The sequence below is a fragment of the Pinus tabuliformis genome, chromosome 5_1 (genome assembly GCF_031772625.1).
Source record: "Pinus tabuliformis cultivar Carrire ecotype Pingquan chromosome 5_1, CPIR1, whole genome shotgun sequence".
Lineage (NCBI taxonomy): Eukaryota > Viridiplantae > Streptophyta > Pinopsida > Pinales > Pinaceae > Pinus > Pinus tabuliformis.
The window spans coordinates 426,135,935-426,424,292 of NC_142305.1; the positions used below are offsets into that span (position 1 = coordinate 426,135,935).

Consider the following 288,358-nt stretch of genomic DNA (forward strand, 5'->3'; position numbering starts at 1 on the left):
TATCAAGCTTCTAGTAGAAGATGCCCTCCATACCTACACTATCCCTCTCTCCTGGGAGATTTTCTGCAATATGTCCAAGGATGATGATATCCGAATTCTGGCCGAGGAACTCACTTCATCCAGCAGTGAGGAAAGGGAGCACATTGAGGCAGAAGAGAAAGCCAAGGGTAAGGAAACCCAAGACAGACCACCACAGAAAGAACAAGAAGAGAAACAAGAGAAAGGCCAAGCTGTTGAGGCCAAGACTGTGGGTGGAAGAAAGGCACAAACACCAAGGGAGAAACGATTGCAAATCAGGGCAGAGAGGACTGAAAAAGTCCAAGCAAGTGAGGGCACACCCAAGGCAACCACAACAAAATTAAAAGGGAAGGCACCCCCAGCCAAGCAGGCCAAAATAGTGAAAACTGTTTCTACAGGAAGCCAGAAGACCGTTTCTACAGGAAGCCAGAAAACCGTTTCTACAGGAAGCCAGAAAACAGTCAGCACAGGACTTTCTACAGGAAGTCTGGAAAAAGGGCAACAGAAGGAAAAATCACCTGAGATTTTAGCCAGGGAGGTAGCAGCTATGCTGGCCACCCTAAGCACATCTCCAAAGCAGAAAGGGAAGCGGAAGAGGGAGCCTTCCATGTATTTTAAGGCAAGAAGGAGCATGAGGATAAAGACTGGCAGACCCCAGCCACTGTCAAAAGAACCAATCACGATTGTGGACACCCCAGCTACACAAAAGGAGAGGTCTCCCTCCAAGGCATCCATCACTTATGAATGGGGAAGCCCGAAGACATCCACCTGGAGAGAAAGAATGAAAATGTTGGACACAAAGGCCTCTCTACAGGATGCTGAGACTATTCTACAGGAAACACTGGCTAGGCTAAAGGAGACCGAAGAAATGGAAGGTGAGGCAGCTAAATCACCACAGGAGGAAGAAAAGGTGGAGAACATTGTGGAACCTAGCCCCCAGCCCAGCTTGGGCTCCTACTATAACTTCTTAGAGGCCGGAAAGATCATTCCCCAAAAATTCACAGTGCCACTTTTCCTTGCACTAGAAGAAGAGAGAGTGAGGACCCACACTTGGATGAAGATCGCTAAGTCCAAGGGTGTGGCAGATATAGGTCCTCTGGAGGAACAACTCAAAGAGGCAAGAAGGGAATTGGCTATGGTACGACATGTGGAGAGCAGCCAACAGGTCAAGCTACAGGAAGAAAATGAGCTACTTAGACAGCAGCTACAGTTACAAGGACAGAAGAAGGAAGACAGGCCTCACATCTTGGGAGAACAACAGCAACAGGAGGAGCCCACAACAACCAAAGATACCCCTGATGAACAACAGAGAAGGGAAGGGATGCAGGCTGAAATTGAGACACTGAATCGACAGCTACAGGAAAAAGAATTGCAAGCAGGCCTGGAGATACAGTCTCTGAAACAGCAGGTACAAGAAAAGGAGGCCCAACTAGCCTGCATGGCCAGCTGGGCAATGGAAGCTTTGCAGTGTAGGCAGCCTACCAAATCCTATGCCCTATACCTCAAGGATCAGTGGTTATAGTTTCATATCAACACCTTGGCCCAAAGGGGCATCACCCCATTCCAAAATTATCATCAGTTTGCAGCTCTATGTGGCAGTAGTTCATCAGAGGATAGGGCCAAATTATCAGATTTCTACTTGCACAACTTCGCCCTTCTAAACATGAATGCATGGAATCCCAACACTGTGATAGGAGATGTCCAACTTATGGCCATGGCCTCTTGGATGAATCATGAGGAGAAGAGAGCAGCAGAGGTCTGCAGCATCATAGGCAGAGAACTCAGTGAGCCACTAATGATCAGAGCAGAGTCGGATGACCCCTCAGCAGTGATAAGCGCCCACCAGCACTTGGCCAACAGCCCTCAAGATCTACCGGAATACATTGAGCAATAGGCTCAAGCTATTGCCCACTTTGAGGACATGGAGAGACTGTTGGGAGAAAATTGCCTGCATGCCTGCACAAGGCGGTGGAACACACTGCCTCACAGCTTGAAGATAAAGGAATACCACTCTCCCACCAGGATGAGGGAAGCCTTGGCAAGGGTACCTCTCTACAAATAGTTGATGCAGAATCTGCAGGCCAATTGGATTGGCCTGAAATTCAGTCCTCCTTTGCTTTTGGGATTGCTAGAAGGAGTTAAGGAAGAGGAGGAAGGTAGACAATGGGAGGAAGTGGAAAGGAAAGCAGGATTCCATGACTGGGAAGAGGATATCACCGCGGAGGCCTGGGACGTGAGGGAAGCAGTCAAAGCCATAAAGGATGATGAGCTGGACTAGTTGCTCAGAGGATGAGCAACCCATTTAGCAGGGGGGTGATGATGAGCCCCGAATTGGGTAACTTATTGGGCTCATTTTGCCTAATTTTCCTTGTTCAATCCTCCATTTTCCATAGATTATGCATGTTTTTTTAGTATGTTTATGTTATTTGAATGAATAAGGGTGGTCACTCTACCAAGGAGGCTAATACGTGGTTATTTCAGGTTTTTTGGGCAAATTTTGGAGCAAAACCAAGCAATTATGGGCCAGGTGACAGCCAAGCTTGAGGTGAGGATTCATAGGGAGGTTGTCTCTGACATTAAATGGCCCTTCCTCAAAATCTCCACCCTTAACTCTGAGCTCAACAGGCCACCAAAACGAATCCTAAAGGCAGCCGTGCGGCTTTGGAAAGAGTGACTGTTTACTAGCAGTTGGAACAGTCGAGTCCCTTGAATTTAGGAGGGCTGCTAGGCCCCTCGTAGTGTATAAATAGGAAGGCCTTAGCCTTCGTAGTTTACTTTTGGAACTGTTGGTTTTTGCACTATAGTGCTGTCATTTTCTCAGCTCGTTTTCTTGTAGCTACTGCTGTATAACTTTCTTGTGATGATTATTTTTGAGTAATGAGAAGCAGCTTTACTTGGCATCAGATCTGAGTCCTTTATAGGAGCCTGCAACTCTTGGGGTTGGGCCCAACCCAAGTGCCAAGGCCTCCTTTATGTATTGTTATTTGTTCTTTATGTCTTTGCAAAATCATTTATGTTAAGTAGATTAAATCTTGTTGATTAACTAGGTCATTGTTGATGATTAGAAAGACTTTTGATGTTCAGATTGAGTTGATAGGTTATTGACAGGGAAAAGCTCCAGAAAAAGGCCATCAAGCACCTCTGATTTCACCTCTCCCTCAGTGGGATCAGGAGCTGGGATCAAGGTGACCTTGCTGCCAACAAAAACACTGACTTTGCTTTGCCATGCAGTCATTAGTGTTCGATTTTCATTTGCAAAAGTTGGTTACATGTTCAGATTCTTGAATGCTTCGTTGCATAGTTGGTATACATGGTTTCATTGCAATTAAAATTGTTGTTCATTCTCTTTACTGTTAGCTAGATCAGATTAGGTCAACGTAACTAGGTCTCTGATTTTACAAGTCTTCATTGGTTCAGTTGGAAAAACAACTTGCAGAGCACCTGTACCACTTCTCTATCTGCCCATACTCCATCAAACCCATCTGCTCCATCCCCTAACTCAGATTCTTGCCTCACGTTTGCCATTTTCTCACATAACCCTAATTTTTGTGCAACATTGCTTCAGTCCTCCTTGAACAAATCCAGCCATCTACATCTTTCCTCAACTCTATCCACCAAGTCCTGGACCACCTCAAACCTTTATCCTACCTCCATACTCACTCCTTCACCTTTCTCTCTCCATCCATCCTCCAAAATCCCATCTCTGAACAACCTGTAGAAAATTATAGACATATTGTAGAAAATTACAGACATCATGTAGAACCCCTGCAGACTTCTTGTAGAGGCTCACGAATGAGGTTTCTTGATATCCAAACTCTGTGAAACTCTTTGGAAGGGTGTTAGGGACCCCTTAGGCCCTCTCTAAACCTTCCCGACCTCCTCCAAGCATTTCCTCTCGCCAATCCACCTCTGCACAGTAAAAAACTGTTAAATCGCATGCATGATAATTCTGGAAACTTATTCAAAAATACAAAATTTTATTTTATTTTTTATTTTTATTATTTTATTTTATTTTTATTTATTTAATTATTATTATTATATATATATATATATATATATATATATTTTCAGGTGTTACTGTAGAAGTAGCTTAAATACATGTATTTTACCTTCCTAGAAGTCAATGGCATCTCTTTCAATATCTTGCATCCTCTTTCTTGCATCAGTAGGCCTAGCTGGTAAAATTAGGGTTTGCTAGGGTTTACGTTTCCTTTCAGCTTTCCAGTTTCTTTCTGCAAGTAGATCAACCTTCTTTGAGTTAGCTCTCATCCATTAATTAAAAAGCTTCTTCTCATAGCTCATAGAAGTTGGCTTAAGCTCCTAGCGGACTTGTGCCAGCTGACCAAGTGACAGTTGCGACAAGAGCTAGTACTTGTGCATACAGCACCGACGCTTCCAAGTTTGTTACGAACTACCGGGTTGATAAAAGTAAAGAAGGTGTTAGCGCTTGGAATTCACCTAGGCTGAGATAGACAAACTCTCAAGGCTACATCAAACCATTTCACCTCGTAGCTAGCCCTACGAGGTATGAGAAGGCTCTCTCGGGTCAGATTTGATAGATCTTTCAATATGATTAGGCTGACCAATTAAGAATAAAGATTTTAGGCTAGTAAATTGATAGGGGGGTTGGATTTAATGATTTTTGGGGTTTTTGGTGGCAATTGGAGGGAGTGCAATTCAGGGTGCGGGGATTGGGCTCAGTTTTTTGCAGGGGGTTCTTTGGGGCAAGGTAGGAACTTGTGCTGATGCCTTTGGCTTGGATGAGTGATCAGGGAAGAAAGAGAGGAGGTTAAAGAGGGCAAACAAGGACTTTGAATCCTCTTTAAACAGTGGAAAACATAGATATTGAACAGAATTAAAAGCTGAGCATGGCATGCATGAATTCAAACTTTATCACTTCATCTTGTTCAAATAGCAGCAAAGAAAGAGATATGTAACACATAAACAAACTTACAGTAACAATTAGAAGACACACCATCAACACAATGATCCACAAGAATCCACAATGAAATCTGCAAAACCCTGGCTTTCCTTTCCTTAAATTTGCAGAAATAGATGTACAATACACAATAATGTTTCTCCCACAAGAGTCCAACCATGAAAATGAGAAGGAGAGAGCATAATATAGACCATCTAGACCATCTAACTCCTTTCCCCACCTCTAGGGGTCGAGCTCAGCTTCCTAGGGGCAGTTTGAACTAATTCTAAATTAAGCACTAGATAATAGGCAGTCCAACAACTTGCCTCTATTACTTAGCTAACTGATTCATGCATTAATTATTCACTTTTTACATCAAGGAAGCTTCTAGAAGGGTAAAGAGAGATAAAATCTATCAAAGTGCCATGAAAATATTACATTTATCCATCATCTACAAGTAAAAATGGTCAACCATAGTCAAAACAGTGTTTTTTGACAAAAAAGGTCAATTCTGGTAAAGCTGGCTCGAATGGTCGCGCCCCCTGTTCAAATGGTCGCACCCCTTTGCAGCTACTTTTGAGTGGGTTCAACTGATCCAAATCAGGTGCAAGATGGCTCATTGGAAAGCTTGGTCTGTCTACTTTCCATCCCAAGTGGAATTTCTGAATTTGGAGTTGTTTTGCCCCCTCAAAAACCATTTCTCCCAAGGTCACTTTCTGCAACTCAAAAAGTGGGCAGAAAGTCATTTTTTTGATGTATTTCGAGCTTTTGGAGGCTCAAATCTCAAAATCAGGCTTCTCCCAAGTATTGGTAATTTTTCTCTTTGCATGCCCTTTCCAAAAATGCCAAGTTTTCAAAATTCCGAGCAGTCCTCCAAAATGGTCTCACCCGGGGTGAGACCATTCCACGGGAAAAACCTGTAAATTGCACAAAAAATTCACAAATGACAAAATTTTCTCCAAATTTCCTGAAATTTGGGCTGGGAGTCCCCAATCAAGTACCATGCTCAGTCAAAGAGGCTTTGGCCAAAGTTTGGAGTGGATCGGGCGTTTTCCTTCGTTTTTGTGCTTTGGCCAACCGTCCTTGGAGCACCTTCGTTCTCGCCGGTACTTTTGACATTTCTCTCAAACCATGACACCTGTGTAAAAAGTGAAAGAGGTTTTTCTTCCTTGGCATGTTGTGGACAAAAACCTCTCTCAGTTTTGCAAAATTCATCTTTGATTGCTCAGAAACAGCTTTTGAGTGAAACTTGTCCCGATGTGTGAAACAAGGGATTTTGTCGAAATGGAGCGAAATGAAGGGGATAGAGGGCTTCTAAATTCTTGGGGAAATTTTTGGGAGTGGGGAGGGATGTTAGGAAGCAGGGGAAAGTGGAATCTCAAAGATTGAGTGAGGGGAAGGGGTCGAAAAGGACGAAACACAGGCCCAACCTAGAAAATTGCCAGGTTGTAGCTAGAAACTAGGGTTTGTGCAAAAATGAGGAATTTGGGGGATCTGAGTGTTGGGAAGTGTTTGATAAGGTAGGTGAAGGGTAGGGGAAGGTGTATGAACATCAGGAAACAAGTTTTGCCGATGATTTGTCCGCCCAAGAGAAACTGCCTTCAAAACCCTAAGAGAGGGAAATGACCTTGCCTGGGCGCAACTGAAGCATGAACAAGGTATCAAATGACTCATTAGACACTGAGATGATAATGACAACCCTATGAATGATAATACACTCAGCTGAATGATGACATAGACTGACATTTGGGCAACTTTGAACAAAGTGAAAGCAAACCCTAGACCTAATGCTTAGTGACCAAATTTTGCTTGAAAACTCTTTGAAATGACAAAATTTGACCTTGACACTTCAAAATCACTTTGTAAGAGCACATTTGATCACTGGAGGAAGGCTGGAAAGACTGACACTAACATTGGCTCCAATGGGGATGGTAGCTCCTTGGAGGTGCCAAGAACCTTAGACATCTGGGAGAGCAGACCAGTGCTTTCAACCATTGGGCGATGGAGTCATTATGTACACCTTTGACACAAAACTTTTGACACATTTATTGAATGAAAACTTGACTGAAACTTAACTGAAGCTTGACTCAAACCAACTCGATGACAAACTGAAATAACTTGAAAAAACTCACTCAATAGACCAAACACAAATGACTCATGACTGACTTAACTAAAACAATAACTTACAAAGCTTATGGAAGGGCAGCAGTCCATTCAAGATTTGAAATCATGATGACAACCACCTGTGTTTCTTACAAGACAAAATACCATCAAACTATATCAAAATGCCAATGCAACCAATCAAGCAGATGCCTTCTTGATTGATTCTTCTTATCAGATCTTCTGGTCAACATTACAAACCTATCCCTGGGCATCCAAAAACATAGCTGACCGTGATCTCCTTCATCACTGAACACTGCAATAAACACTATCACTGCTGGCTGCAACAAACTTGCTAGAGGATCGTGAAAAACATGAAGATTTGCCACTGCCACCTCCTGCTGAAAGATCAAGGTGTCCTTTGCTTCAAACTCTGATCTTCCTTCATCATGTGCTTCAGTAAAAGTATGCTCATGGGCTTCAAAAAATTCTGAACAAGTAGGTGAGCAAATCTCCTCTTGAAATAACATTTCAAAACATGAAACATATGAAGAGGAATCTGAAAGGTAATCCTGTATGCTCTGACAACATGGTAGGTCATCTTCAAATGATATGACAGCCGGAGTATCATCTTTGTGAAGGAAAACATTATCTATTTGCTGATCTACAAGACAGTCATCTTTTTCAACAGAAGAAGAAGCTTCCCCAACACTTTCCTGACTATGTATGCTTTGCAAATCTGTTGTAGCTTGGGATGTAACAGGACATTTCAAAAGCTGATCTATCTCCTCTTCAGACAAAGGAGACAATGCCTTTTGTTTTCTTTTGCTTAAACAATAATTATCTTCATATGACAAGGCATTCAAACTATCCAAATTATGATTGAAAGAAGAGTTTTCACTTACTTGAACAAAGATCTCATCTTGCTGTTCATGAGCTGAATGAATGACCTCCTCATGAAGATCTAGTTCTGGTGGCATAAGGACATTTGGATCAAGAACTTTGTCCATGATCTCAACAACAAAACTCTCCTTTTCAGGATTCGGCACAAGGTATGCTTGGTCACCATGATCTGAATTTTGATCTGAAATAGCTGAGTTGACTGCATTACATTCTAGAATTGAATCTTGGCTATCTTGCACGTTGTCTTCTTCTGTAGGCAGATCTAAAACAAGCTCTTCTCTTTCATCAATTACAGCCATATGGCCATCTTCAACCTGCTGATCTTGACAAATATCTTCTAAGATTTCTATGTGTTGCTGAAATGGATTCTCAGACAGGGCTTCCATGATCTCTTCATCCATGAAATTATCATCTTCATAAAACTTCTCAAGGCTTTCAATAAAACTATAGGCATTCTTGCAACAGTCTTGAACTAAATTCAATGATGGATAAGATGCTTGATATCTTTTAATGAACATAGCATGAAAATCCTTTAAACAGTAAATACAAGCAGGGGGCAAACTTTCATACCATGATTGAGCTGTACCTTCCAGAGTGGCCAAGAATATCTTCATCAAGCAATCTTCAGGAAAATCCACCTTCAACTTGCGAATATGCATATGAAATCTAACCAAATGTAAGGCAGCATCTTTCTTACCATCATCATTAAATGTAGGCAAATTCCTTGACCAATCTACCTTTGGAATTTTATTCGGAAAACCTGGAATGTGATCTCGGCTCAAGGGAGCATATCTTCTTGCGATTAGGTCCATCATGAAAATCTCACAGCTACTGATCTTCCTGCAGTGAAGTCACCATGAAGCATAGGTTGCTGGATTCTTCAGTGAAAGGAGTCGCCAAGTGAATGATTCAGCCTTTCAAGTGTCTGATCGTTGTCCACTATCAACAATCAGATCTGAACTTGATATATGTACTGGGGTAAAATGCAAATGAAGTGGTCGTATTCACAAGCTCACGGAGATTGACTGAAGCAGCGTTTATCTACTAACGCTGATGTAAAACAAGAGCGTTTTCGAAGGCTTCTGGCGTAACTTCAGGCTCCGTCTAAGACTTATGAAACAAACACATCAACCCACAAACAAGTTTGTTCTCCCCAGTATGGTCGCCAATATGTTAGCGCTTGGAATTCACCTAGGCTGAGATAGACAAACTCTCAAGGCTACATCAAACCATTTCACCTCGTAGCTAGCCCTACGAGGTATGAGAAGGCTCTCTCGGGTCAGATTTGATAGATCTTTCAATATGATTAGGCTGACCAATTAAGAATAAAGATTTTAGGCTAGTAAATTGATAGGGGGGTTGGATTTAATGATTTTTGGGGTTTTTGGTGGCAATTGGAGGGAGTGCAATTCAGGGTGCGGGGATTGGGCTCAGTTTTTTGCAGGGGGTTCTTTGGGGCAAGGTAGGAACTTGTGCTGATGCCTTTGGCTTGGATGAGTGATCAGGGAAGAAAGAGAGGAGGTTAAAGAGGGCAAACAAGGACTTTGAGTCCTCTTTAAACAGTGGAAAACATAGATATTGAACAAAATTAAAAGCTGAGCATGGCATGCATGAATTCAAACTTTATCACTTCATCTTGTTCAAATAGCAGCAAAGAAAGAGATATGTAACACATAAACAAACTTACAGTAACAATTAGAAGACACACCATCAACACAATGATCCACAAGAATCCACAATGAAATCTGCAAAACCCTGGCTTTCCTTTCCTTAAATTTGCAGAAATAGATGTACAATACACAATAATGTTTCTCCCACAAGAGTCCAACAGGTTCCTACCTTGCCCCAAAGAACCCCCTGCAAAAAACTGAGCCCAATCCCCGCACCCTGAATTGCACTCCCTCCAATTGCCACCAAAAACCCCAAAAATCATTAAATCCAACCCCCCTATCAATTTACTAGCCTAAAATCTTTATTCTTAATTGGTCAGCCTAATCATATTGAAAGATCTATCAAATCTGACCCGAGAGAGCCTTCTCATACCTCGTAGGGCTAGCTACGAGGTGAAATGGTTTGATGTAGCCTTGAGAGTTTGTCTATCTCAGCCTAGGTGAATTCCAAGCGCTAACAGAAGGGAGTCCCAGGAGTTGCAGCAGTATTGCTGCAATACTGGAACCCACCAATAAGCACAGTACCACACGTGCAAAACACAATGTGTACGACGTGTACACAATACCACATGTACACAGTGCCACCTGCACAACGTGTACGCAACACCGCATGTACACAACACAACATGTACACGACACAACATGTACACAACACAACATGTACACAACACTACATGCACAACGTGTACACAACACCACTTGTACACAACATCACATACAATATGTGTACACAACACAACATGTACACAACACCACATGCATGACATGTACACAACACCACATGTACAACATGTACACAACACTGCATGTACAATCAATCACACAACACCACATGTACATAGCACCATATGTACAACATGCACACCATGCCATATGTACATAGCACCACATATGCAACATGCACAAAGAACCATATGTACACAGCACCGCATATCCAACATGCACACAACACCATCTGTACACAGCACTGCATATCCAACATGCACGTAGCACCACACATACAACATGTACACAACATCATATGTATATAACATCTAATATACAACACATACACAACATAATATGTACATAGCACCATTATACAACGTGCACACCGTACCACATGTACGCAACACCATAGGTACAACATGTACAACATATACACCACAATAGTACTGCACATCTAGAGACCACACACTGACTCTACCAATCAACCTTGCTTCTAGTGTCTTTCAATTGTCCATGCTTGTTCCAACATGTTGTAGATCACACTGCTTTTATTCCGTTGATGTACCCCTCAGCATTACCTGTCCATTACATAAACATATACATAGTATAATAACGTAATATCAACTCATATCCATATTATACTAACCTCATCGATCTATCAGGGCTACTCTTCCCACTTGATTCCTCACAAACTAGGAACCTCTTCATGCCATTCACTTGCATAAGCAATCACTCCACCCCAAGAATGATTCCTGATGACCCTATCAAACAAAAACATACATACATACATATATACATATGAACATCAACATAGAACATTCATGATCACTGACACCCTGTCAGGCAATGACATACATACATACATGGATACATATATAGACATCAGCATAATCATAATCACAACACAAATCACAAGATATCATAAGGTCAAGGTTAATATAACTCCCTTTATTTGTGCACGACATGCGCAACATTGTGAACAACAGTTCCCAACATGGACAAGAAATTTGATGTCTCAAATCCATTCACCTTACCTTTCCTGGTTACCTTTCTCATAATTGTCATGCCACTGTCCATGTGTCTGAATGGACCTAACCAATCCAACTGGTTATCATATTCTTACCTTCAGCTACCCTTTACTCATGCATTGAGCTTCATTTGTGTCTTACATTACCTGTTGGGTTTCAGTCATCTCTCCTCGAGATCCATTAACTTTCCTCTTTCCCCAAGACCCTCAAAACATAAAAGGAAAGAAAAAGAAGAAACAAGAAGAAAACCATGAAAAACTAATAACAATATGACACCACGATCAAAGTGGCATGATCATGCACCAAACATAAAACAAACTACAAATCAAGCGCAATTAAATCACAAAAGACCGAACGCATAAAACTCCCAACAAACACCATGACTCAATCCCCATGGGTTCCCAATGCCTCCAAGGGAAATATCAACCTCACCCTTCTCCAAGATTCCATGGCCATCTTTTTTTCTATGCAATCCCCTTCATCATACTGCCATATACACACAATTATAAGTGCCTAAATAAACATATAACAATATATCGATTACCTTACCTTGTTGTGGCAAGCACGTTGCCTTGTAATTGAACACTTACACATATCATCTCTCAAGGAACTCCAGTTCCTAGATTATTCCAACCATAACTGGAAATTAGTTCTTATACCTGTCAAATACATGTTCATGAATATAGCACATATCCACATAATGTTAGACAAAATCAAGGTTGAGAAGACTTCATGTATTCTTCTGAAGCACTCATTCATTTGGAATCGCGGTTTCCAAACATAGCCAAAGGAATTCTCACCCATTTCCTTTCTTTTACCATTTTACCTTACTGCAATTGAGTCTTATTAGGTACTATCACATCACCCAATTGTTAGTTATATAAACAATTCAATTGTTACCTTGTCATGCTAATACCAACCATGTTTCCCTCAATGTATCTCTGGGGAGGCTGTCACATTTGCACAGTTAGTCCAGATTAGTATGACACAATATCACAAGTATATCGACTTATACCTAAATACCATAACCATAACAATTTGCATAGGATAATCCATATTAGCACGATACATATAACATCAATATCCTAGATGCAAAGACCATACTCATGATGCATATGACTGCAATGCATATAATAACAAGTTAACTGCCATACATGACTATCTAACACAAGTGCATGTGACCACACTAAACAACTAACATTTATCAGGCATGTAACCACAACAATAATAGAATGACATACATGCATATAACAACCATTAATCATCATACATGCATGCCAAACATACAATACCTATATGACGGCCTGCTCTTATCCCAAATTCTAGTGTTGCAACCTCGCTCTCATAGTCTACATATCCTACTCTATCTTAGCCAACAGATCAACATCATATCTTATCAACAACATCATTATGACATAACTACATACAATGACCTCTAGATGCATATCTAACCTACTATGCATCCACAACCATAACCATAACCATAACAATGCATGGACAACAACCTATAGATAATGACATGCATAACAAATGCATATACAACTGACATGTATTCATGACAAGCACATCCTAACAACAACATCAACAATTTCTACATGTCAACACAAATATAACAATGACCACCACCATGCATACATAACAAGCACATATACAACCTACATGCATGCATGACAACCACATTCCACCCATCCAGTCCAAGGGTTGAACCATGCTCTGATACCACTTTGTAACACCCTCCTCCCACATTTACCCAAGTTAACTGGCCTACCAAGGTAAACATGTGACGAAGAGTTACTATGATAGGATTCAACCTCCTAGATCACCTTAAGTAAGTGGGATCGACAAACCAAAACCTTACTAAGTTCCCTCAGGTGCTATAGGACCCCCAAGGGCCAAACCACCCTTCCAAGTGTCCAAAACTTGATCTAACTTGCTTTTCACTGACTTAAAATCCTAGTCGCATGCACAAGCTTGCATTCATGGGACTAAGAGCCTCCAGTCACATGCACAATCCTGCAAGGGAGAGACTGCGGTATTTTTCAGCCAGTTTTGTACCTAAGACTGCGGAATTTGTGCCACCATTTCAGGGCTAGACTCTAAGTCACTACCCATAACTTGATGAAACTTTCCAAAACAATAAATGACACAAAGACAAAGATTCTAACATAAAACTTAATCAAGGACTTGACCAAACCAAGCCTAGCCATGATAGATATTTCGTCGAACACATTTTGAACATGTAATCTATAGACTATAAATGCATATCTAAACATAAGGGTCTTATTCTTACCTAAAAATCACCAAGAAGGTTTAATTCCTTCTCACAATAGTTGAAATAGCATCTATTAGGTCACGCATTCAATAGCCATTTATTTACTAATCAAAACATGTTAAGATCCATAACTAGAATCTATCATGAAACCATGCTAATAACTAGCATATAACCATAACATTAACAATGATAGATCATCCATTAAAGCCACATAATAACAAGTACATTTACTCATAAAATACAAGAGGAAAAAATTCTTACTAACAGATGCAAAAAACAACCAAGTCATGGACTTTCACGTACCACCTAACAATAGATTGGGTTGAACCAAATCTTTCTTTCAACCAATCACCCTTGTGTCATATTCCAAGCATGAATGTGAGACTCACAACAAAACCGACCATGCTTCTCAGGCTTTAGCGCATATCCCACTAGAACTGGTCAAGGATTTCTAGGCCCGAAGTAAGAACCTATATAACAAGTCTTTACCATATATCCCGCTAAGGGATTCCTAGGCCCAAACAAGAAACATACACTACCAGGATTTACTGCAATCCCACCACATACCGGTCCAGGGATCACTAGGCATATACAAGCATGGATGCCTTCATATCTCTCCACCTAAACCATGAGGAATTTCTCAATCTCCACCCTCTAGGCTTTACAATATATCTCACCATTTACCATACAATAATTCCTATGCCCAACAAGGGTATACACAACTAGGATTTACCGCAATTCCACTTTTTTCGGTCCAGGGGTTCCTAGGCCTTGTGATTTTTCTGAGAACCACCTCACTCAGTTTCGAAACCATCTAGAAATCCAGCTCAACCAAATGAAAGAACCCCATCACACCATGGTTATCCAAAAATGGAAAGGAAGGATGAAAACCACTATCACACCTGGCAAGACCCATGCCAATGAGAAAAAGAGAACCAAATATACACATGCATATACCATGCATGCAAAAAATATCAAGGAAATCATACATGTAACTCGATACCTATAAGTAATCCCATTGTAGTCGCTTAATCCAACTCTTCTTTGCTTGATCTTTGCTTTCCTTTGCCTTCCTTATCCTTCCTCTGCTTTCCTTTCTCCAATGCTAGAGTGCTCCAAGAAATGCTCAAAGTGTGCAAGAGTATGAGAGAATAGAGATAGCTCCAAGCTAAAACTGACAAAAGGTCATGAATTGATCCGTAGTTACCTTTTTATTATTGAGGCCTCTAATTTCTTTATTTTCCTTCAATTTCCTTCTCATGCAAATGTTTGACCTTTCACCTTCCTTTTCTTCTATTTTCCTCTATTTTCACAATAAAATGCCAATTAATGCCTCTTTTCCTTTTCAATGCCTTTGCCAATTTCCCCTTAGCCATAATAAACCAAATGAAAACCCGCTAAGATGTATTGCCCAAAATTTATCTTGGAGTACATGTCCCATGACCTTGGTCTTATTTTTCCTTTATTAACTTTATTACATGGAATTGTAACCTAAGGTTGTTACAAACCCCTCCCCCTTAGGGGAACACCATCCTTAGTGCTATATGACACCTATGACTAGTGAGATTGTTGAAGACCAAAACATATTGCCCATGGAGCTTTATAACATAGCTCGTTGGAGTATTTACAATAACCATTACTAAAACCATGACTAATCATGACAAACATACCGCTTACTGGAGCTTTATAACATAGCTCATTATAATATTTACAATAAAAACTACATATACGCTCATGTATATTTGCTTCAACCAACAAAAAAACATAATATCTATGGAGCTTTATAAACACAACTCGATACAGTATTTACAATAATATACACATATGCACATTATCTCAGCCAGCAAGTAAAGGATACAATGACTACATCTGAAACAAGGGAATCTAGAGGCTCACACCTCCACCCTCAAAAGTAGTACCAGGACTCACCTCCTTCCTAAGAAATCCAAAATCCATTGTCAAAACTAAAGTTTGCATCCAATGTTCAATGCTAAAATCCTGTGCGACTTTTCCTCTCAGTGAATAGTTAACAGCTCATTGTTCCAGAGTACACTCCCAATGTGCTTCTGATTCCATCTGGAAATTCTAATGACCAAAACAAATCCATCCCCTGACCTTCCCTTCACTACTATATAGTCCCTTTGGAAATCCATTCACCCCCTTTCGTGCAGTCACTCACCTTCCAAGTTTCCTGACGTCCCCTTTCCGGGGCAATCCCTCCCTTGGCAAGGTTTCCTTGCATCAAAAGTTATGAAAATGAAGGCATATCCCTGCCTCAAAACCATCATACCAGTGATAGCATGCTCATGGAAATAAATGGAAATTATTGGGTACCAGTTTCCCACAATGGCCCTGCTCTTGAAGTGCTTTACCAACATACTATTGTTTGTTCCAATTCCTTTTGATGTTGCTGCTAATTCTTGCAGTTAGTTTCAACCACCCCAAACTGGGATTTCCATGCTTTCCTATACCAAGCACATAATTTTCATTAGATTAAAAATAAATTGAAATAAATTCACATCATACCTCATCGATGGCCAGTCAATTAGGTACACCTTCCTGTTACAAGAAATCAAACTAGTTGTTTGATCCAAAAATTATCATGTATAAGCATATCACATCTGGTTAGCTCAGAACACAACCATCATAAGTCTAAATCATAAATCACATGTAACCATCATAAATTAGAGTCATAGATCACATGCATAATAAAAGTGAAATGAAATATTGATACTTATCCTTTAATTGGTCCTTTCATTCTACCTTTGTTCTTTCTGTACACACACTAAATCAGTTTCCACACCCGGCAAGCACCCAGTGCCTTTACTTCTCTTCAATCACACACACATACACAATGTACATCACAACACATATATCCACACATGGCATACAACACCGCATATTACATACACCTACACTCGATGTACAACACAACACATACACATACACCTGGTGTACAACCGAACACATACACCTACACCCAGTGTACAACATAATACATATACGTACACAGAGTACAACACAACGAATAAACATGTCGCAACACAATGACTACACAATACACATAATCATAGTACCACATGTGTACAACACAATGTGTACGACATGTACAGAATAACTCATGTACACAGTGCCACTTGCACAACATGTACACATCACCACCTGAACAACATGTACACAACACCACATGCACGACATGTACACAACACCACATGAACGACATGTATACAACACCACCTGCACATAGCACCCCATGTATAACATGTACACAACACCACATGGACAATCATGCACACATCACCACATGTACATAGCATCATATGTACAACATGCACAACATGCCATATGTACGCAAAATTTTATATGAAACATCACAAAGAAACATATGTAGAAAACACCAGATATCCAATATGCGGGTAGCACCATCTGTACACAGCATTGCATAAACAACATGTACACAACAACGCATATACAACATGTACACAACACCATATGTACATAGCACCACATACACAACACCATGTGTAAATAGCACTGTTATACAACATGCACACTGTACCACATGTACACAACACCATAGGTACAACATGTACAACATATACACCACATAGTACTGCACATCCAGAGACCACACACTAACTCTACAAAGCAACCTTGCTTCTAGTGTTTTTCCACTGTCCATGTTTTTCCAACATGTCACAGATCACACTACTTTGATTCCACTGATGTACCCCTCAGCATTACTTGTCCATAACATAAACATATACATGGTATAATCACATAATAACAATCCATATCCACATGATACTAACCTCATAGATCTGCCAGGACTACTTTTCCCACTTGATTCCTCATAAACCAAGAACCTCTTCATGTCATTCACCTGCATAAAAAATCACTCCTCCACAAGAATGATTCCTGAAGGCCCTGCCAGACAATGACATGCATACATACATATATAGATATGAAAACCAACATAAAACAATCATGATCCCTAACACCTTGTGAGACAATGACATACATACATACATGTACACATATATATGCATCAACATAATCATAATCACAACACAAATCACTAGATATCATAAGGTCAAGATTAAGAGAACTCCCTTTATCCATGCAGAACGTGCGCAACATTGAGAACAACAATTCCCAACATGGCCAAGGCATCTGATCCATTCACTTCACCTTTCTTGGTTACCTTTCTTATAGTTGTCATGCCACCGTCCATTTGTCCCAATGGACCCAACCAATCTAACTATTTATCATATTCCTACCTTTAGCTACCCTTTACTCATGCACTAAGCTTCGTCCAGGTCTTACATTACATTTTGGGTTTCATTCATCTCTCCCCAAGCTCCATTAACTTTCCTCTTTCCCCAACCCTTCCCCAAGACCCTCAAAACATAAAAGGCAAGAACAAGAAGGAAAACAAGAAGAAAACCATGAAAAACCAATATTAATACGACACCACAAACAAAGTGGTGTGATCATGCACTATACATAAAAGAAAACTACCAATCAAGCACAAACAAATCACAAAAGACCGAAAGCACAAAACTCCCCACAAACACCATGAATCAACCCCCCTGGGTTCCCAATGCTTCCAAGGGAAATCTCAACCCGTGCCTTCTCCGAGATTCCATGGCAATCTCTTTTGCCATGCAGCCCCCTGCATCACACTGCAATAAACGCACAAATGTCAATGGCTAAATAAACATATAACAGTATATTGATTACCTTACCCTATTGTGCCAAGCATGTTGCCTTGTAACTGAACACATACACATATCATCTCTCAAGGAACTCCAATTCCTAAACGATTCCAACCATAACTGGAAATTAGTTTTCGAGAAGATTTTTCGGCGAAAATCACATTATAATACTTTTGTTGACGCATTTCGAACCAACGAGTGTGGTTCATCGTCAGGACAAGTTAAAGAATCAGATCATGGCTGCATGTTAAATAGGGAGAGAAGATCTTCCAACAACTATATTTGACTAGGAAACAACTATATTGGACTAGGCAATTTGACTGAGAAACGACTAAATTTGACTGGCCAACCTGACTGGACCAAGGGAAAGGAAAAGTTATTTTTGTTATAATTATTACCAACATTCGAATAAAGGTAAATTTTGTATTTAAAAATTAAGAGAATGAATAAATTAGTTATTACAAGGCCTTTTTCTCCAATTATAATCATATAAAAAATGGTAAGTTAATAATTATGAAATTTATTTTTTTTTGTTATATTTATTACCTAAAAATTTACTAAAATGGAATACTAATTAAATATATATGTATATTATGAAATAGCTATATATCAAAAACCTTAAATCATTAATAATATGGAATAATATGTAAATATATACTTTCCAGATTGAATATAAATATATAAATAATTAGTTACTATGCAAGTTAGTTTCTTGTAATATTATTATCATAAACAAAAAATGCAAGACCCTAACCTGTTAATCAGCTTATCCGAAACAAAAATCAATTATATATATATATATATATATATATATATATATATATATATATATATATTATATAATGAAATAGCTATATATCAAAAAACCTTAAATCATTAATATAATATGGAATAATATGTGAATATATATTTTCCGAATTAAATATAAATATATAAATAAATAGTTAACTAGTTATTATGCAAGTTAGTTTCTTGCAATATTATCATAAATAGAAATTGTAAGAATTAACTCATAAGATCCTAACCTATTAATAGACCTATCTAAAAAAACAAAAATTAATGATATAATATGGATATATATAAATATATCTTAGAGGCTTATTAAACCTAATAATTTAAATAAAGGACCAAAAATTAAGATTAAGGAATCTAAAAGAATTGAGAAGAGGCAAAATCCTTAAAATCCTAAAATAAAATAAAAAATAGGGTTGGTTAATTCCTAAAAAGGGGGACGTAGGGGGTAATTTACCGGGTAAAATGAATGACTAGGAATAGAAGGAATGTTCATAATTAATAGGGCTAATGAAAAGGACTAATCATTTGGAGGGAGTGAAAGAAACTAAAATAGAGAGACGAGAAGGGAAAAAAGGAAAATGATCAATCAAGAAGAGGAGGGGGAAACAAGGAAGACCCAGTCCGTGGATGGGGGAAAGGCGGGGAAGCGGCTAGGAAGAGAGGGCAGGGATCCAACAACTACTAATTTTCTAGTCGTCATCTCTATTGAGGTTGCTCGGCTTTCTTTCGATTTCTATGGCTTCCCTAAATTTCGAGTGATGGAAATGCACCACCTTGGTAATAACACGGGCCTCCTCAATGCATACATGGTGCTTAGTCTTCTCTGCATGTTCAGCCAGGGCAAAAGACCGGGTCCTTCTATGTTTTATGTCAGATGAGTGCTCATTAATCCTTTGATTAATATAGTGACCAATCTCACCAACATATGGGGTCCCACATGAACATGGAATAACATAGACACCTTTCATGTCCTTGGGGTCAACCGAGTCTTTTACAAATCTAAGGGAGCTATGGATGGTGTTAAGGGGTCTAAAGGTAGAAGGTACATTATGCTTCCTAAGAATTCTAGCAATATTATCAGTAGTCCCCTGAGACTCGCTCTTTAGGGTCTTTGTTGACCAAGGAATTCTTGCGAGCTTTGAGGAAAGCTTTTTGACCGAGGTGTATATTATAACCATTATTAGCAAAAACATTAAGGAGATGAGCCTTCTCTTTATCGAGGTTCTTTTCATCAGAGATTCTTAGCGCTCGAGTAGCTAGCGTGTTGAGAACACCCAACTTTTGAATGGGGAAATGATGGGAACTGGCATGAAGATACTACTTAGTATGAGTTTTTTCCGGAACACTTGGTGGGATACCAAACCGTCATCATTCCTCGAGATGAGAACATTCGAGGAAGGGCAGGTTCCCATCAACTTCCTGCTCCATAGTGAACTTTATGGAGGAGGATTGATTGTTGATATGATTGAAGAAATGATCCAAATCTTCTTGGCCATGGGACCAGATGACACCCGTGTCATCCACAAATCTCTTCCAAAGCTTGGGAAGGAGACAGGTTGAGGCCAAAGCCTTGGATTAAAAATATTCCATAAAAAGATTAGCAACAACCGGGGACAGGGGGTAGCCCATGGCAACACCACAAGTTTGCTCAAAGAACTCACCCTCAAAGTTGAAAAAAGTGGAAGTGAGACAGATCTCAACTAAACGAGCGGTATCAGGGTCCGTGAGGCAGTTGATGACATCGATGGCCTCTTTTATAGGAATGCAAGTGTAAAGGGAGACCACATCAAAACTCACAAGAATGTCCCTAGGGTCAAGCTTTATGTCCTTAAGCTCTTCGACAAATGACGAAGAGTCTTTGATGAAAGACTCTGTGAGGCCAACCAGGGGCCTAAGCTTTAAGGCAAGGAATTTTGCCAAAAGGTATGCAGGACCACCAATGGTATTGACAATGGGCCTTAGGGGGACCCCCTCCTTGTGAATCTTTGGAAGTCCATAGATCCTTGGAGTAATGGGGCTACTCTCAATAAGCTTATGGCTAAGGGAAGCCACAAAGTTACTAGACTTGATGGCAAGATCCACTGCCCTTGAGATCTTTTTTAGGGGATTTTTGGAAAGCTTCTTGTAGCTTCCACTATTACAAAGATCATCCAACATCTTACGACGATAATCCTCTTTTTCAAGGATGACGCCAGCCCCTCCTTTACTGTCTTTCATAACCATGATATCTTTATTGTGGTTTAAGGATTTGAGGGCCTCAAATTCATCCCTGTTGTACCTGTCAAATACATGTTCATGAATATAGCACATATCCACATAATGTTAGACAAAATCAAGGTTAAGAAGACTTCAAGTATTCATGCAAAGCACTCATTCATTTGGAATCATGGTTTCCAAACATAGCCAAAGGAATTTTCACCCAATTCCTTTCTTTTACCTTTTTACCTTACTGCAATTGAGTCTTGTTAGGTATTATCAAATCACCCAGCTGTTATATATATAAACAATTCAAATGTTACCTTTTCATGATAATACCAAGCATGTTTCCCTCAATGTATCTCAAGGAAGACTATCACATATCTATAGTCAGTCCAGATTAGTATGACACAATGTCACAAGTATATCGACTCATACCAGAATACCATAACCACAATCATCTGCACAAGCCAAACCATATTTAGCATGATACATATAACATCAATATCCTAGCTGCAATGACCATACTCATAATGCATATGATCAAAATGCATATAACAAGAAGTTAAATCCATACATGGCTATCTAATGCATGTGCATATGACCGCACCAAACAACTAAAATTTATCAAACATGTAACCAAAACAACAATAGAATGACAGACATGCATATAACAACCATTAATAATCATACATGCATGCCAAACATATAATACATGTATGACGATCTTCTCCTACCCCAAAGTCTAGTGCTACAACCTCGCTCTAATAGTCTACATCTCCTCCTCTATCTTAGCCAACATATCATCATCATATCTTATCAACAACATCATGATGACATAACTACATACAATGACCTCATGATGCATATCTAACCTACTATGCATGCATAACCATAACCATAACAATGCATGCACAACAACCTATAGACACTGACAAGCATAACAAATGCATATACAACCGACATGCATTCATGACAAGCACATCCCAACAACAACATCAACAACTTCTACATGTCAACACAACTATAACAATGACCACCACCATGCATACATAACAAGCACATATACAACACACATGCATGCATGACAACCACATTTTACACATCCAGTCCAAGGGTTGACCCATGCTCTAATACCACTCTATAACACCCCCCTCCCACATTTACCCAAGGTAACCAACTGATTGGGGTAAACATGTGACAAAGAGTTACTATGACATGATTCAACCTCCTATATCACCTTAAGAAAGTGGAATTGACAAACCAAAACCTTATGGACTTCCCTAAGGTGCTACAGGACCCCAAGGGCCAAACCACCCTTCCAGGTGTCCAAACCTGTGTTAACCTACTTTTCACTAACTTAAACTCCCAGTCGCATGCACAAGCCTACAAGGAGAGACTGTAGTCTTTTTCAACCAGTTTTGTGCATAAGACCACAAAATTTATGCCACCTTTTCAAGGCTAGACTCAAGGTCACTACCCAATACTCCATGAAACTTTCCAAAATAATAAATGACACAAAGAAAAATCTTCTAACCCAAAACTTGATCAAGGACTTGGCCTAACCAAACCTAGCCATGACAGACATTTCATCGAACACATTGTGAACATGTAATCTATAGGCTATAAATGCATATTTGAGCATAAGGGTTTAATTATTCCCTGAAAATCACTAAGAATGTCTAATGCCTTCTCATAATAGTTGCAATAACATCCATTAGGTCATGCATTTAATAGCCATTCCTTTACCAATCAAAACATATTAAGATCCATAACTACAATTTGTCATGAAACCATGCTTATAACCATCATATAACCAAAATATTAACAATGATAGATCATCCATAAAAGCCACATAATAACAAGTACATTTACTCATAAAATACAAGAGGAAAAGAGCTCTTATTAACATATGCAAAATCCAACCAAGTTAGGGACTTCCATGTACCACCCAATTATAGATTGGGCTTAACCAAATCTTTCTTTCAGCCAATCACCCCTGTGCCATATTCCAAGCATAAATGTGGGACTCACAACAAAACCAACCATGCTTCTCAGGCTTTACCACATATCCCACCAGAACCGGTCAAGGATTTCTAGGCCTGAATCAAGCACCTATACAATCAGGCTTTACCATATGTCCCGCCAAGGGATTCCTAGGCCCAAACAAGAAACATACACTATCAGGATTTACTGCAATCCCACCAAATACTGGTATAGGGATCACTAGGCCAATATAAGAATGGATGCCTGCAGATCTCTCCACCTAAACCTCCAGGAATTTCTCTGTCTCCACCCTCTAATCTTTACTGTATATCCCACCATTTACTGGTCAAGGATTCCTAGGCCCAACGAGGGTATACACTACCAGTGTTTACTGCAATCCCGCCTTTTCTAGTCCACAGATTCCTAGGGCTTGTGATTTTCCTGAGACCACCTCACTCTTTTTCTAAATTAGAACAACTAAGGGGACGTCATGCTCAAGGTTAAAGTTTGGGGTCTAATGATCTATGCACATTCCTTTGGTGCCGAAGAAGTATGAGATGTTTTCTAAGATGAGATCCCTCTGTTCTTTGGCTTCAAACAAAAAGGCTTAAAAACCCCTACTATAGAAGTAAATGGTGAGCTTACCTTTGATCAAAACTTGCTACTTTCTTTGAACCCGATTGGCCATAGATATGGAGGGCAACCACATATGCATGACTTGACCAATCAAGACATGTTATGCCAACGGCAATTCTATATGTCATGAGGTAGAGGCTAAAAGAGGGGACTTAAGGGATATTGTCAAGCTTCTTTATAAATCACGAAGGGTATGGTTTTGGAGATTTCCACAAAGTTGAAATGCATGCTTAAGATGTAAGAACTTCAAGATTTGGATGACCCCTCTAGCTCAAGATCTATGAAGGAGCCACATCTCTATTACAATAGGGATACCCAAGTAAAAAAGGTTCACACAATGCTTATATATATATTTTAATGATATATACATGCAACTACATCTCAAAATATAATATGATATTTGAATTTATTCAACTTAAAGGACATTAAAGTATTTAGTTAACCTTCCAAATATATCAATAATTTTGGCATTCCTAACCTAAAATTAATACCGTGAATGTGTGTGAACCCCACATCCCAAAATTTGGTGTGATCAACTTGGGAAAACCTAGCTTTAGATATACACGGAACCATTCCGCGAGTTTGAGAGTGGTCTTTTCGTGATGAGAGGAGTCCACGAGCAAATTGGGAAGGAAGAGGCTGCCATAGAATAGTTTGAAGTCCAGCATATTTAAAGAGTCCCTCATTTCCCGACTTTTAAGAGTCGAGTTTTTGTGATGAGAGTCGGAGCCGAGGTGGAAATGGAAAGGAAGAGCAGGCCATAAAGGAAGACTAAAAATTTCTAGAGCGCGCTCATTGTGGCCGATTATATATATATCACATAACATTAAACGCCACTGAAAACATATGGTCTCTGCCATCTGAAATTATATATACAACATATGAAACGAGTAATTTCTGGAAAATCTTTTGAGCATCATCAAATTGGGCTTCAGCTTTACGTCCATTAGACTGTTACAAGGTACATAGCTTCTTTGCTGTTTTTTCGGATTAAACCTTAGCTTTAAATTTGCAATATGTTGTAAATTTTAATTAATTGTTTGTTTTAAATTTCATTTTCATTGCAATACATTGTCAATCTTAAATTAATTCGGATAGATAAATTTTATTTTCGCTGCAATATGTCGTGAATAACGGCGTTCTACATCAGTCCGTTGGGCTAGGTTAACAGCAAGTTCGAAACGCATATTCAGGGTTCAATTCCTGGCAAGTAGGTCATGGTAAAAACCCTATTTGAAACCAGTTGAAAGTCCCAGCGATTCGGCCCATGGGTGCGGAGAAAACTTAAGTAAGCGGCTCTGTTTGCTGGATAGTCCAAATGCCCCCGTCGAAATGGTGTTTAACTGTAAATAACCCTAAGTTGTTGGTAACCAGCACTGTATTTTTCGAATTTGTTTTGTTAAATATTTTAATCCAGAAACCATGGTTATCGGAGGTATACTTGTGTTTTAAACCCCGATTATTTGCATAATTCGATAGCCAGCCTGCAATATGGCATTGGTGGCGTAAACTTTTTTGACTTATCTGGCTTTGAAGTTGTAACCTCCGGTTTGTGAAGTGCGATAACAAACACTTAGTCTTCAATACCTCATTTCGAAAATACGAAGCGCAGTATGTTGGAAACTATCTGTACCCACCTTATTGCTTTAATTGTGGCGGGGAATGGCTCCAGAGAGTTTGACTTCTCACCAAAACTGGATTCTGAAATCAAGAAAAATTTTCAACCGAGTCTCGGCCAGTTGCCTATGTGTCCACCTTGTATAGAGACTAATTAGCAAAGGCGATATTAAAAGTCATCGTGTATGTTTCAACTTTTGATATTGTCAGGGTACTGGGGTACTCCTGCAATGTTGCTGCATGTACTGTAGGCTTGTGACATGTCGACGTTACACATGCACGAGTAAATGTAAAAAAGGTTGATGCAATATGTACTTGAGGAAATAATCTTACCCCATTACCACACATTTAAGCAAAGAAAGGAGTGCTGGTATTATGCCAGCTTTCGTTGAGTTCTCCCCATTCTTCCCAGGAATTTCTGGATGGAAGCAGATCGACTACCAACCTCATAGGTGTCTCTCTCTTTCTCTCTCACTCTCTATGCATATATATAGACACACACACACTACATACACAACTCCTCAACATGTCCATTCATTGATCATAATTACGGAATTGTTGATACATATAACAGTTTGTAGTTCAATGGCCACTAAAATTTTGTTCTATGCTTTTTGTTTTGTTTTTGTTCTTAAATTTAAAATCATTAAACCCTTCTTTCTATAAGGGCTATGCAACTCCTTAGAAGATCAGCTTTACAACCATAAGACCTCTAGCTATAAAATTGCGACTGAGGAGTATCTATTCCATGAAATTCATCCTGGATTTGCACCTGGTCTCAACTGCGGAGAAGACCAACATCTCGATTAAACTTGGTCAACTGTATTATCAAGGGGAACATGCCCACCATAATCATCATCATTACAAGCCCACCAACTTGCCACTAGCCCAGGGTTTGGTTCTTTACTTTCTCAGTGAAATCTTGATACTGTTCTGCCAGAACTATTTTTGTTTGGTCAATATCCCTTTTAGTCTTATCACAGGTATTAGTACGGCGTTTGACTTGTCAGTGGTCACTATCTGATGTAGAACTTCACCTTAGTGTAAAGTTCTGTGGCAACTTATGCAGTTTTTTTGGGCATTCCTTTCGTGATACTAAACTTGATATTTTGGGACAAAGTGTTTACAAAGTTGTCTAGTGTTTCATTTTGGATCAGAAAACAAACAGACTTGATTATTGTTTACTTTGGATGTTAAAATATTCTTTCCTGTTTTTGGACACAGAATTTCAACCATTGGTTGTTTTTGCAAACCTATGTTTCTTTAATTTTGTAGCATGAGTAGCTGCAGAAGGCCTTTACATGTGATTTTTTTCTTCTTTCAAAGATAAGAAAAGCAATTGATATTGGAATTTGTTTTTTATTTTTAAGGCCCTGTAATTAACATTTGTATGGCTTGTCTAATGTGTAACATCCGATGATAAGATGAATTCATTTTCAGTTGTTCGCAAGAAGACTCCTTTTCAAAAACACAGAGAAGAGGAAGAGGCTAAGAAGAAGGTATTCCCATAAAGTTGAAGCTTTCATTGTTTTCAAAACCAAAAATTAACTAATAGTATTCTATTTTACTATCATTTAATATCTATAACCCCCCTTTTTCTTGTGATTTTAGAGAGCGGATGATGAGGCTGCTCGTTTATATGAAGAGTTTGTGAAATCCTTCAAGACCGAAGATGTGCCTGGTGGAAAAGCATTTGTTAGAGGGGAAACCATTGACCCCAATGAACAGTTGAAAACTGGAAATGAAGGTTTGTGTCAAAGAGATTGATATACATATTTATTCACTTTGCCTCTTGATGCTTTGAATATTAAAGTGGTTTTCTAATTAGTTCTGTAGTGACAGGTGGATCATCCAAGGATGGGGCATCTGTTTCAAAAAAAGGAAGCAGGTGATTATACAACCCTCATATATTTAGGCCATTTTATTGATGTGCTCATTCCTATTATTTGCCTGTGTTATATATTGCAATAAAGTGTGGATTGTGATGAAGTGCCGGTCTTGGTATCAGGTAGAAGTATTTCTTAGGCTTTAAGGAAAGGTTTATTTTTACAGTGATAACTGTCTTATTGAAAATATTTCCATAAGAGAAATTGCTGTGGTGTGTTATAAGACTTTAGTGCTTAGGCAGCAAGTGCTACAAAAAGTATATGGGATTCTCAAATCTGCTTGGCATAGTTGAAACTTGAGATTGATGGGTAACTTGAATAATGAAAATCTTCATGCAGTCCTCAATTGAATTATTATACATCAATCAGTGGTATTTTGCATTTTTTATTTTACTACCATCTTAACCACAAATTTATTAATACTGCCGATGTCCTTCTCTCTTGTTATTGGGTTTTTGTTCCTTAACTATTTGGCATTTAGATATGGGGTACATTGCCTTTAATTCTTCTTGAATATCATCAAACTGTGTGCTTCCTTCATGTCTTTCTATAAGGAAAATAACACATGATACATCTCCTGCTGAATGATTTCTTGTATTATAGCTGATGTGCACAAGACTTTCACTCTCCTTCCCCATGGTCCTCTTTGTATTTTTATAGTTCATATACATATTCTTTACAAGTTTTCAAATATCCTCTTTTAGAGGTTAAGGATGTACTTACTCACAATCATATTGTAAGTCTACATTCTTCTGAATTCAAAGTTAGAATAATGGAAGAAACCCTTGCATTCAACTTCTGCTTTCATTTTATGGAAACTCGTGGAGCTCCTATCTGAGAGAGAGAGAGAGAGAGGAGCTCCATATTTACAAGGTGCAAGGGTTTCTTCCATTAAATGTTGACTTACAATATGATTGTGAGTAAGTAAGTACATCCTCATCTTCTCTCTCTCTCTACAACTTGTGAATATGGAGCTCCTATCAGAGAGAGAGAGAGAGAGAGAGAGAGGGAAAGAGAGTTCCTTGTTTAATTTTTGTAGCAACCTTGAATGAAGCTCCTTGTTTTATTTTTGTCTAAGGGGCATTTTGATTCCTATGTGTACTCCTTCTCACCAACCGTCTTTGGGGTCTATATAGATGAACTAGACTCTTCCTCTCAGAAAGCTTCACACAACTTTGATTATCACAATATACAATGGTCGATTCCAACACATGTCCAAACAAACCAGCAACCAACTTTCGTGGCCACCATGATATCATAGTAGAGCCCAAGCCAAAAACAGATACTAGAGGTGCTCATTGGTGCATCCAACCCAAACAACATCAACAAGACCATACAATTGCTATTCCCCATTAGAAACACATCTCAAACCATAATTAATGGTGCCATGGAGATAACCTAATGCACATGTTGGGGGTTAATCAAGAATTGGCTCAATGAGTTTACAACATAATAGACATCATGTCGAGCCAATCAATTAGAGTCACAATTTTGTAGCTTCTTCAAATCATGGAAGTGTTAATGAACTTCACAATCCATCATGCTTTCAATCTTTTAAGATTCTTCAATCAACTCCCTCTTACACTAGTCTAGAGATAGCAACAAAATCAAGGGCTCACCTTCAACAACTTTGAAGTACAAATCAACATTGCTCTTAGTAAAACCAAGACTCAACATATGGTCATCATTACGAGAGTACCATGCACGAGGAGCCAAGTTAAGCCCATACAAGGCTTTCTTCAATTTACAAACATGAATCACTCTATCATGGACCTCAAAGCCTTGAGGTTAGAAACATGAGCAAATGTATCTTCATAATCTTCTCCTTCATACTGAGGTAATATTTTGTTTGGTACTTCTAGCCATCTTCATCATCATGGATCAAAACATGTTTCGATTAGGATGAACTTATCTGCTCCCTCTGAGTCTAGAGCTCATACAATCACGAGTCTTGTTGTCATTTTGTTCTATCATCAATTTCCACATCCTTGGTAGTCTTCACTTCATAATGTACTTGCAATCCTCACTAGGGGGCCATGGAAGAACAAATACAACTAAACAAGATACACACGGACAAGAAGAATAATAACAACATTATTGATCTAAAGAGATGCAAGGTACTTATCTTTTGAGAACATGTCTGCGCCCTCTTGATCTTTAGCCTTCTTGCAAATTAACCTCGTCCGCATCATTATCATGATGCCATTCCTTCTTGGAGCTAGGGCTTCTTCTTTCAAGAAAAAACAATCAATCCATAAGCCCTATGTTTTCTTTTTCCAACTCTCATTGTTTAGATGGGGTTAACAATTGATTAGCTAGGGTTTTGAATCCAAACCCTAATAATTCTTCAAGATTAATCTAGGGTTTCACTCATCCTTGAATTCTTTCCCAGCTTCAGTAATATAAATGATCAGTCCTAGGGATTTGTTATCTAGCAGCTTGCTAGGGTGTACAAATCTAGAAATTCAAATGTCTTAAGACTGCACAGTCAAGACTCATTGCACAGTCAAGACTCATAGTCTTCCCAGATTCTCAATGATCTTGATGATGATTCTTAATCATTCTAAATTTGGTTTCCCAAAATTATTGTAGTAGCGGCTTATCTAGGTCTGAGCATAACATTCGTTGACCAATTATATTGATCAATTTTATTCTTTCAACCCTCGCACATCAAGTTCATCATCAAGAAGATTTCAAATTTGAAGATGGGTTCGACCTTTCTTTTTCATTGTAAACTTTCCTCAAATTCAAAGGAAACATCATCCTTCAGACCTATAACATGATGGATTTTTCCACAAAAGTACATATGACATTGGTTCTCTAAGAATTTGGTAATAATAGGCTCAACCAATATTGAAGAGGGACTCAACCTCTTTTCCATTGTAATCATGATTAGTGGTAGAGATACCTTTCTTCCTTCTTTTGGAAGCAAGCATCCATAGTTTATAGATACAGATCTTCCAACAATGCAAAGATATACCATACTTTAACATCATAACACTTCAATATGGGAAAAACTAATATCATTTCTCTTGTCATACATTTTCATGATACCCACAAGTAAATGTTTCCTTTTAGATCAATGAAGAAACTTCATCAAGTTCAGCATTTCAAACTTCAATGACAATAAGTGATTGTCATCTTTGAACTTTCAACTTCAGACTTGGTAACTTCAATGCTTTCTATACTGGCTTATTAATCAAAATATCCCAGACAAGGGTTACACGGCCCATCAAGAATTTACGTTAGTTCTTAGATCATTATCATCAGACAATATACTTCAATGTTAATCCTAAGATGTTCAGTGCGTTTCTGCTTATGTACAAAACTTTCAATAAAATCCTGATTTTGAGCAAAAGAAATTTGTTAGTAGATACCTTCCAAGGGAAGATTTCAAACTTCCTTTTGACTGCGCCTTTCGAAATAGACCAATAGTACAAGCTTGGCATGTTAATGAAGGTGTTGATTGAGACTTAGACTTAAGACACCCTTCCACAGTTTTCTAGGTCAATCCTTCAAGATGCCAAGACATACTTGCCCAAATCTGTCAAAGTCAACCTTGGAAATTTTGGATTACAAAATCGTAACTTCTCCACAGATCTTTGTATGATGATGAGCTACAAAACCACAAGTCTTAGCATGATTAGCCACAAACTTTGCTTAAGTATGGAGCCACAAAATTTTGTTTGAGAGCTTTAGATTTCGTATAGGAGACAAAGATCATGGGACAGATTTAAGTGACTTTTGGTGGAGGAGAGTTCTCATGGTTTCCCTTGATATTCTTTCAACCTTCTTCAAATATTTTGCAATAAGTCTTTATTGATTCGTTCTTCTATTATTGTTCTTGGGACCTTCAACCACTCCTTGAGTACTTAGGCTCATTGATATATAACCTTGGTTTGAACCAATGTTGCAAGAATCGTCCTCCCCCCAAGGATTAGGAGGCGGAACTGCGTCTCATACGGAATTGCATTTCGCCATTTTTTTGCGATTCTTGGAAAATCGGATTCACGGGGGCCCGATCCGCTGTTCTGACTGCCCAACCCGCGGATTTGGAAAGGATTGGTTGTGGATCTGTGGAGGTTCGGGCTTGTATTCGTCGTGCATTGTGAGCGATCCAAGAGAAGGTGGACGGTTCACACGGTTCTGTGGGGCTTTTTTGTTTTGTTTGGAAATTTCACACTGTTATGTGAGGAACTATGCTTTCCAAATTGTCCCAAGGTGCCCCTTGATGTTCCCTAGACACTTTCTAGGTGCTCCCTAATGTTAATATTAAATTCTTAAAATAAAAGTGACATTCTCCTTTATCTTTCATTTTCATTCTTTTACTTAAATTTCTAACATTACCATGAAATGACTCGGGATGTTTGAGATTGGTTCCATCCTCATCAGACTTCATATGGAGAAAATAGAATTTCATATCCCATTCAAAATTCAGCAGACTTAACAGTTTTCAGGATCAACGGGATTGTGGCGTTTCATTGGATTATATCATGTATGAGGGCATGTGGTTGGCATTTAATCAAGAGCACCGAGCTCTATATGTAACCCAGTGTTGGTGTTGTTGGTTGTTGAACTCCTTTATCATGGCCTTAGCAAAAATGTACCCTTCACTCAAGTCAAAATCATTGATCAGGCATTCTAAGCTTTCTCTACCATATTATGAGGCTTGGATTAGGCCGTTTTGATCAAAATTGGGCAATGTTGACTAATATCCCTAGAGAATCGAAGTAGAGGCAAAGGCTAGACAAGAGAAGAGGAATCTAGATTCTAGATGGTTGATGCTGGAATAATCAATCATTGATGTACAATGGATGACATATCTATCTTGATTTATGTAAAAATATGCATGTTTTCATGTATTCTACAACTAATTTGGTATTTTTGATGTTTTTTAATATAAATGCAATATATATATATATATATATATATATAGTAGACGCTTCGATTCCTAGATTTTTGGGAAATGACTCTTCCGCGGATCCACTTCCAAAAAACGTCCCTGCTTCATGCAGCATTGGTCTGAACATAGAATTGGATTTCTAGTGCTATCTTCATTGACTTGAAACCAGAGAATTTATTAGGACAGATTTTTCAAGCTTGATGAGAGAATTTTGGTCCTTCTCTTGTAATGAAAACAAACTTTAGAATCTAGATATACCAGTTCTTTAAACTAATCTTTTTCATTGTATGAATAGATCCTTTTTTTTGTTCATGATGAGGGAGCCTCGACCTTCTTCTTAGAGACCTTTTGATCTCCAATCTTGCAACCAACTCCTTTCATAGCAGAAATTTGATCAATTTTCTGAGACATTCGGTCGGATAGCTTAGCCTCTCAAACAAGGGCATAGTTCATTAGGGCTTCTAGGGAAAACAAAATCCACTCCATCTTCAGGGCTGCCATAGGTGTAGATGATCAATCTCCTTCAAATGTAGAATTAGGATCTCTTTAAGAGTGATATCATGCTATTTTCTTTACCGTAGCTCTGATAATGTTGATTTTCTAGTGCAATCAAGACTAGAGCACTTTTTCAAATCGATAATTACTTCCAATGATACAACATCACTTCTTTAGACCATGCCATTCAGCATGCAGTTATACATGAAAAATTTCAGCCAATCACTTCTGCAATAGAGCCCTAGAGATAATAATGAAAAATAAGACAAGAGATGAGACACAAGAAATTAGGCTAGCAGCCAGGGCAAAACCCACAAGGGGAAAACCCAATAATCTTTCCTTATGAGAGGGAGTTCAATTCATCAATTTTTCATCAGTCAAAATCATCTCTTCGATAAGGTCATATGAACGGAACTTCGTCCTTCAGTTCAAAATTATTTCAAAATTAAAGCTTCTGAACATGCCTCTAAAGAGGATAATATTCAGCCCTCGGGTTGGACTTGGGGGTTGAACTTGAATTTTTTGGTTGGAAGCCATTGCTGCAAAAAAAATTAAAAAAAACAAATCAGTAAAGCAAAAACGTTTTTCACATTTTTGGAAGCATAAACCCTTGAAAAATAGAAGAAATAGTGGGAAAAAACTAAGAAAATGAATGCTTCTTACCCAAATTATTTTTTTTTAGCTGGAGCTACTCCAAAGTGCCACAAAAAACGAGAAATATGGCTGTAGCTGAGCCAAAAACCAAGAATGCCGTAGCCGGAAACTCCCCACTCCAAATTTGCTTGTGAAATCTCTTTCCTTTGCTGCTGAAATCTCCTTTGCTCACTGTTCAAAACGCCCTAGCTAAAACCATTGCTCTCTTCCTCTTTTCTCCTTGCTAAAATAGTCCGTCTCCAAGTGAAATGACTTGCTCAATTCGTGTGATGAGGGAATGAGGAGAGAGTCTTTTTATAACTTGCGAGAGCCATCTAGACGTATCCAAAAAATAATTTATTCGCAAAATAAAATAATAAAAACGAATAAGCAAAAAAAAGACTAAAAAAACTACTTAAACGCTGAAACATGGCCGTATGACCTGGAAACATGTTTCAGGCCGTACTGGGGCGTGTTTCACCCATGTGAAACGTGGCAGTACGGCCTGAAACATGTTTCCAGGCCATACCAAACGCATTTCAGTGTTTCCGTACCATTTTTGCCCAGAAACGGGCTCTGGCCCAGCATTTCCTGCAACATAGCCCTTGGGGTAGAGCAATAGAGAAGGAAGAGGTGATGTTCGTGATGGTTTACTAATGTGAAGGTCCATGGATGGATTGGGGCACGTGTGTAAAAACCTTCCTTATGAAAAGAGCTAGGGATTCTTCGGTTGGGATGACTAAAGAATGTGGAGGGGATCCTAGTACTGGTAGTAAAACCTCCCTCTAATCTAATACGAAATATGGGAAAATGAGGTGCTAACTTGTCTCAGTTACCTACAAGGAACATAACTGGCAAGTCCTATCAGGGCGTGGGATATGGTGATACATCTCAGCCAAGAGCTAATTTGAGCCAATCCTCAATTGATGAAGGGGAATCCTGAGGCTGTGCATATAGTCTCAGCTCATGTACATAGGTCTGACAGGGAAGTCATAAACTGCTGAAAATAAAAGGCCATCTTGGTGTACGACCAAACCCTGTTAGCCCCCCATGAGAGAAGTTGATAGTAACTTGACTTGTCTCTATTGAAAAAGAATTGGAGGATAGTACATGTCAAATAGGGTAAACAAGTTGTTGAGGGGGGTGTAATGAGGATTTAGAAAATTATTTTTGATGTATGTTTCTTCCATTTCTAGTAGCGAGGATAGAAATGGGGCCTCTTTGGAGTTTATTTTGTTGTACCATGTTTATGGCTTTCAGGACAATGTCGTATGTTTGGTTCAAATTTTTTTCAGGAATTCATTTATGTACTTTAAATTACTGATGTTAATCTTTGAAATTATGTATTTTTACCATACTTCTGTGTTAATGTATGCATATTTAAACCACAAGTTGTGAGTATGGTTTCTTCTGCTGGGAGTCATCTTTGTGTGGCAATGTCTAAGTTGAGTTAACAGTTCCATACCTGAAATATTTCTGTTCTTCAGTTCTGTTTGACTATATTGTCGCTGGGGATTTCAGTGCTCTTAAGTTGGTTTTTACTGTTGAATCAATTTTCTTTGAATTTTATCAAGTATGGATATTTTATGCTGTACAATTTTTAAGAGGTTTTATTTTAAATATAGTGCTTTTGATAAATATGAATATGCGGGGCTATTGATAATCTTTTGTAGTTTGCGATTTTCCAGACACATACCATTTTTACTGTCTGGAATTAGTTTTGTCTAATATTGAGTATGAATATGTTATGCTTTACATTTCTAAAGAATTTTTATTTTGATTATAGTGTTTTTAATAAATTTATGCAGGGCTATTTATAATCTTTTGTAATTTGTGCTTTTTCAGATACATACCATCATTCATACCTCCTGGGTTGGCAGCTACAATTAATAAAGAAAAAGATGATGCGAAAAAGGTTAAATCTCCCATCTATTATCATTTATGCTATATAGGGTTACAAAATTAGTTGCATCCACTTAATACTTGGAACATATTTTAAAAAATGTGTTTTCCTGTGAAATATTTATTCTGAGAAAGTTTATAACCTATGAAAATTAGCTTTTTTGAGTGAACCACCTCAGGATAGGTAGAAGTTTACAATTGGAGATGCTTCATGTGAATGTGGATAAAATATCGGAATATTTTAAAACATATGACATGAAAAAATATGAAAAATTAAAACAAAATCCTTGCTAGCCTGAACAGTTATGCACCATACTCATTTGAATAAAATTTTTAGCAATCTATTCCTCTTGTCCTACAATCAATCTTTTATGGCTTACATATTATCCTCCAGCCCCCACTCCCTGCTTCCCAATAAGAAAAAAATTAATTTGACCTTGTATAATTTTGCAATGGAAATGCGAGGGTTGATTATAACTAGCTAAATGTCTGGTAAAATGTTTCCTTTGATTCAGTGTGCAAAGTCTTCTAATTTTTCAGCAGACTTTTCGTTTTGCTTTTGAGAAGGTAACTAATTTTGCACGATATGATTGTAATTTTAATTGTGTGATAATAGAAAGAGGAGGAGAAACCAAAGGAGCGAGAAAAGCAGAAAACCCGTAATATAGATCATTTCATGGAAGAATTAAAGCTAGAGCAAGAGATGAGGGAAAAACGAAATCAAGAGCGTGAAAATCGGCGAGATGGAAGGCAAAGTGAAAGCTTGATGGTATATGTTGTTTTTCAGTTAGTTTAAGCTCTATTCTTATTTGTGTTATTTTTTCATATTTTGAGATATTTGAGCCTCTGAATTTAAGTTTTATGAGATGAATTGTTTAGGTCTAAGAAAATTGGGTGCAGAAATGATTGCTTTGAGGTTAACTACACTTATGCCATCTGTTAAAAAAACTATCTCAGACCATCAGCTTTCAAACTAAATTGTTAGTATTATGGTTGAAAATTACAAGGCTTCACTGTTTTATGTCGAATTAAGGGAAAATTTCTGAATAATACAAGGGAAATCAAGTGTTGTTTGTAAGTTGTAATTGCACTGAGCATTGGTCTGATATTATGAGTCTGTTTTTATTAATAAAGAGTTCACAGTGTTATTATCAAATTGTACAAATTTGTAACTGTTGCTATGCAGCCGATAAGTCGGTTTGATGAGCTGCCAGATGAGTTTGATCCAAGTGGAAGGCTGATTGGATCATTTGATGATGGAGATCCTCAGACAACTAATCTTTATGTAGGAAATCTGTCACCTCAGGTAGGCATCTTTTCTGGTGGTAAGTCTATATTTCTGTGTTTGGAGTAGTTAGATGTAAACCATTGCATTTAAGACATCACTAGATTTATTTTAGTTGTTTGTGGATAATGTTTAGGTGGATGAGAATTTTCTCCTGCGGACATTTGGTCGGTTTGGCCCTATTGCCAGTGTTAAAATAATGTGGCCAAGAACAGAAGAAGAGCGAAGGAGGCAACGGAACTGTGGTTTTGTTGCTTTTATGAATAGAGCAGATGGTGAAGCAGCGAAAGATGAAATGCAAGGTTTGTTGCTGTGCCTCAAATCCAGCTTTTGTCCCTTAAACCCTTTTTACTAAAAACATTGCTATTTGAGCTTTGAAGTTTGGGACTGTTCTTAGGGAGTTCTTAGCAATTTACATATGCTAGTCAAATTTATGGGTATTTTCTGCAAATTACAATTTTTTTAACTCAAGGAAGACCTCGTGGGGAACCCAAGGGATTCTTCCCATGTGTGTGGATGGCATCCCTAGTAATCCTGTCGTTGTAGACTAATGTGCCTCAATCATGGGGATTCGAACTGGGCACCTGCTGGCAAGGAACTGGCCAAATGTGCAGCAATGTTGGTCATGACAAGTTCAGCGAATCCCTTTGGCTTGTTTTTGCACATTACGAACTCAAGGGTTGCAATTAAAAAGTAGCTTGTGTCATCTATAAAATATTTGTGTACATGGTTCTCTGTGCTTGGATTATGCTAAAATAGGTTGAAAATGGAAATAACATTTTGTCCCATTCAGAAAAGAGTTCTAGATTATTTTCTTTTCTTTTTCATTCTTGTCACGATTTAAGGACTATAATATTGGAATTTCCGATAGTTATCACTTAGAATGAATATGTCGATTCATTTGGCATTAATGGTTTGTGGATACATTTAATGAATTTCTCAAAAAGCTAATCTTTGTTGGTTCTACATCAGTGGTTTGTGGATTTGTTAGCGGATGAATCACCATCAATGGTTTGTGGATTTATTAGCATGGATAATTCAACATCAACAGGTCTTGAGTGTGTTACCACTCAATTTGTCATTGCTAGGATAGGCAAGGTAAACACACAGGACAAATTGAGGGGGGTCTTGGGAATGGAACCTGTCACCTAGGCTCCCCCTTCCCTGCTCTTCACAGGTAACCAGGAGTCACCTAAAGGGGTGCTTCCCTACACAAGGTTGCTGCACAATATCTATAGATACCCAAAACTGAATTTGGAATGCCATTTTTTTGTTTTCATTGACTTACATAAAAAATGCAATCTGTTTAGTTACACTGGAAAAAGTTTATGAGGAGTTCAAATGGTATGCTTATTGTTAGACACATTATATCGAAGACAGGTTTTAGATAGGTGTGAGATATGTTATTCATTCATATGATACACATAAATGCAATTTCATATGACTCTTGGTTTCATCTTCCAAGAGGTCTCTTGGACTCCTGATGGCTGTTCAAGTTCACTTATGGCTTCGTGCCTTATTTTCAAGTGAATAATCCAATTTTACATAATCCTTAAGAATTGCATTTTCAACATTCCCCCCTTAATTTGAGGGATATGTGATCCAAGAAGCAAGCTAAGATATGGAGGTGGATAACATCCAATGGCTGGATGTGCTCTTTGAATATGGTGGTTTAAGGAAGACCACCAACTCTGGAACTTTGCTTGAAGCAGTTCTTGGAACAATTCCAAATCTGTCTAGAAGTTGATGTCTTATGCAAAATGGAAGTGCTCTTTGATGGTGGTTTGAAGTTGACCACAAATTGATGAGATGGTGGTTTGAAGATGACCGCAAGCTGTTGTCTAGCAGAAGCAATAAGTCTTCTACTAAGCGGTGGTTTAAGGAGGACCACAAACCAAATGGTGGTTTTGGGATGACCACAAACCAAATTGTGCTCATGGGATGCGGCTCTAGCTATAGTTCTGATTATGGTTTAGACTAACTCTGGCGATTGGCTCTGGTTTTGGTTGTGGCTGAGGCTCTCTTGATATGGCTTCAAAAGTAGTTGCTGATTATGGTTATTGGCTCTGGTTGTGGCTGTGGCTTAGGTTTTCTTGATATGACTTTGAAAGTAGTAGCTAACTATCAATTCCACCCTATTAGATACAAGATGAGAAGATGAAAGCCCCTCCATTGCAAGATGTGTCAATACCCAAAAATGAATTCTACGGTATGATTGATATATCTTCTTGGCTGTTGAAGACCATTGCCAAAAAGCAATTCATCCAAGGTGAATCTTTGTTCTTGCAGGGTTCTTGTGATTGGAACACCTGTCCGAATGATGAGTATGTTTTTCACAATGTTCACGAGAGTGAATATCGGAACACTGATCTTTCATGTGGCCAACTGAATGATAATTTTGTCATCTGAGTCTCCAATGTGGAAGTGGAACAAACAAAGATGAATTTTCTTGAAGAAACCCAACACTCTGAAACTGGATTGGCTTGGAGTAGTGTGGAATGTGAAAGGTCACTTCCTTTGCGTCTCCAAAATCTATTTTGTGCTTGTCATCAATGACTTCTTCCCAAGTCTGATAACGGGCTTGGGAAGTGCAAGCAAAACTTCTTGATCTTCACTTAAATCTTCTTCCAAAGTGACATCACTGATCTGATCATGTACTGGTTGCTAATAAGAATGTTTCTCAAACTGAAAAAGGGAATTGTTCTGAACTTGGAGTTGTGATCCACGCTGGTGAAAATTGATTTTGTCCTCTGAACCTTGTAAACAGGTTAGAATATAGGTGAGAGTGGCTTTATTGATTTTGACTGTATAATCAACATTAGAGTGTTAGAGTATTCAAAAACTCTAATACTTTAGTAATTTGAGCAATTTTTCAACAAATTAAGGTCAGTAGATGAAGGGTTTCGATTTCTTTTGAAAATGCACCTGTAAACTTACAAAAATACTATGAAGAAGAGAATATTGTTTCTTGTCAAACACATACTTGTCTATCTGAATGCTCCATGTTTTCAGAGATACAAATACCATTGTTGGAGTACAAACCAGAATTAGTTGATAAGCATGGATTATAAAAAAACCTCCTCAGACATTGTCCTTGATGGAAGCTTGCGTAGCATGAGAAAAACTTGGTGGATTCCAAAAAATAGGCCTATTCTCAATGTCTGCAGGTTGATAAACAGGAAATACCTGAAGATACTCCCAACTTATAGATCATCTTTGGATTGCTATAAAAATTTAGTAATGCCAGAATGGACTTTGTAATACAGCCAAAACACAATGCTTTTTAATGAATAGCACAGGGACAAACCAAAACTTGGCCTCCACTAAACTTAGTAGCAAAGGGCTTCAGAACTACATCGAATCACTACAAAGCTGCAATAGGACCATATCCTTCGAATCATGTGTTTATACACCTTCCTCTCATGAGCAAAACTTGGTGGATTCCAAAAAAATAGGCATATTCTCAAAGTCTGCAGGTTGATAAATAGAGGAAATATGCGAAGATACTTGCAACTTATATATCAGCTTTGGATCACTAGAAAAATTTAGTATTGCCAAAATGGACTTTGTAGTACAAGGCGCTCACAATAGATCCAAAACACAACACTTATTTATGAAGATCACATGGACAAATAAACGTTGGCCTCCACTAAACTTAAAAACTACATCAAATTCACTACAAAGCTGCAACAGGACCATATCCTTCGAATTGTGTGTTTATGCACCTTCCTTTTCTCTCGTACGACACCTTTAAATCTGCACAACATGGCTGAATGAAAATATAACATGTATATTTCTGAAAAACCCCATTGTTTCGTTCAACTTCCTTTCATTGGACACAATCATCAAATCGTCAAAGACTGCAACAATTTCCTTGGTACCTCCGTAAAATTGGTTTGCACAACATTATTTTTTATTTTCTAAATTTGTTTATTATTATTATTTTTGTTTGTTGTGACTAGGTCGAGGCTAGCCCATTTATTGGTTTGAAAAAGAACAATCAATACACAGTGGAATGCTATCACCAGGATTGTGCGAAGCTCAGTCGAGCCTGGATGCCCCTTGGGATAATTTAATCCCCCCAAAGAGACTTGCATCCTTAGCCCCTCCCCATGAGGTTTGAACCTGAGATCTGGCAGGGAGTAAACCCCACTCAAACCATCTGATCTACACCTAATGGGTGTTTGGCACAATATGTTGACCATGGCTACAATATTCCCCATCCCCAACTGTTGTGTGTTATTTTCTTCATCTGAAGGAAATTGGAAACTGGGCCCATGCAAAAAGAGGAATGTGCTATCAATGAAAGTTGGGTTGAATTTGGCTTTTCATATGATTGTTCAGGACCATGGAGAATATTAAGCTAGATGCCAGGGATGAAATCAGTTGGGAGAATGAGCACATGATTCATGGATAATCTGCTAAAATCGATACTTTGTACCTCTGAGAAAAAGTTACTTTTATTATAGCTACAATTTTATGGACGTTACTGCTCATCTACTGTGATAAGATTCTCACTCTCTCCAACTGCACCTGCATTTTTGCCCTTTTTTGTTTCAATTTAACTTCCACCAACTGCTTCTTGGCTTTCAGTCGTCTGGACAACCTGCACATTCTGATAGATCCAAAATGCAAGGCACTCCACACTTATTTACTGAAGGTACCAAAGGCTTTGGATCGATATCCTTATGGCACAAATCTATTGGATGTCTCTAATAAGAATATTTGATCTTAGTAACATACATTTTAGACTCTACGAATACGAGGAAGAGTAGGATTTTGAATTGCAAAACCTTTACGATTGGAGCAATCTAGAACAAAGTGACCAAAGTCACCATGCTCATAACAACTGCCACGCTAGACTCAAGATTATACAATAATCTCAAGTAGTCCGGCCAGTGGATGGAGTCAAAAGGCTATAGAAATTTCAAATACTAGTTAATCAATCTCTCCTCTATATCGAATCAGATAAAAAACAGTAATCAAATGCGTACATCAATACAATAGACAACAGTAAAAAAAATTCTGCAAGTACATAACCAAAGACTTTAACTTGATTCGTCACCAAACCGTAAACCATAAAACCGTAAAGCATATTAAGCAATGTTGTTAAAAGCGCGAGCGGGATTAAATCGGCGCCGGGAATAAAGCGGAAAAAATCGGCAAAAGCGGGAAAAAAGCGGGAAAAAAGCGTTTGGCACAAAAATATTCATTTTTTTTCAATTTTTTTAATATCTAAACCATCTACAACATAAAATAAATACATTGACACATAAATATGATAAAAAAACTAATATATAAGATGTTTAATATCATTTCTAGCACTAAAATCACACATAACATTGAATCATGTCCTGAATAGTAAGTCCTGAGTCCCAACTCAGCCTCAAAATATCAACAAAAAATATGATAATGTATCTCATCATGTCATAATGTCATATACAATAAAATGAAAGTCTAATCCTATTGATTTCCTCTGCCCCTCTTGCGAGAAAATGGCACAACTTTCTCTTTCCCTCTAGATGTAGAAGCTGGTGCCTGTGCTGGTGGAAATGGCAGTGGAGTCTGACGTGCTCTAGAAGCTGAAGAACTAGTAGTAGCAGCTACAGGAGGCTGAGGTAGACGGAGACCACGTCCTCTACTGGTGGTAGTGGTAGCCCGGGTAGGCGGTGTCACCTCCTCCTCCTGCTCCTCCTCCTCCACCTGCTCCTCCTCCTGCTCCTGCTCCTGCTCCTGCTCCTCCTCCTCCTCCCCCTCATCCTGCACTAACCAATCATCAGTAGGATCCATGAGAGGCCTCTCGGTCTCAACCCTCCATTCAGCAGTGGTGTCAATCCCATCCAATGAGATGGTTTCCATATCAGGTGTCCTCTCTAGTTGCCTCACCCACAATCGAAGATTGTAGTAGACATAGACCATGTCATTAAGTCTATGGGACTCCAACCTGTACAAAGTTCATGAAATAATAATTAATAATTAATATTATAAAAAAAATATTGTTTAAAACTTTAATGAATTCAAAAATTTATTTGGAAATTTGCAATATTTTAAATGTTTAAGTGTTAACCTATTGCGCTTCTTGTTGTGTATTTTTTCAAATACACTCCAATTGCGCTCACATCCTGAGGAGCTGCATGTTTGGCTGAGGATGCGTACGACAAGCTTTTGCAAAAGGGGTACTCTGCCACCATACATCTTCCACCATGCGTCTACAACAAAATTACAAATAAAATTTTAAATAAACATAAGAAAAAAATGGAATTTGAAGAGACAATGAAATTTGAAACAAAGTTACAAAGTACAAACTAAAAAATACCTGGCATTTTAATCGTCCTATCAGTGACAGCCATCTCAAAGCCAAATGTGCCACCTGACATCTTATATGTCTCAATTTGTCTAGAGATCTCTATACGTTGTTCTGGAGATCTCACCATCTTCTGGACACAGGTTAATAATCCTTCCACGACCTCAGCATCAAAATCAAACCCACATGCATAAGAAAATGCAGGGTTCAGGAAAAGCCCAGCAGCATGAATGGGACGATGGAGTGTGTTGTTCCATCGCTCATCAATCACTTCCCATAGAAGGAGTTGTTTCTGAAACCCATCATCTCCCTTATCATCATAGTAGGACCGAATGGCTTCTTTGGCCCTGTCCATGGCTTCATACAAATAGCCCATTGCGGGCTTCTCACCATCAACCAACCGAAGAACCTTTACCAAAGGTTCAGTAACGGCGCACACCTCCTGCACTCCCGCCCAGAAGTCTTCCTGGTATGAAACTAGTCTGCATACCGCCTCTCCTTCTGGTTTGCGGCTCATTGACGAAGCACGCCACTCCTCTGAAAGAAACATTCTCTTCAAATCCCACATAGAATTCAAAAGGGATTGAAGAGATATGAAACTCGTCGCAAACCGTGTAATGGCGGGGCGCACCAACTCTTTGTTGTTGGTGAATCTTCTCATCAAGCTAAGCACAGATGTATGATTATATATAAATTTTGTGATGCTTTTTGATGAGTCAACAATATCTTTGACAAAGGGAATTTTCCCTATGTCCTCTAACATCAAATCAATACAATGGGCAGCACAAGGTGTCCAAAATAAAGTAGGATGCCTGTCCATAAGCATTCTACCAGCAGCAACATAATTTGCAGCATTGTCCGTTATGACTTGGACAACATTTTCTGCACCCACCTCCAAAATAAACACATCCAGCAAATCACATAAAGTTCTTGCATCTTTGATTTGATGAGTTGCATCAATAGATTTGATAAACATAGTCCCCTTGGGACAACTAACCAAGAAGTTTATAAGGGTTCTCCCCTTTTGGTCAGTCCAACCATCTGACATAACAGTGCATCCTGTTTGTGCCCATGATGCCCTAAAATCCTCCAATCTTTGGGTGCAGTCACGCTTTTCCTCTTGAAGAATCCGGCCTCTGAAATCATGATAAGAAGGGATTTTGTACCCCGGGCCAACACTGGCAATAGCATCAATAGCAGGTTGGAAAAATGGATTATTCCTTACAATGCTGAAAGGAATATCACTCCAGAGGAGAAATTTTGCCATCAACCTATCAGCTTATTCTTTTTCAGTTCTTTTTAGCATTGAACCGATAGTTGGTTGTGAACCAGGTGTGGTTCGAGGAACAAAAAATGATGATGCAGCTACTGGATTGACTGACGCTGCAGTAGAACTAGTGCCACTTGGTCCACCTCCTTCAGCTGACCTTCTTAGTTGCCTTTTGAGTTCTTCTTTGGCCTCTCTAGTGTGCTCTAATTCTCCCAATGCTCTCATGGCTCTTTGTATAAGTTCAAGATTTGTATTTATACAGGGCCCCACATCACGTCCAGGGATTTGTGCAAGGTGGTACTTCAACCTGTACACCCCCCCGCTTATCTCCTTTCCACACAACTTGCAATTCAAGTTTTGTCTATCATTCGGAGCTTTAGGTTCACCATATTCCCAGAATGGATCCAATTTCCTTGGCATGTTTGTTTTTGAATTTTGAATTTGCAAACCTATGGAAAAATAAGGATTAGGAAATAGGAATTTAGGATTACATAATACAAATTACAATTTAGCATTTACAAAATTACTAGTTAATTATTTCCAAAATCCCAATTTCCAAACCCAAGTTACCCAACCAAATGCCAATGGCAAATGCCAAAAAACAATGAAAATTCAAAAAACATAAACAATGTTTAAAAAAAATGAAAAAATAAAATAAAATTGGTTCTCATAGTCATAACAAATTACCCATCCCAAATCAATGAAAAATTACAAAAAATTCTTTAAAAACAATGAAAAACAAAGTTTTTAAAGAAGCAAAACAAAAAAAAATTACTCTACATATTGTTTTTATGGACAAATTGGTGATCTTGTCTTGGATTTCTCCTAAAAACACTTGGATTCGCTCCCAAAGTCGACCAAAACCCTTCAGCTCTTCTCCTCCTCCTCCGCGTGGCGACAGTCAGAAATGACTTAAAAAAATTCATTTTTCCTTATTAAAAGCCCGCTGCCCGCGCCCTCTGCGCTTTTTTCCGTTTAAATCGCGATTTTTTCGAAAAAATCACGCTTTTTTGAAAAAATCGCGATTTTTTCGGAAAAAAGCGCTATAAAAAAAGCCGGCGATTTTTTGGGATAAAACACGCGTTTTATGCGGTCTGGTGAAAAAAGCGCGATAAAATCGCGCTTTTAACAACACTGATATTAAGGTCGTTGCTTCTCATGGTGTAAAATGTGCTGAAGAACATGACATGAGTCCTAGCGGGAGATCACATTCGTCGTTGCTAATCATCAATTTTGCCATGGCAGCCAGCTAAATTTAGCAAAGCCATCTTACTTTGGTGCCTTATGTGTTTCCCCTCTGTGGTAACACTGTGGCTCTCACATAAGTGAGCAGTAAGGAAAATTTTATAGGGGCTAATATTCGCAGGTGGACCAATTTTCCATGTTTTTTCAAAAAAATGATTTGTCAATTTGCATTTTTTCTAAAAATGGTTTGCCCAAAATTTATAGTATATATTTATTTTACCTTTAAGAATCACCAAAAATTTATAGATACTTGTAAAATCATTGCAAATTTGAATATGTTTACAAAAATATTACCAAACATCTTACAATTTGCATATTAAGGATTACTAAGATTCACCAAGGTTTCTAAACTTTAATATAAATTTCTATCCTTAAAATTTTCCTTGTAGAGTAGACACCAACTAATAATGTTAAGAAAAAGAAGTGCTTATGGCAAGAGATACGCTGGAAATTGTTAGCAACAAGTAAAAATGTGGCCAGGTGCAAAAGAAATTTGCCCAAGCTAGGAAGAATCTGCCCAAGCTTTGGTGCCACTATTAGACTCACAAAATTGAAGATAAGTTTAAGAAAAGTGTCAGATATGCTTTTTTTACCTTGAAAAAAAATCATTATTTTTCATTAGCATAATGATCAATTACATTCTTTAGATGCATATGCATTTTTTCCTACAAGAGGCAGTGTCTGCTGGAAATATTTTTTAAAATACTTCTTCATTAAATAAGAAGTGCTTAGTTTATGGGATTCTAGCTAAGTAGTGTGGAGAGAAACACTGTTAACAATTCAAAAAGTCAACCCCCTGCTGTGAAAAGGAAAATTGACTAAGGCACAAGTCAAATAAGGACCTTTCGCGCTACTATTTTCAACACGATTTGCTTCCCCCAACATTTTTCCACTAGTAGAAAATGTAAAGGAGACAGTGGCCATCCTTGTCTTGGTCCCCTTTGAGACCAGAAAAAAGGTGATGTCGCCCTATTTATGAGAACTGCAAAAGACATTGTTGCTAAACAACTCATCACCCAAGTAATAAAAGGAACCTCAAAGCCCAGGTGTGTAAGCAGTCGTTTGATGTAGATCAAATATACTGTCATGGACCTTGGACAGTTCAATTTTAAGCATAACTTCTTTAATACACCTAGTTTTGAGAGTGCAACCTCTCTTGAGCTACTACTTTTGCTTCATGGATTTGGTGACCTTCTAGGAACCCAAATTGCTCTAGAGAAATTGCTCTTGAAAGGATTGGCTTGAGTCTTCTTGCAATGACCTTCACAATCATCTCGTAGATGCAATTGCACAGGGAGATTGGCCCGAAATCATCAAAGTTGCGAAGATGGTCCACCTTTGGGATCAGGGCTATGAAATTTGTATTGAAGGATGCCATGACCCTTCCACTTGCTCTTGATTCCTCCACCACCCTGGGAAGGTCCTCCCTAATCAAGTTGAAGAATTTCAGGAAAAAATCCACCATCCATCCATCAGGGCGCGGGCTTTTGTCCTTTTGGAAGATGTGTAGGACCTACTTCAATTTGTCTTCTAAAAGTTCCTCCATTAGATGTTGGTTGTCCTCCTCATTCACAAAGCTTGGGAAAAGTTGTGCTATTCGCATAATCTTAGCTATCGAGGTTCTTACTTCTTTGAAAAGGTCGTTGAAGTGTCTTTCCCCATTTGGGCCAACTCCTCAAAGTAGGATGCCTGGGGACCTTCTTGCCCCCCAAGCTCCCATAGTGTTGAACATCTTCCTTCCTTTTTCAAACTTTTCGAAATTTTTTGTATTTTCATCTCCACACTCTAGCCAAACCGCTTTTCTCTTTAGCCACTAGGTGGCCTCTTTTTCTTCCAAAAGTCTCCTTATGACCTCTAGCTAAAGAAAGCTCTCCTTTGCTTCCTTAGATGAAAAACCTCCCCCCTCTGAATTGCTGATGCCTTTTATCTCCTTTTCCACATTCCTGAGCTCTTGTTTATCCATCACCCTCTCGTGGGAAACCCACTGTAGAATCACTTGTTTGACTTTGAAGTTTGGAGAGGTTTTGTGCCAATTGCGTTGCTGCTGAGTTCCTTGCCTGAGCAATGTAGGGAATCCATGCCGAGTGAACCAAAGCCAGGAAATCTTCACCATTCAACCAGGAAGCATTGAAATTAAAAGGACTTGCCGGTTTCCTACACACACCTTCTATTTCTAGAAAGATTGGTTGATGATTAGAATCTCCTCCACTCCCAACCCATTGTCGAATCAGTGGTTGGGACTCCACCAATCTTTCTGCCAGTAGGAACTGATCCAAACGCTTAGCCACCCTTGCCTCCCCAACTCTTTTGTTTCTGAAAGTTAGAGTCACTTTGATCAATTCTACATTCCACTAAATGGTGGTTCGATAAGAGAGTAAAATAATTAGTTACTGGATCCACCTTGGCATGTGGCCCCCAAACTTTAGCAACATCCATCGAGAAATTTTGATCCCCCCCAAGGATTAGAGCATCTGATTTGATTTGTGCCTTTTGGAACAAACCTTCCTAGAAAGGCACTCTATCTAGTATCTACAGGGGCCATATACATTTACAGCCAGTACCTTCCTCCCTAGATCAACAGAGAAAATCTCCAGCCCTAAAATAGATTCACATCCCTAAGATCAAATTTTATTTATGCTTTTAGTATTCCAACCAACAATCATTCCCCCTGATGTTCCGTGAGCATCCAAACATAGAAGGCTCTAGGCCTGGAACATTGATTCCAGAATGGCTGAAATAGTATCCCCTTCCCCCAGGGTTTCTTGAAGAAGAATGATACCCAGGGAGTTTGAGCTAACCAATCTACAAAGGTCTAATTTTTTTGATGGGCTTATTGTGACTCCATAGGAGAAAAATTTCTCCTAGATTTGTCTTCAACTGGCAACTAGTAGCCCCTTACAACCACCAATGTAGCCAGTCATCGCCCATCTGTCGAGATCGTATGTTTTTTTTCTTGGGCACAATTGGGTATGGATTATTGGGTGACTTGGAAGGAGCAAGTGTTTTGACTGTAGTCATGTTCCCTTACCTTAATTGAGGGGTTAATCCTCAACCCTAGTCCTATGGGATCTCCCCTATTGGCTTGCAGCTTTAGGATGGGCACTACTTGGGAAACACAGATTTTGGAAGCGCAATCTTGTTTTCCCATTTCATATTTGTCACTCCCCTCTGCACATTACATGCCCCATTTCATTATCGTCCTTCTCTAGGTCCACAAGGCTCTGGTATTCCCCTCCCCTTTGTCCACATGTTTGGGTCAGGTTTGGAATGATGCTCCAGAGGTTGATGTAGTTAACAAAAAAGATAAAAGCATAACATGGCCACATACAAAAGGAAATATACCATAAAATGCAAAAGATGGCCGGGACAATAAAATTTAGCACGTGGGAAAAAGCCAAACATGGGCTCTACCTCTTATCATTATGGCCATCACCCTAGTTTCTAGGGTCCCCCATTGCATCATTAAGGAACCCATGATGTCTCAACCATTGGTGGGCGATGAATTGCTCCACCTTAAGGGGGTAATCAAAATTCACTGCTATATCATACACATCATGCTCTCACCCCCTGGAGCCTCGAACAGAAAAAATCAGTAAAATGCAAAAGGCAAACGAAGAAGGGTGGGAAATCAAAGGCCGAGGTAACTCATGTACCACGATTGCTCCCTCTTACATTCATACACCCAAATATGTGGACATCCCTCATCATTACCACCCTTGAGCCCATGGAATTTGGTCTTGAGACCTCTCTATCCCCATCCACCTCATCATTATCCACATGATTCCTACCACTTGAAGGGCATACCTTGGACATGTCCTTCCCGTTAGGGGTTGGGAACACCTAATAGGGTTGTTTACTAACCACTCCTACCTAGGGAGGTAACACCACTACATGTTCAAAACCTTGAGTTTGGAAAGGAAACCCACTATGAAGTCTCATTTATGCCCTTGACTAACGAGCTTATTCACTCAATTGCACTAATGAATTAGTGTATATGAAGGTGAGGAGACACATTGGATCTTATACAGAATTGGCAGGTGGTTTCATCATGGTCTGGGCAACTTAACTGAGGCCCAAGCCCTCCAAAGGATCATATTGACACTTGTAGGGGATGCATTGAGAGCCATGCTTTTCCATCACGAGACAAACCATTATCTTATGCCATCTGCCACCTCAATACCTTCAACAACTTGTTCATTGCCCCACATTATATGTGAGATGATGCACTTGGACCAACAATGCCCCCAGTCGGCTAGCATTGTATACAGGGTTTGGCAACTGATTCGAGGCCTAGAGGAGGTTTGTCTCATTCTTGAGACATGGGAGGGCAAACACCATCTTTCGTGCTCTCGTTTGGAGCAGTTTACATGCTTATTTTACACCAGGAGACACATGAGACCATTACTTGTGCCCCAAAGCCACTTTGGAGCACCACATGATGTTTTGCTTGCAGATCAAGGGGCCATCCCCTTGACCATCATTCATGGCACCTTAAGGACTTGATTAGGCCTTCCAACGACCACCCTCCAACGAGCCTCCTACACCATTGCTTTATCATTTCAGTTTCATTTTGGATGGATTGTTCTACACTTTATGGGGTATTTGGTGGGCTTGTCACCAAAGCTATGTTATTTTGCATATTAAAGTATTTTAGGGGCATCTTAGGCTAATTCAAACTAATTAGAGGATCATATAAATAAAAGAGACTCTCATTTGTGTGAGCATCATCATGACACTTAGATATCTCTCTCTTGAGAATTTCACACTTTTCTTTGAATCGCATAGACTCCATAGTCCAAGGGTAAGGCACTAGTCCAAGTAAATTTGGTGGTCACACTCCTCCCTCTCTTTTCCCCTTTTTCCAAAACTTCAGCCCCTACCCTAGACGACTAGCTAGGGCTCCCTACGAATTGCATTAGAGGGGTGATTTTGCAGAGTTGTTTGAATAGGCTACTGCACTTATGTCTCTAGTGATCCTCCAATAATGGAGCAATTCCCATAGTTGGTTTGTGAGAAAACTCAAGCCCTAATTGCATCTTTGGAAGCTGTCTTGAATGTCTATGGTTGGTGGTATTCTAAAGGGTCATTTGCACTTGAAACTTTGAGATTTCCTATCCTAAGTTTGACCTAGTGATCATATTGGAGGACTTTCTACCACGATTACTCAAAAACCTTAGGTCTTGTTTGGGCTTCTTTCTAGGTTTCTCTAGTGGAGCGAAAACCTTATTTGAAGAAGGATTATCTTACAAAGCTCCTAGAAAGGTCTTGCCTCATCTTGGAAGTCTTGATCCTAGGCATACTCATTATTATTTGAAAATTCCAAAACCCTAGGTCTTGGTCTTCCTCATAGGTCTTTCTTGGAGAGCCCTCATCTTCTCTTGAAGCATTAAGCCCTGATTGAGCCTTGGAAATCACATAATACCTAGTCATTGGTCCTATCATTATTGGTGATTTCCCTCATACCGAGACTCCTCCCATTGATGAAAGTTCGTAAAGAGCAGGGGACACTGACTGAGGTGACGGTGGGTCTTTGTCCCATTGTTGTCAGTCAGTCTAGTAGTTGTCCCTTCGGTACCCCTCCTGGGACGCTTGCTAGATCGTGTGGCAATAGTGCTCGCTAGACTTCTACCATTGAAAGATTGTATAATCATTAAGGGACCCCCAAGGCTCTCGCTCCTCTAAGCGCCCAATCAATGGATTGTTGTTTTCCACTTGCTACATCAACTTGAGCTTTGTCTTGTGGTTTGGCTAGATTCAATTTTTGTCTTCGTCCCTTTCCCTCAATTAGATTAATTGAGACTGGTCCCACCCCCTTGAAACAAATTGTTGAAGCCCCCAGAGGGGGTTGAGGCCTCAGATTGTAATGAGACTTTGACTTAGAGAGCTCCCCAGGTCCAACTTTTATTGCCGAGATAATCAAAGGTGGGCACACAGGTTTGACAGGGGAACAAGAACACACAACTTGGGATGGCTTGAGCAAAGACACCATGCCAACAAATCTTCCCATATTTAGCTCAGATAAGGAATTAACCATGCTCGAAAAGTAGGGAGAGGGAAGAGAAGTAATACCTTGAAATGTGTTCGTTGGCTGTGCTTGGTTTTCTGGTGCCAAGGCTTCTTTAATCATCTTTGCTTCTGTCAGTTTCCTAGACTCTTCTCTTTTTGTATCCCTAACTGGTGAGTGGATAAAATATGGGGGGGACAATCTCTGTTTCAATCCCCAATTGCCTTGTAACTTGAGGAGCTCTTTTGATACTTGGCTCCCTGAGATTAGGAAACCCTCTTTTTCTTGTTTGAGCTAGAGTCTGATCTCCACGCTGACCTTGAAATGATTGAGGACAGTCTCGGGGGATGTGACCCAGTTGGTGGCAACACTTGTATTAGAAGGGAATACCCTCATATCCAATACTTGATTATGAAGGTGGCTCGTGGTTCTCATCACCAATTCAGTTTCCAGGTCCTCACATGGATCAAGACTTACTAGAATTCAAGGCATTGACATTCTTCTGGTCTCTTGGAATGGCATATTCGCTTCTAGAAACTGACCCAACCCATTGCCTATGGCCCTGAAGACATCCAAGGACCAATACTGCTCTGGCAACGCCAACAGACAGAACCAAAATGGAGCCACATCTACTTGCTCCTACCTCGTGGCGAACAAAGGCATCCATCTTTTTAGCATAATCGAGGATGAGCTAGTGCACCAATTCCTTTCCATAACCACCCAAGAAGTGTCTGCCCCCAAGTTGAATTGGAATAATATCCACCCTCTTGCTGACGAAGACACCACTTTAGGGGGGTTTATCTTTTTACTCCAAACTTGCGCTGTCCGCTTCAAAACCATTTTGATATTGAACCGACGTCCCCTAGCACAACTTCAAACATTTGCATGACCTCATTCATCTGCACATCTTCCCCAATACCATCCTGGTGTCTTCCCCAATAACTTTCGCGCACTTCACTTTCTTCCTCTTGGCTTCTAAAGCACCTTTATCAGTTGCACGAAGAGATTGTGATTGTGGTGGTCCTTCCTCTTCAATCACAATAGGCTCGTCACCCGCCCCCTTGGAAGTTGCTTCCCCTTGCTGGGCCTGCTTACATAAAATTTTGGCTGCTCCCCTTCTGTTGCTTGGCCCGTTGCCTTCAACCGCGCCCGTTGTAAACCCTACACCATTGAGTAAGTCAAAACCATCCAAAGAAGATCCTTGGGGGGTCCAACAAGATTGACGCAGGAAACCTTTGGCCTAGAACACCACCTTTCTCATCAATATGCAGGCCTTCCATGAGATTTGGATTTAGACATCCTTCACGAGCAAGGTCCAAACTTCCTTGAGACCTAGCCGTCAAATCCTCTAGTTGAAAAGGGCCCGGAGGTTCAACTAGAGGAGAAGAGACCTCAACGGCCTCCTTATCCAAAACCCATCCCATTGAGCTAGCTATGACGACTTCTCCTAGATGTGATTTGCCTAAGAAAATTGCTACCTTTTGATCACCCGGGTTTTCTGGCAGTAGGGAGAGCCCCGCCAAGATCAAAGAGATTTGTCCCCATTCCTCCTTCGCACTAGCATTGACAGAGACCCCTTCATTTTCGCCTGTGAGTTTTCCAACTGTTTCCTAAATCTAACTAGATTCAAGCGGACTCGTCCAGCTCAGACACTAGCAAATAGTAGCAGCTGCTACCTGGAGGGACCAAGCACGTCCCAGTTGTAAATTTTCCACACTGCTTTGACGTCTATGAAATTTACCAAATCTAACAAAAACGTTCACATTCTAATTGCCATCGATTTATTATCTTTTGCTAACCGCAGTCAGCCTTGTCGAACTGCAGTCCCCCACTCCCATTGAAATCAAAGGCATTGAAGATTCACCCTTCAGATATGTTATACATTCATATGATACACATAAATACAATTTCTTGTCTCTTGGTTTCATTTTCCAAGGGGTCTCTTGGACTCCTGATGGATGTTCAAATTCACCTATGGATGTTGACCTTCCTGTCAAGTGAATAATCCAAATTTACATAATCCCCAAGGATTACGTTTCCAAAACTTAATATCAAAGTCTTGCTTGATAGCTTAATGAGCCCTTCAAAGACCATACATCATTTATCTTCAGTGCCTCTATATTTTAACTGAAGCAATCTTGTATTTCTTTTCAAATCTGATTGTAACAATAATTGATGAGTATAAACCAAAAGAAAGCAGAATGTTCAAGAAAATTGGGTGGAGGCTTTGATCACATAGTTTCAAGAAAGAAGAAAAATAATTTTGTGTGTAAACCACCCTTGCTGAAACAAAAAATCAGATTATTTTTAAACATAAAACAAAACACGTAATTCTTCCCTACAAGCCACGCACAAGCCATCCTTATGTCAGATCTGATTAGAGCGTAAAAACAGTGAAAAAAAATACCAGATAATAATAGTTTGCGTAAGGAAGGGGGTATAGCCTATAGGTATATAGGCCTCAATTATAAGAATTTTTTTGGCAGAATGTATTCGTCTCATTTATGGATCTAGAACTAATCATGCAAAGCATCATAAATAAAAGGTTGATGATCTCAACCCTCCTTGAGGATCTTCTTCACCGCTTCATCTTCAGCCTCTTTGAGTCATCTTCTCATGATTATATCAGATAATGCATAATATACTGGCTGTTTTCCTTATCTTCTTTGATTTGTTTCAGTAGCAACATAATCGTTGGTCAATTTCTTGACTTTTTGTCTTACCTAACACCTCTTTAGTGAAATTACAACCATCTGTTTGTTGAACTAACTTTGCATTCTCAAGTTCTGACAATTGGAATAAACCTTGTTCTTCGGACTTCCACTCCTATGGCAACTATTTTTTTTGATATTCTAACCAACAATAAAACATCTATTATTGCCCATATTTATGTTTAAGTTGTAGAAAATTGTAGTCCCCACCCGGTTTCGAGTTTTAAGTGAAATCACATCAGTTTAATGCGCAACCCAACATGTCATACACTGCTGTTATGAGCATGAAAAACCCCGAAGGGAAAACCAGTGAGAGATTCTTGTTTCTTTCAGAGAAATGTTTCAGCAAAAATGCAACAAAAGCGGTCAACTTATCTCCTTGGAGAATGTGCTGACAGCCCCTTGAAAATTGTTCCTGTTGCTGCTCCAAAAGCTGTGCAGTACAGACCTCGATATCTGTGCCCAACTTGCTCAGAAATCAGTGTCTGACAGCCCTCTCGATCTTTGTGCTGACAGAGCTGCAATTAATGCTAGAAGGTGCCTCTATTTTAGTGCTCTGCTCTATTGAAATTTGGTAGCTCGGAAGATATTTCCAAGTGGAAAAGCCCTTGGGGCTTTGTGGTTATGAGTTTGGGTTTTGGACCCAGAGGAGCGGGCTTGAAACCCAAGCAAATGAATTGAATAAATTTTATATAATTATGGGTCAAGTAGGCTCAGGTCGGCCAGCAAGGCCAAGGAACACGACCCTTGGGGTTTCACACTCCTTGGACAAGTATATATAGAAGCCAAAGGAGAGGTTACTAAACACAAGGGTGAAGGACATTGATCTTATGGAGTGTGAAGAGGCTAAAAGTGACTTAGCCACAAACCTAAGGAAGGAGGACGGCCGCAGGAGCAATGGACAGCTTTAGAGGTGGAATCTTTTCTGTGTTTGGGACAGCAAAAGGAAGCCACTGCCAAAGGAAGAAAAAAAGCCAAGTTTTGTGGTCAAGGAGGGTCTGTTTATGGAAGTTTTGATTGCTGTTCAAAGGGCCGAGCCCTAGATCTGTAGAAGTGTTGGTAAAAGAGAATTGGCAGCTGTTGAAGAATGGCAAGCCGAGCTCTGTTCTGTTGGAGAAATGTACCCTTAGGCAGGGCCGCAGGGAAGGTAAAGGGCTGTAGAGGGCCGCAGTCAGGCTTGAAGGAGGCCGAGTAGCTGTTGAATGCGTTGGAGGCAGACTGAGGGCTAGAGACAACAAAATAAGGGTTGCTACAACAAGAGATAAGGGAGCTAGCTGGAAGCAAATGGAGCTGGCAGTATAGGTTGATAACAGAGGTTTAAAGGAGCAGACCTAGTGCCAAAGAGGACTGTAAAAGGACTGGTTGCCAAGGACAACAACAACAGGTAAGTACAATTGTGTGTGTATATATATATATTTGTCTTTTAATGGGTAGATGAGAGCCTAATGGACTAGGCATCGACCCTAATTGTATTGGTCAAAGGACCGACCTGATAAAGGCATTGTACAGGGGTTCTAAAGAGCCATTCCCTGGTAAGAAAGCCCTAATATTTTCTTATTAAAGGACTGATAAGAAACATGTTTGGACCATAGATATTTTGTACTATATTGTTCTCATTACTGTTATATTCCGCTGTGCAAAGTTGTTTGAAGTTGTTGGTCATCTTCACTGTGTTTATGTTCCTAGTTAAGGCACATACCACCTGGGGTGCGTGGAAATTCCAACAAGCCTAGAAATGCTTACCCTTCTCTGCCTGCTGTACTTTTACACTTGATGTACTTGCTCTCTCTTAGCCTCCTCTTCTCCAAAGCTCATGAAAAAGTGTGCCAAATTGTGCCTTTTCCCCTTTACTTTTTCCCTTTTGTTCATTCATTAAGAGTAGAAACCTAACTCTCAGATCTAATGGCTGAGATTAGATTGTGAAAATCTGGAAATTCCAAATCCTACTGCAGCAACTGATAATATTTCTTCTATTTGTTAATTTACTGAAACAAATTATTTGCAATTGTCTATGGCAAATATCGAAATACATACATTGCAGCCTTCACAAATTAATTACTGTGGAAAATAAATGTAAGGAAAATACTAGCACAACAATAACACATTAACACATTAACACAATGGTTTTTGCACAATTGTACCCGGAAAAACCCAATGTGGGAAAACTAGTGCAGCAGATGAGGGTTTCTTATATTATCATTCTTCAACAAAATCTCATGTACAATCTATGGATAACAGAATAGAAGAAGAATCACTGAGAGAAATTTTACAAACAAATTTCTCCACTCTAGAGTGAATTTTTGACACTTGAGAGGATCTGCTGCCCTCATGCTAGCCACACTGTGTCACCCTCTATGCAGTGAGCGCTGTCCCTGCGTCACGGCTCTGCGAAGTGAGCGTTGCGCTGTCCTTGTGTTAGTGCCTCTGCGTGGGTGATCTGCGTCACTCTTCTGTGCTGCCTCTTCCTGCCGTTTCTTGCACTCTGGACTATTGCTGACTCTTACCTGCAACACACCCTTTGATTCGATTTCCTCTTGCCGAACTTCAGCGAGTGAGAAAATCGATCTACATGGGCCACTGAGTATTTGCCTGGTGTATTTTCCAAATGCCCATCGAAGTCCTTATAATCCTCCGTTGATCAATCAACGACCCAAATTAGATTCTAACCATTGGCTCAGATCATTTGACTTGATCCTCGTCTTCTTCTAAAAGTTTCACAACCAGTCTAATTAATACCCTTTAATTATTTTAATTTTCTAAGTTTACACTTAGGCATCGATTAAAAATAATTAATTATTTTAATAAAACCGTCTCCGGGTGGAATTTCCCAAAACGATTTCTGGGTATTTTGGAATATATGTGTCCTAGCCTCCTTGCAAATCTTGAGGTTTAGAGCACATGCGATGCTACTAGAAATCAACACTCCCACTGAGCAAGGAATGTGCTCTAGTAATGCAACCATTTGAAGCATCATCTGAGCCTGTAACATCTCCCTCTGCGTTGATGATGTCTAACATCACTGCCCACCAACTACTTTGCAAATGCTGCATCTGTGCTGCTGCTGTCCCTGCATACTGCTGCCAACTATTGCATCTGCACTGCAACTACCTCTCATCTACTGCTGTTGCAGCTGTGAAACCATTTGTTTCTGCTATGGAAACGAGTTTTCTACCATACCCATTTGCTCCCTGAATTGGATGAACTTAGCTCTTCTTAGAGCCTTTGTGAGTACGTCTACTACCTGATCTCATGTGGGGACATATTGCAGTTGTACTGCCCCACACTGAACACAGTCTCTGATAAAGTGACATTTGATATCAATGTGTTTTGACTGATCATGAAATATTGGATTCTTACAGAGTTTGATACAACTCTAATTATCACAGAAAACATTGGTCGCTTCCATCCTCTTCTTGAACAAACTCACAAGCAGTTTTCTAAGCCATATAGCCTCGCACGTAGCTGTGCTGGCCGCCATATATTCTGCTTTTGTTGAGTTCATAGCTACCGACTTCTGCTTCCTGCTACACCAAGAGATCATTCCTGATCCAACTCTGAAGCAATACCTGAAGGTACTTTTCCGGTCTACTGAATTACTTGCCCAATTTGCATCTGTGAATCTGCTCAATCTATTGTCATCTCCTCGGATGTGTTTGAATCCATATCTGACTGTTCCACGCACATATCTAAGAATGTGCCTAGCTATTGTCCTGAAGGTACTTTTCCGGTCTACTGAATTACTTGCCCAATTTGCATCTGTGAATCTGCTCAATCTATTGTCATCTCCTCGGATGTATTTGAATCCATATCTGACTGTTCCACGCACATATCTAAGAATGTGCCTAGCTATTGTCCAATGCACCCTTTTCGGTTCCACTATGAACTGACTAAGGGTGTTGATAGCGAAACAAATGTCTGACGTAGTGTCGACCAGATACGTGAGCGACCCAATGCGCTGTCTGTGCAAGGTGGGGTCCACTTCCTTGTCTCCTGATGCATCTATTTTCTTCTAGTTGGTGATCATAGGCGTAGCCATGGGTCAACAATCCTGCATTCTGAATCTCTTTAGAATCTCTGTAGCCCAAGGAAGATCTCCCCATTCTTCTGCCGAACTTCCAACCCTAGAAAATAATGCATTAACAACATATCCATCATGTCGAATTCTGCTTCAAGATTCTTCTTGTAGTCCTTTAGAAATAAGTCATCCGCATATAATACCAGAATAAGTGGCTCATTCTCCACCATTAGATAGTAGAGATTAAGAACAACATCACTCTTGATGAATCCCAACTACCTCAAGTAACAATCGATTCAACCATACCATGCTCTAGGTGCTTGCTTGAGCCCATACAGGGCTTTCTTTAACCTACATACATGAGTTCTCTTTTCACGAGTCTCGAAGCCTTTGGGCTATTTTATGTACACCTCTTCTTCTATCACCCCGTTCAAGAATGTTGTCTTGACATCCATCTGGTGAATCTCCCATCCCATTTGAGCTGCTAGGGATATAACAGATTTGATAGAGGTATATCTAGCTACTGGGGTGAATGTCTCCTCATAGTCTATTCCTTCCTTTTGTGCATACCCCTTTTCCACAAACCTAGGCTTGTACTTCTCCATACTGCCATCTACAACATACTTGATCTTGTAGATCCACCTTGATCTTATAACTGATCTATCCTCTGGTCTAGGTACCACTTCCTAGACATCATTTGTCATGATAGAACTATACTCTTTTACCATGGAATCCACCCAAACTTGGTGTTGTACGACTTCCTGAAAATTGGAGGGTTGTTCAACCTGTGCTACCAAGGCTTGGTACCTGTCAGGCTGTCTACGCCACCACTTGTCGGTTCTAGGAGCTCCGACAAACTCCTTTGTGTCCCACATCGTCTGCCGTACTTCCTCGCTGGTTCTACCACTGGTGGTGGGAGGCTCAATCAAATCCTCCTCCCGTTCCTGCTGTTCCATTTGCTGAGAATTGCCTGGATCTCCTACTCCTGAGGAAATATTGGTGCTGGTTACGGTACTCGATCTTGATATCTATCCTCCTGCTTGTCCTTCTTGCTGCCCCTGCTGCTGTTGGACTAATTGAACATCTGTTGGCTGATCATCTGTTGGCATTTCTCGAGATTTTTATGAAAGCTCTATCTTCCATGAACTTTGCATCTCGTCTTACTACAATTTTCCTATTGCTTGGAATGTAGATTTTGTATGTTTTTGAGGTCTCGCTATACCCTACGAGGTACCCCTTTTCTGCAGTATGATTCAGCGTACTACGCTTCTCATCTAGAATGTGACAATATGCCACACTTCCGAATATCGTAAGATGACTTACCTCAGGCTTTTTCCCTGTGAAGACTCCTTCAGACGTTTTCTTTCCCAATGCTCTGTGAGGAGTTCTAGTATGGATATAGATCACTGTGTTGTATGCCTCTGCCCATAAGAATCTATGCAAGTCTTGGTCATATAACATAGCCTTTGCTGCCTCGACAATTGTTCTATTTTTTCGCTCTGCTACTCCATTTTGCAGTGGATTATATGGAGTTGTCCACTCTCTTTTGATGCCCTCCTTTGTGCATAAATCTGTGAAGTTTTTATCTGTACATTCTCTACCATTATCTGAACGCAATACCTTTATCTTTTTCATTGTCATGTTTTCTACGAGAGCCTTAAATTTTCTAAACCGATCAAAGACCTCTTCCTTGGTCTTTAAGAAATAGATGTAGGTTTTTCTAGAGTGATCATCAATAAAGGTGACAAAGTACTCGCCACCGCTAAGAGCTTTTGTGGACATCATGCCACAAATATCTGAGTGTATTTATCCCAACACGGCTCTTGCTCTGTTGTCACTTCTGGGAAAATCTGCCTTAGTGTATTTCCTTAGTACGCATCCTCTGCATACATCATCATGCTCAGTATTGAGAACTGGAACTCCTGTAACAGTCTCTCTGAGCATTCTCAACGTTTGATGTTGTAAGTGTCCCATTTGCCTGTGCCATAGTTCATTCAGCTCCTTTTCCCCATTATGATTATTGTTTATTAGTGCCATTGGAGATTCGAGCTGCAATCTATACAATCTGTTGCTTCAAGCTCCAATTTGTCTCTTCTTCTTCCAGCTGGGATGCTTGACATACACTTTCCTTCCAATGAAGTATACATTGTACCCCTTGTCCTGTAATTGGGACACTGAAATCAAATTCATTCCTAACCCTGGCACATGTAGTACATTAGTGGCTATTATGTTGGTTCCTGCTTTTGTTTGAAACACTATGGTGCCTCTCCCTATTGGAGTACACTTTGTTTTGTCTCCCATAGTGATATGGAAGTCCATTTGCTCTTCTTGATAGCTAGACAAGTACTCTTGTACTCCAGTCTAATGAGCTAAAGCCCCACAATTAATATACTAAACACCTGCTGATGCTGAACTTGACAAACATGCGAATTCTTCTTCTAATCTGGAAGATAATACATCATGACTATCCATGTTGTTTCGTGCTATTCTCCTTCTCTTGACATTTTTTTGCCCCAACAACTGCTGCAGAAAACTGTGTCCCACCTGAAGACTACTTTGCGCTGGGTTTGTTGCTGCGCTGCTCCCTCTGCCATTAACAAATCACAAACTGGAAATCTTACCTCGTTGTCAACTCAATCAGAGAGATTTTCCTCGAGAATCTTGCCCTTCTGGCTTGGATTGCACAATCCCTTTGGGGATTTGATTTGCTGCCTACACAACACTTCGATCTCCCTCCTCTTCAACGCTGGGCTCTTCCGGTCTGCTTTATTGCTTCACCTTCCCTTTGATACCATGTGAAAATCTGGAAATTCCAAATCCTACTGCAACAACTGATGATATTTCTTCTATTTGTTAATTTACTGAAACAAATTATTTGTAGTTGTCTATGACATATATCGAAGTACATACACTGCAGTCTTCAAATTAATTACTGCGGAAAATAAATGTAGGGAAAATACTAGCACAACAATAACACATTAACACAGTTGTTTGTGGATAATTGTCCCTAGAAAAACCCAATGTGGGAAAATCGATGCAGCAGATGAGGGTTTCTTTTATTATTATTCTTCAACAATCTCGTGTACAATCTATAGATAATAGAATAGAAGAAGAATCACTGAGAGAAATTTTACAAACAAATTTCTCCACTCCACATTGAATTTCTGACACCTGAGAGAGCCTGTTTCCCTCACGCTAGCTACACTGTGTCACCCTTTGCGCAGTGACTGTGCTATCCATGTGTCACTGCCTCTGCATGGGTGATCTACGTCCCTCTTCTGCGTTGCCTCTTCCTGCCGTTTCCTGCACTCTCGACTATTGCTGATACTCTCTCCCTCTCACCTACAACTCACCCTCTGATTCGATTTCCTCTTGCCGAACTTCAGCCAGTGAGAAAATCGATCTACTTGGGCCACTGAGTATCTGCCTGGTGTATTTTCCAAATGCCCAATGAAGTCCTTATAATCCCCCGTTGATCAATCAATGACCCAAATTAGATTCTAATTAATGGATCAGATCATTTTATCTTGATCCTCTCTTCTTCTAGAAGTTTCACACTCAATTTAATTAATACCCTTTAATTATTTTAATTTCCTAAGTTTAGAATTAGGCATCCATTAAAAATAATTAATTATTTTAATAAAACTATCTCTGGGTGGAATTTCCCAAAACAATTTCTGGGTTTTCTGGAATACATGTGTCCGAGCCTCCCTGCAAATTTTGAGGCTTAGAGCACATTTGATGCTACCAGAAATCAACATAGATCTTAGCCATTTAAATCAAGGGTGGAGATCTAATCTGTCATTGACCCATGAGACACTTTTTCCCCTTAGTCCCTTTTTCATTTGTTACTCAAAAGTTACTTTATGACTTTTTCTTTATAAAGTCGCTTTATGATTTATTTCTCTTAAAGTCACTTTATGACTTATAAACTCACTTTAACTTTATTTCCCATAAAGTTAAGTAAAAGGGGTCACATTAGGACACTCTTTCCTAGGCTAGATGTGAAAAATTGCTTATCTGATTCCTATTGCAAGCACTGATGTTAATTCTTCTAATTGTTAATTTGATTAAACAATTTACTTAATGTGTGCTACGACAAATATCGAATTAAATACATTGCAACCTACACAAATAAAAACTGTAGAAACTAAATACAGCATAAGAGAGAAATCTAAGGGTTTGATATGAGGGTTTGTATTATTAAGCAGTAGTAAATTTGAGTACAATTCATTTGATGCCAAACTGGCTATCTGATACAGAGAGAAACTGGACAAAAAGAGTAGTGAGATGATCTCACCTCGTCACTGGAAGAACCGACACTGATCTGCACTGGAGATGAGCCTTTGCGCATTTCTGCGTCACTCCCACGCAGTCATTGCGTCATTGCAACTGGGATTGCGTTGCACCTCCTTATGATCCTCTGCTAGCTAAAAAATTCAGCTCTCAGGCCTCTCGGTCTCACACCCCGACTTATCTCTGAAACATGATTTCCTCAGCAAAATTTTGATCTCCCTTTGAACCTCTATGCTGCCACAACGTAGCTCTGCATGGCCTTGCGTTAGCCTCTTTAGATGTCTCCGTGTCTTGTACTCTCCGGTTCAGGAAAACTTCCCTTCGGATACTATCCCTGCCACTCATTGCAAGAAATCACTTCGAATTTCTCTTTGGCAACTGTTGCGTTGCTCTCTTCAAAAATTCGATCTCTGATCTCTTGATGTGATTTCCAAATGCCCATCAAGCCTCCTCTTATAATCCTTCAATTGAGAACCAACGACCCATATTAGATGTTAGTCAATGGCTCAGATCATTTTGGCTTGATCCTCGTCTTCTAGAAGTTTCACCCACGGTTTGATTAATACCCTTTAATTATTTTAATTTCCTAAGTTTAAACTTAGGCCTCCATTAAAAATAATTAATTATTTTAATAATATTGTCTCCGGGTGGAATTTCCTAAAACGATTTTTGGGTATTGTGGAATACATGTGTCCAAGCCTCCCTGCAAATTTTGAGGCTTAGAGCACATCCGATGCTACCAGAAATCAATAGTCCCTTTTAGCGAGGAATGTGCTGTAGTATGCAACCTGCTGAAGCATTACTTTGACTTTGAAACATCTCCCTCTGCGCTACTAATGTCTGACATCGCTGCCCAACAACTACTGTGCAAATGTTGCGTCTGTACTGTCGCTGATGCTGCCACTGGGAACACTGCATCTGTACTGCAACCTTCTCCAACTGTGGCTGCCACTGCGAACACTGCATCTGTACTGCAACCTTCTCCAACTGTCGCTGCTACTGCTACTGCATCAGCAACGGAAAAGCATCCAAAATTACTAAACATGGGTTCAGCATGATGCATATGTTGTTGGAGTTTTGACTGCTGCTAGTCTTTGCGCTGACCCTCTGAAGCCTTTGCGTTGCTACTGACTATGCTCTGTGCCAACTGCATTACTGTCAATACTAGCTCTGCGCTCCTGCTGACTCTGCTACGTGCCAACTGCATTGCTGCCAATACTAGCTCTCCGCTGCTCAGACTCTGGCGCTCCTAGCCACTGCAACTATCAGTCTGACACTCCTCTGCAGCAACTGACACTGGTCCATCCTGCTACTTCTGATTTGGGCTCCCGTAACAAGGTATTGATTCAAGAGGTGGGCTCCTCAAGGATCTTGCCCATTTGCAGTTCTTTCGAATTACAGTTCTAGATCACCCCACCGCTCCCCTAGAGGTATCTGGGCAACCATGTCAAACTCTTCCTCCTCGATCTTTGTGGATGCAGCCTTACGATCATGCTTCTCGTCCTTGTCCTTCTTCTTGAGAGGACACTGTTGAATGTAGTCACCAAGTTCACCACACTAGAAGCACTTGATCTTCGAAACATCTTTCTTCTTCTTCCGCTACTCCTGTTGCCCGTTAGATGCAAGGGCTGCATTTTCTTCCTCTTCCTTTGGCTTCGTTCCACTACTGCTGCTGCTACTATCAAGTTTGCACTTGACTAAGTCTCTCCTCATCTCTTCCTACTGAAGAGCGACATACATCCCGTCCCAATCTGCCAATCTCTCTCTGCCCAGGATGCTCTGGACAAATACTTGCCATTCTTCTGAACCAGAATTCAGGGCCAGCTTCACCATCTTGGTAGGCCGAGCTGTTGACCCCACAGCTGACAACGAGTCTCAAATCTCCTGAGGCTTCGTAAGGGACAGATCAATGCGTTCCCCCTTCAACATCTACGTGGATCTCATCTTCTGCTCCAAGTACATCTTCTGCTTCTCGAAAGATCCGTATAGCGTGGCCAAAGCTTCCCACATCTGTCGAGTAGTATCCTTGCCAACAATGTGATGCACTACATGATCCCTCACTCTGTCGAGGATCAATCTCTTGGCCTTTGCCATCTCGGCCTTGTACTGCTTGAGCGGATCTAGATTCGTGGGTACAACTACCACACTGTCAACATAGGTTTTGAGATTGTGCTCATCCAAAAGGTATGAGATCCTTGCCTTCTAGATTATGTAGTTGGATGCACCCTCCAACTGATCCTGATCTCGCAACCCATTAGCTGCCATCTCTGCCAACGAAATGTCGAACTGCCTCCTCTCTCCTCTGCGCAACACTAGACTAGCCTACGCATTCCCTGTTGGAGTTAGTAGGTCTGCTCTCCTCTGCTGCTGCTCAACAAACGAGAATTCAAACTTCTTGGCTGGAAGTCCTCTAAGGAAGAATTCCCTCAAGGTAGTGTTTCCTTCTCTTTTCTGAGGTTTTTTCTGCCCCAGCAACTGCTGCAGAAAACTGTGTCTCACCAGAAAACTGCTCTGTGTTGCTCCCTTTGACACTGAGAAACTTCAATCTAGAAATCTCTCTCTGTCGACTCACTTAGAGAGAGATTTTCCCACGAAAATTTTGCCCTCCTGGCCTGAACTGCGCAATCCCTCTGGGGATTCGATTTGTTGCCCAAGCCGCACTTCAACTTCCCTCCTTTAATTCAGCGGTGGGCTCTTCTCTGTCGACTCACTTAGAGAGAGATTTTCCCACGAAAATCTTGTCCTCCAGGCCTGAAGTGCACAATTCCTTTGGGGATTCGATTTGTTGCCCACGCAGCACTTCGACATCCCTCTTTCAATTCAGTGGTGGGCTCTTCTAGCTCTGCTCTCTTGCTTCACTTGCGCTCTAATACCATGTGAAAAATCGGTTGCCAATTCCTACTGCAACAATTGATGTTAATTTGATTAAACAATTTACTTGCTGTGTGCTACGACAAATATTGAATTAAATACACTGCAACCTACACAAATAAAAATTGCGGAAACTAAATACAACACAGGAGAGAAATAATCATCACACACATCTACACAATTATTTTTGGACAAATTTCCCCGGAAAAACCCAGTGTGGGAAAACCGGGGCAGTAGCTGAGGGTTTGTATTATTAAACAGTAGTAAATGTGAGTACAATTCATTGGATGCCCAACTGGCTATCTGATACAAAGAGAAACTGGACAAAAAGAGTAGTGAGATGATCTCACCCTGTCACTGGAAGAACCGACACTGATTTGCACTATAGATGAGCCTATGAGCATTTTGGCTTTACTCCCACACAGCCACCACAGCTGGGATTGCGCTGCATCTCCTTGTGATCCTCTGCTAGTTGAAAACTTCAGGTCTTAGTTCTCCCGGTCTCACGCCCTGACTTCTACTCTGAAGCACGACTTCCTCAGCAGAATTTCGATCTCCCTCTGAACCTCTGCGCTGCCACAACGTAGCTTTGCGTTGCCCTATGTCAGCCTCTCTGGACATCTCTCTGCCCTCTCTGCCTTGTACTCTCCTGTCCAGGAAAACTTCCCTCCAGATACTATCCTTGACCCTCACTGCAAAAAATCACTTCGAATTTCTCTCTGGCAACTGCTGCGCTGCTCTCTTCAGAAATTCGAGCTCAGATCTCTTACTTGATATGATTTCCAAATTCCCATCAAACCTACTCCTATAATCCTTCAGTTGAGAACCAACAACCCAGATTAGATGCTAATTAATGGCTTAGATCATTTTGGCTTGATCCTCGTCTTCTTCTAGAAGTTTCACCCACGGTTTGATTAATACCCTTTAATTATTTTAATTTCCTAAGTTTAGACTGAAGACTCCATTAAAAATAATTAATTATTTTAATAAAACTATCTCCGGGTGGAATTCCCCGAAACGATTTCTAGGTATTGTGGAATACACGTGTCCAAGCCTCCTTGCAAATTTTTAGGCTTAGAGCACATCCGATGCCACCAGAAATCAACACTAGACACCAAGCCTTAGGAACACTTGTCCTTGGTGCTCCTTTTCTAACAATTTTCTTACCAAGGAAAGTGTTTCTCACCACTCCCATCTTGTCTTTGAAGTAAATATGCTTGCCCCTTGGCAAAGACTTGGTGATATTGTTGGTCACTTGCTCATTAGTAGATATATACTCTAGCTTCATTGCTCCTCTCTGAACCTAATCCCAGATAAAGTGGTAGTTGATCTTGATAGGCTTTGACCTGTCATGAAATACTAGATTTTTCATGAGTTTGATACACAACTCTGATTATCACAATAGATCACTATTGGTCTCACCTGCTTGTGAAGCCAAAGGACCTCACAACTGGCTTGACTAGCTACCATAGACTTTGCCTCTGCAAAACTCAGTGCCATTGATCTCTGTTTCCTGTTGAACTGACATTGATTGAACGCAACATGAAACAACATCTTGATGTGCTCTTTCTGTCACTAGCACTGCTTGCCCAATCCGAGTATGTGTAGCTAGTCAACCTGACTCCATCTCCCTAGATATAGTCCATTCCATAATCCAATGTACCCTGTAGGTACCACAACATGTTTCACAACCACCCAATGCACCCTCATGGGCTCTACCATGAATTGACTTAGTGTATTGATTGTGAAACAAATATATGGTCTGGTATTCACCAAATACATCAACAGACTGATCAATTGGTTATATAAAGTGGGATCTACCAACTTGGAATCAACAACGTGCAACTTCTTCCAGTTGTTAATCATAAGTGTGACCATGAGCTTGCAGTCCTCCATACGAAATCTCCTCAGTATGTCCCTCGCGTACTTGCCCTGTCCCAGGAAAATATGCGCATCCTCTCGCCAAACCTCCAACCCCAGAAAATAGTGCATCAGTCCTATATCAATCATCTCAAACTTTGAAATAAGGTCTCTCTTGAAGTGTAATAAACAAATCATCTACATACAATACAAGAATGAGTGGATCCTTGCCAACCACAATGTAATATAGTTTTGGATTTGGATCATTATCCTCGAAACCCCTTTGTTTTAAGTAGGAACCAATTCGGAAATACCATGCTCTCTGTGCCTGCTTCAAAAGTTCAACCCATTCAAAGTCTTCTTCAATTTGCATACATGGGACTCTCTCTCATGCACCTCAAAGCCCATTGAGAAAAGCGGTCTTCACATCCATTTGATGGATCTTCCAACTGATCTCTGCTGCAATGTAGATTGTTGCTCTAATTGAAGTGTATTGAGGCACTAGTGCAAAGGTCTCGTCATAGTCAACTCCCTCTACTTGTGAGAACGGTTGTGCCACAAATCGAGCCTTGAACTTCTCAACGTTGCCATCCGCTGCATGTTTGATCTTGTAGTGTTGAAATTTTGAAGTTCTATTTTGCAACAATTACTTATTCCAAAACTTCTTTTCTTCTGCATTATTAGTTAAACAATTGTATATAGAACATACACTATATAAACCATATGCAAAATAGAAGACAACCAAGAACACAAGGAGACACAAAGAATTTAGGTCTAATGACAAGGGCAAAACCCACAAGGGGAAAACCCAACCAAATTCTTCTTCTATTAGAAATCAATTGTTCAATAGAGATACAAAATACAATGAGAGAAAGAAGAAGTTCACCCAAATCTGAAGAAGATCTCTGATAGCAGTAGTTGATGCATACACTGAATCACTTTGGCTCACCAAGATTTGCTCTTACTCTTCAAGACTCTCTCTCTCTCTTTCTTAAGTTCGTACTCTCCTTTCACAATGCACAAGTGAGTGTAAAGAGAGGATGAGAGGCACACACATATATAGGAGGAGGAAGGAGGTACACATGACTTGAGGAGGAGCAATTTGAGGAGGAGTTACATCGCATGCCTTGAGGAGTAACTCGCATTTTCCATTTAGGGAGGAGTCTTGCATATGTAACTCATGCCATAAGGAGGAGTATGCATGCCTTAGTAACTCATGCTATTAAGAGGAGTTACATGTGCATTGAAGAGTGTGTAAGAGAATCTTTTTATGACGAGAGTTTAATGTGTGAAAGAGGGTGTAAGAGGAGTTACAATGAATCCATTAAGAGAGAGAATAATGCATCATTGAGAGAGAGAGAGGGGTACAATTGCCATCAAGGGGAGAGAGAGAGAGGAGCTGGCATGTTTGAGTGCCAAGTAGGAGAGGTTACATGTAATTTCATATTAATAATAATATTAAATATATTGATGATTAAATTAAAAATTAAACAATTGAGATTGATTAAGGATAAGTTAAGTGATTTTTCATCATATATATGATTACCAATTGAAACAAGGTGATTTATTAATTTTGGAAAGTCAGGGTTGCAACGATAGACATGAATTTCTATTTTTAGAAAGTCAATCTAGAATAGTCAGAAATGAAATTTCATTCAAGGAAATTCATCCCTTAGCTGCCAATTTTCAATACTCCTTAGCTAGGGAGGAATTTCTTTCTGACACATGGATTTTTGTAATCTCTGCTTTGGAACAATGATGTTACAATCTAATGAAGAAGAATTATAAGAGGGGAGATTCATCGATCACCCTATATTCAATTGAGGGGATTGCCACTTGCCAACATATGACAAGGATATCCCACAACCAAGTCTCTTCACTTGCTTGGGGGGATAACCCACTTATCAAGGATCTCACACGACCAAGTCATATCTCTGCTTGGGGGGGTAACTCACTTGACAAGGATCTCACACAACCAAGTCACATCTCTGCTTGGGGGGATCCACTTGTCAACACACGACAAGGATCTTGCTCAACCAAGTCTCATCACTGCTTGGGGGGATCCACTTGTCAACACATGACAAGGATCTCGCACAACCAAGTCTCATCATCTATGACCACCCTCTCTAGGAAGGGTCACATCTGTTAGTCGAAGTTGTTCTCTGAAAACGAAGAATTTCCCTTTTGGCAAAGGCTTGGTAAGAATGTCAGCGATTTGGCCATCAATCGCTATATGATGGAGTCTTATTGTTCCTTTCTGCACCATATCCCAGATATAGTGATACTTGATCTCAATATGCTTGGACATGTCATCGAACACAAGATTTTCTTCAAGTCGAATCCTACTCTTATTGTCACAATAAATTATTGTTGTATCTAGCACATGCTCAAACAACTCTCCAAAGAGTTTCCTTAGCCATATTGCCTCATAGCTAGCCATGCTAGTAGCAATGTACTCAGATTCAACTGTGCTAAGCGCGACAAAATTTTGCTTCCTGCTCATCCAAGATATCATGGTAGATCCTAAGCTGAAGCAACACCACGATGTGCTTTTTTCAGTGGAGCTACTAGTCGAATCAACATCTAAGTATCCATGTAGTCTTATATCATCGACAATATATTTCAATCCCAGTTTGATGGTCACATGCAAGTATCTCAACATATGCTTTGCAACAATCCAGTGTACATGGGATGGTTCAAATCATATATTGGCTCAGAGTATTGACTGCAAAACATATGTCCGGTTTGTTGTTCACTAAGAACATCAATTAGTTGTTGATACTAAGAAGGATTTGCAAAATCATAACCTGCAACTTCACCACAACTTGAAGTTCATCTCCATTGGTGTATTCATGGATTTACATTCTATCATACCAAATATTTATAGCAACTTGACAATATATTTTCCTTGAGATAGGAAAACCTCACTAGGTTTCTCCCATACTTCAAGACCCAAAAAGTAATGCATTAAATGAAGATATTTCATTTCAAATTCAGAAGCTAACTCCCTCTTGACTAGAGAATAAGAGTCTCACTATCGGTCAAAAATAAATCATCAACATACAATACCAAAATCAAAGGCATACCTTGGACTGTTTTGAAGATTTGGGGCTGCATTACTTCTAGTAAAACCAAGCTTCATCAAGAAGTTGTCAATGCGGGCATACCAAGCTCTTGGAGCTTGCTTTAAACCATAGAGGGTTTTTTTAGTGTACACACGAGTTTTCCGATCATGTACTTCAAAACCTTGTGGTTGCTCCACAAATACTTCCTCCTTGAGGTAGCCATGTAAAAAAGAAATCTTCACATCCATTTGGTGAAGAGACCATCCTTGGCTCACAACTAGAGCCACAATGGATTAGATGGTTGCATAACGAGTAATTGGTACAAAGATGTCATCATAGTCTATTCCCTCTTTCTCAGAGAAACCTTTGGCCACAAATCTAGCTTTATATTTTTCAATAATGCCATCTGCACCATGTTTAATTTTATACAACCATTTATAAGACAACATATTTACCTTGGGGTCTTGGAACTATTATGAATGTTGGGCTCATATTCTTTGGCCATTGCATCTTTCCACACTCGATCTTCGCAACTTCTTCAAAAGTGCATGGTTCAACTTGAATTATGTGGCTCATGGCTACAACATATCCTTGGAATCGACATGGTTTCTTGCTTTCTTTTAAGATTCCTTTGAGGGCAACATGTTTATCAACATCTTGAAGAGTGTCCCAAAGCCATAATGGCCTCTTTCTAGTAAGGAGATCACATGGAGGAGAATCCAAGGGGTCAATGGGCTCCTTAGGTTCATCAGCGAGGTCAGTTTCAGCCTCAGGATTTTCTTGTATGTCAAATAGAGCATCTTGTCTATCAACATTAGCAGAAGGAAGAGAAGTGTCTCTTGCTTTTCTAAGAGCTGCATCTACATCAAATGTTACATCCCTGCTAAACTCTATATTTCTTTGACCAGGTATGTAAATTCTGTAACTTTTAGAATTCTCACAATAACCAACAAACGTACCTTACTTACTTTAAGCTTCCAGGTTGTTCCTCTTTTCTTTTGGCGCATGGAAGTAGACAGGACAACCAAAGATCCTTAGGTGCCCAACCTCGGGTTTTTCACCAGTGAAGACTTCTTCAGGGGTCGTATTGTTTTGGGCATGGTGAGGAGATCTATTTTGTACATAGACAACTGTGTTCGTAGCGTCTCCCCATAGAAACTTTGGTAGTTTTTGATCATGCAACATAGCTTTGACCGCTTCCATGATAGTTCTATTCTTTCTCTCGGCCACACCATTTTGTTCTAGGTTAAATGGAACAATGGTCTCTTTTTTGATTCCATCTTCCTTGCAGAAGTCAATGAAGTCATTGGAAGTGAACTTTCCTACATTGTCAGATCTAAAGATTTTAATTTGATTTCCAGTTTGTTTTTCTACTAGAGCTTTGTAATCTTTGAAGATCTTAAATGCTTGACTTTTATTTTTTAGAAAATAAATCCTCGTCTTGCAAGAAAAATCATCCACAAAGATTATATAATACAAGTAACCACCAAGAGAAGTTATATGCATTGGTCCACATAAATTAGAATGTACAAGATGCAATACCTCACTGGTTCTACTTTTGCTTGAAGGGAATGGTCCCTTCACTTGCTTGGCATTTGTGCACCCTTGACAAACACCATCATGATCAGATCTGATCTTCGCCATTCCGGAAACCATTTTTCTCACAAGAGGTAATGCTTTATAGTGCAAATGAGCAAACCTTCGGTGCCAAAGTTCACTTTGATGATTGTTGTCATGGATCAATGCATGAATTGGATTTCCATTGATTTTGTACAAGCCTTCACATCATGCTAGATCTCATCCGCCAAGTGGGAACTTTACCATTTATAAAAATGACTTTCATTCCTCTATCTTCTAACGCAGATATGGATACAACATTTTTTTTTTTCAAACTAGGTACATACAAAACTTCTTGAAGTGAAATAGTTTAATCTTGATCCAGATGGAGAAAAACAAAACCTATTCCCTAGAGCAGTTAAACTGGTATGCAAGTATGAATCTGTGTGTGTAGACTTGTATTTGTAGTTAGTAGTAGTTGTATTTATCCATAAAAATTAATTGGTGGTTACAATTCTTTGTGGCGGTGTGCTTATATAGTCATTGACTAGCCACAAAGATAGAAGGTCACAACTTTTGACCCATGTCTCTTCACAATTAATGGGACATTAATTAATTTAATTAATTTATTATTATTAATATTTATTTATTAATTGATGTTTATGAATATTTTTATTCATAACATTGCCACCCCCTTTAGAGATGCTTTGTCCTCAAAGCACAACCAGAAGGGTTTCCTCTAGTTGAACATTGTTGCGATGGAATTGCATCCTTTCCTTGGAGCTGGGAGTGTTAACACCATTTAATTTAGAATGTCGTCCTTGCCAGTTAAACTCCATGAATTGTTCTTCAAGGTTTGTAGTATAGCTCCCTAGTTGTATTAACCATTCGACACCTAGAACTAGTGAGTGGTAGGGCAATAAATCGGTTTGTAGCTCCAGTTCTTGTATTTGGATCGAAACTTTATGACATTCTAATATTTCCTTGAATTTTTTTCCAATAGCAATAGACATGGTCAGGTCCTTGATTGGGCATATACAAATACCAAGTTGTTTAGCAAGTTCAATGTTTATACAATTGTGAGTACTACCAGAATCTATAAGTATATTGACATTTCTACCTTTTATGAGTCCCTTGAGCTTTAGGGTTTTAGGACATAGTCTCTTCCTCATGTTTGTTGACGGTGTAGTAAACTTAATGTTCCTTCCTGGAAATTGGCTCTTCTTCCAAAGATGTGTTGGAACGTATTTTGCAGTTGCTTGTTGTTCTTGATCTCTAAAAGAGTTAATATTTTCATCAAGGTTTTTCCAGTCACATGAGATTGCAGCGAATGACGATTCCTCAGAATCTGAATCTTTACTGTGTGTGAGAATGATTGCTTCATCACGTTCTTGTACTTCAATTTGCTTCCCATCTACTATTTTATAGTAGCACAGGGATGCGTCTTCACATTTATGGCTTGGCGTCCAGTTTTTTCCACATTTGTGACAATTATTTTTCTTTTTTTTTATCCTTTTTTCTGGCTCATTACTTGAAGTGTCTAATTTGTTCTTGACTTCATAAGTATAAAATTTCTTGTTTAGGCATCTGTGTCCTGATGTCCATTTGTCTCCACAATACCTACATTTGTTAGTTTCTTTTTTTTTTCGGAGTGTTGTTGTTGGTCTTCGTCTTCCCTGAATGATGACATTCTGAGCTTATGTTTTCTCTCAATAATTATTGCTGCATGTCTAGCTTCTTCAATGGTTTGGGGTTTATATAGTTTTAATTCTTCCCGAATATAATCCTTAAGGCCACATTGATACATTTTTAGCAACTCTTCGTCTGAGAATCCCCTTTGCCTTATAGCTAATACTTCCCACTCGTGGGTGTATTTGCTTACTGATCCTTTCTATTTGAGGTGAATGAATTTTTCGTAAACATCATCTTCTTCTTCGTCATGAAACCTTTTTAGTAGGGCGTTTTTAAAATTTTCCCAATTGAACGAGCGAGCTGCACATTTGTTGGACCACCATAGGAACCAATCATATGCTTCTGCTTTTAGGTTGTTGGATGCTCATGACCTTTTCTTGTTCACCTATTGGCGAGTTTGTTCAGAAAATGGCGTCCATTTTATTTACCCATACAATGGCGCCTTAATGGTCCTTACCATCGTATTTAGGTAATTCTCTTTTAATTTTAAGGTAGTCTCTATCAGGAAACTTTGTATGGTACTGACTTCCTTCGAACTGTATATGCAATGTTCGTGGCTTTTTGTGCATCGATGGAAATTCCTGATTTAGAAATTTTTTGCCTTCGGGTGTCTTTGGACTTTTTTGCATAGCAGAGGGATTAAAAGGTGGATTGGCTCCTCCCATAAACTGACTCACATGCTCTTTATTTCTTTGATATCCTATGCCATTTGGTCTTGGCTCTTCCCGAATTCGTCTTGCTTTCTTTCGACATTGTCAAGGCGCTTGCACACTCTGTCGAGTTCTTGAAATTTCTTTGAATTGTCGTCATTACCACTGCTTCCCATTTTATTCCTTCTTTTCCTTGTAGACCCAATTTTATTTTATTTTAAATTTTTTAAAATATATATATATATATATATATACAACTATATTAAATTGATATAATATAGTTTATATTTAGTGAGTTATTAAAACTATATTAAAGTTATTATAGTATAGTTTCAAACAAATATCAAATGTAAAAAAAGAGGTGTGAATTTTTTTTGTTTAAAAAAACGTGATTTGAATGGGTTACTAGTGGATAGAGGTGATGGGTCACGCTGTTTGACCACATTGATTAAATGTGGAATTGGGTGATACGATGCCGTCAGACAACGGAATAGTGAGGGACGATTGTTTTTTGCTCACAGTTGTGGCCAATGGAGGGACAACACGACGAAGGGCAGAGGACTGCGGAGGCGTGATTGGGCGGTGGTTTGTAAGGAAGTAATGGACGAAGGAATGGGGTGGACGTGGATAGTGCAGTGGATGACAAGTTGACGGACAACACTGATGGAAGGGTTGGTGTCGAGCAACGTAGGAAATGTAGTGGACAACAGGTGCAAGGGGTGTTGAGCAGCATAAGGAATGCGGTGGTAGGTTTGACGGACGACAGCAGGGAGCATGGGGAAGCACAGGGGCGTGGATGGCACCGGGACAACAGATGGAGTAGTGAAATGGACGGGATAATGAGGACAACAGAGGACGTCTTCCATAGGATCGCATGCTCTAATACCACTGGAGCAGTTAAACCTGTATGCAAGCATGAATCTGTGTGTAGACATGTATTTGTAGTAAGTAGTAATTGTATTATTAATAAAAATTAATTGGTGGTTACAATTCTTCGTGGTAGTGTGCCTATATAGGCATTGATAAGCCACGAAGATAGAAGGTCACAATTTTTGACCCATGTCTCTTCACAATTAATGGTACATTAATTAATTTAATTAAGTTATTATTATTAATATTTATTATTTTAATATTTATTTATTAATTGATGTTTATGAATATTTATATTCATAACAATCCCTTTATAGGATATGTACAGTTATATCCAAGAATTATTTTTAAATCTATCTCCCTCTCAACCAGATTTGAGAGCAATTTTTTTATAACCAGGAAAGTGTCTTGAGGCATCACTATCAACCAACCAACTATCACAGGGATTTGCAAGAGAGAGGAACTAGAAAGAGTAGAAACAAGAAAGTACTCTGATTGTGTTTCAGCTGCATTGTTATCATACCTTGGGTTCCATGAAGGACAAAAGCTCTCTTTACGAGAAGAAGGAGCTTCTCTTCTTCTTCTATAATCAGATTTGTTGGAACGATTGTTGAAGTTGGATCTTGGTGCTCCTCTGTTTTTTGGACAATCACAGACATAGTAGCCTATTATGGCAATTGTAGCATTGGACTTTTGATAAGTCTCTACTCCATTTAGAGAAAATGTTGGGAGTAGGTTTCTTGGAATAGTGATGGCCTCTTCTTCCTTTCTTTGTCTATCCTTGGACAACAAAGGCAGTGGATTCTCACTCCTCATGCTTGGGAATTCTTCCTCTGGAATTCATTCTGGCCTCTTCTTGACTGCACGTTCCCAGTAGCTCATCAAATGTAGGAAATTGTTCGTTATTACTGATGGTAGTAATAAAAGTCTTCCAAGAAGAAGGAAGTTCTCCAAGCGTAATCAACACCAGCTCTTTATCAGAAACAACTTCAACAGAAGTCGACAACTGATCTTTGATTTATAATATTGTCATGAAGTATGCTTGGATGGTCTCTTCTCTATTCATCTTAATATCCTTGAGATGATTCTTTAGAACAAGAATTTGTCTCAAGTTGTTCACTTGATACATTCCAATCAATTTGTCATACATTCTTTGACTTTCTACAAATTGGAGATATAAGTGATGAGGTGGTATCCAAGAGAATCAAGGATAATCTTTTTAGCCTTGACTTATCCTTTCTTGTATCGAGCCTTGATAGAAACATTGGAGTTTTTAGCTGGTTCTACTAACTCTCCTTCAACATAATCCAGAACATCATGTTCCTCAAGAGTAATATCGAATCTGAATTTCCAAGGGAATAAGTTTGAAGCATCAACTGACTTCTCTTCATTCTTAAAGTAAAATGAAGACATATTGATCTGCTCAAAACTTCTGCAGCTAATAGAAAGGGATAACAAGAGATATTTCAGCAGTAAATGAGATATTTCAATAGCAAAAGAGAAAAGATATTTCATCAGAAGATGAGCAGCAATTAGAAGGAACATCAAGTGATATTTCAGTAGAAAAATTGTTGCAAATAGAGTGGACAAAAAGTGATTTTTCAGCAAAAAATGAGCTGCAAATAGAAGAGACAACAAGTGATTTTTCAGTTGAAAATGAACTGCAAATAGAAGGGAAAACAAGTGATTTTTCAACAGAAAATGAGCTGCAAATAGAAGGGACAACAAGTGATTTTTCATCAGAAAATGAGTTGTGTTACCATTTAAACCAGCAAGGGACCTAAAAGAGGTTCCTAAGAGGGCAACTGCTAGGTTAAAGGCAACGGTGGAGGCTTAGCCCATTGTCACCACAGGTAAGTCTCCCTGCTCTTTACGGACTTTCACTGATGGGAGGAGTCCCAATAGTGTAGGGATCACTTGTAAAGTATATGTCAATGGATAGGTAGAAAGTGACCCTAGAAACCCTTTCCTAAGGATGGAGTGAAGGAAGGAACTTGCTTGCTATTTAAGCAAGGGACTTGGTCTTCCAGGGGTAAGGGGTGAGGATTGGAGGGTTGAGGGAGAAGGAATAGGCTTATAGACGAGGTTCTCAATCCGTATAGCCCTTCAAAATTTGGATTCCCAAATGGTTCTTGACAAATAATCTTTATTGAGAAGTGGGACCACACGAGTCCAAGTGGACCCAATCTAGGTTCGGGGATGGAATGTAGCAACCAATGATGTTCCTATCCTGGACAAGGTGAAAGGAAAGGACCAAACAAGAATAGTTACTTCAAAAGGTTGAATTGGTCCTGTTGAGGTCTAGCTTAGGCAAAATTCGATCCTAGAGCTAGGGCCTGGGATTCCTGGAGATTCCACTGTTAGAATTGCCTCAAATTTGGAGGAGAGGGAGGGGACCACCAACGCAGTAGCGTCTAGGAGATCGAAATTTTTCCTTGGGTCAACTCTCGGGAAATTGATACCGTAAGTGACCTAATGGTGCTAGACCTAGGGAAAAAGGGGAAAAGGGTAAAAGGAGGGTTAAAATGATCACCCTTTTTGAGAGATTAGTGCCTAATTCACTTGGGGATATGGAGTCAAGGATGATAATGAGTAAGAACTTGGTTTCTTGATCAAGGAGGCCCGAAATGTGAGCGTCATCCAATGTTGAGAGAAAGAAAAGAAAAGTGACCTTCAAGCATTTATACTTCAAAGCATGATGCACAATTATCGAGACAAATAATCTCTAGGACATTTCATTCATATAACATTGGCCCATACGTTAAATTAGCTAAAACATTCTTAATTCCACATTTCAATTATGCAGTAACTCGCCATAATTTTAGCAGTATGTAGCAACAAGAATAGTAACGTCAAAATTTACTTACAACTTTATAGAATATATCCAACCAACATTTGGTTTGCAATACAAAGCTCCAAGACAAGAAGAATAGCCCAAATCCATTGGTCAAAATTCATCCATCCCCAAAAATATCCTCCAAGGAAAAAAATGTGAAGTTCTCTATGATTAGAGAGATTCTTAGTCAAGTGATGATCCAAATGAATGTATCTAACATCAATATATAGCCTCCTCCTAAGGAGTTTGAATTAGCCAATGGGCATACATTAACGCCTAATGATAAAATAATGTGCAAATTAAACCCCTATTGGTGACAAACCCACCAAACTAGCTCTCAAGTGTAAAAATAAGCCTCACAAGGGGCCAAATAATAATATGTACATGTCGTGGGGGCCCTCCAAAGGCCTAATTGAGGAATAAATTCCTTGTAATATGATGGACAAGGGGGGGTCTTCTTGTTCTCCAAGTAGTAGACTTGTGGTGCTGCAGTGAGTCTGAGGGCGCATAAATGACCCCATGGGTCTCCATATGAATCAGAGATGCTTGTAGATCCTCTGCAAGGGTCTGAGTGGTGGAATGGATGCTACCATGATATTGTACAAGTCCTGGGACACCTGCCAAGAGTGTGGGGCTCCTGTGGGGCCCTGCTGGGCATAGTGTACCAAGCATATCACCATCATCCCAAAAGTGGATCGCTAGTAGTCTCTGAGCATCGATGAAGATCAGTGGAGTGCTGTCTGCTACTATGGAGGCCAATGGCTTTCTATGCACACCCTATATGTGCCAATGTAGACCTCTGGGGGTGAGGATCTCGTATAGGGAAACCAAACCCAAATGGAAACCACCTGTAATTCTACATAAGATCCAATGTGTTCCCTAGGCTTCCAGTACATCCAGCCATCAAAATAATCGGGTAAAAGGGTCTACAAATCATGGATAACCTAGTGGGCACTTCATAATGGCATGCCCTTCCGTAGTGGGCTTTGGCATGTGCTAGTGTCTCCAAGCTCCAAAGGGGGTTAACCAAGTACCTTATTAGGTGGTTTCAACCCTTAAGGGGGATAGTATGTCCAAGGTACATCCTTCTATTGGGGGTGGCAAGTGATAAATAAGTCGGGAATGGAATAGGGAATGAGAGTGGCAATCTTGGGCCACATATTGGGGCATAAGGGTAGCTAGATAAGGGGAAGCCCACACTTAGGTATGTAATGTGTAGGAGGGAGCAATTGTGGTACATGAGGTGCCTTTTTCCATTTCTGAATTTTCTTTAATTAACTGCTCGAGGCTCAAAGGGCAAGAGTATGATGTGTAAGATATAGTAGTGATTACCCCTTTTAGGTAGGGCAATTCATTGCTCTCCAGGGGTTGGGACAATTACGGGTTCTTGAATGATAAAGGAGGTTCATCTAGGGCTTATGGAACCAAGGTGATGGCCATGGATTGGGGTAGAGTTCATGCATTGGCTTTTTCCCACATGCTAATTATTTTGTCCTGACCATCTTTTGCATTTTGTGGTACAATTTCTTGTTAAATGTGGTTAATTATGCTTTTTTCTTTTTCTTTTAATTGCTCCAACCTTTGGCGCAACATTCGAGGCTTGACCCGAGGTGGGGACAAGGGGATAGGGAGGCTAGCCCTATGTGGACCCACGTGGGAGAAATGATGAATGGGGTAAATGAGTGGAAATGGAGTAATATATGCGGGTAAAGGAACGAGACCACGCACCCAAAGTCGGGGTTTCCCAAGTAGTACCACCCTAGAACCAAATGGTCAATAAAGGAGATCCCACAGGACTAAGATCCAAGGGTAACAACCAAAAGAGATCAAGGGGACAAGAGCACAAACAAAGCCCACCCTTTCCGCGAAATCCCCTCATCAATCCATACTTAGAAGTATCCATGATAAGTAAACCCAATACTCAATTACCAAATGACAAGACATATAAGTAAATCTAATACTCAATTACCAATTGTTGCAGGATAGAACATACACCATATAAACCATATGCAAAATAGAAGATAGCCAGGAACACAAGGAGACACAGAGAATTTGGGTCTAATGACCAGGGCAAAGACCAACCAGATTCTTCTTCTATTAGAAATCTATTGGTCAACAAAGATACAAAATACAATGAGAGAAATAAGAAGTTCACCCAAATCTGAAGAAAATCTTTGATAGCAGTAGCTGATGCATACACTAAATCACTTTGGCTCACCAAGGTATGCTCTCTCTTCAAGACTCTCTCTCTCTCTCTTTCTCAAGTTCATACTCTCCTTTCACAATGCACAAGTGAGTATCGAGAGAGGATGAGACACACACATTTTCCATTTAGGGAGGAATCTTGCATATGTAACTCATGCCATAAGGAGGAGTACTCATGCTTTTGTAACTCAAGTTATTAAGAGGAGTTACATGTGCATTAAAGAGTGTGTAAGAGAATCTTTTTATGACGAGACTTTAATGTGTGAAAGATGGTGTAAAAGGAGTTACAACGAATCCATTAATAGAGAGAATAACGCATCATTGAGTGAGCGAGAGAGGTACGAGTGCCATCAAGGAGAGAGAGAGAGAGAGAGAGAGAGAGAGAGAGGATGTGGCATGAATGAGTGCCAAGCAAGGTTACTTGGGAGCGAGGGCGGGGAGCGACATTTTTAAAAGCTCCCAGTGTGGGACCGAATCAGGAGTGATTTTTTATACAATATATATTTTTATATAGTTTGATGCATATATGTCAACAAAAGCTTGTAGAATGATGAATTAGATATAAAAAGCATAAAAACATGGATTGAACCATATCAATATTACTTGGGAGCGGGAGCGAAAACGGGAGCGAGGGCGCCATTTTCAAAAGCTCCCGGTTTGGGAGCGAATCCCGGAGCGTTTTATATATATATATATATATATATATATATATGTCAACAAAAACATGTAGAATAATGAATTAGATATAAGAAACATAAAAAAACATAGATTGAACCATACAACAACAATCATCTAGAAGTTATAATCTTCATCGACCACGTCCACAAGTTAGTTACATAGTAACATACAACATATTGAGTCTCACGGATTGGGAGCGGGAGCGGGGGGGGGGGGGGGAGCACTCCTTGCAACTTTGAACCATATAACGTCAATCATCTAGAAGTTATAATCTTCATCAACCACATCCTCAAGTTAGTAACATACAACATATCGAGTCTCACGATTCATCAATCTTAAAGTTTCAAGCTTTCAAAATTCAATATATAACATTTATCATCATTGATCACCAAAGTCGTACTTGTAAGCTAAGTGTAACCATTACAACAAATAATATCTAACATGAAATGAAATGTTATAAAATGAAATGAAATGAAACAACTTTCAACTTTCATGAAGCATCATATTCATAATTCATTACTAATGAGTTATAATTGCCAACTTCAAACTTAAATTGTCATATATTGTTTAAAAAAATATCATAATAAATATTAAAGAGTCAATAGTTATAAAAGTTATTAGAAACTAGAAAAGAGAAGTAAATCTATTATCTATTTCTTATGCTTGGGCCTCTTGCCACCACGAGAAATGTCTAATTTTTTAGTCTTGTTGGAAAATCAGGGTCTTTGTCATTAATATCACCCTCTAAGCATTAATATGCATAGGTATCTTTGTCATTACCTCTGTATCTGTATAGGGATCTTTGTCATTAATATCACCCTCTAAGCGTTAACATAAGATAGAACAAGCATAGCATGTCAAGTCAAGATTTTGTTTGAGTGATGCGTACATTTTTAGGAGGGTCATGATAGAGGAGTTCAACAACCAATGTTAGTAACATCAAGGTACATAGACGGATTGGTGCTCTTGATTAAATACGAGTTCCATACCCTAATACATGACAATATTCAATTGAAACATTGCAACCCCCCAATCCTGAAATCCTGAAAAACTGATAAGTTTGTTGGATTTTGAATGAAATCTAAAATTCTACTTTCTCCATATGAAATCCAATGAGGCCGGAACCACTCTCAAACATCCTGAGTCATTTCATGGTAATGTTAAAAATTTAAGTAAAAGGATGAAAATTAATATTAAGGAGAATGTCACTTTTACTTTAAGAATTTAACATTACCATGAATAACATATCAATACTAGGGCCTAGACTTGGTCATTACGCTGCCCCACTAAAAAATGATTTGTTTCTTTTAAAAAAAATTGCATTTCAAACATTACTACAAAAAAAAAATTGCAAAAAAGGCAAAACGCTCCCGAAAAGGCAGGGAGTGAATTTTTTTTAGGGAGCGCGCTCCCGACCCGCTCCCGAGTCGCTCCCTCTTGAAGCACGGATTGGGAGCGGGAGCGGGGGGGGGAGCACTCCTTGCAACTTTGAACCATATAACGTCAATAATCTAGAAGTTATAATCTTCATCAACCACATCCTCAAGTTAGTAACATACAACATATCGAGTCTCACGATTCATCAATCTTAAAGTTTCAAGCTTTCAAAATTCAGTATATAACATTTATCATCTTGATTACTAAAGTTGTAACTTGTACTTGTAACCATTACCATTACCAAGAAACCAAACGATAGCAAAGAATATCTAACATGAAATGAAATATTTCAACTTTCAACTTTCACGAAGCATCATATAATATATTCATAACTCATTACAAATGAGTTATAATTGTCAACTTCAAACTTCAAACTTAAATTGTCATATATTGTTTACAAAAATATCATAATAAATATGAAAGAGTCAACAACTATAAAAACTACTAGAAACTAGGATTGACAAGTAAATTCATTATCTACTACCTCATGTGGCCCTTGCGACGAGAAATATCTAATTTTTGAGAAGGCCGTGGTGGCCTATTGGGAGTCTCCTCCCGCATAGTTAGACGACAAAACCAGAAGGCACATGACTTCCATGTGAGGATGTAGACGCTGATGGAGGTGGCAACAACAAAGGCAAAGATTGTGGAACTCGAGCACTGCTACTGGATGATGGGGGTGACATGGCTGCTATTGCTTCATCATCATCTTTCAAAAGTTCTGTTTCCAATTCTTCTAGATGTGGAGCACCATCCTCCACTTTGGGTTGTTGTACCAAGTTGTATATGATGTATCATCACGAGTTTGATCACAATAATGACTCAACAACCTCATGTTGTAGTGCACACAAACCAAGCTTTATGCCCAGTTTTCATTGAGTCTATTTCTTCTCACATTATGGATGAAGCCGTAGGTGCTCCAACACCTCTCTGTAGAAGAAGTATTTACAACCTATGAAAGCACTTTTTTTTGCCAATTTTGGCATAAGTCCTTGGCCGCCATATGCGTTCCACCATGTGACAACATCAAATCTGTCCCTATCTTCCATTGTATGCAAAGAACCAAACACTCCAGCGCTAGTGAAGTATCTGCCTAATTCAAGACGCAGTCTAGTACAATCCCTGTCAGGGACCAACTTGTCTAATGTTATCATATACACATTTTGTACCTTTGGATATGTATGGGGTTTGTTCCTAACCCCACCCCCAGGTGCAGGTTTGCCCAACCAAGATGGAGAGTAGTATTTTGGGCATAGGGATATACGACAAGGCATGTAGTGGAACATTAAGTTTATCCCACCGTGCACACACAAAATTGTGAATAATATCATACAAGTGGGATTTTATTCCCGAACAATATCGTTTATTTGCCCCAACATGTTATCCATATGCTCATACACCTCCCTTATAACTGGTGCATCTGTATTTGCAAAACGAATGATGTGATAAATGGGTTTGGTGTATTGCAAAATTTCCTTCATACTTGCCCAAAACAGACCATCAAGAGCGGTGTTCTCCACCTCATCAAAACCTTCCCTGTCAACTGCGGTTGGAGCCCTATCCTTTAATACCTGCCAGTGTTGACTTGATAGCATGCTAGCCAATGATTCTCTTACCTTCAAAAGGTGCCTGAAGGTGAGGTAATAGCTAGCAAAATTTAGTCTTCGCAATCCTCAATAGCTCCAACCTTGAGCGGCTGTGAAAAAACCCATGGGTATTACCTTGGTGCCAAGTAGGAGAGGCTGCATGAAATTTCATTTTAATAGAATAATATTATAGTATCATAAGCATAATAATAATAATATTATATATATTGATGATTAAATTAAAAATTAAACAATTGAGATTGATTAAGGATAAGTTAAGTGATTTTCCATCATATATATATGATTACCAATTGAAACAATGTGACTTACTAATTTTGGAAAGTCATGGTTGCAATGATAGACATGACTTTCTATTTTTAGAAAGTCACTCTAGAATAGTCATAAATGAAATTTTATTCAAGGAAACTCATCACTTAGCCGCCAGTTTTTATCATGTAGAGCCACATGTAGAGCCACCTGCTAGTCACCATTAATTTCCCCTTAGGTCTGGACACTATCTCCCACACATCATTCTTCATGATGGAAGCATACTCTTCCACCATGGTATCACTCCAAATCTGCTGGCCTGTAGCCTCCTCGTAGCTTACTGGCTCTGACTCCACATTCCTACTCATTGTAACCAAATAGCTATCAATTCGCTTTGGGTATGCTTTCCCTAACTGACCACTTGGGCTTACCCACTGTCTCTTTGGCTTCCTGCAAGGTATCACAAAGCCATTTAGGCTTCCTCTTCCATAAAGTAGCCTCCTGTATTGGGATGTGTATATCCTCCTCTATAATTGGTATCCTTGATGATGATGCCCTTGTAGTCTACAATGAACTTGTACTTGGGGATCTTGTGCCCTGTGTCCTTGTAACCTGTGGACCTGTCACCCCAAAGGCCTGCGATCCTCTAGACTCGTGTGAACTTGTACTTGATGGTCCCATACCTTGTGGTGGATTCCCTTGCTAAGGAGTTTGCTACTCTACCTAATTCATATCTCGTGACCTTCTCAGGGCTCTCTCCTCCTCAAATCTCACATCCCGCCTCACAACAACATTCCTCTGCGCATGAATATATATGCGGTAAGCCTTGGAGGCCTTGTTATACCCCATAGAAATTCCCTTCTCGACTGTGGGTTCTAACTTTGTCCTCTGCTCCTTAGGGACATGTGAATATATTGGGCACCCAAAAAGCCTAAAGTGCCCAATTTCATACTTCTTCCTAGAAAAAGCCTCCTCAGGAGTCTTGTTCCCCAACACTCTATGTGGACTCTTGTTCTGCAGATACATTGCAGTGTTGCATGCCTCAACCCATAGAAAGAATGGTAGCCCCTGATCATGGAGCATGGCTCTCGCTACCCCAACTATGGCCTTGTTCTTCCTCTTTGCAACCCCATTCTATTGTGGGGTGTAAGGAACTGTCCACTCCCTCTTGATGCTTTCTCTAGCACAGAAATCCTTCATCTCATTGGAGGTATACTCACCCCCATTGTTGGACCTCAAGACTTTGATCTTCTTCCTTGTCTAGTTCTCCATAAGAGCTTTAAACTCTTGGAACCTCTTGAAGACCTCATTCCTGGTCTTCATGAAGTAGATCCAGGTCTTGTTGGAGTAGTCACCAATAAAAGTGACATAGTACTTAGATCTGCTCGATGATATAGAAGATATCAGACCACACACATCAAAGTGAATCAAGTCAAGTATCTCGGCTGTGGTACTATCATTGCTCGGGAAAGATGTCTTGGTTTACTTTCCCAAAGCACACCCCTTGCAGATATCATGGTGCTTTGTATTGAAATCTGGCAATCCTGTGACGATTTGCTTCAATACTCTCAGAGCCTCATAGTGCAAGTGGGCTATCCTCTTGTGCCACAACTTGCACAAATCACTGTTGCTGGTGGTCTAACCCAATGCTCTAGCAGGATAAACATGAACCTATAGAGTTTCCCATGGTGGATTTTGATTACTCTAGCACAGCTGCACAAGTGATACTGGATCCCTTGGGATACATAAAAATTTGTCGATCTTAGAACACCACCTCAAATCCCTTGTCCCCAATAGTGGACACTGATAATAGGTTATTCTTCAGCCTTGGAATATATAAGAACTCCATCACTTTCAAGGGAGGTTGTGACTCCCTCTGAAAGGACAAGGTCCCAAGTAATGGGTGTCACATTAGGACACTCTTTCCTAGACTAGACACCAAGCCTTAGGAACACTTGTCCTTGCTACTCCTTTTCTAACATAAGTGTGGGCTATTTTCTTCACAACAACTTATTCAAATTAGAATTTTCTCCAGGCAAGGAAAATTAGACACCAAGCCTTAGGAACACTTGTCCTTGGTACTCCTTTTCTAACATAAGTGTGGGCTATTTGCTTCACAACAACTTATTCAAATTAGAATTTTCTCCAGGCAAGGAACATAATAGGCATCTTTAATCAGTATCTTTTTACATCTTTGTTGAAGTATGGCATTCCCATTTGCTCTAACTGTGTATGAAAATAAAAAGATAAACGAGTGTCATGTTTACCATTAATTGCATAACATTAGTAGGCCAATATGGTCAAATACTAGGCTTCCTTAGTCATTCAAAGGGTCCTTGGTAGCATTGTACAAAACCGACCGGTTTGGTAACGATCTGGTCGGTTCAACGGAAAAAGGTTGGTTCGGTATTGAACCGATCGGTTTCGTACAAGAACTGGCTAGTTTGGTACTAAACTGGCCTTTTTCGCTTCTTGACACTAGTTAGATTGGTCCCCCCCTAAAATCGGTAAGACCAACTTTTTTGGTCTGGTCCTGTCTAGTTCTAATAAAACTGGTTGACAACCTCATGTATTATCATAGAGCTCACTCACCTCCCAAATCATTGTGAATTGTTGAGATCATTTTTGCCATAATGTATTAATTTCATGAAACTTTGGTGTTGACTCTTAAGTCTCTTTTTATTTGCTATTCTATGGGGCCAACTTGTAAAACTAATTGAGCTAACCTGTACTTTCTAGTTGGGCCAACCTGATAGAATCTTTTATATCTTCTTATTTATGGAGTTAGAGGGAGTGTCATATACCATTGGGAAGGTCTCAAAATAAGCCTTTCAACCATATATCCTATGCTCCCATTTGAGTTAGGTCTTTAGTATAAAAAGGCCTTCAAATATAGGGTATCCAAATAGGGCATCAAAAGTCCAACAACAATTTTTCCAACAATCTCCGTCTTGTAATCTCTATCTTGGACATTTGTAGTCTTCCCATGTTTTTGACATCAATGACAATAATATTTCCAATACTTTTCAAAGGCAATTTTGTGTTAATCAAGACTACTACAAGGCTATTAAGATAGATCCATTTCAAGGGAAAATTTGTCACTTGGAGGGGGACGTGTAGAGTAAATCTCTTACTTGCCCATTGTTGGTGTGATGTAAGCATTAATTCTCCTTGTTGAGCCATATCCTAGAGGTTCCTCAACAAAGGTTTTGATTTTATTTCATTATAAAATTGTTCTTATGTTTCAAGGCTTTCCCATTGGAGGAATCCCTTCTAGTAGGGATTGGTTTTATAGTTTGTTTTGATTAGACAAGGAGGTATTTTAACATCTAGGGTTCTACTTCCTTGGCCTAATCCACAAGCATTGAATAACCAACCTAAGAAGGACATTGATCTTGATCACAATTGCCTTAGTGGAGATAAGGCACTTAAGCCCTACTTCAACAACCAACCTTCTTTTAACAAAATTCAAGTTCTTGTCTTTTTATTATTTTATATTATTGAAAATTCCATAATATTAGGAAAATTCCATAACATTAGAAAAATTACAAAATACAAAAATTACCATAAATAACCCTATTCCAAGGTAGATGTCTTGGGGTTTGTGCCTCTTGCCACATCTAGCAAACCTCTTTTTATATGTGGTTCACGGTCCTCGAAGTTCAGCGACCACTACGTTCACAAAATATTTGTACTAGGCAAATCTACCTGGAAGGATCACTTCCCATTGAGTCAACCATGGAGCCTAACTCTAAGAGTGTCGAGAGAATTGAACCCATGAGCTGTCCATAGTAAAGGTGCTTTAACGATGGGGACTTGACCAACTAAGCTAACCCTCGGGGCTACATCTAGCGGACCTCTTGTTTTGCATATCACCTCAGTGGTTTGTCACCAATGTTGCTGGGTATTTGGCTAGTTTTGTGTTAGTAGGTGCTTGGTTTAAATATCCTTGGAGTAGGTGCATTAGTCTATGCTAATGAGTTTTACTACATGAATATGCGGAAGCATCCCTTGGGTTTCCCCTCAAGGTTCTCATTGGAAAAATGATATTCTTTCGTTAGTGGATAGAGTTTAGATGACACGGTGTTTTCTATTATAAGTTAAGGAAATGACATATGACTCATAACTGAAATGGTAATAGACAAGATTGTCTTAATGTATTGGAAGTTGGTATATAGATAGAATGGAATTTTCTTGCTATGTAATTGTTTCTTTAAGAAGCCATTGAGGTAGTGGAGGGAACAAAAAGTTTTGTTGATTGCATTTTATGTTTTATTAATATAATTGAAATTATCTTTTGCTCTTTTGCATATGTCATTAGTTAAATTTTATTGGTAGATGTGAGTGATTGATTGTATTAGAGCACATGTGCACACACACTCAATGAATAGACTCTTAATGCATCTCAAGATAGGTGGGGATTGGTTTGTTTAATCCTTGACAATTTCTTTTTTCAAAACATTTGTATGTGATACAAAAAGGGAAAATATGGATTTTAAATATATTATGAATCAATAGTGAGTGTTTTGTAAGGGGAAAGAGATGAAATGTTTTCTTATTTCTGCTAAAGAAGGGATTTATATTAATATCCACAAATGACCCAAGCATGTCAATAGTGTTGATTTTTCATAGTATCTTCTAACTGATAATTACTACTTATGATTTCTTATGTTAATCTTTTCTTGCATTCAAATTCGTCATAAAACAATTACACAAAAGATTTCAACAGTAAAAACAAAATGGCAGTAAGATCATAAAGAGACAACCAAAGAAGATACACAAGAGTTTACCCTGGGAAACCCACATGAGGGAAAAACCCGACAACCTTTTCCTTAGAGAAATTATTCAATTCAACAGAGATACATCTAATTCTTCTAGCCAAGAACAAGGTCAAACTGACCAACAATATCACTATGGTGAAACTGCCCTTAGGTCAAGTTAAAAGAATGTCGAATGAATTAATTCAGAATGAGCAAACAGCTCAATGATAATACAGAGATATATACAATAATAGAAACATCAGGTTTCTATGTAGAATATGGAAACACTCAGTTTCATCTAAGAAACTGCTAAAAGAATAAAAATAGCAACAGCTAAAAAGAATGAGCATTAAATACTAAATAGGAATATTCTAATACCCTCCCTTAATGCTCAATCTATTTACAACACCAATAGACCCTCTGAATTTTACAAATTTATCAGGACCAAGAGGCTTGGTGAAAATGTCGGCGGGCTGCTCTATTGTGGGAACATATTGCAACTGAACTGAGCCGTCTTCAACAAGCTGGCGAATGTAGTGGCAATGAGTTTCCACATGCTTTGTTCGTTCATGAAAGACTGGATTCTTGGCAAGTTTGAGCACTCCCTGATTATCACAAAACAAAGAAGTAGGCCCTGTCTGGGAAACATGCATATCTGCAAGCATACGTCGAAGCCAAACTGCCTCACAGGATGCCTTAACTGCTCCCCGATACTCTGCTTCTGTTGAGGAGAGAGCCACTGCCTGTTGCTTCTTACTAGTCCAAGTAACAGCACCGGATCCTAAACTAAACACATACCCAGCTGTAGATTTACGGTCATCAACCGAACCGGCCCAGTCAGAATCAGTGTAACCACGGAGTATAGGTTTGGAACTTCGAGTGTATAGGAGACCATAATCAGAAGTGCCACGCACATATTGTAGCACACGCTTTGCTGCTTGCCAATGATCAGCTTTAGGAGCTGACATGAAGCGGGAAATGTAGCTTACTGCAAAACTGATGTCAGGTCTGGTAGCAGTAAGATAGATGAGACTGCCCACTAATTGCCTGAATAAAGTTTCATCCACAAGGGGAGAGGATGACTGTGCTGAAAGTTTGAGCCCTGGTTCCATAGGAGTCGTGGCCGGTTTGCAATCCTGCATTCTGAACCTGTCCACAAGATTTTTGGCATACTTGGACTGAGAGAGAAAGATCTGATTTTCAGTCTGCCAAACTTCAACCCCCAGACAGTAATGAAGAAGACCCAAGTCTGTCATCTCAAAAGTACTGCATATATCTTGTTTGATCCCATGGATCAAATGTGCAGAGCTGCCAGTAATGATAAGGTCATCCACATAGACAACCACAAACAAGATATCATCACCAGTATGCTTGATATACAGGTTTGCATCAGATGGACTCCGCTGAAAACCCTGATCTGTCAGGTACTGATCAATTTTCATGTACCAAGCCCGAGGAGCTTGTTTCAATCCATAGATTGCTTTAGCTAACCGACACACTTTCTGTTCTTGACCAGCAACCTTGAATCCTGGAGGCTGCGTCATGTAGACTTCTTCTTGGAGATCACCATTTAGGAAAGCACTCTTTACATCCATCTGATGAACTTTCCAATGTAACTGAGCTGCTAGGGCAAGCATAAATCTTATGGTACTCATCTTGGCTGTAGGAGCAAAAGTCTCCTCATAGTCAATGCCTTCCTTCTGTGAGAACCCTCGAGCCACAAGACGAGCTTTATACTTGTCTATGGTTCCATCAGCCTTGTATTTCACTTTATACACCCATTTGCAGCCTATGGGTTTTTTTTCTGCAGGAAGATCAGAAAGTGTCCATGTGTGATTCTTCTGAAGACTCTGGAATTCGGCTTCCATAACCTGTTCCCACTCAGATGTACCCTTAGCCTCTGAATAGGTTTGAGGCTCAAAAATACTGTGTAGGTTAGCCATAAGAGCAAAATTGACTGTAGACTGTTGTCTGTTCTTATGTCTAGAAGTTCTACCTTCAAGGAGCTCATCATCCTGGAGATCACCAATGGTTTTAGCCCACCATTTAGGCCGAAGAGTAGAAGAACCAATATCAGGAGTAGGTGGAGAAGACTCAAGAGCAATAGGGGCCGCAAGAGGAGGGTTATTTTCTGGAGGAAGCTCAGATAGAGTATTATCAAATACTGATGCTACATCATCCCTCCCATCAGGTGGACCGACCGGAAGAAGAACACTATGAGGCTGATCCTCAGAACACTGCTCAGAAGAAGAAGACTGAAAGAATCCTCTGTCTTCATCAAATACTACATCCCGACTGAAGCTAAGACGACCAGTGGCTATATCTATCAGCCTATAGGCCTTGTGATGATCACTGTACCCTGTCATCATGAGTTTCTGGCTTTTGGAATCCAACTTAGAGCGCTTAGCAGCTGGAATCCAAACATATGCAACTGAGCCAAATACTTTGAGATGACTGATCTTAGGCTTACGGCCAGACCAAACCTCTTCAGGAGTCTTCCCTGTAACAGCCTGAGTGGGTGATCGGTTAAGAAGATAAACAGCAGTAAATACTGCTTCAGCCCAGAATTTGTTTGGAACACTCCTGTGTTGTAGCATGGAGCGAGCCATTTCAACAACCGTGCGGTTGCGACGCTCGACAACACTGTTCTGCTGAGGAGTGTAAGGTGTGGTTAATTGACGTTTGATGCCATGAATATCACAGAAGTTGGCAAACGCTGAAGAACAAAATTCCCCCCCCCATTGTCGGTCCTAAGGGTCATGATGTTACAACCAGATTCTTTTTCCACTAAGGTTTTAAACTTCTGAAAGGTACTAAGAGCATCAGATTTATTTTTTAGAAAATACACCCACATCTTTCTACTGAAATCATCTACAATAAGTAAAAAATATTTGCAAGCAGTGATAGAAGCTGTATTCAAAGGACCGCAAATATCAGCATGAAGTAACTGAAGTACCTTAGATGCGCGCCAAGATTCTCCATTTTTGAATGAGGACCGATGTTGCTTTCCCGCTTGACAGGCGCTGCATACCCCCAACTGCTGAGTCTGAATATCAGGTAATCCGAACACAAGTCCCTCCCGAGAGAGCTGAGAGAGATACTGCATATTTAGATGCTCATATCGTTGATGCCATAGAGTACTGATAGGAGAGATACGTGCTGCGAGAGCCACTTCTGGAGAGTCACCGGTGTCAAGTAGCCTGTATAGACCATGGTCCTCTAGGCCAACAGCAACTGTTAAACTAGTCTCCCTGTCAATAATGGAGCACTTGTGGGTACTGAACACTACATCAAGCTGAGGAGAATTCCTCATAATCTGGCTGACAGATAACAGATTAATTTCCATACCAGGAACATAGTGTACATTCAGGAATATGAGTGTGCGCCCACCAGACTGAATTTGAACTGTACCTCTCTCAACTACTGTGTACTTTTCACCTCCGCCAAATACCACGGAATCACTGAAAGGTGAGAAGTCAATAAACCAGTCACGCCTGTGAGAGAAGTGGCGTGATGCACCGGAATCAATGTACCATGCAGAGGAAGGAACATGATCTGAAGACCTTTTAGCCATAAAGGCGTAAAAGGCAGAATCTGTCTGCTCAGAATGTTCTGCAACATTTGCTGTCTGATGGGGCCCTCCCTGTTTCTTCTGTTCAGAAGCAATCCTCTGTCGGCAATCTTTGTTCATGTGACCGAACCTGTGACAGTAATTACACTGCACACTTTTCATCCTAGCAGGATCAAAAGGCTGAGAAGAGTCTTTCTGCTGAAAGGACTAAGAGGACTGATATTTTGCAGCAAATGCATGTTCCGAAGACACTGATGAAGCACCACTACCAAACTGCTGTTTCCACTGATCCTGCTGCAGGAGTTTGGTGCATAGGTCTGGAAACTTCAGATCAACATTTGTGGTGGTAATGTTGAGTGTCTCTATGAAATGTTCATAAGATTTCGGTAGACTTTTCAAAGTAATGACTACCATATCTTCTTCCTCCATGGTCCTACCAATAGCTTCGAGCTGATCTCGAATGTCTTTAATTTTGTTGAGATGTTCCTGTAAAGTCATATGTTCGTCCATCATGATGGAGAACAACTGATTTTTGAGGAAAAAAGCTCTGCTTTTGTCAGATGTTTCGTGCAGTTCTTTCAACTGTTGCCAGATCTCGGCAGCTGTCTTGCCAGAAGGAATCTGTGGTAACTGATCATCAGCGACAGAGAGCTTGAGAAGCATAACAGCCTCTCGATTTCGATCATCAAATTTATCTTGATCGGTACCAGCTGTACCGGGACGAAGCTCTTTGCCCAAAATGAGCTGATCAAGACGCCTGTATTCAAAAATGGTCAACATTCTTTGTTTCCAAATGTTATAGTTGCTGCCATTAAAGCGTTGATTTCCTTCTAACATCAGATTGGTGAGCGTGGCCATTTTCCCAAAGACAATACAGAGGTCTGACACAAAATATAGCTGCCCGCTTATCCTGGTGCAAATCAAAGCAGAATTTGTTCTGCGAGACAGGTTTAAGAAAACTATATATATATATATATATATATATATATATATATATATTTACCCAGCAAAAATATATATCCACAGAAATATGAGCGCTATATATTTTTGAATCAGCAAAACACGAAAAACTGTTTAAGACCGGAGACTACAACCCTTGACCACAGAACCGAAATTTTCACCTGCTCGGACTCTCGGTCATGTCACTGTTACGCTTTCGGTTTTGATGTTCCTCCGTTATCAGTATATCATAACCATCGTTCCCAGGCACTCCGCCGTAGAACCTTCAAATTTGCGAATATCTAACGGATTCTCTTAAAAAAAAACAAAGAACGAGAACAACTGCAAACTCGTCTATGACGGCAGTTTTGAGAAATAGACGTTTCCGTGGAGGTCTGAACGCTGCAACGCGCGGAAGGGTATGTTGAAAAATTAATGAATTAACAGAGAAGAAAAGCGATTCTCAAGTCCCGAGCTGAGTCTGGTCAACCCTTTCCAACCGGTAAAGCTTTCCGCTATTTATAATTGATTCACAGATTCAGAACAAAACCCCCGAAAAATTCGAAGAAGACTTTGCTTTACAATTTTCGTCTCGTCGTGGCCGGTGATTCGTCGTGCACTCCGGGGACAGGCCGGAAGATCTCGATAACGACGGATTTCGAGCAGACGGACACGATAACGACGGATTTCGAGCAGACAGACACGATGACAACAGTTCGAGGAAGGATGATAATGCCAATACAAAGTATATTATAATGCCAATACAAAATATATTGGATGCAATTGCATAATCTTATCTGTTGAACCTCCAAGGGTTCCAGATTCAGGGGATTGATTCTGAGCCGGAAAGCCGCCGGAATTGACGAATATGGCGAGGATGATGCAGTTCACAAATCCCGCGCCCACGAACCGATCACCGACCAGATCCAAGAGTTTCTCAAAAAAATGATAATGTAGGAGCAAAATTCATTTTTGTATCGAGATAGACGACTGTAAGCTTTTATCACAGTGAGCAAAGCCGAGGCTAAGACTTAGTGAAGGCTACCTGGCTTACAGAGGGCTCGACCTTAGAAATGAATGAAAGAAAGAACTCAAGGAATTTGGATGCAGAGAGAATAGATGTTCAAGAAATCTCTTAACCTTGCTCTGATACCATAAAAGAATGTCGAATGAATTAATTCAGAATGAGCAAACAACTCAATGATAATACAGAGATATTTACAATAATAGAAACATCAGGTTTCTATGTAGAATATGGAAACACTCAGTTTCATCTAAGAAACTGCTAAAAGAATAAAAATAGCAACAGCTAAAAAGAATGAGCATTAAATACTAAATAGGAATATTCTAATACAAGTCACAAAGATGACTAATCTACTCGGCCTAGTTTGATTGTCTATGCTGAAGTTCGACCTCCTAGAATTACCCAGAAACTCAGCCCTGCTGTTGCCCAGAAACTCGGACCTCTGCCCAGAGTCTGCCCAGAAACTGCTGCCTAGAAAACCGTCAGAAACTCACATGTGTGAGGTCAAACAAGAGAGGGAATGCATGATATATCTTTGTCTTTTTTCGTCCTCCTTGTCTTCTTCTTCTACGTTTAGATGCCCAAAAAATGTCTTTTGTCTTGTGTGATCCGAATTTCCTAAATATAGTGATTCTGACTGGCCGAATGGGTGTCTCTCTGCCTGGGGCAGACTTGACTTGAAGGAGGGCCGACTTGACCTTATTTGGAGCCAAAAATTCAAATTTGAAAATTTCTCTTTTGAAACTGACATGAAGAACATGTCTTATATTAATTATATTTCAAGGGCTAACATAAAAATGACATGAAGAACATGTCTTACGTAATTCAAGGGCTAAAATATTAATTATGAAGACCGACCATAGCTACAGAATTCAACAAATAGGACTCCATAGTACAAGCTATAATGGCATAGGGTAATTCCAGACAGTTATGAATCTATAGATTAGTGGAAGGACTAAAACAAAATAACAATGCCAATGGTCAAATCCCAAAAAATAACCCTAGATAATGAAATAAATAGTAACATTATGTGAGATGGGAAGAAAGGAAGAACAAACACTCCTACAATGGAGAGTTACCTAGATAACACATAAAAAGGCCTAATGTAAAGGATCCAGATCTACATTAGAATCAAAAGAAGAGTCTATTGTGTTGTCAAGTAATGTGTAAGCATAAATGTTGAAATTGATGTTGTCGTCTTCAGAATTGCTTGGGCTATAAGAAGACTAGATTAGACATATCATGGGGGGAAGTTGGCTGCTCCTTGTTGAAGCTCTCCTAATTGAAGGTTGACAAGTTCCTAATGGAAGAGAAGCTTGGTGAAGTGAGCTTTTTTGCAAGCTTTGAGTTGGGAATGGGACTTGCCACCTCCACTAGCTGAAAAAGGATGAATAAATGATATAATCAACTTAGTGGTTTGGGATGTGGACAAGTCTTGTGGGGCATGTCCACCAAATTTTCCTATTAAAGGTAGACAATGAAACATGTCTGGTTAGGGTAAAAGACAATGAAACATGTCTGGTTAGGGTAAAAGATAAACATAGTGAAGGATCTTCACAACTCTCTATAGAGAAAATGGAACCTTACCCAAATCTCATGGTATGGGGGAATTTTGAAAATGGAGATCTGCTCAAACACGTTTTCTGAGTAGGACAAAAGCCTACAGATCTTTCCCGTCCACAGTTTGTGTTGATTAGTGTCAACTTGCAACCGGTGAGAGAAAACCTTCACTTGGTTAGAGGGATCCTAAGACCATGGGACTAGTGCTACCAAAGATATTTCAGATGAACAATAAGACCATCAACCATCAGCAAGAAATGCAAAGTGTAGAAAGCCATCTCAGTTCTGAGTTGCTAAGGAGGCAGAGTCTAGGCCCAAGTGACCTAGATGAGTTGTCGATAGTTTTATTTCTTGTCCATCCTATTAATGTCTTAATTTAGGGGATAAAGTGACATAGCTGTCTAAAGACTACTTGTAGGGAGGGAGACACTCAATGGAGATGCACAAAGATTGAAGGAGTGAAGATGCCTTAATGAATCAAAACTATCTTCTCACCGAGAAACCCATGAAAGCGATCTCCTCTATGGCCCAGTGCATACCTTCTTTTATCATCTTGAATTGATTCAATTGCCTTTATGTCGATTGTCTCTATTCCATCAATAGGGTTTCAAAGTGCTGTTGCAAACATATTTGTTGTTGCAACAAAAAGCTTTGTCAACAAATGAGCAAATGGTGATTGTGAAGTTGCATTGGTATGTGAATGTAGTATAATTTGAAGTTTAAGGATATCAGTTAGAATGTGGGTACTCTGGATAATTTTATTGCCTTGACTGTCCTTGGAGCTCAAATTGCTTACTTAAGGTTAAAACAATTGTAACGAGTAGCTTATAATATTCCATCTTAGAAGCATTTGTTTTTGTTTTTGTTTTTTTTTTTTTTTGGAGAGTTAGTAGCTCAGTACAAGTTTATGTCATCATATGTAACACATATGTTATTTGTGCTTGGTGATTGTCTGTCAGAACCTTTTGTTTTGGTTGAGCTCTTGATGACTGGTATAAGGATTTTGTTGTTGTGTTGTTGGATAAGACTATTAGGTGTTTATGTTGTGACCTTTTCTGCTAATCCAAAATGTATTCAACAGTTCTATTACTATTTATCGACGTGACCATATTCGATTTTCTATTGCTTATTCAGGGGTCATTGTTTATGAGTATGAACTAAAGATTGGCTGGGGTAAATCTGTTACACTTCCTTCTCAAGCTCTCCCAGCACCACCACCAGGTCAAATGGCTGTCAGGAAGAAAGAGGTTTGATATCTTGATTGAACTATTTCTGTTACTTGGGTTTCTTTTAGGTTATATTTATTATGTTGTTGTTCTTGCAAAGTTATATTTGTTCATTGTATTTCTACTTTTATTCAGTGTCTTAATTTTTTCTTTATGGTGATCTCAATCATTTTTGGCAAAAGCCAAGCTAAACAATCTGGATTTTGAATATTTTTGGATTTTGCCAGTTTGATGTCTGAGTGATTTTTTTGGTGCAACCTAAAAATTAATATCTATTTCATTCTCCAATGTAGGGTACTATAATTACTTGGTCAGGGCCAGGCGGTCCACCACCTCATGCTGTAACTAGTCAGGCTTCTGAATTGGTATGTAATTATATGATTTCTTTTTTGGCTTATGCTGTAATTAGGCAGTGCCTTGGTAAATTTAGTAAAAAATGAATTATTGCATTTTACATTAATTGGGATTACCTATTGTTGTTATTAATAATTTTGGGTCCTCGTACTTCTTACTCAGTGTGATTGGACTTGGTCTGATTTCTGAGAGTTTTAACTTGTAACCTATGTTGCATGAGTTTTACGAATGAGGGAAGAGGTTTTGGATATGGTTGGAAGTTACCCCCAAATTTCCAGGGAACAAGAAATGGGGATGGCAGAAAAAATATTTGAAAAGTCAAAGTTCTTAAAAATATTCTTATGATGTTAAAACCCTACAAAAGTCCACGTAGGAATTTTAAAATTCAAACATGATACAAGATCAAATTTCCAGGGAACAAGAAATGGGGATGGCAGAAAAAATATTTGAAAAGTCAAAGTTCTTAAAAATATTCTTATGATGTTAAAACCCTACAAAAGTCCACGTAGGAATTTTAAAATTCAAACATGATACAAGATAAAAATGGTAAATACCATTCATGATTACATAAATATTAATTATTAGAAACTAAACTAAAATGGGTATTTGTTTATTATTTTATTAAAGTGAATGACTACTTATTCCAAAATGTTCAAATGGCAAAAATAGTATATAGTCTAAATTGGCAAAATGCCCAAAGTATGTGGTCATGGATCTAAATTATGATTTTCTACCTCAAGGTATGCATGAACTACTTGCCTTCATTAAATGCTCGGGCTGCTTAAAAGATAATGGGCTACTCAAGGGTTGCTAACCTTGTTAAATTATGCAACTAGGGTCAAATTCTGCTTTGGACAGCTCATTTGATGGAGATAATTATTGCATTAAATTCCTCTTTTCAAGAGGACCAAAATCAACCTAAAGATCACTCAAATCGGACAAGGAGAAGTGTGTTTTTGAATTAAAACCCACTCATATGTAAATTATCAAGGTCGGCTTCAACATCATGTAGGCTCATGAAGCCCAAATGACATGTCTTTTCACCCTCATCGATTCATATAAATACAAGAGACCTTCATCCTCATTTGGCACTTCATCACCTCACATCACATCTTCTCTCTCCTATTCCTATTGGTTCGTACAACTCAGATTGGAAGGATTTCTCTCTCTCATGCGAAGGACAGGTGGTTGTTTCTGATTGGGCCGAGTTGCAGGAAAATTGCAGGTCTGTTGCAGGGCGTTGACCAATGTTGACCAGGGTGAAATTGACATCATTTGACTTCAGTTTTGGGTGGAAAATTTTGATTTTTGCAGGCCGCATTGAAGGACACACAAATCGAGGAATTCTGATCAGTTTTACTGACATTGACTTTCTGGTTTGACTGTAGAAAATTGCTGACTGCGACAACAGACTTTCTCTCTCCATTGACCAAGTTTGACTGCAGTTTTGGGAGCTGTTTTGACTATTTCTTGACCAGAAAAAGAGGTCACATTGACTGAATTAAATTGGAGCAGATTTGACTGCTGTTGACTTGACTGGATAGGGCAATCAACTGCTGTTGACTTTTTGAATATTTAACAGTTGAACAGATTTGACTCTTCCTCATCATCTTTGACATTGGTATATTAATTTGATTGTTTGGATATTGGATATTGACAATGGATATTGGCTAGTCAAAGTTTGACTTTGGCTCTTGGATGATGTACTCTTTCTGCTGAACATTTGAAGACAATCTAATAGAACAAGATTTGCAAGGGTTTTCCCCATAGTGTTTTTCCCTGGTCATTGACCAATTTTGTGTCTCTTGTCTCTTGGCTGTCTTTCATTGTGCATTTGTCTAATTGTTCTATCTACTATTGCTCTACTTTCATTGTATAATTGAAGAAATAAATTGTTAATTTGGATGCTATTGGATTTTGCTGAAGTGATAGTTGCAGGATAGAACAAATTGATGAAAATTTAACATGGTATTAGAGCTAAGGTGAAGACAAGCCCAAGAGACATAGAGCAAGAGCATCCATTTTTCTAGTAGTCGATCGAAAAAGGGAAAATATTTTGGTAAAAATGTCTTCCTCTTTTTTCAAGGAGCATGAGAAGTTGGATGACTCGTATAAATTTGCTGCATGGAAAGTCAGGTTGGAGATCATCGCTGACAACAATCATGTTTTGGACTTCATTCAAGGAAGAGTAATTGAGCCTCCAAAAATTGCTTTTGTTGCTGTTAAAAACAAGCATAAGAAAGGTGAGTTAAAAGCAAAGCAAATTATAACTGATGGTTTACAAAATAATTTTCTTGTGTATGTTGGAAATTTGTGAAGGTCTAAGGATGTGTATGATAAGATCGCTGACATGTATGTACTGTGAAGTCAACAATTTGAATGAAATCATCTTTTTGAAAGATAGTTTAAAGACACAAAAATGGACAAAGGAGAATTTGTACAATCATACATTATGAGGACATCTCGTCTTAGAGATCAATTGCAAAGAATTGGGGAAACCACACTTGACAGGGAATTGGTGATTGTAACTCTTAGAGGCCTCCCTCCCATTTGGGAAACCTTCATTACTACTATAAGCAAAAAACAACAGCTTACTTTCATTTGATGAGCTTGTTGGAAAGCTCGCTCAAGAAGAATCAAGGATGATATCTAGAGGAAGAATTCAAGGATCAAAGGAAGGGAAAGCCCACTGCCTACGTTGCTCAAGGAAAGAAAAAGAATGTAAAGAAAGGAAAGGGAAAGCCATCTAAATCAAAAACATCTTCTCAATCTAATCGAGATTCCAGGGATTCAAGAAGGCGAGATAGAGGTCTGTGCTCGTCCCTGGGGGACCCTAGTCTTGTGGGATCTCTTTTACTGACCTACAGGGTTTAGGGATGGTACTTCATCAAAAACCCCGATTTTGGTTGCGTGGTCTTGCTCCCTCATCCACATATATACACACACACACACAAACCTAATCTCAAACCTCAATAAAATTTTATTACAAAATTTGAATTCAAATCAAACTTAATCATTGTCGAACTCGAACCGTGTGACATTTCCTCAAAGCCCTAAAGTTGTTCTTTGCACACTTTTTCCTTAATTACTCGATTGAGGAAAAACAACCTTTACATCCATCTCTGCAAGGAATAGAAATAATAGTTCTAATAGAAGTGTACTTGACAACTGGAGCAAATGTCTCTTCATAGTCCTCTGCAACTTTTTGGGAGAACCATCTCGCCCACAAATATTTCTTTGTACTTCTCTATGCTGACATCTATCGCATGCTTGATCTTGGAAGTCAACATTGACTTCCCCTCAGGTATCGGTGTAATCATGATGAATTGATATTCCTCTGTCATGGCATCCTTCCAAACTACTTCACTGTCTACTCCCTGAACCAGGAGCTCTTTCGATCATTTGCCATGGTTCTAGATGTTAGTAGTTTATGCTCGATCTTGGGAGAATCCTCTTATCACAAAATTTGCTTCGTTCTTCCCGATGCTTCCATCTATTGCCAGAGCCTTGGCAACTTTCATGGTGTACGTTTTTGATCTTGAGAATTGTAGGTAATTGTAAACTCCCTCTTGATCCTAGCCTTCTTGCACAAATCATTGAAATCCATCTGCAAACTAATCAAGCTAGAAATGCTCATCCTCGTCCTCATCATCAACTATTAAGGCATGTAGCTTTCCTTTCCTTCCATGAATTTTATGAGCTAGGGTTTCTTCATCCGTGAGTTATCTAGCCACAAAAAAGGCTCAATTGCAAGTTGATGACATTTTCATGCTACAAAGTACACACTACTACTAGCATTCAATTGTCTTGGTCGCGTTCTAGGGTTTGGTAAACCCTTAAGACCAAGATAACAACCCTCATGTAACAATCCTCGTAGGTTTTCTGAACAAATTTGATGTCGAAACTTCTTGAAACCAATTTAGACTCAACCCTATTCATGACCTTGATCAACCTTAAACAAAACCGAAATAATGGCTCAGTACATGTTCTTAGGAAGATCGAAAGATAACCCTTGAAACAACCTCAAGGATAGGCTGAGAAGTTGACATGTTAGGCCAATTGGCCACAAATATTGACTGAATTTTATTCAACCAATCAACGAAATACACTTCAGAAAGGGGAGGCCAAAACAAACCTTGAATGTGCCCTTTAAGTAACCTCTGATCAAACCCTTTAAATATGCTTTAGAAATGCCCCTAGAACAGGACCTAAACTCCTCCATTGAATAGTCACAAAGGGATGCCAAGGTTTGCTTCAAGACAATACCTAAAAAGGGGCAGTTACCTAAAAAGGGGCCGAAGTAAGTCTCAATTGCCACAAAAGATGAGGCCCAAAATTCCTCAAAACATTGTCAAAAAAGGCCAAAAAGATGCCACAAAGAGGCCTCAGGAATAGGTCGAAATTTGCTTAGGAAAATACAGGTCTGAGTCTCAAGAGCAAATGCAAAACTATGTTACAAAGGTCTGTAAAAGGGGCCAAAAATCCTTACTCCAGTCCAACAAGTTCACATAGAAAAAATACAACATTTAAGCCTAGAAGAAACTTCAAGGAACTCGAGCTTCTTCAGATTAATAAGCCTTAGACAAAACTTCAGCGTCTAGCTTCCTTAGCTCCCTTTGGTTTTGGCTTCCTTGTCTTCCATGGGGAAATAGTCAAGCTCTTGAATAAGCTCTTCAAGACAAACTCTCCAAAACTTGGCTTCTTCAAGTCTCTTTAATGGTTGCTCTTTCACCTAGGCTCTGATACCATGTTGATTTTTCAAAGAGAAATCTCATCTTCTAATCTGATAATTACTTTTTGATGATTTATTAACCAAGTTCACTTATGTCATATGTATCTTAAAGCAATTATACATTGAAATTCTCCACAATAATGCAATAATGATAGTAGGATCATAAAGAGACATCCAATCACACAAAGAGACAAATTTTCACCTAGGAAACCCAAACTCGGAGAAAACCCAACCATCTTTTCTAGGAGAAATTCTTCAATTCAACAAAGTTACAATTTGATATTCACATGTCAAATTAGGTCAAATGGGCCACAAAAATCCCATAGGTCAAAATATAGTCAGCACAACAGCATGGTCAAATTGCCTATACAGAGCTCAATTGCCCATTATAGACTCCATCAAAGCCTTAAAAAACTCGGTCAAACTGACCTCAAGAACAACTGAGTCAAAGCCTCAGAAAACTCGATCAAACTTACCTTAGAACAAATCGGTCAAATCCTCAGAAAACTCGGTCAAACTAATCTCATAACACCTTGGTCAAAGCCTAAGAAAACTCATTTAAGTAGACTTCAGAACAATTTGATCAAAGCCTTAGAAAACTTCGTCTTCCTCAGGAAATTTGGCCTTCTCCAAAGTCCTCTTTGCATGTGTGTGAGAGAGAAATGATTGTTGTGAGTGAGTCCAAAAATGAGGAGGTCGAGTGTCTTTATATAGTGTTTGTAGGAGCCCTAAGTCATGCGTCCTTTAACTGAGCTGACCTATACTTTGGGGCTGACTTGAATAGTTTAATTTGAATTTGAATTTGAATTTCCCACCTTATATTTCTTTCATGGGCCGACTTGAGTAGCTAGGGAATATCGACCACAACCACCCAAAAATCAACATCAACTACGCACATAGTGGGCTGGCACATGGCCATAAATGAAGTTTAGCCAAGATATTAAAAGAGGACAAGAATGGATATAACAATGAACAAAATGCATAGGTAGGAGGTCACAAAACTATGCTCATCACAATATAAATATTTAGTACGTGTTCGAGCTAGAGGGGGTAGATGATAGGTAGAACCTGAAGCTGATGTGGTTGAACTCCCAATAGGAAAGAACAAGACACAATCCCACGCCTCAATGAAATAACATTGAAATCTGGGATTTGAACTAGATGGTTCATAAATGGATGGGCTAAACTAGGGCTTAATACTTGCATAAGTAAAACAACTTTAAGCAATATCATCAACAGAGGTATGCCCAAGAACACAAAGATGAAGATAACAAAGGAATGAAGATGTTGACAAAGAATGCACATTAGATGACAAACATCGAGGTAAGTGATACACAACTTAGGGTTTATCACAATAGTGACCCAAACTAGAGCAGAAACAAAACAACAATTTTAGAATCAAATGCAAACTCAAGGATAATACCTTTAACATTGGTGTAGACTGAAACCAATCCAAACATATCCTCTCAAATTTTCTAACTCCAATTATAGATACAGTTCGAGTGAACTTAGTGAGGAGCAACAAGGTCACATGGGTCTTATTCAACTTGGAAAGGTTACAAGACATCAATGCGTTTGAGGAGTCATATTCTCAAAGGAAGGCATTAGCCTCTTCCTAATCATTCACGATCTTCTCTTTACTTTCTCAATTTGTGTAGGAAATGAGATAAGATAATTTTATTAGTGCCCAGGAAGTGACCATAAATAAGTTGAAGGGATTGCTAGGTACATAAAAAATAATACACATTGGGATTGCGAGTGTAGCTATGTGAAAGCATATCTCACCTCTAAGGTCAAGACCTAGGCTTTGATGTCTACTATGTATGAAATAGAAAGATACATGGTGTCTTAGCAGAAGAAAGGTTTCCTCTCAAAAGAGCTATCTCTTGTTGTTGATGATAATAAGGAGTAGGAGGAGGAGGAAGATTTGGTAACCTTTGAGTCTATACTTGCAGTAAGTAGATCTCTTGTATGAGTTCGAAGATCTCAAAGGACTAGAATATTTAGGTACAACATATTGCCTAGAAGAGGTGTCGTTCTGTTGAGATCTAGATGAGAGGGAAGAAGAATGTATATAGTGAATGAAAGCACATTCTTTGGCTTGTACCTGACACCATCCCAAGGTTCTCATAGGTAGAGGTAAGGGTCTCCTTGAGGTATGATGGATTTGGATGATGAGGTGTAACTACTCTTTGCCTACCTTTGGGTGGTGCCTTTCTTTGTGAGTATCAGGAAGGACGGGTTGTCCTAGTAGTGTCCATTGAGATTCCCATGGATTGTGATATGTGCATAACTCTAGTAAACCAATAATGGATTCACTAGCAGGAATTGGTTGCAATGATGGGCAATGGCCTTCGAGTGGTATGTAGGGTAAGGGTACCAGTTTCTGTTGATAGGTGAATCAGTGAAGTTTCGAACTCAATGAAGTTGTGAAACTATTGTAAAAATGGCCTTGACTCAAAAAGGGTGAGTTGCAAACTAGACTTGGATAATGTGAGGAGGAACAATCCTCTTGCAACAAATATTATTGCAGAGCAAGAGATCTAGAGCCTTCTTCATCCTAGTCTGCTCTTTCTATAACAAACTCGTTTCCCAAACTTCAGAGCCATAGAAAATTGTGTACTTGATGGTGTTTTCTAAAAGTTCCAACTTGGACAAAATGTCCTGGAAGTGGTTTTGGATACATTGTCGCTCCAGAAGGGCTAGGGAACCTTGCTGATAAGAGGCTAGAGAGTTTTCCTCAAACTAAAATGAGGCCTAGAAAAACATCACCCAAGTAAGGTGTAAGCAATGATGATCTCAATTTTCTCACCTTGAAAATAGAATTGGAAATTTGACAAGATGTTCTTTGGGCTATTAAATATCATAATCTTGATTTTACCAATGTTGAATGTCAACTATGGAAGATCACAAAATCTGGACAAGGTGTCTAGCTATATATGGAGTTGGACTAGAAAATAGAAATGGAAATTTGACAAGACTTTCTCTCTTGAAACCCTAGCCTACTTAGGGTTGTTGATGAAGTCTAAATGCTATTCTTGATGTTTGAAGTTTTTGATGCTGTCATGTTTGGGTTGTGGTATGGCTATGATAACCCTAACTTGTTAGGGTTGAATAGTGATGTCTGGAATCCCAAACCTATTTGACGTATTGATAAATTAAGGTTTGTTGTGTTATGTATTGAAACCCTAGATCATTAGGGTTTGGTAGGTTGTATAAGCAAAACCTTATAATATCCTAGGAATGAAATCCTAGGTATAAGGGTGTTTGTCCGATCAAAATCCTTAGTCTGATCAAGTTTGTTATATGACTAACTTTAACACATTTATACTTGTGTCATTGGGATTGATAGACACATGCTTGTGCATGATGATGGAATCCTAGATATATGTGTTGACCTTATTGTTGATGTTCATAAGTCCTAGGGTTTGGAAATAAGCCATAGTCGAAGTTTGATTCTCTAGGATGATAGTGTTTGTGAATTCTAGGGTTTTGTAACTAAACCTTTGTAGAAGTTCAATTCTCTAATATGTGATGTCAAATGTGATAATTTGAGATTTATCAAAGACTGAATTTGAGCTGTGATTGGTTTAGATTGTTGAAGCTTAATGGCTCATGTATGAAATCTAGGATCTTGCACTAAATCCTAGTAGAAGTCTAACATATGAGTTCTAAAGTTGTTTGATGCATTGTAGAACTATATTTGTTTGAATTGCTTCTAGGGTTTGCAATATTTTGTAGAAGGGTATGTCATATCTTTGGAAGAAATATTCAAGCCCTAGATATAATGAAATTTGTTAGGTTGTTTAAGTTGCTCAAAAGTCTTGATGATGAAGTCTAGGGTTTATGACAAAACCCTAGCAAGAAGTTGAAGTATGAAAGTATGGGTTTCTTGTTTGTGAACCTAACTAAGTTTAGGTATTTGATGTCTAATGTCTAATGCTTACATTATTGTATGATTCTGAAATAGTTAACTTCATGCTTCTATAGACTTGGTTGTACATGCTATCTAAGCTGTACAGGTACATAATCTTCAAGATGGTGAAGATGTTTGTAAGTAAAGTTGATATGATAAGCATGATGAAGAAAGTTATATAAATGATGATGGTCATGATAACTCTGATAAGAAGGATGGAAGCCATGAAAGATTCTCCAATGTCGTAGAAAAGAAGTTGAACTCCCTAAGTTAAGAGGGAGCCTGGATACAGAAAGAAGTATATCTCCCAAGTTGAGAGGGAGGGCATACTATAGTCATAATGGATATCTTGAAGAAGAAATTGGAGAATGCATTTTGAGGGGCTGTTGAAATAAGGAATGCAGGATTTGTTTGTAGAATGTGTTGCTACATGTGAAGTAGGATCTAAAATTCTACTTTCTTAATATGAAATCCAATGAGGTCGAAACCACTCTCAAACATCTTGAGTCAATTAATGGTAATGTTAAAAATTTAAGTAAAAGGATGAAAAAGAAAGATAAAGGAGAATGTCACTTTTACTTTAAGAATTTAACATTTCCATTAATAACATTAGTAGGGCCTAGAAAAATCCACTTTCCAACACTTCTAACATTGCTTAATTTCCCTTAGTTGCACTTCAAAACCTTTGAGAGCTCTAAACGTGTGACAAAATTGCGTGAGAATGAGGTAGTAAATCCATTTTAGGATTTTTTTTCACTGGACATGTCCAAATTTTGGGACACCAATAGGGCTCATGTCCGACACAAATCAAACTCATGTCTTCTGAACAGGACACAAGTTAATCTCGTGTCGGACATGTGTCACCCACGTGTCGTGTCCAACACGTGAGATACATGACACGAGTTGGGGGGGGTGTAGGACATGTCTTGTGACTTAGTTGGTGAGGCGGTATTGTCAATCTCGACAAGCAATGGAATTGCTCGTGTATCTCATAGTAACAAGTACATTTGATTGTAAAGTGCTTCTTTGTGTAACTCTACGTGGATGATGGGTTGGGGATTGTCCTCTTGCACTTGATGATGTGGCAAAGTAAGATGGTCTAGACTCTAAACTCTCTCAATGTGGGCACATTTCAACTTGAGTTATCTTAGTTATCAATCCTTTGAACCATATAAACCAATCAGTGTGATGATGGAGTCCACGAGGCCTAGTTTGGATGAGATTATCTCAACAATGGTTGGAAACATTGCTTCGCTATAAGCACAGGGCACCCATACCTCCCTACTCACTTGGGGTTGAAGGGTCTATCTCAACGTAAACCTAGGCCTTAAAAATTGACCTCTAGATATGTGTAGTGGTTGCCATAGCCTAACCCCCTCGAATTAAATGTGGAAATTTAAAAGAGACTTGTTTGAGTAGTTTAAGATCAACACCTTGGTTTTCCAAACCTTGACTTGTCAACTCCCAAAAGTCACAAAGCATTGCAAGAGCATCTAATTGTCTCTGTAGATCCTCAAGAGTGGAGGCCATTAGTGCCCCATCATTGACGAAGAGGCATATGGAGATCAAGACGTAGTGAAGGAGACAACTATCATCAAGCTGGATGTGCTTGTGTAAGAAAGGCTCAAACCCTTTTGTGTAGATGTGGAATAAAATTTGTTAGAGGACACACCCTAATTCACCTTGATCATGTTGTTGATGAAGGGTGATAATTCATTATCGAGGTTGAGCACATAATGATGTTAAGAATGGCAAGAGTGAGATAAGACAAGCGAACTGGCGGAAAAGGCCTGAAACCCATCTGTTGTTTAGTATTGATCTCCAAATCTAAATTTATAATACATCAATGGACATTCTAGGTCTTCTAGATCTAGATATAGATCACAATGACAACTCATCAGTGGATTAATATGACACCTCATCAAGATAAGAATTACCAGTCATGACAATTGTATTATCGGACTTCGTGATTCTCTAGGGACTCTGTCTAACATTCCCTCCCTCAATCACAAATTTGAATAATTGTACCAATAACCTTTGTTATCTTTAATTTGAAATTGTTGAACTGAGTTTTGATGAAGATATGCCTGAAAAATCGCCAATATCTGAATATTTGGAAGTGACTAGTTGTTTTGTCTAAACACTTCCATTGAATAATTGAATGTTTTTTTGTTGAGGAGACTAGTTGCCATGCTGGGATTCTCAATTTTTACTGAAATCACTGATAAGACATCAAAACTTGAAGCCTAATATATGGTATTCCCCCCTTATCAGGTGCAAGGTGAAAAGTTTTTCAATAGTTTATTTTTGGAAAGGATCCAACCTGGGGCTTTGGATTCTTTAGGTGGTGGTTTTTGTGGATGACTGCTAACCATTTTCCATGGAAACTGGTGGTTTATGATTTACAACTAACCATATTGCTTAGAATAAGGTGGTGGTTTCTGGATCACCACTAGTAATCTTTTTTGAATAAGGTGGTCATTTTTGGATGACCAGTAACCAATCTGCTTTCAATAATGTGGTGGTTTTTGAATGACCACTAACCGATTTTACTTCATCAATTACTCCACCCCATAAAAGTGTAGAAGAGTTTATTTTATCATTGTGCCCCCTCTTCTTTAGCAGAAGAGAATACCATCTTTGACTCTTGTGGCTTTACCTCTGTTTTCAGTAGTAGACTTATGTAGTTTCTTCACTTTTTGATCAATCTCGAGAAATTTATCTATCCATATTGAATTAATTTCGTAGATTTCTTCTGCTTTTGACATGTCTTCCCACAATGAAGACAAGGATGGAGATCAAAATGCTGACTCTCCATGTGACTGTTTCTTTAACAATGCTGACATTTTTTATCAGTACTATTAACTTCATCAAGAAATCTCGCACTCACAAATTCAATTGGTTTGGAGAAATATGGAATATGAACGCTGTTTTCTTTGGTGTATCCCAAGCCATGTCGATCTTTGTTGAATGAGATTTCTTCCCAAGGTTTGACAACCATCCTGGAAAGACCATTTTCTTGTTCTTTGTGTTCTTCGTAATTGCTTTTGCTATTGTAGATGCTATTATTCTGTGATTCATTCTTTGATTCCATCAAGTCATCTGTATCACACTGAGCATCAATCAATTGTATTCCATCAACTTTTGTTATTAGTTCAACTCTATCACCCGCTGCATCGAACTTTTGAATAAGTTCCTCTGTATCAGATGTTCCATCAGTGTGCTTTATGAGCTCTTCTATGCCACAACTTGCATTAGTTTATGGGATGAATTCATGTGTATCACAATATGTTTTGACTTTTTCTATTAGATCTTTTGTATCACAAATTGCATCTACCTTCATTGTCGACATTGCATCAATCATATCACAAATGTGATCCTGCTTTTCTCTTCGTTTACTTTGAAGCGCATCAAGTAATTGATCCTTCATACCTATTTCTTTTTGAAGATCTTTTACAGATGCTAGTGTGAGGCATTTGATCAATTTTTGTTTGGTTTTGTTGTAATTTCAACTCTGGTACTTTAATTTTATTGGGAATTCATGGTTGCACTCTTGCAAATCTTTAATTTTTTGAGAAGCATTTAATAGATGCTTTCCTCCCTTACCCATTTGTACTTGACATGCTCGCTTGCTCACTGTTCTTTCTCGCTTGTTCACTCATTCCCTTGATCATGCTCACATGATTTTTATGTTACCTAAGGGTGTTAGGTACTACTGATAATGCACCCTGAAATTTGATTACAACCTTGAATTTGATGACTCACTTGACTACTTGTACATGCTCGCGTGTACTCGTTCCCTTGATTTATGTCACCTTAGGGTGTCAGAGACTACCGATCATGCACCCTAAAATGTGATTACAATGTCTTAATTTTAAGGACTCGGTTGATCGCCCTATTCCATTTTCGCAGGTCTTGTTACAATTCCTTTTTACTTGGAAGGGTTTTTACCCATTGTGATGCTCCAATCAATTTGATTTTAATATATTCTTACATAAACCAAATTCACAATCACTCATACAAACTTGTACATAATCACACAAGTACAAGTATCGTTAGATCCCCTTATTCAATTTCAGGCGTATTGAAGTTACAATCACCACAAAAAATTATTCATTATTATGGTTGTTACAAGTTACAACATGCTCTGTAGCACCAAAGAGCATAACAAAAAATTCCTCTTTTCCAAAATCTTCCAAGACTTTTGCCTCAAATGTGAAAACGTAAGTGCCAACCATTCAACTTTCATAACATCTCTCAAAGATTTCGAGGAAAAAAATACTTTGGTACCCTCTTAAATCAATTCAACCAATTTCATTGAACAAATGATATACAAGAAGTTGTTATCACCCTCACAAAATAATAAATCTACTTTTTTTTTCAAAAAATAAATAAATACCTTTTTCTCTTTGTAGACAAAAGTTTCACACATGTGGTGCCAAGTCTCAACGAGGCGAACTTGACCCTTAAAAAACGTAGAGAGTGTAGAGAGAGTGAATTTGAACCTAATCAATGGAGGCCATCATTCATGCTTTTCAATGTCCAATTCAATGACTAGTTTTTTACTTGTAACAGGGTGTGAGTCCTATACCCATCTCACGTGATTCTCATAATAAAATTAGTTATCAAGAATTAATTGTACTGTCTTCTGAGAGCTTTCAATTAGATGAACCACAACAATCTCCTGTCACCATCCGTTGACGCCATTGGGATCTCAAGGCAACACAACAAGGGTTCAAATCTGAACATAGTGAGTGATCATGCCTGGGTTGTATACTTATATAAATCATGTGCTCTTAAGCATCATTGGACTTGTTCAATTATCTTCAGATCGATAATCAATGCCTAGGGATTTTAGATGCAGTGGCTTGGCCTCACTTAAAAAAACATTTACCATTTTCGGTTTACATTGTTGACTTGCTAGGCAATTTGTGGAGTGACTTGCTAATCACAAATATGAATCTTCTACAATTAAGATCTGATCGAATTGAGGATCAGGCAAATTACACGCGATCCTATTGAATAAACTGCGGATTTGTTTCTGCTAAGGAAGTTCCTTTCACCAGATCCAGTGTGACTTTGTAACCAAAATTCTTCAGATGTGAGAGATTGTTTGAAAGATAAACAAATCAAGAAACCCATTGCACAGATTGCTCTTGTAGATCTATGGACATGCTATGTTCCAAATGATGGATAACAATTGCTACTTCTCCATTTTATCTTGGTTGTGAACTGTAGTGCTCAATTCGTAAGCTTTCTGGGTAAGATTAAGAATGAGATAAGCAACTATGAAGCTTGTGCCTCTTGCTAAAAATACCTTGATATATTTATCAGATCTCATAGATGATGACCCTAGTAGAGGGCATTCTTGATCCGCGTTACCAGATTATTTGCTGATTAGGCTCGATAATCTTAAAAAGTTATTATAAGCACGACTCTTCCCTTTGCAAAAGAGCGATGGATGGATTTCATTGCTTGCTTGTTCAAATTCAAGTGTTCAAGTCATTAGGCCGCACCTCGAGAAACCCTTCTCTTAATGGTCTGTGTGGTCGAAGTTGTCAAACACGCTGAAAACATGAGCAAGACAAAACAAGTGAATTGGAAGAACTATAATGCAACCTTCAAAATTTCTAGAATGGAATTGGCCATCGCTAGGGCGAAAAGGATGGGATATTCAAGCTTCAGTCATATGAAAATCAAACTTTTAGCGCGGGAGTTCATAGGTTCCATCATTCAATGCCTTTGAAATACTAGGTCCAAGCCACTCTTAAACCTGAAGTTTGGAAATGCTTATTTGATGATACTTTGTTATCTAGTTGCATGGTTGTGACATGATTCACTGATTTCATAACCATCTGGAACACCTCTCTAGCGATGCTCAATTTACCAAACTATTATCTTTCTTTTCCCTTTCCATCGATGTTTAATTCACCAATTCATTGTCTTTCTTTTCCCTTTCCACCCATGTTTAGTTTAAGAAAACTCAACTGATAGGTATCTTCATGCTAGGTTTCATCACTATGCTTCTCAAAAGTCTCATTCTCAACACCTTGATTTCTAGGCCCCATCACATTTATGATGATAACAACCTTCAACAATTAAACTTTCACCTTAAACATGTTCTCCTCAATAATAAGTCTTTTGAATGCCAAATTAATAGAGCTTTCTATAGTTTCTCCCAACCTAAAATCGATTCTCCTGACTGTTAGCCTACTGTATCTCAAGCTTTTCTCCCCTTATCCAGGGGACCATTGGCAAGATCTCCAATGTCCTTAAAGAAAACATGAAAATATTTTCAAGCTCTGCAAAATCCTTAGAAAATCATTATCTTTCATGAAGACAATTGACCTACTAAGACAATGACGTGTCACAATATTCAATGCTCATGTGGCATCTCATATATGAGTTCAACTCTTCCTCCAAGGTCTCCTCCAGACAACCCTCTGTACAGTGTTTCCTCCATTCATCCTTGGATAGTAGGGGAGTTAGCTCTAGCAGACTCTGCTATGCTTATGGTCTTTGTATTCAAGATTTTGGATATGCTCTGTTGATTTTGGGTAGCATCGGATGTGCTCTAGCTCCATAATTTTGTGGAGAGGCTAGAATACATGAGATCTCCAAGACCTAGAAATCCTTTGGAGAAATTCCACCCGGACGAGGAGTTATTAAAATAATTAATATTTTTAATGAGTTCCTAAGTCTAAATATAGGAAAATAAAAATTTTAATGGGTATTAATAAAGAAAAGGGTGAGAAGCTTCTAAGAGACGAGGATCAAGTCTGTTTTAATCTTAGCCATTGCTTAGTGACTTAATCTCGGTCGATGATTCATCCTCGGGAAACGTATAAGAGAAGACTTGAGGATCATTTGGAGACACACCATCAGATACTCAATATCCCAAGGAAAATTGATTCTCAAAGAGAAGGAGATTGATTTCAGAGGGAGAGTTGCAGGGTGGAGGAAGAGGAGGGCATTAGCAGCAGTTAGTGACTGAGGAGGAGGTGACGTGGGCTATCGCGAGACATCGCAGAGGGAAGACACAATCTTCATGCAAGCTGATGCAGAGGGAATCAGAGTGATGCAGAGCGACGCAAAAATGGGAGAAGGGTCTCCAGGGTGTCAGAAAGTGTCCAGGAGAGGGATGAACTTTGCCTCAGGTGTTTTCTCTCAGTAGTATCTCAGTTTCTCTATAAAGTGATTCCTTGTAAAGCGATTGTTGATGAGGATTAATAAAACCCTTGTCTGCTACACTAGTTTTCCCACATTGGGTTTTTCTGGGAATAGTTGTCCAAAAACAACTGTGTTGATGTGATTGGTTCTTGTGCTTGTATATCTCTGTTATTTTCTCTATGTAATTATGTGATAACTACAGTAGAATTTATTTTAATATTTACTGAAGGGATTTTGTAAATAACTTATTGTGAGAAATAAGTCAGTTGCTGCAATAGAATTTTTCACATGGTATCAGAGCGAAGATTGGGCAATAGGAGAGAAGAATCTGCTGAGTCAGGGGTATGGTTCTCAGGCATCAACTCAAAGGGACTCACACAGATCTCCAGAGAAAGAGGAAAGCACGAAGAACATGGATCATGATTATTCTATGTTAGCTTCCAGACTGGAAGAAGAAGTCGCTTGCCTAGCAAGTTCTGCCTCCTCTGAGGTTTGGTATATAGATAGTGGAGCTTCCTGGCATATGACAGGAATACGAGAATGTTTTTCGAATTATCAGGAAGAAATGATGAATTTTCAGATCACCATGGGAAATAAGGCAAAATGTACCCTCGTAGGAAGAGGTACTGTAGTCTTTCAAACAGAAGCGGGAGATCGGCTTTAAGCAACCAATGTGCTGCATGTGCCAGGATTGGGGATGAACTTACTCTCCATATTTCAACTTCAAAACAAGGGCTATGCCGTTTTCTTCATTAAGGAGAAAGTATATGTCAAACACTCGAGTTGGAAAAAGAAGGCCCAGATTGGAATCAGAAGTAACAAGCTGTATAGATTACAACTAGAATCTCCAATGGCATTGATAGGAAACAATGGGGATAAAGATTTGAATGAACTATGGCAAAGGAGGATGGGACACTTACACCATGGGGCTTTGAGAATTCTCGGGAAAACAATATTAGGAGTTCCAGAATTAAGTGTTGAACGAGATGATGTATGCAGAGGGGTGCGCTCTGGGTGGGTATGTCAAAACAATTTTTTCCAGAAGTAACAATAGGGCTCAAAGTGTTATAGGATTGATACGCTCAGATATCTGCGGACCTATGTCCACAAAAGCTCTTAATGGTGTTGAATACTTCTTCACCTTCATCGATGACCATTATAGGAAGACTTCGATGTACTTTTTGAAAACCAACGATGAGGTTTTTGGTCGATTCAAAGAGTTCAAGGCTCTAGTAGAGAATCTGATAGGAAATAAGATAAAAGTGTTGTGCTCAGACAATTGTGGAGAGTACGTTGACAAGGACTTCACCAATTTTTGTTAGGATATTCCGACACATAGGATATAGTTAAGTTCAACTTGGTCTAGTATAGAGTTAGGTTAGAGTTAGGTAAAGTGTGTTTCTTTACCGTTGTACATTTTGTAACTTACAATCCGACGGTCACGATATGTAGTGATCCGACGGTTCACTCTCACCTCGGTATTACCGACACTTGATCCGTGGCTTGACACCCGATTGGTCCATGAGTTCTATTTAAAGCGCATGGAGGGTCATTGTTCGGGTAATCCGTGCATGAGAGAAGCTTATGTAAATTTTCATTCTTTGATTAATAAATTGCCTGTAGTACCCACGTTGGGATAGGCCGTGGACTGTTTCCCTCCTTGCACTCTGAGGGTTTTAACCACGTCAAAAATACTGGTGTATTGATTTGAGATTGGTTGTGAGCGGTGTCCTTTTGGTATTCTTTCTGTGGAACTTACCCTGTAAATTCTTACATGGTATCAGAGCTATTTGAGGGCCGCGTCCGTTGGTGATCCAAATCTGAAGCCGGTAGAACTGCATGCGGCTGTCGTTTCCTAGATCTGCTGTTTCTGACTGCTTTCGGGCCGAGAGGACTGCTCTGTTGCGTTCGGAGCATCTGTTCCAGTGAGGAACCCCTTTCGTTTCACGCGAAAAGGTTTCCGGTAGCCCTAGCTGCGTCATTTTTCAGATCGGGAGGTATACAGTGCTTTTTTGCAGTTTACTGTTATTTTCTCTCTGCTTATTTCGGTCTCAGTTTATTTAGCCTTTTTTTTTAACCGGATCTATACCTTTCATTTCTGCGTATGCTCTTTGCCCTGCGACTCTGTGCGATCTGGGCAAATCAGAAACAGAAAGGAAGGATTTTTCTCATGCGTATGCTCTTTTCCCTGCACCTTAGTGTGATCTCGGAAAATCAGAAACATTGAGAAAAATATTTAGTTTTTCGGCTAAAGCTAACTTTGAGATTTTTTTTTTTAAATTTCTAGTTTTTTGGCTAAAGCTAACTTCGAGCCGCAAGGTTCGTTTTTCTTTGCATATTCGTGTTGGGTTTTGTGTTTTGTGTTTTGTAGGGAAAAAGAGCTTTCTCAAGGCAAGCACGCAAACCGAGGCCCCCCCCCCCTCTCTCTCTCTCTCTCTCTCAAATTTTTTGTATAGATCAATTGGTTCAAAGCTATTTTAAGAGAGTAGAGGTCTTGGGTTCAAGTCTCCATTTTGTGGGGGCGGATTTTTTCATTCCCGCACATTCGCGCACTTTGCCGGCAACTTCAACAATTTTTTTTCAAAAAGCCATAACTTCTTCATCCGGAAGCCTTTTTCAGAGCCGTTTTTTTTAAAACCGCCTATTTTTTCGAGATCTATCCATTGGAACACTTACTTTCAGCATCTTCAGCTTCAGTTTTTTTTTAAAAATGGAAAGTCCATGCCAAGTCATTCTTGACAGCACTAACTACTTCCAATGGGTAGCCTACATGGAAGATTTACTTAGAAGTAAAGGTCTCTTCAGAATAGCCACAGACCAAGAGAAGAAACCAAAAGATGAAGACAAGGCGGCAAAATGGGAAAATAGACAAGATCAAGCACGTGGTTTGATAGGGATGTCTATTTCTCCTGATCTTAGATTCCACATTGCGGAACTTGAGACTCCTCATGAAGCATTAGAAAAACTTGCTAAAGTTTTTGGGATTAAAAATGAAATTAGAGCCCATCAACTTGAAAATGAGCTGCTTACTTTGGATCCTAATAATTTTTCTTGCATTGAAGATTTCTTGTCCAAATTCAAGAACCTTAGATATCTCTTGGAAGGTGTTAAAGTTAAGAAAGAAGATGGTAACCTTATTTATTCCATCCTTACTAAGTTGGGACCAGCCTACTCTGTATTTGTTTCCACTTTCCATTCTACAAGAGAAGCTTTCATTTGTCAAGGACAAGACTACAAGCCCCCTTCCTTTGACTCCTTTTGTGATTCCTTAATAAGAGAACAAGAAAAACTCTTACACCTTGGTCTTCTTAATCTTGGAAACTCTTCCACGAAAGCGTTAGCCGCCCAGCAGCAACCAAATTCAAAGAATCCTAAGAAGTCATATCCTCAAAAGAATGGTCCTAAACCATTTCAGCCTCAAAATGAAAGATCATTTCAGCAAAATGATAAGACCAATAAAAACAAATGGAAGAAGACTGATAGACATTGTAACTTTTGTAATCGAGATGGCCACTTAGAATCTAAATGCTTTAAGAAGATGGAAGCCTTGGAAGCCGCAATGAAGAAACATAACATCCATGTGGAGCCTACTTCAACTTCAACTTCCGGAATGGCACTTTCTGCATGTCATTGTCAATCATCTCAGTCTGGTTATGCATTAAATGTATCTTCTTCTTCTTCTCATTCTCATGAGTGGCTCATTGATTCTGGAGCCTCTTGTCACATGGCCAAAAACCAAGCCATGTTTTCTTCTTTAAATGATTGTAACACCAAAAATATATATATTGGTGATGATAGATCTCTTAATGTTGTAGGGACTGGAACTGTTCATCTAGACAATGGTCAGTTTAATGATGTATTATGTGTTCCAACCTTATCCTGCAACCTTCTATCTGTCTATCAGATAACTCATTCAGGTGAAGGTAAAATTGTTGAATTTTCACCTCATGATGTTGTAATCAAGGATCTAAAAGATCCTAAACAGATTCTAGCTACTGGTCTTGCTGATGATTCCAAAGGGTTGTATAAGTTTCACAACTTTGGGTCATCCAATCTTCCCTCAGTATTTGTTGCTCATAATGATGAAGTGAGCAAACTTTGGCATGAGCGATTTGGTCACTTAAACTATCGCTCCCTTCAGCATCTATGTAAAGAAAATATGGTGACAGGTCTTCCTATGGTATCTTGCAGAGATGGTGTTTGTTCCGGATGTGTACTCGGAAAACATCATCGGGACAGTTTTGACAAACGTGCCTCTTGGCACGCCTCAGCCCCTTTACAGCTTGTGCACAGTGATTTATGTGGTCCTCTTCCTGTTGCTTCATTCTCTGGCTGCAAGTACTTCTTAACTTTCATTGATGATTTCTCCAGACGCACTTGGGTATACTTCTTAAAACTCAAGAGCGAAGTATTTACCACTTTTTTGGCCTTCAAAGCATTTGTTGAAAAACAATCTGGACATCAAATTCTTAAGCTAAGAACTGATAATGGTGGAGAATATGTTAAAAACACATTCATCAACTTTTGCACCGAAAATGGAATTCAAATGCAACATACTGTTCCATACACTCCACAACAAAATGGTGTAGCTGAAAGGAAAAATCGCACCTTAAAGGAAATGGCTAATTGTATGCTGCAATCTAAAGGACTCAGTCTTAGTTTTTGGGCCGAAGCAATTAATTGTGCAAATTATATAATCAATCGCACTCCTACTAAGGTTCTAGAGAATATCACTCCAGAAGAAGCTTGGAGTTCCATTAAACCAGATGTAAGTCACTTTCGTGTGTTTGGAAGTGAAGCATGGGCCCATATTCCAGATGAAAAGCATAAAGCTTTAGAACCTAAAAGTGAGAAATGTACTTTTGTTGGATATTCTGAAGATGTAAAAGGTTATAGACTTATTCCATTTAAGTCCAAAAATGTTATCATTAGAAGAGATGTAAAATTTGATGAAAATAAATCGGCCTGCGAGCCTAGTCCGGCGGATGTGCCACCTCTTCCTATCTCTTCTATCTTTGAAAACATTTCTTCTTCAGATGATGAAAGCGAGGATGATAATCCTCCCCCACCTTCTCAGGATCCTCAACTTCCAAGATGGGTCCGTGCTACTCGGGATGCAGCAGGTGATCTTGCCGGTGATCCTACAGATCAGCGACGTACACGTTCTCAGTTTGAAAGAGCCTCTTCTTTACTGGCTCAAGCTCCAGTAAATCATGATCCTGACACTTTTGCAGAAGCTTCAGGCCATCCACATTGGGAAGCAGCTATGAATGAAGAATATCATTCATTGATGACAAATGATACATGGGATCTTGTTCCTCTACCAAAGGGACGCAAACTTGTTAGATGTAAATGGGTTTACAGAACCAAGTATGGACCAGATGGGAAAGTTGATAAACATAAAGCTCGTCTCGTTGCTAAGGGCTTTTCACAGGTTGAAGGCATTGACTACACTGAAACCTTTTCTCCTGTTGCCAAAATGAACTCTATCCGCCTTGTTCTTTCCCTTGCTGCCTCTTTAAAATGGGAAGTCCATCAGATGGATGTTAAATCTGCCTTCTTGCATGGGGACTTGCAGGAAGAAATCTATATGGAACAACCCATTGGCTTCATACAAACAGACTCCAGCCTTGTTTGTCGACTTAAGAAATCCCTTTATGGCCTCAAGCAAGCTCCTCGGGCTTGGTATGCCAAAATGGATAGCTTTCTTTTAGAATCTGGCTTTTCTAGGTGTCATTCTGACAATACTGTCTACACCAAGAAAGTGGGCAACTCTCTTATCATCCTTGTTCTTTATGTTGATGATCTTATTCTTACTGGTAGTGATCCCAACCTTATAAACCATGTGAAGTCCAGCCTTAAAAAGAAATTTGAAATGACAGACTTAGGACATTTACACTATTTTCTCGGTCTTCAAGTCTTGCAATCCCAAGAGGGTATTTTCCTTTCCCAGTCCAAGTATGCTTGTGATATTCTTCGTCATTTTCACATGGAAGACTGTAAGCCAGCCCCTTCTCCCTTTCAGTCTGGAGTCAAACTTTCAGTCTCTTGTACTTCTCCTGAAGTTGATGCTACCTTATACCGTCAACTTGTCGGAAAACTCTTGTATTTAACCCATACTCGTCCTGATCTTTCCTTTGCTGTTGGCCTTGTTGCTCGTTTTATGCAAAACCCCCGTGAAAGTCATTGGAAAGCAGCTAAAAGAATACTTCGTTATGTTCGAGGTACAGTACAGTTTGGGATTCATTACAGTGCCAAAGCAGCTCCTCTGTTAGTTGGTTTCACTGATTCTGATTGGGCTGGTGACCCTGATGATCGGAAGTCTACTGCCGGTTATGTCTTCACTCTTGGTTCAGGACCTATTACATGGGCTTGTAAGAAACAGGCTGCCATTTCTCTTTCGTCAGCAGAAGCAGAGTATCGTGGTGCCGTGGAAGCTAGTAAGGAAGCCTTGTGGCTTCGTCAGATCCTATCAGAGTTTGGCTTTGAGCAGCAGCATTCAACCACACTTTGGTGTGATAATCAAAGTGCCATTCAGCTATGCAAAGATCCAGTCCAGCATCAGCGCAGCAAACACATTGAACTACACATGCACTTCATCAGAAAGCTCATTCATGACCATGTTCTTGAAGTGCAATATTGTCCAACAGATGATCAGGTTGCAGACATCTTCACAAAGGCTCTCACAGAGGCGAAGTTCACTAAACTTCGATATATGCTTGGAGTTCAGGAAGTTGTCACTAAGGGGGGATAGGCTCTAGTGCCTCCTTCCTTCTCCTATTGTGTCATATTTGTAAATCCTTCAATCCTATCCCAAGTTGTTCTTAAGGGGGATGTTAGGATATTCCGACACATAGGATATAGTTAAGTTCAACTTGGTCTAGTATAGAGTTAGGTTAGAGTTAGGTAAAGTGTGTTTCTTTACCGTTGTACATTTTGTAACTTACAATCCGACGATCACGATATGTAGTGATCCGACGGTTCACTCTCACCTCGGTATTACCGACACTTGATCCGTGGCTTGACACCCGATTGGTCCATGAGTTCTATTTAAAGCGCATGGAGGGTCATTGTTCGGGTAATCCGTGCATGAGAGAAGCTTATGTAAATTTTCATTCTTTGATTAATAAATTGCCTGTAGTACCCACGTTGGGACAGGCCGTGGACTGTTTCCCTCCTTGCACTCTGAGGGTTTTAACCACGTCAAAAATATTGGTGTATTGATTTGAGATCTGGTTGTGAGCGGTGTCCTTTTGGTATTCTTTCTGTGGAACTTACCCTGTAAATTCTTACAATTTTTGCGCTAGGGAAGGCATCAGAAGAGAGTGGACAACTCCCTATAATCCGGAGCAGAATGGAGTAGTAGAAAGGAAAAAAGGACTATTGTAGAAGCAACTAGGGCGATGTTGTATGATCAGGATATGCCCAAATTCTTGTGGGCAGAAGCATGCAACATGACAGGTTGTGTCCAGACAGGACTCCACACAGGGCATTGAGAAATATCACTCCGAAAGTGTCTTCACCGGGAAGACACCTGAAGTTAGTTATTTTAGGATATTTGGGAGTTTAGCGTATTGCTGTATACTAGAAGAAAAGAGAAAGAAATTAGGTCAAACTGCTGAGAAAGGATATCTTGTGGGATATAGCGAGAATGATAAGGCATATAGAGTCTATCTTCAAAGAGTGGGAAGATAGTAGTTCTACGGAATGTAAAGTTCATGGAGGACAGAGCTTTCAGGAAATCTTGAGAAATGCCTTCCAAGGAGTAGTCAAAAGACGATCCATTGGTCCAACCACTTCAACCAACAGAAACTAGTACCGACAATTCTCCTAAAAGCAAAGCTTTAAAGCAGGAGGAAGAGGAAGAGATGATAGATGTATCTAGTACCAGTGGAAGAACGAGTCAGGAACTCCGACAGATTCTACGGGATGCAGAGGACTTCATTGGTGCACCCAGGAATGATAAAAGGGAGCGAAAATAACCAGACAGATACTAAGCCTTAGTAGCTCAGGTCGGGGAACCCTCTAGTTTTCATGAGGCCGTTCAACATCAAGTATGGGTAGATGCTATGGTGGAGGAATACAATTCTATCATGGTCAATGATGTCTGGGAAGTGGTACTTAGGCCTTAGGACAAGTCAGTGATAGGTTCGAGATGAATCTACAAAGTCAAATATGTTGTGGACGACAGTGTGGAGAAATACAAAGCCAGGTTTGTGGCTAAGGGGTATGCTTAGAAGGAAGGGATAGACTACGAAGAAAGCATCACCCCAGTAGCCAGGTATACTTATATTAGAACCGTGATATCCCTTGTAGCACAGATGGGGTGGGAGATTCACCAAATGGATGGCAAGACGACGTTCTTGAACGAGGTGATAGAAGATCTATACATTGAATAGCCAGAGGGTTTTGTGACACATGAGAAGGAATCTCATGTATGCAGGTTGAAGAAAGCCTTGTATGGGCTTAAACATGCACCTAGAGCATGGTACGGTCGAATTGATGGCTACTTGCAGAAGATGGGATTCGTTAAGGCTGACGCAAATCCTAATCTCTACTATCTTGTCGTAGAGAAGGAGCCTCTAATCCTAGTGTTATATGTGGATGATCTTTTCCTTACAGGATCATCCACGCTCATCAAAGACTGCAAGAAGAACCTAGCTACATAATTCGACATGAAGGATTTGGGACAGATGCATTATTTTCTGGGGTTGAAAGTTTGGCGGCAGAAGGGTGCTACATAATTTGACATGAAGGATTTGGGACAGATGCATTATTTTCTGGGGTTGAAAGTTTGGCGGCAGAAGGGTGAGATCTTCCATGGACAAGGGAGATATGCTACAAAAATCTTGAAAAGATTCAGGATGTAGGACTGTAGACCTATGGCTACTCCAATGATCACCAACTTGAAGACAATTGATGCATCAGAAGATAAAGACGTCAATCCCACCTTGTACAGGCAGCTTATAGGGTCCCTGATGTATCTGGTCAATACCAAGCCAAGCATTTGTTACACTGTCAACACCCTCAGTCAGTTCATGGTGGAACCCAAGAGGTCACACTGGGCAACAACCAAACATGTTTTCAGGTGTATACAAGGAACGATCAAGCATGGATTATTGTACACCTAAGGCAATGACATCAGACTGAGTGGGTTCTCTGACGCAGATTGGGCTGGAAGTTCAGTAGATCGGAAAAGTACACTGGGTATTGTTTCAACATTGGATCAGGAATGACCTCCTGGTGTAGTAGAAAACAAAAATCCGTGGCTCTAAGCTTAGCGGAAGCAGAATATATGGCAGGTAGCACAGCTTCGTGCGAAGCCATATGGTTTAGGAAATTGCTTGTGAATCTATTCAGGAGAAGGATGGAAGCGACCAGGATTTTGTGTGATAATCAGAGTTGCATCAAGCTCTCTGAGAATCTAGTATTTCATGATCGGTCGAAACACATTGATATCAGGTGTCACTTTGTCAGAGACTGTGTCCAACGAGGGGCAATACAGTTGAGGTACACTCCAATAGGAGAACATGTGGTAGACATCCTCATTAAGGCTCTAGGAAGAACAAAGTTTGTTTATTTCAGGGAGAAGATAGGGATGGTGAAGAATCCATTTCAGTAGCAGAAACAGATAGTATAGGGAGTTGTAGTGCAACAGCTAGCAATGGCAGTGCTATGGGCAACATGATGCAGCATATTTAGAGGGAGCTGCAGTACAGATGTAGCAGTGACAGTACAGATGTAGCAGTGACAATTGCAATGTCATGAGCAGTAGTACAGGTTACAGCAGCGCAGTAGATGAGGGGTAGAGGACTGATGCCATGGATCAGTGTGGTGCTTCTATTGGGAAGCACTGCTAGAGCACATTCCTCGCTAAGAGGGAGTGTTGATTTTGGGTAGCATCGGATGTGCTCTAGCTCCATAATTTTGTGGAGGGACTAGAATACATGAGATCTCCAAGACCCAAAAATTGTTTGGAGAAATTCCACCTGGATGAGGAGATATTAAAATAATTAATATTTTTAATGGGTTCCTAAGTCTAAACTTAGGAAAATAAAAATATTAATGGGTATTAATAAAGATAAGGGTGTGAAGCTTCTAAGAGACGAGGATCAAGTCTGTTTTAATCTTAGCCGTTGATTAGAGACTTAATCTCGGCCGTTGATTAGAGACTTAATATCGGCCGTTGATTCATCCTCAGGAAAAGTATAAGAGAAGACTTGAGGATCATTTGGAGACACACCAACCGATACTCAGTGTCCCAAGGAAAATCAATTCTCAAAGAGAAGGAGATTGATTTCAGAGGGAGAGTTGCAGGGTGGAGGAATAGGAGGGCATTAGCAACAATCAGTGGCTGAGGAGGAGGTAACGCAGGGCTATCAAGAGACATCGCAGAGGGAAGACGCAGTCCAGGAGACACATTCTTCATGCAGGTTGACCCAGAGGGAATCCGAGTGACGCAAAGCGACACAAAAGTGGGAGAAGGGTCTCCATGGTGTCAGACAGTGTCCAAGAGAGGGATGAACTTTGCCTCAGGTGTTTTCTCTCAATTGTATCTCAGTTTCTCTGTAAAATGATTCCTTGTAAAGTGATTGTTGCTGAAGATTAATAAAACCCTCATCTATTGCACTGGTTTTCCCACATTGGGTTTTTCTGGGGACAGAGGAGGGCATTAGCATTTAACATTACCATTAATTGACTCGGGATGTTTGAGAGTGGTTTCGACCTCATTGGATTTCATCCGGAGAAAGTGTAATTTTAGATCCCACTTGAAATCCAATAGGCTTAACAATTTTTACGATTTCAGGATTTCAACATTTCTACTAGATTTTGTGGTGTACGAGGGTATGGAACTTACATTTAATCAAGATCATTAAGTCCTCTATGTACCTTGATGTTGGTGGCATTGATTGTTGAGCTCTTCCTTCATGACCCTAGTAAAAGTGCACACTTCATCCAAGAAAAATCTTTGATTAAGATATTAGGCTTTTTTCTATCTTATTTTAACGCTTAGTGGGGGATCTTGATGAGTAGGATCCCAATATAAGCAATGATTTTGATGTTATTTAGCTATTTGTTATAGCATGATTTTCTTTGGATTTTGGAGGCCATTTAGAGCCTCCCAGTCACCGTTGATCTATTTTGATCCAGAGATGGATTGTACACAGTGATATTTTGGTTCTATGCACCATTGCTATACACAAGAAAAATTTGGCATATTTGTGTATAATAATTTGGATTCATATGGATGCACATGATTTATATCTTCTTTTCAAAAATTGAATATTTTATGTATTTTTGGTTGACCAATATTTTGGTCTAGTTCTGATAACATTGCTGAGGATGATGTGACAATTTTCCATCAAGCAAACAAGGGAAAATCCATTGTTTTCATTGCCATGATTCATCTCATGAGATACAATTATTTTTGTTTTGATATGATTTTGTATCATTCTATTCAGTCTTATGACTTACGACAAATATCATATTTCAATATCGATTTCCTGATGTATCACTTGAAAGTTGACATCTTATATATCAATTTTATTTTCATATTATGTAGCAATGCGTTTGTTTGATGTTGATGTTGTTTTATAAGTTAAAAATTTGAAAAAAGTATTATTTTTATATTTTTTTAAGTTTCCTTATACTTTCTGATATTTTCCCTGATATTGCTGATAATTTAAATTTTGGAGCCCCAGCGATAATGGCTGATAACGATAAATATAACATTGGTTTAGATCAGTACTTTACATTCTACATCTTGCTTTATGTAAGAACCATTTTTGTGCTCCCACATTGTATCGACACTATTATACTTGGCAGTCTTATTGGCCAACTATTGTGGTCATTAATAACTTATCTCATCTGATCTTTATCTATGCCATACCATTACCACTCATGCCTTATTTTCACCAAGAATTTTAAAGAGGCCAATGCTCTATGCCATTCTGTTACTCTTATCCCTTATTTTCACAAAGGATCTTAAAGAGGTCAACTCTCTTAATATTATCCAAGGTCAACTCTGAGTAGTAGTAAAGTAATTATATTTCTTAGCCACACTCTTATCTTTATTTTTCAAAAAAGATTTTAAAGAGCACAGCTGTCTGGCACTTCATCCAATCCCTGAGTAATAGTAAAAGGAGGCTTTTTCTCAGAGCCGCATACTATAGTTCTTTGTCCCAAGAGGATCTTAGAGCTCAGTTGTTTGAGCACTCCATCTGAGCAATACTAAAACAACATAATTTTATAAAATTGCACTTGATTTTTCCATCGGGACATATCTGTCAACTTTTTGCATAGATTCCCTAATACGATGTTCCAAATCATTCCATCGAGTCTATACAAAGTCAGTCAAGGCAGAAATCATAAATATTGATTTACAAGATATTCTTGCAATGCCCAAGTGTCCAGTTGGAAACAACAGTACAATATCTTATATTTTAGCTTGTCAATTTACAAATGTTGTAAGTTTTCTTTGTAAATGTGAAATGTTGTTTTGACTAATTTGGTTTGTTGGCTGTATTATGTTACTTGTGAGGAGAAATGGCAATTGAGCACAATTGTTTAATATTAGTATCTGGGTAATACTAATTGAAGTTTTTTTTATCTACTTCTTATGACCACTGTCATAACATACACATTGTTCTGGGCTGCAGATTTTAACTCCAAATGTTCCTGACATTGAGGTTATTCCTCCAGAAGATGAGCATCTAAGACACGTGATTGACACTATGGCAATGTATGTGCTTGACGATGGTTGTGCATTTGAACAAGAAATAATGGAAAGGGGACATGGCAATCCTCTGTTCAATTTCTTATTTGACCTTGGATCAAAGGAGCATACATACTATGTTTGGCGGCTCTATTCATTTGCTCAGGTGAGAGCTTTAGCTTTCATGTGCTCATGCTATTGTGTAAATTAGTGAGAAGTATAAAGCTACACTTTGGAATTCTTGACAGATGTTTGTCTATATCTCATTATGAAATAATAGATCTGATTGCATATCAGTGGGCAGTCTTGAGGGCACCAAAATCTTGTCTGTGTGGTAGGAAAGTAGTGGGGGGTCATTGGTAAGCTGATGAGTAGTTTGTTACCGTGAAATGTAGGGAGATACACTTCAAAGATGGAGGACAGAGCCTTTCATCATGATAACTGGAAGTGGGCGGTAAGATGTGTGCAAGAGTACTTACATGTCACTGAGATGATAGGTTGGAAAATCTGGAAAGATTTCTAGCATGTTTCATATATAGGTTTTGCAAGGACAACCAGAGGGTTATACACTAGTAATTTTTGTTGTGGGTGTATTTGTGATGTACACCATATGGATCCTCATTAGAGCCAATCCTAATTAGGGATATGTCAAGTGATATGATATGACACGGTGTATGTTTTTGATTCTCATCACTTCAATCATTGGAGTTGTTTTCTGTGTCTTATGCAGATGGATACCCCCACCTTTATCACAACAGCCAGGCATGAGAAGTCCAGAAAAGGAGAAGGATTCTGGTACAACTTATGCTGCTGGAAGGAGCAAGGTAAGTGCTGAATGTTCATATTAGATGCTTTATGCATTAGAGGTTTAGTTTTGCTAGACTGCTCATTTGTTCTTTTCTCATATTTTGTAGTCACTATAATGCTTGTTATGATCCTCTCTACTTTTGTAGGTTATAACCTATTGTCATGTCATGTTATTAATTTTTCGATAATATTTTTTGTTTGTTTGTTTGTCATCCTTCTCTGTTCTTCTTCTTGTGGTCTTATTGTAAGTCTGTTATTTACTTTAATTATTCGATTTCCGTTCTCCTTCCCTGCTCTGTTAAACCTCCTTTGTCTACTCTACCACCCCTCTCCCATTTCTCTTTTTTTCTTCCTTCCTATTCTGGAATTTTGTTTTCTTCCCTTCATCAGGTTAATCTTCTGTTCTCCATTTTTTTTTTGTCAAGGGAAAACCTTGTGGGATGCCCCCATCTCCCCAGAATATCTAGATGGAGGGTGGCTCGGTTGGTAGCCACAATGGCAGTTGGTAACACAGTGGTACTCAGCTGGACTAGAACTGGAGATCTTATGGTTAATTATGCCTTGAAATAGTCCTTTAGAACTGATTGGACTAACACACTGGGTTGTCAAATTATTTATTAAGTCCATCACTTTTCCTTCTCACAAGACTTTTTCCTTTTGATCTTCCGTTTTAGGTTGCTTCTTTTCATACTGTTTTTATTCTATTTCTATGTCACTCACGTATCATTTGCTTCTGGTTTCTTCTTATACTTTTTCGTTACATTTTACCCTTTGTATTGTTGGCACGTTTCTTGGTATCCTTTCTGATTTGAACCTTCCATCTTTTTTGAATATGATATATAGCACCTCCTTCATCTTCTGCAGCAGTTTCTTCCATCATTTTGCTGTTGCACTGATGATAAGTGAACTGTTTTCTCAAAACACCTAGGCTTAAATATCTCATACACAGTTACATGTCTAGCTGTGAAAATGTTCATTCGAAGACATGTTAGATGTTCGCATGCAAGAAGATTTTGTTCTGTGGATGTTTCTTGTTCACCCATTTCTCTGCATTTTAAGGACAAACATAAATGATTAACTCTTTCATCTGAAATATGCTTTTGTTTTCCTGATGGTGTATATATATATATATAAATAATGTTTCTGAAGAACTTAAGATGGTCGATTAATTTTAGCTGGTATTTGTCATGCAGCGGGTTGATCTTGAGCGCTCCTTAACTGACAGTCAGAGAGATGAATTTGAAGACATGCTGCGAGCTTTGACCTTGGAAAGAAGTCAGATAAAAGAAGCTATGGGTTTTTCCTTGGATAATGCTGATGCAGCAGGAGAGGTATTATTTGTTGGTACAGATGAATAATGTCCAATTTAGGTTTTGTGTAGTGGATTAGATGGTTGAATTCCTTGCTGATATATTTTGTCTGTTGTTCTATGTTTTTAGGTAGTTGAGGTTCTTACTGAATCACTGACCCTGAAGGAGACCCCAATTCCAACCAAAGTGGCCAGGCTTATGCTAGTTTCCGACATTCTTCATAACAGTAGTGCTCCAGTCAAGAATGCATCTGCTTATCGTACAAAATTTGAAGCCAGCTTACCTGATATTATGGAAAGTTTTAATGACCTATATCGAAATATCACTGGCCGGATTACTGCTGAAGCTTTGAAGGTGCATTGAATGCAATATCACACACAAATATACATGTTTATCTTAGTTTATTTTTTCTTAAATATATAGTGAGGACCAGATATATAAACCAGTTTCATGTGTATAATCTGGCGGGCATTGCAGGAAAGAGTTTTGAAAGTTCTCCAGGCTTGGGCAGACTGGTTTGTCTTTTCAGATGTTTATGTGAATGGACTGAGAGCTACTTTTCTTCGCCCTGGAAATTCAGGTGTTCCTCCTTTTCATACAATTTGCGGAGATGCACCACCAGTAAAGGACATTGACAATTCAGAAGATATTAGCAACAGCAAGTCAGAAGGAACCAGAGAAAGTCAAGATGCTGCATTAGCTATTGGAAAGGGAGCAGCAGCTAGAGAACTGTCGAGCCTCCCTCTTGCAGAACTTGAGAGGCGTTGTAGACATACAGGGCTTTCCATTCGTGGAGGTAGAGATCTGATGGTTGCACGGTTGCTTAGCTTAGAGGAGGCAGAGAAACAAAAGTCCCAAGATCAAGATGATTCCCTTCGATATGGGCCAGGGCAGAGCTATGCAGGGAAACATGGAAGGGAAATTAACAGTTCTAGATCAGAAGGACGTTGGAGCACTGGTAATGGTGGATGGAAAGAAGTCAACCATGGTGCTGGTAGGGAGTATAGGATAGAATCAAGGCACAATGTCTTAGAAGAGTCAGTTCTTTGGCCACAATATGAAGACCATGACACAGATAATAGGGTGGAAGCCACTCCCAGAGGAGCTGTGGACCAGTCTACTGTTACATTGGCTCCCAAATTGATGATTCCACAGCCAGACTTAAAACCATTTGCTAAAAAGTCTGGGAGAATGGATCCTGTTTTACCTGTTTCCAAATGGGCTCGAGAGGATGATGGAAGTGATGCTGAAGACAAGCAGGATCCTCGAGGTCTTGGTTTGAGTTATTCTTCCTCAAGCGAGGATAGTCTTTCTGGCAAGGGAAAAGGTGAAGAACAAGAAATGGCTGTGGAGAATAGCTCTCTTGCAGTCATTGATACTGGAATGAATGAAGAACACAGGTGATTATGACTTTGTTTTTATTTATCTTTCATTAAATGGAAGTTGCAGTGTTGGATTTATAATTTAGCTTGTGAAATATTTGATTACAGGCAAAAGTTACGGAGTTTGGAAGTTGCAGTAATGGAGTATCGTGAGTCTCTTGAAGAATGTGGCATAAACAATGCAGAAGAAATTGAAAGGAAAGTATCTGCTCACAGAAGCAAACTGAAAGCTGAATTTGGTTTAATGGATGAAGCAGCTGACAATGACAAAAATAATAGTCGCATCTCAGGTAAATTACAAGAAGACATTATTTGCTTTTTCTTGTACTGATCTTTAATTAATATCAACTTTGTTATGAATCTTCTTTTGTGAAACATATAATACTTGCCAGCTTCAGTGAGGTTTTCCTTAGGTTTTTGATGATTGAATGGTGGATGAAAGTGTAGGATTGTAGGTATCTTTTGTGTCTTTTATCTGATAATGACTGTTATAGTGAGGCTTACTTCATTGTTTTGTCATGGATGCTACCAGAGAGCAGCTCCCCTGATCGAAAGGAACGGTGGGACGGGCATAGGCATTCATCTTCAAAGAAGCATATTCACAGCCACAGCCGCAGCAGGAGCCCTCATAAATCCAGTAGAGAGAGGGAGAGAGAGAGGGACAAGGATGGTGAGAGAGATCGTGATCGTGTTCATCACCGGCATAGAGATCGTGACAGAGACAGGAATCATGACATTCAGGCTGAAAAAGAGAGGGAGAGGGAGAAGAGTGGCAGTAGAGATAGAGGAGAGCATGAGAGGAACATGGATAAGGACAGGAAAAGGGAGAGGGATAGAGGTCGTGATAAAGAAAAAGATGGTGATAATGGAAGGGAAAGAAAGAGGAGAAAAGGGTCAAGAAATTAAAAAGAGCATGATCTTGGCTGTTCTACGTTTTCCTTACCAGGGCCCAATTTTTTGTGATTGTTGTAACCCATGGTATTTTGAGTTCAGGGTTGAAAAGGAGAACGTGTAATTTTCTTTTGGTTGTGCTCTAGCTTTTATAGAAATATTCTTGCCGGAGTTGTTTTGTTGTTAACCGAATTTGTGTAGCTAATTTATTGTATTCATATAATTCATTTTCTTTGCTTCTAATGTCCAAGGCTTACTTACTTCCATTGATACAGAAATTTTCTCAACAAAAATTTACTCCCTTGAACCAAAGAGAAGACTGGTAAGAATTTTAGGCCATTCTCGTTGTTTAGTGGAAACCATAGATTTATTTCCAGTCTCAGCACTGTTTTATCTGTGTCCAGACATTTTCAAGGAATTCAGGTCTCTTGCAAGCCCTTTTGGATTTTGAGGTGTTCCAAGCCATGTTTGGGTTATTAATCTATGCCTAGAGCCTTCGGTTGCTAAGCATACAACTATGGAATGCTACACAAAGGGAAATGTGCTTCTTGGAGAATTAAGTACCTTTTGTTCTCTCAAGTCTCATATCTCGCTTGGGCCAAAACTCTGAGTGGTTATTGCTAACGAATGTGCAAAGAAGACAATTTTTTTGGCAGTAATGTTCATGTGGCAGCATTTTTGTGTGGTTGTCATTCATGTTCATGCATCCAGTTTTGGTTTCTTTTTATCCTGAGGTCACACAGTGAATGCTGTACTAACTAATTGTTCCCTTTTCCCAGTTTATTTGACCACATTGGCAAATGTGCTATGATAAAGATTTGTGGTTTCAAAGGACCATGTTGATATGGTAATACATGTTTCCAAGAGAGATGCAGGTTAATCTAACAGATCCTAGTAAGTAGGAAATAACTGAATACACTCTTTATATGTATAGTGTCTGATATGATTAAATCTCTTTTGCTATCTGATTAATCCCTTGTAACTGTATTTGTTCTTTTGTAATAATAATTTTCAAAATACAAGGGATGGAGCACATGGTGAGTGTAGCAAGCATCTACTCTAACAGTGCAGGAATTTAAAGGCCAGACTTGTCTCTAATGGCCGATGAATTCCCTAAATCCCTCTGGTTCATAGGCCTGAACATGATAGAGCATCCTCGAGACAAACAAATACCTCTAATATGGTGGTGTATGGAGAGAAATAGGCTTGGTGATTTGGTAATAATCATTTTCAAAATACAAGGCATGGAGCACATGATGAGTGTAGCAAGCATCTACTCTTAACAGTGCAGGAATTTAACATCCAGACTTGTTTCTGATGGCCAATGAACTCCACAAATCCCACTGGTTCATATGCCTGAACATGATAGAGCATCCTAGAGACAAAGAAATACCGTAAATATGGTGGTGTGTGGGGAGACAAAAGATTGGTGCCATATGAAGACCAACTCGGGTATTTCGTCCCAATCTCCGTAGAGGAATTCATGTCATTATGATTACCTTGTTAATTGGATCATTGTTTCTTCACCCTAACTATAGGCCAATGAAAGTGGATGGATTAGCAGTACTTCACCAACAACCAATTTCTTGTCAATGGGTAGCTAATCTTTCTTGGCCCTCCCAAGCCATTATCAACCATGTACTGGGAATCTCGACTATTTCACATCCACACCTACAGGGCTGGCTCCAGAATATCATTCATCTCAAGGGCACATTTCAAGAGGTCTCCATTCAGCACATTCACAGGGAACACAATACAGTAGAAGATGCCATGTCAAAGCTGGGTCTTATGGCATCCAATGAAGCGTTGCATATCACTCTGGAGGTGGATGGCTGTTCCATCGATGCTGGATACTTGCCACTCCCCTGACGATGGACTTCTGCCAGTCCATTTCTGTTTATGCTTTTCTAACACTGCAGGGTCATATATGCCACCGTTCTCTATTTTTGGTTATGCTCTTTCCATTTCTGTTTTATGGACTTATGATGGACTATCAGTTGTTTTTGGTTTCATTTCTTATTTTTTGGGCTTATATTTGGGGTTTATATGCGGTCCTGAGGACTTGATGGGCCTTCTCTAAGGCTGTTATGGATATTTAAGTTATGGTTGCATTTCTTACATGTGGTTTTATCATATATGATGAACTTGATGAAGCTTCCTAATGGACTAGATGTACTGGTTTTCTCATATTCAATAAAACCAGCGTTTTTTTCTTACTGAGAAAAAATCTTTCTTGGCCCTCATTTATGTTTTTAAAGCTTAATTATTTTTCATTAAAGATCCATGTCTGAGTGTTTCTGATTTAATTCTGTCTTTAAACACACATGAGTGCGAAAGACTATAAAGAATTTGGAACCCAACTGCCCATCATATTTGGTACAGTAGCTGGATCATGTGTTGAAATGATGCCATCCTTACATCTCTTTTATCGGGCATTGTAAATGAGTTCCTGAGAATAGTGAAAAAAAGCTTTTGCCCTTCTGACCATCACTCAACGACTAGAAGGACGAGAGTATAATGCACTGCCTCATATTTTGAACATGATTTCACCCTCCTTTTCTTATTATCAAGTAAAAAAGTGTTGATAATGAATAAAAAGGACAGATATAACAGAATTTGGACATGCTTTGATGAAATGTCATATGGTAGGATATCTTTTTTCCTTGACAACTGGAAAATACTTGAAAGTTCGTTCAAAGTTTCATGGTGATGCAAAGGAACAAAGAATTACTAGATGTTAATTTTGTTCAACGTATTGAAAGGGGATTAAGAATATTTAGATGTTTAGTAAGATGGTTAATATTTTGTTTGAAGAAAATATTTAGATTAGTTGAAAGGGGATTGGGAATATTACTGTTTAATGAGAGCTTAAGTTGTCTTGAGGGGAATATTTAGATTAATGCAATTAAAAAAGTTATTATTAAAAATTTAGACCGATAGTGATCCGAAACATATCTGAAAAAAATATTGGTGGTTTAAGAGTTCAAGTCAATGATAAGTACTTATCAGACTCATAAGATTGGCTGTGGAAGTTTCTGGCTACAGAAGTTAAAGATGAGCTCAGAGAATCAAATGAGAGTGTGAAAAGCCCTACACTTGTTCAATCCCCCACTGTTTGTCTCACATTTTCAATGAAAGCATAAAAGGATTAAAAATTAAGACAAAAGGGCAGTAATATTACATATCAATGTTTTCACAAAAAGACGGGAGAAAAAAGGAGTTGGAGTTGGGACATTGAACAATTGGGCATGGCTGGCTCTTTGGGGATGCCCATTAAAGTCAGTTGACACTATCAACTTTAGTCACAACAAATGAGAAAGGTTCTTTTATTGAGAAAAAAAGGAAATGCATAAAAAACCTTGTGATTATCTATAATGCTCTAGTGGGCCGAAAGGCCAGACCATTGTAATTATAAGCATAACAATTCAATGGAGTTTTCCCTTCAGGTTTTATTTGAGTAATGTGTGTCTTGACTGTGTAATTGCCATGTGATTGTGGTTCTCTATTTGTTTGTTTTAGTTAATTACAACACAGATTGGTTCATTTATCCAATTGACTCCCACAACGCAATTAGTTTGATTGTTGGCTGCGTTAACAAGATCAAATCATTGATTTGCATCTACAACTTGATCCCTCTCTTGATTGAATCATTTGTTTGTGATTGTATTTTATAGTGCTCCAATGAGCCAAAACACCGTTGGAAATATGAACATAGCTATTTGATGAGATGCCTTGATTGTTGGTGCTGCTGGTGTTGCTAGTGGGATTTTTTTCTGAATATTTGAATTCATGGTGTTGAGTGATTTGATTTGTGGCTGGATTTTGGTGGGCTTTTGGTTTTACACGGGGTGATATCGGGGAAGCTCGTGTGTGTTTTCTGTCGTCGTTCTGGTATGGTTAAGGGTGGTCTCCCGTGTTTTTGCTGGGGTGGTTCTTTTACCAGACTTACAGGTTTTTTCATTATTTTCTTGTATCGGGATGTCGTGGTTGAGACAGACGTCTAGTGGCATTCATTTTTGATAGTCTATCAGACTTGTATCTGGTTGGTGCAAAAGGAAATTCGGTCAGACATAAAAAACAACCAAATTCCACAAAATCCGTCATTTCCTCTCTGCCATGTAAGAATTTTGGTTGGAAGTGCTGCTTTTGCTGATGGAGGTGCCCTGGTTGCTGGTGTTGCTAGCGGGATGTTTTTTTCTGAATATTTGGAGTCAGGGTGTTGAGTGGTTTGATTTGTGGGCGGGTTTTGTTCTTACATGGGGTGATATCGAGGAAGCTCGTAGTCCAACATTCTCTCGCAGCCATGTCAGAATTTTGGTTGGGAGTGTTGCTTTTGCTGGTGAAGGTGCCCTAGTTGTTGGTGTTGCTAGCGGGATTGATATTTTTTTTTTGGGTTGTCTTTCTGAATTGGATTCAGGGTGTTGTGGTTGGGTCTGAAAGCCACTCTCCAATCTAGCATGAAATACACTCTCCAATGTAGCATGAATCCAATGTAGCATGAAATATATTTTGTAAGGTTATGTAAACATAACCAAAAAAAAAAATACCATTAAAAATAAAAATACATTAAAAAAATAAAATAAAATATAATTAATAATTATAATTATCAATTATTAATAATTAAACCAACCTAGATCCACTTATTAATAAAATATAATTAATAATTATAATTATCAATTATTAATAATTAAATCAACTTGGATCTACTTAATTCCGGACCTAATTCTGGACTTGCCAAGCACTGAGAGGGATCAAATCTCTTGACGTGCAAACCTCTTTTAGAGTGAAAAGAAATTTGATCCCTCTCGGCGCTTGTTAGATTTAGAATTAAGATGGATCCAGACTGGTTTGATTTGTGGGCGGATTTTGGTGGACATTTGGTTTTACATGGGGTGATATCAGGGAAGCTCATGTGTGTCCTCTGTTGTTGTTCTGGTATGGTTAGGGGTGGTCTCCCTTGTTTTTGTTGGGGTGGTTCATTCACCTGGCATAAAGGATTCTTCGTTTTTTCCTGTATAGGGGTGTCGTGGTTGAGGCATGCATTTAGTGGTATTCATTTTCGAACGTCTATCATACCTGTATCTGGTTGGTGGCAATTATGATTCCATGTACATCCTTTTTCGAGTGTCGAGATGCATATGTGGTCTATATGTTTGGATGATTGGGGTTTCATGTTTATACCCCATTTTCTGATCCCTCCTTGATCTGTTTTTGTTTTCATTTATGGGTGGCAATGTTCTTGGTGGTTTTTTATTCTTTGTTTACATCGCTCAATGTTCTTCGTTGTAGATCTCACTCGTATTCCCTTTGTCATTGTCGTGTGTGTTGGCATAACTTGATATTACCCTTTCTTGGCATGCCCGGGTAGGTGGTAAGGGATTTTGGCTTTTTTACATCTGGATTTTGTTGGGTTTTACATGATTTGCTGCTATCACTTGTTGAGAAATTTGGGGGCAGCTAGATTAGATGTTTCGTCTTACTTTACTTTGATAACTGCTTGTGATGTTCCTTTACTTAACTTGATGTACTTGTAGTTAGCTCTTCTTTAGTTGATTATTATAGTGTTCTTAAATCATCGAACACTACCAAACAATGAGACAAGAGGACACAAATGTAGGTTGCAAACCAGGGAAAAAACCTCTCCTCTTGAGAGGAAAACTTGCAAGAATTATTCTCTTATTATAGAATGTTAAGATGATGAATTCCAAGACATATGACCCAAGACCTAGACCTCTCCAAGACAAGTCAAACCTCTTCTTTTATCAACTTTTCTTCCACAATGTCAACACTAGTGAAACTTGCTCCAATGCTTTAGATTTTGGCCTTTCTACAGAATTTCGGTTTGCTGCTTCTAGATTGCAATTTTCAGCGTCCACTACAGAAACCCTTGTTGGCACATGTGAGAAAATAATGGTGAATCTAGCCTCCTTTATCCTTTGCTTGGTTAACCTTTTCTCCCTTGGAAATTCAACTTGCAATCTTGACTCCTTTTAACAATAGATTCGACTCCTTGTAGTGGCTGCAATTCGACTTTTCTACAACAGAATTTTGCCCTAGTTCTTTCGCACGTGTGAGAGATTCTGCCAAAAAATAATCCTTAAAATTATGTTTCTTCTTGCTTCTTTTCTCTTTTCTTCGCTGGTTTTAGATCTTCTCTTGGTAATTGAACTTGATTGGATGTCTCTTCAAAATGAGGTCGTGCTCCTATATATAGGCATCCTTGAGTAGCCCTAATGAGGCCGACTTGTCATTGTGTAGGCCGACTTCACTGCATTGCAATTCGATTTGTTGAAGGTTAGGTTGACTTGTCTTGTAGGCCCTTTATGACACTTTATGACTTATGAAAACTTTTCTTTGACATAATACAATATACCTTAATAGGGTCTTTATATATGACAATGGCTTTCTTGACTTCTTTACTCAATGACAAAACGTAGAGGCACACAATGAGTGTTTGACCTATAAATAAAATTGACTTGAGCATGAAACTTGTTATCTCTTAGAGAAAACCCTCATTGCGGGAAAAAGTCTAAAGTAACTTCGAACTTCTTTGATGTTGAAAGATGGCCCTTCAACCTGGAGAAAGTTCTCTCCTTAAACTCAACTATTCAAGGTCACTGTAGTAGAAGGTTTACAATTAAGTCTTATGGTCAGATTTATTTATGAGTGAGTTTGGTTGGAGTATGTGAAAATTCTACCATTGGACATGGAGTTTGACCCAATCAGGCTTTATATAATTACGGTTTCATTGCACAAAACACAAAAACAAAGTAGTTATAATTCCTTTGACACTTTAAGGAATTGGGAAGAAAATGAAGGAAATTAGTGCAATGGTTAAGTGAACAACAATTATTAAATGTCTGAGAATAAAGAAAAATGAGCATAAACATACAAATTCCAATTTCAAACACTCAGTATTTCAGGCATGAGGAAATATAAAATGAAAAAAGACGGACAAAGAATCATAACACAAGGATTTTTGTAAACTGTGTTGGAAAATCAAAGTAGTTATATTAGGGTTTGATTCTCCTTTCTTGATAATTACTTGCGAGTGTGTTGGCTTCTTTTACTTCTTTGTTATCTTATCTGTCATCAAGCAATTACCATATTATGTGTGTATGAAGATCACAAAACAAGAGAGACAAGATATAGGCATTATGCCAGGGAAAAACCCCCCTAAAGGGGAAAACCTAGTCAACATAATTCTTTTTTTCAATAGTATTATTTGAGACTCTTCACCCTAGACCAAGACTAGACCTTTTTCTGCACCAAGTTAGCCTCCCAGATCTTCGATCCCTTCCAGCAACTTCGACTAGGCAGTAACTTCTGGGAAGAGATAGCTTCCGGCAACAACAAAAACTTTGGAGACTTCGATCTCCCAATCCAGACCACGAAATAGAGAGAGAGGCACCAAAATTTCGATTTTTCCTTTCTCTTTAGACTTCCCCAAACTCACATTCACTACGGCTTCTTGGCAGCAAACTTTACACCTTTTCCCAGCGACAAGAAAACTTAGCACTTTTTCCTAGCTACAAGAGATATCGAACTTGTGTGTGAGAACGATGCTCCAAATGAATTTGATGTGCTTGTATTTATAAGCTCCATGTGAGGTCGAATAGGGTCCTTTGGTTGACTTGATCTTCTTCTAGGCCGACATGGCGTGGAGGATACATAAATCATATTTGACTCAATACTTAACCTTTTTATATGGTTCAAAAGCCCAAGAAGGGTCTCTTTAAAAGTACAATGACTCTTTTGACTCAGAATAAATCTTAGAAGGCCTCAATGGAAACTTTGACCTAAACATGGTGACCCAAGCATGAAATCCATGCTTTATTAAATCACAATAATAATAATAATAATAATTTTTTTTTTTTTCTTTTGACAAGTACACTACATAATGACTCAAGTACATTAATGAAGACCGAACATAGTTACATTTTCTAACAAATTGCTCATGAACACTGTTTACATTAAGATCTACTCAATATATACAAAAGATGTTATATCTCAAATAAAATCCCACCCTCTCTTCTTCTACTTTCTTCACTTATATAGACAATACAATAACTGAAACAAGTTTGTAGCTCAAATTAAATATAGTAATCCAACAATAGTATAAATCTCTTAGGTACATGCATATGAAAATATCTTTTAAACATATCAAGTTTTCAAATCAAAACAACTCGTTGAAATCTATGCTAAAAATGGGGTTGAGAAAATGTATCATTGTTATGCCTCCTTTGTTGTAGATCAGGCTTTGTCATCCTTCAAAAACATGCTTATGTTGTAGCTCTTGTCTTCTCGGGTATCCTTCCTGCAATTCACTGATAATGTCGTTGTCAATCTTTTAGCTGTTGAAACTAATGATTTCACTGACAGGCCGATTGTCAGTGTTTTCTTTCAGACTATTCTTCCAAAATGCACTGACAATGAAAATGCCAGTGCTTCTCTACAAAATGCGTTGACAATGAGAGTACCAATGCTCCTTTGCGCCTTTCTATGCTTAAACGTTGACAAGTGCTTGATAAAAAATTCACTCTAATAATGAAAGATCAAAAACTCAAAAATATGGCTACCAACTTCTCAGCTGAGGGTATTGGCTGCTTTCAATAAAACGTCCACCTTATCCATCCTCTGCCTCTTTCTCTGTCTAGTTTCCATGGGGATTTTCTTCTTGGTTGCCTTTGTTTTCTTTGACCCTTTTGAACTTGTAGCTTTATCCCTGTTTATGATTAGGTCTTTTAGTGGAACATTATCCATGTCTATGACTTCTTTGGCAAGGTCAGGGTTTTGCTTCAACTTTATATTCAATCTCAATTTGTTTAAGGGCCTGGTGTGAGGTTTTTTACCTCCTTTGAACATCTCAAATAGTGTGGGTTCTTTTTCAGCTGAAACTTCTTCATCATGGGATTCAAGCTCAACCCTCTTTCCTTTGGTTTGCTCTGGTATAATTGGCTTTCTGCAGGGGAACCTTTAGTAGGTGGATTTTTAGCATGAGGGGAACTCACAGTAGGAGGATTTTCAGCATGAGGGGAACTCACAGTGAGAGGATTTGCAGTAGACTGTATTTTTCTAAGCCTATCACTTCTTCTAGAATAGACCTTGGGTATTTTAGGAACATAAGGTGAGGGTTTGTCTTCTTTCTTTCGGCTTCTGGTTTGCACAGTGGAGGTGCCCTGAGAGGAGATTCTTGCCTAAGGGTTTTTGATTTGTTTGGTACCCTTCTTCCTTCCTCGTTTAGACTTAGGGGGCTGGGGTTGAAACCCTCCCTAGAACAGAAAATGGCTCCATGTTCTTCCAACCTTTGCCAATTGACTTTCAATTAATAATTTAATTAAAGCTTTGTGATAAATGAAGTGTGGAGATGGGTCTGTCCTAGCCTGAACCCGAGCAGCCATATGCTTCAGACTTTCTAATAAAAAATAACATGCATTCATTCTCAATTGTCCTGCTAGATGAGCTAAGAAATGAAAATGATATAAGTTTACCCGGTTAAAATGCCCTTCACATGTGAAATATGACTGGGTAATTCACAACAGCCCATGCCATTTGTCTTCCAACCAAGCACCCCTGCTTTGCAATTCCTTTCTTTGAACTCGGCCTTTAGGAAGAATGAGACATCAATCCCAGCTAAGACGTGGCTCCTAAAGACTCTTTCTCCATCTGTAGGCAGAGATTTTACCTCTGCAATGAGCTCCGTCACCTAGAATGAAATTCCTCCAACCTCCACATGCTGATTGTTGAAACCCTGGGCGAATGCTCGAGCAACCTCGTCATGGAAATCAGTGCATCATTTGAACCTAAGTTGCACGAAACACCGAAACATTTCGGAGTTTCCAAAATGAGTATGTTTAGAAACGTCACCTCCCAAAAATGGAAACATTGGCCGAAACGTCATATATATATATATATATATATATATATATATATATATAAGTGAATAACACATTATCTTGCAAGAAAAAATGGAATAAGACCCATAGATGACAATTTAGAACGAAAAACAAGTCTATATTAACTCCAATAGATGATTACATGATGGTCGAGTTTCGGCCAAGTTTCGGAGTTCTGGGTACGGAAACGACCCGAAACGTCAGGTTCCTTGAAGTTTCGTGCAACATAGGTTTGAACAATTTCTCCCACCCAACTTGTCGAAAATGCTGTTGTATGTCTAGGTAGATCTCAAGAAGGTTGGGCCCTTTTGGTTCATTTCTATTTAACCTCTCACTTTTACCCATCGTTCACACAGAATGGTGATCACACAGAAGAAAAAACCGGTATTCGATTCTGGATCTCCACCAAGTATTTGCAACCGAACGACTTTCCAACGATTAAAATTAACAAAAACTCACAATTAAAACAGGGAATTACTATAGGGGAAAACAATGATATTCAGGGCCCTGATTGATAGGTAACACATGTTTAACCTTTCAATGATTACAAAACAATTGTATACCTCTTTGGCAGCAGAAAACACTCTTTCAACACGTACCTTTCACCTTTGGATTTATCACGGCATGACCAGGTAACCATTATTTTGTCGCTGACGTGGAACATGTCAGCGCATTTCAAAAATTGAAATTCAAATTTTAAGTTTGGCGTTGATACTCCAGTTACCAACAAATACCTGATAACGTTGATACTCCCATTGTCAACGTATTTCTGTAAAACTTTTACTGAACTTACAAAGGTGTTGATAGTCCCATTATCAACATTGTTTCTTGTTTATTACAAATATTTCGCTGACACTATAGTTGTCAGCATTAAAAACTTCAAACTTAAATAAATGTGATAACAAAACCCATGTTCCAAAATAATAATAATAAATTTATTTTATTCTTTACATCAAATACATAAAATCATGATTACATTAGACATTATGAAGACCAAACCTAGTTACATAGTTCAACACTTCCTCTAAACTAGGTAGGTATTCATAATCTATACCAGGTACTTGGACATTCTCATACTGAAGAATTCTCATAAGAAGAGTCGGATTGGTAAGCCAACTCATAAGCTATTTATTCAGCTTATATTAGTGCATCTCATCATATCAACCAAAATTGTCATATAGCAAAGCCTTGACTAGCAACTCTATCTCTTCACAAGAATAAAGCACAATGTTGGGGAGACAATTATTTATAAACACATTCACCATTGTCTCTCAAGGCACATATCCCATCCAGAGGTTCACAAGGTATGTCCTTCTAGGACCATTCTCATCTTGGATTAACACATTCTCATGGAATTTCCTCTTCGACTACTCTTACCTATTGGATGCCCTACCTCATTCTCAAAGAGTATTAGAATCAATCTTAGATTTTTATCCAATCCTCCATTTTTTCTTCATGGCATGAAGACAAGAATGATGCATCTATCACTCCTTCTCAAGTAGGGTATATATATATATATATATATATAAGATCAACTCTTTCCTATAAAATGAATATACCCAAGCTTTCTCTTAGCAAGGGACCTTTTACCAACAACAACTCTTTTCAGTGGAGATCATGGTACTATCAGTTGCTTGTAGGGATCCTTTTGGCACCATGTCATGAACTCAAAATTCCCCCTCATGGAGCCTTCTTCTTGTGGGGCATTGACCATCTTCATCACTTCCCTTCATCGAAACATAGTGCTGAACCAATAGTCATGTCATCCTTCTCTTCATCGGGGAGTGATCTTTTGATCCACATTTGTCTATCCTTCATACAACTACCTCTTCCAAGTCATATTTCTTTTAGGATCTTCCATATAATTTCATGAATACTAGTTGTACGTGACTTCTACACCCTTTCCCTGGTAGCCATTAGGGAAATTTTGAGGTCTAAAATGGGCCTCCTAAGGAAATTATAAAATAATAGTGGAAATAATAAAATAAGATTAGATTACATCATTAAATTTTAGAGGGAAAAAAGAAATAATAATTTTTCAACTCATCTTTTCAACTTATCTCCCTATGGGTTTACTCAAATTTCAAGCAGCAACACTCGTTGGATGCAGAATTTGATTCATCATCCAAGGAGTACCCGTGTTGCATACTTTCAATGGACCCTGCTACACGAAAAATGAGAAATACATGAAAAACGAGATTGCAATCACGTTTGTTCATGTATTTATCATTTTTCATGTAACAAGGTCCATCAGAAGTATGCAACATGGGTATTCCTTGGATAAGGAATTAAATTTTGCATCCAACGAGTACCCCCACTCAAAATTTGAGTAAAACCTCAGGGAGATAAGTTGAAAATACGAGTTGAAAAAGTAGTTTTTTTATTTTATTATTTTTTAATCTTTTTATTTTTTTACTCTAAAAATGGTGAATCATCCCCCATGGTTGACATCATCATCTTGAATCTTATTGGTTCTTATAAAGTTTATTTTGATTGTACATTTTTTTTAGAGGCCTATTTTAGGCCTCAAAATTCCCCTAGTGCTTGTTTCAAACCAACCAGATGATTTCAAAAATCAAAGTGAACATCAAATCAAAGTTACCTTTTTATGATGGCCTTTTGTCATGACATTTGTTTTCTGCATCAACATCTTTTTTCATACCGTTTGAATCCATCTCTAAGACATACATTACCAAGGTTCTCCTCCTCCAACATACATATCTGAGTCTTCATACCTTCTCCATGGAGTTGTCATATCTAATCACGCGCTTCACTCCTTTCACCCATTACTCCTAATCATGATCGATATGCCTTTTGGACCATCTTAGTCGTTCTTGATATCATATGTTGATCACACATCTTATATTTCTCACGAACTCTTCTTTCACCTTTCTTAACATATAACTTCCTTTGATCATCTGTACACAATTCCTTTCACCATAGGAACCATAGTTGCTAATTACCTCATATATTCCATGAGGTCATATTATGTTGATTTCATCTTGTCGATATGTAGAAGAGTTCAAGGCATATTGTCTACATGCCTTCATGTATCATTCTAATGAAAAAGTTTCTTATTCTTTCATCATGTTCATGAGATAGAGCATTTTAACCCATACTATCTGCAACCATATGATGACATGGATTTATCTATCTATTACTAAATATATACATACCTCTTCCTTCCTTTTGGTCATCTAGACTTCCTTTCCTTGCTTGAAGATGAAATTACTTCAATCAACTTGAAATGCTGCACCCCTTTGTCACCATACAATCATTCTCCTAAACAATGGATTCGACTAAAGGTGGAATGTAGACTATCAATGAGACGCTTCTTCTATGTAAAGGTGAACTTTCTAATGAAGATTCCAATGGAGAATCTTGATGATCTTCAATTTGCACATGCTTCTTCCTAACAATGATGTTATATGATGATCTCTTTATTTTCTATCTTGCTAGATGACTTCAACCATTTATATACTGCTACTTCGGTTGTCCTTATATGCTTCCAATGAACATGCCATGAGCAACTTATACACAGTTATGAGCAATTTATACACAGTGAAATTGGAAACTAGGGCAAAACTCCATATGGGTCAGCTTATTTATGGAAGCTAATAATTTTATTGGATCCCTCTCGTCGAGAGGTGTAGGATTGATCCAAAGATCATCTGATTCCGATAAGTATTTATGGAGATATGAATTTATTTTGTTTATATAATTATTATCAAGCCAACAAGCTCTTATGTAGGCTCTAGAAGCCCAAACGTCATGTCTATTCAATCATCCGCCTTTAGTATAAATAAGAGAGGATTTGGAGTCATTAGGACAACACATTCTTGAGTAGTCTCCTCCTCTCCACGTCTGGGGTTTTTGGTGAAGGTGAGAGACATCATGAATGATACGCTGGTCTTCAAGTGATTCCCTAGCTGTTGCACGTTGCCCTAGCCACAGAGATCTGAACGCAGTCAAGGGAGGCATTGTTACGCTATCCAAGAAGCCTTCATACGCTGCCTGTAGCAGCCTAAACGCAGACTTGTTCACGCAGTCAATGGAGGAAGAAGATCCGCAGTCATCAAGCATAGAAGAAGCCGCAGGAGATCTGGTCGGAGTTGAAAGGAGACCTGTAGCTGCCAAGCCAATACGCAATGTGAAGGTTCACGTAGCCCTAAACTTCAGCCACATCCCTAAACGCTGTAAAGGAGAAGACATTATGTATGCAGAGCACTATACGCTGTCATGATACACATACAAAATTATGGAAACTATACACATAGCATGGACAGTCTATACGCTCAGTTATGGAAACTATACGCTGTTACCTGATACGCATACACAGTTATGTACGCACAACACATACGCTGTCATAATATATACGCACAATCTATACGCAGTTAATAGAGACTCTTATGCACAGGTATGGCCATTCTACGTGAAGTTTGGATACATATACATGATATATATATATATATATATATATATATATATATATACACGCCATACAAGTATGACAATTATAGCCGCAGTTGAGGAATAATGAATCCGCAGGAAATGAAGAAGCCGCAGTCAGGTATATGAAGTCGTAGTCAAGACATAGAAAGCCACGGTTAAGGAGAGGGTAGTCGCAGTGATAAGGAAGAGCTGCAGGGAGCTGCAGGTGGCCGCAATAAGGTAATGAGGCCGCAGGAACAAACTGTTGTAGCCGCAATCAATGCATATAGATCTCGGTGGTATCCCTGTGACAGTTTAGATGCAATGAAACTCAGATTGCACAATGAAAACTTCGATGGGTATGATCTCAATCTCACATATGTATATGTTACTGTCTCGACATAACCACAATGATGAAGCAGGTTTCAGTGTTGATCAAGAGCTTCTTGGCATACCTGTAAATGGAGACATACAGTGGCAATAGTCATCATAGTCTTCAGATCTAGTATTCTTGATATGAACAAGTATCTTAGAGGCAGTCAAGATGATAAGGATCATAACAACCTCAGCATGATGAAAGAAGTAATGATCACCAAGTCAAGAAGAGTCAGCTTTGGCAAAGATCAGTGTCTAAGATCATGATCTCACAAATGATCTCATCCTACTGTAATGTGTAGTCGTGATCTTCATAGGTGCAGAGATCATCTCAGTAATAATCTCAAGGAAAAGTCATGGTGCAACAATGATGCTCTCAAGAACCTTGCAGCAGTAATGAAGTTCTTGATGCAGTAGTGATGATCTCTGAGGTGCAGCAAATATGATAATCCCAACAGCATGATGATGAATGAGACAGGAGCAACATGATGATGAGAGTAGATGGAAGCTGCTCAGTGACTAGGTGCGGCACAGTGACGGGTGCAACATGAGTACAAGCTGCATCACTATGTTAAGTGAAGGAGTCACCTTGGAGAATCAGTTGAAGCAGAATGTCTTCAACTGATCTCATTGTTATAGAAGATGATCTATGCTTAGATCTAGACAAGTCAAAGTGTTGACTTCTGTTGTAATTGTACTCTCTCTCTCTCTCTCTTTCTCTGCTGAACTTTGAAGATAAAAGAAGATTTGATCAAAGGGTTTCCCCACACTTTGTGGGGTTTGTCCCTGGCTTGCGCCATATCTTGTGTCCTCTTGTCTTGGCCTGTCTTCTGCATATTATATTTATGTTCTATCTGCAGTTTATCGTAACGCTGATGTGATTGCTAATTGTGAAAATTTAAATAAATTGCTCTAGCATAGAACATACCAAAAATTAACATGGTATCAGAGCTGAGGTGAAGACAATGCCCAAGCAGGAGTGAAATAGCAATCACCGAAGACAGTTGGGACAAGACAGAAGGATCAATGGGTTCCTCATAATTCACCTAGGGTGAATTCAAATCAAAGAATGTTATCAGAATGGCGCAGCAGAAGATTTTGATGGTCCATCTTAAGATCACTTCATTGAGAAGTTCGGATCTAAGGGTGGAAGGAAAGGCAGATGCCTTTTTGAAATAAGTTCGGCCGTTATGCGAAGGAGTGTCCGAATGGTAGAGACACATCTCTTGATGAAGATAACAATCATTCCTGGGACATATTCAATGATCAAAAGAATGACTGGTAATGCAGGTCATCAAGGAAATGGTCGACTCTTCCACGAAAGCAAGGAACCCCAAAATCTCTTTTATGTACCTGATTGAACCTGATGTCCATCTTGGAAATGGAAGTCAAAGGTTACAGGGTGGCACTTATCGATGGAAAGGTACGTGTTTGAAAATAGATCTTTTAAAGATGTTTTTAAGTTCAGGGTTGTATCAAGTTGTAGGAAGTCCATTGGGGACCATGTCCATTGACTCAGCTCTAGAGGTCTGTGAGTCAAATGGTGACTAGGATGCCTGAATTCAAAAGGAAGCATGAAGGTACATGTCTGAAATGTACCAAAGGAAAATATTATAAGGGTACCATTCCCCTCATGCAGCTGATTCATTGGTTTGGAACAACCCGAGGAGTTTGAGAATCATGATAAAGGAATCTCATGTATACAGGTGGAAGAAAGCCCTCTATGGCTTGAAGAAAAACACCTCAGGCATAATATGAGAGGATTGATCGCTGTCTAATGCAGCTGAGATTCACTAGGAGTGAAACCGATCCAAACCATTACTCGAAGGTTGTGGATGATAAACCTCTCGTACCGGCACCTATGTTTGACAGGTGCGAACCCTCTCATTTATAGGAGACATAGGGAGTTGGATTCTAAATGTGGGAAGATAAGATGCAAGCTTGTGACTGCCTCGAGGATCTTAACTTTCAAAGTTATATGGTAATGATGTCGGACCAAATTTGGGAAATGCCTCTGAGTTTCATAAACTCATTCGCGTTGATGTTCTTGGAGAACCTCCGTCCGGACATCTGTGTTGCAGTTAGCATGGTGAGCTCATATTTGGTTGAGCCTCACTAGATTGGTGCCAAGAATCTTCTAAGATATCTTCAGGGCACAATCTCTCATGAATTGAGATACACTGCCGGAAATATGAAACCACATGATTATTCGAATGATGAGTGGGCAGGAAGTATGGAGGATCACTAGAGCACTTCTCAGTGCTGTTTGGAATCAACCTTGATATCCTGGATGAGCAGGAAGCAGAAGTCGGTGACTCTGAGCACCACCAAGGCAGAATACATTGCTGATAGTATGGCCTTCTGTGAGGCAGTCTGGTTGCTGAAGCTCTTCAGTGAGCTGTTTGTACACATGATGAATACCACTGTGAATCTCTGTGACAACCAGAGAGGGGATTCGATTATTGAGGAATCCCGTATTTGACAATTGCTCCAGCAGATAGACATCAATTACTGCCTTATCTGGGATATGGTAAGTCGATGATCAAGGAGGCTCCATCACACTGAGATGATGTACAGGATAGAGCCCTGAGGAAAGATCAAATTTGTGATTTTCCCGAACGACTTGGAGTCGTCGAGAGACCTTTGTAAAAGGGTCCTGCATGCTGCATACATTGAGCTCTAGGAGCTTTGGGGGGCTTGCAGTTCTATTGGAGCAACATACGACCACAAGGTGACTCACCCTCCCCTGGTGGTGCGCACTGAAACAAGATGATTCGCTCTCTTGTGGGACAAGATGATTCTCTCTCTTGTGGGACAAGATGATTCGCTCTCTTGTGTAGCAGGATGATTAGTTCTCCTGTGAGGCCTAGATTGATGTGTTCTCCATGGTGATTGTAGCAGGATTGATGTGTTCTCCTGTGAGGCTTGGATTGATGTGTTCTCCATGGCGATTGTAGCAGGATTGATGTGTTCTCATGTGAGGCCTGGATTGATGTGTTCTCCATGGCAATTGTAGCAGGATTGATGTGTTCTCCTGTGAGGCCTGGATTGATGTGTTCTCCATGGCAGCCTGGATTGATGTGTTCTCCATGGCGATTGTAGCAGGATTGATGTGTTATCCTGTGAGGACAGGATTGATTAAGTTCTCCTATCGAGGCATCATACCCATGCAGTCTGGGACTCATGGGAAGTACCTATCATCTGATCAATGAGCAGGGAAATGAAGTTAGGGACCATAGTAGTACCGATGGATGCATCGTTGTATTTACCGTACTCCCTATGCTAGGATGTCCTCCATTGATCTGGGATCAATAGTACTGGTCTGGGACCAGTGGTAGGAGTTGTACATGTTATGACACTGACTTTGGGTCGGATAAGACTGGTCTGGGACCAGTGGTACATACTCCGAGACTGACTTCGTGTAAGTGCAGTACTGGTTTGGGACCAGTGAGAGTGGTACATACTATGACGCTGACTTCGGGTCGGTTGAGACTGGTCTGGGACCAATGGTACACTCTCTGAGACTGTGATACTGGTCTGGGACCAGTGATAGGAGTGGTACCTACTATGACGCTGACTTTGGGTCAGTTGAGATTGGTCTGGGACCAGTGGTATGCACTCTGAGTCTGACTTTGGGTCAGTGGAGAATGGTATGAGACATTCTCGATCAATTCTTCTTCTTCATAGTTCAGCAGAGCAGAGCAAAGCAGAGCCAGCAGAGCTGAGCAAAGCAGAGCAGAGCTAGCAGAGCCAACAGAGCTGAGAAGAGCAGAGCTAGCAGAGCCAGAAGAGCTGAGCAGAGCTAAGCAAAGCTAGCAGAGCTGAGTAGAGTAGAGCAGAGCCAACAGAGCTGAGCAAAGATGGGCAGAGCAGTGCAGGGCACTGATGGCAGAGATAGTACAGTCTGACATATGGATCAGCAGATGGAGTTCCCCCTATTTGAGAGGGGGTGTTAAATTGGCAACTAGGGCAAAACTCCATATGGGTCAGCTTATTTATGGCAGCTGATAATTTTATTGGATCCCTCTCGTCGAGAGGTGTAGGATTGATCCAAAGATCATCTGATTCCGATAAGTATTTATGGAGATATGAATTTATTTTGTTTATATAATTATTATCAAGCCGACCAGCTCTTATGTAGGCTCTAGAAGCCCAAATGTCATGTCTATTCAATCATCCGCCTTTAGTATAAATAAGAGAGGATTTGGAGTCATTAGGACAACACATTCTTGAGTAGTCTCCTCCTCTCCACGTTTGGGTTTTTGGTGAAGGTGAGAGACATCATGAATGATACACTGGTCTTCAAGTGATTCCCTAGCTATTGTACGTTGCCCTAGCCACAGAGATATGAACGCAGTCAAGGGAGGCATTGTTACGCTGTCCAAGAAGCCTTCATACGCTGCCTGTAGCAGCCTAAACGCAGACTTGTTCACGCAGTCAATGGAGGAAGAAGAGCCGCAGTCATCAAGCATAGAAGAAGCCGCAGGAGATCTGGCTAGAGTTGAAAGGAGACCTGTAGCTGCCAAGCCAATACGCAGTGTGAAGGTTCACGCAGCCCTAAACTTTAGCCACGTCCCTAAACGCTGTAAAGGAGAAGACTTTATGTATGCAGAGCACTATACGCTGTCATGATACGCATACAAAATTATGGAAACTATACACACAACGTGGACAATCTATACGCTCAGTTATGGAAACTATACACTGTCACCTGATATGCATACGTAGTTATGTACGCACATCACATACGCTGTCATAATATATACGCAAAATCTATACACAGTTAATAGAGACTCTTATGCACAGTTATGGCCATTCTACGTGAAGTTTGGATACATATACATGATATATATATATATATATACACCATACAAGTATGACAATTATAGCCGCAGTTGAGGAATAATGAATCCGCAGGAAATGAAGAAGCCGCAGTCAGGTATATGAAGTCGTAGTCAAGACATAGAAAGCCACAGTTAAGGAGAGGGTAGTTGCAGTGATAAGGAAGAGCTGCAGGGAGCTGCAGGTGGCCGCAGTAAGGTAATGAGGCCGCAGGAACAAACTGTTGTAGCCGCAATCAATGCATATAGATCTCGGTGGTATCCCTGTGACAATTTAGATGCAATGAAACTCAGATTGCACAATGAAAACTTCGATGGGTATGATCTCAATCTCACATATGTATATGTTACTGTCTCAACATAACCGCAATGATGAAGCAGGTTTCAGTGTTGATCAAGAGCTTCTCGGCATACCTGTAAATGGAGACATACAGTGGCAATAATCATCATAGTCTTCAAATCTAGTATTCTTGATATGAACAAGTATCTTAGAGGCAGTCAAGATGATAAGGATCATAACAACCTCAGCATGATGAAAGAAGTAATGATCACCAAGTCAAGAAGAGTCAGCTTTGGCAAAGATCAGTGTCTAAGATCATGATCCCACAAATGATCCTACTGTAATATGTAGTCGTGATCTTCATAGGTGCAGAGATCATCTCAGTAATAATCTCAAGGAAAAGTCATGGTGAAACAATGATGCTCTCAAGAACCTTGCAGCAGTAATGAAGTTCTTGATGCAGTAGTGATGATCTCTGAGGTGCAGCAAATATGATAATCCCAACAGCATGATGATGAATGAGACAGGAGCAACATGATGATGAGAGTAGATGGAAGCTGCTCAGTGACTAGGTGTGACACTGTGACGGGTGCAACATGAGTACAAGCTGCATCACTGTGTTAAGTGAAGGAGTCACCTTGGAGAATCAGTTGAAGCAGAATGTCTTCAACTGATCTCATTGTTATAGAAGATGATCTATGCTTAGATCTAGACAAGTCAAAGTGTTGACTTCTATTGTAATTGTACTCTCTCTCTCTCTCTCTCTTTCTCTGCTGAACTTTGAAGATAAAAGAAGATTTGATCAAAGGGTTTCCCCACACTTTGTGGGGTTTGTCCCCGGCTTGCGCCATATCTTGTGTACTCTTGTCTTGGCCTGTCTTCTGCATATTATATTTATGTTCTATCTGCAGTTTATCGTAATGCTGATGTGATTGCTAACTGTGAAAATTTAAATAAATTGCTCTAGCATAGACCATACCAAAAATTAACAGTCATGCTACATGGATGCTGCACTCCTACATACTAACTCTATGATGACATTGATAACAATGAAGAAGCCAAAGAATTAAGAAGCCACGTTGTCCCAAACATTTCTCATGCTGTCCCAAAATTTTTATGCATAAAATTTAAGGACAGTCACAAAGAAAAAATATGTTGGACACCTTGAAGGAATCCTTTCAAAATGGATCCTAGACCATCTTAAAGCGGATTTTCCCTCTTTCTAACAAGCCTTTCTTTGAACCGAAACCCCCAATAGTTTGTGAGATATTGAATTTTTAAGTTAAGGAAATTATTCCTAGCAGTGAGCCGACCTACACTCAGTCATACAAGTCGGCCTCACTTCAAATAGATGTGTCCCTTCAGTTATAAATGAAATCACTATAAATATAAACCTAAATTCGTCCATTCAAGCTCATATTTTTCGGTGGAGACAAGACAAGAGGTAGAGAAGAAGCCACAACCTAGAAAAGCAAGGAAGACAAGTTTGTGGAATTGTTCTTGGGTTAAATAGTCTCCCACAGGTTCGAGCTAGGAGCAGAGAAGTTGCTGTAGTTTCCATTGAAGTTGCCGTAGTCGTCGTGGTCGAAGCTGCCGTAGTTTTGTGGTTGAAGCTTCCGTAGTTGCCATGGTCAAAGCTGTCATAGTTGTCGTGGATGAAGTTGTCGTAGTTACCGTGGTTGAAGTTTCCGTAGTTGTTGTGGTTGAAGTTGTCGCAGTTGAAGCTACCATAGTTGTCGTGGTTGAAGCTACCGTGGTCGAAGTTTCCTAAGTTTTCGTGGTTGAAGCTTTCGTAGTTGTCATGGTCGAAGGTGCTGTAGTTTCCGTGGTCGTAATTGTCATGGTCAAAGTGTTGTTTTATTGGGATTGGACAAATAGAGATTGTTGAATTCTTCTCTTGAGAACCGAATAGGGCAGAGTTGGAGAATTTTGTGAAGCAGCATATTGAAGATTTATGGAGATCATTGAAGACCATGATGCATTGAAGCCATCATGAGGTGACCTTGAAGAAGTTTTGTATGGGTAACATGAAGAGCAGTGGTGACACCTTCATGTGAAGAACAAGGTTTCATTGATGATGTGACGTGGAGACTAAGTGAAGGCATAGCTGAAGATTGACAGGGCTTGTTGAGGAAGACACTGGGAGCCGTGAAGTATAACCAAACATTTCTTGACGAAGCAAAGCTAAGGGTTGGAGCCAAAGAGGTTGGAGCCTCGTAAAGACAAGGTTGGTGCCTTGGGAAGTCCAAGTCAGTGCTTGGCATATTACAGGTTTGAGCCTGGGAGATTGAAGATTGGTGTCTTCATTTAGGGTTGGAGCCCTACATATTTTGTACTTGATTTATAGAAAGAAGAAATTAATAAAAGTATTTATTCTATCATTGTTCATTTTGTGTTCTAAATATAAGTGATCTAATTGGTAACAATAACAATTGAAAAGAAACACTGATTCACCCCCCTCTCAGTATTTCCAACAAAGGCATCAAAATAGACTTCAAAAAGAATACTCAAGGTCAACATTCAAAAAGGATCATTTAGAGGATCACATCTTCAAGAAGGAATACTCAAGGATCAACCTCAAGAAGAAGGCTTGATAAAATCTTGGGCAGAAATATTCTCAAGGTATGATCTAAAATAACAAAGAAATTACAGTGAAATGTATATCTCTCTCAAGTAATTAAAAGGAACCAAACCAATTTCAAGTTAAGCAAAGTTCTGGCTTCAATATCAACTCTTCACCAAATAAGGAGACTTCTGAATTGAGTGCATGACAGAGTGATAATTCATCATCGTTTCAAATATTTAAGAGAAATTTGAATTGTTTAACAGGAAATCTAACCTTTGATTCTAAAAAAGAAGATTGTCTTCAAGACATACTCAAGGAGGATCGATCTTCTCAAAAAGGGCAAGAACTTCATATCACCTATCTCTGATTGCAATACCCAAGTTTGTGGTGAATCAAAATCCCGTGACACCAAAATCACAAGCATTAATCATATATATTTACATGTCCACATTCAGGTATTCAAGAAGGTCGACCTTCCAGTGGAATTGCCTCTACAATCATCTATACATTTTGATAAGTAGTTGAATCAAGAGACTTCAGGCATAAAATAAGTGCAACAAAAAGAGTCTCCATTATGAAGTTTTGTTGCAAAGAAATCCTGTAGCCACTAAGGTAGAAGAAAGGAGCTAGAAAGGAACTAGTATAGAAGTAGGTCCCAACAAGAAGGACAATAATTTCCCTGTTTAAAGAATTATTGAGGAGAGCAGAAAGCTCAGTAAAGACAATAGTACCATGGCATCCTGAAATACTGAGCACTACATGTAGGTATTGTTGATTTTTAATGTACCTTGGACAAGTGGTTTCCCATGGGTTAGCCTCTACCTAGGGAAAAGTGTCCAAAAATAATTCTTTTCCTAAGTGTGACTTTATAAAGTGAAAGTGATTTCATAAGTGTTAAAGTCATTGTTAAATATAAAGTGAAAAGTGACTTTAGACATAAAGTACAATGTGGGTATTTTATTTAATGGGTGAGTTAAACAATAGAAAGTGAGAATTAAATGCACATTTATTCTCATCCTTGATCTAAATGAATCTGAGCCATTAGATGTTAGGGTTGCCCAAAAGTCATTTCGGGAAACAAAAGGGGGAAAAGAAAAGAGAGATTGCATTCATTCTTCATGAGAGCATATTTGAGAAAGGAGGTTGAGAGCTAGAGAAATGTTCTGAATGAGAAATTTGTTACAACAAGCTGAAGGAGTGATTTTTGGGCAAAGCTAGGTACGAAAATCAAAGCATAGAAGACAACATAAGGTATAGTACAAACAAAATTTAATGTTGTGAGTTGCATGTTGTTCGAGAGAAGTTTTTGAGATTTTGTTTTTGAAAAATCCATACAAGCCGTACATCAGTATGGAAATCCATACAATACAATTAGTATAGTCTGTATTCGTACAATACATATTTTCAGCTTCAAGTGGGCATAGAAATCGAGACAAAGTGGGCACGGGTTTCAAGGAGTTTTGGGCTAAAGAGATAAGTTGTATTTCACTGTTTTGTTTTGTCTACAAATGTATTTTTCATGAACTTGAAAGATAAATAAATTTGAAGAGCTCTCTAACAGGTTTTCCCCGAAGAAGATTGAATGGGTTTTGCTTAGGTCTAAGTTGACCAAAAATCTGTGTGTATTTTTATGTGTGTTGCTAGTCTGTTTATGTCCATATTTATTTTCAACATGTGTTGATAATCCCATGTGCTTTAATCTGAAAATTTCATTTCTAGAATTCTATATGTTGAATGTATGTTTATGGGAAAAGGAATTTAATTGAATGGGAGTGATAAGGTGAAATTAAAACCGGGTTGGGATTATAGGAAAAATTTTAGTCATAAAATTTCAACATGGTATAAGAGCTACAGGCTGAAAATTGTAGTTTGAACAACAAATAGTGATTTGGAAAAAAAACTGAAATTTTGGACAACCAACTCATTTTGGACAAAAAACTGATCTTTTGGGACAACAAGGTGAAATTTCACACAGACTGAAATTTTGGGACAACAAGGTGTGCTGGAAAGTTCATTTTTCCATTTTCTTGGTTTTGTAATTTTTGGACAGCAACCATGACCATGTTCCTAAGGATAGAGGACAAACTGGATGGGATATCCAACTGTGCCATTTGGAAGGACAAAATTTAGACAATGTTTGAGGAGGAAACACTTTGGGACATAATGCGGCAAGTGGTTGTACCTCCTACTGCTGCAAATGAACTTGCTGAATTCAAAAGAAATAATGCAAAGGAAAAAAGGATTTTGATGGACAGTCTAAAGGATCATGTGGTTCTTTAGGTGAGAGGAAACACATATGCATATCAGATGTGGACAACTCTAACCACTCTCTATTAGAGTACCAATGAGAATAGGAAGATGGTACTCAAGGAACATTTGAAAAACATCAGGATGACAAAGGTTGAAAATGTAATTCATTATCTTGGTAGGGTCAAACAGGGATGTGATGATTTGACTGCTATTGGTGAGGAAGTTTCACCCACAGAGTTAGTCATGATAGTTGTAGCGGGACTTACTAAGTCTTGGGAGGTCTTTGGAGATGCTATTACCTCTAGGGAGAATCTTCCCAATTGGGACAGATTCTGGGATGATTGTGTAGCATGAGATACAGAATACTGGGAGTGGTGGGGTGAAGATAGCAGATGAGGATGATGTAACCTTGACAACCAAGGGGAAGAACAAAGGGAAGGCCAAGAAATAGGCCTCATCAGATGGGGCTAAGGGAAAGGAGAAGAAGAAGAAGAAAGATACGGATATGTCCAAAGTCAAATGTTGGGCAATGCAGAAGATGGGACACTATGCTGCTACATGTCCTGAGAGGAAGAACAAGGGGAAGAAGGGTACTACAACTTCAGCAGAAGTGGAGCAGTTTGCTTCACATTTTGACAAGGACTTTGCATTTATTACTTCTACATCTAGTAGGAGTACATCATCCGATGTGTGGCGCATAGACGACGAGGCTTCCCGCCATATGATAGGTGCATGGGAGTTCTTTTCAGAGCTTGCAAAGAGGGCACTTGATATTGAGGTTGTATTAGGAGATGACTGCACTATGAGAGCTGTTGGTGTGGGGATTGTGACCTTTGAGAGGAAGTATTTGCCTCCTTTGAAGGTCATGGATGTTTTGTATGTTCCGGGGATGAAGAAGAGCTTGATTTTAGTGTCTTCTATGGAGGAGAAGGGGTTTGACGTCACTTTCTCAGGAGGGCAAGTATTGATGCATCCCAAGGGAGCTTCCTTCACTTAGGCTAAAGTGATTGGAGACCTATCTGGGAAACTATACAGGTTCAATTTTCAGTCGGCAAGAGCAATGGTGAGTAGCACATTTGGTAGCGCTCACACTAGCACCACCATCAGTAGAGACTTATGCGAGTTATGGCACCGGAGGATGGTGCATATGCATCATGGAGCTTTGAGAGTATTGAGGGAGATCACTACTAGAGTTCCTGATTTGAGTGTCGAGCTTTATGAGGTCTGCAAAGGGTGTTTTTTGGGAAAGTACACCAAGTTACCATTCCTAGTGAGCGACAATAGGTCTACATGTATACTAGACTTGCTTCATTATGATGTTAGTAGTCGTATAACTCATGTGTGTTTGGGTGGTTATGAGTATTATGTCACATTGATTGATGAATACCCTAGGAGGACTTCGATATATTTCCTGAAGACCAAGGGTGAGGTCTTCAGTCGATTTAAATAGTTCAAAGCTCTTGTGGAAAAGTAGACAAGTAGGCAGATTCAGGTCTTGCGGTCAGACAATGGTGGTGAGTACACCGATGGTGGGTTTTCTGAATTTTGTGCACAGGAGGGCATTAGGAGAGAGTTCATGGTTCCTTAAAACCCCCAAAAAAATGGAGTGTCTGATAGGAAGAAAAAAGCTATTGTTGGGGCTATTAGAGCAATGATTCATGATCAGGGGTTGCCTTTGTTTAAATGGGTTGAGGCCTGCAATACTACTATTTATCTTCAGAATATGAGTCCTCACAAAGTATTGGGGAATATGACTCCGGAGGAGGCTTTCACTGGAGAGAAGCCTCATGTGGGACATCTTTGTATCCTTGGATGTCTCATATATTATTATATCCCTAAGGAGCAGAGGATGAAGCTAGAACCCATGGCAGAGAAGGGTATATTGATGGGTTACACCAAGACTTTGAAGGCCTATTGGATCTTCATTCCTTCTAAACAGAGAGTGGTGATTAGGAGGGATGTGAAGTTTGAGGAGGAGAGGGCCTATCGGAGATCACAGGAGTGTGATGAGAGAGTGTCATAGACTTCTCCTCAGCAGGGAGGTCAGGTATAAGGAGCAGGAACGCAAGGTTCTGGATCAATTGGTACATGAGGTACCTTAGTGTCAGTGAAATCTGGGGCACCAGTGGTGAATTCACCGAGCACTTCTTTAGGGAGTCAACTGGTACAGAGTTCACATGGCACTTTAGCTGACACAATCACAGGTGCCGGTACAAATTCTTCGAGGACAAGTGCTGGTATAGGCACACCAGGGTCAGTTGGAAGACCTTTAGGTTCACCAAACTAGGGGGCAGAGGATGATGTTCACTATGGGGAAGCTTCTTCAAAGAAGAGGACACCCAAGTGGTTTCAAGACACCTTGAAGGAAGCAGAGTTTGTTGGTCCTCCGAAGAGGGTGAAAAAGGAGAGTGTAACACCTGAGCGATTTTGAAGTTATGTAGCCAAGGCTACCATCATTGTTGAATCTAAGCCTACTAGCTATGAGGAGGCTGCTAGCCAAGAGGTATGGAGAGAGGCTATGGTTGAGGAGTATGCATCTATCATTAAGAACAATGTCTGGGAAGTGGTGCCTAGGCCTAACGGAAAGTCAATTGTGACTTCTAGGTGGCTCTATAAGATCAAGCACGTTGCAGATGACAACATTGAGAAGTTCAAGGTGAGGTATGTGGCTAGAGGGTTCTCATAGATAGAGGGAGTTGACTATGATGAGACCTTCGCTCCCGTAGCTCGGTACACTTATATATGGTCCCTTATTTCTATTGCTGCAGAAATGGGTTGTAAGATCCTTCAGATGGATGTGAAGACCACATTTCTGAATGGAGTTATAAAGGAGGAGGTGTATGTTGAGAAACCACATGGATTTGAGGTACTTGGGCGGGAGACCAATGTATTCTGGTTGAGGCAAGCACTTTACAAACTTAGGCAAGCTCCGAAAGCTTGATATCCGAGAATTGATACTTACTTGTAGTAGATGGGTTTCAAGAAGAGTGATGCAAATCTGAACCTATACTACATTGTTGTAGGGGATGATGTCCTCATTCTTGTGTTGTATGTTGATGACTTGTTCATTACTGGGGCAAAGAGACTGATTAGTGGTTGTAAGGAGGATATTGCTATGGAGTTTTAGATGAAGGAAATTGGGTTGGTGCATTACTTTTTGGGGCTTGAGGTGTGGCAGGAGGAGGGGCATATCTTTCTGGGGCGGGGGCAGTATGTTGTGGATGTGTTGAGAAGATTTCACATGGCAGACTGTAGACCCATGTCTACACCTATGATTACCAACTGGAAGAAGCTTCATGCTTCAGATTCTAGTTTGGTGGATCCCACATTGTATAGGTACCTTATTGGGTCCTTGATGTATCTGGTCAACACTAGGCCAAATATATGCTTTGCGGTGAACACACTTAGCCAGTTAATGGTTAAGCCTAGGAGGGTGCACTAGGTAGTTGCGAATCACATTCTTTTGCTACGTGCAGGGACTGTTGATTATGTTTTGGACTATAGGCGGGGAGATGGAGTGAGGTTGGCAGGTTACACAGATTCAAATTGGGCAGGGTGTGCTTCTGATAGGAAAAACACTTCAGGGTGTTGCTTCGGATTGGGTTCGACAGTTGTGTTGTGGTTCATTCGAAATCAAGATTCAGTTTCTTTGAGCTCTTTTGAGGCTGAGTATATGGCTGCTAGCCAGGCTAGTTGTGACACCATTTGGCTTCGCAAGTTGTTGTATGGCCTATTTAATCAGGAGTTGAGACACTAATTATTGACTGTGATAATCAGAGTTGCATTAAACTCATGGAGAATCCAGTGTTTCATGACAGGTTAAAAAAAATTGACATCAGATATCATTTCATCAGGGACTATGTTTAGAAGGGGGCAGTGAAGCTGGAGTATATATCAATAGATGAGTAGGTGGCCGATGTTCTCACGAAGTCCTTGCCAAGAAGCAAACATGTCCATTTCAAGGACAAGATGGTGTGGTGAGAAACACTTTCCTCGGTAAGAGGGAGTGTTTATTTTTAATGTAACTTGGATAAGCGGTTTCCCATGGGTTAGTCTCTACCTAGGGAAAAATGTCCAAAAATAATTCTTTTCCTAAATGTGACTTTATAAAGTGAAAGTGACTTTATACGTGGTAAAGTCAATGTTAAATTATAAAGTGAAAAGTGACTTTAGACATAAAGTACAATGTGGGTACTTTATTTAATGGGTGAGTTAGAAAATAGAAAGTGAGAATTAAATGCACATTTATTCTCATCCTTTGATCTAAATGAATATGAGCCATTATGTCTTAGGGCTTTCCAAAAGTCATTTAAGGAAACAAAAGGAGGAAAAAAAAAGAGAGGTTGCATTCATTCTTCACGAGAGCAGATTGGAGAAAGGAGGCTAAGAGCTGGAGAAAAGTTCTGAAGGAGAAATTTGCTGCAACAAGATGAAGGAGTGATTTTTGGGGAAAGCTAGGCACGAAAATCAAGGCATAGAAGACAACAGAAGGTACCATACAAACAGCATTTAATGTTGTGAGCTGCACGTCGTTCGAGAGAAGTTTTTGAGTTTTTTTTTTTTTGAAAAATCCGTTTAGTCCGTACAATGGTACATAAATATGTACAGTACAATCCGTATCCGTACAGGACATATTTTCAGCTTCAAGTGGGCATGGAAATCGAGACAAAGTGGGCACGATTTTTAGGGATTTTTGGTCTGAAGAGATAAATTATATTTGTTGTTTTGTTTTGTCTGCAAATGTATTTTTCCTGAACTTGAAAGATAAATAAATTTGAAGAGCTCTCTAACAGGTTTTCCCCAAAAAAGATTGAAGGGGTTTTGCGTAGGTCTACGTTAACAAAAAATCTGTGTGTATTTATACGTGCGTTGCTGGTCTGTTTATGTCCATATTTATTTTCATCATGTGTTGACAATCCCATGTGTTTTAATATGAAATTTTTATTTCCAAAATTCTATATGTTGAATGTATGTTTATGAGAAAGGGCATTTAATTGAATGGGAGTGATAAGGTGAAATTAAAACAGGTTGGGATTGCAGGAAAATTATTAGTCATCAAATTTCAACATGTATCCATGAGGTATGTATGATATTTTATTTTTATTTATCAAGGGTCCATCATTAGATGTTGTAAGGTTAAAATTATGGATCTAGGGTTTGTATTTTGATGGCTCATACAAAACCTAGTAATGAGAAACCCTATTCTTAAGGTACATGTTCGCCTATGATTTCTAGGGTTTGTTAGGATTCTAGGACATGGGATAAACCCTAGAATGACATGGAGAGAAAATAATATGATCTAAGGTTTGAACTTTAGAAAACCTAGGATGACCTCTTGATTGCATAAAACCCTAGAAAGATAACTTGACATCATGTTTTAGAATTGTATACTTTGCTTGGGGTTCTTGTCAATAAATATTACAAGTACAAGAAGTAAAGATGGACGTGTTGAGCCTTTTTTTAAGAAGAAATATGGAAGGAGGGAACTATATTGACCCTTGGACCCTATTCATGATTTATGGATACCTGGAAGGAGTAGAAGGTGGAAGACCTCTACCATGGTTAAAGAATTGCAGTCAGATAAGAAAGCAATGTAAAGCATGATAGGATGCATCATTTTAGGGGATGACATAAAAAACCATATGATTGAAGTAAGAGCTCGTGAAATCATCATAATAAGCTTGAAAGATAGTTGAAGTAGAAGTTTATGGAAATCATCAATAGAAGGAAGTAGCTCTTAGTAACCTCATTAGAAGCATAAATAGTACTAATGGATAGAAGAAAGCCATCTAGTATAGATCTCATCATACTTCATTCAAAAGGATCATTTGCAGGATGAGGATGATTGAGATCCTCCATTGGAAACTTCATTGGAATATTCACCTCTTGGAAGAAGAAAGTGTATCGCCAAGAATTCCACCTTGTATGGGATGATGGTATGATGACAAAGAAGTGAAGTCGGTCAAGATGATTGAAGAAATTTCAATCTAGGAAGTTGTCGAAGGAAGTCTAGTTGACCAAAAAGAAGAAATGAGGTATGTATGCATGTATTTGATAAAATTTAGTCATGTCATATAGTTGCAGATATCATGGATAAATTTTCTACCCCATGAGCATGATCAAGAGAAAGGGATCTCCTTATTTGGAAGGATGCATGAAGACATGATTCACATATTGACTAGATGAAATCAACATAATAAGTTCTCATATGGAATATGAGGTGGTTGAAAAATGAAGGAACTATGGATGGAATTTCCCGGGGAGAAATATGTGAATAAAGTCAGGGGAGATCATGAACGATGAAAATATGGTCACATGGAGAAGGAAATCAACATATAATAACTACAATAATTGACCATGACATCTCCATGGAAAAGGTATGAAGACTTTGATGGAGTATGGAAATGAAGGAGACCGTTGACATTCTATATCTTGGAGATGTGTCAATATGTAAGCATGATGTTGATGTTGCAACAAGCATATGCCATGATGTAAAGTCATCACAAAGGTAATGTTAACTTGATGTTTATTTTTAATTTTTGAACAATATATAAATGGGTTAATACATGGCTACTGATGGAAGAGTTATGGATGTCACTTACAACTAATACTCATGTGTTGGGATGAAATATCCTGAAGGAAACATGATGTTGGGAAGGTACATGTATGAAGGAAAACCAGACATGAACTAATGTATCACTTTCCAATGAAATACATGATGACATGACTAACATGAAAGTGATGGATGGTTGATGCCTTATGAATAATTCCAAAAAAATGAAGGCTCCATATCAAAGAAGATGAAATTCATGATATTGAAAGAGGGAGCCCTGCAAGCAGTTGACTGTCCCATGATCACCACCTAAAGAGTTGCTGGAAGCAAGCCCCTAATTAAGAGGTAGATTGGGTACATTCCTTTATGGAATGGGTTGGTAATCCTTGGTTAAGAGGGAGTGACATATGTGGTTCTCTATTTCATGTGTCATGCACTAGACCAGGACTGACAACCGTAAGTCTTAGTGAAGGCCATGAGGAGAGATGGACACCCATTCTTGTCTTAACTTTGGAAGAAAGAATGGAGGATTGTGTAAGCATCTTGCATCCGATACTGATAGACACAAATATTCTTTGAGGATTGAGAATCCAATATAAGAATAGTCCTAAAAGGACATACCATGTGAACACCCAGGTGGGGTATGTTAATTGAGAGATAATGGTGATGGTGTCTAAAAGTCATTAGTCTTTCCAACATTGTGCTCTGATCTTGTGGAGACATAGAGTTGTTAGTCAAGGCCTTGCTATGTGACAATGCTGGATGATATGATGCTAAACATATGGGTTACCAATGTTGGAAAAGAAAAGTAGTTATATTAGTGTTTGATTCTCCTTTCTTGGTAATTACTTGTGAGTGTGTTGGTTTATTTTACTTATTTATTATCTTATCTTTCATCAAGCAATTACCATATTATATGTGTATGAAGGTCACAAAACAAGAGACACAAGATATAGGCACTATGCTAGGGAAAAACCCCCCTTGAGCGGAAAACCTAGTCAAGATAATTCTTCCTTTCAATAGTTTTCTTTGAGACTCTTCACCCAAGACCAAGACAAAACTTTCTCTACACACCAAGTCAACCTCCCAAATCTTCGACCCCTTCCAACAACTTCGACTAGGCAACAACTTTCAGCAACAACGAAACTTAGGAGAATTCGATATCCCAATCCAGAACATGAAACAAAGAGAAAGAGGCACCAAAAGTTCAATTTTCTTCCTCTCCTTAGACTTCCCCAAAATCACACTTCTTTCATCTTCCCGGCAACAGAATTCGCACTTCACACTTATATGAACTATGAAGAACTTTAGGCACCGCAATGCCTTGGACTAGATTCCTGACTAGGGAAATCTATCCAAGTGGGAATAAGGTGGATTCAATCTTTCAAGCCCTCTAGGCACCATCAGGCTTACTTGCTAACCATCAACCCAAATATCCATGTGTGTATCCAAAATAAAGCTCAATAACCAAGACCACCTTTCCAACTTCAACACCCAGACATCAACACAAAGTTCCGACCACATGTCTTCCTAGGATGCTTCACTTACAAAGCATCAAAAATCTCTTCCAGATTATTATCATCAATACAATCAGAAATATCTACCAAACCAAGCAGGTTCCTTAGATATTCAAACTTCTTATTAGGAATATCCTTTGTTAGTATGTCAGCTACCTGTTCATCTGTCGAGACATACTCCAACTTCACGATCCAATCTTGCACCAAGTTCCTAATAAAGTGGAACTTAAGGTTGATATGTTTCATCCTCAAATGAAACACGAGATCTCCATACATCTTGATACAACTTTGATTGTCACAATTAATCACAGTAGGACCTAGAGACTTCTCAAACAAATAGAAGCTTCCTTAACCAAACAACCTCTTTTCCTACTTCACATGCAACCACATATTCTTCCTTGACACTACTCAATGCAATAGGATCTTTCTTCCTACTCATCCATAAGATCATAGAAACTCCAAGACTAACACATCCTCTAGTAGTGCTCCTTCCAGTGGTCTCATTGCCACCCCAATCAGAGTCTGTGAAGCCAATTAGTTTGAGTTCTTTACTATCATAGTTTAGGCAATGATGTATAGTGCCCCGAAGATACCTCAGTACATGTTTGGAAGCTATCTAGTGATCATGACGAGGCTCTAAATGAAGCTGACTAAGAATGTTCACTGTAAAACATATATTTGGCCTAGTATTTACCAGATACATCAGGGAACCTACCAATTGTCGATATTAGGTAGGTTCCACGAGACTAGATTCAGAGCCCGTCAACTTCTTGAGGTTGGTGATCATAGGAGTAGTCATCAGCTTGGAATTCATCATCCTGAATTTTTGCAATAACTTGATGATGTAATTTCATTCCCCCAAATTTATCTCCCCAGGTTTCTACCATAATTCTAGACCTAGGTAATATTGCATCAGTCCTAGATCCTTCATTTCAAATTCAGCAGCCAACATCTTCTTGCATTCTTGAATTCTTCTCTCTACACCTGTGATGAATAGATCATCCACATATAGTAGAATAATGCCAGGCTCATTATTCACGACCTTGATGTAGAGATTCAAATCATTAGAACTCTTCAAAACCCAATTCTAAGTAGATATGCATCCATCCTTTCATACCATGCCTTAGGTGCTTGCTTCAAACCATATATGGCCTTCTTAAGTCTAAAAACATGAGAGTCCTTGCTATTCACTTCAAAGCCCTCAGGTTGTTCGATGTACACTTCCTCATCAATGGTCCCATTCAGAAACACAATCTTAACATCCATTTGATGGATATTTCACACCATTGTAGCAACCAATGAAACCAATGATCTAATGGTAGTGTACCTTGTTGTAGGTGCAAATGTTTCTTCATAATCAATTCCTTCCTTTTGAGAGAAACCCCTTGCAACGAATCTTGCCTTGTAATTGTCTATACTTCCATCAACAACATGTTTGATTTTATAGATCTACTTAGATGTGACAACTGATGTTTTACTAGGTCTAGGAATGATCTCCCAAACCCCATTCTTCATCATGGATTGATATTCTTCTGGCATTGCTTTCTTCCAAACCTCTTTAGGCACAACTTCCTTGAATGTAGATGGTTCAGCTTCAATTAACTTTGTCATATATGCAACATAACTAGAATATCTCTTTCGTTTCTTACTTTCCCTGAAGGAATCTTTTGCAGCTTCATGTCCTTCAATATATTCTAATGTATCTTTCAACCAATTTGGAATCTTCGTTGTGGTTGGGATAACCATCGATTGAATAGGCTCACTTGGTCCTTCTTCTTCAAGACTTGTAATAGATTTTTCATGATGAACTTCTTCTTCTTCAAATATGGGAACTTCTTCGTCATCAGAATCAATAGGAATATCCTTTGATTTCTTGTATTCCTGATTTTCTTCAAATATGACATCCCTTCTTACTTCAATGTGTCTTCCTTCCTTTATGTAGATTCTATATGCATTTGAGGAAAGACTATAACCGACGAATATTTCCTTGATACTTGTAGAGTCCAACTTCTTTCGCTTGTCATTCATAACATGGATATATGCTGGACTTATAAATATTCAGAGGTGATCCACACTTGGATTCTTTCTTGTGAATACTTCTTTGGGTGTTGTATTATCAAGACTCTTATGAGGTCTTCTATTTTTAATGTATACAACAATGAAAATGCTTGTCCCCATAAGAATTTTGATAGATCTTGATCAAGGAGCATAGTTCAAATGCCTTCTTCAATTGACCTATTCTTCCTTTCAGCCAATCCATTTTGTTCGAGATAATAGGGAACAATGATCTCCCTCTTAATACGTGCTTCCTTACAATATAGAATCAATTCCTTAGAAGATTATCCCCACCATTGTCAGACCTCATAGTTTTTATCTTTATTTTGGTTAGAGTTTCCACTTCAACCCTAAACTCTTTGAACTTATCAAATACTTAATCTTTAGTTTTGAGGAGGTATAGCCATGCATTTCTAGAGTGGTGATCAGTGAATGCCACATAGAAGAGATGACCGCCAAGTGATTTGTCAGACATGGGCCCACACACACCAGAATAGATGAGGTCTAACATCTCTTTAGACCTAGTTTCACTATTATGAAATGGCTTTCTAGTATGTTTCCCCAAAGAGTATCCCTTGCACACACCTTCATGATCTAGCTTCATATTAGGAATACCATGAACCAGTTGAATAAGAGTAGGAATTACCTTATAGTGTAGATGACCACACCTCCTATTCCATAACTCAATGAGACTTATTTCCATATGAACCAAAGCTTGAGGAGGTGGTGTAATGACCCTATAAGGACTTCCTTCACGAACTCCAGTAACCCTAGCTTTATTAATGCTAGAGTCTTTCCCCAACCAATACTTTTCCATCAACAAAAGAAACTATTTCCCCTTTATCTTCTAAACAAGAAATATAAAGAAAATTCTTTTCCAAACCTGGAACATATAGAATGTTATTGAGATGAAACTTCAATCCATTATCCATCTTCAATAATGTTGATACCAGGCCTCTAACAACATAGCTTTTGTTGTCACCCAATTCCACTACATGAGAATATCTCCTTTGATAGTGTATGCAATTGCTTACTTTCACCTGTCATGTGTCTTGATGCTCCAATATCAATGGTTCATGCATTATTATCAGTAAGAGAACCTGTAAGGGCAACCAAGAATCCTTGACTCTTAACCTTGTTGAATAAGTAGTAGATGACCTTATTGATCCAGCTAGTAGTGTTGAAACCCATTCTCATATAGTTCATCAACGAGGGAGAATCTATGCCAACAAAGTGATCTTCGAATCTTCCTGACCTTAGCTCTGATACCATGGTGGAAAATCAAAGTATTTGTATTAGGGTTTGATTATACTTTTTTGATAATTACTTGTGAGTATGTATGAAGATCAAAAAACAAGAGACACAAGATATAGGCACTATGTCAGGGAAAAACCCCCCTCGAGGGGAAAACCCAGTCAAGATAATTCTTCCTTTCAATAGTATTCTTTGAGACTCTTCACCCTAGACCAAGACCAAACTTTCCCTCCACACCAAGTTAGTCTCTCAGATCTTTGACCCCTTCCAATAACTTCGATTAGGCAGTAGCTTTCGACAACCACGAAACTTAGGATACTTCGATCTCCCAATCCAGAACACGAAATCGAGAGAGAGGCACCAAAAGTTTGATTTTCTTCCTCTCCTTAGATTTCCCAAACTCACACTTCTTTTGGCTTCTCAACAACAAAATTTTCACTTCTCCAGCTACTCTTGAGATACCTAACTAGCTTAAGAGATGATGCTTCAGATGACTTCGACTAGCCTGTATTTATAGGCTTCTTATGGGTCGAATTAGGGTCCTTAGGCCGATTTGATGTGGAGGATACATAAATCATATTTGACTCAATACTAAACCTTTTTATATGATTCAAAAGCCCAATAAGGGTCTATTTTAATGTACAATGAATCTATAAACTTAATATTAATCCTAGGACTCCACAATGGGGACTTTGACTAATATAATGATGATCCAAGCATGAAACCCATGCTTTAATAAGTCATTGTTACAATAATAACATTTCTTTTCTTTATTCTTTTGAAAAGAACATTAATGAATACTGAACATAGTTACATTTTCCAACAACCAATCTGACTCTTCTTATGAGAATTCTTCATATTGATAATGTCCAAATACCTTTCATGGATTATGAATACCTCCCTAGTTAAGAGGGAGTGTTGAAATATGTAACTAGGTTCAATATACATAATAACACGTGTAATTGTGATTTTATGTATTTAATGTAACGAGAAAAATAAGTTATTTTTTATTGATCTTGAGGCATGGGTTTCAGGCTCAAGGGAAATTTATTTTTAGATTAAGCTCTTATTGAGAGCTTCTAGGGCTTTTAAATGAGTCCATAAGTCTAGGGAGTTCTTTTCATGTATGAATGACCATTCTTGGGCATGTTACATATCGTAAAGAAAAATTATTTGAGTCATAATAGTGTTAGAATGACCATACAAGACCTTGTCGAGTGAAAATTATCAAGTCGGCCTACAAAGGAGAAAATCAACCTCTCTAGAAGATGATGTTAGCCTATTAGGGATGCAAATGAAGCCTATATATAGAGGCGTTAAACCTCATTCCAAAGGACATCAATCAAGCATCGATCTCATCACAAGAAACTCAATCTAAAGTGAAGAACATAAAAAATAAAGGAGAAGAAAAGTTGAGGAAAAAGGAGTATTTTCTAAAGTTTCTTCTTGGGAAATCTCTCACAAGTGGGATATAGTTAGGGAATTTCATCACCTATAGAAAATCAAAACTACAATCAGTCAAGGAACCAAAAAAACAATGGAAGAAGCACTTATATGCAAGCTGAGTCATTGAAGAAGGAATTTCCGCCCAAGTGAAGGAGAAGAGGAGTTTTCTTCGCAATAATTATGCCACATGTGCAAACTAGGGTTACTGGAGGAAGAACTGAGAATCACAATCAAGGTGTAGGTTTGAGTTTATGCTGAGATGACAGATTGAAAGCAAAGAGACTTGGGTTGAATTTTCTAGAAGTCAAGAAGAATTGTGACTTGGTCTTGGAGGGGTAATTTGGTCAAGGGTCTAGGTCTTGGAATTCATCAATGGAAGATTCTATAAGAAGAATAATTTTTTTGGGTTTTCCTCTCAAATTGGTGAGGTTTTGGCCCTGGCTGATCGCCTACATCTTGTGTCCTTTGTCTTGTTTTTATTTATGGTTTGGTAGTTTTTTGATGAATGAGAACTCTAAGAAGAAACAAGTGAAAGATGAATATAATTTAAAGAAGTAAAAAAATCACAAACAATTATCAAGAAGAGAAAACACCTACACTTGCTACCCCTATATTTCTCAACATTCATTAGGTAGTGCATTGAGAAAAATGGTGGTCATCTCTTGATAAACCATTACTTCTCCATGTTCTTGTAGTTGGTCTCTAATTTCAGATACCTTCATAAAATATGAAGCTATTCCTTCTTCCCTTGAGATTTTCATCTTGTATAGTTCGGTTCTCAAAGATATGATTTCTCTTGCAGTGCTCACATAAAACAACTCTGCCAATTTGTCATAGATTTCCTTCACTGTCTTTAACTTTACGACATAAGCGATGATATAATTCTTAATTGACTTTATGAGGATCCTTTGTGCCCTTATTTCTCCTTTCATGTATTTTGATAGTGCTTGAGCTTTCTCTTGAGATGGTTTGGTGATGGATCCCTTTACATATTCAATAATTTCATTCTCCATGAGAATTAAATCAATTCTCTTTTCCTATGCAAGGTAGTTTAAGGTCCCAAACAAATTATTGTTCTCCTTGCAGAATGAAGTCATTTGGTTTCTAGATTGAGACATAAAAATATAGAATACTTGTCAAATGAAGATACTCCCGTGAAGATGATATCTTCAACTCGATTCCTTCTTGAAAATTGAAGATGCCTTCTTGAAGATAATTTCTTCCTTAATGATGTATTCCTTATTCAAATATGCTTGAGATGAGATCCTTCCTTCAATGAGAGGGATATTACCTTGATTTCTTTGATGATGATGACACTGCTTCTTCTTGATTCCTTTGGATGTAAAAATGTAGAATGTGGAGATTTCAAGATGCTTTAAATGTGTTAAGTCTTTCTTGAATGGAGGTACGGTCTTTGAGGTGTTCTTCTTCTTCTAAGAGTTGTGATGATGTGATCCTTGTGATGTGATGGATAGTCCTCCTTGATGCCTTTTGTTTCTCTTTGATGATTCCCTTGTGCTCGGCCCTTATGTATTATTCTTCAATGAAGTGCTTTTCAAGCTGCCTCTTCTTCTTGTTGTAGTCACCTTAGCTCTGATACCATGTTGAGAAATATAGGGGCAACTATTTTAGGTGCTTTCTCTTACTTTGATAACTGCTTGTGATGTTCATTTACTTAACTTGATGTACATGTAGTTAGATCTTCTTTAGTTGATCATTACAATGTTCTTTAATCATCAAACAACTGCCAAACGATGAAGAACAATGAGACAAGAGGACACAAAAAGTAGGTTGCAAGCCAGGGCCAAAACCTCTCCTCTTGAGGGGAAAACCCAAAAGAATTCTTCTCTTCTTATAGAACGTTCAAATGAGCAATCCAAGACCTATGACCCAAGACCAAGACCTCTCCAAGGCAATTCAAATGTCTTCTTTGATAATATTTTCCTCCACAAAGTCAACACTAGTAAAACTTGCTCCAATGCTTCATATTTTAGCCTTTCTACAAAATTTCAACTTGTTGCTTCTAGATTGCAATTATCAGCTTCCATTGCAGAAACCCTAGTTAGCAAGTGTGAGAAAATAATGGTGAATCTAGACTCCTTTATTATTTGCTTGGCCAACTATTTCTACCTTGGAAATTCAACCCACAATCTTGACTCGTTTTGACACTAGATTCAACTCCTTGTAGTGGTTGCAATTTGGTTTTTTTGCAACATAATTTTTCCCTAGATATTTCACACATGTGAGAGATTCTGCGCAAAAATAATCCTTAAAATTTAGTTTCTTCTTCCTTATTTTCTCTCTTATTCTTCTCTAGTTCGAGATCTTCTTCTCTTGGTAATCAAACTTGATTGGATGTCTCCTCAAAATGAGGTCGAGCACCTATATACAGGCATCTTTGAGTAACCCTAATGAGGTCGACTTGTTACTGTGTAGGTCAACTTCAATACTTTGTAGGCTGACTTATTGAAGGTAAGGTTGATTTGTCTTGGAGGGTCTTTATGACACTTTATGACTTACAACAAATTCTCTTTGACATGATACAATATGCCCTAATAGGGTCTTTACATATGACAATGAATTTATTGATTTCTTTACTCAATGAAAAAACATAGAAGCACAAAATGGGCGTTTGACCTATAAATAAAATTGACTTGAGCATGAAACCCATGCTACAAAATAATAAAAATAAATTTATTTTTCTCTTTACTTTAAACACATATAATCATTATTATAGTAGAAATTATGAATACCGAACCTAGTTACACATTTCAACTTCACTATCTTAGGAACTAAACTTCTCTTACGTCGGGTTTGGTATTTCTGTCATGGAATGTGATGTCCTGATTTGGCCTCAACTCACCGGACCCAGATGCCATTATTCACACCACCATGGCTGCTGATATGTCTTATGACAAATCTAATCTGAATGACCTGTCACTGATCCATTCTTCTCCACACGTTGGGTTTATGCTTGGTGACGCCCTTCATGGTCTGTCCATTTTGAAGGATGATTCCAGCGAGAAATCTAACTAGGTTGTGCGTGGAAAGAAAAAATTTAGGAATAATGTAAGGGAAATTAAGTCTATCCTTGATATAAAAATTCTAAGCTTTGGTCATGGCATACTTTGGGATAGATTTTTTAGCATTTATAAGCGAGCCTAGTTGGGTAGATGTGATTTCGTTGAAGTCTGAGAAGTGTATGCAAGAGTGGCTTAAGGTTCAATCGACTCCTATCCTCTGGTATACTCCTAAGGTCACCGTACTTGTAAACAAATGGTTCAGGTTTCATTTTTGTCACCAAGATGAAGACCATACTCTAAAATCTCCTTAGATGAGTGGCAGTAGTTTCTTGCAGTTGCACCGGTGGTATGTTGGGTTCAACCCTTTGTTGGAGACTCCTCAAAATAATTATATTTGGGTGAAATTACCTAGCTTTCCTATGGATTTTTGGACCAAAAGAATTTCTAAAGAGATTGTAATGCAATTGGTCAGTTTGTGTATCTAGACACAAAATTCTTGAGTACCATGGACAAGCGGTGTGATCAGCGGTTGTCATTGATGTCAACCCAAGAAGCACCAGGGACTACCCCGATCTTGCATGAGAATTTTTAATTGACAACTTACTCTATTATGAGTCGAGGATCTTCCAGATGGATTATACTTGTCAATATGTTTCCGTTGATATATGGCACACCGCGTAATTCTTCACGTTTTGATAGATATTCGTGTTTGAAGTTAGTAACCCCAGTTAGTGGGTTAAAACCCTATGGGGTTGTGGCATGACACTCATAATTGGTTGTTGTAATTGAATAGTAAATAATTAATAATGCTTTTTTTTCTCCTAAAATACCTCCAACATTAAATTGTTGAGGACCCTCTCAACTCAAGACATTCATATAAATAGTGACCCTCATATCCTCCTCTAGTAGGGATTTTATGGCTTCAAACAGGTCATCATGGAAGTTTCGCTATAATATTTTTTTTTTGCAAAGATTCAAAACCTAAAATTAAAACCCTTTTGAGAATAAATATTGATGAACCTCATGACAAAATTTTAGATCCTGGTTTGCTATATTTTCAGAGATATGATTTGCAGAAGTTAGAGTTTTTGTAGGTTCCCGCATTCCGTGTCAAACAGGTGACGTTGGGAAAATAGTCATAACTTTCTCTCTGAGAATTGGATTCACATTTCGTAAATATTAACAGAAAGAGGACGACCTGTAGCTTGTTGGGGATTGTTTTCAGGACTAAATGTCGCAACAATGACACGTGGCACTTCGTACAAGTTCGTTCTACCTAACTAGTCTATAAGAATGTCATCGTGGGAGATTGGGCATAACTCTTTCTTGAAGAATCCAATCTTGACCAGACCTGTGGGGTTAGAAAGAGGATTCAGAGGGCTACCACAGAACAAAATTTCAGAAGTTGGAGATCCGAAATTACATAGATACAACATATTAAATATCGAGCTTCTAGAAGGCAAGAAAAAGTATGCATTCAAGGATCACTGCAGCAAGGACCACACATCAACAATCAAGGGTAAGTCTCCTACAACAAGGTATGTATGATTAGTGTTTACATTTGAATTTTGAGTATCATCTTTGACATATGTTTTTGCAAGACAACATAAGTATATACAGGGTCTCGGTTATATCTCTATGTCTCTATATGTCACAATTAGTTTTGATACCACATTTCAGATGTCCTATTATTGATACTACACATTTGATGCTACATATTCTTGATGCTACATCAAGTATGCTAAATCTATATGATGTTGTGAGTTCATGTTTCTTGTCTTGTCATAGTTGATATAATGGTCTCCGTTGTTGTAATTAGAACTTAGTCCATCATAAGTGTAGGGCCTGTCATTAGTTTTTATTGTATATATCTTCAGGTTAGTTTTGGATATAGTCTTGCATAGAGTCTAGGCATATATCAAGAGTGGGAGTCTTTATCTACTGCTACAATAAGTCAACAAAAAAAGTGACAAGGACACTTTAGGTACGCATTGTAATTTTAATTTGTATTTGTCCATTATTATGCACTTACATGTGTTTTGCAGGTAGAGGTAAGTTGAAGGGTATTTTGTTTTGTTTTGGGATTGGTTTCGTCGGGAAAATTTTGCATGCAGGTAGAAGAAGATTAAAGTACAACATCAAGAAAGAATTCAAGAGTAGAAGTATCAAAATCAAAGGAAGCATTGCAGCGGGACATCCTTAAAGACATGACAACCATCCAAATATCGTGAAGTATTGTTAAGGCCAACAGTCACGAGTGTAAAGTTGTAAACGAGTCATTTATAAAAGAGCCATCATTGTAAAAGAGTCATTTGTAAAGGAGTCATCATTGTAAAGATTGTAAAAGAGTCATTTGTGAAAGAGTCAGTATGCCTTTGAGTTGAATAGGCAGTGTTGGGAGGTATAGGAGTCACTGTTGGGATGATTTCATGGTTGGGTTGCAGGTCATAGAGTGATTGGGTATTTGTCAAGTACAAGAAAATAATTGTACATCTTATTTTATCGTGGATTTTTGTCCCTGGTTTGGGTAATCCATAGTCTTGTCCTATTTCAGTCATTATAGGGTGGTAGGGAAGTGCTAGGTAGGTGTATGAAGTCGTTTATAGGTTGGGGCTTGTGAACACTTCAAGGTGGTAGGGTGGTGCTAGAGCGAGTTGTGGCTCGCTAGGGTGTTGGGGCATCCATTTAATTGATTACTGAAGAAAGCATGGCGTTGGGGCATCCTTCCTATGGGAGCTGGATAAGAATGTTTTTCTAGAATTCTAAGAAGTTTTTGCTTTCATTTTAGTTGGGGCTACAGATTAAAGAATTTATTAGAAAAAACGTTCGGTGGTTTTTGATCCGGAGGGGGTTTTTCCACCTAAAATTCTTGTGCCTACTATGTTCTTTTATTTACTGTTTTTTTTTGTTAACATAGGAATCGACAACTGGAGCAGCCTCAAAACTCGCGTTACACAGGGTTGATTCTGACCGCTACCACTATAAACCCTGGGAAACTGCACCCACCCCTCTTCACAGCTACGGGTTAGTCCAGGGGAATTGAACTCATGACCTTTAGTACAAAGCCCGTCTTTCTAACGAACTTCACCGCATTGTGATTACCAACTTGCCTACCCCTGTGGGGCTTTCTTTTATTTAATGTTATTACTGCATAAACATTAATAATAATTTAAGATTAACTAATGCTCTAAATATATTTGCTAAGGAATATTGATTCAACACCCACACCCCCCCCACAAACCCGCCCCTCAGTATTTCCAACAATTGGTATCAGAGCTTGGTTCCTTTAAAAGCTGTCTAACAACTGGAAGGATATCATGGAGTATACTAAGAATAGAGTTCCTTGTTCAATGTAAATAACTATGCACTTTGGAGTGGAAGAATGTAGGTTCATTTGCTTGTGCAAGGATACAAAGTATGGGAAATCGTTGACAAAGGTTTCACACTGAATTAGGGATGAACAAGGTAAGAAAAATGTGGTATATGATGCAAAGGATAAAGATCTTATTACCAATGGGATTATGGAATCTGTTTATCTTAAGGTATTGGGTTGCAAAACTGCTAAAGAGGTATGGGGCAAGCTTGAAAATATATTTGTAGGCGACTCAAAGGTAAAAGAAGCAAAGCTTCAAATTTTTAGGGAAAAATGTGAGCAACTCAAAATGAGGGAAGATGAAGATATTTTTGCAAACTTTCAGAGTGTTGATGAAACAAAAAATACATTGGAAGGTTTGGGAGAACATGTTGAAACGGAAATTGTTGCCTGAAAGATCCTCAGAACCTTGCCAGCAATATTTAACCCTAAGGTATCTATCTTGGAAGATAGATTGAATCTGACTAATCTCAGCATGGATGAATTGCATGGAATTATTACGGCATATGAAATGAGGATTGAAGAAGAGTATGGAACATCTCACTTAGAAACATCATTTTCCACATCCAGGAAGAATGATAAGGACAAGCAGACTCAGAAAGAAAAAAACTTGTAGTTGTAAGGATGAAGAAAAGGTAGAAGAGGAACAAGAACCATGAGATAAAGAATTCGCCTACTTCACCTGGAAAATGAGAATAGGTACGGGAAAATTCAAAGGTAAACTTCCATTAATATGTTTTGACTGTAGTGAGGTTGGGCATTTTGCAGCCAAATTTCCTCACAAAATTGAGGTTGTTACGAATAGAAAGAAAGGTCCTAGGAAGTTCAACAAGAAAGGAAAGAAGAAATGGTTTAAGAAAAGTTTCTTCATCAAAGAAAATAGTTCCTCATTCGAAGAAGACAGTGATAAGGAAGAAGAATTCAATGGAAGAATATTTTTTATGGCCAAGCACAATAAGCAAGAGGCACCTAACAAAGAAGGATACGAAGAAGAAGAAATCACTGAGGTTGAATTTCAGAACGAAGTGATCAAAGAGCTCAAAGCTGAGAAGAAACATGTCAACACTCTTGAAGATGAATTGAAGAATCTCTCAGGAAAGAATTAAAGGAAAACAACAAAGAAAGAGAAGCATTGGAAGCTTAAATAGTTTCTCTACAAAAGGAAGTAAAAAATGGAAAAAAAATTCAAAACTACGCCAACATTTCAAATACTTTGGACGAACTCATCGGAAACCAACGATCATACAATGATAAGACTGGTCTTGGTTACAAAGAAAAATTCAAAAAGAAGTTGAGTCCTTCTATGAAAATTAAAGAACATGGATATGCAAAATCTACCAAGAAGATAGATCTCTCAGCTAAATCAAGAGATCAAGACTCGCAGGATGAACCTTGGAAGACAATTCCTCGAAGAATATTTCCTCCAAGGTACCAACCTATCTTTTATGATCATTGTTATTCAGGTGGAAAGTTTGGACATAGAGTTGTAGAATGTCACATGTATGTTTGGAATGAATATAATTCCAGGAGATCCTTCATAAATGGATATTCCACAACTCAGCATAATATCAACAGATTTTATCATTTGAGAGATGATGCTGAATGTTACAAATGTAACTATTTTGGACATATGGCTAGGGATTGTAAAGTTCCAGACAGGTACAACTATTATCAACAAAACCCTAGAAGAAAATTTGCAGGATCACGAGATAGACACCAAATAGAATCTTCTATGAATAACATGTTACAAATGTCATAACTATGGACACATAACTCGTAACTGCAGGTACAAGATGGAATCAACCATGAATGAAAAGCTTGACGACTAGAATAAGAAGGTTTGGAAAGGAAAACATGTACATGATGAACACGTATAAGATGAGCAAGAAAAGCAAGAAGGAAATAAGGTCCCAAAAATTATGCTTTCATTATTTCTAACGGATTGTGAGGAATCAAGAACTGCTTCGGTTAATGACTCGAGTCAAGACGTTCTGTTAAATGAAACACTATTATGAAAAATTTAGCCTATCGACTCCTAGAAATTTGAAGATGAGGAGTCCATGCAACAGTATATGACACAAGTCTACGATTGACAGACATGTAGTTTGAACAAGATGGAAGTTTCATTACATGTTCAGGGGGAGAAGAATAGTTGAAGTATTACAGATTTAAGAAAGGAAGCGATGACAAGCAATCTCTATGTGAAAGTGGATCAAAACAATCTAACAATTATCAAGATATCTCAGCAAGATAAAGGAATATTCATATATCAAATAAATTACATCAAGGAAATGCTCAAGAAATTCAAGATGGAAGATTGCAAGCCTATCCTTACCCCGATGGTAATAGGTTACAAGAAATTCATAAACGGATGTGGACCAAAGGTTGTATAGATACATGACTAGCAATCTCCTATATGTGACAATCTCCCTGCCATATGTGATGCAGGAAGTTGTACAAGTACCACGATTCCAAGCAACACCAAAAGAATATCATATTATTGATGTCAAAAGAATTCTTCAATACCTTAAGAGTACAACAGAATATGGTCTATGGTATCCCAAAGGAAATGATCTGGCTATCCAAGCTTATACAGATGCAGATTGGGAAGGAAGTGTTGATGATCGTAAGAGTACCAGTGGAGCAACGTTTTATCTAGGTGGTTGCCTTGTCTCATGGCTAAGTAAAAAACAATATTCAATCTCGTTATCCACAATAGAAGCATAATACATCGTCATAGTAGCTTGTTGTACTCAAGTTATCTGGATGAAGCAAACCTTGCGAGATCTTCAAGTTAGGTTTGATAAGCCTATTCCCATATTCTTCGATAACACCAGTGCCATCAGTATCTCCAAAATTTTTGTGATGCATTCCAAAACAAAGCACACTCCGATCAAATATCATTTCGTTAGAGAGCAGGTTGCCGAAAAGAATATCAAGCTTGAATATGTTGGCACAAAGGAACAAATTGCTGACATCTTTACCAAACCATTACCTCGTGAAGCATTTGAGTATCGTCGCTAAAAGCTTGGGATTCTCCCAAGTTTTCATTAGAATCTTTCTCTTATCTAACTAAGTAGAAAGGGGGAGTGGAGGTGTGCATAGGTCCGCAGGATGACAATTTGTCAGGGGGGGTTACCCTTTTCCATTAATGACAAAGGGGGAGAGAAGGCAGTAGGAATGTGTATCATGATTGTATTGGGAGTACTTGTGTTGCCATCAATGCCAAAAGGGGAGATTGTTGATAAATGGTTGTCATTGATGTCAACCCAAGCAGCAACAAGGGCTACCCCGATCTTTCATGGGCATTTTGACTTGACAAATTACTCTATTTTGAGTCAATGATCTTCTATAGGATTCTACTCATTAATATGTTTTCATTGATATATGGCACACCACGTAATTCTTCATAGTTTGAGAGATATTCATGTTTGAAGTTAGTAACCCCAGTTAGTGGGCTAAAACCCTATGGGGTTGTGGCATGGCACTCATAATTTTTTGTGGTCATTGAATAGTAAATAATTAGTAATGTCTTTTTTGCTCCTGAAATCCCTCTAGCATTCACTTGTTGAGGACCCTCTCAACTCAAGACATTCATATAAATAGTGACCCTCATATCCTCCTCTAGTAGGGATTTTGTGGCTTCAAATAGGTCATTGTGGAATTTTTTCTATAAAAATTTTTATGCAAAGCTTCAGAAGCTGCAATTAACACCCATTTGATCCGAAATATTGATGAACCTTGTGACCTAATTTCAAATATTGGTTCTCTATATTTTCAGAGATATGATCTGAGGAAGTTAGGGTTTTTGTAGGCTCCCAAATTCCATGTCAAACAGGTGACGTTGTGAAAATCGTCATAAATTTCTCTACAAGCATTGGACTCAAATTTCATAAATAATGATAGAAATAAGATGGATTGTAGTTTGTTGGATATCGTTTTCAGGGTCGAAGGTAACAACAGCGACACATGGCACTTTGTACAAGTTCAATCTATTGAACTAGTCTATAATCAGGTCATCATGGGAGATTGGGAATAAATCTTTCTTGAACAATCCAATCTTGATCCGACCTGTGGGGTTGGAAAGAGGACTCATAAGGATATCACTGGACAAAATTTCAGACTCTAGATATCTAAAATTACATAGATACAACAAATTCAATATCGAGCTCCTAGAAGGCAAGAAAAAACATGCATTCAAGGACCACTGCGGTAAGGACCATAGATCAACAGTGAAGGGTAAGTATCATACAAAAAGATATGTATGATTAGTGTTTACATTGAATTTTGAGTATCATCTTTGACATATGTTTTTTCAAGACAAAGTAAGTATATACAGTGTCTCGATTATATCTCTATGTCTCTATATGTCACAGTTAGTTTTTCGGATGTCCTATTCTTGATACTACACATTTGATGCTACATATTCTTGATGCTACACCAAGTTTGTTAAATATATATGATGTTGTAAGTTCATGTTACTTGTCTTGTCACAATTGATATAATGGTCTCTGTTGTTGTACTTAGAACTTGGGCCATCACAAGTCTAGGGCCCGCCATCAACTTTTATTGTATATATCTTTAGGTCAGTTTTGGATATAGTCATGCATAATGTATAGGCCTATATCAAGAGTGAGAGTCTTTGTCTACTGCTGCAACATGTCAACAACAAAATTGACAAGCACACCTCAAGTATGCATTGTAAATTTAATTTGTATTTATTCATTATTATGCACTTACATGTGTTTTATAGGCAAAGGTAAGTTGAAGGGTATTTTGTTTTGTTTTGGGATTGGTTTCTACGGGAAAATTTTGCATGCATGTAGAAGAAGATCAAGTACAACATCAAGCAAGAATTCTAGAGCAAAAGTATCAAATAAAGGAAGCATTGCAGCGGGACATTCTTGAAGACATGACAACCATCGAGATATCGTGAAGTATTGTTAAGGCCAAGAGTCATCATTGTAAAGTTGTAAAAGAGTCATTTATAAAAGAGTCATCATTGTAAAAGAGTCATCATTGTAAAGTTGTAAAAGAGTCATCATTGTAAATATTGTAAAAGAGTCATTTGTGAAAGAGTCATTCTGCCTAGAGTCGAAGAGGCAGTGCTGGGAGGTATAGGAGTCATTGTTGGGATGATGTCATGGTTGGGTTGTAGGTCATAGAGTTATTGAGTATTTGGTCAAGTACACGAAAATAATTTTACATCTTATTGTATCGTCAATTTTTGTCCCTGGTTTGCGAATCCATGGTCTTGTCTTATTTTAGTCATTATAGGGTGTTAGGGAGGTGCTAGGCAGGTGTATGAAGTCGCCTACAGGTTGGGGCTTGTGAACTTTAGTGTGGTAGGGTGGTGCTAGGGCAAGTTGTGGCTCGCTAGAGTGTTGGGGCATCCATTTAGTTGATTACTGAAGAAACCAAGGCATTGGGGCATCCTTCCAATGGGAGTCGGAGAAGAATGCTTTTCTAGAAGTTGTTGCTTTCATTTCAGTTGGGGCTGAAGATTAAATAATTTTTTAGAAAAGCGTTCGGTGGTTTTTGACCCAAAGGGGGTTTACCACCTAAAATTCTTGTGCTTACTATGTTCTTTTATTTACTTTTATTACTACATAAACATTAATAATAATTGAAGATTAACTAATGCTTTGAAAAGATTAAAAGTTCTAATTGCTAAGGAATACTGATTCACCCCCCCTCTTAGTATTTCCAACAATTTGTATCAGAGCTTGGTTCCTTCAATAACAGTCTAACAACTGGAAGGAGATCATGGAGTATACTAATAATAGAGTTCCTTTGTTCAATGGAAATAATTATGCACTTTGGAGTGGAAGAATGCAGGGTCATTTGCTGGCACAAGGATACGAAGTATGGGAAATCGTTGATAAAGTATTCACACCGACCTAGGATGAACAAGGTAAGAAAAATATGGTATATGATGTAAAGGGTAAAGATAATATTATCAATGGGCTTATCAAATCTGTTAATCTTAAGGTATTGAGTTGCAAAACAACTGAAGAGGTATGGGGCAAGCTTGAAAATATACATGTAGGTGACTCAAAGGTGAAGGAAGCAAAGCTTCAATTTTTCAGGGAAAAATTTGAGCAAATCAAAATGAGGGAAGATGAAGATATTGTTGCATACTTTCAGCATGTTGTTGAAACAAAAAATACATTGGAAGGTTTGGGAAGCCCTGTTGAAACCAAAATTGTTGTCTGAAATATGTGGACCAAAGGTTGTATAGATTCATGATTGATAGTCTCCTATATGTGATAGCCTCCCGACTAGATGTGATGCATGTAGTTGGACAAGTAGCACAATTCCAAGTAGCACTAAAAGAATCTCATATCATTGCCGTCAAAATAATTCTTTGATATCTTAAGGGAACAATGGAATATGGTATTTGTGTTGGAAATAACACTGAGAGGGGGGTGAATCGGTATTATCAGATCTAGAATTTTGTTTCCTAAACAGATTTATATACGATACTTCAGTGAAGTGAACTAGCATGTACACACGATGTACTTAAAGCAACCAGCGTATATGTAGAGAACTTTTGATTTAGACAATTTATCATGTATTGAGCTTAAACCAGTATATCAGAGATTTATTAGATAGTGCAGTAAAAGCAAAATAAAGCATCACACATGAGAAACACATATGAACACCAAGATATAAGGTGGAAACCCAATGTGGGTAAAAACCACCTGCTGCTGTCATCTCTGTCTTCTTTTTAATAATAAGAAAATCTATTTACAATCTTGTACTAGTGCAGACTCATACCAGTACATAGACACCCACCTGCAGAAGGCTACAACCTTCTATTGTTCTCCAGCTACTACTGGAAGGGAACTACAACCCCCTAGCTCTTGTACTAGCCAATATCTCACTAGTACGTAGGTGCCAACCTACAAAAAACTCCACTCTTCCACCAGGGACCACATTTCATAAATTTTTAGACTAGATGATCCTGGTACACAACAATACACATGAAGGCCTCGTTTCATCCAGCTTTCATACTGGACCCATCAACAAAATTGAAGCTTAGAAAATCATAACTACAATACAACCATCAAATACATCTGCATCAACCAATCACTAAAACTCAATCATTAATTTCTGAATCAACCACAACTGAATCAATCAATCACTTGACAACCCATCATCACTGAAGCAAATCATAATCAATTAATCTGATCATTCAGCACACTGTCACCAGAACACAAAGAAAAACCCAGTACTCTGCAACAACAAACAAAAACAATTGAAACTTTAAAACATCATACTTCCTAAAATAAACGCTACTTCCATGTGTCGAACTTGCGTACAGATCTGCAAATTCAATTTTAAGATGCATATGCTACTTTGATATGCTGAACCAATGTTTATACGCTCTTTTCCTAAAGCGAACCTGCGTACAGATCTGTAAATGATAACTTAAAACATCACAACTATTCCAGACTTTAGTCATACTCAGATCATCACATTTACAGAATAAAACATGCGTCAGTATTTAGATCTAGACTGTTCAAGATCAAACCACATAATGATAATACTCTTTAGCCTTTATGATCCCGGTCCATCAACCTTCATCAGCCATAGTGGTGCATCCTTAGATCAGATCAAGCAAACCATCAGAAGCTCATTAACCTGTATATAAGATCCAACACTTCATAAGATATTCAAATCCTTGCACATCCCCTGGCCTAATGATCTTCTCCTCCTTATATAATTTTAGGCCTTTCTCATACCATGGACCAAAACTACTTAGGACCAGTACCTTGGACCAAATACCTCGGACAAATCAAATACCTTGGACCAAAAACTCTTGGTTTTCCAAGATATACGTGCTTTTCCTTTGTGAAAGTGCGTGTGTACATATACGCTCCTTTTTTTAAGTAAACCTGCGTGTATACGCAACTTGGACAAGGTGCACCTGTGTATACCTCTCTTTCTTCATTCTTTGGAGTCTGATCTGTAATTCTTTGCTGTTGACATGCTGCACTGTGATCTTGCATCTGAGTGAGTTGCCATCAAGGACAACACCTGTATAAGAATGCCAACACTCTGGTATCCCAAAGGAAATGATCTGGTCATCCAAGCTTATATAGATGCAGATAGGGCAGGAAGTGTTGATGATCATAAGAGTACCAGTGGAGCAATGTTCTACTTAGGTGGTTGCCTTGTCTCATAGTTAAGTAAAAATTAGTCTTCAATCTCGTTATCCACAGCGGAAGTAGAATACATCACAACAACATCTTGCTGTACTCAATTTCTCTGGATGAAGAAAAACTTGTAAGATCTTCAAGTTAAGTTTCATGAACATATTCCCATTTCTGCAATAACACTAGTGCCATCAGTATCTCCAAAAATCATGTGATGCATTCCAAAACAAAGCACATTCCAATCAAATATCATTTCGTTAGAGAACAGGTCATCGAAAAGAATATCAAGCTTGAATATGTTGGCACAAAGGAAAAGAAATGCTAACATCTTTACCAAACCATTACCTCGTGAAGCATTTGAGTATCTTCACCAAAAGCTTGGGATCCTCCCAAGTTCTCATTAGAATCTTTCTCTTATCTAAGTAGAAAGGGGGAGTGGAGGTGTATACAAGTCCGCAAGATGACGATTTGTCAGGATGAGTTACCCTTTTCCATTGATGACAAAGGGGGAGAAAAAGAAGTAGGAATAGGTGTCATGATCGCAGGAGTAGTACTTGTGTTTCCATCAATGGCAAAGTGGGAGATTGTTGGTCAATGGCTATCGTTGATGTCAATCCAATTAGCACCAGGGGCTACCCTGATCTTGCATGGAAATTTTGACTTGAAAATTTTACTCTATTCTAATTCAAGGATCTTCTAGATAGATTCTACTCGTTGATATTTTTCTTTTGATATATGGCACACCACATAATTCTTCACAGTTTGAGATATATTTGTGTTTGAAGTTAGTAACCCACTTAGTGGGGTAAAACCCTACGGGGTTGTGGCATTGCACTTATACTTGGTTGTGGTCATTGAATAGTCAATAATTAATAATAATAAAAAAATCCTAAAATCCCTCCAACGTTCACTTGTTGAGGAACTTCTCAACTCAAGACATTCATATAAATAGTGACCCTCATATGCTCCTCTAGTAGGGATTTTGTGGCTTCAAACATGCCATCGTGGAATTTTCGCTATAACTTTTTATCTACGAATCTTCAGAAGTTGAAATTAAAACCCATTTCATCCGAAATCCCAATGAACCTCGTGACCAATTTCAGATATTGGTTTGCTACATTTATGGAGATATGACCTGATGAAGTTAAGGTTTTTTCAGACTCCTGAATTCCATGTCAAGTAGGTGATGTTGGGAAAATCGTCATAAATTTCTCTCTGAGCATTGGATTCAAATTTCGTAAATAGTGGCAGAAAGAGGAAATGATTTAGTTTATTGGGTATCGTTTTCAGGGCCGAAGGTCGCAACAGTGACACATGGCACTTCGTACAAGTTCGATATACTGAACCAGTCTATAATCAGGTCACCGTGGGAGATTGGGCATAAATTTTTATTGGAGAATCCAATCTTGACCAGACCTATAGGGTTGGAAAGAGGACTTAGAGGGCTACCACATAATGAAATTTCAGACCTTGGAGATCCGAAATTACATAGATATAATAGATTCAATATCGAGCTCCTAGAAGGAAAGAAAAAGCATGCATTCCAGGATCACTGCAGTAAGGACCACACATCAAAAGTCACGGGTAAGTCTCCTACAACAAGGTATGTGTGATTAGTGTTTACATTTGAATTTTGAGTATCATCTTTGACATAGGTTTTTGTAGGACAACATATGTATATATAGGGTCTCGGTTATACCTCTATGTCTCTATATGTCACAGTTAGTTTTGATACCACATTTCAGATGTCCTATTCTTGATACTACACATTTGATGTTACATATTCTTGATGCTACACCAAGTCTGCTAAATCTATATGATGTTGTAAGTTCATGTTACTTGTCTTGTCATAGTTTATATAATGGTGTTTATTGTTTTAATTAGAACTTGGTCCATCATAAGTCTAGGGTATGTCATCATTTTTTATTGTATATACCTTTAGGTTAGTTTTGGATATAGTCTTGCATAGAGTCCAAGCCTATATCAAGAGTGGGAGTCTTTGTCTACTGTTGCAACAAGTCAAAAAAAAAGTGACAAGCACACTTCAGATACGCATTGTAATTTTAGTTTATATTTATTCATTATTATGCACGTACATGTGTTTTGTAGGAGGAGTTAAGTTAAAGGGTATTTTGTTTTGTTTTGGGATTGGTTTCACAGGGAAAATTTTGCATGCAGGTAGATGAAGATTCAAGTACAACATCAAGCAAGAATTCAAGAGAAAAAGTATCAAATCAAAGGAAACATTGCAACGAGACATCCTTGAAGACATGACAACCATCCGAATATCATGAAGTATTGTTAAGGCCAAGAGTCATCATTGTAAAGTTGTAAAAGAGTCATTTATAAAAGTTTCATCATTGTAAAAGAGTCATTTGTAAAGGAGTCATTATTGTAAATTTTTAAAAGAGTATTTGTAAAAAATTCATCATTGTAAAGATTGTAAAAGATCATTTGTTAAAGAGTCATTATGCCTATAGACGAAGAGGCAGTGTTGGGAGGTATAGAAGTCACTGTTGGGATGATTTCATGGTTGGGTTGTAGGACATCGAGGGATTGGGTACTTGGTCAAATACATGAAAATCATTGTACATCTTATTGTATTGTGGATTGTTGTCCTTGGTTTGGGAATCCGCAATCTTGTCTTATTTCAGTCATTATAGCAAGGAGGTGCTAGGCAGGTGTATGAAGTCACCTACAAGTTGGGGCCTGTGAACACTTTAGGGTGGTAGGGTGGTGCTAGGGCGAGTTGTGGCTTGCTAGGGTGTTGGAGCATCTATTTAGTTGATTACTGAAGAAACCAAGGCATTGGGGTGTCCTTCCAGTGGGAGATGGAGAAGAATTCTTTTCTAGAATTCTAGGAAGTTTTTGCTTTCATTTCAGTTGGGGTTGAAGATTGAAGAATTTATTAGAAAAGCGTTTGGTGGATTTTGACCCGGAGGGGTTTTCCACCTAAAATGTTTAAGCCTATTGTGTTCTTTTATTCACTGTTATTACTGCATAAACATTAATAATAATTGAATATTAACTGATTCTCTTAAAAAATTTAAAAGTTCTAATTGCTAAGGAATATTGATTCACCACACCCCCCCTCTCAATATTTCCAACAAGCGGGTGGCTTGGTTGCTTTTGGAGGTGAATATTTCTGGCAGTATTCCAGAGAAAATAGATTTGGAGTGGGAGAAATTTCGGGTTCAACAAAAGATGGAATTTTGGGGAATTCTGTTTAGGTGTTTATTCTGCCATCATATTGGTCACTTGGTGGCTAAATGTCCTCACAAATTTCAAGATTGACATGAAAGGACATTCGAGGAGTTTGGGTGCTGACATGGTTCACATTGTTTTTCAGATATTTAGGTTGCCAATGGACCAAGTAATAATTAATTGATCTTTCATTGGAACCTCCCCCTTCTTCCTCTTCTATTCCTTCCAATTTTGATATTTTAGGTCTTTGTTTTGAGAATTTTCGGTAGGCTTCTGATGATATTCCAACTCAACACTCTTACCCTTAACTTGACCCCTCACTTTCCCTATCGACACCCCAAGCCACCCTTTTTTTGGCTCCAATTTTTATTACTAAGCTCTGTAAGTCCCCATGTCGTCTTGTCACAAAATCACCATGCCTTCCCTAAGCTCCTGAAATCTGGGGTGTTTCTTTACTCGAACTTTCTCCTATGGTAGGAGTTGAGACTGGGTCAGATACACATTTGGTGGATAAACATTGTAGTCCTACCTCTATGGATCCACTAGGTGTATCTTCCCCTCATAATTATGTGGGTAGTGATATTAACTTCTTGTTGCGAGACCCCACCTTGGACCTGACCCCCCTTACACCATTCATAAGACTAAATACCCTCCTCTGGATCAATCCATCAATCTTGGGTCGGCTATGAATATTACAATTTGAAGAGGGGTGGAAAAGATAGTTGACGTTTTTCATGGAAAATCAACCTCAAAGTGCTTGTCCTTTGGTATGGATGTTGATCTTAGAGAGTTTCCTATCATCTCCTTTGATGTATCTCGGGCCCTTAAAGAAGATGAGCCTGTTGTGGGGCTGCCAACATGAAAATCCTCTCTAAATTTAAGGGGGCTAGGAGATGCCTCAAAAAACCTATCCCCTAGTCATCTCATTGTTTTTGTCAAACCCTTTATCGTTCTCATCCAGGAAACTATGTCCTCAGTGGATAGAGAGAGCCAAGTCTTATTTTTTGTCTATCTATATAACTAGAATCTTGTGGCAGTCGACTCATGTGGTTTATTTTAGGGGTTTGGTGGCTTTATGAGGTCCTCATTGAGTAAATTAAAAGCTTTTAATTTTTTTTGCAGGCATCTTGTTAACTGGTTTTGTCAGGGAATTGCTATATTGACTCCATTTTGTCAATATTTATGCTCCATATTAGGATTGTCAAGATTTTTGGTGTTATATGAGTGAGTGCGGGATTCTCAAAATTAGGTCGATAATATTAGCAGGAGACTTTAGTGTGACCTTATGGGGAGGTGAATGTTGTGGAAATAGTTGTCATTCTGACCCTTTGGGAAATTTCTTCTGGGAATTATTTGCATAAAACCATCTTGTGGATGCTCACTCTTCTCCTCTGGTCCCTAGTTGGAGCAATGACCAATTGGGTTCTGCATAAATTGGTAAGATACAAGACATATTTCTTATACATGAGAATGTTATGAATATGTTTGGATTTGTATGTTCATGGGTATCACAATAAATTTTTTTGGATCATATGCTAATCATCCTTTAGTGGAGAGGGGAAATGGCCTGGAAAGACATTCCTTTCAAATTCAATAGGACCTGGCTCCTCGAGGAGGAATTTAATAAATTGGTTCATGACTATTGGGAAGTTATGGGCTATTTCATCGATAAGCCTTATTTCCTTGAAGTTAAAGTGCTTAAAAATGATGTACATGCTTGGGAAAGATGAAGGAAAGAAAAAATGAGGGTGGATTTGGACAGGATTTATAAAGATATGGAAAGTTTGGGGGGGCTTATGGACCTTTATTTTCTATCCCCTTCATATATGACTCATTTACATGATTTGGAATGTGAAAAAAGGAACATACTAAAAACTTAGGATGCCTCCCGGGGTCTAAAGAGTAGGGCTATATGGATCAAAGAGGGAGATCAAAACACTTTTTTATTTCAACACTATGCTACTCAAAATAAGAACCATAACTCCATTTGGGAAATGGACTCAGTGTATGGAGGTAAGGTATTTAGCATGTAAGACATTCAAAGGAGGTTGCTCTATACTTTGAGAATTTGTTTTCGGCTAGAACAAATGTGGACATTCTTGACCAACTCTAGGGTGTAGAGGCTTACCCCTCTATGCTCACGCCATAATTAAATAATGAATTGGGTAGATCAATTTCTATTGATGATATTCACATAACTCTTTTACCTTTTACGAAGGAAAAGGGTCACGATCTGGATGGGTGGACGATTGAGCTCTTTATCCATTTCTTTGATGTCATGGGGCCGGGGTGGGGGAGCACTTGAATATGGTTGAGGAGTCGCGACTTTCGGGTCACGTTTCTGGGTCGATAAACTCTACATTCATCGCCCTCATCCCAAAGTTGTCCCATCCATCATCTTTTTCTAATTTCTGACCGATTTCTCTCTGCACATTCTATATAAAATGATCTCAAATATTATTGCCTCCAGAATAAAGAACACTCTTTTGGTATATATATCTCAAGAATAGTTTGGGTTCCTATCTAAGCGACATATTTAGGATGTTCTCGCAATTTCATAGGAAACTATTCATTTTATTCACACGAAGAAGCAGGAGGCATTAGTCATGAAGCTAGATCTCCACAAGGCATACGACAATGTAGATTGATCATTTGTGAGGTTAATTCTAACAAGGATTAGACTATCGGTGGATAATGTAGCCTGGATCATGGCATGTTTTACATCGATTAATTTTTTCGTTTTAATAAATGGTACCCCATTAAACTTTTTTTGGGCCAGTAGAGGTCTTCGACAGGGCTATTCTCTATCACCTTATTTATTCATCTTAGTCATGGACGAGCTGAGCAAGAAGATTGGGGAGGATCCTAGGATGGGTTATTTCAAATAAATTCATGTATCATGTAATGTCTCTATATCCCACTTATTTTTTTTTGACGATGTTCTCACTTTTGGACAAGTTTCTATGGCTCGATGTAATGTTTTGCATTCCATTATCACTAAATATGTTGTAGCTTCCGACCTCCATCCAAACGACCACGAATCTCTTTTGACTCAGTTTTTGGGTGATGAGTAGGTGATTTCCAACATTGCCTCCCTTTTCGGCATGGATGTATCAGATATTACAAATGGAATTTCATATTTGGATTTCAGGCTGAAACCAAATAATTACAAGGTTGTGGATTGATATTGGATGCTTGAAAAGTTTCAAAAACGTTTAAATTTATGGTCACATCATTTATTACCGTTAGGTGGCATATAAAATCTTATCCAATATGTCCTTCAGTAGATCTCGGTGTATTAGATGCATCTCTATTATCTCCCCATGAGGATCATTCAACACATCAAATCCATCTTGGCACATTTTTCTAGTCGGGGGCTAGGGGGAAAAATAAATTTCACCTGGTTCAACTTGATTCCATCTTAATAAACAAACACTTTGGAGGATGGGGCATATTGGATCTAAAGCTACTTGGATGGGCATTGTTCACAAAAATTCTTTGGAGGGAACTTTTTGAGAAGGGGATTTGGCAGGAGATTATATTTGACAAGTATCTTCGGCATAAGTTCCTTGAGGAATGGTATAGGTGCAACGGTGATACAACTAACATGGGTTCACAGATTTGGAACAATCTGTTAAAATTTCATATGTGGATGATAGATATACTTCAATGGTATTTTGGTAGAGGAGATAAGATTCTAATTGGATTTGACCATATTCAAGGAAGGGATAGTTCACTTCAACTACCCAGTCATGTTTTGGATGCCGTACACTTGAGAGGTACTTTTTTTCTAGATGAGGCTTACCGAAACAATCTCAGTTCCTCCTCTTACCCGACTTGGATGTATGCTTCTGATTTAGGCTTGTTAGGTGTAAATACCGAAGTCTGGAACCAATACATAATTGATCTTAAAATGGCAGGTCTAGTTCAAAAGAATCATGGGGATCTCACGACTTGCAGATCACTTTTCTGGGTTGATAAACTCTACATTCATCACCCTCATACCAAAGTTGTCCCATCCGTCATCTTTTTCTAATTTCTGGCCGATTTCTCTCTGCACATTCTATATAAAATGATCTCAAATATCATTGCCTCCAAAATCAAGAACACTCTTTTGGTATATATCTCTCAAGAATAGTTCGGGTTCCTATCTAAGTGACAGATTTAGGATGCTGTCGCAATTGCATAGGAAACTATTCATTCTATTCACACGAAGAAGCGGGAGGTATTAGTCATGAAGCTAGATCTCCACAAGGCATACGACAATGTAGATTGATCATTTCTGAGGTTAATTCTAACAAGGATTAGACTATTGGTGGATAATGTAGCCTGGATCATGGCCTGTTTTACATCGGTGAATTTTTTCATTTTAATAATCGATACCCCATTAAAATTTTTCGGGCTAGAAGAGGTCTTCGACAGGGCTGTTCTCTATCACCTTATTTATTCATCCTAGTCATGGACGAGCTGAGCAAGAAGATTGGGGAGGATCCTAGGATGGGTTATTTCAATTAAATTCATGTATCATGTAATGTCTCTATATCCCACTTATTTTTTGTTGACGATGTTCTCACTTTTGGACATGTTTCTATGGCTCAATGGAATGTTTTGCATTCCATTATCACTAAATATATTGTAGCTTCCGACCTCCATCCAAACAGCAACGAATATATTTGGCTTCATTTTTTGAGTGATGAGTAGGCGATTTCCAACATTTCCTCCCTTTTCGGCATGGATGTATTAGATATTACAAATGGAATTTCATATTTGGATTTCAGGCTGAAACCAAATAACTACAAGGTTGTGGATTGATATTGGATGCTTGAAAATTTCCAAAAACATTTAACTTTATGGTCACATCATTGATTATCCTTAGGTGGAATATACACTCTTATCCAATATGTCCTTCAACAGATCTCGGTGTATTGGATGCATCTCTATTAGCTCCCCATGAGGATCATTCAACACATCAAATCCATCTTGGCACATTTTCTCTGGTCGGGGGCTAGGGGGAAACATAAATTTCACATGGTTCAACTTGATTCCATCTTAATAAACAAACATTTTGGAGGATGGGGCATACTAGATCTAAAGGTGCTTGGATGGGCATTGATAACAAAAATTCTTTGGAGGGCACTTTTTGGGAAGGGGACTTGGCAGGATATTATATTTGACAAGTATCTTAGGCATAAGTTCCTTGAGGAATGGTATATGTGCAACGATGATACAACTAACATGGGTTCAAAGATTTGGAATAGTCTGTTAAAAGTTCATAGGTGGATGACAGATATACTTCAATGGTATTTTGGCAGAGGAGATAGGATTCTAATCAGATTTGACCATATTCAAGGAAGGGATAGTTCACTTCCACTCCTTGAGAGGTACTTATTTTCTAGACGAGGCTTACCGAAACAATCTCGGTTCCTCCTCTTACCCGACTTGGATGTATGCTTCTGATTTATGCTTGTCAGGCGTAAATGTCGAAGTTTGAACCAATACATAACTGATCTTAAAATGGTAGGTCTAGTTCGAAAGAATCATGGGGATGTTTTAATTTGGAATGGTTCTCTGCACAAAGGGAATGTGGTTGTATCAAAGATTTATAATTACATCTCAAATGTGTCTCATCAATTGACCTATATATGTTGGTTCACAAAGTCTTGGAATTGGAATGTTCCATTGAAAATTATTTTGTTTTGTTGGTTGACTTGGAAAAATTGTATCCTTACCTAGGACAATTTATGTAAAGAGGGTATCTGGGTTCAAATTGGTGCTCATTCTGTAGGGAGGAATTGAATAATGTCCTACATATTTTCTTATGATGCCTTCTGTAATCGCTCTGTGGATGCAGATCTTGGATTGGTTTCAGATTCCACTGTCCTGGTCATTCCCCTCTATTGAGGAGCATATTTAGTGGGGTCTTAAGAGATAGGGAAATATTAAGTTTATTCACTGTTCATATTTTGGGAAGTATGGTGGGCAAGGAAAACTGTTATTTTTTATGGGAGGCGCGTGGATATCTCAAGGGTTTTTGAAAATGTTCTAGTTTTACTGGAGTATGTTTTTAAGGATAAAAAGATAGAGAAGGAGCCAAGTGTTATGAGGAATTTTTTTACAAATTGAGTTCCCATATGGTTTTTTGACGGTGCGTCTCAAGTAGAAAATTATGGATGTGGGGCAGTGCTGTGTTTCAAACCACAAACTCAACTTCAATTTTTTTGGTTTGCTGGGGATGGAACACACTCAAGAGATGAGACACTGGCATTGTCGGGTTTGTTATACATGGCAAGGATGAAAAAGTTGGATCTGTTTTTTCCTATGCACAAGAAACACAAATTTCTCGCCTCCTTCCCTGTCAACTGGCTTGTGGGTATAAAGAGGTTGATTAATATTTTTTATGGTATCTCCTTCTCACACATTTACAGGGAACTCAACTGTGTTGCTGATATTTTATCCAAGGATGGATTGGGGGCATCCCCTAGTGTTTTTCACTTCATGCTCAGAACAAATGATGAGATTATGGAAGAAGGCGAGATCTCTCTGGTTTGACTCACACCTCGTTGTAGTTCAATATGATGGCTTACGTTTTTTGTTGTTGTTTATTTATGAGTTTTTGGCTTTGGACAATACCTTGATATGTATATGTTAGCCCTATTATGTTTTTGGCTGGTCGCGGCTGGATAATGCAGGTCAGACTCTTTTGATTGCCTAGTTCAAAATCCATCGGTTTTACAAGTAATTTCTTATGGAGACCATGGTGGATACATGGATGATTTATGTATTGGTGTTGTTCTTAATATAATTCCAATGCTTTTTTTTCTTTAGAAAAAAGAACATAGCTATTTGATGGTGGAGCTTTTCCTTTGGGTTTTCTTTTGAGTAATCTATGTCTTGCATGTAATTCTGGTGTGATTGCGGTTTTTTGTTTGCTTGTTTTAGTTATGGTGTTAAATAATTACATTATGCACTAATTTATTTACTCAACTCCCACAACACAAATCGATTTGGTTATGTCAACAATTTTCTTGAATCATCAATTTTTCTCATCCAACTCAATCCCTCCATTGATTGAATCACTCACAACTATAATATATATGCCTATACAACAATCTCAAGCTTGTGAATTTGTTGGAATGTCGAGAACAACATTGCCACTAGCAATTCACTTCGACTACTAGTTCTCTAAAAGAATTAATGCAATTATGTATCCAATTAATTAACCACAACATTAATCTCTATTTGCTTGAATCATTGGATGGAATGAAGATCTCAATTGTATAACTACTTGATCATTGGCACAGGGAATATGCTTGTGCATTGTGTTGGTAACTAGCTATGATGAGACTTGCATTGTTTTCCTGATACAAAGTGTAGGGACTAACCTACAACCATCCCTTTGTTTTATTTAACTCAAAAACATCAATACACATCACAATTATACATTTTCCTTAAGGTCATGTTTTTGGTTTCTTACCTACAACCTTTTATCTAAGGGAACACAACTATATATAGGTTTACTATCTCATGGCTATGGTGAAAGGCATAAGAAGAAATATGTGATGCATCTAGTATATATCTTGAATGGGAAAGGGATTGATTATAGTGTTGTATATGCACTAGTATAATTGTTGGCATAATAGAATTGTACATATTGATTTAGGATAACAAAATTCAAGTGTTGGATTTGGAATTTGGATTAATGGAGTGGAGTAATTGGTTGTCATAATAGAAAGGTAGTGGACTTGGAATTGATCTTGCCACTAAAGGCCTGTAAACTAAGCCTTCAAACCAAATAAGAAATATATCCATTTATTTTGGTTGTTGATTTCATATCAGGGAGCTTGAAGCCCATGCAATTGTGAATTGTCGAGACATTGCACTTTAATTCCACAATGAGGGATTTGTGTTGTGAGATGGGAAAGACATAAGGTTACTATGTACAAATTATATGGTATTTGAGTTGAAGTTTGAAAATGTTTGGTGAACAATTTGAATGGTATGGTAAACACTCTTCAGGGATAAGAGTGGATGAGTAGTACTGCAAAGTCTAATCGAGTAGAAAGCCAAGAATGACCAAGCTTCTTATGAAGCACATGGAAAATAAGAACTTGAAGCTAGGTTTGTTTGATTGGAGTAAAGCATTGAGGCATTGATAGAGATGGTAACATGATTTCTAGTGATTAAGGGTAGTGAAGTATACTTAGTGGAGAGCACAAAGAGGGAGATGCTAATCAAGGATATTCCAAAGGTGAGAACCTTGGAGTCTTAGGTAATAATAACTCTCTTACTTCTCTTTCAGTAGTCTGTTTGTTTAAGGTAGAAGCAAAAATTGAAGCACTAACTTATGGTGGTCATGTTGATGTTGAAAACTGAATCATTGGTTGAAACAATTAGACGTTTATTTTGGTTTTTATCAATATTCAAAGAAACAAAACAATTTTGTCTTTTTTCTTGTTTAAAAAGGATTGGATAGGCGACAAAGCTAAAAAATCCCGACACTGGAGCGATGGTGCCCCCCCGCAGTTGGAAACCCTGATCCTCTGACTGCGCTTGGCAGGCCCTGCCGGGCCGCAGCCTCTGCTGCGTGCCTTCCCCTCCGCTGTTCGCACCCCCTACAACCTGGGCCTCTTGCCCTGCCTCTCTCAGCTCGCGCTGCCCCCGCGGGCAGCTTTCGACCGCTCCCTCTCAGCTGGGCCTCCCGCCCTTTCATCCTTCTTTCCGTCTTCTGAGGAGCTCCACAGGCGCGATGGGCTCTCTAGATCCGGGACAGGCCGACATGGAGAAGGCTTTTGCATCACTAATCCCAGAGAACATTACGGAACGAATCCGACCTTCCGCCTCAAAATTCATCAAGAAGCTCGATGAAATCCCGGAAATCCCTCTCCCCCCATCTCTCCCAAGGAGATCCGCTGTAGCCTTGGCAGAAAGGGGTCTGGTTGGTCAGTTCACGGGACTATGGCCCTCCCCCAGAACGGTCCAGCGCTGGGTGGAAAGAAACTGGAACGCTATGGTCCAGGGGAAAATAGCGATAAGGTTTTGTGGAAGAGGCTTCTTCACATTCCTCTTCGAATCAGTGGAGGACCGAAACTTAATCTTCAGGAATGGTCCATATTTCATGGACACTAGAGGTCTGTACCTCAATCGCTGGACCCCGGACTTCGACCCAGAAATGGATGTCCCCAACGCAGTCCCGGTTTGGGTTCGTCTTCCACACCTGCCGCTCCACTGCTGGGCAGACGAATCAGTCAGAGCCATTGGTAACGCAATAGGAAAATACGTGGATAGATCGGAGCCAAAAGAAAACATGCATGCATGTGCGAGGATCTGTGTAGAAGTGGACTTGGGCAAAGGGCTACCAGAGGCAGTCAAGCTCAGAGTGGATCAGTGGACGCATATCCAGCAGGTGGACTACGAGCAACTTCCCTTCAAATGTAAGGTATGTCATGAATATGGTCATTTTGCAAATAGGTGCTCTAAAGCCAGATCAGAAAATAATACCAACCCTGAATCCCCAGAGGAAGCATGGGAAGTCGTCAGGAAGAAAAAGAAATCAAACCCTCCCCCGAACCAGAGGCTCCTCTTTCCGAAACCCCTCTCCCCTCCTCTGTCCCTGCAAGCTTAGACCATTCCATCCCCTCTTCCTCCAATCCCTTCGAAACCCTAGCCTCAGAGGAACCCTCATCTCCCCCTCCATCCCCCAAGGGCAAAAGAACCCCCCCTTCCTCCCCCACTCAGGCTTCCCCTCCTCAGACAGTGGAAAGAATCTTGACAAGAAACAAGACAAAGGAAAACATCGCAGCCACGGATCCCCCAAGGAAAGTAGGAAGAAAATCGAACAAGGAAATAAGAGACGAGAATGCAGCAAGAGAGATGACCACCGGAACTCAACAACCAATAGATACATATCTGGACAAGAACAAGGGAAGTGGCGAGAAGCTGAAGGAGAAAAGTGGGACTCACAACAAATCAGGTAAATGATGATTTTGGTCTCCTGGAACTGTAGGGGGATGGGCTCCTCCCTTAAGGCAAACGCAGTCCGAGATCTAATCAAATCAGAACAACCAGACTTCCTCCTACTCCAGGAGACCAAAATCAGCGACCAAGAATTTCAACAAAGCATATCAAAGAACAGAAGGTATGAAGGAATAGCCACGAGCGCCTCAGGAGCATCAGGAGGCATAGGAATATTATGGAAAAAAAGCAATTGGACCCTTATAAGAAACAACCAAAACAGGTGGTGGATCAGAATTGACATGCAAAGTTCAGATCAGAAGGAGGAATTCACAATTTACAATGTATACGCACCTCCCCACTTCAGAGACAAAGCCACATGTTGGGACTCTCTGAAAATGGACATTGAGGCCTCTCAAGGGAAGAAGATCTTCCTTGGAGGAGACTTGAACCTAATCAGGAACGCAGAGGAAAAATTAGGAGGGAAATACTTCACAGATCCATTCAGAGATAAACTAGAGGAAATCATCCAAGCTCATAAATTCATAGATATCCCTCCACAAAATGGACGCTACACGTGGTCAAACAAGAGGACAGGAAGGAATAATATCAAGGAGAGACTTGATAGAATTCTTGTTCAGGAGAGTGCAGCAGTAAACTTCCAAAGGATCCACAGTACAATCATTCAGGGATACACTTCGGATCACAAGCCCGTGGCATTGCATCTAGAGAAAGAAGAGGACCTGGGCCCGTTACCATTCAAATACAGCAAGGATTGGGACAACAACGAGGATTTCAAAGCCCTGGTGAAAGAAACATGGAGGACAGAGATAATAGGATCTCCTCATTTTGTCTGGGAATCAAAGATCAAACACTTAAGAATTGCCATAAAAAACTGGGTTAGAAACCACGCAAATGAGGATAGGAAGGCAAAGCTCGAGCTGCAAAGAGCCTTGGAGAAATGGAACCAGGACAAGGAGTCAGTTCAAGAAACAGAGGAAGATCAAAAGATAGAAGCTGAGCTGCACAAAGCAATGTACAACCAGCACCGGAAAGAAGAGGAGGAGTTAAGGCAAAAGTCCAGATGCCTCTGGCTCAACTCGGGGGACAAAAACACTTCGTTTTTTCACAACTGTCTCAAGGTACGCAGAGCTGGAAATAATATAGACAAGATAACCTTCAATGAGAAAGAGATAACAGACAGAGAGGAAATTAAGGAGGCTGCCACAAATCATTTCCACTCGCTGCTCTCAGCTGACCCGCAGTATGAAGACAACTCAAACTTCATCAACATCATCGAAAAGAAGGTTACAGAAGCTCAAAACAGCGATTTGGACAAAGAAATATCCATTGAAGAGGTGGAATGGTCCATTAACAGTATGCCCCTTGACAAAGCCCCAGGGCCAGACGGTTTCACGGTAAGTTTCTACAAAACTCATTGGGAAACCATTAAAAAAGATTTTCTCAGAATGGTGAGAAACTTCCACCTAAAGAACAAATTGGGCAGCAGTGTTAAATCCTCATTTCTCGCTCTCATCCCAAAAGAGCCAAGCCCCCAATCCTTTGATAGGTTCAGACCTATCTCTTTATGCAATGTCTCTTACAAAATTATTTCAAAGATCCTGGCAAATAGGCTGAAACAAATTCTACCCTCAATTATCTCGGACAACCAAGGAGGGTTCCTCCCCAAGAGACACATTACTGATAATGTAATTTTGATACAAGAGGCAATACACAGCAGCATAGCTAGAAAGGAGAAAGGCATGATAATAAAGCTGGACATGGCCAGCGCTTTTGACAGGGTAAATCACTCCTTTTTGGAGAAAGTGCTGGCAAAATTTGGGGTCTCAAGGCTCTTCATCGAAAGGGTCATGGAATGTGTTTCTCAGAATTGGACAGCTCCACTAATCAATGGGAGGCCGTGCAGAGCTTTCAAAAGCTCTAGAGGATTGAGGCAAGGCTGCCCTCTGTCCCCCTTCCTCTATATTATCATGGCGGAAACTCTAAGTCTGCATTTGGAAAACAAGAGAAGGGCGAAGGAAATAACTGGAGTGGAAATAATAAGAGGAGCTAAAGGGATCAATCATTCCCTATTTGCAGACGACACACTGCTAATAGGTGGAGCCTCAAGCCTTATGGCAAGAAGATTCAAGGCCATCCTGGACCTATTCCTACAAGCCTCGGGGGGCAAATTAAACAACAACAAATGCAAGATATATACATGGAACGTTCCAAGATATATAACTCAAAGGATCTCTTTGATTTTGGAAATCCCAGCCCAATCAAGTTGGTCACACTTTATGTATTTAGGACTCCCGCTTGCGAGAGAGTCAATCAAAAGTGAAGTATGGGTCAAACTAGTAGAGAAGATGAGAGGGAAACTTCAAGGTTGGGGGATGCAATGGCTCAATCTAGCTGGCAGAACTACCCTTATCAAATCCATCCTTTCAGCCCTCCCTATCTATCAATTCGCCATAACGCTTGCCCCCTCAAGCATCCACAAACATATGGAGCTGATCCTCAGAAGCTTCCTTTGGAAGGGCGGAAAGCAAGAATCAAAAAAGTTCAGCCTTGTTAAGTGGGAAAAGGTCATCCTTCCCATTGAAAAAGGAGGCCTGGGAATTAGAGTCCCTAGACTTGCAAACTTGGCAATGGGATTCAAGTTAATATGGAGAATTTTAACCGAGAAGGGCTTATGGTGGACGGAGGTTCTCAAAAAGAAGTACTTGAGCGGGAGCAACAGCAACATACTCTCAGACACAATCATAGAAAGGCAGTGCACTCCGGTCTGGAAGCTGATCAAGAAGACTTTGCCTCTCCTCAAGTCTCACATCTCTAAAGCCCCTGGCAACGGGAAACAAACCAGCATATGGGGGGACAGAATTATGGGCCAGGAAGCCAAGGAAAAACTCCCCCATCTGAGACCGCTGCATCAGTGGATGTTAGCCACAAATCTCACTACTCTCTTTGACATCTCTAAGTGGGATCAAGGCAGATGGAAAGGATGGCAATTAAGGCACCTCCCGGATGGACTAAAGGATCTTTGGAACAACCTCAAACTCTCATTGGCAGGAGCAGCTCCCTCAAGCATAGGAAAAGATGACAGCTACATATGGGACCCTAATGGAGGCAATTACTCGGTCAAGGAAGGGTATAAAGCGCTCCAAAACCAAGCAGGGATAAACAACTGGCAATATCACAAGAATGCCTGGAAAGTTGAGAGCCTTCCGAAGATTAAATTCTTCAATTGGACCTTGCTCCATGGCAAGCTCCTTACAGCAGAAAACCTTAGAAAAAAGGGGATCCAGGGGCCCTCCATTTGCTTCATGTGCAAGAAAGAGGAAGAAAATCTCAACCATTTATTCATAGAATGCCCAATTGCTTCGTCCTGCTGGAAACTCATAACCCATCCTCTTGAGATCGGGGATCTCCCCAACCAGGTCACTCTCCTTCAGAAAGGATGGGGAAGGCTCTTCCCTTCCGTAAACAAAAACATGACCCTCGCAAAGAGAATCTGGTCCAGCATTCCTTCCAACCTATGCTGGCAGTTATGGCTTGCCAGAAACGCAAGCATTTTTAAAGATAAAAAACCTAGTGTTCCAAGTATCCTGGCTAAAGCTACTGCGCTCATAACGGAAACCATTGAAGCAAATGGGATCCACCATGCTGATCAGGACTACACAGACAAGCAGGTGAAAGAATGGATACAAAGATTCAACTACAGGATAATACCAAAATGCACCCCAATCAAAGGCTATGGACAGAAGGACTGGAAGATCAGGGGGTCAAAAGAGGAAGTAAACAAATGGATACAAAGGCAAAAGAAGCACACGCTTCACTTCGATGGGGCCTCTAAAAACAATCCAGGCATAGCTGGAGCAGGGGGAGTAATAAGGGACCCCCAAGGTAGAACGATGGCCACTTATGAATGGAGCTTGGGGAATTTGTCAAACAATAAAGCTGAGGCCTATAGTCTCCTGCTGGGGGTCTCCATAGCATGGAAAATGGGCATCCAAAACCTCCTTGTGTTGGGGGACTCAGCTATCCTTATTGCTGCAATGAACACAGGGAACAACTTCAAACAATGTGCTCTGAATAGAATAAAAGACAGAATTTCGGAACAAGCCAGGGGTATGGGCAATGTAACCTACAAACACATCCTCAGATTACACAACACGACCGCTGATGAGTTGGCCAACAAGGCCATAAGAAGACCCACGGGACAGGTGAGGGAGAATGAGGAAATCTATGAACAAGACATCCCTTAGTCAACTCGTGATCTCCATGTATCTGACTAGAGGTCACCTCAGGCATCCAACTCGAGATAATAATGCAGAGCATCAACGATCCTCTGCTCTCCAAATCCCTCTCGACTGCCAAAACGGGGCAAACAGGACGGTAAATCGACTCCAGGATCCGAGCAATGAAGCTTTCATCAGGGGTCCTCTTCGACACACTTCAGGAAGTGATAGAAGGCGTGACAGCGCCCATACCTGCTTCAGACTTCAAGGACAGCGACACATCATCTCAAATCCTTCTTTGACAGATAAGATCAGATCCTCCACTCCCAAGCACGAGTGGGAGAATGCCTGCCTCAGCCTTTTAAATCTCAGTAAGCCTACCACGGTTCCCTCAATCCATCCCAGAGAGAATCGGATAGCTCCTTCGTATCAGAGGAAAGGCTTAGGCGGTCTCCTTCATAGCAGCAAGGCCTGCACTGAGGCCCAAAGAAGCATTGAGACCCTCTCAGCTCATAGCAACCGTCGACATCCCTCCGCTCACTGTGACAGCCGGCATTGTTTTTGGCACTGCTTGTCGAGGGGAGACTCAACTGGTTCCTCTTTGCGCAGGGTAAACAATCTTTTCCCCATCTGTGGTTATTGTAAGACTAACCTTTGGGCTTTTGTTTCAAGCAGCGTGCGCGGTCAGCAACAGGGCTCCTACCTCCACTGTGCTCTAGACAAGCAGATCAACCTTAACATTGGCAAGCCTCCCACTTTCCTCGCCCTCGACAAAGGAAACAGTACTCCCAGCAAGATGGCGGATCAGCGTAACCAGCAAGCAAATCCGCAGCAACCAAGGAACCCAATGGACAACATCTTCAATAACAGAGACTGTCATATGTGTAAGGCTCATGTTGTTATGATTAACGCCCTGAAGAAACAGGTGGATGAACTAACGGAGGATTATCATGCGGACAGAAACTCCAAACGTAAGAAGTTGGAGAAGAGGAAAAAAGACATTGAAGACCTCAAAGATCGCTGCATACACATGGAAGCAGTAATAGATCATCTCCGCACCTTAACAGAAAGCCAGCAAGGAGAAGCTTCAACTCGAGCGAGCCGTAGGGGACCTCTCCCCGAGGACTCGGTCACCCAACATTCCCCTTAGCCCTCATGCACTGCAAATACAGTTGGATAGGAGGATCCTATGTAAGGCAATATAGCCGTTTATGTTCAGCTTTAAATATAGATAAGAGGAGCCAAGAGAACTACGGGTCTGCGTACCCAATTTTGAATAGCATCTCTCGGAACTCCCCTCTTATTGTAATAGAAATTTGAATCACAAGTTTTATAATAGACAAGTAGACGATATTGTTAAAAAAAAAAAAAAAAAAAAGGATTGGATAGGCACTATTGTGGTAGGATAGATATGTAAATTCAATTGGGATAACAAAAATCCCATAGTTTCAAAATGGGAGGATTTCAAAGTTTTATTCAAATAAGATTGTGCCCCATTGACTATGAAGAGGAACAACTAATGAAATGGGACAAGGAATTTAAGAATAGGTATCTGAATTTTAGAGGTAAGCCATTAAGTTGGATATATATTTGGAAGAACTTGTACCTTGGAAGACATTACAACCAATTATAACTCCTTAGCATGAAAAACATAAATGAGGCAAGCAAGAAATCTCTCTACATTGTGTTGGACTCAAAAAAGTGCAATCACACAAGGGCCAAGAAGAGAACTATCAAGACCAAGGGAAAAATGATGTTAGTGACAACCCAAGAAGGAAAATACCCCAATTGGCACTATGATGTAGATAGGTAGATAGATGAGAAGTGATGGAAACTTATCCATAATTGTGTAAAAAATTGTACAAATCCAATAAGGGAGCATATGTAGCAACCGAGACAAAAGAAACAAAGGTATAAAGCACCCATGATGTGGATGAAAGGTAAATGTTTTTTTAGACAACAATTCCCAATATAATTTTATTTTTGAATCCTTAGTGGGTAAGTTTGGTTTATAAACTTATAATTTAATATCACTATTCATTGGGTTGGGTACAAGGAAAATATATGAAGAGAATCATTGTGAGATGCAAGGTTAGGTTTTCCATTGACATTGACTATGTTGAAGTAGAATGCAAATTTGTGCCATTATATGTCTGTATATGTTTGTGATATTTCACAATACATACCTATGGGGTAGGGATGTGACCTTATATGGAAAACAAAAAAAATTTCGCTTGGTTAAAAGTGGTAATGCCTACCTCTTCAAAGAATCATAAGCAATAGGATTGATATCTATGTCAGTAATGAAGCAAGGGAAAACATACATCTTGATTGTGATGGAGAATCAGGCACTTCAAATTTGATGTGGTAGTGGACTTGGGGAGATAAATAGAAGCCTTATTCTTCCATCTTCTTCACATATAATATTTTGGATATTAAAAGCCTCCCAATGGAGAAGTGTAATTCAAAATGGACCCACAACATACATTGGTTGGTTCAATGGCTCACTCAATCCTTAGCTAAGGAAAACTTAAATATTGTCTATGAAATTTGAGGATGAGGTTGGAGGATGTAGAAGACAGTGTAAGGGTCCCGCACTTGTCCATTCTACTACAAGTCACCTACAAAGTTCCACATTTCCAATGAAAGCAAACAATAATTAAAATTAAAAAAATAAAAACAATAAATAAAATAAGAACTTACATATAAATATTTCCATAAAAGATAAAGGAGAAGAAGAGTGTTGGAGATGGGGAGAAAAAGGATGTTTGGCTTTACAACTTCTACCAAAAAGGCCTATTCTACCTATAAACTTAGATACATCAAATTAGAAGGGGTTCTTTGTAGAGAAGAGAGGGGATGCATAAAAGTTCATGTGATTGTAATGTATAGTGTTTTACATAGTAAAAAAACCATTTTAATTATGTAGTTGTTGAGAAATAAACATTGAGTATAGAAATCTCTATGTCTTTGGTGTGTAATTATTGTGACTGTGGTTCTTAGTCTGCTTGTTTTATTTATGGTGTTACTTAATTTAAGCACACACTATTTCATCTACCCAATAAACAAAACTAAAATTGATTGGTTATTGGCCGTGTTAACAAATTGTTAGAATTTTTTATTTGCATCTATAACTCAATCTCTCCCTTGATTGGATCACTCATTGTTAGAACATATACACCTATACAATAATATCATGCTTGTGAATTGTTGGAATATTAATTGATTAGACCATCCTCACTAGAAATTCACTTATATTTTTAATTCCTTGAAGCATCCTTGCAATTGTTCATCCAATTGATTACCCACAACATTAATTTCTATTTATTTGAATTGTTGAGTGAAATTCATAGCTTAATTTGCTTGAATCATTGAGCATAATTTATAGCTCAATTGTCTAATTGCTTGATTGTTGGCATGGGAAATATGCTTGTGCATTGTGTTGATTGACTACATCAATACTTGCATAATTTTCTTTGTACAAAGCCTACAACCATCCCTTGGATCTATTAAAAGCAAAAACATCAATATGCAGAACAACCATACAATTGTCTCAATATTGTGTGTTTCATAGCTTACCCACAACCTTCTACCTACATGCACAAAACCATATATATATAAAATATTAGATGGGTTGAGGCTTGGTTGTAGCAATGTTTTAAAACTCAGATTTGGACTCGGAACCAACCAAGGATCAAATATGACTCAGAATTGACTCAAACTAGTTGATTTCAATGGTTCACTCTTTATAAAAAGTACATTAAATATTTTATTTTTAATGAAAAAACATATTTTTTAAGATTTTCATTCATGTTTCCAAACTCAAAGCATTAGAGTAATATAGAGAAGACAACATATGATCACAATATGCTCATGAATATATCTATTATATCAAAATGGCACCTAGTTCACTGTCCAATACATGTAATATATGGAGATTACAACAAAAACACATAACCAAGGAGGCTTTAAATGGCCTCCATAACAAAAAAATACAATTGCAGGACTGCAAGTCACTAATACAAAATACTATCTCATTGATGAACATGATCAATGATCAATCATCGGTGATCACTACTGCTAGACATGGCAACACCATCTGGATCAAACTCTGAAACAGAGTTAGACAAGGAAACCTATGGATCCTCCTCTTCGTTAAGATCTCCAACTGCAACTATCTCAGTTTGACCGACCTGCTACTGAATCGACCAAGTCGAGGACCAACTCAACAAGTTTGGTAATGGATTGGTCCCTGAATTGAGTCAGGGCCGAGTTAGACTGGTGGGGGGTTTCGATGGGTTAACCAGGCCAAGTCTGAGTCAAATCGGCCTATTTTAAAAACATAGGGTTGTATAACCTTGCATATGTGTTGAGTGTGTTGTCATTGATGTCATGTTTAGTGATTTATGTCAAGTTCAGGGGGAGCTTGTCAAGTATCCATTGTCATTGATGTCATTTTTATATACATGATGTTGTCTTTGATTCCTGAGTGTTGGAATTCTAGCTTGTTGTAACGACCAAAAGTCGTATACGCATCAGAAATATTTAAAATACTTCAAAGACGTAAATTTCCAATGTAAAACATGTAACTGCATACTGAATATTGTATATTAAATTGATGTAAGATATGAGATGATTACAATGAGGGCGAGAGCCTACTTATATACCCTAGCAGGTGCCCTTTCATAAATGGTCATGTCTCTAAGACATGCCTCTTCATTACTAACTACCTAACCATTAGTTAATTAATTATTATTAATTATTATTATATTTATATTTATATTTATTATTTTTATATGAACTATATTCATAACATTGCCTCTCTCTTCAAGAAGCTTTGTCTTCAAAGCTTACTGAGAATATATTATCGTCTATGAACTTTCATCATCGTTGATACATGATAATATGATGCTTTGAGTGATAGAGAAAATTGTCTTATTGAGAACGAATCAAACCATCCTAGATTAATCTTTTGTGGAATATTCTGATCTCTGGAAATTTTTGATGAATAGTTATCGTAGTACTGGATTCTACAAACTTCAGTATTCTTGGGAACATAAATTTGTCGTTTATGTTCTGAGTGATACTGGTATGCAGATTGATTGGAAATTCTGCTTTTGTGATTTAGATATCGATAAATAGTTCTTTTTGTTGGAATTTCCCTTATCATGTTAGTGGGTTTTTCCCTATTTCCTTCAGGCACTGTTGTTGATGAGTTGGCTATTGAATCATCATTTGGAATGTCCATCGTTTGAACTACAACTTCTACACATGTCTTCACTTTAGTAAGTTTATCCTCTGCTTGAGTTACAATTTTTACTGGATCGGTATTTGTTTCTTTATCTTCAACTTGGACTTTTAAGACTGGAGACTTCAATACTTCTTCTTGAGTAAGTTGTTCTAACTTGTCATTTAGTGACTTTTTATCACTTTTTAGTTTCTTTATTTTCATAAGAAGGGCTTGGTTATAATTCCTTACAAGTAAAAGTTCTTCACTTTTTAGATTGTTGATTTTATTCTTAGTATCTTTCTCATATTTTAAACTTTGGATTTGTTCTAATAATGTTTGATTAAGGTTCTTTAAACATAAATTTTCTTCTTCTTGTTTTGATAAATGATTATTGAGTTCCTTCTTTGTGGCTTTAGATTTCTTAACTTGTTCGGTAGTTTTTCATTGTGATCTCTGAGGCGCGAAATTTCTTTGCCTTTACTGCATATGACTTCTTCAAGCTCTTTCTGCTTCTTTGGCATAAATTTTTGATTATATTGAAAAATCAATTACGAAATATCTTTAAAGTATTTTAATGAAGATTTTATTGATTCTGATTTGCTTGTTGCGTCTCGAAATGTGACCATCTTCCCCTTATAAGGAAACATCAAAAGTTATTTTTCTATGTTTAACATGAACGTACCCAATTCTTTAAACCAAGGTTGACCGAGAATTTTGTAAATCTTTATATTATACATAGTTGCAACAAAAAATTGAGATATATACTCATAATAATCTATTGTCATTTTAGATCCGTTTCTGTCGGTGATGTAATAGAAACAGAAGAGGAGGTAGACTATACAGAGGACCCTCTTCATTCTCAGGTTATTTTCGACCGTCCGTCGTTCCTTCCGCCATCCTCTGGTTATTCGTCGCTCCCCTCCTCTCATCCCTCCCCGGTGATCACTATACCGGTTACCTCCCCCTCACATGTGCCCGAGGGTTCCTTGCCTACTGCATCTCCTGGTCCCAATCTTCCCCCGCTGTCCCCGGGAACCCTACATTTCCTGTCCTCTGTTATTCCCCCGTTGCCATCTTTTGATCCTCACCCTCTGTCCTCCTCCTTCCTTGCTGCCGCACCGACCGATCCACTTCTCTCGTCGGGGGTTGGGCCTTCTGCCTATCGACATTCCCCCTCTGGATGTTTTGAGACCCCTGCCGTGAGGGTCTGTTCATCGAAGGCGCCCCCCCTGGATAGCTCTCCGGACCCCCTTGCGGATCATCCTTCTGCTCCGCGCACGGGTAAGAAGAGGAATAAGTGCGTCAAAGCTACTTCCAGGGATATATCCATCCGGTTCGGCGAGACATCTGCCATAGGGGAAGCAGCAAAAATGGCTAATACCATTCTGGTTGGGCATGTCCGAGGGCGCGCATACTCAGCTACTCGGCTTACCCTCTGGGTAAAGGAGATTTGGGGTGGTGTTCTTAAAGAACTCCCTGAAGTGCAGGTCCTTCCCCGAGGATGGTTCGCCCTTCACTTTGCCAAGGAAAATTATACTGATTTGGTGCTGGCCAGATATTGGCACATTGAGATGGCGCCGGTGTTGCTGAAAAGGTGGAGCCCCCTTTTCGACCCTGAACGTGAGCAGATAGGGGCAGGGCCACTATGGGTTCGGCTCCCTGGCCTCCCTCTCCAGTATTGGAATGAAGAGGTTTTCATGCGCATAGGGAACGCGCTGGGTACATACCTGGATCACGATAGAACTTTCGTTGAATCCAGGAGCAGAACACTGGCCCGTATTTTAGTTCACCTGGACACTCGTGATGGTTTAGAGGAGAAGATAACACTTCACTGGGGCATATATACTTGGATTCAAATCCTAGACTACGAAGGAGTGCCTTTCAGATGCCGTCGCTGTCACAAGGTTGGTCACATTTTTAAGGATTGCCCTCTCAATAAAAAACAAGAGGAGACCCCTGTGGCATCCACCATACCATCGAGGCCTACATCTCCACCTGCACAACGCACTCCGGTTACAGGTATACCCTCCAGCTCTCCCTCACAGGCTCCTGGATCGGCGCATGGCATCGCACCATCTCTGGTCACTAGAGCTCGGGCGGCCTCAGCATCTACATCCGCTCCGGGTACATCTCTTTTCCCTTCTTTGTCTATTTTCACATCTGGTGCATCCTCTCTCGCTCCCTCACTGTCTGTGGCTCACTGCACTCTACCCTCCTCTCCGGTTATTGCCCCCTCCATTCCACCTACTCACATGGTCACTTCGCCTCTCTCTTCCCCTTCGTCATCCGGGGGTGCATATCATAATTACAATCTTCGTCCTCGCCCTCACGCAATTGGCTCACACTCGAAGATTGCTGGGTTGGGTACCACATCACCCAGCCTGATCCCTTTATCTGCTCGTGGTAGAAAATCTCACCTTACAAAGGCTATCAGGAAGGCGGGTGGAGAGGTTGCCTCCGGGCGACAATCCACCATTGTTGGGGTTCTTAGAGCTATGAACACCCCTGGCAACCTTCCCCCATGAAATGCCTATCCTTCAATTGCAGAGGCTTAGCTAGTGCCTCCAAGAAACTAGCCCTAAAAAGGATGATGGATACATTGCCTGTTGACATTATCCTCCTCTAGGAAACCCTCGGTCCTGCTGACTCCATTTCGGCTGCCCTATCCTCCATTTCCCCGGGTTGGCGCTTTACGGCATTGGACTCATCGGGTCGTTTGGGGGGCCTTGCAATTGGATACAACCCTGCATCTATCAAGGCACATGGGACATGGGGGGGACCCGGGTTTCTGGGTCTCGACCTCTTCTCGGCAGACCTGGGTACCAAGCTCAGGGTTATAAACATATATGGTCCCTGCCAACAAAGGGAAGCCTTTTGGAATCGCCTCCTGAGCCTACACATTCTCTCGGCAAAGAATACTATCATTGGAGGGGATCTAAATTTTTCCCTGGGATACAGTGAATCCTGGGGTTCATCTGCGCAGATCGACCCAATCACTGGTTTCATGACTGATCTTTTGGAGCGCCATGACTTGATTGATGTCCCCATGATCAAATCCCTTCCTACCTGGAGGAACAGACGCATTGGGGAAGCTGCGCTGGCACGCAGATTGGACAGATTCATTATGAAGGGCACTATGTTTCGACAGCTTCACTTATACAAGCAATGGGTGGGAACTGGAGGAATCTCGGATCATTATCCTATCTATCTGGAGCTATCGGGGCCAAAAAAAAAAGCCAAAAGCTCCCTTCAAATTTAATCACGGATGGTTACAGGACCCCTCCTACATCAAGCTGGTCAAGGACTTCTAGACACAAAATCCTATTGATAGAGTGGACTCACTGGCAAAAGGGTTCTGCATGAACCTTTCACAGCTAAAACATCTGTCAATAGAATGGGCCAGAGAAAAGAATAAACAGGATAATACTGCGCTCATGCACATTGAATCTGAAATCTCCTCCCTTACTGATGAAAGAGGTTTGGGCTTCATCACTGCTGCAGACAAAGTACACCTGGTAGATCTCAAAGTACAGAAACAAAAAATCTTAAGGGAGAGGGAAGAATCCATCCGTCTTTGGAGTAGAGCTACATGGCTAAAAGCTGGTGATGAAAACACCCGATTTTTTCATAACTTTGAAAAGGGTAGGAAGGTTAATAACACTATATGGAGTCTCCCTACACCTGAAGGAGATGTTGCTGATACTTTCCCAAAGCTCTCACAGTTGGGGTCCTCCCATTTCAGAAATCTATACAAGCAACCCCAGGCCTCTTCCATTGCTGAGATCATTAATATAGCGGGTTATTTTCCCAGATTCGTAAATGAGGAAGAGGCGGAAAATCTCTTTGATCCTATCTCTCCTGAAGAGCTAGAGAGCACCATCAAATGGTTCAAGAAGGACCGGAGCCTGGTGCCGGATGGATGGTCCATTGAATTCTACATTGCATTTTACGAGCTTATTAGCTATGATTTATTGAGGGTGATTGAGGAATGTCGGGAGACCGGATCCATGTACAATGCCATCAACTCCACTTTCATCGCCTTGATTCCCAAATCCGATTCTCCTTCCTCCTTTGATGACTACCGTCCCATCTCCCTCTGTAACGTGCTATACAAGATCATATCTAAAATCATTGCTAATCGCATCCACCCTATTCTATCACGTCATATCGATCCTCATCAATTTGCTTTCCTGGAACATCGACAGATCCATGAAGCTGTTGGTGCAGCTCAGGAAGCTCTTCATTCTATATGGACCAAGCACCAGAAGGCCATCATCCTCAAGATTGACTTAGCCAAAGCTTTTGACCGAGTCAGTTGGCTCTATCTCAAAATGATTCTTATACATCTCGGGTTCCCCCAAAATTTCATTTCTTGGATTATGGCCTGTATTACCACCCCGACTTTCAGTGTTTTGATAAATGGCTCTGCATCCCATTTTTTTCACTCTGAATGCGGACTGAGACAGGGATGTCCACTATCACCCCTCCTCTTCTTGATCGTCATGGATGCCTTGAGTCGGCTTATCGATTCTGCTAAAAGAAATGGGGAATTTAGTGGTCTCAGGATTACTGATGAATGCTTCCTTACCCACCTTCTCTTTGTGGATGATTTTATGATCTTCCTGGATGGCAGCGTTCGTGACTCTCGGTCATTCTCTAACATTATCAATCTTTTCTCTTCCGCTACTGGTATGCTTGCAAATCACACCAAATCATCTATCATTTTATCCAGAACCTCCATCCATGAATCTCACCTGGCTCAACAATTTTTTCCATATACCATCCTCCCATTAGATCATGGTCTAAAATATTTGGGATTTAGAATTAAGCCCGTCAGCTCTAAGATCACCGACTGGATCTGGCTAGTGGCTAAATTGGAGAAGAGACTTAACATCTGGAGCCATCGATACCTCTCCAGAGCTGGCAGGCTCGTCCTGGTAAAAGCTGTGCTAGAGGCTACTCCGGTGTTCTGGATGGCTTTAGCCTGGATTCCGAGAAGCATCTTGGCGAGGCTACATCAAATTTGCAATAGGTACCTATGGAATGGGAATTAGGAAAAACACATATTTTCTTGGGTTGGATGGAAGAAGATCGCCACTCCAAAAAAATGGGGAGGATGGGGGCTAAAAGATCTCCCTTCTTTTTCCCAAGCTCTCGCTGCAAAAATGGGGTGGACTCTTCTCACTGGTAACAATCTATGGACCAACATCTCATACAACAAATACATTTGGCCGCATAATATCCTGGATTGGGTTCGTCTCCCCACCTGGCCAAAAACAGGCATATCCTCTGTTTGGAAAGCTCTCCTAAACTCTCTGCCTCTCATTAGGGACAATCTGGTTTGGAGGGTAATTGATGGAACCTTAGCTCGTATTGGCATGGACCCCTGGTCTGGTAGTGGAGGTAGACATATATTACCTGATGCCCTCATACAACATCTCCACTCACAGGAGATAAGAGTTCTGGCAGACATTGCTGATCCACAAAACTCCTCCATTTTTGAACAGCGCTGGAAAACAACTAATCAAATCAATCTTCCACCTGTTTGGCATCAGGAATGGCTGGAATATATCAATGCCTTAGCAGAATCACATATAAGGATCAAACAGGGACAGGATGAACTCATTTGGTACCACACAGGAAATGGTATATACACCCCAAAGTCGGGGTACCTTACACTGATTTCGCATAAAGTCCCGGACACGATCTCCTTTTGGTGGCATACTGTATGGAAACTCACTGCACCCCCCAGGCAGAAATTATTTTTTTGGTGCATACTAAAAGGAGTTGTCCCCACGGGGGAATATCTTATGCGCCGCGCTGTATACGGTCCGACCTGGTGCACTTTCTGCAAACAATCATCTGAATCCTGCACACATTTGTTCTTAAATTGTCCCTCTATAACTGCAATTTGGCAAGCCATATCAAATGCTATCCAGCATACCGGCAATTGGGAGGGTGACGATATTATTCGTTCATGGGAATCTTGGTTTTACAACAATAAAAATTCAAAACTTCAAAGCTTGCCTATTATTACATGTTGGTACATATGGTTAGCCCGGAATCGTTTGATCTTTGATGGCAAACCAACTATCAGGCCCCACATTATTTCTCTCATTATTGCTGCCTATAACGCGCTACTTGACCCGCCACAACCCAGGAACAGAAGCCCGCGTGACCCTCCACAAATTGACCATAGCACTCCATGGGCTTTCTTTGATGGCTCAGCACAACAGCAGGGTTGTGGGGTTGGTTTTATATTATTCATCAATGATCAACATTTCTATAAAGCCAAACTGGGACTGGGACCTGGCACAAACAATTTTGCTGAGATTATCTCTCTTCATCATCTCTTGCATTTTGCATTGGGGCACAACTGCATGCATATCCATATATTTGGTGACTCTAAGATTATCATTGATTGGTTCAACAATAATACAGAATGCCACACACACTCTCTCAGAACCATTTTGGATGATATTCATATACTGAAGGCTCAATTTATTGACATCACTTGTCAACATATCTACAGGGAACACAACAGCAGTGCCGACCAACTTTCCAAGGAGGCTACGGCACTTCCCAGAGGCGTGTGGCTGATCTAGGAGCAGCGAGGCACAGATTTTTACCAGTACTATCATCGACCATATATTGATACACACTACTATAGGGCGGACAGCCCATGAGATAGAGATCTGTTTTTGATACTTTTTTTAACTCCTGTACATAGCTGAAACAGACAATATATGATGCCCTGCGTGGCAATATGTTTCATATTTTTAACAAATAGATTAAGGAACATCCTGCGTGATTGTTCATTTTGCCTTTTGTGATCAGACTTAACAGCTTCATAGATTTCCACATGCAGTGGAAGAATATACAGCATATGCCAATGCATCTACAACATGTAATTTTTCAACTTTTAATGAAAGATTACGATTTTTCCAGTGGAAAAAAAAATCTATTGTCATTTTTAAATCACTAATTTCATACTCCATTTGGCCACAAATATCTTTTCTTTCAACAATGCTTGGCTCTTGGATTAATAGTTGATTTTCTATATTAATGTTGATGTAATTTTCCTTGTTGTTTATGTTGATAGCGATATTAATTTATTTTCCTTGGATACTTCCTTTTAATGTAATTAATCTGTAATTTATAATTGAAAGACCATTATAGGAAAAGTTTCATTCTTTTACTTTTGAATTAAACTCCATTTTGTATATGTCAATTACTTTTGTAAAATAATATGTCAACGATAAGTGAACTTAGGATTAAATTACCCTTTTAATGAAAGAGTCCAGTGTTTTTTTCTTCACTTATTTCAACTTTTGACACTTACACTTAATTATAATAAATAAATAATTTTCTTAATTAACTATTTAAATGCCTTGATACCTTCTTTGGCTTGGCTCGCTATTACACTTTATGTAGGATTGACTCTTGCTACATAAACTCTTATGCTTTAATAAAAAGAGATTCATGTACTTTATAATATGAAATTGATTATATATATATATATATATATATATATTTTTTTTTTTTACCCTTTGATTTATTTATTTATTTTATAACCTTTTTTTTCTTTAAATGAATTTTATTGTAAAGGCACTTTAATAAATGTACTTATATAATTTAATGGAACAACAACAACGCAAAAGGAAGATGGCATTGTGGAGGCGAAAGGCACAACGGGTGGCAACGATGGATGAGGTTACTTACAGTGATAGTATCTGCATGTTTGGTTCAGACAACGGTTGCAGAAGTGGCGTTTTTGGGCAGTGGTGATGACACACGAGAATGATGAAGGTGAATTTCTAATTCAAATGTAAGATGGTCAATTGGTATAACAAGCAGCTGAATCTGACGACACAGAGTGGAAACAACGTACAACGATGGTAGATTATGCAGCGGTAGTGATGAACAGGGACGACGACATTTGTTTTTGCAGCAGGCGGTGACTCTTTCGGCGGTTGGTCGGAGCTTCCAAGGGTGGCGGATTGTGGTTGTGTGCAGGTGCAAGCTATGGAGTTTCAGACAATATTGTGGTTTCCAGCGTCCATGACCACTGACCTTTTAATTTAATTTTATACAACACCATCTTAGTGTTTTGGTTATATATATATATATACAAATATACATATATATTTATTTTATTAATTGTTTTTTTTTTTAATAATAATTTTCATTTAAATCTTGTTTTATTTTTTTAATTTATATTTTTTTTACCTTTTTATTATTTATTTATTTTTTAAATCCTTTAATATCTTTAATATATGGTATTTTTTCTTTTTTTGTTTTTTTAATTATATTTTTGAACTCTTTTTTTGAACTCAATAATTTTTTTTTAAATTATTGTTTTTTTTTTAATTATTATTATTACTTTTTTAAAGTGGCAAAGGGCCTGAACGAAAGTGGAGAACTCCAACATTTGTAGCGAAACACTTAAGTTGTGACGACAAGTTGATAGCCAACGACTGAGATCTGCCAACGTGGCTCTGATACCAATGTAACGACCAAAAGTTGTATACGTAATGGAAATCTTTAAAATACTTCAAAGACGTAAATGTTCATATAAGACATGTAACTATATATTGAATTGATGTAAGATATGCGATGATTACACTGAGGGTGAGGACCCACATATACCCTAGGCAGGTGCCCTTTCATAAATGGTCATGTCTAAGACATGCCTCTTCATTATAAACTAACTAACCAATAGTTAATGAACTATTATTTATTATTATTATATTTATATTTATATGTATTATTTTTATATGAATTATATTCATAACACTTGTTTGCTGAGTGTTAGATGTGGAACATGACTAGTTTATCTTTTCAAACATTTTTCCTCCAGATACCTTGTTCAAAAGAGCATGAAAAGTGCTTAGATTGATAGTCCTCTCAGAGAGCTTTCCAATGATATATGCCACTTATTTTAAATCCCCATGAATAAAGAGAAACTTGAGTTTGAAATGATGGAATCTAGAAAGACTTGGTCCAGGTTTTGGTGGGTCATGGTTCTATGAGACAATAGATATTGAGACATCTGACCATATGGGGGTCAAGAAACACATGTGAACTGGAAAAATGTCCATATATTCAAATTCATCCAAACCTTCAGACTCATTTGGGATGCACCAAGGCATTGGGGTATCTAGGTTTCCAGGAATGAATCAGGGCAATGTTCACAAAAAATGGTCGGATCTCGGACTTCCCAACACCAAACAACTAGTGGACCCCAGTATGACATGGAAGCACATATGGAGACATGTGGTAATAACAGAGTGGTTGATATGGAAAATAAGTGACAGGTTGATGATGTGGCACCTTGAGGTGGTAGCACATGGCATCCACTTGGCCTTTAGTGGATGATTTTTGAGTGACACATGGTAGTGATGTGGTGATGACATGGTATGACATGTGGTTGCTAACATGGTATGTTATGTGGAATCTTTGAGATTCACGCCAAGAAGTTGTTTTGTAAGGGTTCGTAGTGTTAAAGAATTTTGATTTTTTTTTCGTATTTTTTAGTTCAGAGGAAAAAGACCATTGAAAGATCTGGTGGTCTAGAGGTGCACCCAACACACACCATTACCAAGTGCCCAGCTATTTGACCAAGTGCTGAAGATCCACTTCAAAGTGTTGCATAGACAAGGTTCTGAGATTATAGACATCTAACCACCAAATCCCCAAATCGAGGGCTTAGCACCATTTTCGAGGAAAGGTGGACTCTGCATTTCAGTTTTGAATGTTATATGGGCCTCTGGGTATAGAGTAACACAAATGGTCTGCTTGTTGAGAATGGACCATATCCCTAGATCTAGGAATTAACATAGTTGTGTTATCTAACCATTCAAGCTTTCAATAGTACATTTGTGTTGCGAAGGGAGTGGGGATTAGATGTCAAATCCCCAAATTTATCTAGATGCGAGGATATCTGAGCATTGAACTGCATCCGGGAGCATGCTACCAAGCACAGAGTGGAAAATACCATATGCCAGATTTCATAGTGAAATTCATTATAACAGGAAAATTTCAGATTCGAGAGGTTCAAGACTTAGTGCCCTTTGAGCTTAAGCCATTGATTCTGGCCCTCGATCATATGCTTCAAGGACCTTAGGAATTGAGGGTTGAGATCAAGAAATTTGAGGTTTCATGTGCAAAAAATAGTGAAATCATTAAGTTATGTTAGTATAAAATTGAAATCAAACGACTTGAATTTGTAGCATCTTGTGTTCTCATGCTTGTGAAGGTGAAGATACTAATGAGGAAAAACAGTGTATGGAAGTTTATGAGAGGGAGCAGTGTTGCAAAAATAAAGCTCAGTGTCTGATTGGGCAGAATGAGAGAAAGAGTGTGTGTGTGCATGAGAGTACTTGGCAGAGGTTGAAACTGTTAAATGTAAAAAATATGAAGCAGATATTAAATAAAGTGTGCAAAGGAAATTTGAGCAAAGGTTGAATGTGTAGATTGGGTGAGATATGAAGTTGCTATGTATAAGAAAATTGCTTGTATGGAGTGCTAAAGATTTATTTGTTGAAAAATAATTGCATCCATGTGCATAATTATAAGGGAGCTAGTTTTATTTGATGCAAATCCATTTGAATCAGAAAATCAGAGGAAGAGAGGGTGTTACAAAGAAAAGATAAAATAAATTTGGATGATCTAATATTAAAGTTGGAAATTACGGAATCAAAGTCTCCTTCAGGTTGGCGCGTGTAAAAATCACGGGGTTGGTTCCTTTGGCAGTTTGGTGCTTACAAACAGTGGGAGTTGGTGTTTTTGGAAAGTGGGCACTTGCAAAGAAAAGGAGGTTGGATCCTCCTATAGGTTAGTGCCTACATAATCTGATGTAAATTGAATATGGTGCTTGCATTTACATTAAAATTAAAGGAATATTTGTGACTTTCTCCTGTAAGGGTTTCCATGTAAACATATCGTGTTCAATTCTTTACGTGATTAATGCATTGTTGTAATATTGAATTTGTTTGAATGGCTAAATAGTTAAAATTTTATATAACACTGATTCACCCCAACTCAATATTATTTTGGTTTCCAACAATTGGTATCATAGCAAGCTCCTTTAGCACCAATCTAACAATTGGAAGGTAGATATAGATCAGAAACATGGCCAGCTAGGATGGAAATTTCACAAACAAAGAGCCTCCATTAATTGGAATGAAAAAATGTATTTTGGAAGGTAAGAATGAGGACTTACCTAATGTCTCTTGGTGCATATGTCTGGGATGCGATGTTGAGTGGATATGAAAATCCAAATGTATTGATTGACAAAGACGACAAGTTTGACTTTTCTTACAATGCTAAAGTAATGATTGTAAGCATAAGTGGATTGTTTGAATCTCAATTTGTTAAATTTATGCATCGTATGACAACCAAAGAGATATGAGACAAGTTGAAGAAAAACTATAAAGGTGATAGTAAGGTAAAGAAATCCAAACTCCAAGTCTATATAAAGAAATTTGAATCATCAAATATTAATGAGGATGAAGATATAACAATATTTTTTCTTCATTTAGATGAAATGGTGTACACTTAGAGAGGTCTTGATGAAACTGTGAATGATTCCATAATAGTTCAAAAGGTGTTGATATCTCTTCCTGCCAAATTCAATGCCAAGTATCAGTTATTTAGGATATATAAGACCTCAACACATTAACGATGGATCAACCACATGGAATGTTAACTTCCTATGAAATGAGAATTGCAAATGTTATATTTACATCGAAGGTAACAACCTTTAAAACATATAAGAAGATCAAAGATGATTAAGAATTCTCAAGCAACGGATTAGATGAAGAAGAATACAAGTTCATCAAAACATTGAAGAGAGGATATGACAAATATAAATGTAAGTTTCTTTTCAAATGCTTTAATCGTGGAAAAGTAGGTCATTATACATCTAAATGTCCATAAAAAAGGAAGGTAATGAACATGATAATAAAAATAAGAGTAAGTATAGGAGAGCCAGGAAGGAGAATAACTTATACATCCAAGAGGACAAAAACTCCCCAGGGGATGAGGATGAACAACCTTCTGAATATGAAGATTGAAGAAGCTCTATTACAACCTCTGAAAGATAAGGGCAAAGAATGTGAAAAATTGCAGGAATAGATAGTCTCCCTTCGAGAGGAATCAGAGAAAACCAAGGATCAAATGAACTAAACTTAAATTATATTAAAAGATTTGAAATATTGATAAAATTATTAGTGTTTAGAGATCTCCGCTCATAAAGTCTGGTTTGGGTTTATAGAGGAGAGACAAGCACCAAGAAATTTGAAGATAAGGAACCAATCAACTTCATTAAAGCACTGAAAGGATGTAATAAAAATGGAATCCAAGGACAATATATCAATCAAAAATAACAAAGAAAAGTAAAAGGAAACAAGGAAATTAAGGACAATGATGGTTAAATTTAGTAGTAGAAAAGAGAAGAAAATGACAACAAGGCAATAAGAAACATTAATAAAAATAATAGCAACTAATGAGGGAAAATTACAACAATTCAACATCCAAAAAGATCAAGTGAGAATTCAGCAGAAGCCTTATCCTTCTCAAAGAGAAAGTCATAAAAAATTCAAAATATCATATCCTCAAAGGAAAATTGCTCCCAGGTATCAAAATATATTCTATGGTTTATGTTATTCATGTACAAATTTTAGCCATAAGGTTGCTAATTGTAGAGCTTATCTTAGAAATAATTTGATCAAAAAATAAAAAATAAAAAATCTTTATAGTCAAAAGAAACATAATTAGCAGATTTGTAAATCCACATAGGAATAACTGAAAGACAACAATCCTTTTGCTCCTTTATTTGATTATATTGAATGCTATAACTATCATAACTATGGACATATAGTAGATGAGTGTAGAACCATCAAAATCAAATCAACTCCTTAGATCAAGCAAACACTAAAATAAACGAATACATGGAATAAGAAAAAGGCATAAAGGAAAGAAGAACGTGACATTGTCTTAAATGCCCAAAACCAAGGCAACCATTGGTATGTGGACAACAAATGCTCCAAACATATGAATGGTGATAAGAGTAAATTATTATCACCTAAAGAAGATAAGACATGTAATGCTACCTTTGGTATTGATACTCTAGGAAAAAACATGGGCAAAGGCACAATCACTACTATATATAGGACTAAATTGCGACGATATAGTTCGATGGTATGGCTCGTACTGTCGTAAAGGTCAAGAAAAATGTCATTTTTCTAGTTTTGATGCCCGTGTTTGTCGCAATTACGATGACATATTTTTCGTGAGTTCTAATTGCGACGTATTTTTTCTAGTGCGTCGCAATTGAGACGATAGAAGTGGTTCATTGCAAGTTAGATGGGCTATGCTTGGTGTCAAAATTGCGATGAATAAAGTATGTTGTTGCAATTGCGATGAATGATGGTTTTTTGCACCCCGAGGTTAATTTGACTGTTTATTTGACTGGTCATCTTTGACTTTGAATAGTCATCTAACGTCACAATTGCAATGATAAATAAATATATAAATATACCACATATAAGATATGTTGCGACATCTTTGCTATAACTACAATAATTCTGAAAAATTATAAGGTCTTTTTTGTGAGCGAAACACAAATTTTGACTTATATAATTGTTTTGTGGTTGTGGGAAGAATGTTAAAAAACATTAGGTGGGGATCAACTAATCCACAAGGGGTCAATGATGGGAAATGTTATTGTCCTTTCAATTCTTGCAGGTGAAAATGTCCGTGGATAATTTCATATTAAACAACTGATAGAAATTGTAGGAAGACTGGGAACATTGAAGGGGGGAATAAATATTGTATGGTGGTAAGCTTATGCTATTTATGAATCATTATATATATTTTTTCTTTATATTAATCATATTTGTAAATTTTTTTATTTTTACAATATTTGTTTTGCAGGCTAATTATTTCACTTGATTGTTTGAAATTATTATAAATTCAAGGTGCCCCCCCATATACTGTGATTTGAATATTGCACCAAGTATTAGTGCTATAAATGATGTTCTACAAGTTGAGGAAGATGGAGTGAATATTGAAGTTCAAGATATTAATGCTATGCAAGATGATGACATGATAGTTATAGATGAAAGGACAAATCAATTGATCCAAGACATGATTGGTGTCAATGAGAACAAAGATGTTTTTTGTGATGATAAACCTTTGCTAGAGAAGGCAACGACACGACTTTATGAAGGCTTAAGGGAAAATATTCTTTTTTTTTACATTATTGTCAGTGAACTTAAAGGTTTTGAATGGTTTGTCAAACAGTTGTATGACACATATCCTAAGGTATAATGTAATATGTTTAATCACATGAAAGGTTGATTATTTTCCTTTTTGTGTGTGTGTTAATTAATGTGTAAAATAAGAATGTGGTATTTATGATTAATATTGTTTACACTAACTAGTGATTTTTTGTGTTGTATTAGATTGTTAGGTGAATTTATGTTACCATTACCAAATGAGTTACCTCGCACATACCAAGATTTATGTGTTGTTATGAAAGAAATTGGAATGGAGTATCAAGCTATAGATGCATGTCCTAATGATCATATTATATATTATGGACAACATGCATCGAAAACAAATTTCCCGAAATGTAACAACATTAAATATTGAACTAATCAAATAACAAAAAAGGTGCCTCAAAAGGTTCTTCGTCATATTCCCATAATTCCATGTTTGCAATGATTGTTCAGGTGTGAAAGCATAGCAAAGTTTATGGATTTCCATGCACGAAAGAGAAGTGAATATGGTTTTCTTTGAATTTATGTAGATTGATATGCATTTAGGAAAATGGAGGAAAAATTACTGCATCTTAAACATGAACCTTATAATGTTAGGCTTTCATTAGCAGCTGATGGTGTTAATCCACTTGGAGAACTCATGTATATTTACTCAGCATGGCTGATTTTTGTTATCAACAATAACCTTCCTCCTTGGATGTCAATAAAGAGGGAGAAAATTATGTTGACAGTGATTGTTCCAAGTATTTGTTTACATTAATTTTTTTAATATTGTAACCTTTTCATTTGCCTTGTTTGTTGCATAATATGTTATATTTATTTACTTATATGTATATATCATAGTAGTAATTACGCGTAATTTAAACAATTAGGTAAGTACCAAGTTAAAGATATGAATGTATATATTGAGCATATTATCAACAAGTTAATGAATTTATGGGTCGACATCATTATGTATGACATTTGTAAACCAATAAGGTAGAGGAAATTTCAATTCCATGGAATACTTGTATGGACAATTCATGATGCCCTAGGGCTAACAACTTTTTTGTGGTATGTAATGTTCTATTGCAATTTAATAGTATATAATTATTTCAATTAGATCATATCATGCATGCATTTTAAATAATCCCTTCGTTTATAATTGACATTAATCCATCTCTTGTAGGCCTTCAAACTAAGGGTAAATTTGCATGTCCAGTTTGTGGTCCTAAGATAAAATCTCATTGTTCAACAAGTTTAGGAAATGAGGTGTTTGATGAGTATAGGCACTTCCTCTCTAAGAGCCATAGGCATCATGTTACTGAAAAAAAATATTTTCAATGGGAAAGAAGATACTAGATTAAAACCACAAATAATGACACCTCACCTATGGAAGTTGGAATATAACAAAAATCGTCATGAAGGACATGGGCTTCCACTCGGAATGAAAAGTCATCCTGCTCAATTTATGAGGTTTCCATACTATAACCACCTAAGAATAGTTCATTTGTTTGATATAATGCATATCGGGAAGAATGTGGCATAAAATTTATGGCAGATTATAGATGGTAGGAGGGATGAAGAAAAATTCTACCAAAATTGTAATGAAATTGTGGAAACCAATCATACAATGAAGAGTGGGATACAATCAAATAACGATGGAGATCAAAATAACCTTCCATGATTATTAATAGAGAAGAGAAGTGATGGTATAAAAGAGGTCATTCGAAGAATTAAATTTCCCACAGGATTTTATTCAAACATAAATAATATCTTAACAAAGAAAGGTAAATTTGGCGGGGTAAAAACACACGATTGACATACCTTCATTAAGGTAATTGTTTTGGTATATATATGTCTATATTAGTATATATACATCTTCGTGGTTTGTTTGTCTACTTTGGATTAAATAAATAATTTTTTATTTTTATTGTTATAGTATGTTCTAATTGTATCTCTCCTAGACGACTTCAACAACAACGTCAAACAAGTTATATATAATCTTGTAAAATACATGAGGAAAGTAGCTATTTATATGCCGAGCATTTTTGAATTAGTTTTTGAGCAACTTAATAACATGTGTTTTACTTGTATTGTAATATATTATGTTTTGTTCAAACATGTAATTATTTGCTTGCATCATCTGTAGATGGTTTTCATTGAAAGAAATACATAAAGAATATATAGAGCATCGGAAGAGAGAAATTCCTTAGCTAATGTGTGAAATGCAAAAGTATCTACCTTCAGCATTTTTCAATGCACAAGAGTCAATTGAATTGTGTGGACCTGTATGCACAAGGTCAATGTGGATGGTGGAGAGGCACTTGAAATCATTGAAAGCTTTGATTGGAAAAAGAGCATGTCCTGAGGGATATATGGCATATAAATCCATGGTATACATTACTCAATATCTGTTGGAAGTTTGACAACTAATTATGTAAATTTGGGTAAAATGTATTAATTATTAACAAGTTAGTTTTATACCGAAACATTGGTTATGTAACTGAGGAGGCTCATATAAAACTGATGAATGCTCGAACTATTGTATGGAGAATCATTTATTGATTGAATAGAGATTCCAATCCCCTACCCTGTGGATGTTTCCTTGACACTCTGTCAGGGTTTTACCACGTAAATCCTGAGTTATTACTTGTGTGATTGTATTCAGTTTCCTGTCAGTTATATTCCTTCTTTCTTGGTTAGTTTATAACTGTAAATGCTAACTCATCTAACAACAAATGGTATTAGAGCCAGAAACCACAGTACATGAAGCTGCAAATTTAAACCGAACAAGGGTTTTGCTTTATGGTTATCCATTGTTAGTGAAGTTGTGAGCATTGAATTTTACCTCTGACGGACGAATTTCATCTCCAGAGCCATTATCTGTTAATGGCAAGCTTTATATCATTTGCGATTTCCAAACAGACAGAGCAAATGAGTTGAGTTGAGTTGGAAAACACTGGTGTTAAAGAAATTTGTCATCTGCCCAAGGCATGTGTGGGGTCTGCGCTGCCAAACCAGAACCCATTGAGGAAGCTCCTGCCCTTGCGTGAAGGGCAACACTGTTGTGGTGTGGTATTCGTTGCCAAACCGTTACTCTCTACATGGAAGAGCCATCGAATCAAAGGTGACACCGTTTGCAAGGAGGAGCGAGGAGGCACCAACGTGGAGCGAGGAGGCAATGTGGAGCGAGGAGGCTCTGTCAAGTTTGCATGCTGGAGCAGAGAGGAAGAGCCTGCGTGGTGCGTGCTGGAGCAAAGAGGGAGCCGTTGAGATCTCTGCGTGTCAAGACCAAAGCCATTTGCGTGAAGTTTGCAAGGAGCATAGAGGAAGAGCCTGCGTGGTGCATGATGGAGCAGAGAGGAAGCGCTGTCATTGAATGTTGCTGCCAGAGCCGTCAAGGAGATCGCTGAAGTAATTCGGGTATATCTGAATCCGGGTATTTGTGAAAAAAAATTTCTTTTCTTCAAAAGCAAAGTTTCCAGAAACCAGTAGAATTTTTTTCTAGATTTTTTTTTTTTTTTTTTTTTTTGTTTTTTCTAGAAATTTTTGTTTTTTTTTGCTTTTTGTTTTTTTGTTTTTTTTGTTTTTTGCTTTTTTGTTTTTTGTTTTTTTTGTTTGGTTTTTTGTTTTTTTTGTTTTTTGTTTTTGTTTTTTGTTTTGTTTTGTTTTTTTTTTTTTTTTTTTTTGTTTTTTTGTTTTTTTTTGTTTTGTTTTGTTTTGTTTTTTTTTTTGTTTTGTTTGTTTTTTTTTTTTGAGAAAGACAACAAAATCCAGAAAATTGAAATCAAAATAAAAAGGGGAGATTCCTAGATTTGTTTTGAATAAATCTATGAGAAAGATAAACAGATTTTAGAAAATTGAAATCTGGATAGGAGTTTTTTTTGGCTCCAGGCTCAAATTATTGAAAAAAAAACTCAGAATTTTTTGGAAAGAAGGAAGCCTAGCTGAGAAACCCTAGGAGGAAAAATGGAATGGTGCACAGGTTAACATCTGTGATCAGTTGGCCACATTTAAAACGATATGACAAGCCTAGCGAAGGTTGAGTTTGAGAAAGGTGAGTTTGCCACACAAGGGTTAGGGCCAGATAGGTGGTGATGGAAACACCCTTCCCCAGTCACGCCTCTTGTTTCTCCATTGTCTTCACGCATATTCCAATCATGTTTGTTGACACCAATAATTCCATAAACAAAACCCCCATTGGGGTTAGTATCGTGCCCTTGTATCTAACCAGACTGCTAAGCCGGGTCCCGCTCTATTCCAGAAGGGTGGCCCCTGGCTTGTGACTAATCCTGGTTGAGACACTATTTTATCTTATGGATGTCTTTGATGGGTTCCTCATTCAACCATGGTGCATCATAATTCAAGCATCGAGAGTGACTGCTCCAATCAGCTAGTATATTGGCCACCTTGTTCCCCTCACATCTAGTGTGGTGTGGGAAGATATATTGGAAAAAGGAAAGCAAGTTTTTGATACTAGAAATTACTTCGTATAATCACCAACTATGTTTTAAGTGGTCCTCCATTTGGCAGTGAAGAAGTTGTTGGAGACGCTGAATTTCTATTTGTGAATTTCCATGAAATTGTAACAATGTGTACCCTTCTCGGGTTGCAATTTTCAATCCTCTCTCTAAACATAGGAATTGTGCCATATTATTAGTTGTCATGCCACAATAGGATGCATAAACATGCAATGGAAAGGAAGTAGCATCTCTAAATATGCTGCCATAGCCTGTTGAGCCAGGATTCCCTTTTGATGCACCATCAAAACTTAAAATTTTGAAGTTTTCAGGAGTAGGTGTGAAAATGTTGGGGATTTGATGCTTTAACTTGGGCGACTCAGTAGGCGAGGTAATAAGAAAGGATGGATGTAACTTGAGGTTTTTAAAATAAAATCCTCTGTGCTAATATCTGGTCAATTTTCCTGTTTAAATAAATCCATAATTGTTGTTTCTATGGTGTTTTTGAGCATGACCTCTTGGAGTCTAACCACATCTCTTCTTTTTGTGTCGAAAATTCTGGCATTTTTCTCTTTTCATGGTTTCCATAAAATAAAGTCACGGGCCAGTCTCCAAGCTTGTGAGGCTATTGTGTGTTTAAAATTGCTTTTGAAACATTGAAATAACAAGTCTGTGATTGTTCTAGACTGTGGCAAAGGGCATCGAAAAATTTGCAATATAATCTCCCTCGTGTTTTTTTCCCAAAAGAAAAATCATAATTTTATTAATGAAAACAAAATTACATGTTGCAGATGTTGTGACTCATTTCATCGGCAAGTCAATGACTACTGATCAGAAATCCAATGAAAGAAAAAAATAATGTACAAATGGGGAGAAAAATCATGCTTTTCTCCCTTTTTTCTTCTCAACCTTGCGTCACTCCCCTTGAGTCGGCATCGATGATACAAGTGCAAGAAAAGTGTTAGCCTCAGGTCGAGGGTTGTCTTTATCAGAATCTGATTTGTCTAATGTATGTAGTCATTTGGATCCACTGGTATCCATTGTTTCTGGTATCTTTGTTAGCTGCGAGTCCATCGAATCTTGTGGATTTAATTCCTGTGCTTATGGTTCCATGTTTATCTGATTGTTCTCATTGGGTATGGGTTGTTTCACATCAACTTTCTCCTCCTCATCAAAGACTGGTGGGGGAAATTTCCATCCCGTGGATGGTTTCCCTGTTTTCTTCTTTCTTTGGGTATCTTTTTTGGCTTCAGGGCACATATTTTGTAGATGTCCTGTTTTTCGGTAGATTCTGCATCTAAATGTTGCATTTTCATAATCTAGTATTTGTGTCCAACACCTCTATTTGTGCTTCAGTTGTATTCGATCTGGAAAGAATTTTCTGAGATCTACTTCCACACAATTCGTGTGAATGTGAAAATTCTTTCCTCCAGTCTTTGTGTGTCCATTTTAATATAACGCCCAACGGTGTTATTGATACCTGCAAAGACTTGATGGTTCCAAAGATGTAATGGGAGATTGTGCAAACGAACCCAAAGCGGCATCCTAGAAACAACCATTGTATTTACATCAAATTCTGGAAACCATGGTGTGATGAAGAGACCTGTGGATCCCCAGAACCATGGTCCTTCCCGTAATATAATGTCTCTAGCCTCTGTTGTAGAGAAATTTACAATGAAGAAACCCTTGGAATAGAGGTGAATTTCACAGTGAGTAGTCCAATTTGTGAAAATCTAATGAAAGAGCTCAACAGGTTTTGGCCAAAAACAGTCGAATCAATAGATTGTAGCTTGTTTTTCAAAAGTATTACAATGCTCATCTGTTTCTGGTATATATAATCTCCCAAGTGTTACGTGCATATGTGTAATTGATAAATATATGTTGTGGTGTGTCTTCTTCTTGATGACATAAAGAACAAACCGACGGTCCCTCTTATCCTTTTCTTCATAACTGGTCCCATGTTAGGGTGCATCCATGTGCAAGCAACCAAAGAAAAGTATTTAGTTTTGGCTAACCTTTATTGTCCCACAATTTTCTCCATAGAATGGTATTGTATTCTATATGAGTACCAAAAAGTCTGTCATATGCTTCTTTGAAAGAGAATGACCATAAGGATTAGTGTCCCCATCGTAAAATATCTTGGTGCTGATAGAATCTAATTGGTCTATCATTTAATAAATTTTTGAATTCCTTCAAAGGGAGATTATAATTATTATCCAACCAGTCATCCTTTTCTTTCCACGCCCTCCATTCACGGTTCTTCGTATAAGGTTTCCAAAAGTCAGCCAATGTATGGGAGTCTAGTATTCTAAATTGATAGAAACTGTTGAGACTCCCCTATACATGGGAGTTGTTTCTGGGAATCTTCCCAAAAATTCATTATTTTCCCATCTTTAATATTCCAAAATGCATGGTAATGAACAAGATCTTTGCCTTTAATTTCTCAGTTCCAAATAGGCGAGCCTTTAATAGTTCTCTGAAATCATAATATCTCCCCTTGGGAAAGGAGAGGCAAGTATTTTCTTTGCCAAATTTGTTTCTAGAGTTGCGAACCACCCTGAACCCAAAGCCACCATAGTTTCATGGCATACACTTTACTAATTAGCTACAAATCTCGTAGTCCAAGTCCTCCCCAGAGCTTAGGTGTAGATAATTTCTCCTAGCTAATCAAGGCCCACTTTTGCTCTTTAGCAACGCCCTTCCACAAGAAACTAGTTCATAAAGCTCAAAGCCTCTGAGTAACTGCTGACGGGATAGACGTGACTGCTAGCTGATAATTTGGCATTGCTTATAAAACTACTTTTAGTAGTGTAAGACGACTCAAGAAATTCAATGATCCGAAAGTCCAAGTGTTAATTTTGTGTCGAGTCTTCTCTAGAAGATCTTCCCAAGCTACAACCATGTTAGTATTCATAACTAGAGATACTCCCAAGTATTTGGAAGGAAGGGACCCTTGTTTAAAGCCCAATACACGTTTCAATTGTGCCTAGATGAGATCAAGGTAATTAAAAAAGAAGATGATTTTCTTTTCTCTATTAACTATTGTACCAAAGGCATCCATAAAAATTTGGAGCATATTCTTGATTCCACACCCCTCTTTCATTGTGTTTAAACCATAGAGAACAACACCATCAACATATTGTTGATGCGAAATAGGGAAATTTGCACCATATAGTCATAATCCATGTAAATGTCCCAGTGAGCAAGATTTCTGGATGATTCTTCTAAGACCCTCCATCACCAAAATGAATAAAAAGGGAGATAAGGGATTAGTTTAAATGTTGGTTCAATTAATAATAAAAAGTTAAAATAATAAAAATAATAAATTTTTGGGTCTTGGATAAACGACTATCGGGTGCTTTATTAAGGATGTGAAGCCATCGGTTCAATTCCTTGCCCCTAGTTTACAATAGATATTATTAACTTGTAAATAAGATTTGTTACAATATCATGGGCCAATATCATGGTTTATCAATACCATATGCCCAAAAAACATAACTTATTTCACAATCAAAATATTTTATAACAATATGACAAGATTCTTAATAAAAAATATAAGTTTAATATTTTACAACCAATTGAGTTTTTAATTTAGATAATTTCTTAAACACAATACAATGGGATCAAATTTAAGAGAGAAACAATGGGGGGCGAAGAGAGGGGGAGAGAGAGAGTGATGGGGCAAGAGAGAGGGAGGTGGGAGAGAGAGGAATGAAGAGAGAGCGGAGGGGAGAGAGAGAGGAGGGGAGAGAGAGATAGAGGGAGTTGGAGGGGAAGGGAGAGGGGGGAATAACAAATACATAAACAGATAGAGGTGGAGAGAGAGTGGGAGTGACAAGGGAGAGATGGAGAGAGAGTGAGGGAGAGAGGAGAGGAGGGAAGAGAAAGAAGAGGAGAGGAGAGAGAAGGGGAAGAGAGAGAAGGGGAGACGCAGAGATGGAGGAGAGAGAGAAGGAGAGAGGGAGGGAGATAGTGACAGAGTTTGCGGGAGAGAGAGAGAGAGAGAGAGAGAGAGAGAGAGTGATGGGGAGAGAGACAAAGAGAGGTGGGAGAAGAAGGGAGAGAGAGAAGGAAGAGAGAGAGGACTCAAGAAAGAGGAGGAGAGAGAGATGGAGTTAGAGGGGGAGAGAGAGAGGGAGGGAAGAAGAAAGACAGAGGGATAAAGGTGGAGAGAGAGAGGGAGTGTCAAGGGAGAGATGGAGAGGGGGAGAGAGAGAGGGGGAGAGGAAGGGGGACGTAGAGAGATAGATATATATGGAGAGAGAGTGTGTATGTTTGGGAGGTGAGATAAAGAGAGAGAATAAGAAAGAGACACATAGATACAAATATAGATATTATATAGTATTATATAACCAACCTAGATCCATCTTAACCCTGGATCTATCAAGTGTCAAGAGGAATCAAATCTCAAGGTGCAAATATTTCCTCATGTTTTGCACTCAAAAACAAAGTTTGCAACTCGATAGATTTGACCCCTCTTAGTGCTTGATAGATATGGGGTTAAGATGGATCTAGGGTGGTTATTGTGTCGAGAGGGACTCTAGAACCAAGTATAGGGTAGATGTGTAGGTGTAATATAAGTATGTAAACAATTGTAAATGTCAGCCCAATTAAAAAATAATAAAAGTTGAAAGTGATATTTGGATGGATGTTAATATTTTAAATGTTGGTTCAATTAATAATAAAAAAGTTAAAAATAATGTAAACCCTAGTATCCTGATGAGTGTAAACATTAATAAAACAATAAAATTCAATTCAGTATATTTTGATTTTGTTATAAACGTGTGAATAGGCTTTGTTACAAAACCATGGGCCAATACCATGACTTATTAATACCACATGCTAAAAAACTATAACTTATTTCACAATCAAAATATTTTATAATAATATGACAAGATTCTTAACCATGAATATTCACCCACACTTTATCGTATATATTATTAACTTGTAAGTAAGTTGTGTTTCATTACCATGGGCCAATGCCATGGTTTATCAATACTAAATGCCCAAAAAACATAACTTATTTCACAATCAAAATATTTTATAACAATATGACAAGATTCTTAACCATGGATATTCACCCACACTTTACCATGAATATTATTAACTTGTAAATATGATGTTAAAATACCGTGGGCCAATCTCATGGCTTATCAATACCACATGTCCAAGAAACATAACTTATTTCACAATCAAACTATTTTATAACAATATGACAAGATTCTTAACCATGGATATTCACCCCCACTTTTCCATTGATATTATGAACTTGTGAATAAGATTTGTTACAATAGCATGGGCCAATACCATGGCTTATCAATACCACATGCCCAAATTTAATAACTTATTTCACAATAAAAATATTTTATAACAATATGACAAGATTACTAGCCATGGATATTCACCCCCAATTTACCATAGATATTATTAACTTGTAAATAGGTTTTGTTATAATACCATGGTTGATCAATTATGGGTGCATGATTCTTTTAAGTTTTTCATTATATTGTATTTTCTTTGACATGCTTGATCAAAAATATAAGTTTAATATTTTACAACCAATTGAGTTTTTTTTTTTTAATTTAGATACTTTCTTAAACAAAATACAATGGGATAAAATTTAAGTAGAATGGTAGAGAGGGGGAGAGAGTGTGTGTGTGTGATGGGGAGAGAGAGAGATGAAGGTGGGAGAGAGAGGGAGAGAGAGGAAGGAAGAGACAAAGGAGGGGAGAGAGAGAGAATGAGAAAGGGAGAGAGAGATGGATATGTAGGAGGGGGAGATAGGGGGAAAGAACAAAGGCATAGAGAGAAAGAGGGGGAGAGAGAGAGGGAGTGACAAGGGAGAGATGGAGAGAGAGTTAGGGAGAGAAGAGAGGAGGGAAGAGAGAAGAGGAGAGGAGAGAGATAGGGAGAGAAGGGGAAGAGAGAGAAAGGGAGAGAAGGGGAGACACAGAGATGGAGGGGAGAGAGAGAAGGGGAGAGGCAGGGAGATAGTGACATAGTTGGAGGGAAGAGAGAGAGAGAGTGATGGGGGGGAGACAAAGGGAGGTCGGGGCAGAAGGGAGAGAGAGAGTGAGTGAGAGATGGAGTTGGAGGAGGAGAGAGAGGGAGGGAAGAATAAAGGTGTAGAGGGAGAAAGGTGGAGAGAGAGAGGGATTGACAAGGGAGAGAGAGAAGGGGAAGATAGAGTAAGAAGGGGAAGAGAGAGAGAGAAGGAGAAGATAGAGTAAGAAGAGGAAGAGAGAGAGAGAAGGAGAGGAAGAGGGAGGGAGAGAGATAGATAGATATGGAAAGAGAGTGTGTATGTTTGGGGGGTGAGATAAAGAGAGAGAATAAGAAAGAGACACATAGATACAAATATAGATATTATATAGTATTATATAACCAACCTAGATCCATCTTAACCCCGGATCTATCAAGTGTCAAGAGGGATCAAATTTTGAGGTGCAAATATTTCCTCATGTTTTACACTGAAAAATGAGGTTTTCACCTCGAGAGATTTGATCCCTCTCGGTGTTTGATAGATCCAGGGTTAAGATGGATCTAGACTAGTTAATAAAATGATTTTACAAATATAAAATATTTATGCCGTAAGGCGTTTACCTTTGAGAAGAACTCCCCCAGTTGCCACTCTACACCCTTTTTCGCCCTCGGATCCATTGTTAGACGATGGAGAGTTCCTCTACCGCTAGATATCATTGTTTTAACTGTCGACCAAATCTTGATTTGTGCAACTGTTCAACTTGTTGATATCCCAATGTTTTAACTGTCAATACAACCTTGATTTCTGAAATTGTTCAACCTGTTGATCTTTGAGATAATCACTATATCCCATGAATATATTGTATCTACCTTCATAGTTTCATTTGGTGAAGGTGTTTTCCCCAACCTTCAATGACTGCTCATTGTCTATTGTAATGATCTGGTGTGAGGATTTCATAGGTTCGATCTCACGGACAAATAAATAATGGTTCCTCTTAACATGGGTGTACATTGAGTATCATGTTCAGTTCTGCGACACCCCTGCAATTATTCACAAAGATGTCAAGGCACTAGTTCTAAAAGAGTAGTCCAAGAAGCTCTTGATAGAATTATGATAAATAGAACAGTAGTTATTGTTGCACATTGTCTGAGTCTGTGGTTGGACACAACTTCCTTGAAGTTTCCTACAGTAGTGGAAACGCAACTGGACATGGTTTTGTGTGTCGGATGTAGAACAATTTTCTGTAACAATATCTAGTAATATCTTAGAATAAATTATACTTTCATGTACTAGTATTATTTCTTTTACTACTCTATAATAACAATAATATGTTAGATAACAATAATGCATATTGTACTCTAAGATCATTTCTAATAATCTTTTCTTAGCAATAGGAATGGAATATGATTTGTCTAGGTGTTTGGCTATTAGGTGGTTCAACGAAGGCTTCGTTTGTATAATCTACTTCTCTTTTATGAATACAACCCATTGTTTTCCAATCTCTTGAATTCTATGAATACAACCCATTGTTTTCCAATCCCTTCACTTCTATGAATACAACCCACTCTTCTATTCTTCAGATCATCTCTGGTGTTCACTTTCCATCATCATTTCGATAATTTTAGATCATGTTTAAATAGTAAGGAATTTTAGTTTTATTTCTTTGCAAACAATATTAACAGGCATGGGAAATAATTTAATTCAGTTAAAAAATGTATATATTTTAATATTTTGTAATATATTTTAATGTATATATTGCAGTCAGTGATTGGATGTAATTTAATTCAACAATGCATATACAATAGTTGGATGGAATTTGAATTGTCCAAACTATCAATATTATAAAACATTTAGTCTTAAAACTCTGAGAACAAGTAATGGAGTTGGGTAATCCAATTGGATAAATTTTTATATTTGAGACGTGTACTAAAGCCTTTAGAGTTCAGTGCAATCTTTGCATGAAGCTCCTAAAGCCTTTAGAGTTCAGTGCAATCTTTGTATGAAGCTACTAAAGCCTTTAGAGTTCAGTGTAATCTTTGTATGAATCTCTATGATACTCATGATTGCAGATCTCAGTGCAATCCCTCCCCTTGAAAAAGATTCTTAAATATCTATCATTCATACATTTTTTTTGGTTCATGTATCTCTATTATTTTTTTGTGGTTATATATATATTTGAAAATCTATTTTAATTTTTGTTTGTAAATATTGGTATAAAGCATTTGTGTATTCTTTGAGGATTACACGTCAAATATTTTGTAAAATATTTAATCAATCTAGTAGCATTTGTTTAAGGTGTCATCAGTATTACATTATTTTTTGATGAGATTTTATTCTTTTCAAATTTTAGCATTTTTCGTCATAATGTAATTGCATGTTGGAAGGAAGTTAAAAGTTATATATTTTCCCTTTATTTTTAAAGGAGCCTACAATCCATCTTAATTTAGGATTTTACCGTGAGGAATTAAACCTCGTGAGGTAAAAACCTCTTTTAGAGTGAAAAGAGATTTGATCTCTCTAAGCGCTTGCTAGATCCAGAGTTAAGATAGATCTAGGTTTGTTAGTAATAAAGCAAGTTTACATGCTTCCTTCATTAAAATATAAGGCAAGTGTACTCCAATTATATAACTAGCAATTGCACCAGATGTTGTAAAGGAAATTTCGTAATGCATAAATTCGAGAAGCATTATGACATATTAAAAATCATTGAAGATAAAAGTTAGTAAACAAAATGCTGAAAATAAATTCTGGAAGCATCGTGACATATAAAAATCATTGAAGGTAAAAATTAGTAAACAAAATTCTCTTCAAATGTCTTAAATCATAAGAAACAGTTTCATGTGAGCTATTAAATCCTTGAAAATGTCCATTGTCAGTGGCATATCTTTGAAGTGATAATTCATTCAGCATTGGAGAAACTCTTGGAGGTCCTTGTGACCCAACTGAAATTTGATAATCCTCACCATATCCAAAACCTTTGGGTAACAAACCATTATAGCAAAAATCACCTAAGAAATTTTTGGGTCCTGTCTTTTCAGGCATATAATAACAACTTGAACCACCTGAAATTTGAGAATTATATTATGTTTTTTGTGGAGCATAACCATACCAATTTTCACCATACCAAAACTGAGAATCCCAATTTTGGTGACTAGCTAAGGTATCTCCTTCCCAAACATTGTGAAAAGAAATTTCGGGTATAGCTAGATTGACACCACAGTTATAAGCCAATGTTTTACATGCAAAATATTTTGGTTGTGTTGGCTCTGACACAGGGCTCACCCCTAGAAATTCAAGCATCTGTGAGAGATCCTTATCATCATTAGCACCATTAATTTGACTTGAACCACTGGCTTCAGGCATAATGCTGAAAAAGCCATCAGATGCACCACTGCTAAAGTAAGTAAATGGTTGACTGCTTGAGAGACTCGTGCATTTATTACCATTTGAAAAGGGAGTAAACAATGTTGAAGGCATAGTACTAGGAGTTGGTGAAGAGGACAGATGAAAATAATTAAGTGAAGAACTATAAAGGGCATCATTTACCTTCAATGAGTGTTCAGTTTGCTAGGAAAATGGATAGTTGTCATCAGTAATAGAGCTCAAACAATTTTCCAAAATACAGTTTTCATGAATGATAGGGAAAATGTCTGAATTATTTTGAAAATCTTTTATTTGTTCACTTTTTGGAATCAACTTGTTATTCTCTAGCAAATAACCTGCAAGTTGGTAGGCAAAGGGTTGCAGGGATTAAGGACCATCCCCAACCAATGAATAGGGGAGCTCAACAGATGAACATGGCTAGTATTCTTCCTAACATATAATCAACTATTTTTTCTCTAGACTATCAACGTAAATAAAATCATCAAACAAAAAGGATGAGCAATCACAATTTTTAGATTGTTTCTATGTATATAATTTGATGCATCAGAAACTGCCATGTTCGCATAAGAACATTTACCAAAGATAAAAATCATTACTTGAAAATAGGGTGTGGTATGAACATCATAATAGCAATGCAAGAAAAAAACCCACATAACAAATAGTAAACATGTATTGTATAGTTGTACATAATCTATATTCTTTAGACAACTAAGCACCTACTAGCTTCTGACAATGTTGTTTTCTTTATGTAGAAAGGATGGTTGAGAAGAACATGTTAGGAGAAAAATATGACATCAAAATTTAAGAAAACAATAATAATCAAAATTAATGATTATAATTAAGCTTGAATTAAAGAAGCCATTCTTGCTGACAATTCAAAAATTGTCTTTCGATGGAGTATGAGGAATAATGTAACCTTTCATCTGGGATTAATGAACCAACAATGTTTCTCCACGGGAATTCACATCCATGTTTTTGGTGAGCATTCATTTTCTCGTCTAACTCCAAAATTATTTTCCATACAGAATTGGGCTTCTCAAACAAATCATGAGACTGGAAGGATGGGAATCCTTGCAAGGAATCCAAAATGGAAATTTCCATGTCTTTAGAACAATTATCCTTGTGCACTTGATAGCTTGATATTCTTATGCTTCTTCCTGAATTCCATACTCCTTGTACGTTGAAAGGTACAAATGGAATATCAGTTGATTTAGGGTCAGAGAAGATGCAATAACATCCTTTTCCTACTTTGACCAAAATTTAACCATAAACAAAACAATTTTTGATGTCCAATGGCAAAGTATCCTTATCATTTTTTCCCTTACAAATGGGTCAAAGATGTTATTTATCTCTACTTCTTCATCCAAGTCAAACTCATGCCCATCAATGCACAAATGATTGTCTTCATATTATGTATTTACTTCCGTCCAGTAGCCAGGTATTGTTGTGTGTCTTGAGTCCTATGCCAATCAACCAATGGAAGACTATCAGCATAAACAAAACCATCAAACAAAAAATGACCAACCACAATTTTTGGATTGATTTTGCTGATATCAATCAAGTACCTCTCTAATGTATCTTCCGTAATATTTTTCCTTGTTGAGAAGACTCACTAATTTGATTATGAAAATAGATTCATATTAGAGCCACATAAACACAAGGCAATCCCCTCAAAAAATCAACACTATTGCTCTTACTCTTTGTTTATATGTACATATCCTTGGCTATACCCACAAACTGGCACTAAGATGAATCTTCAACAATAAATAAGTGTAAAAAAATTGAGTGATTTTTCCTTCTTATCATCTAGGGTGCATTTATTTTACCACCCAAATCATTTCTCTCAAGAGTTTCACCCTTAAAAATGATTATGCATGTCAAGAGTGAGTTTCAATCTCTCTTTTATCATCAAAATAATATGGGTCTATACCATAGGTCTCTCTTTTATAACTTTTTTCTTTTGGAGTGATTATTCTGAGAGAGACATTGTAGTCTTGATTTCTTGAGATTTCTTTCCCTCAATCAATTGCAAAATAAGATGCTACAAAATCTACTAGCTTTCCCCCACACTACTCTTCAATTTCCTTTTCGTGACTTCCAAAATCTCCTTCAAGGATCAATAATCTAATCAATAATGATCCATAATCAAAGATTAACAAATCAAAATAATCTAATGAATAAGAATTTAAACTTCTTCATATATTGAAAAAATTGATATCATCTACTTGCGCTATTATACTTGAATAAACAACATTCATGGTCAACCAATTGTGCAAACATTTTTTTATTATTGAATTCAACTATTTAAGTCAACTCCTTAATGCATATGCAACAACATTCTGGATGAAGAACCTATTTACCATTGATCCAAGTACTCGTACGCAAGATGCATTAAATAAGTTGTCTCTCCGCCAGTGAGTATGCCTTCCGCAATCAAAATTTCCACGAGTGTCTCTGCATTAATTTTTGCATCCTCGAGAAAGGAAGCATAGTAGAGAAAACAAATCTTTAATTCATTAGACATAACATTATAAATAAAACTCAGTTTTGTATCAATATTCATTTCAAAATCTTGATTTGTATTTCCCATCGAAGTTAAAGCACAACTCCGGTCCTCTTCATTATTTTTGGAAGCCATCATTGCACCAACTGCATTTATAGCCAATGGAAAACCTTCACACTCCTTGGCAATTTGTATGGCAATAGCTTCTATATTTTTTTCAAGAGCAGTCGGGTCATTTGTAAAATATTTTCTCTTGAAAAACTCCCATGCTTCCTCTTTGACCAAGGGCTCTATCTTTAAGGAGGATTGAGTTTCCCCCATTGCTCCAATCCCCTCTTCATTGAGTGGAGATCACGACTTTTCTTCCATTACATTGAAAAAACTGATCTCTACTTCATCAAAATCAATGTGCTCCCACACATTATCCAAAATGAGAAGAGATCTTTTCTTCTCAAGAGAAGTAGACAATGCCAACTTTTGCAGATCATTTTCAAACTTTTCGTCAATTTTCAAATCTAGTGCCTTAGCAATGGAATTTTGCAAGTTTCCAATCTTAAAATTCTGAGAAATAATAAACCAGATGACATCATCAAAGATGCCACTCACCTCCTTGAAATTGTTAAAGATGAGTTGGAGGAGGGACGTTTTTCGAGCCCCACCCATATCGCACACACCAACCACTACATAAGTAGGCTGGGTAAGCCATTTATGCAGTCGCGCTTGATCAAATTTCATATGGAAGCCAATGAAGCCGGCGACTGGGACAGGTTGACGAAGGACTGGCTTTGGCTCAGACACTGTAGTAGGCACAATCTGCTCCACATTGACAAGAATTTGAGGGTCATCTTTAAGCCGTTGAAAGTGGTCATCGAATGTTGTCTTCCATTCTCTACATTTTCTAGGAACTGAAACAATGCATCACTATGTGATGATGCCTCCATTTCATCTGGGATTAATGAACCAACAATGTTTCTCCACGGGAATTCAAATCCCTATTTTTGACGAGCGTTCATTTTGTCGTCCAACTCCAGAATTATCATCTGCAACTTCCAGTATCCTTTTGAAATCTGAAGAGAACTCTTTTGTTGATTAAGACGCTTATGGGAGTTATATGGACTTTTAAATGCTCGAATGTAAAGGTTTTCAACTTGTGCCAATTTTTCGAATGCAGTTTCAAATAGGTCAGCGATCATAGGTGCAATCATGTTACTGAAATCCATGATGGTGTAGGATGTAAAATCCTAGAAGTCTATATGAGGAAACCTTTCATCCAGGGCGATGAAGTTCACGTTTGGAAAACTGACTTGGCTTTCAAATTTAGGATATGCATACCAAATTTTTACTATTAGCCACATGGAAATGTAATCATGTTAGCTGGAGCCTTGAAAACTACTTATTTTCCTTCAACTAAGATGAAAGATTCACTGCAGAATGAAAGCCTTTAGAATTAGTGGTCATATTTCATAATGAAATATTTTCCTAATTGATGACATGCTTCAAAGAAATTATGTCTATCAATCCAAATGAAACTATGGATATGAAAAGGGGTGTATACTATACTTCTTTCCGTTGGTGGACAACTAGTCCTACATCTTCTAAGATATGGGAATTCCTTGGATTCGCCGAGCACTTCTCTCTACAGCTCTAGATTGTTGTTAGGGTTCCCAATATCATTGTAAACGTCATAATCATATATCCGATCGGATAGCTTCCTCTCTCTTGTTCCATCTCCTCGTAGCTCCACCATATCTTGTTCTCTTAGTTTCTTCAGACCGGTTGGCATTGATTCGGGAAGATAGCTCTGAATATAAGACTCACTCAAGATTGTCATTTTAAATCAACTTATATAGTATTGTCATTAAAGTATTGCTTAAGCTATACAACTATTTATTGAATAAATATTGTACCAAACTACATACCTTGTTGGAGAATAAAATATGATCACACTTGGTGGTATGAAAGGGAAATATCCATGAGTTGCACTTAAAACACAGTTTACCATGGCCAGGGATATCAAGAATCGGGGATTTCAGAAAAAAACTCTCGTGAATGCATATTTTTTATCAAGACTGCTCCAGGAAATCCCAAAGTACAATTCCACGTGAACTTCATTTTTTAGTGTGTATCACTAGCAATGGGCCCATCAAAGGGTTTCCAGTGCAAATAAGATGCTTCACTAGTCGTTTTTGCCATTCCACTTTCTACCATGCATAACTTTAGAAAGTAAGGTAGCTATTTACACATAAAAATCCATGGTAACTTTCCAAACAAAACCGGTGGAGGAAATTAAAACAAATCAACTAAAGATTTACCTGGATCAACCTGGTCACTGTTGACCAAATGAAAATACACTCTATTGCCCATCAACTTGTATACATCATCAGCCAAAGTTGCAGTCTAATCCGTAGAGTTGAAAAGAAATATCTTTTGAAATATCACTTTGCCATTGATTGTTTGTTCGGTGCCCTCTTCGGGATAGTTGTCTTTTGTAAAAATATTTTTTTATGTTGAAGGCCGAGCTTCTACACTGGGATCTTCTCTGCTTCAAAACCATTTGTTTAAAATCGGCTGAGCCCAAGAAAGAAGTCTATGTCAAAGGGAAAGAAAACCACTGAAGATGATGAAGGGCAGCTAGAGCAGAAGTCGATTGACAATTAATTAGGGTAGCCAGAGCAGAAGTCGATTGACAATTAATTATGTGATCTAATGACCCAATCACAACTATCAGGGTTGGTGCCTTTCAAATCAACGAGTAATCGTAAGCCAATCGTCTAACAAAAGATCCAATGGTACATAATATGACAGGAAGGCAGCCAGGGAGTTATTTTCAAAGGGAAACACCTTATGGCATAAATATGGAAGATGATTTTAGAAAGAAATATGCATGCAATTATTAATTTAGTTTACCTTATTTGTTGCCCTGTAGAGAGAATATTTTGAATACATAAATTATTGTAGTATGTTCTTCAAAATATGGTGCATTTTAATAAACTTTTGCATAGATTATGGAATAATTCAATCCCTGAAATCTCTATTAATTTTAGAAAACTTCCCTTTTTTATAGATCATTTTTAATTAATTAACATATATATATATACTATATATATATATATATATATATATATATATATATATGAAAACTTTCATTTACATTAAAAGTAATGACATTGATTCATTAGATATTGTCTCAACTAAATTTATTGCAAATATCAAGATCTTAGTCTAAGTATGAACATCTCATTGTGTTACAAAGACTTTTCCTTTAAGTGAAAAAGGAATTTAAAGCATTGACAATGGATATTTCATTTTGGGTTTTGATTTTAGTCATTAATAATAAGTAGACGATAGAAAATATTTATTAATTTTTTTCATTTTTACTCTTAAATATCACACTTCCATAGATCTTTCTCTTTAGATTTATAGAGTTCCATGTTTTTTATATTGGGATCATAGAAGTTGGAAAAGTTTAATTTGAGTGTTTTTTCTATGTGACCCTGCAACTTTGCAATATGATTTAACAATTTTTTTTTTGGTATAAAAATGAGACCAACGTAAGTTATAACAATAAAAATATATTCACTTGGTAGAAGTTCTAGATCAATTTGGGCAATGAATTCCAATGCTTGGGATTCCATATAAACCAATTACCTCAACAAAAAATGAACTTTCTTAAGTTGCATTCACAAATCCTTGAGAGCATATTTATGTTGTAAGGTGTTTCCCTTTGAGAAGAACTGCCCCAAATTCCCCTATGCACCCTTTTGCACCATCAAATCCATTGTTAGATGATTGAGAGTTCTTCCACAATTAGATCCCACTGTTTTAACTGTCAACCGAATCTTGATTTGTGCAACTCTTCAACTTGTTGATCTTTAAAATAATAATTATAACCCATGAACATATTGTAGGTACCTTCGCAGTTTCATTTAGCGAAGGTGTTTGCCCCAACCTTCAACAACTGGTCATCATCTCTTGTAATGACCTCACGTTTATCATGGGAAGGTCATACGTTCAATCCCTTATACAAATAAAGAATGGTTCCTCTTAACATGGTGTAAATTGCATATCTCGTTTAGTTCTGCAACATCCCTACATTTATTCACGGACATGTCAAGTCTTCCAATATCTTGTTGGATCAATTTTATGAGGCCAAGATTGATGATTTTGGTGTTTCAAAAGTTCTTCAAGCTTGCAACAGAGGAGGGATTCAACCACAATTTTTGTAGCTACTCATAGTTACATTTCTTCTGGTAAGTTTCTTTACTATTCTTTCTAGCACATGTATTCCAATTTCATTCTTGATGTTTAGACACAAAGCTTTTTTCTCTCAACTAGTGTGTTTTTTAACAGGTTCAACCTTAATCTTTGTAGGCACTCACGGTTACATTGCTCCTATTAAGTTTCTTTACTATTTTTTCTGGCACATGTATTCCATTTTCTTTGTTGATGTTTAGACAAAGTTTTTTTCTCTCAATTGGTGTGTTTTTAACAGGTTTTTCACTCCTTGATATTTAAGTATGAATTACGTTCATATTTTTTTCAACCCTTAATGGTACCATGTTTATATATTTTTCATAATATGAATACTCCTTGAAGGTTACCAAAAATAGTGATGTTTACCATTTTGGTGTGGTTCTGCTGGAGCTTATTACTAGCAGACGACCCATTGAACCAGAATTTGGGGAGAGAAAGAATATTGTTTCTTGGGCTCAAGGAAAAATCCTTAAGAGGGAAGATGATCCAGGTGGATGTTGGTGGCCACCCACCAACCCATTTGGACCTCCACAACTGTCTCTTTCAGTCTTTTCAGTTTCCTAAATTGTAGCACAGTTTACTATTTTTAGCAGTTTTTCGGGTCCTGAACTTCCGGAGCCGTTTTGAGGCCCTAAACAACGTTTTTTGGGGATTCTGGGGCAACATGGGGTCCATGGACCCATGGGGTCCATCCATGTTGCCTCCCAAAGTGGTAGTACTCGGATAGATCTTTCTAACGAGCTATCGTACGCGTCAAACGGAGATCGTATGCCAAAGTTACGACCCCGGGAAATTGATGTACCAATTTACCCAAACGGGGCCCACAATTTGGCGTTTCATCTTCTAGGGCTAGGTTTCGGGATGTGAAGGGTTTTCCATTGTTTCTCAACAATAAATAGGCCTTCGAGCCTCATTGTAATACAGTTCGGAACAGTTCAGAGGCATGTAGCCACCACATCTCTTCTCAGAGATAAGCTACCATCGCCCTAGCTGGTCTATTTCCATTTCTGGTTGTAAGCATATTTCAGTATTTTCCATTAATGAAATGAAGTATTATTTCTGCTGCATCTTTGTGTATATGGTTATCTCTGTAATTTGTTGCGTTCCTGTTTAAATCCAGATCAGTGGTATCAGAGCGGTCTGCTTTTTCTCTGTTTTTCTTTGCATGACCCCAACGAGGTCGGGATATAAGGAGTTAGGGCTTGAACTGGTCGAACCTTTGCAAGACCAGCCTCGCAAATCCCGACGGCCTCCCATGGCGGATGAGAAGAAAGACGAGGGGGCAGGAGATCCTATCAAAATCTTACTCGAAGAAGCGCTCGAGCGGCAAAGGAACGCGATGATGGATAGCTTTGCGCAGATCCTTCAGCGGCTACCCAGAGGCGACGCATCGGCTTCCAACAGCGACTCTGGAAATGCCACACCCTTCAAGGTACAAGTTAATTTTGAAATCCCCATATTCGAGGGTCAAATAGACGCAGATGCCGTAGATAAATGGTTAAATCTGCTAGATGGGTATTTTTCTGTTCATGAATTTTCAAGTCGGGAAAAGATTGTTTTCGCTCTTCTCAAAGCAGCCCCCCACGTCAAGGACTGGTGGGAAACCTACTGCGAGCAGAAGGATGAAAGTACTGGCTCACTATTTTCAGCCGCACCCACCTGGGATTCGTTCCGGGATGCCATCAAGGAACAGTACTGCCCTGTCGGAAGCTATGAGGATGAATACATAAAGTGGACCACGCTGCGGCAGGGAAGGGACCAAGACGTGCCGGAGTTCACCAATCTTTTCCATACCCTTCGCACAAAGTTGGGTATCAAGGACTCGGAGCAACATTTGATACTCAAATACCGTGGCTGCCTGCACAAGTACATCCAGGAAGAAATACAATTCCTAAACATCCCCTCGCTCGGCGCAGCATACCGATATGCCGTCAAGGTCGAGCAGAAGTTTAAACAAAAGAAGCGAGACTTTGGATCTGCGAATTCGAAGCAGGGGAAAGGTGCCCCTAAACCACAGAACAAAGGACAAAGCCAAGGCGGGGCAGCCCAAGACAACCAACCGAAGCCGCAAGCAAAGAACAGCGTCGCGAAGCCGAAAAAGGACACTGGAAAATGGTGCGAGTTCCATAAGAGCTCCACTCACAACACAAGTGAGTGTCGGGCCAAGCAGTCACTAGTGGCTGAGCTAAAGGTTTCAAAATCAGATGCATGTTCCGACTCTGAGTCAGAACCCGATAAGGGGTATGAAAAAGGGAAGCAGATCATTGATGCGGATCCTAGCGCCACTGTTGCTACCGCAAAGATCCAAAAAAATGAACCCGAAGATCCAGAGGAGGAGGAGCGTCTCTTCCACTCCCAGATGTGGGTAAAGGGCTCCCCGATACAGTTCATTGTTGATAGCGGGAGTCAAAAGAACCTCATTTCGGCAGAGGTCGTGAAGCGGTTGGGCTTACCGACCACAGCACATCCACAACCATACACCATTGGGTGGCTTCACCAAGGACGAGATCTTCGCGTGAGCTAGCAGTGTCGCCTTCCATACAACATCAAGCCCTTCACGGATGAGGTATTGTGTGACATTGCTCCCCTTGAAGTTTGTGATGTATTACTAGGACAACCATACTTGTGGAAGCGACATGCTGTGTATGAGTCAAGGCCTCGTGCTGTCATTATTTCTTTGAATAATTCATTATACAGGATACCGGAGGTAGCCCCACCTACCGCCACATCTTTGATCACTACCAAGAAAGGCAGCAAGCTCATATCACAGACCAGGAAATTCATCTGTCTAGTTCACTCCCAAAGTAAGGGGAAGATCGTTGCTACATCCATGACCCCTGCAAAGGGTTCCTCCATGCAGCAGCAGCAGCAAAGGGATACGGTCATGATAAAACACAGGAACAACTTCTCCTCACCCACATGGGTACCACACAAGTTTCAGGTGGGCAACAAATTCTGGTTACATCTGCAGAAAGAACGCCTTACAAGAGCCCATCAGAAGCTCCGACCACTCCGACATGGTCCTCACAACAGTACCAAGGCTATGGGCAACAATGCTTTGAAGCACAACATTCCTCCATTCCTTCGCTTGCACCGAGTATTCAATGTGGACCATCATCGACCATGCTTCCCACCATCACTGGACACATCAGAGATTGCAGGACAAGTTCAGCAGATGGAGGAACTCAACGCAATGGGGACCATTGCTTCCTAAGGGGACCATTGCTTCCTAAGGGGGGAGGAATGATCCAGGTGGATGTTGGTGGCCACCCACCAACCCATTTGGACCCCCACAACTGTCTCTTTCAGTCTTTTCAGTTTCCTAAATTGTAGCACAGTTTACTATTTTTAGCAGTTTTTCGGGTCCTGAACTTCCGGAGCCGTTTTGAGGCCCTAAACGACGTTTTTTGGGGATTCTGGGACAACATGGGTCCATAAGTGGTAGTACTCGGATAGATCTTTCTAACGAGCTATCGTACGCGTCAAACGGAGATCGTATGCCAAAGTTACGACCCCGGGAAATTGATGTACCAATTTACCCAAACGGGGCCCACAATTTGGCGTTTCATCTTCTAGGGCTAGGTTTCGGGATGTGAAGGGTTTTCCATTGTTTCTCAACAATAAATAGGCCTTCGAGCCTCATTGTAATACAGTTCGGAACAGTTCAGAGGCATGTAGCCACCACATCTCTTCTCAGAGATAAGCTACCATCGCCCTAGCTGGTCTATTTCCATTTCTGGTTGTAAGCATATTTCAGTATTTTCCATTAATGAAATGAAGTATTATTTCCGCTGCATCTTTGTGTATATGGTTATCTCTGTAATTTGTTGCGTTCCTGTTTAAATCCGGATCAGAAGATTTAATTGCAATTCTTGACTCAAACATCTCCAACTCATTTAAGGATCAAATGGTCCATGTCTTGAAAATTGTAGTGTCTTGCACACACAAACTTCCAGCATTGCTCCTTCCATGAGCGAAGTTGTGCAAATGTTTTTGGATGTAAATCCTTGTAAGTTGTAAGTGAAATTCAACTCCCAAAGTGGAGGACTCAAAGCACACTCATATTACAATTGGTATCTATGGAACACTATAAATGGTGAACATTGAAGAATGCTCTTACTGTAAACCACCAGTACTACTAATACACTTGAGTGATGGCTCTGCCTTGCTTTCTATATGATAGATGTTGAAAGTACAATTCTTAGCATAAAAATTTCTTATAGAGTAAGAATGGTTGCTTATGGAATATATCTTCCACCATAAAATTGCATTCTTGGTCATGATAGACCTGTTTAGTTGGAAGGCCAATATCAGTTAATAAGAGCATATCGTTATTGATCAAAAGTGAATTGTAATATCCATCACACACTACCTACTATCAGACTTCTTTCTTCTTTAGTTGTGCTTATGCATCTTTTCACTATAAGAAACTAAAAATCCTCACGTGTCTTCTTCTATGGGTAATATTCTCGTAACTTCATGTTCTAGCAGAAGTTGGTTTTTGGATAGATTGTGTACAAGTTTTCTTGTTATATGTCTATATTGCAAATTGATCCCTTATGTACTAGGGCTTACACTAATGTAATTATCGATGACTCAATCACCCCCTTTTTTTGGTAGTAAAATTATTTACCAATTCTTATTTAAGAAAACAAAAAAAATTCATAGTTAAACTACATTAAGCATGACGTATGAATATATCTCTACTCGGCCTCTGTTGGACCCCACGAATGCTTGGTTGGCCCAGATGTGGAGGTGGGAGGTCCCTGCTGAGTTAAAATGTTTCACTTGGCTCTTAATCCATAACAAGATCCTAACTTGAGATAACCTAGTAAAGAGAGGCTTTATGGGCCCAAGCGTTTTCACGCTTTGTAGATCAACTTCAGAGGATGTTGCTCTTGTTTCTGCAGTGTCCTTTTGCTCTATCGGGTTGGGAATGTGTAGCTTCCCTCCTCAAGATTAGCATTATATTGGATAGATAGTCTATTATTGGGCTTCTAGACATCAAGAATTTAGGACACTTCTTCTATACACCTTTTGGGGAATTTGGCACTACACGAATGATGCTATTTTCGAAAATTTGTCTCCTAATTGCAATGGCATTGTTCTCAGAATTGTGAACAATTTCATGGAGCTTGGGCCTCATAAAGTTTCCTGCAACAGGTGTCCTTGGGCTCATAAGCCCCTTGACAATGCCTTCCTTATTGGCTATTTTCATGGAGCTTCGGTTGGAGGGAAGTGCGATTGTGGAGCTTTGATTTCCCTTTTTCCTTCTCAATCATATCACTTCTTTTGGTTTGGTGGTTTGGGCTCCAATATTAGACCTGAAGTTTTGGCCCTGTGAGGAGTTCTCAAATGTGCCCTGTGGCTTGCAGTGGATGAGATAGTGGTGACTGGGGATTCGAAGTTAACTATTGATTGGATCAAGGGAGTGCACTCTCTATGTGTGTTGTCAATATCCCACTGGATCTTGCAAATCCAAGTGATGAAGGATGGTTTCCAATCGATTTCATTTTGCCACATCTTCAAGGAGCAGAAGTCTCAGGCGGATCAACTATCTAAGAGGGGGATCTCCATGCAAGATGGTCTGATTAGATATGAATGCATTGATCGGGGAACAATCATTAGCGAAAGGTCTTTTGCTTTTGCATGAAGGTGGTTTTGCTTTCTTGACAATTTCTTTTGGTAGGTGAATCTTGATGCTCTATTTTGATTGTTTTAAGACTTATGCTACCCAGATTGGTAGCCTCTCAGTAAATTTTTGTCCTATATATTTTTGTCTCTTAACTGGTCCCAACATTGTGCTACACTGAAAGATTTTTGTTATTTGAGAGTAGTATTTTTTGCTAGCAAAAAACACTACTCTCAAATGAATTTTCGCTAATAGAAAATACTATAAACACTCTTACTCTTACATATGTAACCTTCTTTATATTTATATATATAAAATATAAAATTTATATTAGGGGAAAAAAAAAAACCAAAACCACATTACATTCACTCTCTAATGAGTATATCTCACCTACCATTAAAATCTGCATCCGAGATTCATTTTCTCATCTCATATTTAGCTGTTAAATTGCATTAAAATCTGTCTTATTCGAATATTGAGATTCAGGTTCTGCATCCGAGATTCATTTTCTCATCTCATATTTGGCTGTTAAATCGCATTAAAATCTGTCTTATTCGAATATTGAGATTCAGGTAATAGAAGCACCAAAATAGATATTTTCATCTAATAGTAGAGCCGTCAAAAATTTCGTCGCCTGAGAGATTCGAACTCTCGCGGGGAAACCCCATGTACTTAGCAGGCACACGCCTTAACCACTCGGCCAAAGCGACGAGTTGGAAGTGGCATTCTATACATTTTTATAACACATAATAACTCTAAACGATAGAATGCGCTTTTGACAGTGGTATTTCTGCTGTTGGTTTCGGTTGCTTGTGATTACAATCTTGTTTTGTACTGTAGCATAACATAAAAATAAGGATATCAAAAAATATTGGTCAATAATCCACGAAAGAGTAATATGAATACATAATTAAATTCTAAAATAAATAGATTTTATATTATTGAATAAAATTATAAATTGAAAATAATTACTAAATATATTATTAAAATTATAAGTGAGATTAATATAAAAAAGAAATTATTAATTTAGTAACTTAAAATTGGCTTACGGGGTGTAGAATAGACCGTGACAGGATGTACTGTTAAGTCACTCTGTGATATGAAGGTCACTGATTCAAAATTTCGTGGGCAAAAATCTAGCCATGTTAAGGATTGGTGTGGTCCAAACCACAAGCAATCCCCGAGTAATTTCGAGGGCTTAGATGCCCTTAGGTCATGGTTTCTCATGCTACAAGTCAAGCCTGAAGTAATCTCTAGAGAGCTTACACAACTTGACAAATGAAAAAAAACAACTTCAAACCCTAAAAAATTAGATTGGCAAAAGTTTTAGTGTAAATAATGTATTATAAAATATTTTTACTTTGGAATGTTAATATCTTTCCTCTAAGGGATGATAGTTGATCGTTAGACGAATTTCAATATAATAGTGGTTTATATGATTGTTGATGTTCACTATTTTGATTTAATTGATTTAAAGTTGAACTAATCTCAAAATTCATATAGGAGTTGATGTTGGTTTTTATTTTGTGATTAACAACTCTTGAAATCATTGTAGTAACTACTTGCTACAAAGCGTGCCTTGAGAATCCATTGTATTAATTGTTAGACTATGACAAACATTAAAGTAAATGTCAATCCTTTTTGCATAGATTCGCCAAACTTGGACTCTATCATTCTCTCTTTCTAATAATGTGTTGTGTTATCTCATATGTGGTATATCAAAGGCTCTAGCACACATCTCATACTTACATATCCACTTATGGATGGTACAATTTGGTTATAACATGTTCTATTATGATATTCCATGTATTGGTTGTTTTATGTGGTGCTATAAGTTCTTTGATCTTTGTTGGGATGGGGTACCTTGGGGTCAGTTTTGGGGCAAAAGCCCAAGTCTTGATGTAAAAAGATGAAAAGTCTCCGCAAATTGTGGTCGCGGAGCGCGTAGCTAGTTAAGGTTCAAAAAGGGTTTTACCCTCCTTTATGTAAGCTTGAGACGGTTTTTGAAGATCTACCCATGGTCCGCAGATCATGGGATTGTATAAATAGGTGTGTCATAGAGAGTCTAAGGCAAGTGAAGTAAGTTGGTCTAAGGGTATGAGCGAAGAAGTCTAGCATAGAGATAGAAGTCTTAGGGGAGGAAAAGGCTCTGCAGTTGAGTGTGCAGAGGCCTAGAGTAGTGTCCGCAGCTGAGTGTGCGAACCCTTGCAGCTGAGTGCATGGGAAGTATTGAGTCTGTAAACTTATACTGAAGATCAATAAAGAAGATTGTTACATAAATTCATGTGTTTTATCTCTTTATTTATGTTATGTATGATTGCGATATATGATGTGATGAATGATGTCCTTATGAAATAATGATGCATTCATGCGTGGCTTTACTTGATCTGTATTACTATTCGAACAAAGTTAATGTTAAATGATTACACGAAGATCCTAACACTTTATGTTAAAGTTATTAAACACTTATGTAGATCTGAGTAAATATTGATCCAAGGGTAATCTAGGGTGCGCGTAAACAACTAATTGGCATGTTCAGGGTCCGCAAAATCTAGTCGTAGACCTTCGCAGAGGTCTAGAGGCCGATTAAGGGAAGTTACAATGATAAGCCATAAGGGCTTAGAGATCTGTGCGAAGGTAGATCTAGGTCATAGAAGGACATCACACTGATCTTTGAGTGCAAAAACTTGGTTCTAACATCTCCCCATATTGCTTCGGGTGAGACTTCAGTTTGTGCACCACAGATTGATGCCGAAAGGGCCAGTACTGTAGGGATTTGTTTGGCACAACTAACTCTGAACCTGGGTTAGGACCCCCTAAACCAACAAATGGTTCCGATGCTAGGACCAAGATCTGCATAAAGATATGTGTGATGTCGCATCACTGGAATTTGACCAAGAAGGAAACTGCGAGGTGGTTAGATAGAAAGATCCATGAATTCACGGCGCAGGAAAACATAAATCTGTGCTTGACAAAAGAACAGTGGTTGGACATATATTTGTACATAGAAATACACAAAATTTTCTTTTTCACCTTCCTGATTGAACTATACAAGTGGATAGCTAAATTGGCAGATGACCAAGGGAGGTGGAAGCTTGACAGTCCAATAGCGTGGACTCCAGAATTAGTGCGAAGGCTGGAAGCTTCTGAAGATAAGATCACGCGTGCTGTTGACCATTGGATTGATCGGGTTATAGGAGGATTTGTTATAGAGTTCGTGGTCGAAACCTCAGTCAGTTACAGTGAAGCAGAGTGACGCTTCTTCAAAGGACCGCGAGGTAAGTATCTAATATCTTTGAATACTTGGATTAAGTTGCTATTGTGTGAGAAACAGGTTATGCCACTACCTTAATGTTTGGAGCTACGCGAAGTGGGAAGCTCTTCAGAGATAGGGGAAAAATAGGCCCTGAATATAACCCGTTGATTGAACCTCCTGTGAGTGATGACGAGGGAGCAACACATGCTTCATCGCAGAGCGCTGTCCAGTTGATAAGGTAGAGTTTTCCGCGAATATCTCACCCATCCACACCACCACCACCTTCACCTCCACAACATACACCTTCGCCCACACTGCCACCACCCCCGTCGCCGGTCAACATGTCGAATACAATGAAGTTTCTAGTTTTCAAGGGCTTAGGAAGTGAGGATCCAGATCAATTTTGGTTTGTTGTGAAGGTTGTGTGGACAACACAACAGATTACAGATGATAACATAAAGAAGACGCAATTGGTTTTTGCTCTGCAGGATTGCGCGTTGACATGGTACGTTAAGTATTGCACTGATAATCCGTTGGAATCATTTGCAGATACTCAGACCGCTTTGAACAAAGAATTCAATAAGCCTAAGTCTGCCTCGCAATCAGTGATTGGATTTAAGGAAATCATGATGAGGCTCGGTGAAATGCCATGGGAGCTAGATCAAAGAGTGAAGTGTAGGATCTGCAAAGCTAATATGAATTTCACAAATAGTCAGCAACGTGACTGGTTTATAGCCGCGCTCCTGCCCCACCTAAGGATTGTTTTATCGCAGCAAAAGATAGGAACTCAGCGGAAACTTTGGAAATCACAATGAGATTGCATGAGACACCTATTCAGGATGTGTCTTTGGGAGTCCAACAAATTCACTCGCAGTTGCAAAACCTCTGTTTGGAATTGCAGAGCTTGAAAAAAGAAAAAGAGGTTAGGATAGAGGTGCGCGAAGAAGTCTGGTGCCTCAAGTGTAAGAGCCAGGGGCATGATAAGGATCATTGCCCTGTCTTCATAAACTATATTACAGGGGGAGGGCCGATGCCCCTGAGGCAGGAAGCTCTAACAGGACCAAGTATGGGGCCCACGCTATGGTGCGCTATTTGTTAAGTGGCTGGAAAACATGTCATAGATAATTGTCATTCGCTGTAAACGTTTGTGCAAACACCACAACAATTGTTCTTCGATTTCTGCAAATCGGTGGGCCATGATGAGCGCCATTGTCGAAGCTATGAATTAATGATGGAGAGGATGCCTACGTATCAAATGCAAGTGAAAACTCGGCCTCCATATCAGGGAACTGGGGGAGTGCACGGAGGATATCAGGGACGCGGATGAGGCCGAGGAGGAGGAGGACCTGGTAGGGGTCATGGGTAGGTCATTTGCTACAATTGCAGAACTCTAGGACACTATGTGTGGGAGTGTACGAATCAGACGTGCTCGTCATTTCAATACTACACTCAGTTTGACCACACAATCGAAGAATGCCCTGTGATGATGGCCAAGATGTAGGAGAAGAAGGCGCAACCTAAACATCCTACCTATAACTTACAGATGATGAGGGCCGATCCCCGTGAAGAGGATCCGAATGTGAATATCATGATGTGAAGTGGGATCATGGCTGGTGATGATAAGGGAAAACAGCCTGAAGAAGGTGGATGGGTCTGCAAGGCCCCGGAAAAGGAGATTGGTTTCGATCTGGAGCGCGTGAAGGAAACATTCATGGAAGCGAAGAAAAGCTTCACTGAAGCCTCTACCTCAGGGAGTTAGAACAAACTGCCAGACACCAGCGTGCCTACAGAGGTTGACCCCTCTATTCTTACCAACTTCTTGGATACTTTTATGAAACTACTACGTGATAGCAAGGCTGTGAAAGGACTACAGGAGTTGATAAACAAGTGTGCCGATAAGGATAATGCTCCTGATGTACCTCGCATAGTCAGAAAGATTGGTAAACATAAGGTGATAACATGGCGCGAGATGAGGCTTAATGCACAAATAAGAGATTATGAGATGGACCAAGTTATTTTGGATTTGGGGTCTGACACGAATGTATTGCCTAAGCAGACCTAGGAGAGAATGGTGAGACCTGCGCTGCAGTGGTCTCTGATTCAACTGAGGATGGTGAGCCAACAGAATATTATCCCTATGGGATGATTACAAGGAGTTACTGTAGATATAGAAGGTGTGAGCATGCTGGCTAATTTTGAAGTAACAGAAATTGTTGATGACAACAATCCATACCCTGCGCTCCTTGGTATAGATTGAGATATTGATATGAATGTGGTCATCAACTTAAAGAAGCGAACAATGTCATTTGAAAGAAAATCGCTCCGCGTTGTAATACCATTGGACCTTGCAGAAGGATCGCGCTATACCGAACTAGTCCGCGAATATGAGGAAAGTGATGATGATTTGGAAAAAATCTACAAAATTATGGTGCGAGACCAAGATTGGGTTAACCCAACGGTTGATGGATGGATTGCATGGGACCGCGAAAGTTCTTGTACCTTAGATTCAGATGAAGAGTTGGAACATTGGCAAAACAGGTTGCACGAAGTATCCACACTACGCTACAACATGATGACCAAATCACTGCGTCGTGAGTCATTAGAGGTAAGAAATTTACCTTATTACGATGGTTTCATTGATGTAGATAAGTTTTTGGATGCCTTTGAAAGAGAAGTTCTAGAGGATAACCGCTTTCAGGCGCTGGATTTGGCACTTCACGCTACACACGCTCGGTGGTGGGGTACGCACAAAGACAACTTTGATGAGTGGCGTGATTACAAGAGGATAATGAGGATGTGATTTTGTCATCTTAAAGTACGGTTAACTGAGAAATATGATGGGAGGAATGATCCGCACAATCATTTGGAAAAATGGACCAAAGTGTATGGAATGAAGCCATAGCCAGAATGGGTGCATTTATTCTCTCACACTCTGGATATAATCCCTATGAATTGGTATTTGGAAACAGAGCTCCACCACAGCACTGTAGAGTGGGATATCTTAAGGGAAGGCTTTTTGATGACCTTCAGTTTTGAAGACGGATTAAAAATCATTGATGAGGTGCTGCAAGAGGTTAAGGCAACGATCTTCTGAATTCCACAGGATCCTTTGGAATTGGTTCAACCAGATTGGAGCACCCAGCTACACCATGCGCTGGAATGCTATAACATGACTGCTGAAAGGGAGGATGATGATCCAAGAAGTATTAATATCCCAGAAACAAAAGTCCGCCATGAGATTGAAGGTCCGCAGATATAGAACCCGGATATCACTTCGCCGCTAAAGACTAGGCAGATAAACATTGGTATTGAGGTGGAGCCTAAGTTCATGAAGATCAGAGATTATTGGGATGATGCCATAGTGGATAAAGTTGTTGAATTACTTCGTGAGTACCAGGATCTTTTTCCTACAAAATTTTCGGACTTGAAAGGCATCATAGGCGATTTGGGAGTGATGAAAATAACTTTGAAACTGGATGCGAAGCCCGTTAAGCAGAGGCCATATCGCCTTAATCCCAAATACAAGGAAAAGGTCCGCTTGGAATTGGACAAGATGCTTGAGGCAGGTATTATTGAACCAATAGAGGAATCTGATTGGGTGAGCCCAATGGTAGTTTAGGAAAAGAAGTAGAAGGGAGAGATAAGGATTTGTGTAGATCTAAGAAAGCTTAACGATGCCTGTGTCCATGATCCTTTCCCAACATCGTTTATTGATGAGGTACTGGACAATGTTGGAGGGCAGGAGGCCTACTCATTTACTGATGGGTTCTCTGGATACCATCATATCAATATCGCACCAGAAGACATGAGTAAAACAACCTTCGCGATGGAATGGGGCTGTTTTCAGTACACAGTGATGCCATTTAGACTCAAGAATGCGTCGATGATATTCTCTCGCATAGTGATTGCGGCGTTCAAAGAGTTTATTCACAAATTCTTGGAGGTATATTTTGATCACTATACAGTGTTTGGGTTGGTCAAGCGCCATGTAGCTAGTCTATGATTAATGTTGGATATGTGCTGAAGATATCAGATCATGCTGAACTTGAAGAAGTGCTTGTTTTGTGTCCCCTTTTGGATTTTGCTGGGTCATGTGGTATGCAAGAAAGGACTAATGGTGGACCCTGCCAAGATCACGGTAATAATCAATTTGGAAGCTCTGAGGAGTGTCAAACAGCTGCGCGCAACGCTGGGCCATATTGGATATTATCGATAGTTTATCAAAGCTTATGCCCAGATTACCGTGCCCATGGAAAAGTTGTTGAAGAAGGATGCTACATTCTGTTGGGATGAAGAATCTCAACGCAGTCTAGATGTCTTGAAGGAAAATATGGTCACCGCACTGATCTTGGTCTTCTCGGATTGGAAGAAGGAATTCCATGTGCACGTTGATGCCTCATGTATTGCGTTGGGAGCAATGCTGACACAGGCTGGTGAAGGAGAAATGGATCACCCTATAGCATTTGCAAGCAGAAAGTTATCAAAGGCTAAGAAGAACTACTCAATGACAGAGCGCGAGGGATTGGCTATGGTGTACGTGCTCCAAAAGTTCAGGCACTATCTGTTGGGTAGACATTTCAAGATGTACACAAACCACTCTGCTTGAATTACCTAGTCAATAAGCCTGTGTTGGGGGGGGGTATATGCATATGGTTGCTGTTGTTTCAAGAATATGACTTTGAGGTAATTGTGAAGCCAGGAAGGTTGAATGTAGGACTTGACCATTTGTCGCACATTGAAATAGGGGAGGAACCTACTAATTTGGAGGAAGGGTTGCCTGACGTGCAACTATTTGTGGTACGCATAGCGGACAACCACTTTGCAGATATTATCCACGTTTTGACCACAGGGACAGCTCCCGAAGGCTACACCAATCAACAGAAGAAAGAATTGGTAGTATGCACAGTTGATTTCTCAGTAATTGCAAGACATTTATACAAGATGGGTTCAGACGAGATAATCTGACGGTATGCGCCCGATTTCGAAAGAAACAACATCCTTGCAGAGGCTCATGGTGGCGCTGCAAGAGGGAATTATGCAGGAAAGGCAATGACGCAGAAGATTCTACGCATCGGGTTGTGGTGGCCTACATTATACAAGGATACCAAATCATATTGTAGGGCGTGTGATGCATGTCAAAGAATGGGCAAGCCATCGCGAAGGGATGAGCTACCTCTAAACCCTTAGGTGTCGTTCCAACCATTTGAGAAATGGGATATTGACTTTGTAGGACCAATCCATCCCCCAGGTAAGAAAACAGGTGCATGCTATATCATCACCACGACAGAGTATTTGACTAGATGGGCAGAGGCACAACCTATAAAGGATTTTACAAGGGCTACAACAACTAAATTTTTGTTTGAGTATGTGTTAACTAGGTTCGGTTGCCCAAAATTATTGATGAGTGATCATGGTACGCACTTCCTCAATGAAACGATCAACGCACTGAACGAAGAATTCCAGGTTTATCATCAGAAGAGTATGCCATATCATCCTTAGGCTAATGGAACAGTGGAGGCCTTCAATATGATATTGGAGACTGTGCTGACAAATATTTGCAATGTGCAATGAAATGATTGGGATGTGTGCGTACCGACAATATTATGGGCATACAGGACTACTTGCAAAAAACTAACAGGTCAAACACCTTTCTAGTTGGTCTATGGCATAGAAGCTATGATGCCTATGGAATATATCGTGCCTAGTCTACACATAATAGCCTTCATAGGGATGGCGGACTGCGGTGCCTTGGAAGAACGACTCGCGCAGTTGATGGAGCTCGAAGAGGACATATTCTTGGCTAGATTTCATCAACAAGTACAAAAGGAACGTGAAAAGGCATGGCACGATCGACACATCAAGTTGTGCACATTCAAGGTAAATGACTTGGTTTTATTATATGATAGTAAGTTCGCTAAATTTCCAAGAAAGTTTCAAATGCATTGGTTGGGGCCATATTTCATCAAAGAAATCACAGATGGGGACGCAGCTCAGCTCGCAAAACTGAACAGAGAACCTTTCCCGGAAAAGTGAATGCGAGCCAGTTGAAGCCATATGCAAGAGATTAAGCTCAATGACTACATGACGATAGCACAGTCTTAGTGCTCCAGGCAGTTGCAAGCGTGGGACTATAAACTACACTGCTCAGTTTTGGGAGCTACGTGACAGGGGGGCTGCGCGAAAAAGGGTATTGTCACAGTACCAGAAGGGACACGAAGGGAGTTGAGCTATGGAGGGAGATACTATGTAGCACAGCCAGAAAACGATTGTTAGGATCATTGTTCACGATTTGATAGCTAGGAGATGGTTAAGAGGAGGGGGGGTGACATTTAAGGCTGAAATCTTTGGAGATCTGCCGCTAATTCAACATTAATGGATGGATTTTGGGGGGAATAGTCGAATTTGAATTCAAAATCTCCTATAAATTACGTGTGGCCGTCCAACAGAGAACACTTTTCATCCTTAAATTTTTTGCGTTGTGTTGTCTGTCGCTTATGAATCATAAGTTTTTTGAGGATTTGGTCATAAGCTCTGTGTTTGATAATCTACCTGAGGAAACCCAAAAATTTATTTGTAGCACTATGTTAGGACTAGGAGAGACTGCAAGCACTAGAGGAACTGTTGCCTCCAAAGGAGCGGTTCCAGAAGTTGTGAGCATGGAGGCTCTAGCTCCTGTGCCTACGACACCAAGGTCACCTAGACTAAAGCCTACACTAGTGCGTGAGACCCGTAAGCCAAAGAAAGACAAGCAGAAAAGCCTGGTGCCAATGTGTGAGTCGCCTAGAAAGCACTCTGCTACCTAGGCACAGAAGAAGAAAAAGAATCCTGAGAAGGTTGTAGATTTGGAGGCCGAAGAGGGCGTTGAAGATATAGATGCTGAGGGCATGGATCCCATCTCCAAGTTTCCAGAGTATATACCTCTGTGTAAAGGAAAGGTGAAGGTCACCAAGGACCCGGACGCGGAGAAATTCCTTATTCATACACCCTTGCTGCTAGAAAACATCACCTTTGAAGGTCTGCACCTGGCGTGGGTTCCCCTTTTAAAAATGGAGGATTGGGACTTGGTTGACCATGAGAGTTTCCCCCACCTCGCGACAGAGAATTACATGAAACATGTGTATTACAAAGACTCTGGTATCACTGTGTTGGAACCAGTTGAGTGGATCCACAGAGTTAATAAATCAGGGTTGTTTAACCTGTTGTGGGTACCCCACTACCACCGCTCCAATATCAATACCACTTGTATAAGGAAAATGCTAACTCTGGTGCATGATGGGTGTTTATGGCTTGGCACGCCTATCCCCATCACAGACATGCTCATCCACAGAATCACGTTCCTGCTGCATGAAGGATTGAATCCGACCAAGGAGTTTGGCGGAAAGACAAGCGAGCGCGACTTGGTAGAAAATATGAAGAAGAAATTTGAACTTATCAAGAAGCCACGCGGGTACTCCATAACATCCATCATTGACTCGGCGGTGAAAATTGCCACGCAGATACTAGCTGGTAAGGTCATGAGGAAGTGTCGCGTGGATGAGGTTTCAATGCCTGTGACCTCGTTAGCTTCACAATGCATAAAGGGCGTGCAATTTAACTGGTCACACTATCTATGTAGCGAGTATCTTGCGAATTGTCGTGAGGCTCAAGACGAGAGCAAGACCTTCCACTACACGTGGTTGCTTCTCTCTATTGTGCTAGTTTCTTGGGAGCTGTTGAAGGACAGTTAGTTCCCCCCATTGGAGGCATGTTTGCTGGAGGCTGCACAGTTTGCCTCCCTTTGGACCATGAAGGACCCCATGCAGGTCACAGAAACAAAAATCTTCTTGGTTTTGATGGAGGTGAGCATTTGCATGGCCATAAACTAGTGGCCACAGTTATCCTCAACCATATATGAGCAGTTATTAGAGTATGCAGAGTTCAAGGAAGACTTCCACTGCGTCTATATCAAGGTGCGAAAGGACCCATAACATAAGTGGTTTGATCTGCCATATCTCGCCATGGAGGATGCGATTCAGGAGGTAATCAAGCACTAGCCAACAAATTGGCATACTTTGTCTAACTTTGTCGTGGGTACAAGCAAAGGCACGGGGAGATCCATAGAGAAAAAGAGGAAGGAGGCAGCGCAATAGGCCATAAAGAAGTTGGCCGCACAGCGAAGAAAGGAGGCCGAGGAGAAGGCTTGACTAGAAAAGGAGCGCATTGCGAAGCAACAGACTAAAGAAGAGCAGCGCGACTCCAGGCGAAGCGGTAAATCTCCTTCGCCTGAAACTGAGGACAAAGAGTAGTTGGCGCTGGGCGGTGGTGGCGATGAAGGGTAGAGCACTCCATTCCAGGTAAAGAGGTACATAGAGCAGCAAAAGGAGGGGTCCCGTAAGAAGTCAAAGGCAACTAAGCCATCGCTGAATCCCATTACGCTAACAGGGGGCGATCTCGACGAGATTGGGGAAAAGGTGCATGACACTACCATCAAACTGTTGCAGCAGTTTGAGCAACAACACTTGCAATGCTTAGGAAATATTCAGAAGGATCTGCGTGAACTATAGATCTAGACCAGCCAAATTCAAGTGGGCGTAGGACAAGGCAACATCGCGCAAACAAGCCTGGCACTAAGGACCAGTCAGGCTGTAGAGCTAGTCAGGACAGTGGATCTCAGGATAGTCATGCTACCCGAAGGATCCCTAAGCACAGAATTGGCCGATGACAAGGTCATCGTGAGCACTCTAAAGAACATTGGCCTCAACATTGCAGCGCTCCCCAATGAATATCTTCACGTGTTGCAGACAAGTGTGAGAGAAAAATTGAGAGTGTGGGAGTAGTGCGCTCTCAGTTTAATCAGCAAGTATAGGGTGAAAAATGAACAAATGTTCACAGAGAAAATAGAGGCTCTAAAATAAAGAGATAAAATCAAGGAGCAGAACGCCCAGTTGGTGGCAACAGTTGCAGAGGCATGCCAGAGTTTCACATCCCTGAGGAAGTGAAACTAGAGGCCAAGATCTAGAAACTCATTGCGAGTGTCTGCAATGCTAAGGAAAAGGTGGCCAGAGTTCATTTTAACTCAACATGAAAATCATGGAGCTGGAACTCAAGTCATAGCCTTCCACTCCGCTTGAAGTCAGGGAATAGTGTGAAGCTGTTGTCAAGGAAGAAATTGGTACTGTGGATGACGTGGTCGTTAACAACACGACTTTATTCGAACAAACCATGGAAGTGGTGAGAGCCCTGTAGGAAGATCCCACCATGTAGATTTTGAATATAGAGATCCACAAACTCCAACAGTAGTACGATGAGGTTAGGGCAATGACGTGCACCATTTCTACAACGTAGTGCCTCGCCAAGTTGCAGGAGGCAAAGCAACTCCTTGCACAAGTGAAAGCCGCGCAGAAAAAGGAAGTTGTCCTTAAGGCACAGTTGGGTACTTGGTTGGATGAAGCCTACCTAGTCTCGGCCAACATATAGGAAAAGTTGGAGAACTTGCAACTTACACAACAGAATATCAAGCGAGCCGGTGAAGGACCAACCACAAAGTAACTGGTGGAACAAGTGAAGCAGGTATCCACGTAGAGCGCGGCTGAAGTAGCAATTGTGCAGGTGGAGCTGGGGGATCTTCGTAGCAAGATCATTGTGCCAGCCAAGTGACTCGAGGCCGAGTCACGAACCTTGTGTTGGAGGCCTATTGGGATGGGGTCCCTTGGAGTCAGTTTTGGGGCAAAACCCCAAGTTTTGATGTAAAAAGATGAAAGGTCTCCACAAATTGTGGTCGCGGAGCGCATAGCTAGTTAAGAGTAAAAAAGGGTTTTACCCTCTTTTATGTAAGCTTGAGTCATTTTTTGAAGATCTACCCATGATACATGGACCATGGGATTGTATAAATAGGTGTGTCTCAGAGAGTCTAAGGCAAGCGAAGTAAGTTGATCTATGGGTATGAGCGAAGAAGTCTAGCGTAGAGATAGAAGTCTTAGAGGAGGAAAAGGCTTTACAAATGAGTGCACAAAGGCCTAGAGTAGTTGTTATAGACATTTTTGGGCACTATAACCCCAAGCATGAAATTTCCATAAACCAAGGGCTCCTAAGTCCCTAAAAGTGTTGTTCCAACCCCTAAAGGAACAAGGTCAACAGATTACAGCTTCCCCTAGAAGTTCTCCATGAAAAACTGCTTAGAATTGGTCAAAACAGGATCATTTCAGCTGCTCCACTGGCCAAGTGCGTTGCATCTCACCTAAATACACTGTTTGGGTGCGTTGCATTTCAAAAAGCCCTTCTATGGGGTGCGATGGGCGAGAAATGACAAATGGCAGTGTCATTCCGCGAGGTGGAGAGGCAATGGAAGCTTCCAGAAACTTCTCCTGTGACACTTGCCTCTCTGAATTCGACCAAGGATGAGTAAGAGATCATCAATCTCCACGTGGAAGCAAGAACTATCAGGGGGAAGACACTAATCAAATCATAAGCTGACTCATCTCCTTTACAGATATCTATATATGGATCCCTCATCCCAGAGATCCAGGGGCTGGAATTTTGTATACTGTAAGGAATTGCTGTTGGTTTCTTGAGACAAACATTAGATTGTTGGATGATCTAAGCTTTGTATGAGGTGAAGAGGGGCTTCCTTGCTGAGAGGTTGATGCTGGGTCAGAACAACTGGTTGTAACTCCTCTTGGCTCTTTCTTGTTTATCAATAAAAGCTATTCAAGTTTTCCTCCATGCTCTTGTGTCACTGATATTTGTTGCATTTGTATGGTCAATTTACATTTGATCCTAGATTGTTTATGATTATATATCCATGTCTTTGTATAGTTCTATGCTACGATGATCTTACAGGTACTTTGTGAAGCTGGGCGTGTAAGGGAACAAGTAGCGAAAGACTATCAAGGAAGAGAGGAATCAAATCAGGAGATTAACGCAAGACAGAGGTTGGTCTTTCTGTTCCTCTCTATCTATAATTCATAAAGGAAAAATGGAAGTAGCTTTACTCTGTTTGTTTCTAAGGCAGCTGTCACACCTTAGTGGGATAGAGCAGTTCTATATAGACACTTTTCCCTGTAACAAAATGGCGACTCCACTGGGGATTGATTAGTTTGTTTGTTTATCATTCCTTGTTGTCTATTTCATAAACTTACAGGTAGCATTCGAATTGCATTTGCCATAGCAAATGCAATGTAGATAAATGCTACTTCAGTCCATCTATGGGACCTGTTTATGATTTAACAACTGATTCACAAACTCTCTTATTTCCCTTGTGATAGCTCTTATATCCTCCTTAGATCTACCCCTGATTGTTGCATTACTGATTACCTTTTGCTCGGCCAAAACCCATGAACTAAACTGAAAACTGTGACCCGGAACCCAAACAGAGTCTCATTTCTGGCCCAACGCAGGTACTGTTCAGAGAATCTGAACTTCAGCGCACTTCCCAAGTGGAAAAGGTGCGTTGCATTTCAAATTCTCTGTGTTACAGGTGCGTTGATCAGACTAGGCTTTGTGCAGTTTTGGTTTCTGTGATTCATTCTTTCCAGTTATATTCTTGAATTTTGCTGCCTGTGATCAGTATATGTCTGTTTGAAACCCCTTTTCCTTGCTATTATTCCGCCTCCTTTGTACAAAAGAACTGTAAATGTTTTTGTGTGTTTGTTGAGTCATTTTCAGTTCTCCTTTGCAAAAGTAGCGTAACCGTACTGTCGTCCTTTGATTTGAAACTGTTGCAAGTGTCGATTTCAATCGTAGGAAAGAGTTTGATTGCTGTTGATGGTCAATTATCCTGTTACTATTGTTTTTGGTCTGAATTTGTAATTTTCTAGTGTCAAGAACAAGTATTCATTTCAAAATCGTAAGGTGTTGTGATCGTCTCCATTTTTTGATTTTGAAAAGAAACTTGTTGATATTTGTCGCTTGAAAAGAAATTCAGATTTGTGCATCAACTTTCTTTTTATCATTCATATACTAAGAAAGTCGAAAACAGATACATGCATGTGCATTTGCATATAGACAGTCTGATTGGCTTGATTTAGGAAAGTGCATTTAGAGTGTGCTCTTTGCTCTTTGTGAAAAGATTCTGTCTTTCTTTCCTTAGTAGCTAGGATTTTCATTGCTCAAAGAAGATAAAAAGATTGTTTATCATCTTAGATTGCATTTTAGGAATTACATCTACATCTCTCGGTGAACCTGAAAGGCAAACTTCATAAACAAGATCAACTATAAAATAAATTCAATGAATCTAACAACACTTTGGAACTTAACGCACAATATTTAGAAGTCTAGGCTAGAGACGTATTCCGGCATCGTAAAGCCTGGTAACTGTTGTTCTCACTGATGGTTGGGTGATTCCTCCACTTTGAGATGATAAGTGCCAGTACGGACTTGTGCTCCCACGTACCGTCGAGTATATTTTGGGAGACCCCAATAGGCTTAATCCTTTATCCATAGGAAGCCGTGTCTGCCGCCCTATTGATCGCAATGCACTAAACACAGCATTCGGGAAGATTGACTGCCATACCGTAAAAAGTATTCTGCAGTTTTGCGATTGGTTTGGTAATCCCTCTACCTAGATTTCCAAAGCAGTCCCTTTCGTTCCTTTTTTGACTCTTTAATAGAAAAGGTCCATTTGAGCACTTGTCACTTCAGGCTCATTAAAAATCGAAGGAGACTAGAGTCATCTTTTTTTTTTCTCGACTCTTAAAAATTGAAAAAACAAGTTGTGTCAAAGCGTCTAAAATTTATTTTAAACGGAATATTCATTACCCTTTCCTACGTTGATCTTGGGTTGAGAAAATGGAATCCACCAACCAAGGAATTCTCCTTGGAGGAAATCCTAGTCCCTTCTCCTCTTGGGGAGATGTTGGTGCACCCCATATGGCCACATTGTCGCTTCTAGGACTGACAATCGGCTTGCCTGTATGGCTCTTCTCAACCTCTGTCATTCAGAACACCCCAATTCCTGAACAATCGAATCAACAACTAGACGAGTCCAGAGTTGCCCACCAACCTTCTACTTCCTCTAATTCTTCCTCTCCTCCTTCCTCTTCGCTTGATGGGGCTGGTAAAGCCAAGAAGAAGAAGGAAAAGAAGAAGAAAGAGAAGAAGAAGAAGGAGCCAAAAGCGAATGGGGGAAAACGAGCGTCGTCTAGCGAAAATCCACACACTGCACCGACCAGGCCTAAATCGCCATGTGTCATTTGCAAAGGAGACCACTATCATAGAGATTTTCCTTGCATCCCTCATATCTTAAGGGACTGGTCTCCTCGTTTGCACAACCCGGTGTCGTCAACCTCTGATGATCATGTTGAAAACACACCGTCAACTAGTGAAAGTGAAGCCCCAGGACAAAAAGGAAAATATAGATTTCCTTGTAAACTGTGCGAAGGCAATCATGTCGTCCACCATTGTCCCTTCTTAGACGAGGCTAAAAGAGTTTTGGACGATCGTCCGGTTTCACCGTTACGACTTCCTCCTGGATATAAAAAACTCTTGCCGAGTCCGTCACTAGTTGAAAATCCGGCTGGCTCACTCAGGTGGTCGGCTGAAGCATCTATCATTGAAGACAAACCATCTGAACCCATACCAGATGAAAGTCAAAAGGTCGAGGTGGCAGTTGACCCGGTCTTGCCTTCAGAGGTTCCATCTTCAGATGATACAGTCCCCGAAGAGAACAAGGATGACACCGTCCAAATTCTTTTCATAAGCACAGACTCCAGTGAACATGGGGGCAATTTACCCGTTCCTTTACCACAGGAAGGAATTTCGTCAGATTCGTACCTGGCCGTCTATTCGGTCCCACCTCCAAGCAACCTAGTTGTCTCCTTCGAATGGAATCAACTAGGCAGACCCTGTTTACCAGCAAGTATACCATTCCAAATCATTGTTCAAATATATAGAATGGTTATGGCTGGTACCATCATAGATGAAGGGGCTTCTGTGAGTATCCTTTCCTCGACTGCTTGGAAAGCGCTTGGTTCGCCATCGCTTTTGCCTGAGATGAGAAATCTAACAGGCATTGATAAAGGAACCAGTCGACCGTTAGGGATCCTTCCCAATGTGCCCATAACATTGAGGGGGAAAACCGTTCAAATGAACGTAATGGTAGTTCAAGGACCCCTGGATTATAATCTACTCCTTGGACGAGACTATATTTATTGCATGGGAGCGATTATCTCCTCACTCTTTAGAGTAATGTGTTTTCCGCACGAAGGAAGAGTGGTCAAGCTCATAGACCAGCTTTCATTCCCCGGTTCACGCATAGCAAATAGTCATATACCATCCCTGAATGGTCTTTTCACGCAAGAAATGTCTCAATCTCCAGTCCGCCCACCTGATGAGCGTGAGTGATTCGGGGAACATGACTGAAACCCAGGGGGCATGCACCTTGCTCTGCTTAGGCAGGAAAACTTCGAGTATAGGGTAGGTTTCCGCGAGAGAATATGACTAGTCTGTACTCCCGTTCGTGATTGGAAGAGGGGGTTATTCTAGAACAAGATTCTCTTGTCAAAGTTGCGTGAGTGGAGTAGCCTCCTTCACTCACCTTTGTCTATTTCGGTAGACATCGCCGAAGAAGTGTTTTGTTTGCGCTGTGAATAGAACAATATTTGGGTGACTTGTAAGAGGTAGGCCTCTCCCGGTAAAACAAATGTTTTAACGGAAAGAAGAAGAGGTAACCTTGAAACTATGTTTTATACCTGGGGGCATGCAAACCTTTTGGCATGTGAGCAAAGAGCGATCATTTATCTGTTTTTTGGATTGGTCGTTTCCTAACTTGCATAAAGAAAGGATGTGGGGCAAAACTCTAAAAATTGCCATTTTAAATGGGACATTCTTATCACACGATTGGATTAATTGAGCAGTGTTACCGCAAGGTTCAAGCTCGTTAAAAAATAAACCCGCATCGAGCAGTGTTACCGCAAGGTTCAAGCTCGTTAAAAAAATAAACCCGCATCGAGCAGTTTTAGCACATAGTTCAAGCTCGTTAAAAAATAAACATAAGACCTGAGCAAATGTTTCCCCCCGCGTTTCAGCTCATTAAAAAATGAACTATTCCCCAGTAAATAACCATCGTGAATGTAGTACTTCAGCCATTAAAGCCTTGGTCATGTTTGCACCGTCACCTCCACTTTTGCATTGGCCGATCATTCACCTCCATTTGATTGTTTACCCATTTTGAGGAATAACTGCGAAGAGTGATCTCACTAGCCATCCTTGTAACACTGCCGTGATTGGAAAATTCCAAACCTTACCTGGAATCAGTTGCTACCCATTTTATCACTCGTTCCTCAAAAGACGAGTCTCCTTTAAGCTCTTTTCAACTGACTCGTAAAATATGAAAATATTTCCGAGCCATTGGCCTCTCCAACTCATTAAAGGGACTGGAAGTGCTATCTCTCATCTAAATTTTAATCTTTTTGGACCTGAGAGATTATTACACAAAAAGATCGAGCGCTTGTTTTTTTCGGCTCGTTAAAAGTATAAAAAATTCATCCCTTCTGTTTTGTTTTATACTTTTTCAGACTTAAGCGATTAGATGACGAAAAAGGAATTTTGGAGTTTCCTTTACGTTCCTTTTCAGACTCTCTAAAATTGAAAAGGACTGAGTTATCTTTGTCGTTAAACTCGTTAAAATTTTAATAGCGACAAACTTGTCTATAGACGAGAACGAGTTTCACTATCGCTAGGCTCGTTAAAACATAGCGATGGGTTTGACTGAAGGGAAAATTATAGAACAAGCATATGTTATCCTCCTCAAGCTTGATAAAAATAAAGAGGTACTGGTCAGCAATGACTGGGGAAAAATTGGGAAGAAAACTTGAAGAAACTTTGTTGGTAGCAAGTCGCTCTTGGACATGACACTTCCACTCCGCGTTCGAGTCGGGTTGGGTTGTTTCATTCACCGGTCATATCACCATGGTCCCATCATACCATCCACATTTGGGGTTAATGCTACCAATCCATCACATCAGTGTCGCCGATATGTTCAAGAGAAGTCATTTAGAGAATTCACCTGTGTCTCACCCACTACCATACATTTATACTCCATTCTTTCATGACCGCCACCCTGAACCTTATATCACCTGTTAGGGTCCCACCCTAACCCCCTTATTTATGTCATGGGATCACGTCATAGTCAAGAGTCAATAAAGCCCATATTAATATTTGTAAGTGGTTAACCCGCAATTAATGATGGGACCACAGTTAGTTGCAAATGGGCGGAAGTATTAGATAGATGGTAAATGGGCGGTAGTATTAGATAGATGGTATTAATAAAACCCACGATATTGGCCCGTGGTATTGCATGTATGAGTCATATATAAAGGATAGAGACTCCCTGCGAGGAGCATCGTGTCGTTTTTTGTAATCGAGCTCTTCTCTATTGGAGGTTGCCCCCTCGAAGAGGTCTGTGAACATTTCTCTCTGAATAATAAAATCATTGCTATTCTGTGCTCTGGGTATATTTTCTTCGCATATTTTGTGTTCTCGGTATCTTTTCTTCGCAAATTCTATGTTTGGGTATACTTTGCAGGTTAAGAGCATAACAAGTGGTATCAGAGCACTTTCCAGGGCTCGGTGGGATCTCCAAATTTTAGCAAATTTTTTTTTTGGCTAGAGACGTGTTCTGACGTCTTTAAACCATGGGATCTGTCGTTAAGTGCATAAACCTGCGGATTTGGGGAGGCATGCACGCAGGAAATACAAGAGGTGGTCACGTCTGTTGGACTCCCTTGTAACCCCTGTGGGTACCCCTTCGAGTAGTAGCGCATTAGACAGAACCGCGCACGGACTGTCTTCCACGTACCCTCTGGGTATATAGGAAGCCCCCTAGCTCCCTTGAAACCTCGCCATAGATAAACCTTCGGCCGTCTTGTGGCTACAGTACACCGAGAACAGCACTCGGAGAGATTACTCGCCCGTACGATAGGGTAGTCGGGTTGTACGGCTAAGGGTACGGTCGATCCTCCTTAGTTAGATCCCTGAAACATTGGGCCGAGTACTACTGTCAGACCCTTATGTATATTGCGATCTGTAGCACTTGACACTCCTCAAGACCATAGTTCCCTTTCTATCGGGGGATCACACATCACCTATTCCAGATCAGCAAGTGCAGCAGCAGCAGACATCAGTCCCGCAGCTCCATCAGATCAGCAGCAGCAGCAGACATCAGTCCCGCAGCTCCATCAGATCAGCAACAACAGTTGTTCCACCATTCAGATCTCTCAGATCCACCAGATCGGAGTAGGGTTCCTGTCCCTGGATATAATTTTCGCAGGACTTTTGGCGGCATTGACATTCTGAGGATTTGGCGACTGCAGTATTGATCAGGAAGGAGTAAAACTCCGTTAGGAGTTTTCCAAAAAAAAAAAAAAAAGTCTGAGATCTTCCGGGGCGCTTATTGGTGACCTAGCCCATTAGAATCAGGACGACGAGCTGAGCAAGGTGGTACCATTCAATTTCTTAGTAAAAATTTTTTAGGCGGTCCCAATTTTTGTCCTCAGGTTGGTGTATGGTAGAAACTCGTGCCCAAGCGATGGCCAATGAAAGGATCGACAAAATTGAAGACCATGTGCACTCCCTCCAATCGGCGGTGAAGCTTATCGAACTTGAGCTTAAAGGAATAAGTAACCAGATGCATGATGCACTCCCAAAGGGCAAGGTGCCAGCCCACGAGGAGGCGTATAATGGCCATGAATACCATGAGGGTGAGTCTAGCCACTCTCATCACGTCTGGTACACCCATCCACCACCTAGTCAGCGACCTCCCAAGTTGGATATGCATAAATTTGACAGTTCTCACACGTCCGCATGGCTAGAACAAATGGAGCAGTATTTCCAATTGAATCATATCATAGATGAGGGGACTAAGCTTATGGTGGGCACCATGTACTTGGACAATGAACGATGGCAATGGAAGGAATGGCATCAGCGTTGCAATGGACAGTTTCGGGATTGGGCCCAATTTGCCAAAACTCTTCGCAGTCGCTTTGAACAGGAAGACTCTTTCTTGGGGCGTCTCACTAAGCTCCGACATACGGGTACAATGGAGGAATATATTACTGCTTTTGAAGCCTTAGCCTTCCGCACTAGGGGTCTCATAGATGAGTTCTACATGGAATGCTTTATCAGCGGTCTTAAAGAAGCCATCAAAGCTCAGGTTCTACTCCACCACCCTCCCACATGGATAGAGGCTTGCCAGGTAGCCCGTAAGGTGGAACGTGCATTAACAGCCCAATCCAGCCGCCCCAACTTCCCTGCTAAAGGTTGTCCCTCACAGGCTCCCAATACGACTCAGACACTTAAGATTCAAAAGGTGTCACCTGCGGAAATGGCCGAAAGAAGGAAGCAAGGACTATGTTACTACTGTGATGAAAAATATTCCCCGGGTCATAAATGCAAAGAGCACAAGTTTTTTCAAATAGATGCCACTGACTACAACTCCACCGAGGAAGATCCACCACTTGAGGAACCGGAGGAGATCGAAGAAGATAACCAAAAGGAAATTGTATCTGATGAACCAATTATTTCGCTAAATGCATTGGCAGGAATTTCTTCCCCTCAAACTCTCAAAATCAGGGGTTTTCTTAAACATCGCCCAGTAGTAGTCTTGATTGATAGTGGAAGTACCCATAATTTCATCCATCAAAAGATCACTGAAGCAGCACATTGTTTCATCCGGGCAGTTTCTAACTTCCAAGTCCAGATTGCAGATGGGGGCACAATGAAATGTGAAGGTCGCTGTGAAAATGTCAAAATTCAAATGGGGGATTATCAATTGAAAACCCACATGTTTGCAATACACATGGGGGGTTGCGACATTGTCCTAGGCGCAGAATGGATCCGCACTCTTGGGCCAATCACAATGGATTTCCAGGAGTTATATATGAGTTTTAAGCAGAACAACTCCACACATACCCTCCGTGGACTACAGGCAGGAGCCCCCTCTATCATCAGCTCGCATAGGATGGAAAAATTGTTAAAAAAGGGCCATCATGGAGTGGTAGCTCAATTTAATTCCATCCAGGTAGTAGACACCATGTCTCCACCAATTCATCCTGAGATGCAACAGATTTTAAATAAACATCGGACGGTCTTTGACAAGCCTCATGAGCTTCCACCCTCGCGAGGGGAACATGATCATAGCATCACATTGGTTCCAGGGGCCCAACCCCCAAATGTGCGGCCATACAGATATCCGTTCACCCAAAAGAATGAAATAGAAAAAATCATCAAGGAATTGTTGGAAGCAGGTGTTATTCGTCCCAGCATTAGTCCTTATTCATCCCCAGTGGTCATGGTCCTCAAGAAATATGGGGAGTGGCAGATATGTCCCGACTTCAGGGCCCTCAATAAGTTAACAGTCAAAGATAAATTTCCCATCCTAGTGGTTGACGATTTGCTGGACGAACTCAATGGGGCTCAATTCTTCACTAAGTTGGATCTTCGCTCAGGCTATCACCAAATTCGCATGAAGGAAGTCGACATTCCCAAGACAGCTTTCAGAACTCATGAAGGCCATTATGAGTTCCTCGTCATGCCATTTGGTCTCTGTAATGCCCCCTCTACTTTTCAGAGCCTTATGAATCACCTCCTCAAACCATATCTCAGAAAATTTGTCCTTGTATTCTTCGATGACATCCTCATCTATAGTGGCACTTGGGCGGCACATCTTTAGCATGTAGATCTACTCTTGCAACTGCTCCGAACACATAAATTATTTGTCAAGATGTCTAAGTGTTCGTTTGGCATGGAAGAAGTTGAGTATTTGGGCCACATTGTGGGGCGTGAAGGTGTTAAGGTGGACCCCAAAAAGATCCAGGCAATGCAAGAATGGCCTCAACCTAAGACCTTGAAAAGCTTGAGAGGATTTTTGGGTCTCACAGGCTATTATCGTAAATTTTTCCGCAACTATGGCCGCATAGCGAAGCCCCTAACGCAACTCCTAAAGAAAAATTCCTTGTTCTGGAATGAGGAAACACAATAGGCATTTACCGCTCTCAAAACCGCCATGTGTTCAACTCCTGTCTTAGCACTATCGGACTTCACCAAATCATTTGTCATTGAATGTGATGCTTCGGGAACAGGTATTGGAGCGGTCTTAATGCAGGAAGGGCGACCATTGGCCTTCACCAGCCAACAACTAAGTGGGAAGAATCTGGGCCAATCTACCTACGAGAAGGAAATGATGGCCATCTTACATGCAGTCGAGACCTGGCGACCTTACTTGTTGGGGCGACGTTTCCAAATCCGCACAGATCATCACAGTCTTAAATATTTTTTGGAGCAACGCCTATCTTCCCCACAACAAAATAAATGGTTAGCCAAAATGCTGGGATATGATTATGAGATCATTTACAAGAAAGGGAAAGACAACAGGGTAGCAAATGCATTGTCGCGCCAATTTGAGGAGGAAAGTACTCTGCTCGCAATGTCCCTCCCCATTCCTGACTGGATTGAAGAGGCTCGCAGGGAATGGTTTTCACATCCCGAGATCTCCCAACTCATTTCTCAATTGCAGGTAGATCCTAATTCCAGCAAGGGCTACTCGTGGCAGAATGATATTCTTCGCTACAAGGACAGAGTCGTAATATCGCCAACATCCACCCTCAAAAGTCGCATTTTGGCAGAATTGCACTCATCTCCCATTGCAGGACATTCGGGCTTTCAGAAGACGTATGCTCGCACCAGAAGATCATTTTTTTGGGCCGGCATGAAACAGGACATCCTTACTTTCGTAGCAGAATGTGACGTCTGTCAACGCCACAAAGGGGAAACCGTCAACACACCAGGCACATTACAACCATTGCCCATTCCGACGTCAATTTGGACAGAGGTCTCCATGGATTTCATTACAGGTCTTCCAAAGTCTGGGAACAAGTCAGTGATCATGGTGGTTGTGGACCGACTGTCGAAGTATGCTCATTTCTGCGCCCTACCCCAACCATTTACACCAACCTTGGTTGCTCAAACTTTCATGGATCAGATCTTCAAATTGCATGGCATGCCCACTTCTATTGTGTCCGACCGTGACCCAATCTTCACCAGTAATTTTTGGCAGGCGCTCTTCAGAATACAAGGCACTCAACTCAAACTCAGTACTTCATATCATCCGCAAACAGATGGTCAAACCAAAGCCGTCAACAAATGTCTAGAAACCTACCTTAGGTGTTTCACTTTAGAAAAGCAACACCTTTGGGTACAGTGGTTACCTCTGGCGGAGTGGTGGTATAACACCAACTATCATGCCACCACCAAAATGACTCCCTATGAAGCAGTCTATGGACAACTTCCGCCTTCCCCTACTTCTTATCTCACAGGGTGCTCCAAAGTACAAGCCGTGGATCAACTCCTACAACACCGCGCAACCATGCTGGCCCATCTGCGCGAGAATCTTCATCAAGCTCAGAATCGTATGAAGCAACAGGCTGACCAACATCGCTCAGAGCGCCAATTTCAAGAAGGGGATCAGGTCTTTTTGAGGCTGCAACCATATAAGCAAACATCACTCAAAGACAAGGGTTGTCAAAAGCTCTCCCCAAAATTCTACGAACCATACCAAGTACTTCAACGCATTGGAGAAGTGGCTTACAAGTTGGCTTTGCCACCTACAGCAAAAATCCACCCAGTTTTCCATGTATCGTGCCTCAAGAAAGTGATTGGGAACAATTGCCGAGTTCAAACCAGTCTACCTGAATTGGACGAAGAAGGGTCAATCTGGCTTCAACCTAAACAGGTTCTAGACACACGAGACAAGCACCTCCATGGCCGCATGATTAAGGAGGTCCTCGTCAAATGGAAAGACACCTCTCCGGAAGATGCAACTTGGGAACCAGCCACTGTTCTTCAGCAGTTTCCGCAGCTTCAGCCTTGAGGACAAGGCTAGTCTTAAGGGGGAGGGCATGTTAGGGTCCCACCCTAACCCCCTTATTTATGTCATGGGATCACGTCATAGTCAAGAGTCAATAAAGCCCATATTAATATTTGTAAGTGGTTAACCCGCAATTAATGACGGGACCACAGTTAGTTGCAAATGGGCGGAAGTATTAGATAGATGGTAAATGGGCGGTAGTATTAGATAGATGGTATTAATAAAACCCACGATATTGGCCCGTGGTATTGCATGTATGAGTCATATATAAAGGATAGAGACTCCCTGCGAGGAGCATCGTGTCTTGTTTTGTAATCGAGCTCTGCTCTATTGGAGGTTGCCCCCTCGAAGAGGCCTGTGAACATTTCTCTCTGAATAATAAAATCATTGCTATTCTGTGCTCTGGGTATATTTTCTTCGCATATTTTGTGTTCTCGGTATCTTTTCTTCGCAAATTCTATGTTTGGGTATACTTTGCAGGTTAAGAGCATAACATCACCAGATCGTTTTCACCTCCATTAAAATCATTTGCTCCGTTCCGTGTCATTGATGTGGGATTCATTAAGGCCCTCCTGTGATGGATCGCTTCTTGTCGACATCAGCTTATTATCCAAGAAGTTGATCTGGGAACACCCCATTCAGTACTTTGAAGCTTGCATGCCTCAATGGCAAGTTTCTCACTTCCGGCGATAGGTTTACATCAATGGCCTTCGACCGAAAGATTTTGCGTGGTGTTCGACGCCAAGTCCTTTATTCACACCATGTGAATTGTACTGCAGTACCTTGAGGGTCATTATCATTATCGGTGATTCCTCTCGCGCCTGTTAACAAATTACTTCATTGGCTGGTAATCAGGTGATGTCTTTCCATGTTCGACTCCAGAACATCTTTCACATGGATCGACTTGTACTTTGAGTGAAGATCGAACGAGATTGAAGACCCCGGATCTACTTTCATCCATCTGGGTTGTGATATATATTCAGGGAAATAAAGACATCAAATGTACATCATTGCTGCACAGATAATCATCCAATCAAAGGGATGATGGCTCTACCAGAATCATCAGTCTACACTCAGACGATTGTTTGTCCTATGTACATGGAAATGAATTTATAAAACTGAGCATGGGAATGCCCGCCTCAGCTAGATCATGAAAATGTTATGAAGATAATGTATTGTATTGTATCTTATTATAGGTCTCCTCCCAACTTGAAAGAACTTCGGATCCTCATAATAAAGCATTTCACTCGACATCAAAAGATTAACGACCTCGTGCTTTAGGGGGCAACTGTTATAGACATTTTTGGGCACTACAACCCCAAGCATGAAATGTCCATAAACCAAGGGCTCCTAAGTCCCTAAAAGTGTTGTTCCAACCCCTAAAGGAACAAGGTCAATAGATTACAGCTTCCCCCATAAGTTCTCCATGAAAAACTGCTCAGAATTGGTCAAAACAGGATCATTTCAGCTGCTCCACTGGCCAAGTGCGTTGCATCTCACCTAAATACACTGTGTGGGTGCTCATGCTTTAGGGGGCAACTGTTATAGACATTTTTGGGCACTACAACCCCAAGCATGAAATGTCCATAAACCAAGGGCTCCTAAGTCCCTAAAAGTGTTGTTCCAACCCCTAAAGGAACAAGGTCAACAGATTACAGCTTCCCTCAGAAGTTCTCCATGAAAAACTGCTTAGAATTGGTCAAAACAGGATCATTTCAGCTGCTCCACTGGCCAAGTGCATTGCATCTCACCTAAATACACTGTGTGGGTGCGTTTCATTTCAAAAAGCCCTTCTATGGGGTGTGATGGGTGAGAAATGACAAATGGCAGTGTCATTCCGCGAGGTGGAGAGGCAATGGAAGCTTCCAGAAACTTCTCTTGTAACAAAACTAACTTGCAGACTATGAATGCTACTTCAGAAACATAATTGTAGGCCTTTTGAAAAACCATAACTAGCAACTTCAATCTTTAGTTCTACAATGATGTGCCAAGGAGATCCCACTAACAGCCACGGATTAAAAATGGTTTCAAGACAAATTATACGATGATAGAGTCTTTAACACATGGTCTGAAGAAACCTTGAAACTCAGCCATGAAATGGAGCCTTAGGAAAGAATTGATTCGAGTTTTAGGTGCTATCAAATTTCTCCTCAGATTAGGGCATTGAATTATCTCTAAAAACACCAATAGAGTGATCACAAAGATTCCAACAAGTCCAAGTAACTATGCTAAGGTGATGCTACTGGATAGACTGAATTTCTGAGATTGATTTCAGGGACTTGCGCATGTATTATTCTATAGACATGGCAACCCTACCACAGAGGGCCTAACACTCAGATAATTTTTTGCCAAAAAGAGTGCCGGATTTTTTATCGAGGGATAGTCGAATATGTAATGCAAAGAGTTGAAACCTTGAATACAGGTGGCATAAATAGTCCAAGAATGAGACCGAAAAATAGGTAAAAATTTTAGATGTGTTTTCCTTAGTAATGAGGTCTAGAAAATGTGATAAATTTGTCACCAATTATGCCCACGATAAAACATGCCCAAAATCCAATAATAATTCCAAAATAAACCAACAAATTAAAAGAGTTCACAAAATTTAGATGTGGATGAATACCATCAAGTAATCCAGCGAATATACTAGGATAAAAGGGCCTCAAAGACACACCATGATAAACCTTAAATCTTAATGGTTTTTCCTCAGATAGGAGGCCAAAAGGATTTCTGAATAAAGCTCCAAAATATGTTACTGAACAGTGCCCCAAGAGGGTAAAATAAAACTTAGACAAAACTCAATCCTTAAGCTATGTAAACAACCCTAAAATTGCCTTAGGAATGATCATGAAGGAGATCAAATGAACTCAGAAGATACTCAAGCCCAATGAATACCCATATCCCAAAAGGATAAATCATTAAGCCCCAAGAGCCTTCAAAAATTTTCCCTCTACTTTGGATGTGCTAGATTACTTCTGGCTGTAGATGATTTAAGAGATAACTTGTCTTTATATCAATGTTGAATTAATGATTTTGAGGTGAGAAGAGTGTCTTTTTATAGATCTTGAATGTGTTTCAATGAGGGAATTGACTTGTACAAATTGGAGGGAAAATTTGAAATTGAAATTGAATTTTGGAGCCAAATTGTTTAGGTCGACTTATATTTGGAGGGAACAATTGCATTTTGAATTTGACTTGGAGCCACAACCCCACAAGAAATAGGACCAAACTAATTTTGATAATATTTTGGTCACAGATGTTATAGAAGTTGTGAGCGCGCTCCCTGCCTGATCGCGCCCCTAGAGATCGACTTCAACCAGCAGCGCAGCGGCCTGGGCCTTGGCCCCAACCATGGCCCTCCCAGATTCACCTCAGGAGGACCACGATCCTCAAAAAGCCTTCTCAGATCTGGTGAAATCTCTCCCTCCCCAATGCCCCAGACCTGCAATCTCGAAATTTGTCAAGAAGCTAGATGTTCTTCAGGAAGTTTAGCTGCCTCCAACCCTACCCCGCATGGCAGTGCTATCCCTTGCCGAGAAAGGATTAATAGGGAAATTTACACGCCTTTGGCCATCGCCAAGAATAGTTCAAAGATGGGTCGAATGAAACTAGTCAGACAAGATCCAAGGGAAAATATCAATTAGGTTCTGCAGGAAACGGTATTACACTTTCCACTTCGAATTCGAAAGAGGACAAGGATTTGATGTTCAAGAACGGGTCGTACTTCATGGATTCCAGGGGTCTCTATCTCAATAAATGGACCCCAGATTTCGATCTAGAACTGGATATCCCTAGTGTCATTCCAGTCTGGGTCCGTCTCCCTCACCTCCCTCTTCACTGCTGGGGAGACGAGTCTATTCGGGCCATAGGGAACGTTTTTGGAAAATATATTGACCGTAGCGATCCCAAGGACAACATGCAAGCTTGTGCAAGGATCTGTGTCGAAGTGGACCTAGGTAGAGGATTGCCTAAAGCAATAAAGTTGAAAGTGGATGACTGGAGCCATATCCAACAACTGAATTATGAGCAGATACCATTTAAATGCAAGGTATGTCACGAATACAGACACTTTTCTAATAGATGTACTAAAATTGTTAATGCAGAGAATGATGAACAAGATGGTCACTGGGAACCAGTCAAAAAGAAGAAATCAGCTCCTCCCCCCAAGCCTTCCATGGATTCTGATAACCCTGGACCCTCTAATCTGCGACCTTCCTCTTCCTCTCCCTCCCCTTCTGCCCCCCTCCCTCTTGAACCGCCCCTCCCCTCCTCCTCCAACCCCTTCCTAATCCTCTCCACTGTCGATTCTGCCCCTGAAAATCCCTCCTCTGAGCCCCCAGACTCCCATCTACCCCAGACCATCTCTTCTCAGACCCCCCTTGAGCCCCTTTCATCAAGGATCACCCGAAGCTCTTCAAAAGAACATGGAGCAACCAGCGATACATATAAAAAACCGAGACCTGGCAGAAAATCAGCTAAGCAACATAGGGATGAGAATGCCTAGAAGGACATAGCCATGGGCACGCAAGCTCCAATAGAGTCCTTCATCCTTGGGCACCAAGAGAAAGAGACAAGTGGCAAAGACCAAGAGAGGCGAGCACCTCTCTGCATGCCCAATGCATCATGATGAAAATCCTTTCTTGGAACAACAGGGGTTTAGGGCACCCCTCTAAAATAGCTGCCCTCAGAGATCTAATCCACAATGAAAAGCCAGAAATCATGCTGATACAGGAGACAAAACAAGATCAGCAAGAAATGAGAAAAATTATAGCTCAATAGAAACAGTACTTAGGATGCATTAGTGAATCTAGAGGAGCCTCTGGAGGAATTGTCACCATTTGGGACAACAGTAAATGGAACTGCACCTCAACAAATCCCCACCAGAATTGGATCAGAACCACTCTTGACAGCAAAATAGGCAATCAAACAGTAACTATATATAATGTTTATGTTTCCAACCATTACAGGGAAAAGGAAATCTGCTGGGATGATTTAAAGACAAGCGTTGATGGGGAACAAAATACAAATATTATAGTCGCAGGTGACTTCAACCTGATTCTACATGCCAATGAAAAAAGGGGAGGAACTTTCGCTCCAGATCCCTTCAAAGGCCATCTGGAGACCATCATCCAGGAGCATGAATTAGTTGATGTTATACCCAAAAATCATAGATATACCTGGAGTAACCGTAGGATTGGTATAGGCAACATAATGGAAAGACTAGATAGATTTCTAGTCAACATCTCACATCTCTCTTCCTTCTCTGTAGGATATGCCAACATTCTCAATACCTCTACCTCTGATCACTACCCCATCACTCTAAATTTGGAAACCCACTATCCTCTTGGCCCTATTCCATTTAAATATAGCCCTCTTTGGAATCGGATTCCTGCAGCCAGAGAAATTGTTTAGAACACTTGGAGCTAGCATGTGGAAGGTTCGCCATGCTTTATTTGGGAAACCAAATTAAAAAGAACCAAGCATGTATTAAAAGATTGGGCCAAAGATAGTTATCAAGAGCCAGAGGAGATCAAAAAGAAAGTCAAGAATGAATTAGAAGGTGTGCAGTCAAGGATCGAAGAGAATGGACTATCGCAGCAAAATAAGGAGCAAGAAAGTGTATTATACGCACATCTAAGTCACATTAATAGGGAGGAAGAAACCAAGTGGCGTATAAAATCTAGGCAATTATGGCTTCAAGGAGGAGACAAAAATACAACCTACTTCCACAAACAGGCCACTGCTCGAAAGCTCAGGAACAATGTAAACATAATCCTGGACAGTGAAGGAAATCAGCACAACACTCAAGAAACCATAAGGAATGCTGCCTCCAAGCACTACAGGGGCCTCCTAACTGAAATCCAAGGGGCAAAAGACTATTTTGACTTGCTCCAGCATCTGCCCAAAGGAGTCACTAAGGAGATGAACGAAAACCTTAGCAAGGAAATTGACGAAGAGGAAATTGAAAGAGCAATCTGGAGTCTACATCCTGATAAGGCACCCAGGCCTGACGGATTCCCCATCTGTTTCTTCAAGGAGTTCTGGACCCTGATAAAAAAGGACCTGACAAAGATGATTCGATGGGTGCAAAGAAAAGGGAAATTAGGAGGATTCACCAATTCCACCTTTCTTTCCCTCATACCTAAGGAAAATCGACCCTCTTCTTTTTCCAGATTCCGACCCATTTCCCTCTGCAATTCCTCCTACAAAATTCTATCCAAAATCTTAGTTACCAGACTCAAACCCCTCCTTCCCTCAGTGATATCTGAAAATCAAGGAGGCTTCTTGCCCAACAGATCACTGACTCCATTCTCCTTGTCCAAGAACCCATCCACTCGAGTTTATCCAGGAAAGAGAAAGGATTTGTCCTAAAGCTCGATCTGGCGAATGCCTTCGATAGAGTAAGGCATTCCTTCCTTATTTCTGTCCTAAAAAAGATGGGATTCGAAACTCCCTTCATTAATATTGTTGTAGCTTGTATCTCTGGGCCCTAGATCTCCCCCCTGATCAACGGTAGGCCAGGTGAAGCATTCCAATCTTCCCGGGGTCTCAGACAGGGTTGTCCCCTCTCTCCCTACCTCTTTATCCTCATGGCAGAATCCTTCAGTCAAGCTTTGGACCACAATCGGAGAGTGGGCCTTATAACCGGTATCAAATTCGGGAATGGAGCAAAAAAAATTAATCACTCATGGTTTGCTGATGATGCCTTATTAATTGGGGGAGCCTCCACCACAATAGCAAGGCGATTCAAGAAACTCCTTGACCAATTTATGGGGTATTCTGGAGGCTTGGTCAATCAGCTCAAAAGCTATATATACGGATGGAACACTTCAAATCAGGTTATCCATAGCATTGCAAACATATTTGGTGTCACATGCAATCTGGAATGGACCCACTTTTCCTATCTGGGCATGCCAGTGAGCTTGGGCCCTTTGAAGGCTGAAACTTGGAACGGAAACATTGAAAAGGTAAAGAGGAAAGTGCAGCAATGGGGAACACTGTGGCTCAACCCAGCAAGCCGGCTCATTCTCCTTAAATCAGGTATCACTTCCCTTCCCCTTTACCGCTTTTCTCTATATCAAGCTCCTGCCATTTTTCACCATAAATTGGAAGTTGCACTTCGCCACTTCCTTTGGCAAGGGGGGAAGAATGATAAAAGCAAGTTTAATTTAGTCAGTTGGAAGCATGTAATCCAAACCCAAGATAGAGGAGGTCTTGGTATTAGATCGCCAAAGTTCTTAAATCTGGCCTTTGGTGCGAAAACTGTATGGAGGTTAATAAAAGGACCCTCATCGTGGTGGAAAAAGGTGCTGGAGATCAAATATCTAAACTTCCCCAGGCAGCAACTCTTTGAATCCAATATCCCCAACAGAGACTCCACTAAAATCTGGAGATTATGCAAGAAAGCCCTACCTCTTATGATTCAAAATATTTTGAAAGTTCCAGGGGGGGTAGCTAGCATCAACTTTGGAACTGACAAAATCCCGAGACAACAACCCTTGATCATGCATAAAGAGGCCATACCTGTCATCAAATTTCTCGACAATAGAGGTATCCATCATTTGGCTCAAATTTCCAGTTGGGACCCTCATTCCCATGCCTGGATTGGTTGGTCCTTCCCAGAAATCCCCAATGCATTAGAACCTAGCCTCAACTATCTGAAGTCTCTCCTCCACAGTAAGGCTCCCATCAAGGAAGATGAAAGGGATGGTTTTCGTTGGAACTCAACAGGAACAAATTATATAGTTAGAGCAGGCCATCAACACCTTTGCAATAGCACCTTTCAGATGAATTTGTGGAACCATTGGAAAATTTTTTGGAGATCAGAGGCTCTCTCAAAAATAATTTTTTTTATATGGCTCTTGCTGAAAGGAAAAATCTTAACAGCAGAGAACCTAAAAAGAAGAGGCATCAACAGCCCATCCAGATGCCCCAACTGTTACAATTCCAAAGAAACGATGCATCACCTACTCATAGAATGCCCCTTTGCTATTGAATGTTGGGAAAATATGTCCTCCACTGGTAATTTAATTTGGGAACCTCAGCATACCATAGTGGAGACAATCTACAAATGGAGAAAATGTTGCCCCTGGAAAGAAAAAAGAAGCAACTTGGTGAAGAGAGTATGGAACAATCTCTCTCACACCTTGCGATGGCGAATCTGGTTAGCTAGAAATCGAAAAATTTTCCAAGACAAGAGCTCAACTACACGAATAACCTGTATCAAAGCCAAAATCCTTGCTCTGGAAACTATCTCAATCAACACCATTAGAAAGATCGACGCAACAAGATATAGTGTGGAGGAGCGAGATTTCATAAGTTACATTCTGGAAAAAAATCATAATGTACAGGAAGGTAGCAGGAGGGATGCACAGAGCAAAGTAGAAGCTAGCTCATGGAAAGTTAGATTAAAAGAAGAGGAGTTCACCAATTGGATACAAAACTACAACTGCTTCTATCTGTTCTTCGACGGGGCATCTAAATCAAATCCTGGTACAGCTGGAGCAGGGGGGCTGATTATCAACGCCAACGGGGAGTGCATCCTCCATTATGAGTGGGGTCTAGGGAAGGTCTCGAATAATAGAGCTGAAGCACTAGCTCTGTTCCAGGGCCTAACTCAGTTAGGCAAACTGGGGATAAAGAAGGCAAAGGTATTCGGGGATTCCTCTGTTGTCATCCGCCTAATGGTCCACCAGCAGGACTCTCCCAACACTCTCCTTCAACAAATTAATAGGCGCAATCAAATTCTGCATCAGGCAATGGATGACATTCAATACTACCATATTCTTCGTAACCTTAATAAGAGGGTTGACGGTTGCGCCAACAGTGCGTGTGGAAGGTCAGTTGGCACCCTAAGCTGCAACTCCAAGGAGACTTACCAACCTTTGCCATGACTCCAAATAAACTCATCAGCGTTAAGCCTAAAATCACTGACAGAATCGATTGGAATCATCTTCCTCGGGCTTTCAACAGGATTTCTTACTGCAGCAGGATATTGCAAAGACACGAAATCCACAAAATACTCATTAATCTCGACAATCTCATCAACTCTGCCGGCAGATGTCTCCTCAGATCTGATTCATGGATCCTCCAGGACATTTCTCTGGTCTGCCATCAGGATCCCCTCCTTCATCCCGTGACTGGTTGGCCCCTCCCCCGCTTCACCCCTCTCCAGCTTCTTCCTATATCTCACCCCCTTCCTTCATTCATCAGCGCTAAGTATTCCTCTCTTCGTTGCTTGATCTCTATCATTGCTTCCAAGCGATCTTGTTCTCAGGTGATTTCTCGTGTGTTGTATTGTCTATTGACCCTTCGCTTCTGCCTCAGAGATAGTCTCTGCCCTTTGTGTAGCGATCCGATCCTCTGGACAGCTCTCTTTTGCTTTATCCGTCTGATTGTCTTCCACGCCTCCAGGTGGTTTCAGGCCATCAAGAGCCCAGCTGCGCGCTGTGTTGCTCTCAATCTCTCTGCCCCCTGTGTTGTGAGTTATATTCCAAATTTTGTATGAACCCACTCCTTATTTCTTCCACCCCTAGCAGCAAGTATGGCACGCAATGAAGACTGTCTGCATTGTGCAGACCTTCGAGTAGAATTAGAAGAAGTCAGGGCTCAGCAGCATATCTTGGAGAATCAGCAGAGGATCTTGGAGACAAGAATTGAAGACCAGAACCGCATCATCAATGATAAATACCGAGCTGAAATTGACCTCTTCCTGCATAGGGTCGCTTCACTTCATGAGCAGTTCAGCCACTTGTCAAACAGGTGCAGTCATGCGGAAGAGTCGATTTCGATCCTGCAATATATGATGGACAAGCGAAATAATGAAGCCCCAAGTTCCTCAAGTGCCAAGCAGGCAGAAGTGGAACAAAAGCCGGAGGAATCCACCGCAAGGCAAATTAGTCATATAGAAATAGATTAAAAAATGTTCTGCAAATGTCAATTTTGGTTGTTTCAATTTGTAAGAAGCTACAGTAGCTCAGGTAATTTTAGAAGCAGAACAAGCAGGAGAAGGATCAAGGAGAGATCTCTATTTTGTAACTCCTTTGATCCAAGCCGCCATCGGTATCTAATGTATCTCAGGAGCTCTGACTCTCTTTTTTTCAGCCATTAATATAGCAACCGACTTTGTTAATATATATATATATATATATATATTTTGGTCATAAAATATTTAATTTATTCCTTCAATGAGAATCCTTACTGGTCTCAATATTCTAGCCAATGATAAGTTGCCACATCATCTCATTTTGGGGACTATGATCTCAAGAAGTAGGCTTCAATTTTTTATTGAGAATATCTCCCAAACTGAGATGAATTACGATGCACACCATATACTATTGGAATGGGCATGATGAGGAGAATCAAATGACAATGGTTATGAAATAAAATTCACTAACCTTCATCTACAAATTCTTCAACAAGTGTGGGGCCTCTAGGGCTTCCCATCCTCTCTTCCAGGATTCTTGCATTTGGAGCTTCCAGTTAATGAAAACTAGATGAATATTAATAGAGTCCAAGGATGGAATTGACATTAATGAAAACACCATTCATCAGAAAGCAAGTGGCTTGCCTAATAAGTTATCATTGACTCGTTCCTAGGGCTAGGATCTCTCCTTTTTGGTGAGATTTAGAGTTGCAATAGTCATATACAGTTCTTGTTTACACAAATATAGAACCATCTTAACCTTGAATCTAGTAAGTATTAAGAGGGACCTGAAATAACTCAAGTGTAAACCTCCTAGCACCTAAAATATTTGGAGTTAATATGGATTTATCCAATGGTTGATAATTTAGGTTATCTTTTTTTCCTTTTTAATTAATGTATGTGATATGACACAACATGACACTTCTCTTCTAACCTAGGTTCAAAGAGTACCTTCCTTATTTGGGTGCAATGAATACTTTATTGCTTGGCAATGAATACTTTATCAATGAAGTTTCCATTATTCTATTGAAATATGGAATCCAATTTACACTAAATTAAGTTATTTTTTTCTTATGCAAATAACTGGAAGCTCATTTTTCTATTGAAATGTGGAATCCAATTTACACTAAATTAAGTTATTTTTTCTTGTGCAAATAATTACAACCTCATTTGCAAGTTGTGTTATAAGATTGGGTTGTTTCCATTTTGTTATCACAAAAAAATGATCATCTAGCCATAATTTATTAGATGGATCGAAGTACACCATGTAAGGCCAATTTTACCATAGTAAATTTGCTTTCACTATGAGAAATTGCTTAATAAACCACATATGTTAAGAAATTTATAATTAAACCCATGAAGAATAATTAAATAAATCACTAGTTATTTAATTATCTTCTAGGAATAATTATTAAACCATTGTTTAATTAATATTCCTTGTCACATTTGACCTAGTTATGAAAAATAAACAGATAAATTATTAATTATCTTATTTTTCTCTAGGAATAATTAATTAATCACTAATTAATTATTATTCCTTGTCAAATTTGACTAAATCCCTTAGAATAATTAAATAAATCATTATTTGTTTATTATTCCTTAACCATATTTCTTGAGATGGTAAATAAATCATTTATTTATTTATTATTTCTAAATAAAAGTTTAAATACTTTTTCCCTCCTAACTAAATATAATAAAATATTTTGAGCGGTTATTTCTAGAATGGGGTTAATAATATTTTATTATTTCTCATTATTCAAGGATAACCTAATATTTTGTTATAAATAGAAGGGTTTTCCATTCATTATTCACTTTCGATTATTTTCATTGTTGCACTCACTATTGCAGCTCTAATTATTATCACTGTCGCTCACCATTTTCTTTTCCATTTGAGTTCTCATTGAGCTCAAACATATTTGTTGGTTTTACACATTATAGAGGAGAGAGACTATCGAAAAGCTAAAGACATTTGAGGATAACCAAGAACCCATCCTATAGAGGGGGGCTGGTAACATTTATTTTTTCCCTTCACAAGTGTTGTTTAATCAAATATATTCTTTATATATCTAGTTTCCATTGGATTATTGGAGTTACCCACATTTATTACTATTTTGTTTTGTTGTTTAACTATGATCGTGGTATATATTAGGGCTTTGGCAGGTTTTATTTCTATCATTTGTTGCAGATCTACATTATTTAGAAGCCATTTATATTGTTAAGATTGTTTTTCATCCACAGCGTTAGGTGATTTATTTTCATACACACATCAGAAGAAAACACTATAACAAAATTGGCGACTCCACTGGGTTTTTTACTTCTGATCTAGAAACTTGGGTGACCTTCAATTTTCAACTTACGGCTTCTTCTTTTCTTCAGTCCCTTAATGTTTTTTACTAGCTTTCTAACCCTAGATCTATCAAATTTCTAACTTTCGTAAGTTTTTGGTCTTTTCCGCAGGCCACAGGAACCAGCTGCGACAGAGATGACAATTTTTTCCGTGACTCGCCAACTAGGAATCAAGGAGAAGAAATCATACTTTTCTACCCCAAAAGTGCGATATGGAGGTCCAGAGTGCACCTTCTGGCCCAAAAAGTGTGATCTCCCAGGAATTAGGTTAGTGCCTGCGATTTTTAGGGTTTTTGGGATTTTTTCAGATCTGTTTCTGGGTTATGTCGAGAGTTTTCTGTTGGGTTGGTTTATCACTATCCTATCCCACTTAGGCCTTGATCTACTCTATTTTGCTCATCGAAGTGGAATTTAGCCCCTTAGGGCTTCTAGAACGCTTCCACCTTTATGGGAGGAGTTTAGCTGAGTAAGAAGTCTGAGTTTCTGAAGTGCTTTCAACCATATTTTCCATATTTGTACCTTTTTCATATCTTCAAAGATAGGTTGTTTCCATCCAAAGTTTCATTTTAAACCTTGTTTGGTCATTCACCTTAGGGTACCACTATTTTCCCTAGGTTTCACACCCATCTCCCTATCTTTTTGCAGTGATTCCCCCCTTGGTTTTTTGTTGTTGATGTACCACTTTCCAACAACATAGTGTCATTTGATCCCAGTCACACCGACGCTTAGATATCTTGGCCTTTTTAGTGTGTTTTCAGTTGATTTCACCACCAACCAGCACAGTGTTTGCAAACCCAGTTTGGGTGGGGTTCAGTTAACCGATTTGTCATTCATTTTTGTTTTTAATTTCAGTTTATTTCAACAATATTTTTTATTTTTTCAAACACGATCTGGGCTTAATTAATAAACACACTTGCACACACAAGCACACCTTAAGCGAAGGGCGCTTGGTTGACACTGCCAAGCCAACACTTAAATTAATTAATTTATCTCCCCACACATAGACAAAAACATATGGTTGATCTCCCTTCACAATTTCTGTGTCACTTGTGTCTTACCACCATTGTGCCACCAAGGTATTTGTCATTGAGACTCTTAGGCCTTCATCCCTAGTTTCCACTTGGGCATATTACTCCTCCCCGTAAGGTCTGAGTTCATAGTCCCTCGAATCCCCATACCGACTCTTCTTCTGGTTCATCTGATTCCGAGCCTCCTTCACCGCATACTGTCACCATGTCTGGACCCACTGATGGTGTAGGAACCCAAACTAGTGTTGGCTCTAGTTCTACCCCGGTAATCACATCTAGCAGAACCGTCTTAGGAACCGTTCTGACAGCTCCCATGCTACCTTTCATGGCTAGGTTAAGTCTCCCGGATTTTAGCCAATTGATAAATGACCCTATACATCACAATGCTAGTTTGCCAGCTATGCCAACTAAGCTCCCCTCCGACATCCCAAAGTTTAAGGTTAGTTCTAGAGAAGACCCAACCAATCACGTATGTTCCTTCCATATGTTGTGCTCATCTAATTCCATCACTGATGACTCCATTCGTCTTCGGTTGTTCCAATGCACGATCATAGGAGCTGCTGTGAAATGGTATGTGGACCAGCCCATCGCCCCTCATTCAATTTTCGTGGTGCTTTATAAAGCATTCCTCTCATATTTTCAGTTACCTGTCTGATATGACACTAGTATGGAGCTCTTGACTGAATTCCATCAGTCCTCTGCCACTCGTCTTTCCGACCATGTTCAGGAATAGTGTAGAAGGAGGAGCACATGTCGTGCCTCGCCATTCGAAAACCATGTCTGCCTCGATTGGTTTATCAAGAGCCTTTCATTGCCCATTGCCAAAGATGTTGCGTCTCATTTTCCTCAGACAGAGGAAGAAGCTCTCAAAACCACTCTGAGATATGACTTGATTTATGCACAACTCAGTTATGTCTATACCATCATTCCAGACCTCCCCCGTCCTGGTGGTGCCAATGCATTGGGGGCATCTCACACCGCCGACGGTATCATTGGAGCCATTTCACATCCTTTGCCATATACTCAGCAAAGTTATGGCTATCCAGGGGGGCACTGATTCCTCCAACACTTATGCCCCTCCTGCTAGCAACATATTTTCAGGGCCAGCCAATGCTCAACCTGTCTACCAAACTGTTGCCCCTCCACCATCTTATCCCTATGTGCAACTGAGCACTCCATCCCCTCAAGAATTAGCATCGCAACCTCCCATGCATCCTCAGCCCCAGAAACCACCTCCCCTCAGGGTCAAGTGTTTGAACAACAAAGTGCAACCAATCCCCAAAGTTCGAAGAAAAAGAATAAGGAGGAGGGTAGCAAAGGTAACCAGGGTAATGAAGTTAATCAACCTAGTGAACCCGAGGGGAACCAGCCTAACACCAACAACTTGCAATAGGGAAGTTAGCCCAAGCAGAACATGTTATTCGTATGAACAGTCCTTGTGCATGTTGTGGTGTACATGCCCATTATACACATGAGTGTCCTCTCTTACCCCATATGCGCCAAATGTGGGAAGCTCAAGAAAATTATAGAGGTCAACCACCTATCTAGTAATCGCCTCAGAATCCTGTGCCATCCCGACTGACAGTGCTTACAAATCCTTTCCCCCAGCAAGGATTTATTTTTTCTCAACCTCAGCCAGGTCAAGAAGCCCATACCCCCCAACCTTCTAGTTCTGGTGACTACTAGATCCTCGTGATGAATTCCGATGAGGTCAATCCCTCTGATATCAACCTACAAAATCGGTCACATAAATCTGACAAGCCATTGACTTCGTCTGCCACTGAGTCCAAAACTAAAGCATCTACTGAGCCTCTTATGACACCAAACAATCTGCTACAGAGCCCTCAACCTAAAGTTGAGTCAATTCCTAAGATCCCAAAGGGACCATTACGTTGTAACGCTGCTTCTAACCAAGCTACCTATACATACAATATAGTAGATGAATTGGAGCAATCACCTGTTGCCATTTCGATGCTGGAGGTACTCCAGTCATGCCCATCTCAAAATAAATCTCTACTAACTTCTTTGGGTGCAGTAGATCCTTCAGACGATCATTTGATTGTCTTTCCTGTTGATACATCAGAACATCCCCCATTACCTTCATCCGTTGCTTTCCAAATACCAATCTGAGTCTGTAATGCCATCATCTTCCAATGCATTATTGACGAAGGTGCATCCTCCTGTGTGATGTCCGCTACCATTTGGAAACAACTTAATTCACTTGAACTGTCCCAATCCAGCATCACTTTGCGTGCTTGGGACAGTCACTCCTCTCAGCCTCTTGGCATGTATCACAATTGTCTAGTGACTCTTGCAGGCAAGTTTGTCCATGTAGACATTAAGTTTATTGATTCCCCTCTAGATTACAACATTCTCTTGGGTCATAGTTACATTTATTTTGTGTCAGACGTCACCTCTGCAGTTTTCTGCAAGATGTACTTCTCCCATGAAGGGAAGATCGTCACCATTGATCAGTTGACATACTACGAGCTGACATCCGTGACCTCCCTTGAGTCCATTATCTCGTTGATGTCCAATAAGCAGTCTGCCACTTTTCCCACTAGTGTTTCACCTGAAGTCTACAAAGATTCATCATTGTTGGGTGCTCTCCCTGGTCCTCCCCCTCTCATCTCAAAGCCTAGCTCTTTGAGTGTTTGCATGTTACAAGCATCACAAGCTGCTCACAAGCAGTCTGGTACATCTGAAAAACAACCAGCTCCTCAACACCCTATTATTCCCACCTTGGCCAAGCCATCTGGATCCACCCACCCAAGACCCTAGGACCCTTTCCATTTGTGGGTGCCTCTCTTATGTTCCCACCAGGAACTATTCCTCCAGGTCTCAACCATCCAAGAGTTGTTCCGCTGAGATATTACCTTGCAGGCCAGATACCTCTTGATTCCTCCTTCGAGAATCTATTATGTCATTGTCATGGCTTCGTTGGTCCTCCCTAACATGAATTTGGGGATTCCAGTCTGGTACATCAATCCCCTTGCAAGCACTTTCCTGGTCAGCTAAGACCATATCATGATTTAACCTTGGTTCAACTAGTCCCTACAGCCCCTGTTGCTGCTCTAGTTCCACTGCGACCTCAACAGGAACACACTCCTATTGCAAAATCATTTGGACAGGGGGGTAAAGCCATGAGGAAAGAACCTAAGGATAAGGCTCCCCAAGCTCCTCTGGCCCCCAAAGCCCAAAATTTATCACCTTTGTGTGCTTTCTGTAAAGTTGTTGGGCACACCACCAATAACTGTCTTGAACTTCCTCATCCCAAACATTTGGTTCATGAAACGTTCCCTAAGTCAAATATCCCCGAGGTCCAAGTTACCTTACTGATTCCAACCAAGAAACACAGAACGTTACGCACAAATCACCCTCATGCCCTGTTCAATCATCATGGTCACTATTCCCATTGTTTCCCTCATCTCGACGAATTTCACAATTGCCTAGAGGCGCTTCGCGAATACGAGACCACTCGTAGTGGATCACCTACTCCTCTACCTGTGAATTCTAGTACCACTAGTACACCAGAATAGGGGGACTATGGTCCCACCATCATGATCCCTCCCCCGATGTTGAGATGACAGAATCCACAAGCCATGTCCTTTACATGTTATCATCCTTGAGTTCCTCGCGAACAAACCTTTCTGAGGTTTCTGCACATGATTCTATCGAACCTCCTACAGAATCCCAGGTCTCAACATCGGTATATCTTCCATCTACTATCTCATAGTTTACCATTTCATATGATGTGTATGTGAACCTTCTTTCTCTAGATGATCCACCAGGTACAACCACCACATCATGTAGTCAATCTTCCTCCCACCCTCCCATCTTCCATTCTGATGGGGACATCATGGAAGCCATGTCTACCCCTAATTACCCTTGCACTTAGGCAAGGGGACACATATTTTGGAGGATTTTGAAGGCCAACTCCTTCTAAATTCTCAATATGCACTCTACCTCAAGAAATTTTGCTCATATCATATCTCTTTGACTTGCATGTCTTTATTTCTATCATAAAGTTAGGTAGGTTGCATCATCTCATTTGTTGTCTTTTGCGCCTTTCAGATGGATCCATCATCCACACCGTGTATCGGTTATGTTGATGGTGTGAGTCGCTTCTCCAGGAATCTAGCCTCAACAGCTTGGGCCATTTTTACCCCCTTGCATACGTTAGTCCTTCTGAATGACATGTGCATTGGATATGCCACCAATAACTAGGCCGAATATGATGCAATGATAGGTTTGTTAGTCAATGCCCTTTCTCATCGCATCCTTCATCTTCATGTTCGTTTAGATTCCTTACTACATGTCATCCAATTGAATGGTGGCATCATGTACATAACCAAGTCCTATTCAGAAAATATCTACGAGTTAAGTTGTTGG

General features: G+C 39.3%; 2 protein-coding genes and 1 non-coding gene across 4 annotated transcripts; 1 reads left to right on the top strand and 2 right to left on the bottom strand.

Annotated features, from left to right (window-relative positions):
• The first annotated feature begins 24,539 nt into the window (after window positions 1–24,539).
• LOC149165313 (protein RRC1-like) lies at window positions 24,540–130,890 on the top strand. 2 transcript variants are annotated; one of them, XM_089432282.1, is made up of 18 exons: window positions 24,540–24,909; window positions 26,990–27,064; window positions 27,177–27,312; window positions 27,402–27,453; window positions 35,328–35,397; window positions 36,001–36,153; window positions 36,571–36,690; window positions 36,806–36,971; window positions 97,077–97,189; window positions 97,462–97,533; window positions 126,000–126,221; window positions 126,451–126,509; window positions 126,786–126,879; window positions 128,056–128,193; window positions 128,302–128,526; window positions 128,650–129,572; window positions 129,663–129,844; window positions 130,087–130,890. In XM_089432282.1, exons 2-18 carry the CDS (start codon window positions 26,990–26,992, stop codon window positions 130,458–130,460), a joined length of 3,174 nt encoding a protein of 1,057 aa, XP_089288408.1. In that variant the 5' UTR covers window positions 24,540–24,909; the 3' UTR covers window positions 130,461–130,890. The 2 variants fall into 2 exon arrangements, with proteins under 2 accessions (XP_089288408.1, XP_089288409.1); XM_089432283.1 differs by having other exon boundaries at window positions 27,408–27,453.
• A 104,653-nt stretch (window positions 130,891–235,543) lies between these two features.
• On the bottom strand, window positions 235,544–236,011 carry LOC149165314 (putative disease resistance RPP13-like protein 3). Its single transcript, XM_089429776.1, has one exon. It carries the CDS (start codon window positions 236,009–236,011, stop codon window positions 235,544–235,546), a length of 468 nt encoding a protein of 155 aa, XP_089285902.1.
• A 10,193-nt stretch (window positions 236,012–246,204) lies between these two features.
• On the bottom strand, window positions 246,205–246,286 carry TRNAS-GCU (transfer RNA serine (anticodon GCU)). Its single transcript has one exon. It is a non-coding gene; the product is annotated as a tRNA-Ser (tRNA).
• Between the last annotated feature and the right edge of the window lie 42,072 nt (window positions 246,287–288,358).

What these genes read in the sequence shown, in the direction of transcription:
- LOC149165313 (XM_089432282.1), top strand. Translation starts at nt 26,990, where the DNA reads ATGAATTCATTTTCAGTTGTTCGCAAGAAGACTCCTTTTCAAAAACAC. An exon ending in TAGGAAATCTGTCACCTCAG is followed by an intron (nt 36,691 to 36,805) that starts GTAGGCATCTTT and finishes GATAATGTTTAG; the next exon opens with GTGGATGAGAATTTTCTCCT. An exon ending in CTAGTCAGGCTTCTGAATTG is followed by an intron (nt 97,534 to 125,999) that starts GTATGTAATTAT and finishes TCTGGGCTGCAG; the next exon opens with ATTTTAACTCCAAATGTTCC.
- LOC149165314 (XM_089429776.1), bottom strand. Translation starts at nt 236,011, where the DNA reads ATGGGGGAAACTCAATCCTCCTTAAAGATAGAGCCCTTGGTCAAAGAG.